A 288,358-nucleotide genomic window follows, 5' to 3' on the forward strand; every position below is an offset into this window, starting at 1 on the left:
CGGCAGGGGTCAAACCTGAGGCCAGGCCACAATGCCTCCCCTTTCCTATCCCTGAACCACTTTAACGGGAAACGGGTTAAGTAAACAAAAAATCTTTATTGTTACAAGGAAACCTAAGGCTAGGCCACAATGCCTCCCCCTTCCTATCCCTGAACCACTTTAACGGGAAACAGGTTAAGTAAACAAAACATCTTTATTGTTACAAGCACAAATATAACAGAAAGGCTGTCCTTTCGGCAGAACAAGGTGTGTAAAAGTCTTTATTAACAAGGTGTGGGAATAATAATAATAACAATAATAATAAAAGTAAGCTAAGAGGTATGGAGGTACGAGGCCACAGACAAAGAGGGAAGAAGGGGCGGAGGTATGGTAAGACTTGCAGCCACTGCTCTATGTTGTGTCTAGGCAAGACAGCCTAGACACAATGAGAGGAAGCCGAAAGGCACGCGCTTAAACTCACACAGGCTGGCGTGAGGTCTGAAACAGGATACGTAATGAATGCTATAAAGAAAAGTACGTAGCTGCTGGAATACTTAACTTTAATCCACAATTGGCGAACATTGGTCTTGTTGATACAGTATTATCATCTCAATATAACTTGGTGATGGCGCCTTGCTAGATCGTAGCAATTGACTTAGCTGAAGGCTATGCTAACTATCGTCTCGGCAAATGAGAGCGAATTTGTCAGTGTGGCGTCGGTAGCAAAGTCGGCTGTACAACTGGGGCGAGTGCTAGTACGTCTCTCTAGACCTGCCATGTGGTGGCGCTCGGTCTGCGATCACTGACAGTGGCGACACGCGGGTCCGACGTATACTACCGGCTACCACCTAGCAAGTGTGGTGTCTGGCGGTGACACCACACTCTACAGGCCATATTAGGCGCGGATGCAGAGTGGGCAGAGGTCAACATGTGGCTGCCGGGAAGAAGCGCCCGAAGGGCGGCAGAAGCCAAGGAGGAGGGGGGGATGACCAGCGTGCATCAAAGGAAGGGGCGCTTGTCCATGTGCCTACCGCACTGTTGGGTAGGATATAGAAGTGTAGTGCGGGGCTTTCCAGAAGTCGGCAGGGGGGCGGGTATCTCGTCTGCTTGTGGCACCATCCAGGTGAGGGGGAATGACGACAAGATAGCGCAAAGCTAATTGGCGAAGAAGATGCGGTAGCACGGTCGGTGTTCGATTTCATTGCGGCCAGTTTGTAAGTATTGCCAGAAGTCAAGGTGTGATTTATCACCATCAGCGTACAGGTAAGTTATCGTCCATCCCTTGACTCACACAGTCGCATGATTTTCGGTGGTGGGGAAGTGAGTATCCTCAGGATGGATGAAAGTCCATGGGTTAATAGAGTCGGGCGGAATGTAGAGATAGCAGGCAACGAACTGTTGACCCAGCTTCCAGAAGTCACTGGTGGTAGCACAAGTCAGGTGGTGGGCATTGTCATCATCGATGAAGCAAATTGAACAAAGCAAAGTGTCCGACAATTCGATTGCGCGAAGATGTTGATTTGTTGAAGAATTTTTCACGTGTGACCTGGTACCATATTGTCTGGATGTTGGAGGAGGAAACGCTGATGGACATGACGCCAAACTGCGCGCTACCACATCGATGGGTATTTGAGTTCGACATTATTGCTGGATATGTAACGAAGTAATGGGGTGTAGAAATCGTTGGTTCTAGGAAGGCACGTGCTCGGTGAGTGCGAGCATAACTGAAGTCGATGATGGAATCAGAAATGTGCATCAGCTGGTGCGTGATATGGCCTACTGCCAGGGATACGGTCGCAGGCATAAGAATGTCCAGCAGGCTGCGCATAAGGGAAGCGCCCCTGTTCCACTGCTTGTGCGTGGTGCACATGCATAAAGACGCCACTCGGAGTCGCACATTGACAAAGCTGAAGCCCCCTGATCACAGGTGGGAGGTATGAGCGTTTAGTAACGGACCCTAAAGGGCGTACCGGCCGGAAGGAAAGTATTCAAATGCCGTCTGCAGGCTGTATCCAATAGTTGATGCCAGTGGGAGTACCTTTGCGATGTGGACCATGCTGGGCGCCACATGTTGATGCAGATGTACGATACATTGCAAAGAATCGTATTGGCGGCGGAGATTTTGATGCACTTCCGTGTGCATAATTTGGAGAGTACGACGAAAAGCGGGGCGCCGCACAGGGGGGGAGAAATTGATACCAATGTGCACAGTTTCACGAAGTGAGACCAGAAAGGTGGGTCGTCTAGCGCCCCGTGAGCGGGTTCAGGATTATGGCATAGGCAGTGTAGAAAGTGGGAAATCCTGCCTTTTGGAGCAGCGGATGGTCACTGGTCTTTCCACACGGCCATTGACCTGAATCAAGGATTCAGCACGGCCGTACAGGCGCCATACGATATTGGTAAGGCGGGTGGAAAACCCATCCAGCTCGTTATGAAGAATAGAAAACAATGTTACACCTTGTTGAATGCTCTTTCAAAATAATCAATAGCAACCACCGCTGCGCGAAGTCTGCACGCCGCTGTCAGTGCATTTAAATCGCGACATTCCCCTGTGGCTGTTAGTATATTAACTGAGCCACCAGGCGTAGTCTTTTCTGGGGATAGAATGCTAGTCAGTATCTTGCGGCAACACGTCACCAGGAGTCGTGCAAAACGTTTGTAGTCAGCGTTGAGCAAAGTTAGGCAACGGCCTTGCCACAGTGGATACACTGGTTCTCGCCGTATCACCGAAGTTAAGCGCTCTCGGGCGTGGCCGGCAGTTGGATGGGTGACCATCCGGGCCGCCATGCGCTGTTGCCATTTTTTGGTGTGCACTCAGCCTCGACCGAATAGTAGCGGCTCTGGTCAAAGAAAACCATCATAACGACCGGGAGAGCAGGGTGCTGACCACACAACCCTCCTCTCCGCATCCGCATCCTCAGCTGAGGATGACACGGCGGTATTTTGTTCCCGATGGGCCACTCGTCACCTGAAGACGGAGTGCAGTGCTTGAGTGTTAATCATAGTTAGGGTGTGGTAATGTGCTATCTCAGAGCCTGGGTCGTTTTGTGGATGGGTATAATTATTACCGTGACAAAGGCTGGTGGTACGGCCTTGCCCATCGTCGACAGTTCATGAAACATTGCCGTCCACTGCGATGCCATTAGCGGTGGAGGGGGGGGGGGGCGATCAAGTTCTATCAGCAATCCGCCGACGCCAGCTGACTTATTCAAAGCACCTTTGTTGAGTGCATCGTGGACTCCGTCACACGTAATGAACTCCGTCAGCTCGTTCGCTTCGTTGCTGACGAGGGCGCGGGTGACGCGTGGTAGTACCTCAGAATGGGTGTTGGCAGGCTCCTCCTGGTACATTGTACGGTAGTGGTCTACAAAGACATTGACGATTTCGGTCTGTCAAGTGACGTGCTGACTGCGACAGGTGTAGATCTCGGTGATGAGTCTTTGTCGTCAGTGTTCCCTATCAGAGGCGACATGATGCGTGGTGGGGTGTTCCTGTTCCGCCGAATCATGACGTCTGGTCCTCACCACCGCCCCTGCAGTCTGCGTGTCAGTGTTACAATTTGTGCTTTAATCCTGTTACGTTCCATCCGGGTTTCAGGGGTGGGTGGCTGGGCGTCCAGGCCACATAGAATGACATAGAAATAGTTGGTAGTGTGCCAGCGCCACACAGCTACTTCCTTGCCATATTGAATTAAGGTACATCCAATGGCAGGTTTGGCACATTACAGTCACCAAATCAGTACTTAGGTAAGCGTTGTTCACAGGTGGCCCATGTCTCAGTAACGCATTGAACACAGTCGGGATCGTGGAGGTTGGAGGTATTTAGCTTCCACGGTGCACGGCTGGGCCAGACCACTTGTTATGGGAAGAGAATATTGCAGATGTAGCACAGTGGTCTGAAAAGGTCTAAGGCCATTTCTATACCTTGGTACGTATAGTTATACAGTAGTGCGATGTCGACATCCTACGCTCTTATCATCTTGCACAGATGTTGAATTTTCACTAGGGAGCCAATGTTGTTAGTGTCGATCGTTGTTATTCGGTATTTTTGGTATCGAGTCGTGCTGTGGAGGGGAGCTCCATCAGTGGGGCAAGCCATGTTGTACGCCACCTGACGGTGTTCTCATTGGCATAACTAGGTGTCCATCTGGAGTTAACTCTTTCGTCAGTGTGTGGTTCAAGCCATTGTCGACGTCATCACTCCACGCCATCGAGGGAGTTGTTGTTGTGGCGTTCATATGTTCCACCCCATCTGCAGGAGTGGAGGACAGCTTGGCGGCAGTCATAATGGTGGAGTCCATTGGCCCAGGTGCATCTGCACGAGCTGGCAGATTAGGTACTGGCACAACAAGAGCCGGCGTCACATTGTCGTCATTCTTGCCAACGTGCAGGTTCTCCGAGGCCAGATGGCCTCTGGAGCCTTAGGGGTGATGAGCTGTCTCAGTCCGAGACCGTACGGCGCCTCGTCGTGCGCCGTTTAGGGGAACGTTCTTTCTGTTTGTATCCCCCTGTGCTGGAAGAGAGGAGGGAGTCACGGCTGTCTGGGAGGAAGGCCGTCGTGGGAACGATAAGCGACAGGACCCCCATTTCATGAGCCAAGAGAGGATTGGAAGCCGTCGCTGTTGGTAGTGGCGCTGGCCTAGCAGCATGTTGTAAGTGTGATGCGTCGACCCCAGCATTATCCGTAGCAGCTAGAAAGCACGCTGGTTCGTGGCCTAACTGACGATGGTCGGCGCGAGGAGAAGAGAGCGCCGATGAGTAGGTGATCACTAAAACCGTCGTCAGGTTCAGAGGCGCCACCGCAGTGGCTGGCATCTGGGTGATGCGTTGCGGAAGACACTGAGACATGATGAGGGCTTCTTTGCCACACCTGGAACAGGTCTCAAGTTGGCCGCCATATATACCGACCGCAGAGAACCCGCTGATTTGCAGATAAAATGGTATGTGGCAATGGAGATCGATGGTGACCTGCCTTACACCGTTAAGAATGGGGTATGTTTGGAATTACGCCCAGAAGTCTTGATTGTAGCCGCGTACAGTGCCATAGGTGTGGAAAAATGGGGTAACGTCTTCCGCCAGGAGCTCAAATGGTAGTGCAAAAACTCATACGGTGCGCATGCCCAAGACTACGCCGTCGACAGTGACTGCGTCGACATTGCCGTCATCGAGGCAAAAGTGTAGTCCATGTCTGGAGTCACGAAGAATTCTTTTGCACACGATGTTACTGACGACTTTGAAATATACTGCATTGCTGAAGATGGACATAGGGACTCCCAAAATGCCGGACGCTGGGATCTTAGCTATGTCAAGTGGGAAACGTTCTACTTTCAAGGGCTTTGATTGGGTGTAGTCATTGCAGAAGGTGAATCACAACGTGGGTTTTTGAAAATGATTGGCCGTGGTTGCATGATATGAAAGCGACCTGTAAGCGACAAACACTGAAAGTAAACATTAGCGAGCGCACACGCTCTGCATGCAGAAACACACTGCATGTCAGCAGTGCACAACTGCGAAAGGCGGACTGTCATTAGTTACATGTGTTAGGCATTACACCACCGAAACAGTGTAGGTAACACAACTGCATGGACTACTGCACTACTCTAGTCCAATGCCCTCCCCATCAAAAACTTCAACTTATTTTCCATTCTTAAATCATTATTGCTGAGGCTCTGCAGTATTGGAATAGCGCCTCAGCTTTGGATGTAATAAGGAATTCCTGCCTGTACCTCAGGCATAGGTGGTCTATAGATGTGATATAATTAAATTTTCGTCGATACATATCAGGGTCATTCACTAGTTAAAGAGGCAAATTGGTCTGGAGAAAAAAAAAAAAAAAAAAAAAACATTTATTTTCACAAAACAATACTTTTTCTACTTTTCAATATAATCCCCTTCAACATTTATCCACTTGTTCCAACAGGCTACAAGCTTTTTTATTCCAGCTGCAAAGAACTCTTTATCTTGATGTTTAAACCAATTTTCCACAAACTTTTTCACATTCTTATTGTCCTGGAGCCTCTTCCCAGGTAATGCCTCCTTCAGTGCACAAACAAATGGAAATCATTAGGAAATCAGGACTGTAAGGGGGATGAGGCAGTACTACCCAGCCCATTTTGTCGATGGTTTCACGGGTTAGTTGAGCAATATGACGACGTGCGTTGTCTTGCTGGCGAATCACACCTCTCCTCTGAGATCCACGGTCTCTCTCTCTCTCTCTCTCTCTCTCATGGCTGGCTTCACCTTGTTTAAAAACGAATCCGAGTAGTATTGGATGTTAATTGTACGCTGCTCTTCGAGATAATCACAAATAATTGGACCTTCAGCATCCCAAAATACTGTCAAAATGACTTTTCCTGCTGATGGTTGGGTTTTTAATTTTTTCTTGACAGGTGAGTTGCTGTACTTCCACGCCATGCTTTATCTTTTTGATTCTGGCTCATAATAGTGAAAACAAGTTTCATCACAAATTAAAATTTTGTTGAGGAAGTGCCCTCATTCTCTTTCATAACGTTCCTTTAGTTCTGTGCACACTTCCAACCTTGTTTCCTTATGTAGCCACTTCAACTCCCTTCGGACCCATGTTGAACATGTTTTGTGGTACTTCATTCTGTTACAGATAATGTTATGAACTGAACCTTATCAGCTATCATTTGCACAGTCACATGGCGGTCGGCACGAATAATGTCATCAATTCGACTTTCAAGTGAGTGAGTTGAAACTGCTACCGGTCGGCCAGAATACTGTTCGTCAGTCACTGAGTCGCGACCATTTTTGAACTGTTCGGCACACTTGTGAAAATTTTCACGATTCATACAATCTTCACCACAAACTTTAGACGCTCTACATATATATATTCACTGGTTTCTCGCCTTCAGCAAGTAAAAAACCAGTAACCGAACATTGTTCGACTAATGTGGACGTTTCAAGCGGACTCGCCATTTTGAAATGTATTTTTGAGGTTATAAACAAAACAATGTTCATACATCAGCTGTTCAGGGCTCGTCCCAGTGATGCCAACTTAAATCCATAGGCGTACCAAACTCGCCCTACTAACAGTTTTTTCCCAAGATCAATTGGCTCTTTAATGTTCAATGACCCTCATATGAGTTTCAACTTTATCTACAATAATGATGGAAGCTGAAGAAATACCAGAGAGCTTCGGCAATAGTGGCAATTTCGAAAGGGACAAATAAACTGAAAGACATGAATTGAAATTTGTATTAAGGAGGGCAAACAACTAGCGTAGTCCACGCAGCCGTGTCACCTACATTGCTTCAGTGGTGTAACGGCTAGCACATCTGCCTCGTAGGCAAGGCGATGTAGCTTCAAGTCCCAGTTGTAGCAAGAATTTTAATTCATTTCTTCAGCTTCCGTAAATATCGTAGATAAAACTGAGGCTCATATTTCTTGAGGAAAATCTGTTGGTATATGGGGTATTAGAGTGACCTTTCCAGCTGCCAGATGTGTGAGGATAGTAGCTCTAATGGCAATATTTTGCATGGATTTAATATGGAAACAGGTAGAACTATAGTTTAGGACGATTCAGATTTCATAGTAGTATTCCAATCATAAGTTAAAAGCCATAAATACAACTCTCCTGTCTTCTGTTAAAATCAACTACGACAAATGAAACTAACAGCAGACTGTTGTGCATATATAGTTCCTTTAAAATTATACACAAAGAGAAAGAATCTATGTTGGAGAAACAATTTGTGTAATGGTTTAAATGTCCTGACATCACACTTAAAATTGACTGTGAGGAAGAAAACTAAACCACACACATCCATAGCACAGCATTCTTTTTTGGCACAGGTTGTTTTAACGCAAAATCTGTATACTTTTGTTTAAAATAAGCACTTTTGAGAGTTTTGTAAACAATATTTGCCTATTAAATCTTACATATATTCGTATATTACATATATTTAAAAAATATATATTCCATGCCATCCATATTTCGTTAGAGTATTGGGTGAAATTTTGAAGTAAATCAGAATGAACTTTTCGAGATTTTTGCTAACAATGCTCACACTTTGTTTACTGCATATGTATTTATATACAATATCCATTTTAAAAAAATATGTAGTCTATTTCCGAGTACCGCATAGAAATTTGGAATAGATTGGTCAAGAATTATTTGAAATTTTTCCTAGCAACAGTTCTTCATTTTATATGTAATACAACCTATAACTGTCAGAAAGTTTATTATGAAAATTTAAAACAAACTGGCAAAGCGCTTTGAGGAGTTCCTATTGCTAATAAAATTTCCCCTTTATATATTACATGAATATTTGTATACCATATATATTAAAAATATGTATTCTTTGTTCGTTCAAAAATTTAGTAGAATAGTGTGCAAAAATTTGATGTAAATCAATCAAGAGGTTTTCGAGATTTTTGCTAACAATGTTTCATCTGAATATATTATGAATATTGCTAGCCAAATCTAGAAAAGTTCTTGGTCGAGTTACTTCAAATTTTTACAGTATATATATAGTGTAAAAATTTGAAGCAGATATATACATATATATGCGAGAATATAAAAAAGACCAGTCTCACTCTCTACAACTCGAAAGATACATACTGTAGCAACAAAAAACCCTGTACAACGCGAAAGTACTATAAAATTTCCTACGAAAGACGTCTGTAATATTCAATTTCTTTATAAGATGGGAGGTGAAAACCGAAAATTACCAAAGATACCTTTTGTGCCCTCCAACCAAACGAACCCTCTAACCTATCTTTCATCACAGTATACTTTCGGTGTGTTATGCTTAAAAGAGATTGCTTTGAATGGACTGATGAGAAAGCATGTTTGATGAAAACATAAAGTTTATATTTACAACATATTAGGTACATGACACGGAAAAGAAAGATGAATTTGAAATCTGTATGTATTGACGTACATGTCTTATGAAATGAGTGAATGATGAGCCCGGGATTGTGCCATCACTTCGGGGTAGGCTCACTATCTGAAAAGAAAGTAAGGCATTTACTGACAATATATGGATACAATATACCGTTAAGTTGTCTAGTGAGCTATCAGTGTACGAAGAAATATCGGTATTGACATGATGTGCACAGTTTTTTACTCGCTTCCCTTTGGCTGTGGTTGGCGCAGGCAATGTTTCTTGGGCATTAGAAGGTCTACGTCAAGAGTCTTGGGCACTGCAAGGTCAAGCAAACGATCAAGGTCTGCCGAAGGTCCAGGCTGAACTGTGTGGGTTGGTACTGTTCTTCAGCAGAAAAAAATTATAGAAAAATAATTAATATTATCATGGAAAAAAACTGATCAGTGAAGATGTATAATGCTACAAAATATGACAGGAATTAATATCTTCTGTGGCCTCAGCTGCTTCAGACAGTGGTACTGCAAGGGGCTGGTCCAGGTCCTTTCCGTCTTCTATATAAAAACTGTCGTCGATGTTGGTGCACGACACCTCACAAACCGGCATTGTTTCTTGCAGAAAAGTCCTACTAGGCTACACCCATACTGGTCTTGGCAATCTATTATGCATTTGCAAGGTATAATGTAGGGAAGCCTCTCAGGAGCCTGGGTTTTATGTGGTAACGGGAGTGAACCCGTATTTTGTAAACTCCCAACCCCCTCCCTCCCCCCCAGGGGCTGTGGATCCTGGTAGTCCAGTATGTGTGGCATAACTCTCCGAAAGTATACTGTGATGAGGGACAGGTTGTAGGGGTCGCTTGGCTTAAGGGGGCGGTAGGTATTCTTCGTAATTTTCGGTTTTCTTCTCCCCTCTTACGAAGAAACTGAATGTTACAGACGGCTATTGCTGCAAATTTATTGTATAAGTACTTTCGCGTGGTATAGGGGATTTGTTGCTGAAGTGTATATTTTTCGAGTTGTTGGGGTTGAGCCTGGTGTTTTTGATATTTTAGCAGAAGGGCGAAAAAATCGCTGGTTTTACACTTCTAGCGCCGATACCATTCATAAGAAAATGAAACCAGACTAGCGCATTTTGTAGAAAATTTTGTCTACTTTAACTTTGAAAAGAGTGGTCATCTTTTAAAAACGCATACTTTTCAGGACTGAGCAAAGAACTGAAACACGTGCGAATTTATTTATTTTTATGGTTTTCGCTGTAAAGGTGATCTCATACAAGGCAGCAAACACGAAATTCGAATACAGCGCACCAAAAAACAAATGGGACCCCTTAGAAAAAATTTCCGCAATTTTGTTGCTGGTAAACAATCAGTTCACTGGGCTATTACTTAGTAGTACAGTGAAGTGACAGAAGTCGTCCGATAGCGATATGGTCATATGCAGATGGCGGTAGTATCGGGTACGCGAGGTGTAAAAGGGCGGTGCATTTGCGGAGATGTCATTTGTACTCAGGTGATTAATGTGAAAAGGTTTCCGAAGAGACAGTGGCCGCACAACGCGAATTAAGAGACTTTGAACGCAGAATGGTTGTTGGAGCTATCTAAACGCATGGGAAATTTCGTTCCGGAAACCTTATTCCGAGATCCACAATGTCAACACTGTGCCGATTATACCAAAGTTCAGGTATTACCTCTCAGCACAGATAACACAATGGCTGACGGCCTTTACTTAATGACCGAGGGTAGCGTAGAGTTGTCAGTGTAACAGACAAGCAATACTGCATCAAATAACAGCAGCAATCAACATGGGATGTACGACGAACGTATCCTTTAGGACAGTGTGGTGAAATTCGACGTTAATGGGTCACTCCAGCAGAAGACCAACGCGAATGCCTTTGCTGACAGCACGACTTCTCCTGCAGCACCTCTCCTGGGCTCGTGACCACATCGGTGGACCATAGACGACTGGAAAATTGGGGCCTGGTCAGAAGAGTCCCGATGTCAGTTGGTAAGAGCTGATGGTGGGATTCGAGTGTGGTGCAGACACCACACGGGACTGGGTATTTGTGTTGTCCTCATCATTTCATCATCTTCAGCTTTCGTGACAGTAGCTAGATTGGGCTGTGTAAAAAATTGGACTGTATAAAAATTGGGACTTTGTATGGACGCTGATGACCGCACAGTTGAGCGCCCTACGAACCAAACATCATTTGGATTAACGACCGTCGGCTGGTAAGCCGGCCAGGCCGAGTGCAGTCCCTGGCCGGTTTCCGACGCTCCTTTGAGAAAAAGCTGGGCCTGTCCTCCCATTCCACCTTAGCGAATAAAACACTCATGGTTTTAATGTCACGCACTGACAACGTTGTTAAGCTTAAGGCCGTGGAAGCCAGTTAGGCCACTCCACGACAGGAAATCAGTGGCAATGAAGAGAGCAGGGAAAAGTGGTGCCGGCCGGAGGGGCCGAGCGGTTCTAGGCGCTTAAGTCTCGAACCGCGTGACCGTTACAGTCGCAGGTTCGATCCTGCCTCGGACATGGATGCGTGTGATGTCCTTAGGTTAGTTAGGTTTAAGTAATTCTAAGTTCTAGGGGACTGATGACCTCAGCTGTTAAGTCCCATAGTGCTCAGAGTCATTTGAACCATTTTGAACCAAAAGTGGTAGCGTTTAGGTTACCAAAACAGTAACGGTAGCAGCCTGTGAAATTGCAGACGGTCCGTGCAGCTTCCCAAGGAAGACGTTTCAGGCCGGCCGATGTGGCCGTGCGGTTCTAGGCACTTCAGTCTGGAACCGCGTGACCGCTACGGTCGCAGGTTCGAATCCTGCCTCGGGCATGGATGTGTGTGATGTCCTTAGGCTAGTTAGGTTTAAGTAGTTCTAAGTTCTAGGGGACTGATGACCACAGATGTTAAGTCCCATAGTGCTCAGAGCCATTTGAACCATTTTTGAACCAAGACGTTTCACTTCAGAGATTTAACCGGTAACTTCATACTCCGCCTAGACGCTGATGTATTATGTCACAGCATAAAATGATCTCAAACAGGCACGCCTCAGCACAGGGAGCAGGCTCGATACTCACTGCTGGGAACAGCGATTTCAGTGGGCTAGCGCAAGTTAGACTGAGGTGGGAAACGGGCGAAACTGCTGGAACACCGGTACCCACTCACGGGAGGCGTCATGGGTGCGTCAAGTGACGTACGACACAGCAGTTATAGGAAGGACAGTGATATTTAGCCTTCAGCTAAACGATGTTGGTACCAAACGTGGAGTTTGTTAATATAAAGGCAGCTAAAGGCTGTTGGTACCAAACGTGGAGCTTGTTAATCTGAAGGCCAGCAACACCCCTTCCTACAGAGAAGGAGGAGGCAAGGATTTGCACATGATAGACCAGAGGCCCCAGGAGGTGTAGAGCTCCATATCAGACTGCCCGATGCCTGTAAAGTGGCGGTGGATTGGTGGGGTCAGCTTTAGATAGGGAGAATAGTGCTGCGCTAGAATCCTTAAAAAACCCAGGCTTTTGTATTGAGAGATTTCTCAGTAAGACCGTTGCAGCGAGAACTCTGTGTCGTTCGTCGATAGCCTCGGGTAAGCTTTGATAAGTCTGGTGTGCTCACTCGGAGAGCTGCCTGCAAGGTTTGTACTTTACAACGGTGCCAGTGATTGCTCCTTGTGTTAGTCCTCACATCAGGAGCTCAGACACTGACTTGTGTTCTGCAGCCAGTCGCAACCTTTGCATTTTCTAATGCTCTGAGACAGCCTGCGGCGGCACGATTTCCTTCGTCCCTTACCTGCACCTACCTGTTGCAGCAGATCGTCGGCATCCAAGCCGAGCAGAAGCCTACCGTACTGGAACTCGCTCGCATCAGACTGCATACAATGAAATGTGGAAATACTGGCAAAACTTCGGCGTATTCTGAACCTTGAGATGTACGCGTTAACTGCCAAGCTCGTGCTAATCTTAACACAATCATGCTCAAACCCTTTCATTCACGTTCGCAAGTTTATGGTAACTTATTTTCCGAAATACGAACATTTATAAAGCACGGATGTTCTTAAATGAAAGTGTTCGACATACTATTAAGTTTACCGGTGTGTAACTTATGCACTCAAGTTTTAGTGTCCGATCTGCTCAATATGCCACGCGGAATTACTGTCTTTTCTCATACACAAATTTACTTAAAAATCCGTTCTTTATAAAAAAAAAGACACAGGAATAAATATACCTTCACTTTAAAACACTTGTGAAACATGCAGCACAACTAAAACCGGCATACTATAACTTACTTCGGAGCTCATACTACACACTACCTTACCTTAGAAAGGCTGGGCTGCGACCCCCTTAGACTGTTGTAAGTGTTCTATATCTTCAAGAGAAGCCCACCTGCTTAGCTGAGTGGTAACATGCTTCCCTCTCATGAAGCGAGCCTGGGTTCGATTCCCGGCCGGGCTGGAGATTTTCTCCGCCCATGGACTGTGTGTTGCGTTGTCCTAATCATCACCGGCGCGCAATGTGTCGCCACCTGCAATAACACTTGCACCTCCTGGCGGAATTTTCCCGGACGGGGCCTCCCAGCCGAGAATCGCATACGACCATTTCATTTCATCTCCAAGGGTAAAGACGTGCGAAGAATACGCCATTCTGATTGGTCTGTTTTCTTCAAGGCAAATAGAACAAAATTATTCTCCCACGTTACTCCGCGCTTTTCGTGACTAGCCAATCAACAAATAACACACTTTCGTACTGTACTTTTTCCCGAAATAAATATTTAGCTTTCTGATATTTTCTTTATACTTTAGGTTATCAACCATTTTCATCTGCACTCGAATTAGCTTTCCTTTTACCATAAACGAACTTAACATATGATACAAAATTCCCCGTCGTCTGCATTCACACTGTCTTAAAACTTCCTCACACTAGAATGAGATTTTCACTCTGCAGCGGAGTGTGCGCTGATATGAAACTTCCTGGCAGATTAAAACTATGTGCCGAACCAAGACTCGAACTCGGGACCTTTGTCTTGCGCGGGTAAGTGCTGTACCAAGAGAGCTACCCAAGCACGACTCACGCCCCATCCTCACAACTTCACTTTTGCCAGTATCTCGTCTGATACCTTCCAAACTTTACAGAAGCTCTCCTGCGAACCTTGAAGAACCAGCACTCCTGAAAGAAAGCATATTGGAGAGACATGGCTTAGCCACAGCCTGAGGGATGTTTCCAGAATGAGATTTTCACTCTGCAGCGGAGTGTGCGATCATATGAAACTTCCTGGCAGGTTAAAACTGTGTGCTGGACCGAGACTCGAACTCGCGACGTTTGCCTTTCGCGGGCAAGTCCTAGTTCTGCGAGGTTTGCAGGAGAGCTTCTGTAAAGTTTGGAAGGTAGGAGACGAGGTACTGGCAGAAGTCAAGCTGTGAGGACGGGGCGCTAGTCGTGCTTGGGTAGCTATGTTGGTTAGAGCACTTTCCCGCGAAAGGCAAAGGTCGCGAGTTCGAGTCTCGGTCCGGCACAGAGTTTTAATCTGCCAGGAAGTTTCTCACACTAGTTCGTACAGCGTTCGTCAGGAGAACAATGGTCTACATTTATACTTTAGATCGCATTCACGCATTATTCACACTACTAAAAGGATATACAGAACTGTACAAACAAAAATAAACAAAAAGGCCTTCAAGAAATAAACAGAAACATTCACAAAAACACTCTCTTGATATGTTTGCTGAATGCCTCTGAGCACTATTGGACTGTGCTGGTCAAAATTCTTAGCTACATTATAGTTCCTTCAGTTTAGTTCTGTCCGCTACTGTCCTCTAGCAGATGGAAATTAGAGCTACGTACTCGGCTGAAACCGCTTCACACCATCTGTCACTGTGCACGCATGAGTCATTCTCCTGATATACAGGTTCTAGACAGCAGCGATATAAGGCGCTACGCCTCAATCCTTCAGTGTAGCAGTTAGTCTGAATGCAATATAGAAATGTATTTCAGACCGTTGTGCCCCTCGAGGTTCACATCGAGTCCCAAAATCCGCGGCTGTCGTAATTGCTCTGCGACAGTATTCGGCACTGACTCGAGCCGTCGACATGCCATCACTGGACTTTCGTCTTTCTGCATTTGCTCCTAACCACTCTGGAAGTACAGACTGACCTGTAACCCCTTTTCTTCCTTTCTCTTCTAAGCTAGCACACGACATTAATAAACGATAACACGCACAACAAACATTACACGATTCACAGACAAATGCTGCAAACGGCTTCTCTCACTTAGATAATCTTGACGACTACGGCATCGAGTAAGGAAACCGGCAACAAGATGAAGTAGTAATAAGAAAATTTTGGCAAATTGTGAACAAGCGATCGGATATACGAGACAGGATAAATGCTACGGAATAGTAGAAGATGGCCGCGTAAAGATGAAGAGTTTACCTCGAGGTGGGGAAAGATGGCAGGCAGCATAAAATCAGCGAACGACTGATGACTGGGAGACGAAGGAAACAGAAAAGAAACAAGGTGTAATCGTAATGGCGCGTTCTCGTCACGTAGCGCCGCTGCATTGGGAGCCTGGGAGGCGCGCCGCAGGACGGGCGGCCGGCGCGGCCTTCCGCTGGCGCCGGCTTTTCCGTCCATCGCAACCACACACACGCACACACACACACGCACACACACACACGTGGAGGCAGGAGGATATAATTCGCACCGCGCGACTCCAAGTCACAGTGCGTGGTCCGGCCGGCGGCATGGCGCGCGCTCTCCGACTCACGCTGGTAAGTCACGGCTCGTGCCGGAACACTGACCACTGTCCTTTGCAGAGCTCAGGCGCACTCGGGTTCTTACGCTAGAGGTAGTCAAATACAGCCGATACCGGTATTTTAGTTTCGAATAGCCAGTACTTTTCGGTATTTGTTTTGTCTCTGCTGTAACGGGAGTTTTTTTTATTTTTTACTAACAACCAGGTAAAAATCGATATATCAGTATGTCGTAGCAGCAGTCCTGAAATTTTCTGGTTTCAGATTTTTTTTTAAACGAGTTATGTTTACTTGCAAAACTTCCATTGCTTTGAAATATTGTGTTATTATATAAAATGCGAAAGTGTGATCAGTGCTGTTTTAATGTTGTTGTTGTGGTCTACAGTCCAGAGACTGGTTTGATGCAGCTCTTCATGCTACTCCCTTCTGTCCAAGCTTCTTAATCTCCAAGTAACTACTGCAACCTACATCCTTCTGAATCTGTTTAGTCTATTCATCTCTTGGTCTCCCTCTACGATTTTTACCCTCCACGCTTCCCTCCAATAATAAATTGGTGATCCCTTGATGCCTCAGAACGAGTCCTACCAACCGACCCCTTCTTCTAGTCAAGTTGTGTCACAAATTCCTCTTCTCCCCAATTCTATTTAGTACCTCCTCATTAGTTACGTGATCTACCCAGCTAATCTTCAGCATTCTTCTTTAGTGCCACATTTCGAAAGCTTCTATTCTCTTCTTCTCTAAACTATTTATCGTCCAAGTTTCACTTCCATACATGGCTACACTCCATACAAATACTTTAAGAAACGACATCCTGACAAATCGATACTCGATGTTAACAAATTTTTCTTCTTCAGAAACGGTTTCCTTGCCATTGCCAGTCTACATTTTATATCCTTTCTACTTCGACCATCATCAGTTATTTTGCTCCCCAAATAGCAAAACTCTTTTACTACTTTCACTGTCTCATTTCCTAATCTAATTCCCTCAGCATCACCCGATTTAATTCGACTACATTCCATTATCCTCGTTTTGTTTTTGTTGATGTTCATCTTGTACCCTCCTTTAAAGACACTGTCCATTCCGTTCAACTGCTCTTACAAGTCCTTTGCTGTCTCTGACAGAATTACAATGTCATCGGTAAACCTCAAAGTTTTTATTTCGTCTCCACGGATTATAATTCCTACTTCAAATTTTTATTTTGTTTCCTTTACTGCTTGCTATTTTAATAACAACGCCGAAAGTTACAAATGAGCAACAAACGGATGACGTAAGAATCGGTACCGCATTGCTGAGATAATAATGTATCTGTTGTCCTTTAGTACCCAAAAGCAGTGATCCTTTCGGTTTCTGGGCGCGGAGTAGCAGGTGTACGCAACGCTTCCCATTTGTAGTGCAGAAGTGTTTATCGCTGGTAGGAGGTTCCGCGCCTTCTGATGGATTATTATCGCCTTCGAATGATATTGTTTCTGACGAAAGGTGTCGAATTAGAAATGAGGACCTTATAGAACGAGAATTTATGGACAGATTGGACAATAAACATTGGTCACTCGAGTAATTCATAACTGAAATTTTAACTATCGTCACGTAATTGTTTCTGGTATACGTCCTATCTTGTCTACGATCTAAATTGCTGATTTGAATTTTTTAAAAGAGCTTTTTTAGTTTTATCACAAGAATTCCATTCAAATTCATGTTAAAAATTAAATAAATATATTTGACTACGAAACGGGATTTTCATTCGAAATAATTAAGGAAAAAGGAGATTGCAAATTCTACACAAAAGCTTATAATTTGTCTGCCATTGCTACGAAATAATAAAACGGAAAGGAATTTAAGTTAACAGTAATTCATTCATTGACGATAATAAAAATTGAAAATACCTGAGCAGCTACCTGTGTCTACATTGTACGCCTTTATGTGTATGTAGCTTCTAGCAAACGGACAACATAACACGAAACATTTCACATAGTACACGTGTAAGGAAATCTCAGAAGTTCTGCCCGGAAGGAATGCTGAAACAACCAGTTTTACGTATACCGGTGTTTTTCATCTCCAGTTCTGCAATCAAAACAATCGCTACCAACCTATTTTCGCTTTTTATTGCTATTATTTTCACTAGAAAATGTAGACATCGAACAAATGTTGGAAAGTTGTAAGACTCCCTCAGAGTTTTACGTTAAACGTTTGAAGGCACATAGGATCGAAATATCCGATAAATTAGGTAAATAAAATAAAATTTAGGTCGCATACTTTTCGCTGCTTTTCTCTAAAAGTCATTTGCAAACCTTATACATCGCTTTTCTTGTCCTCTGATTTTGATGTCTTCGGTCTTTTGCTTAAATTTGGATACGGCTTCTTCACTAAACTCGCTGAACAAGAACGTGGATAGTGCGCAGTCTCGTGTCATTCCCCTTCTGATTTCAATTCACGTGTCTCTCTGTGCATTGGTGTTTGTGCAGAACTAAAATAAGTCTTACGTCCTTCCAGTCCAATCACTGTGCACCCAGGCTGGGACAATGACACAACTAAAAATGCAATACATGAGCAAACTCGACTTAAAGACTAATTCTATACAACTTACGTTGAAGTGGTATAAGCCTCCTTTAAATTTCAAGTGAGTGTTGTTGGCAGTAAATTCCACTACATTTTCCGTGCGCCTTGAGGCGGTTCACAAGCATTTTTCAGTGACATAAACTAAAGCTACCTTTTCTCGACTTGTGTCAGTCTTCTCGCGGTGATTGGTATGTTCCTCATTGTCTTAAAGAGCAGCTTTCAGTTTACCTTGTAAAAGACTATCTCTGTATCCACTAATGCAATGAACGTCTTCCAGTTAACACAGTGTTCTCGTAGAATAGTTCTTACTGCTGCGAGAACTTCTCTAGTTCCCTTTTTAGATCTGAAGTCAAACTGATAGTGAGGAGTAATCGCATATTGTTCAGTATTCTTTTTAATCTTGTTCTTCATTATTCTGAGCAATAGTTTCGATGTAGGCGAGAGCAAAGACAATGTGCTATAGTTCGAACTTTCAGTGATATTTCATTTCTTCGGTAACGTGACTAATCTGTCCTCGTTATTGTTCGAGCATGAATGGCACAATGAGGGACTAATGGTGTGCTCAGAGTAGCTGTTTCGACGACCAGCCAGCCGTCTTCTTCAGTTGCGTAGTTATGTGTCCTAGCTGCACGGATTACAACCAGACTGTGATCTATTGTCTGTCTTGCGCATCTAATTACGTGCAGATTTGCAGTCAGGGTGCGTGGGATAGCCACTAGAGTGCTGCCGATGTCATTCGAAATCGCACCTAGCCCACGTGTAGATCCATTATGTCCAGCACGCAGTTAGGTTGGGTACAGACCCTCAGCTGGCCTACTCCAAATCAACATGCGGCAGCAGCGGGCTTTGAGACAGAACCAGCTGTCATCAGAAAACAAAACACCCTGGTCTCCAATGATCTCCTGCTTGACACCAATGGAGTCGAAAATGGCGGTTGGTGAGGTCAGTTGAAAGCACGCTACAGGGCGTCTGGCTCTGAGCTGTCTACATCTACATCTACATCCATACTTCGCAAGCCACCTGACGGTGTGTGGCTGAGGGTCCCTTTACCGGTTCTCCCTTCTATTCCAGTCTCGTATTGTTCGTGGAAAGAAAGATTGTCGGTATACCTCTGTGTGGGCTCTAATCTCTCTGATTTTATCCTCATGGTCTCTTCGCGAGATATACGTAGGAGTGAGCAATATACTGCTTGACTCTTCGGTGAAGGTATGTTCTCGAAACTTCAACAAAAGCCCGTACCGAGCTACTGAGCGTCTCTCTTGCAGTCTTCCATTGGAGTTTATCTATCACCTCCGTAACGCTTTCGCGATGACTAAATGATCCTGTAACGAAGCGCGCTGCTCTCCGTTGGATCTTCTCTACCTCTTCTATCAACCCTATCTGGTACGGATCCCACACCGGTGAGCAGTATTCAAGCAGTGGGCGAACAAGTGTACTGTAACCTACTTCCTTTGTTTTCGGATTGCATTTCCTTAGGATTCTTCCAATGAATCTCAGTCTGGCATCTGCTTTACCGTCGATTAATTTTATACGGTCATTCCATTTTAAATCACTCCTAATGCCTACTCCCAGATAATTTATGGAATTAACTGCTTCCTTTAAGTAACAGATTTGCAACAGTTCGTTGTGTCACCGTGGTGCCAAGTGCTGCTCAAACTGCTGCCGCAGATGGAGTACAATGCGCTGAGCCATAAGCCGAACTCGATGGTCTTCCCTGTGGGTAGTGCCACGTGACCGTCCGGAGTCCGGTCTTGTTGCGGCCGTACGTTTTCGTGACCGCCACGGCCGGCAGTCATATACAGTGACTACATTCCTACCAAGACTTTCTGCAATATCGTAGAAGGAGCGTCGAGCTCCTAGTAGCCCTATTACACGACCTCTTTCAAACTCGGTGATGATGATGACGATGATGTTTGGTTTGTGGGGCGCTCAACTGCGCTGTCATCGACGCCCGTACAATGTCACATTCTTTACACAGTCCAATTTTACCCACATTCACGAATGACGATGATGATGAAATGATGGGGACAACACAAAGATCCAGTCATCAAGAAGAGAAAATCTGCAACCCGGCCGGGAATCGAACCCGAGACCCCGTGATTCAGAGTCAGCAACGCTAGCCACTAGACCGCGAGCTGCGTACTCAGTCTCGGTGAATGTTGATAATGGTGTCTTTGTCGCCTTAAAGGCATTCTTGACTAACATTCTTGACTCAAATTCGGTGAGGTGTTGATAATGGTGTCTTTGTCGCCTTAAAGGCATTCTTGACTAACATTCTTGACTAACATTCTTGACTCAAACTCGGTGAGGTGTTGATAATGGTGTCTTTGTCGCCTTAAAGGCATTCTTAACTAACATCAACTCACCACGTTCAAAGGTAACTAAGGCTCACGACCGCTACAGCGTGCATTTAAATCAAATCTGACTTGCATCCTCATATTGGTTCTACTAGCGCCACTCTTACGTGACTGGCTCGAAATTTTTACATACTTCATCTTTCGGAAGTAGAAAAGTCCCTATCAACTTCCGTTTATGTCGCACAGTTCCCTCTTGATGTCGTTTTTCTTTCCTGTAAGTGTATTATATTTCATGCTTTGCGATCAAAACATCAAAATAAAAAAAATTGAAAAAAGTGATCAAATGTTTTGTGAAATGAATCTACTAAAAGAAAGAAATAAAACAGATCGGAGAAACAGAATTTTAAAGAGTAGTAGACGATATCTGTGTGGTGGAATTTCAGTCAGTTGTCTCCTTACGTCTCAGTTGCTGTACGCGATATCGAGCATGATTCAAAGGCGCGTTATATATTTTATTTGTTTTAGACAATTCATTTCACGAAACTTGTGAGCTGTTTGTTTTCTTCAACATTTTTTTTTTAAATTTGCTGACTGCATGAATTCTGAGTACACATAATGAATAAAAATTTGTTTAAGAAATTCGAAACATGAAGCAGATAATTCTTTTGACATGATAATTCTTCGCCCATATTAGTGTCAAATTTTAACTGGGCTACTTGCATTTTTATGCGATTAGTTCTTAAACATGAAAACATTTATTTATAAAAAATGACAATAGGTTACTTTTTGATTAAGATTTCAGTTTGATAATGATCACAGAACGCAAATCGTTGAAAATGGTTGTCTCATGCAAGAACTTAACCAGCAACCTCGAGATTACACGGCTACACTCCTGTTCATGGCAAGTTCAACGCGAAAGTAAACACTGCTACGTGTGTGTGTGTGTGTGTGTGTGTGTGTGTGTGTGTGTGTGTGTGTGTGTGTGTGTGCGCGCGCGCTCTTACCTCATTGAAGTCTCGTACCTGCTGAACGTAAATCACGCAATGCCGAGTACCGCCGCGCACGTACGCTTCCTGGGCCTACACCGTGTTTGTGCTTCCACCTCGCAGCTCGTTTATCAAATGGCTCTGAGCACTATGGAACTTAACATCTGAGGTAATCAGTCCCCTAGAACTAGAACTACTTACACCTATGGACATCACACACATCCATGCCTGAGGCAGGATTCGAACCTGCGACCGTAGCAGCAGCGCGAGCTCGTTTATCGCCTTACCGGTAGACGCATATGCGATCGGTGAAAACGATCAACAGCAGTCAGACGGTATAATTCCATTTAGTACAATTTGTAAGAATATCGAGAAATCGGTATTACACAAATTTGCTATATCGGTAGCGAGCGACATTCTCCTAAAAGCTTCCCGAATACATCAATCAGGCCCCGTCAATAAAGTTTTCAGTGCCTGTGCATCACTGAAGAACACGAAACAGTTTCACAGATTTTGACGGTGCATACGGAAGGAAGACCACTTCAGGACAGAAAAAGCGACTGGCTAATGACATTTGAAACAACTAATACAAATGTTGAAAGCTTAAAGCGTTAATTGGCAAAAATAGCGTAGATTTTCTCCGAGTTAGCATCTTTTATTGTGATCTCTTGGGGTTTCTCGCTGTGACTGATTGATGATGTGCTTTTTCCCGCGTTCTTGTTTCCATTTTATGCACAACTGAAACTTGTAGGTGTAGTGTTCCGAAAGAATGGACATTCAGATCGCCAGACGGAACGGGTGTTGCAGTCAAAATCAAGAACGCCTGAGAAAGGGACTGAGAAGCCAAGAATCGCTTATCTACTTTAGTCTGGCCAGTATCCAGAAGTCCTCTTCACGCATGACATCCTGTTAAACAACAATCTGGGTCTCCGGAGGCCGGGTGTATACCGCATTCGACGCGAATGTTACTTCCCATTGGAACAGTCGAGGAGAGACGCAAGCGGCATCGGCCAGCGTCACAGCCGACTGAAATAATCAAGGAAATCGGCTGCTTTCGAGCACTGCTTCGAATATAATCACGAAATGAAATACGATGAAATAACTATAGCCGGAGTAATGCTACGTTTCTGGGACAGCGTAATTAACGAGTCTGTCGAAATCAAGAGCACAAAATCTAATAAGTATGGATGAAAGTTTCAGTTTAAACAAAGCTCAATTTATTAACGTCTTGCCAGCTGGGAAACGCTGACTAGGGGAGTACCTGCCCACGAAAGCTCAAGTAAATGTGCTCAGAATATAAATCGCTCATCCAGAAAACGCTATTATGACGCATTCGCGTGCAAAATTGCTGCAGTTGAATAATCCCCTATTCAATCTCTGACAGAAGATCTTAAGTAATGCGAAGAAAGAAAATTTTGATATAATAGGACAAAAACACACATACTACAATGTCGTGACGTATTGCTACATTTCCCTCTGCTTAAAACAATTAATCCATTTGAACAGCAAACTTTTCCACTTGTGTATATCACCTTGACAACTGTATTCCCGAAATTTCATTATTCTACAGCCGGCCGAAGTGGCCGTGCGGTTAAAGGCGCTGCAGTCTGGAACCGCAAGAGCGCTACAGTCGCAGGTTCGAATCCTGCCTCGGGCATGGATGTTTGTGATGTCCTTAGGTTAGTTAGGTTTAACTAGTTCTAAGTTCTAGGGGACTAATGACCTCAGAAGTTGAGTCCCATAGTGCTCAGAGCCATTTGAACCATTATTCTACATTTATTAATATTTTGGTGTTGCGATTTTTTGAGGTCAGTGTGTATTTACATAATGATCACTATTCTCCAATCATAAAAGTAGATAGATGAAAATAAGCCTGAAAAGTTACAATTAGCACTAGGATTTCCTATTTTCTGACACTTCATTTTCATAGCTAGCAGCGGCTGTTCGTCAAATATTTCAGTTTTTCCCCAAACTATCCTAATTACTCTCAAGCAATTAAGTAGTTTTTTTCATACATAGACATCACGCTGGTCAGTTTGATACTCCATTTGTGCAGTTCCCACTCTTCTTTTGGCCATCGAAAATCAGACACAAATCCATTGTGTATTTTATTTTTATTTAGAAAACGTAATTCAGTATTCATTAACTAACATTTCAGTTTGATAGTAAATGTAGAATGCATATGAAAGTATAGCTGACTCTAGCGAGAATCGAGCAAACAACGGAACTACGAAAGCCTCCGTTTAAAGTTCTGAAACTTTTTGTACGTAACAGCTTTCAGGAAGCAACAAAGTCAGTTATTTTCGAATGTTTTGAAAAAGGCGGCGTACTGCTTTAGGAAACTGATGTCCAGTCACTGACCTTAAAATGCTGTAAGTATGTAGAAAATCGAAGAGGGACCGACAGTTCCTGAGAGGTCTGTCCCACGAGTGCAGGCAGCTACAACAGCACAATGACTACACCGGGCCCATCCCATGTGTACTCACCTGGAGTGCCTCGCGTAATATGGACGACGCAAATATTAAAGGCCGATGGTGTTGAAACAAGCTGTTCAGCAAAGAGTATTTTGCTGCGTGGCTCTTATATACACATCAAAAAAAGTTTTGCATCATCCCGGTTCCCAGAACTCCTGAAGATAGACATTGACTGTGGATAATGTATCACAGACACAGTCACTTTGACTGTTCAGAGATGTCATTTAACCCGACCAAAGATCGACATGAAAGTTTTCTGGGTATGGTACCTCGTCATAATGCATTAAAAATACTGCTGCTGGAGAAAAACCAACGTTTCGGCCACGGCTTCAGCGGGCTTCTTCTTCAAAGATGTAGACAACCATGCAGGAGCAGCGCCTATTAGACGTAGGGGTCCGACAGCCGATCATACATACATACATAAATCCTTGTTCCATAGATCATGAATACGACATTTCGTAATGATGTGGAGCGTGATCGGTTCCAGTCATTCCACCAGGAATGACACGGCTCGTGTTGTCTGTAGTTCAACCGTGCCTAGATGGTCAGTACCGCGGTTCGATGGCGTCCGCATTATTACTTTGTGCCAGGAAGGGCTCTCAAAAGGAAAGTGTCCAGACGTCTCGGAGTGAACCTAAGCGATGTTGTTCGGACATGGAGGAGATACATAGAGACGGGAACTGTCGATGACATGCCCCGCTCGGGCCGCCCAAGGGCTACTACTACGGTGGATGGCCGCTGCCTACGGATTATGGCTCGTAGGAATCCTGACAGCAACGCCACCATGTTGAATAATGCTTTTCATGCAGCCACAGGAAGTCGTGCTACGACTCAAACTGTGCACAACAAGCTGCATGATGCGCAACTTCACTCCCGACCTCCATGACGAGGTCGTCTTTGCAACCACGACACCATGCAGTGCGGTACAGATGGGTCCACCAACATGCCGAATGGACCGCTCAGGCTTGACATCACGTTCTCTTTTCAACCAGACAATCGCCGGAGACGTGTTTGGTGACATCCAGGTCGGGCTGAACGCCTTGGACACACTTTCGAGCGAGTGCAGCAATGTGGACGTTCGCCATTGTTTTGGGGTGACATTATGTGAGGCCGATGTACGTCGCTGGTGGTCATGGTAGGAGCCGTATTGGCTGTACGATACGTGGATGTCATCCTCCGACCGATAGTGCAACCATATTGGCAGCATATTGGCGAGGCATTCGTCTTCATGGATGCCAATTCGCGCCCCCACCGAGCACATGTTGTGAATGATTTCCTTCAGGATAACGACATCGCTCGACTAATGTGGCGAGCATGTTTTGCAGATATGAACGCTATCGAATATGCCTGGGCCGGCCGTAGTGACCGTGTGGTTCTAGGCGCTACAGTCTGGAGCCGAGCGACCGCTACGGTCGCAGGTTAGAATCCTGCCTCGGGCATGGATGTGTGTGATGTCCTTAGGTTAGTTAGGTTTAATTAGTTCTAAGTTCTAGGCGACTGATGACCTCAGAAGTTGTCGCATAGTGCTCAGAGCCATTTGAACCATTTTTGAATATGCCTGGGATCGATTGAAAAGGGCTGTTTATGGACGACGTGACCCACCAACCTCTCTGATGGATCTACGCCTATTCGTGGTTGAGGAATGGGACAATCTGGACCAACAGCGCCTTGATGAACTCGTGGGTAGTATGCCACGACGAATAAAGGCATGCATCAATGGAAGAGGACGTGCTACTGGGTATTAGAGGTACCGGCGTGTACAGCAATCTGGACCACCACCTCTGAAGGCCTCGCTGTATGGTGGTTCAACATGCAATGTGTGGTTTTCATAAGCAATATTAAGATCGGAAATTATGTTTATGCTGATCTCTATTCCAATTTTCTGTACAGGTTCCGGAACGCTCGGAACCGAGGTGATGCAAAACATTTTTTTGATGTGTGTATATATAGGCTTTGGATACCTCTACTTCTTCGTAATGAGACTTGTAGCCAATTCAAATTCACTTGACGAGTGGAGTGAGGCAGTCCACGCCATTAAGTGCTAGATGAATTGAAGCTCATATTTAACGTTCTTCTCATTTTCTGTTGAAATCAAAAACTGATTTTAACAAACGATTGACCTTATGATTTACTATTGTACCGAGGTGACAAAAGTATAAGATACCTCCTAATCATTCGATGGAATTGCCCAGAATTTTCTTCTACCAATCGTGGACAATTGTACCCAGTGATATGACATGCTATTTGGGAACATAAAGTTGATGAATGGCAGAAAATGGTCTCCAGATAGCCGAACCCAATCATTTTCAGTCAATGAACGGTTCAGTTCCACCAGTGGTCCCAGTCAATTCGACGTAAACACAGCCCACACCATTGTGCAGCCACCAACAGCTTGCACAGAGCCTTGTTGACAGTTTGAGTCCATGGCTTCGTGGCTCTGCACCGTACTCGAATCCTACCATCAGCTCTTACCAACTGAAATAGGTGATTGTCTGACCAGCCCACTTTTCACGGCGTCTAGGGTCCATCCGATACGGTCACGAGAGCAGAGGGGGCGCTGCAGGCGACGTCGTGCTGTCCGCACTATCGTAACGGATACGTTCGTGATACGTCCCGCATTTATTTCTGTGTTCACGTCACTCATTGTTGCTTGTCTGTTAGCAACGACAACTCTTCTCAAACGCCGTTGTTCACGGTCGTTAAGTGAGTCCGTCGGGCACTGCATTGTCCTCGGTGAGAGGTAACGCCTGAAATTTGGTATTCTTGGCACACACTTGACACTATGGACCTCCGAATATCGACTCCCCCAACGATTTCCGAAATGGAATGTCCCATGCCTGTAGCTGCAACTACCATTCACCGTTCAAAGTCGGTTAACTCCTATCGTGCGGCCACAATCTCGTCGGAAACCTTTTCCACATGAGTCACCAGAGTACAAAGACAGCTCCGCCAGTGCATTGCCCTTTTACATGTTGCGTACTCGACGCTACCGCCGGCTGTATTTGTGCATATCGATATCCCATTACTTTTGACTCCTCAGTGTGTAATTATGTAGCATTAAAATTAGACAGTTTTTCCGGGAGTCCCAGTAATGAGATGTTCTTGGCATTATGGAGGTGTAATCTTGCGTTGGAAGCGCTGTTAAACAAAACGCGTTATACAGATTTTGTTTCTGGGGTGTAGAAAAATATCCGCTACCAGTCATAATGAAAGGTTATTTATTTTTCACATGACAGGTTTCGAGCTTGCGCCCATCTTCGGGTGTTTATACATCATGTACATGTTTATACTGTTGGAAATCACTGTATAAATACAAAAAAAAAAAGAATTATTTGCTGGTGACTACATAGATACAAGTGGGACAATTGTAAGTGGTAAGGCAGCAATTGACGAAAATATATCTGTACTTACATAAAGATGAAGCACCATTATTATAGTTATGCTGTGGTGATAGTTGCACATTTATTGTCCTTTTCACGTCCATATTTCAGTTTTACCAAGTATAGCTTCATATTACACTATTATGATGTGCACTCGTGAAATACACTATGTTTACATACGAACATGTGGGTTGTGGTCAAAGAACTTAGATGTAGCAGATGTAAAGAGGTTGCTCATACAGAAACTTGTAGGTTATGGCCAAAGAACTTAGTCACAGGAAGTGCAAGGGTGTTGCATATATAGAAATTTAAAAAGCTATTATAGACTGCGACGTTTCTTGATACACATGATTTTTTTATTCACGTTTTTGAACAAAAAAATAAAAAATAAAAAAAATAAAAAAATTCATAAAGTGTATCAAGAAACACAACAGATCTCCATCTCGTCCTCCAGTGAGCCCTCGCTTCACACCACCGAAATCGCAATTGGCAGTGGTTTGTTGTCAATGGAATGCACGCTACAGTGCGTCTGTCTCGGACATTTTGGATTTGTAACAGCTCGCTGTCTAATTATGGTGCCAACTGCTGCTCGTGTGACTGCTGCAGATGCAGGACGATGCGCTGGAACCTGGCGCCAAACTCGATGGTCTTAACTGTCGGTAGCGCCACGTGGTCATCCTTGCGATCGTACATTCTCGTGGCCACCACTGCCACCAATCATGTACATGACTACATTCCTGGTAAGGCTTTCTAGTGTATAGCATAAGGAACCTCTGCTTCTCGTAGCCCTATTACACGACCTCGCTCAAACTCAGCGAGACGTTGATAATGGCATCTTCGTCGCCTTACAGACATTCTTGACTAACATCAGCACACCGCGTTCAAGCTCAAAAGTAACTCACGACCGTTACGGCGTTTATTTAAATCAAATCTGATTTTCATCTCAATATTTTAAAAATGTCCAGGGATCGATGGCCTCAGCAGTTTGGTGCCTTAGGAATTCACACATAGTTGAACATTCAAAATGTCCACCGCTCATTATGGGGATGTGGCCTTTATACGTTGGACGCCTGAATGGAAATGGATTTAGTTTTCACGCAGACCAACAGTCCAAGAGTGATGAGACAGTTCCGGAGAGACAGCGATGTGATCCGCGAAAAGTAGTCACAAGGAGGCAGACCAGGTTAGTATAAAGGCCAATCCATGCCTGCCCCACTAAATATGGATTAATCGAACGCAATTATTTTATACCCAAAGTATTCATCAAAAAATCAAAACACTCGTTCAGTGCGAAGTGAGCCGGCCCCATCTTACATGAACCACTCAGTATCTCATTGATCCTCCACTCCTGCTGGCGACAATTTCTTCTAAAATTGCAACGTAACGTTCCTGGTTATCGATCTTTGGAAGAAAAGGGGGGAGGCCGATTATGCCTCTGCTGCACACCACAATCTATGCAGTCGTTTCATTTCCCTCTAAGGGGTATGCGGAGCCAGCACCAAATCTTCCATTTATATCTACATAAATATTCTGCGCTTTACGCTTAGGTGCCTCTGAGAGGATTCATTGAACTATCTTCACACCATTTCTCTACCGGTTCTTTCTCAAAAAACGTGCGGGAAAAACGAACACTTAAGTCTTTCCGTGCGAACTCTAATTTCTCTCATTTTATTATGATGATCATTTCCCCTTACGTAGCTGGGCGTCAGCAAAACATTTTCGTATTCGGAGGAGAAAGTTAGTGATAGAAATTTTGTGGAAATATCTCGCCGCAACGAAAAACGCAATTCGCCTATTATATTCGTGACTCTCTCCCTCCTGTTTCGCGATAGCTCAAAACGAGCTGCCCTTCATCGAACGTTTTCGATATCCTCCATCAATCTTACCTCATACGGATCCCATAATGAGCAGCAGTACTCCATGAGAGGACGGACATGTGTAGTCAGTCTCTTTAAAATATATGTTAGATGAATTGACAGACTTTATATCTGTGTGATTCATCGTGCAGTAGAAATTTAGCGGATTTATTTTAGTGCTCATGTGGATGACTTCACACTGTTCTTTATTTCGAGTTAGTTGCCACTTTTCACACAATACAGACATCGTGTCTAAATCATTTTGCAATTGGTTTCGAGCCGGCCGAAGTGGCCGTGCGGTTAAAGGCGCTGCAGTCTGGAACCGCAAGACCGCTACGGTCGCAGGTTCGAATCCTGCCTCGGGCGTGGATGTTTGTGATGTCCTTAGGTTAGTTAGGTTTAACTAGTTCTAAGTTCTAGGGGACTAATGACCTCAGCAGTTGAGTCCCATAGTGCTCAGAGCCATTTGAACCAATTGGTTTCGACCTTCCGATGACTTCACCAGACGGTAAATAACAGCATCATCTGCAAACAATATAAGAGGAATGTTCATATTGTCTCCTAAATCGTTGTTTGGATCAGAAACAGCAGAGGGCCCAAAACACTTCCTTGGTGAGCCCGAGGAGTCGCTTTTGTTTTACTCGTTGATCTTCCATCAGTTACTACGAGCTGCAACCTTTCTGATACGAACTCACGTATCCAGTCCCTCAACTGAGACGATACTCAACAGTGTCATTATAAGTCGCTTGTGAGGAACGGTCTCAACATGGAATAAATTTGAGATCTCCTTTTGATAGTACTCATCATTTCGTGTGAATAAAGACCTGTTTGTGTTTTACAAGAACGATATTCGTGAACCCGGCTGACTATGTGTCAGTGGATCGCTCTCTTCCACATAATTCACAATGTTTGAACTCAGTATATGTTCCATCCAATACCTACTGCAAATCGACGTCAGTGATATGGATCGGTAACACAATGGGTTACTTCTTTTCCCTTTCTTGAGTATTGGTGTGACCCGTGAAACTAACCAGTGTGCGGGCACGGGTCTTTCATTGAGCGAACGGTTGTATACGATTGCTAAGTATGGAACTATTATATCATCATAGTCTGAAAGCAAACTAATTGGTATACAGTCTGGACCGGAAGACTTGCGTTTACTAACAATTTAAGCTGTTTCTCTACTCCGAGAACATCGAAATTACTCATGTTGGCAGCTGTTCTAGATTCGAATTCTCGGATACTTACATCACATTCTTTGATGAAACAATTTCGAAAATCCGTGTTTAGTAAGTCCGCTTTAGTGACGCTGACATCGGTAAGATTACTGTTGCTATCATGCAGTGAAAATATGGATTGCGTCCTGCCGCTGGTGTACTTTACATACGGCCACAATCTCTTTCGGTTTTCTGCCAGATTTCGAGACAGAGTTTCGTTGTGGAAACTACTGAAAGATGTCGCTTTAACAATCATTCTGAAAATCTGGTTTACAGCGTCAATTGTTTGTCTCACAACTAGTACGACTGTGACCTAAATGGAAACATGTATAGGCTATTTCTCACTATTGAATGCTTGCTGGGAATCTTCAAACTAGCTTCTGTCGCATTTCTTCGGACGTATTTCCTTTGAATGCCGATGAATAATTTCAGAAAGCGCAGGGAAATTTTCAGGAGTAACTTCAGTTGGAATTTGTTGTGCGTGAGTGCATATAATACGGCTGTGTTTCAGATGTAAATGCTGTGTGGCCTCGTATCCAAGTAGACGTTAAAAAGGATGTTAACATTAAACGGTAAAAAAATATGGGTCTCTGGTTCTACAGCGCGAATTAAGCATTCCGAGAAAGAACATGAGAATGATGTACGGTAAATATTTTTGGAAAAGAACATATTTCCTGCCTAGGATACATTATTCAGACCCAACTACAGTTTGTAATAAGGCAATTTCAAATTCACTGGTAATTTATGAAACACATACCACCAAATTAATTGTTCGTATTGCTTAATACGATCATATTTGATATTGTCCCGGGTTTTTGAATACCCCAAAAAACTTTTTTGTCCAGAAGCAAAATTAAAAAAAAAGTATCAAACAAAGTATGTTTTTGTTATTAGGACGACATTATCCAGCATGATTACCTTTCTTGTACCTGTATTCGTTACGAAGATATGAAGAGATTTATGTCTTTTTTAACCCTAGAACACTAAAAAGGCGGCGAAGGAATGTTACATTTTCGCTAAACCACCTTAAATTTTACTATTCCATATTTTATTCAAAGGAAGCCGTAAGTTATACTTTATGCACTACTTAAATACAGTCGTAAGTCTCTAGTGGCATATTGTATTGGCAGAAGAGCCAACACCGTGTTACAACTGGAGGCCGAAATGTACGCGTTTTAGCTCACGCAGGCTGGCGTGAGGAGGGAAGAACTATACAGACGTGAGGTCTGGAACATGATAAGGAATGAGAATTCAGAAAGCGGACGTAATTAGTTTGATATTTAACTTTAATCCATTAATGATGAACGTCGCTCTTGACGGTACATGATTCACAATATTATCTGTTCTCAAAACATTCGTAGTAACTGAATATGGCGCCTTGCTAGGTCGTAGCAAATGACGTAGCTGAAGGCTATGCTAAACTGTCGTCTCTGCAAATAAGAGCGTATGTAGTCAGTGAACCATCTCTAGCAAAGTCGGCTCTACAACTGGGACGAGTGCTAGGGAGTCTCTCTAGACGTGCCGTGTGGCGGCGCTCGGTCTGCAATCACTGATAGTGGCGACACGCGGGTCCGACGTATACTAACGGACCGGGGACGATTTAAAGGCTACCACCTAGCAAGTGTGGTGTCTGGCGGTGACATCACATATATCATATACAAAATGAGTAAAAAAAACCTATACTGAAAATAATTCAAATTCCAAAGATAACAGCTGCTGACAGGTGTGGAAGCTACCGAACAATCAGTTCAATAAGTCATAGCTGTAAAATACTAACACGAATTCTTTACAGAACAATGGAAAAACTGGCAGAAGGAGACCTCAGGGAAGATCAGTTTGATTCCGAAGAAAGTAGGAGCATGCGAGGCAGTACTGACCCTACGACCTATCTTAGAAGATAGGTTACGGAAAGAAAAAGCTACATTTATAGCATTTGTAGACTCAGAAAAAGCTTTTGACCATATTGACTGGAATACTCTTTGAAATTCTGAAGGTAGTGAGGCTAAATTACAAAGAGCGAAAGACTATCTATAGCTTGTACAGAAACCAGGCGGCAGTTATAAGAATCGAGGAGGACAAAAGGGAAGCAGTGGTTGAGAAGGACGTGAGACAGGGTTGTAGCCTATCTCCGATATTATTCAATCTTTACACGCAGCAAGCAGTAAAAGAAACCAATGAAAAATTTGAAGTAGGAATTAAAGTTCAGGAAGAATAAATAAATACTTTGAAGTTTGCCGATGATACTGTAATTCTGTCAGAGACAGCACAGGACTTGGAAGAACAGTTGCACTGAATGGACAGTGCCTTGAAAGGAAGATATAAGATGAACATAATCAAAACAAAAAAAAAATAATAATAGAATGTATTCGAATTCAGTCAGGTGATGTTGAGGGAATTAGATTAGGAAACAAGACATTTAAATTAGTAGATGAGTGCTGCTATTTGGGGCAGTAAAATAACAGATAATGGTCGAAATGGAGAGGATACAAAGTGCAGAGCGGGAACAGCAAGAAAAGCATTTCTGGAGAAGAGAAATTTGTTAATATATAAAGGATCAGGAAGTCTTTTCTGAAAGTATTTGTATGGAGTACAGCCATGTATGGATGTGAAATATGGACGATAAAGAGTTTGGACAAGAAGAGAATATACGTTTTCGACTTGTGGTGCTACAGAAAGATGCTGAAGATTAGATGGGTAGATCACGTTCTAACGAGGAGATACTGAATAGAACTGGGGAGAAGAAAAATTCACGGCATAACCTGACTAGAAGAAGGGATCGCTTGATGAGACACGTTCTGAGACATCAAGGGATCACCGATTTAGCATTGATGGAAGTGTGAATGGGTAACTAGGAGGAGTTACTGAATATAACTGACGAGAAGAGAAATTTATGGCACAATCTGACTAGAAGAAGGGATCGGTTGATGAGACACATTCTGAGACATCAAGGGATCACAGATTTAGCGTTGACGGAAATGTGGTGGGTAAAAATTGTGGAGGGAGATCAAGAGATGAATACAGTAAGCAGATTCAGAAGGACGTAGGTTGCAGCAGTTGTTCTATGACGAAGAGGCTTGCAGAGAATAGGGCTGAATGGAGAGCTGCCTCATACCAGTCTTTGGACTGAAGACCACAACGACAACAACAGCAACTGACAGTAACAGAATGGGGAGAACTACGACTGGTACGAACTGCAATCTTAAATTTTGGCGGGGTTTAGTAATCTAGGATTAAATAGTGCGCTATACCTTTTTCATTTGGTAATCCACTTCATTCCCAGAACACCTGTTAGAAAACATATCACAGTGTGCCAATCACGTAAACGTGATCTTAAAAACGTAACACCAAACTGGTTTTGACTCTCCTGCACTAGCATCCAGTGCAGGTGAGCGGGGTAACGTAGCTCGTTCACTTGCTGGAGTTGACGGTAGGAGAACTGCACACCAGTCAGTCAGGCAGCATTCTTCACTACAAAAGAAAAGTAATGATGATGCAATTTTTGGCCAAAGACTGCTTTTACTGTACGTCACATACCGTTTAAAAGTATTACTATACTTTAGTACATATCTCCTCCTGTAAATAAGAAAACACTACTGCAGTTACTGTTCTACTAACTTACGTTCTCCACAGATGAGTAAATTTCTATCAAGTCTCCTGTGGTGAACATTGAGCTCACACAAACCTTCAACCGAAGGCGGTTGCCAGAATGACCGGTGTACGTTTCCGTTGGGATTTCATTTGTTTATCGCTAACTCCAGCAAGTGTACGATTTAAGAGGGACATTTCATAAATAGCACACGGTTTGGTATGACTGTGGATTGTTTGATGCAACAACAATGAAAACTAAGTTATATGTAGTTGGGGAGCTTGAGGAAGAAGCACGTGGTTTTGGTTTTTCGCTGTGTACGTTCACGTAAAATTGATGACAGGTAGAAATGGAGTCTGGAGGGTCCCGTGTACTGTGACTGTAGAAGACCTGAGGTCGTACGTCAATGTCGAAACATGACGCGACAAAAACCCACCAGAACGCCACAGTTGGTTGGTTGGTTGTTTTGGGGAAGGAGACCAGACAGCGAGGTCATCGGTCTCATCGGATTAGGGAAGGACAGGGAAGGAATTCGGCCGTGCCCTTTGAAAGGAACCTTCCCGGCATTTGCCTGGAGCGATTTAGGGAAATCACGGAAAACCTAAATCAGGATGGCCGGACGCGGGATTGAACCGTCGTCCTTCCGAATGCGAGTCCAGTGTCTAACCACTGCGCCACCTCGCTCGGTCGAAAGCCACAGTGCGTTAAGTAATGTTTGTGGTGAGTTTGAAGGCGGCAGTAGCTCAGATTCACATTGGGTTAATCGTTTCCGCGGTGGACGTATGAGCATAGACGATAATCCAACACACGGATGGTCATAAACGTCAACAGAGGAAAGTAATGTGAAACTTGCGGCAGATGATTTTGAAGAAGATAGAGTGCAACTTGTAAGGAACCCTATGAAGCCACAGGACTTCCCCAACATAACCATTCCGTATTCCGACACATATTTTGAGGAAGAGAAAAATTTCTGGGAGATGGGTACCAAACTATTTGACTGCTGAAGAGAAGTAGAAATGCCTGGACATTGCAACCTTGCTCAAACACGATTCGACCGTCAAGGTCAAGGATTGTTTGTATGGAACTGGGAACCTAGCCCTCAGCGGATCACAACCCCACAACAACCCACAGCAGTCCACCCACCTCACCGCCGCTCCACACCGAACCCAATGTTATTGTGTCGTTCGGCCCCCAGTGGACAACCCCCCCACCCCTTCCCGGGAACGTCTCACACCAGACGAGGAACCGCAATGTTTTTGCGTGGTAGAGTAATGATGGTGTACGCGTACGTGGAGAAAGTGTTTGCGCAGCAATCGCCGACATAGTGTAACTGAGGCGGAATAAAGGGAACCAGCCCATATTCGCAAAGGCAGATGGAAAACCGCCTTAGAAACCATCCACACCGGACCTCGACAGTAATCCGGATTCGTGCCGGGGACTGGCACGCCTTCCAGCCTGGAAAGCAGGGCGTTAGACCGCGCGGCTAACCGGGCGTGCAAGGTCAAGGATTCTTCTTCGAATTGTCGCTACTGATCAAACTTCGATTAGAAAGTCTGATCTGGAGTTCAAATCACAGTCCAATGAGTGAAGGGCTTCAGATCCCAACGTCCAAAAAAATTTCGGCGCGCTCAGTCAAAGCTCAGGTCAATGACGGGTTTTGCTTATGATCAGTAAGGAATCATCATGACAGATTCCCATGTGGAACAAGTGCCACACCAGTGTAGTATCGTAACTTCATGCAAAACCTGCGCAAAAAAAAAAAAATGCACAAAACCCGGCCTCGGTTGCTCGGGTTTGATCCACTCATTCTCCACGACAATGCTCGCCCGCGTATCGGCGGTGTTGTAGCCCAAAAACTGTGCCAATAGGGATGAAAAGTGTTGCCGCATTCTCACTGGGGACCGGACATAACTCTATCAGACTTCGACTCGTTCACGAAATTGAAAAAACCTATGCGTGTACGTCGTTATCTTTCTGTGGAAGAGTCTTCCATCATCGTTACCCGAACCATATTGAAGGTCTGTAAAAAGATATTAAGTAAATAAACGCGTAAATAAAAAATAGCTTACATTACTTACGAAATGTCCGTGTTACATTACCCTTGGTATTTATAATGCTTGCGAGTACAGAAGTGTTAGAGTCTATGCCGTGTAATGTTTTTTATATCGACATTTTTATATTTTTGAACATGTCTTCAGGGACAGAAGTGGATTACCGAATAAAAAATACAAGATACTATTTAAAATAGATGTAGTGCGGATCATATTTTGATAAGGGACAAGATTACAAGAAAGGAAATCGCGCTGGTTAATGACCGGACACACTGGTAGCCGAAAAACGCTTTCTGGAACATTTTTTACTTTTCTTGTGTTAAAAAAAGTTATTTGTGATCGTCAAGCTAAATGGGGAGCTCTGTTTGTGGGCAATATATGACGTAAAAGTAACAACTGGGAACACCTCAAGTTGCTGTCGTGCGTAACGGACGCCGCAAAGCCTTCTTGAAGGTCTTCTAAGAACGAGACGCATCACGCTTACGTCTCAAGGGAAAAAAATCCTATCAAGGATGAAATGGTAAGCCGGTCACGACCGAACCTATTCACCTTGGCAGTCCTTCCACGCGGGTGTCGTATCACGTCCGGTATTGTGCCACTGTAGTCGCGTGCTACAGCGGCCACGTTCTGAGCAAACCTCTTCAAGCCCACGCAGACGTTTATGTCTTATTACCTCACACAGCATTTACCAAAGCCACGGTTGCCACCGAAACGTGAGGCAACCCGTAATTGTTATTGATGTCTTCAGTCCAAAGACTGGTTTGATACAGGTCTCAATGCTAATCGTATATTTCTTTCTTTCTTTGGGCCTTGTCCCGCGCCAACGTAGGGTCGGACGTGTTATTGCGGATTTGGCAGTGTTAGTTGCAGAGGGTGGCAGGATGTCCTTCCTGCCGTCACCCCGAATCCCATGGGACGGATGTAGTGTACCTCAGCTGTCTACGTCTAGTGTAATCCATGAAATAGTGCGAAGGTGTTCGAATGTCTGTGAGTCGTGTAACTAAGGCGCAACGTGGGGACCAGCCCGGTATTCACTTAGCGGGATGTGGAAAATCGCCCTTAAAACCACATCCAGGCTGGCCAGCATACCGCCCTCTTCGTTAATCCGCCGGGCGGATTCGATCCGGGGCAGGCACGCCTGCCCAAGTTCAGAAACCAACGCATTTGCACTCTCGGCTACACTGGCGGGTCAACGCTAATCGTATATGTGCAAGACTATTCATCTCTCCAAAAGTACTGCAAAACTGAGGTGGCAAAACTTGTGGGATAGCGATATGCACATGTACAGATGTCGACAGTATCGTGTAGAGAAGGTACACAAGGGCAGTGCATTGCAAGAGGTGTCATTTGCACTCAGGTGATTGATGTGAAAAGGTTTCTGACGTTACTATGGCCCCACGACGGGAATTAACAGACTTTTGAATGCGAAATGGTAGTTGGAGCTACACGCATGGGGCATTCCATTTCGGAAATTGTTAGGGAAACCCAACATTCCGAGATCCATAATATGAAGAATGTGCTACGAATGAAAAAGTTCAGGCATTAACTCTCACCACGAACAACGCTTTAAAAATAGGAGTTACACAGGCATGTGCATCAGTGATGAGTGATTTTTGAATTCCAGCCCACCTTGCAATTCACTGCTTATGGAGCTCCCATCCTGCTGCTTTGGTGCTGACAGATCTTGTGAGTGCGACATTGAGTCCTGCACTGACTTTTGCATCTGTTGCCCTCTTATTCTCTGTCACAATCCTCTTCCATGACACGATCACTCGACACACAGTGTCGTCTGCGTTGTAACTTAGCGGGTCACGGTTTTCCGCTTTCCCTGTATGCGATATAAAACTTCGCTATGGTACCTCTTGAAACACCAAACGCTTTGACTACCTTCGTTAAGGAAGTACCCACCTTAGGAGCACCAACAAATTGCCCACATTCGAATCCACATAGCTCTGACATAATGCGTACTCGGCTACACAGAATACTGTTCTGCCTACGAGTGAGACTTGTAATGTACTGAGGACACTGCACAGGGGAGTCTGTGGTCAAATACAAGGGCGCAACCTGCAGGTTTGGCTGGCAACGACATTCACGTTAAAGCGTGCATTTCTCGCGGTGTTTGTCCAACACCTGTAACTTGAAGCAAATTCCATCACGGTTCCTGTAGAGAAGGACACGAGGGATCGTAGCCTAATCGTACCCAGTTCGACCATGCACTTCGTCTCTATCGACTTCTTCATTAACGGGATGTTAAACTACACTATTTTTGCGATAATGATGGAAGCAGAAAAAAGGAATTAAAATTTGTGCCACGGCCGGGACTCGAACCCAGATCTCTCGCAGATAAAGATGAAACTTAAATATCTCAGGTAAAACTTTAATTATAACATCTGTTAGATCTCATATGGTACATGACTTCCCCATTACGTCCAACTCTGGGGGTGCTATTCCCATGCCGGAAAGCCCTGGCAATAGTGACAATGTAGGGAGAAAATAAGCTGAAGATATGAACTGAAATGTTAGGGTAGTTCGTGCAGCACTGTTGACCATAGTGCTGTGGTGGTGTAATGGTTGGCATTTCTGCCTCGTAAGCACGAAACCCGGGCTCGAGTCGCGGCCGTGGCACAAAACTTAATTCCTTTTTTCTACTTCCATCATTATCGCAGATAAAGATGACACTTAAATGTCTCAGGGAAAACTTTAATTATAAGATCTATACTTTCTTCTTCAGTAGCACCAGATTTAAAATGCTTCCAGTTTCTTCTTTTGGGGTTTTGCGATAAATTACGTTCCAGTTCGTTGAAGAAAGCTTTCCACGCTTGTCTCAAGTTACATCTGACATGTTACTCGCATCCGTTGTGTCGTTTGACTCCTAGTTTGAGAGTACTTTCACGTATGCCACTACTGTGTCCTCAGTTTTGACGTTAGGCAAGTCCTTATTTCCTTACCTACTACGCTCCAAAATCCACACCTTCGCTTAGTTTACCCTTAAGTTCAAAAATGGCTCTGAGCACTATGGGACTTAACATCTGAGGTCATCAGTCCTTAGAACTTAGAACTACTTAAATCTAACCAACCCAACGATATCACACACATCCATGCCCGAGACAGGACTCGTACCTGCGACCGTAGCGGTCGCACTGTTTCAGACTGAAGCGCCTAGAACCGCTCAGCCACACCGGCCGGTTATCCTTAAGTCATATTCCGTGCTATGAAAGCCGTCCAAAGTCTTCGTTATTTGCGGCCTGAAGGACTGTATCACAAGCGAACCTCGTTATCATCATTCTTCTTCCTTTTTTGTTTATCTTCCTTGATTTCTCGTTCGATTTTTAAATTGTGGCGATAAACTATATCTGTGCCTTGCTACCCTCTTTCCTGACCTCGTACTTGTTATCACTCCCGCTTGTACTTTAAAAATGTAGGATACTCGTCTGTTTCTGTACTGTCGCCGCGCTGAGTGGCCGCGCTGTTCCAGGAGCCATGTCACGAATCGGGCGGCCAGAGGTTCGAGTCCTCCCTCGGGCAAGGGTGTGTGTTGTCTTTAGCGTAAGTTAGTTTAAGTAGTGCGTAAGTCTAGGGACCGATGACCTCAGCAGTTTGGTTCCTTAGGAATTCACACACATGTGAACACACATCTGTACTGTCGGAGACTTTCTCCAGGACCGCAAAAGATAGGTAGGTGTCCTTTTCTTCTTCTTTTCCTTTTTTACCGACCTGCTTTTCCTTACTAAGTGCAACGTCAGAGTTTCCCGTAAATGCAGATCGGAAATATGGCGGTTTATAGGCTATCACACTTTCTGTCGTCTTCCTTAACTTCTTCACGAGTTGGTTGATGACCTGTCTCATTTCAGATTTTGGGGGAGGGTTTCTGTTGCTGGGTCTGAATTTTGCAGAATTCCTCGGTAAATCTCATCCTGTGTCTTCTAGCTGCTTTAACTCAACGATGAATTCAAACATTTCCTTAGTCAACCTTTTCGGGTAGAGACTGTTGAGGTCAGTCGAAATTTGACGGCGACCGGCAGTGGAGATGCGTGTTGACGGAAGCCGCTGCGGTGGCCTTCTTCCGCAAGCAGCATGTTGCGCGACTCCCAGCGGTGAGAAACCTCGGCTTCTGGCATCCTGACGGCAGTACAGCAGAAACCACACCAATTTCGGTGGCGCAACACAGCACGTGCTATTAAACAGGATCCCGCAGAAGCCCACCCTGGCCTTTGTGACAGAAAGTTGGAGAAAAGGGATGACACTTAAAACAATTTTTTTCTTTTAAGTTAACAGTGAGGTTCAAATGGCTCACATGGCTCTGAACACTATGGGACTTAACATCTGAGGTCATCAGTCCCCTAGAACTGGGAACTACTTAAACCTAACTAACCTAAGGACATCACACACATCCATGCCCGAGGCAGGATTCGAACCTGCGACCGTAATGGTTGCGCGATTCCAGACTGAAGCGTCTAGAAACCGCTCGGCCACACCGGCCGGCTAACAGTGAGGAAAGAAGCGTAAGCACACAAGTATTATTTCCAAACAGCATCAGCTGGTGTAAAAAACAGATCCGTATTCAGTAACACTGTTGCCCTACACCTATTGAAGTTTCACCCTTCTCAACTTCTCCTCGAGTGTTTAAAGAAAGTATTGAAACGTTATTTCATACGGGATGGTCCAAAAATACATTTGCTAACTTTTGGAACTATTTCCTTACGGTAGAACAACAAGAAACGCACATAAACATATGGACGGAAAACTTCGTTTTCATTTATTAATGAAAGGTTACGTTCAACGGCTTTCTAGGGCTCTACATCTACATCTACATGGATACTCTGCAAATCACATTTAAGTGCCTGGCAGAGGGTTCATCGAACCACCTTCACAATTCTCTATTATTCCAGTCTCGTATAGAGCGCAGAAAGAATGAACACCCATATCTTTACGTGAAAGGTCTGATTTCCCTTATTTTATCGTGGTGATCGCTCCTCCCTATGTAGGTCGGTGTCAGCAAAATATTTTCGCATTCGGAGGAGAAAGTTCGTGATTGGAATTTCGTGAGAAGATTCTGTCGCAACGAAAAACGTCTTTTTTAAAATGATTTCCAGCCCAAATCCTGTATCATTTCTTTGACACTCTCATATTTCGCGATAATACAAAACGTGCCGCCTTTCTTTGAACATTTTTGATGTACTCCGCCAGTTCTATCTAGTAAAGATACAACACCGCGCAGCAGTATTCTAAAAGAGGACGGACAAGCATAGTGAGGCAGTCTCCTTAGTAGGTCTGTTACATTTTCTAAATGTCCTGCCAATAAAACGCAGTCTCTGGTTAGCCTTCCCCACAACATTTTCTATGTGTTCCTTCCAATTTAAGGGGAGGTTTACTATCTTTGGCCCGAAAATAGCATGTTCTTTGAGAATTTGTTCCTCGGAATGTGTTGTAGATATCAATTTCAAGTTCGGTCAAAATGTTTACTGATATTTCGTCTACAAACTGGAATTTTTTCGACCGGAAATGTCAATGGGCAAAGGTGGAAGTGCCGTCGGAACGAAACAAAATTTCGATGTAGACCTCCACGCGCGGTATGTCATAGGTCAGCGTAGTATATAAGATTCTTTAGATGTTGTACCTCGCTTAAGTTATTTGGACCATAGGAAACAAAATGGCGGCCATTTGAAAAAAATTTGGTTTTTTCATCGATTTTTCTACTTCGTCGGCCAAGTAAAAATATTTATGGTTGATGGATCGGAATAAAAAAGATACAACTCCTAGACAATTTAGTTAGCTTCGTCGGAAACAAAGAATCATTCCAATCGGTTCAGTAGATTTGAAGTTACCATACCGCGCGATAAAAAAAAAAAAAAAATAAATCATTTCGAGAAAAACGCGTTTGAAGCTTTGACTACATATAACGGCAATATTATACAACTTATGTTCAATCTGCTATTCCAGGTCCATAAACTAGTCCTTCCTGTTCCTCATAGAGGGCGTTCTGCTCGATCTGGGCCATCCAGCGCTGCTCCAGAGCCACTCGTACGGCCGGTGACAAGCGGTTTTCGGCCCCTTGAATCCGGTGGTCGTCCGAATGCTTGGCGAACTGTGTCGAATAGAGTCCCAGGGTGACGTCCATCGTTGTTATGGTCTTCAGAATTTCTTAATACCCTTCGTTGAAGCTGCTCACTGTCAGGAAAGTCGCAATCTCCACAGTCTTCGCCCCAGAATGCAAATGCTTAGGGGCTAACTTCCAAACACATGCGTTCAAACTTTTATTTGAATTTTGTGTTTCCTCCCAAGCACCGGTACAATTACTCGTCCTTCGAAAGAAAAAAACTGGTGCGTAAAAAAGGCCTATTTCAGGCAGGTGCATTTTTTGTTCAACCGCGAATAACAAACATTTCCGTTCCGTATTCGGAAAAACCGTTTCGGGGGTGAATTCTAAAACGTTTATGGATCCAAAAATGCAATTAAAAAAATCGATTTTTTGAACCAAAGGATAGTAAACCTCCCCTTAAGTTGTTCGTAATTGTAACACATAGATATTTAGATGAATTTACGGCTTTTAGTTTAGACTGATTTATCCCTGTAACCGAAGTTTAACGAGTTCCTTTTAGGACTCATGTCGATGACCTCACACTTTTCGTTATTTAGGGTCAACTGCCACTTTTCGCTCCATTCCGATATTTCTTTTAAATCGTTTTGTAGTTTTTTTTGATTTTCTGATGACTTTATTAGTCGATAAACGACAGTGTCATCTGCAAACAACCGAATACGGCTGCTCAGATTTTCTCCCAAATCGTTTATGTACATAGGGAATAGCAAAGGGCCTATAACACTACCTTGGCGAACGCCAGAAATCACATCTGTCTTACTCGATGACTTTCCGTCAATTACTACGAACTGTGACCTCTCTGACAGGAAATCACGAATCCAGTCACATAACTGATATGATATTCCATAAGCGCGAAATTTCACTACGAGCCGCTTGTGTGGTACAGTGCCAAAGGCCTTCTGGAAATCCAGAAATACGGAATCGATCTGAAATCCCTTGCCAGTAACACTCAAAACTTCATGTGAATAAAGAGCTATTTGTGTTTCACAGGAAATCCAGAAATTCGGAATCGATCTGAAATCCCTTGCCAGTAACACTCAAAACTTCATGTGAATAAAGAGCTATTTGTGTTTCACAGGAACGATGTTTTCTAAACCCATGTAGACTGTGTGTCAATAGGCCGTTTATTCGAGGTAATTCATAATGTTCGAACACTATATATGTTCCAAAGTCCTGCTGCATATCGATGTTAACGATATGGGCCTGTAATTTAGTGGATTACTCCTACTGCGTTTCTTGAATGTTGCTGTGAGCTGTGCAACTTTCCAGTCTTTGGGTACGGATCTTTCGTCGAGCGAACGGTTGGTTGTATACAATTGTTAAGTATGGCGCTAATGCATCAGCATACTCCGAAAGGAACCTAATTGCTATACAGTCTAGACCAGAAGACTTGCTTCTCTCATTCAAAGAAGACTCCGACTCATTGTAACCATTCTATCCTAGACGGTGGCGTGTAGCACTCGTTCATAATCCTTTGATCTGGAATTTGTGGCGAAACAAGAGCTGTATCATTGTGGGAGACACAGAAGCGAGCGAGCGTGCCAGCACTTATTCCAGTTCACTAGTACTAGCGCCATATCGTCATAAAGGGCCTGAGAATAGCATACAAAGTATTGAACCATAATCTACTAGTGAAATTGAAAACTGAAATGGCTTTTCCAAAGTTTGTCGTGTTTGAAAATTCCCGGCAGATTAAAACTGTGTGCTGGACCGAGACTCGAATTCGGGACCTTAACCTTTCGCGAGCAAGTGTTCTACCAGCTGAGCTACCCAAGCACGACTCACGATCTCTCCTCGCACGTACCAGTGTAGTATAGTCCGCAGAACATTCCGTTCTTATGACCGTGGGATGGACAATCCTCGTGACACTGCACGACCACTAGCGCTGTCTAGAGCACTTGACGCCGCGTGGTCCGTTACAGCAGCAGCAACCTCGTCAATAACTGCCACCGGAAGAGGACGCCTTCACCTAAGTAGTAGACGCCGAACTCGGGGAAGATCAGTTTGGATTCCGTAGAAATATTGGAACACGTGAGGCAATACTGACCCTACGACTTATCTTAGAAGCTAGATTAAGAAAAGGCAAACCTACGTTTCTAGCATTTGTAGGCTTAGAGAAAGCTTTTGAAATGTTGACTGGAATACTCTCTTTCAAATTCTGAAGGTGGCAGGGGTAAAATACAGGGAGCGAAAGGCTATTTACAATTTTTACAGAAACCAGATGGCGGTTAGAAGAGTCGAGGGGCACGAAACGGAAGCAGTGGTTGGGAAGGGAGTGAGACAGGGTTGTAGCCTCTCCCCGATGTTGTTCAATCTGTATATTGAGCAAGCAGTAAAGGAAACAAAAGAAAAATTCGGAGTAGGTATAAAAATCCATGGAGAAGAAATAAAAACTTTGAGGTTCGCAGATGACATTGTAATTCTGTCAGAGACAGCAAAGGACTTGGAAGAGCAGTTGAACGGAATGGACAGTGTCTTGAAAGGAGGGTACAAGATGAACACCAACAAAAACAAAACGAGGATAATGGAATGTAGTCGAATTAAATCGGGTGATGCTGAGGGAATTAGATTAGGAAATGAGACAGTTAAAGTAGTAAAAGAGTTTTGCTATTTGGGGAGCAAAGTAACTGATGATGGTCGAAGTAGAAAGGGTATAAAATGTAGACTGGCAATGGCAAGGAAACCGTTTCTGAAGAAGAAAAATTTGTTAACATCGAGTATAGATTTGTCAGGATGTCGTTTCTTAAAGTATTTGTATGGAGTGTAGTTATGTATGGAAGTGAAACATGGACGATAAGTAGTTTGGACAAGAAGAGAATAGAAGCTTTCGAAATGTGGTGCTACAGAAGAATTCTGAAGATTAGATGGGTCGATCAGATAATTAATGAGGAGGTACTGAATAGAATTGGGGAGAAGAGGAGTTTGTGTCACAACTTGACTAGAAGAAGGCATCGGTTGGTAGGAGGCATCAAGGGATCACCAATTTAGTATTGGAGGGCAGCGTGGAGGGTAAAAATCGTAGAGGGAGACCAAGAGATGAATACACTAAGAAGATTCAGAAGGATATAGGTTCCAGTACATACTGGGAGATGAAGCAGCTTGCACAGGATAGAATAGCATGGATAGCTGCATCAAACCAGTCTCAGGACGGAAGACTACAACAACTCGTTGGAATCATTTAATGACATCGGGTCTCCTTGTCGATAGCCGCACTGTTCACTCACATTATGGCTTGTCATATGACAACGTGGATGTCATGCCATCACACAAACAGTGTGCAACGCCAAATTTTCCCCTGGTGACCAAAATTTTCCAGCATTAATCGGTTCCACATTATCGCATTAGCGTGTTTACCGAGTTTTACTGCCATACGATAATTACAGCCCACACTGAACCTCACCGAGTAGCTGCACATTCATTACAACCACGGCTGATTCTGTGAGTATTACAATTTCTTTTGACGCCGTGTTGACGTGACAGGAGCAGAATTCACTGGGTGATGTGTGACTGTGTGGAAATATTGTACAATGTGAAGAAATATATCGCAGTGGACGCCAGAAAAAGAAACCGGAACAGGAGTGGATGGCAGATGAGACTGCAGGCTCTAAAATGAATGAAGCAGTTAAACATGTAATACTACGGCGCGTAGTCATCGCATCGACGAACCTTTGCTTCACAGCGGAAAAATGGAGCTTCAAAATTAACTGTCATCAGTCAAATAATGATGGATACAGGACCTGTAAATGAAATGAATATAATCTTAAAAACTGCCAAAATTATGGTAATTATTAGCATTTAACATGCGAGTAATAACATAGATGTCTTAGAGTCATCACAGCCGACAAAAGAAGACGGGTATGAAGGACTCTAACACCTATAACTTTTTTAAAAAAATGGAAAAAATATATAGATAGACGAATGATATTAGGGAAAAGGCACGTTACTAATACTCTCTCAATCAAAACGATGAAGATATGTTATATGGGCCGCATTTTACCACTAGGGCAGAAGTAACGATCTCCCAACTACGTTGAGTACTTTAGACTGCAGTAGAAAAAAAAGAAGAGATTTCAACATCTTCACAACGACGAGTTTATGAGAGACACAGCACATGTTCTGACTGAGGACTACCAGCCGTGTCCTTTTTATAGGAACCGTCAGCATACCTTCCGTGATCTGAGTCACCATACTCTCGTGTCATTGCTGATTAGTGTTTCAATCACGTTGGAATTTAGTGACGAGGACTGCATACTGTAATTGTAGAACTACGTTTGTTATCAAATGTAAATTTGGGCATCGACCGGGAGAGCGTAGTGCTGATCACATGCCCCTCGATACCGCATCCAATGACGCCATTGCCAGAGGATGACACGGCGATCTGCCGGGAACAACTGACCCGTCTGGGGCCAATACCGTTAAATTTTTTCATTTAATCGAGGGTAATGTGAGTGGCGGAATGGGGGATAAAAATTGTAGAGGGAGACCAAACCTGACTGCAGTAAGGAGGTTCAGCTGTAAAAACATTGAGCTGGGAACTCCGAATATCATGTCGGATCTTCTTTTGTCCGGCGTAGTGCAGCAGCTAGGCGTTCCATGGCCCCATAAGTCGTTGGAAGTCCCCTGCAGAAATAATGAGCCATGCTGCGTCTACAGCCGTCCAGAGTTAAGAAAGTGATGACGGTGTACGATTTTGTGCATGAACTGACATCTCAGTTACGTTCCATGAATGTTTGATGGGATTCACATCAGGGTTCTGGGTGGCCGAACCACTCGCTTCAACTGTTCAGAAAGTTCTTCAGACCAAACACGAACAATTGTGGCCCAGTGATATGGAACAATGTCAGTCGTGGTAATTCCCGCGCTGTTTGAGAACATGGAGTCTATGAATGGCTGTGAATGGTCTCCAAGTAGCCGGACATACCAGTTTCCAGTGAATGATCGTTTCGTTTGGACCAGAGGACCCAGTCTATTCCATGTAAATCTAGCGTACGCCGCTACAGAGCCACCAGCAGCTTGCACAGTGCCTCGTTGACAAACTGGGTCGATAGCTTCGTGGGGTCTGCGCCGCGCTCAAACGCTACCATCAGCTCTTAGCAAATAAAATCGGGACTCATCTGCCCAGACTAGTGTTTCGCTGTCGTCTAGAGTCCAGCCGATATGGTCACGTGCTAAGGAGAGGCGCTGCAGGCCATGTCGCGCTGTCAGCTAAGGCACACGCGTCGGTCACCTGCTGCCATAGCCCAGTAACGCCAAATGTCGCCGCTCTATCCTAACAGATACGTTTGTCGTACGTCCCACGTTGCTTTCTTCAGCTGTTTCACGCAGTGTCGTTTGCCTGTTTGCTCTACAACTCTACGCAAACGCCGTTGCTCTCGGTCGTTAAGTGAACGCCGTCGGGCACTGTGTTGTCCGTGGTGAGAATACCTGAACTTTGTCATTCTCAGCACACTCTTGACACTGTGGATCTTGGAATGTTGGGTTTCCCTAACGATTTCCGAAATGGAATGCCCCATACATCTAGCTCCAACTACCATTTCGCCTTCAAAAGTCTGTTAATTCCCGTAGTGAGGCGATAATCGCCGGAAACCTTTTCATATGAGTCACCAGAGAACAAATGATAGCCGGACGGGGTGGCCGTGCGGTTCTAGGCGCTACAGTCTGGAGCCGAGCGACCGCTACGGTCGCAGGTTCGAATCCTGCCTCGGGCATGGATGTGTGTGATGTCCTTAGGTTAGTTAGGTTTAATTAGTTCTAAGTTCTAGGCGACTGATGACCTCATAAGTTAAGTCGCGTAGTGCTCAGAGCCATTTGAACCATTTAGCCAACAAATGATGCCTTCATCAATGCACTGCCCTTGCATACCTTCTGTACGCGATACAAGCGACATCTGTATACGTGCAATCGCTATCCCACAAGTTTTGCCACCTCAGTGTAGTTTGCAGTAGTTTTGAAGAGAGAATAGTCTTGCACATATACGACTAGCGTTGACCCGCCAGGGTAGCCGAGAGTGCTAATGAGTTGGTTTCTGAACTTGGGCAGGCGTGCCGGCCCCGGATCGAATCCACCCAGCGGATTAACGACGAGGACCGGTATGCTGGCCAGCCTGGATGTGGTTTTTAGGAGGTTTTCCTCATCTTGCTAGGTTACTACCGGGCTGGTCCCCACGTTCCGCCTCAGTTACACGACTCACAGACATTTGAACACCTTCGCACTATTTCATGGATTACACCAGACGTAGACAGCTGGGGTACACTACATCCGTCCCAGGGGGTTCGGGGTGACGGCAGGAAGGGCATCCGGCCATCCTCTGCAACTAACACTGCCAAATCTGTAATAACACGGCCGGCCCCGCTTTGGCGCGGCACAAGGCCCAGAGGAAGAAAGAAAGAAATATACGATCAGCATTGAGACCTGTATCAAACCAGTCTTTGGACTGAAGGCATCAGTAACAATTACGGGCTGCCTCACGTTTCGGTGGCAACCGTGGCTTTGCTAAATTCTGTGAGGTGATAAGACAGAGACGTGTGTGTGGGCTTGAAGAGCCATGCTCACAACGTGGCCGCCACTGTAGCACACGACTACAGTGGCACAATACCGGACGCGATGCGACAACCGCGTGGAAGGGTTGCCAAGGTGACCGACTTGCCGTTTCCTTCTTGATAGAACTGTTTTTTCGTCCTTGAGACACAGGCACGATGCGTCTCGTTCTTAGAGGACATTCAAGAAGGCGTTATGACCTCCGTTACGTACGACAGGAACTGGAGGTGTTCCCGGCTGTTACTTTTATGTCATGTGTTGCCCATAAACATGAGTCCCCATTTAGCTCGACGACCACAAATAACTTTTCTCAACACAAGAAAATAAAAAAAAAAAAAAAAAAAAGCATCGAAAAACGTTCTTCAGCTACCAGGGCGTCATTAACCATCGTTTTCCTTTCTTGTAATCGTGTCCGTTTCCAAAATATGATCAGCAATACGTCTCTTTTAAATAGTACCTTATACTTTTTATTCGGTAATCCACTTCCGCCCCGGAAGACATGTTCAAAAACGTAAAAATGTCGATATAAAATACATAACACGGCATAGATTCTTAACACCTCTGTACTCGCACGCAGTATAAATACCCGGGGTAATGCACGAGGGACATTTCATAAGTAATGTAAGCTCTTTTTTTATTTACGCGTTTATTTTAATAACGTCTCTTTTCAGTCCTCCAATATGGCTCGGGTAACGATGCTAGGATGCTCTTCCACAGAAAAGATAACGACGACCACGCGTAGGTTTTTTTCGACTTCGGGAATGAGTCGAAGTCTGGTGGACCTATGTGCGGGCCCCAGTGAGAAGGCGGCAATGCTTTTCGTCCGTATTCGCACAGTTTTTGGGCTACAACACCGCCGATATGCGGGTGAGCACCGTCGTGGACAATCAGTGGCTCAAGCTCGAGCAACTGAGGCCGGGTTTTGTGCATTTTCTGCGCAGGCTTTTGAGTGAAGTTTCGATACTACACTGTTGTGGAACTTGTTCCACGTGGGAATCTGTCATGATGATCACAAACAAAAATTATTTGCCTGAGCTTTGACTGAGCAGGCCGAAATTGTTTTGGGCGTGGAGATCTGAAGCTCTCCACTCATTTCGCGTTCAAAGTCCGTTTATTGCAGTGATGCGGCCATAATCATCTACATCTACGTCTACATGCATGCTCTGCTAATCACATTCCACTGCCTTCATAATACTTATCTACTATTCCAATCTCGTATAGTGCGCGGAAAAAGCGAACAGCTATGTCTTTCCGTGCGAGCTCTGTTTTTTCTTATTTTGTTATGATGGCCGTTTCTCCCTATATAGGTCGGCGTCAGCAAAATATTCTCGCATTCGGAGGAGAAAATTGGTCATTGGAATGATGTGAGAAGATTTTGCCGTAACGAAAAACGCCTTTGTTTTAATCACGTCCACACCTAGTCCTGTATCAACATCACTGACACTCTCTCCCCTCTTTTGCAACAATACAAAACGTATTGCTATTCTTTGAACTTTCTCGCTCTATTTCGTCAGTCCTGTCTGGTAAGGATCCCACAGCGCGCAGCAGTATTCTGAAAGAGGACGGACAAGAGCAGTGTACGCAGTCTCTTTAGTAGATCTGTTACATTTTCTGAGTGTCCTACCAATAAAACGCAATCTTTGATTACTACGTGTCTACGTGTTCCTTCCAGTTTAAGTTCTTCGTAATTGTAATTTCTAGGTATTTAGTTGAATTTATGGACTTTGGATATATATATATATATATATATATATATATATATATATATATATATATATATATATATATGTGTGTGTGTGTGTGTGTGTGTGTGTTCTGGCCGTCCAGTATAAATACTAGCAGCTGGATATGAACTTGCTATCTTTCAGTTCACGGTTCACAACTATCGACAACTGCATGTCTTTCAAGTGATAGCAATGTGTTAGGTATATATTAGAGAATTTATACACATGTCTGATACCTGCAGCCAAAGATGTCATTTTTTGATATTTAATTGTAAAAATTTCCACTAAAAACGACGCGCTTTTGACATATCGCCAGTGCGCTGTACCACTGAAACGGGATACATTCATAGGAGGCAAGTCGTGAAGCATTTAACTGCCGATACATAGTTTGGCATCATTTTGTCGTGACAAATTGTACCAAACACGAGGAGTTTTCGAGAGACCGCGAATGTACTGGTGCTTTCAAACACCTTATATTCATAGAACCTACATTACCGCATAAAAAGCACCAACTAAGTATTCAACTAAATTTCACTTAATCCAAAATGGCGTGTCTTCTGTTCTACCTGTGATACATTTCATTGGCCACATTCCTGTCCATTTGACACATTCTTCCTTTCACCAAATGAAACTATATGGCTTCAGATACCTTTTCCAGGCTCCAAAATTTATAACATATATATGCAGGCTGAAGCGATGAATGAAAAAATTGTACCGAGGCTAGTTTTCAAACCCATGTCCCCTATTCACTAAACAGATGTGCTGACCACTCCACCAGGGTGGCACAGTGGCTTTGCCGAAATGCTTGGACTACCATAGCTCGCCTCCGTCCTCAGTCGTAATTCCCATTCACGCGTCAACCCACTCGGCACTCCCTCTAAACTAGGACAGCACTGCAGAGGCTTCGATACGAATTTTCATCCGTCGCTTGAGTCTACGCATACAGGTTGGTCCGTACATCGTGACCGGGCCACATATCTCACGAAATAAGGGTCAAACGAAAAAACTACAAAAAGAAGAACTTGTCTAGCTTCAATGGGGAAACCAGATGGCGCTATGGCTGGCCCGCTAGATGGCGCTGCCATAGGTCAAACGGATATCAACTGCGTTTTTAAAAAAATAAGAACCCCCATTTTTATTACATATTCGTGTAGTGCGTAAAGAAATATGAATTTCTTGGTTGGACCACTTTTTTCGTTTTGTGATAGATGGCGCTGTAATAGTCACAAACATATGGCTCACAATTTTAGATGAACAGTTGGTAACAGGTATTTTTTTAAAATTAAAATACAGAACGTAGGTACGTTTGAACATATTTCGGTTGTTCCAATGTGATACATGGCCATTTGTGAACTTATCATTTCGGAGAACACATGCTGTTACAGCGTGATTACCTGTAAACACCACATTAATGCAATAAATGCTCAAAATGATATCCGTCAACCTCAGTGCATTTGGAAATACGTGTAACGACATTCCTCTCAACAGCGAGTAGTTCGCCTTCCGTAATGTTCGCACATGCATTGACAATGCGCTGACGCATGTTGTCAGGCGTTGTCGGTGGATCACGAGAGCAAATATCCTTCAACTTTAGCCACAGAAAGAAATCCGGGGACGTCAGATCCGGTGAACGTGCTGCGACCACCAATCCACCGGTCATGAAATATGCTATTCAATACCGCTTCAACCGTACACGAGCTACGTGCCGGACATCCATCGTGTTGAAAGTACATCGCCATTCTGTCAAGCAGTGACACATCTTGTAGTAACATCGGTAGAACATTACGCAGGAAAGCAGCACACATTTGCACCATTTAGATTGCCATCTATAAAATGGGGCCCAATTATCCTTCCTCCCATAATGAAGCACCATACATTAACCCGCCAAGGTCGCTGATGTTCCACTTGTCACAGCCATCGTGGATTTTCCGTTGCCCAATAGTGCATATTATGCCGGATGGTAAATGACGTTTCGTCGGTAAATAGAACGCGTGCAAAAAATCTGTCATCGTCCCGTAATTTCTCTTGTGCCCAGTGGCAGAATTGTACGCGACTTTCAAAGTCGTCGCCATGCAATTCCTGGTGCTTAAAAATATGGTACGGGTCCAATCGATGTTGATGTAGCATACTCAACACCGACGTTTTTCAGATTCCCGATTCTCGCGCAATTTGTCAGTCAGTGATGGACGGATTAGCCGCGACAGCAGCTAAATATCTACTTGTGCATCATCAATTGTTGCAGGTCGTGGTTGACGTTTCACATGTGGCTGAACACTTCCTGTTTGCTTAAATAAGGTAACTATCTGGCGAACGGTCGGGACACTTGGATGATGTCGTCCAGGATACCGAGCAGCATACATAGCACACGTCCGTTGGTAATTTTGATCACAATAGCGATACTTCAACACGATATCGACCTTTTGTGCAGTTGTTAAACGGTCCATTGTAACACGGATAATGTATTGCGGAACAAATACCGTCCGCACTGGCAGAATGTTACGTGATACCACGTACTTGTACGTTTGTGACATTACAGCGCCATCTATCAAAAGCGAAAAAAGTGATCCAACTAAAACCTTCATATTTCTTTAAGTACTACACGAATATGTAATAAAAATTGGGGTTCCTATTTAAAAAAAAACGCATTTGATATCCGCTTGAACTATTGGAGCACCATCTAGCGGGCCAACCATAGCGCCTTCTGGTTCCCAACTTCCCCCCTTCAAGCTAGACAAGTTTTGTTCATTGTAGTTTTTTCGTTTGACGCTTATTTCGTGAGATATTTGGCCCGGTCACGATCAATGGACCATTACAAAAAGGTACGGCCAAACTTTCAGGAAACATTCCTCACACACAAATAAAGAAAAGATGTTATGTGGACATGTGTCCGGAAACGCTTAATTTCCATGTTAGAGCTCATTTTAGTTTCGTCAGTATGTACTGTACTTCATCATTCCAACGTGATCAAATTGTAAATTTTCACAATCAACATGTGTGAGCCGCCGAGAATCCGCACGCAATTGTGCAATCACGTCATCAACACAGATTTTCTGTGAACGTTTGGGCAGGCACTGTTGGTGATGTCTTGATTGGACCTCATGTTCTTCCACCTACGCTCAATGGAGCACGTTATCATGATTTCATACGGGATACTCTACCTGTGCTGCTAGAACATGTGCCTCTACAAGAACGACACAACATGTGGTTCATGCACGATGGAGCTCCTGCACATTTCAGCCGAAGTGTTCGTACGCTTCTCAACAACAGATTCGGTGACCGATGGATCCGATGGATTGGTAGAGGCGGACCAATTCCATGGCCTCCACGCTCTCCTGACCTCAACCCTCTTGACTTTCGTTTATGGGGGCATTTGAAAGCTCTTGTCTACGCAACCCCGGTACCAACTGTTGAGACTCTTCGTGCTCGTATTGTGGACGGCTGTGATACAATACGCCATTCTCCAGGCCTGCATCATCGCATCAGGGATTCCATGCGACCGAGGGTGGATGCATGTATCCTCACTAACGGAGGACATTTTGAACATTTCCTGTAACAAAGTGTTTGAAGTCACGCTGGTACGTTCTGCTGCTGTGTGTTTCCTTTCCATGATTAATGTGATTTGAAGAGAAGTAATAAAATGAGCTCTAACATGCAAAGTAAGCGTTTCCGGACACATGTCCACATAACATATTTTCTTTCTTTGTGTGTGAGGAATGTTTCCTGAAAGTTTGGCCGTACCTTTTTGTAACACCCTGTATATGTTCTGGATGATCAATATATACTGATCAGTCAGAACATTATGACCAGCGACCTCCTGTTGATATAAAGCCATTCAGTATAAATACTAGTACCTGGATGTGAACTTGCTATCTTTCAGTTCACGGTTCACAACTATCGACAACTGTATGGCTTTCACGTGATAGCAATGTGTTAGTTATATATTAGAGAATTGATACAAATGTCTAACACCTGAAGCCAAAGATGTCATTTTTTGAGATTTAACTAACAATTTTCGCTAAAAAAAAAACGCGCTTTTGACAAATCATCAGCGTGCTGTACCACTGAAACGGTATACATTCATAGGAGACAAGTCGTGATCGGAAAAGCCTCAAATACGAGAAGCATTTAACTATCGATGCATAGTTTGCCATCATTTTTTCGTAACAAATTATACCAAAAACGAGGAGTTTTCGAGAGACCGCGAATGTGCTGGTGCTTTAAAACACATTATGTTCATAGAACCTGCATTACCTTATAAAAAGCACCAACTACAGAACTCAACTAAAATTCACTTAATCCAAAATTGCGTGTCCTCTGTTCTACCCGTGACACAGAACCGTTGCCGCATTTCATTCCTGTCCACTTGGCAGATTCTTCCGTTTACGAAATGAAACTACATGGTTTCAGATACCTTATCAAGGCTCCAAAATTTATAACATATATATGCAGGTTGAAGCGATGAATGAAAAATTTGTACCGAGGCTAGTTTTCAAACCCATGTCACCTATTCACTAAACAGATGTGCTGACCACTTCACCAGGGTGGCACAGTGGCTTTGCCGAAATGCTTGGACTACCATAGCTCGCCTCCGTCCTCAGTCGTAATTCCCATTCACGCGTCAACCCACTCGGCACTCCCTCTAAACTAGGACAGCACTGCAGAGGCTTCGATACGAATTTTCATTCGTCGCTTGAGCCTACGTATACAGGTTGGTCCGTACATCGTGACCGGGCCACATATCTCACGAAATAAGGGTCAACCGAAAAAACTACAAAAAGAAGAACTTGTCTAGCTTCAATGGGGAAACCAGATGGCGCTATGGCTGGCCCGCTAGATGGCGCTGCCATAGGTCAAACGGATATCAACTGCGTTTTTAAAAAAATAAGAACCCCCATTTTTATTACATATTCGTGTAGTGCGTAAAGAAATATGAATTTCTTGGTTGGACCACTTTTTTCGTTTTGTGATAGATGGCGCTGTAATAGTCACAAACATATGGCTCACAATTTTAGATGAACAGTTGGTAACAGATAGGTTTTTTAAATTAAAATACAGAACGTAGGTACGTTTGAACATATTTCGGTTGTTCCAATGTGATACATGGACATTTGTGAACTTATCATTTCGGAGAACACATGCTGTTACAGCGTGATTATCTGTAAATACCACATTAATGCAATAAATGCTCAAAATGTTGTCCGCCAGCCTCAATGCATTTGGCAATACGTGTAACGACATTCCTCTCAATAGCGAGTAGCTCGCTTTCCGTAATGTTCGCACATGCATTGACAATGCGCTGACGCATGTAGTCAGGCGTTATCGTTGGATCACGAGAGCAAATATCCTTCAACTTTCCCCACAGAAAGAAATCTGGGGACGTCAGATCCGATGAACATTGCGGGCCATGGTATGGTGCTTAGACGACCAATCCTCCTGTCATGAAATATGCTATTCAATACCGCTTCAACCGCACGCGAGTATTGTGCCGGGCATCCATCATGTTGGAAGTACATCGGCATTCTGTCAACCAGTGACACATATTGTAGTAACATCGGTAGAGCATTACGTAGGAAATTAGCACACATTGCACCATTTAGATTGCCATCTATAAAATGGGGACCAATTATCCTTCCTCCCATAATGCCGCACCATACATTAACCCGCCAAGGTCGCTGATGTTCCACTTGTCACAGCCATCGTGGATTTTCCGTTGGCCAATAGTATATATTGTGCCGGTTTACGTTACCGCTGTAGGTGAATGACGCTTCGTCGTTAAATAAAACGCGTGAAAAAAATCTGTCATCGTCCCGTAATTTCTCTTGTCGCAGAACTGTACACGACGTTCAAAGTCGTCGCCATCCAATTCCTGGTGCATAGAAATATGATACGGGTGCAATCGATGTTGATGTAACATTCTCAACACTCACGTTTTTGAGATTCCCGATTCTCGCGCAATTTGTCTGCTACTGATTTGCGTAGTAGCCGTGACATCAGCTAAAACACCTACTTGGGCATCAGCATTTGTTGCAGGTCGTGGTTGACGTGTCACATGTGGCCGAACACCTCCTGTTTCCTTAAATAACGCAACTATCGGGCGAACGGTCCGGACATTTGGATGATAACGTCCAGGATACGGAGCAGCATACATAGCACACGCCCGTTGGGCATTTTGATCACAATAGCCATACATCAACACTATATCGACCTTTTCCGCAATTGGTAAACGGTCCATTTCAACACGGGTAATGTATCGCGGAGCAAATACCGTCCGCACTAACAGAATGTTACGTGATACCACGTACTAATACGTTTGTGACTATTACAGCGCCATCTATCACAAAGCGAAAATAGTGGTCCAACTAAAACATTCATATTTCTTTACGTACTACACGAATATGTAACAAAAATGGGGGTTCCCATTTAAAAAAACGCAGTTGATTTAATTGTAACACCTCACCCGTCACTTATCTGGTTTTGGTGTATGTTCACCCCAGGTAATTGACTAACAGATCAACAGAGAGTGCAAAACTGCGGCAATGTCGGATAATGCAAAGAAAGTAATAAGGCCCTGTGACTTTTGATTGAACTGCGGTGGCAGTGTTGACATTAATTGGTTCAGAATTGATCCCTTTTAATTAAAAAGGGGTGCACATTGATGTTATATTCAGCTATTGTGGCACCAGATGCAAATGTTGAACATAAAATTAATTAAGAAAGTGATTTGGGATTTCAACTACTTGATTGAAAACAGATGCAGTCGATTAGTACAGATTTTTTTTAACTCACGACCTTCAATCATCACATTACATGACTCTCCTAACAGGCAGTGGTAATAAATTGCGTTTGCGTGGAGTAAAGAGCGATAAATCAAAAGTAATTCCTATCGACTGACCCAGGCGTAATGCGAAGTGTGAGAAGAATTCTACAATACACGGCCCATGAAACCCTCGTGGAAACTTTGCCGACGTGATCCAGCAAATTAATCAGTGGCCGGAGCGGGCGCAATATCACCGAATACAGCGTGGCGGAGCGGCGTCGTTGTGAGGACGTCGGCCGACCTTGTGGTGCTGCAAGGCTTCGATCGTCTATTCACTCCTAGCTATCCTGCTCAGTACATAGCTGAACCAAAACTTCCTATCTCCAAGCTCAATCGTTCCATTTGCTAAGTCCTAAACTGCAGAGATGCTCTCTCTTTCTCAGGCAAGCTGAGTAAAGAACGCCACGTCCGCACTCTAGGCAAGCTGGGAACGGAAGACCTCTACAGGGACTTCCCCCAGTCCACTCTTCGCCTCGGTTTCCCCTCCAGTAAAATCACTTACGCCAATTGCAGCGCAAGTCGCGTTAATTATGCGTCGCTTCCCAGCGCCGACTAATGCCTGCTCTGGGAAGTGAGCAAATTCCCACAAAATTTCCCTTCCTCTCAACTTCTTCTATTAGCTCCTCCCAGGCCACTCATCAAGGTTAGCGTCTGCACAAAACACCAATTTTTCCGGAATTCTGACTCCCAGGAGAGTACTTCAAATTCCTTGGTCCTAACTTCCTATAGGAGGCCGGCGTATTTCATTCTGTCGCTCTTCACCTGATTTACTTCAGACTCTGCGGACCGTGAATTCAGCGTGAAGTTGCTATAATCACGAACTCGCATATTTTGACCTCTGTTGACCGCTCCACCATAACTTTGCGCGGCTTTCTCGCATGTTTCCCTGAAAACGGGGCGACGGACATTTATCAACAGGCATACAAGTTCTCTGTCTGCTTACCAGTACACCAGCATGGGGTCGGGGTTAACCACCCATGCTGTCACTCATCTTAAGGCGGCTGGAGGCCACGCCGCGTTACCGCTTTCTCAGAGCTTGAGCCGCCGTAAGCTGCCTATTGTCGCTCCCCTTCGCCGTTCCTCAGCCGGCCACGGTCAACTCTAAATACTTCCCTGGGGTAAACTAGCGACCAGTAAATCGACTCGTTTCCACAAAGTTTTCATGTCGTGTGAATTACTTTAAAACCATCACCCGACATTAATTATTTCAATACGTCCATACTATACCCTCTACAAGATGCATTGTGCCTTGTCAGTCATTTTGTTCAGCCCTACTGGTCGCTCAACGTGAGTTAGGTAATCTTTAATGACTTCATTTAAGGGGCGCAGTTCTTGCCATCTTACATAATATCCGTTTGAGCTATGTCAGGGCCATCTAGCGTGCCAACCATAGCGCCACCTGGTTTCCCCCTTCAAGCTAGATAAGTTTCGTTCTTTGTAGTTTTTTCGTTTGATGCTTATTTCGTGAGATATTTCGCCCGGTCACTATCAATGGACCACCCTGTGTACACCTTCCTTTCACGCTCGGAATGTGTAATTACCCACTGTGAGGTCGCCAGATGCGGTCAGTTCCTCGTCGGTGAGAGGACGCCTGGCTCACTCTGCTGTCTCGCTCTGCGGCAGACGTGCGGCGCGCTGGCGGCGGCGGTACTGGTGTTGTGGCGCGGCCCGGGGGCGGCCGCCTCCTCGCCGTGGCGGCCCGTCGCAGGCCTGCTGTCCGGCGTGGCGGGGGCGGCGGGCAGCGGCGCGGAGGCGGCGCTGGGCGTCGTGGGCGGCGTCGGCCGCGGCCTCGCCGGCGGAGTCGGTGAGTGGCGGCGGCGCGACCTCTGACCCAGCCGCGCGGCAGCTGCGTCTCAAAATAACACTGTGTGCACAAGTAAAGTAATAAATGTGTCAAACAAGTGCTGCCCACCTACACCTACTAGTAGCTTTGTTCGTTATGAGGATGTGAACAGCAGTACCCATTTTTAAATAGCAACCTATATTCTTCATTCGGTAATCCACTTCCCCTTCCCAAAACCTTTTCAAAAGCGTATTACACTGTACCATTCGAACAAACATGACAGTAAAAGCGTAACGCAGATGTACACTACTGGCCATTAAAATTGCTATACCAAGAAGAAATGCAGATGATAAGCCAGTGTTCATTGGACAAATATATTATACTAGAACTGACATGTGATTACATTTTTCACGCAATTTGGGTGCACAGATCCTGAGAAATCAGTACCCAGAACAACCACCTCTGACCATAATAACGGCCTTGATACTCCTGGGCATTGAGTCAAACAGAGCTTGGATGGCGTGTACAGGTACAGCTGCCCATGCAGCTTCAACCCGATACCACAGTTCAACAAGAGTAGTGACTGGCGTATTGTGTCGAGCCAGTTGCTCGGCTACCATTGACCAGACGTTTTCAATTGGTGAGAGATCTGGAGAATGTGCTGGCCACGGCAGCAGTCGAACCTGCAACATGTGGTCGTGCATTATCCTACTGAAATGCAGGTTTCGCAGGGATCGAATGAAGGGTGGAGCCACGGGTCGTAACACATCTGAAACGTAACGTCCACTGTTCAAAGTGCCGTCAATGCGAACAAGACGTGTAACCAATGGCACCCCATACCATCAAACCGGGTCATACGCCAGTATGGCGATGACGAATACACGCTTCCAATGCGCGTTCACCACGATGTCGCCAAACACGTTTTGCCATTCGTGCACCCAGGTTAGTCGCTGAGTCCACCATTGCGGGCGCTCCTTTTTTGTGATGCGGCGTCAAGGGTTGCCGCAGCCATGGTCTCCGAGCTGATTTTCCATGCTGCTGCAAACGTCATCGAACTGTTCGTGCAGATCGTTGTTGTCTTGCAAACGTCCCCGTCTGTTGACTCAGGGATCGAGACGTGGCTGCACGATCCGTTACAGCCATGCGTATAATGCCTGTCATCTCGACTGCTAGCGATACGAGGCCGTTGGGATCCAGCACGGCGTTCCGTATTACCCTCCAGAACCCACCGATTCCATATTCTGCTAACAGTAACTGAATCTCAACCAACGCGAGCAGCAATGTCGCGATACGATAAACCGCAATCGCGATAGGCTACAATCCGACCAAAGTCGGAAACGTGATGGAACGCATTTCTCCTCCTTACACGAGGCGTCACAACAACGTTTCACCAGGCAACGCTCGTCAACTGCTGTTTGTGTATGAGAAATCGGTTGGAAACTTTCCTCATGTCAAGACGTTGTAGGTGTCGCCACCGGCGCCAACCTTGTGTGAATGCTCTGAAAAGCTAATTATTTGCATATCACAGCATCTTCTTCCTGTCGGTTAAATTTCGCGTCTGTATCACGTTATCTGCGTGGTGTAGCAATTTTAATGGCCAGTAGTGTATACAGCCGGTGGATCTGTGGTGCCGGGGGATGCAGTGCGGTGCCAGTCAAGTAGCTGAAGTTCTAAACTGCTTTATTAGTGATCCCTGCCGTGGTTCAGTGCAGGAAACAGCAACATGGCTGAGGCTCCTAGCTGCTTCCTGTGTTCTGTCCTGTCGCCCTGCAGTGGCATCAGAGCACAGCGTCGGCTAGGCTGCTCGCTCCTCGTGACGCATGTGGTCTCGGCCAGCCGCGGCTGCGCGTGTTGCTGTACGGTTCACGCACCCTGCGCTGTCCTGAGGGCGGAAGGCAGCCAACGTGGCAGCACTGACCCACTGCTCACGTCGAAGGCTGGCAAGCTGCCTCCCGGGGCCAGTAGTGGCTTCTGGTCCCGCGGTTTCAGGGCGGACTGCTCTAACCCAGAACGGTGAACAGTGGTATACAAGCAGCGCTCCACACGGCGCCCGAGCGTCGCAATCCTTTGGCGATAGAGCTGAAGTGACTTTAGTCTAAAATAGGTAGGTATTTATACACTTCCGAGCTGCACTTGCTTCGGCTCTGCTGTGCCTTGTGCCATAAACAATTTGGCGGCCACAGAAGTGAAAAGGCTTCTGCCCTTTTCCACTTAGGTACTGCTGTGTCAACTGTTTCCACACCTCACCAGGCTGGCTCGTAACGTTGCGATGGCTGTTGTCATACTTTGTAAGCCATAACATCTGCACTGGTGCTGTTGCAGACCACTTCTTACCTTGTGCTTTTCTGCCAAATATGGATGTTGCGCTATAGTTAATGTCCTTTTACCATCCTTGAACCTTTTTTTTCCTTCCATCATTGCTTCTTCATTGCACAGATTAAACAAAAGGAATGAAACAAATATATGAAACTTCCTGGCAGATTAAAACCGTGTGCCGGACCGAGACTCGAACTCGGGACCTTTGCCTTACGCGGGCAAGTGCTACCAACTGAGCTACCCAACCACGACTCACGCCCTGTCCTCGCAGCTTTACTTCTGCCAGAAACTTTACAGAAGCTCTCCTGCGAGCCTTGCAGAACTAGCACTCCTGAAAGAAAGGATATTGCGGAGACATGACTTAGCCACAGCCTGGGAGATGTTTTCCCGCGAAAGGCAAAGGTCCCGAGTTCGAGTCTCGGTCCGGCACACAATTTTAATCTGCCAGGAAGTTTCATATCCACGCATACTCCGCTGCAGAGTGAAAATCTCATTCTGGAAACATCCCCGAGGCTGTGGCTAAGTCATGTCTCCGCAATATCCTTTCTTTCAGGAGTGGTTCGCAGGAGAGCTTCTGTAAAGTTTGGAAGGTAGGAGACGAGGTACTGGCAGAAGTAAAGCTGCGAGGACGGGGCGTGAGTCGTGCTTGGTTAGCTCAGTTGGTAGCACTGGCCCGCGTAAGGCAAAGGTCCCGAGCTCGAGTCTCGCTCCGGCACACAGTTTTAATCTGCCAGAAAGTTTCGTATCAGCGCACACTCCGCCGCAAAGTGAAAATCTCATTTAATGAATATATGTCTTATACATTTTATAATCTGAGTACGTTATTGTTCTTCTTCCATTGTTATTATTTTCTCTTGACTCTTGTACATTTTGTACAATTTCCCCTATAGCTTGTACCTATTTTCCTGGTTATTTCCAATATTTTGTACCATGTTACATAATCGAACGCTTGTTATAGGTCGAGAAAGTTTGTGAGTATGTCTCGATTTTACTCAATCCTGCTTCCACTATCGAGCGCAACATCAGAACTGCCTCTCTGATGGCATCTAACGGATCGCCAGTTTTCTTTTCCTTGCTTCTGTACATTATTCTTGTCAGAAACTTGGATGCACTAGCTCTATTAACTCTTGCATTTACCTGTCCTTGATAGTGATGATACGGGACAAAATCGCTGACATACGTGACCTTGACAAGAACGCATTGCTGTCGCTGGCACAACTGTTTCTGAGCACAACGTTTAACGTGGTGTTCTGCACCAGACGATACTACAAACATTGTAGTGAGCAATGGATCGCATAGATTGGACCGTGGATCACTTGAACGTGTCGCCTGTTCAGACGAATGACATTTCTTGTAACACATCAGGTTAATGTTCATGTCCAAACTGCCATTCAGGCGATCAGCCGCTTCATACTAGCGACACAAATGCAGGCCGGCTGAAGCACTAATATGCCGTGGATGAAATCCACCTGAAATTCTAGGGGCTCCGCGATAGTACTCGAAGAAACCATGACTACCGTGGATTAGGTGAACATTACTGCGGACCTTCTTTTCGTCTTCCGCGACGGCGATGGTCCCTTCCGGTAGGGTAACTGACCCTGTCACAAGACGAGGAACATGCTACAGTGGTTCCAGGAGAGTCATAGTGGACTCATGTTGACGTTTTGGCCACAAAATGTGTGTAATCTGAACCCGAAGGATCACAAACTGGAAGATATCAGGTTCCAGTTCTCCATGCGCGAACGACTGGCCCATAAATTCGGGAATTGCGTGACATGTACACAGACATGTGGTGCTACATATTACCAAGTACCCACCCTGTCAGGATCTTGTCGAATTCAAGCCAAGCAGAATCGCTGTTGCATCGCATTCCAGAAGCTGAGGACCTCGCTATTGTGAAGGCAGCCACAAAGCTTTCGCTCATCCATGTATATTGAACAATTTAAGAAGACGCTTTTCGCAATTCACATTCTAACCACACATTTGCAATTTCCGGCTCTTTGCAGTAAATGTGCAGCATGTCAGGAATGCAGAAACAGCTTTCAGCTAAAATGACCAGCTACGACAATTTTTTTGTTTCATAGACACCACACGCAAATGCTTGATAGGACGTCTCTATATCAGTGTAACTAACATATTTTGCCTTTTTCAGGTGAAGTCCAAGGAGTTGGAAGGAAGTTAGTGAAAGGAGGTAAGAAATGAGCCGTCTGCCTAATTTGTCTCTGCTTTTCGTCTTAGCTGTCTAATTCTATGCTACTACATGATCCCATTGAGTAAAGTAAGTACACAGTAGTGTGTAATCAAGAGAACAAGGACGGATAGTACCATTCCAAATTTTTACGAATCAGATACTAAATACTCTCCTTATAAAAATCAAAGTTTCGATTCTCAACGAAAGCAATGATTTGTATCTGCAAGCAGTATTCACTTAGGCCCACTACTTATTTTGCAGCTTCACTTTTAAAATCCTTAAACGTAATTTCAGCTGTTTCACTGATGTCCCGAAACTGCCTTAGCGAATTTCCGCTAGAACTGTAATCATAAGAGTGAGGAAGATTTCTTACAGCAGCATTAAAAGTTATTTACAACTCTGCACTACTGTATTACGGGCACATAAATGATCTCTTTTGTAACTACCCCGAGTAACTTAGAACTGTTGGAGATCTTTGCCAATATCATGATGTCTGCACTGTCTTTTGCTTACCTTAGTCATTATTCGGCGTAGCTAAATTATCTCCTCTCTTCTTATTTTCCTTGACTGTAATTGTGACATTTGTGTGGAGAGAAACTGCATCTACAAAACGCGAGAGACCCTTTAACGGTGTTCATTTACTGTTTTGATACATCCCTGTCAAAAAAGTTTTATCGGCGTAAAATACTAGATAGATATAGTTGGTAAAGCAACTGTTGTTCACGATCACTGCTACATGATGACAACGTTCCTTTTGATAAGTAAGATAGTAAATGCCCCAGCCTGTCTTTCCAAGTAGATAATACGCTGTCGTGGTTCAGAAATTAAATGTTGTTGTTCTGGTTTTCAGTCCAAAGACAGGTTTGATGCAGGTGTCCATGTTACTGTATCCTCTGCAACCCACTTTGTCTGTGTAACTACTGCGGTCTGCATCCACTTGAAGCTGATTGCTATACTGAAGCCTTCGTCTCGCTCTACAATTTTTAGCCTCCACATTTTCATCCATAACTAAACAGACTAATGCCTCAGGAAGTGGTTATGAACTGATCTGTTGTTTTACTCAATTTGTGCCATAAATTCATTTTTCCCGACTTTGATTCAGAACCTCCTCATTATTTATTCGAGCTACCCATCTAATCTTCAGCATTCTTCTGCAGCACAATACTTCAAACATTTTTACACTCTTCTTGCACAGACTGTTGATCGTCTATCCTTCACTCATGTACTTTGCAACATTCCAGATAAATACCTCCAGAAAAGATTTCCTACCATTTGTATTTGTGTTCACTGTTAACAAATTCTTCTTTTTCAGAAATTCTTTTCTTGATACGGTCAGTTTACATTTTATATCCTCTTTGTGTCGGCCACCATCAATTATTTTGCTATCCAAATAATAAATTTCACCTACTACTTTTAATGACTCCTTTCCATTCTCCTGCTCTCAGCTATATCTGCTATGCATCATTATCCTTGTTTTATAGGTACCTCTTGTCTTCATTGTGTATACAAGTGATTTCTTCTTATTGAACGTTTCTTTCCACTTCTCTCTCCTCTCCCCTCTCTTTCTCTCGACACCTGCATCTGTTCAAGACTGTTTTTCTTTTTTTTTCAGAATGTTGAATGTGGGTAAGGGAATGAGTGAAGGATGGGGTTCTAAGTGATCCAATGGTTGGGTTTTTGTTTAGAGGTTGTTTGGAGGGAGTAAGGGAAGAGTAAACGGAAAAGGAATGTGTGCCATTATTTTGATGATCGTCTGTCAGTTTGTTCTGTACTGTTTTTTTCTGTTAATTTGAATGGCGAGTTGGGTTGTTTATTGTCTTCTCTTGGTTTTTTAAAATCGTTTTCTTTTTTGCTTTAATTTTGTGCCCATGATAATTTTCGTATAAGAATATTTATTATTGTTTATTCTGATTATTTTCATATCTTCCTCCCTAGAAATTAGCTTGTCATTGTGTTACGTGGCTTGCTCTACTAATGTTCTGTGTTAGTCCCATAGTTGCAAGCTGTCATACGTTCTTTGTATTGGACATATAATGTCATACCTGTTTGTCACGTGTATCTCTCATCATATTTGTTACATTGTAATTGATATACAAGTGCTTCCTGGTATATATGTTAAGTCTTTTGTTAGTTTTAACCTAATATCAACACCATGTTGATATGAACACCATCTTCTGAACACCATGTTTATGCACTATTTTTTGAAAATTTTGATGATTTTATGTGTGAGCTTGTCTTTTTATGGTACTGTGTCCCATCTTGTCTGTGTTTTGTTGTTGCCAAGTTAATAAATTTCGTGTATTTCGTTCAGCGATGCGAAACAGCATATATTCTGGGGTTACTCATCTTTAAAAAAGTTCTCAGTCCTGAAAAATGTACAATAAAAATAGTATACATTGCTCACCCATAGTCATTTTGTAGACATGTGTTTCAGAAATCAGGCATTTTGGCTACTGATTCACAGTTTCTTTATTCTTTCTCGAATTTTGTTATAAATAACACACTTAGGTTCAAAAAGAAGAATAATGTGCATAACTGCAATACAGAAGATAAAAATGATATCAGTTAGCCCATATTGAGATTGGTCTTAAGACCGGCTTTATCCCAGAAAGGGGTGCACAGTGTCGGTACCAAAATTTTATCGCCTACCCAGTGATATGAAATGTCTTACAGACAGAATAGTTAAATTTGAAAACAAGGTAAAAAAATTCTCCTTGTCAAATCCTTGTATTCCATAGGAAAACTTCTGCTTAAGGAATATTTAAAAAGTAGGAGGGAGGACTTACTGACACCAGAAAAAAATTAAATATATAAATAAATAAATAGTGAGCAACTAGCAATATTTACATACCAATGTAAAATTACTGAATTCATATCATTATGATTACTCATACAAATAATTCATGGAGCATGAAACTAACTAACTGTCCTGCATATTCTGGGCCATTGTTACAGTGTTTAGTGTATTTCTTTCTGTTGGGTTGCATTGTGTTGCTATTTTTACTCTCTTAAATTTATTTCTCATTGTAGTCATTACCACAAAACATTTTACACACTTTGTAAGTATGGTGCAGTGAGCAATGTGTTAGCATGAGATATTGTTCATAGTTAGAGGCTTTAGGGCAAGGGCACCCAACAGGTATATTAGTATATACTTTTCAGTGCTGTAATAAGGAATTTAAACAATCAGGAAACATTTTGCAAAGTTTGTACGTATATTTAAATTATGACAGTCACAGGTTTTAGAATTGTTGATATCAAGTCATATTTTTCAAAGCTGCTCCACCAAGTCGGATTTAGCTCCATGTAGCACAGGTTTGAGGTAGGGGTTTCTATGGAGTACAACTAAAGTGTAAAAATATCTGATCTGGAGAAAGTTGTACCAATCTCCACATGATTTTTCACATTCCACTGGTTACAACAAAGAAGAAACATTAGCTGAATCTCCCATTTCAAATGCTTGTCACTCTCTATCTATTATGCTTTGATACCTCATTAATATTAATGTTTTGCTGGTCTGAATGATGCTTTTTTGTTCTAGGCACTTGCAATTCTATCAAGTGGAGTAGTAAAGATACATGAAGTATGTAAATGTTTCTACAGAGTGCATGAGAATAAGTTTCAGCACATAGCGAGATTTTGATAAATGGTTAGATGCTACAAGGGCATAAAACTTGTGTGGTTACTTTGAGCTGTTAACAAGGTCTTTGCTGACTAAAGGCATTTCCTTCATAAAGTGCATCATTTGCAACTTTATTTGTGTTACTTGATATTATGGTTGTGCAATTTTTACATATGATCAATGTATATCTCCATTACATCATCAATGTCTAACCATAAATAGCAGGTAATAACCATTCTTAATACATTGATAACATTGATGTTAGATGACGACTTTCTGCAGTGGCATAAAAAGCAATATACATAAGTGGGTGGATACTGTTGGCGCTGCAACAGGCTTAGGGCTACTAGCAATATTTATCTGCTTCTGCTGATTCTTGACCACCTAACCAAACACTCGTTTTATAAATGAAAGAATATCAGTTAATTATAAATTTTTACCACATATAAAAAATGAATGAAAATAAGTTAATGACAAATTTTTAATTGAAATAAAAAAAATCTCACACATGAAAAATAAGATTTCAGAATAAAAGAATCTCCCAAATTTCATTTTTTCCACAAAAAAAATTAATATTAAAACATTAATAGTCTATTTTTTCCTTATAAATGAGAACTCAAAAAGAAAGCTTGGATAAGCTCAAAGAAAGTTTGAAAAGAAACATCTCCATGTTTGACCTTCAAAAATATTACACATTATATTACTCTAAAGGGTATTACAAACTAAATAAAGATGTTATGATTATAATAATACTTAAAAATTTCATAAGAAAAGAAATAAAGGCAAGGAAGAATTGGAAACCCTATTATAAAACAGAAAATAATGACATTTTTAAAATGGCATAAAAAGCAATATACATAAGTGGGTGGATACTGTTGGCGCTGCAACAGGCTTAGGGCTACTAGCAATATTTATCTGCTTCTGCTGATTCTTGACCACCTAACCAAACACTCGTTTTATAAATGAAAGAATATCAGTTAATTATAAATTTTTACCACATATAAAAAATGAATGAAAATAAGTTAATGACAAATTTTTAATTGAAATAAAAAAAATCTCACACATGAAAAATAAGATTTCAGAATAAAAGAATCTCCCAAATTTCATTTTTTCCACAAAAAAAATTAATATTAAAACATTAATAGTCTATTTTTTCCTTATAAATGAGAACTCAAAAAGAAAGCTTGGATAAGCTCAAAGAAAGTTTGAAAAGAAACATCTCCATGTTTGACCTTCAAAAATATTACACATTATATTACTCTAAAGGGTATTACAAACTAAATAAAGATGTTATGATTATAATAATACTTAAAAATTTCATAAGAAAAGAAATAAAGGCAAGGAAGAATTGGAAACCCTATTATAAAACAGAAAATAATGACATTTTTAAAAATAATGAGGATAACCATTAAAATAAATATTTCCATTTTCTACCAATGTGTTTGAGAAACAAAAAATTATGAAGATAAAGCATTTAAGAAAATATTTCCATTTTCCTCCAATGTGTTTGGGAAATAAAGAAATAGGAAAACAGTTAAGCAATCTTTAGTTGATTTAGAATTTAAAAAAGAATCACACTATTAATTTTTAAAATAATATATGGTCACTCTATCATAATCATTCCTTAACTGTGAAAAAAACAGAAATTATGAAAAATCTTAAATTATTTAATGGACTGTATATAAACTTATTTTTTTTGTAAGTACAGGATACAGAAAAATAATAAAATTGTTGAATATAAGCATCAAACTCAAAATTACTTAATTCTTACTGAAAAAGATATAATTAAAAATTTAGGAATGGTAGAAAATATATTTTCCCAGAATCTCTAATTTCAAACAGAAGGCTTGGGATACATATTAAATAGAATTATTGGATTACAAATAGCAGTTAATAAATATGTTCCATTAAGGAGGTCATCCGGTTTTGAATTACCAGAAAGAGTGAAAAAAAATGCTTGTGTTTATGTAAAAATGATCAAAAATTCTTATTATAGGCAGTAACTTCTGCATTAAAAGCAGTCGATAGGCATAAATGTAAAAATCCCGATACAGCACGAAATTATAAAGATTTTTCTAAAGAGGTTTAAGAAAAAATACCTAATATTTCGTTTCCTGTTGAAATTAATAATACTCCAAAAATGTACAGAAAAATTAATGTGTGTGTAAATGTTTATTCCTTCAAAGAAAAAAATTCCTCTGATGAAATATGTATATCGGTTAACAGTAACAAAATGTAAAAAGGAAAAACATATTAATTTATTATACTTTGTAAAAGATAAATAATTCACACTACTGTTGGATTAAGGATTTATCTCAAGTTGCTTCTAGTCAAATTAATAAAAAAGAACACAACAAATGCCCCTTATAAAAATCCAGTTGGTTATAGAGGACCAAAGTGTCTTAAAAACTTAGAGAATGTATTAAAAGACAAGTGGAAGAAATTTGGGAAATTTATTTTAAAACTGAAGAAATGAAGGTGTTGTCCCATACCTCAAGGGCGATTCGGCGTAGATCCCACAGAGCGGTTGGTGGTTCACATCGTCCATAAACAGCCTTTTTCAATCTAACTCAGGCATGTACGATATGGTTTACGTCTGGAGAACATGCTGGCGACTCTAGTGGAGCGATGTCGTTATCCTGAAGATGTGCACGAGAAGGCGCGAATTGTTGTCCATGAAGACGAATGCCTCGCCAATATGCTGCCGGTATGGTTGCACTGTTGGTAGGAGGATGTTCAGCCTGACCGGGTTGCCTCCAAACACGTCTCCGACGATTGTCTGGATCAAGGCATATGCGGTCCATTCGGCTTGTTGTTGGACCCATCTGTACCGCGGTGCATGGCGTCGTGGTTGCAAAGATGGACGTCGCCATGGACGTCGGGAATGAAGATGCGCATCATGCAGCCTATTGCGCACAGTTTGAGTCGTAACACGACGTCCTGTGGCTGCACGCAAAGCATTGTTCCACATGGTGGCGTTGCTGTCAGGGTTCCTCCGAGCCATAATCCGTAGGTAGCGATCATCCACTGCAGTAGTAGCCCTTGGGCGTACAGAGCGAGGCATATCATCGACAGTTTCTGTCTCTCTGCATCTCATGTCCGAACAACATCGCTTTGGTTCACCCCGACACTTCCCTTGTTGAGAGCCCTTCCTGGCACAAAGTAACAATTCGTACGCGATCGAACAGCGGTATTGACTGTCTAGGCAACCGTCTAGACAACACGATCCGTGTACCTCCTTTCTGGTGGAATAACTGGAATTGATCGGCTCTCGGACCCCCTCCGTCTAATAGGCGCTGCTCATGCATAGTTGTTTACATCTTTGGTCGGGTTTAGTGACATCTCTGAAGAGTCAAAGAGACTGTGTCTGTGAAACAATACCCACAGTCAACGTCTGTCTTCAGGAGTTCTGAGAACCAGGGTGATACAAAACGTGTTTTGATGCTTGTACAAGCAAATGTGCTTAAGCAGTAAATGGATGTTTCATTATGTTTCCTTTCGAATTGTTACCTAATAATTGTACTGCATCTCGCCTAATTCAGTTGCTCAAACAGAAGTGGATGAGTTAAACATCTGAACTGAAACCGTGGTAGAACGTAAACGATACATTTCCGGATACGGTTTCGTGTTCAAATTACTATGTACAACCTCCCCTCTACAAATCCTAAAAGTTTGTAAGGGGAATATCCGAATACCCTGTATATTAACACCGAAAACCAAAGTGTGTTGAAAATGTCTGTTATTCATAACAGTTATCTTTTGAAGTAACCAACGACAAGAGCACAGTTATTTGAGATCCGTCAGAACTCAAACATCTGAAAAACCTCAATGTGGATATGTGTGTTTCTTTCATTTAATTATTTTAATTTACGTTGATCATACATAATCTTAAGTATCATAAGCAGAAAATGTATTTACGTAATTCGAAGTATAATTTTAATGGAAAAAAACAAGCGTTCGCAACATATGGGCACACGCTACTTCACACCATGAATGCATGAACTGAATTAACAATAAAACGCTGTAGTCCATACTCAGCTGCAACAGTAACCAGTTTTCTTATCTTTATTCATTTAAACTTCTTACTCTCAATCCCCCTCTCCCCTCCACCATCAACAACTCAAAAATGTGTTGCAATAGTGTCGTTGAGAAGCCAGGGTCATCAGTCTTCTGACGGGTTCAATGCGGCCTGTCACTATTTCTTCTCTTATCCCAACCTACTGGATATATACCAATCTCTGTCTTTTCCTATAGGTTTTACCTTACACTGCTTTCTCTAGTGGCATCATGATTATTTCTTGATGTCTTAACAGATGTCATGTCGTACTATGCCTCCTTCTCGTCAGTGTTTCTCTTATGATGCATTCTTAGCCGATTCTGCGAAGATCCTCCTCATTCCATACAAGTCCACGAAAGTTTCAGCATCCTTCGTAGCACCATGTCTCAAACACTTCGATTTTCTTTTGAATACATCGTGGGAGTGAAAGTGATCAATGTGTTAGAGATATTTACTATCGAAAACAGTCTTGATCACAATTTACTTATTACAGTGACCGGTTTCGACCACTACTGTGGTCATCTTCAGACCAATGAGTAAGAACCTCCTTCTGGTGGTGATGTATCACCAGAATAAATAAATTGTGATCAAGACTGTTTTTCATAGTAAATACTTCGATTTTCTTCTGTTCCAATTTTCCCACAGTGCATGATTGACTACCGTACAATGCTGTGCTCCTACAGTACATTCACAGAAACCTCGTCTTCAGGTTACGGATAATCTTTGATAGTAGGGAATTTCTCTTGGCCAGGAATGTCATATTTGTCTGTGCTAGTCTGCTTATACCCTCCTTGCTTCATCCGTCATATGCCTTTTGATTCCATGCAAGCTGAATTCCTTAACTTCGTTTGGTTCGTGATCATCAGTTTTCATGTTATATGTTTTATTGCTAATCTCATTTCTGATATTCCTCAACACGTTCCTTCAGTTTATACTCAGGCTGTATGCCATGCTCATTAGACTGTGCATTCCGCTCAATACGTCCTGTAATTGTTCTTCACTTTCACTGAAGATATCATTCTTCAAAAAATGGTTCAAATGGCTCTGAGCACTATGGGACTCAACTGCTGTGGTCATAAGTCCCCCAGAACTTAGAACTACTTAAACCTAACTAACCTAAGGACATCACACACATCCATGCCCGAGGCAGGATTCGAACCTGCAACCGTAGCGGTCGTGCGGTTCCAGACTGTAGCGCCTTTAACCGCTCGGCCACTCCGGCCGGCTATATCATTCTTCACTTTCACTGAGGATGCCATTAGTATCCTCTAACCTTGAATCTTAATCCTACTCTTGAACAATCCTTTTATTCCCGTCATTGCTTCTTTTATGTATACAGTGAACAGTAGGGGCGAAAGGATGACTCCCTCTCTTACATCATTTATAATTCGAGCACTTAGTTCTTGGTCTTCCAATCTTATTGTTCCCTCTTAGCTCTACATATCGCCAGTCTTTCCCTGAAGCCTACACCCATTTTTCTCAGAATTTCGAAAATTTTGCACCATTTTACGTTGTCGAACACTGTTTCTAGCCGACCGGAGTGGCCGTGCGGTTCTAGGCGCTACAGTGTGGAGCCGAGTGACCGCTACGGTCGCAGGTTCGAATCCTGCCTCGGGCATGGATGTGTGTGATGTCCTTAGGTTAGTTAGGTTTAATTAGTTCTAAGTTCTAGGGGACTGATGACCACAGCAGTTAAGTCCCATAGTGCTCAGAGCCATTTGAACCATTTTTGAACCACTGTTTCTAGGTCGACAGTTCTTATTAACGTGTTTTTATTTTACGTAAGTCTTGCTTCCTTTATCAGTCGCAAACTTAGAAATGCTTGTCTCGTATTCTTAACTTTCCGGAAGCCAAACTTTTCGCCATATAAGAGATCCTCAGTTTCCTTTTCCGTTATTGTGTACGTTATTCTTGTAAACAGCTTGGATACATGAGTCGTTATGCTGATTTTGTTCTCGCACTCAGCCGCCCTCGTTGTTCTCGAGATTGTGTGGATGATCTTTTCCCCTAAGGTCTAATGGTATGTCTCCAGACTCGTATACACTACACACCAGCTTGAATGGTAGCTTGGTTGTCATTGTCCCTAACGACTGCAGAAATTCCGAAGGAGTGCTATGAAACATGTTCAGAAAAAAATTCAGAAGAGGAAAAATTTATTGAGTGTAGTGACAGGTAAATAGAAGGTCGATACTTTGCCTTTACTATCGTTGATACGATGTGTCAAATACACTGCACAAAAGAATTGAAGGGTCGATTTTTTGAAATCCAGTTGTTGTCCCTCTTAACGATGAAAAAGTTTGAAATGCGGGTCAAAGATGCCTTCAAACTTCCTCTGTAAAGGTGCAAAACTGTGGCGGCCTGTGACGTCACGACAACGCTTTTAGAGGAAAGGTGTCGACTACACATGCGAAAGGAAAGAAAAAGGCTAGGGCTCGGAAGTTCCGGAAGTTCATGTGAGGTGTAAGGCTACGTTGGCACCAAATTTTGTAACACTTTTGCCTAACTCCACGGTAGAAGTGCCACACGATCGGATGGTCGTCACCTTCCCCCCCCCCTCCCCCCCCACCCCCGTTAACCACTTCTCACTCAATTCTTTTGATGCCTTTGTGACAGAGGTCAGAACCGCAACACCCAGCATCCAAATCACGCAGTTTTCTTATGGATGGTAGAGGAAGACATTTGAGGCAGGCTACCTCTGAGAATCGACACGAAAAGATCTCAGCTCGTGGCATAATGAATGTCAATGAAACCACCCTTTCCCTTGCAACGTTCATTCACAGGCATTTTGCGGACGAAAATAACAATTTGCAGTGCGATGTCCAACAGAACGGCGTTCCTGACAGCCTTTGACACTGTTGTCACCCTCTGGCTGGTTTATCCCTTGTCTATGGACACCTTCTAGTTTATCCCTTGTCTAAGGACATCGTGGGGCCACAGTGCCATTGAACATTATTTGACCTCTTTGGAATTTAGCACTATTGCAATTTTTGCTCTGGTATACATGATGGAAACAATAGTGACCGTTGAAAACTATTCGACGAATTTTGAACGTGATCCGATGCAGCAAAGAAAATTTATGCTTTTCTAGCCCTGCTGTTTTGCACCCTCCTGTGACGTGATCAGAGGGGGTGGGGCTCTAATATATGCATCTCTCTAGCGCACCCCAGTTGTGACAACACTCCCGTTGCCGCCTCCACACATTTATTGAACACTTTAAAAATGTACCTGTTCAGAGACAACCCTCAAGCCACTGTTATGCACCTGCAGGCAGGCAACCCCTTCGACACTCCTTGGATTTCACAGGTCCACAAGCAGGTGCTAGAGCAGCAGTGCACCGCCACTCAGGTAGAATGTGTCAGAGGTTTTACCTGCCCGCCAGTGCTTAGGAATCGGTCCAGAATTGTCTCTGTACAGGAATATTTTAATGTGGTCGACAGTGGTGTGCAGGTGACACCGAGATTGCTGCCAAACTGAACGGTCTTAGAGAGATACTTTGCGTTTTATTCGAGCAGATGTCAGTCTCTCACCCTGCCGTTATCTTGCCACAGGAGGACGCGAAACAGCAGGGCTGAAAAAGCAGAGACCCCATGTTCTGTGTCGGGTCACTTTCAAATTTTGTCGAACGATGCTAAAGTTGCAGTCGCGTTACACCCCAAAGAGACCACATCACGTTCAGTGCAGCTGTAGTCTCACGATGTCCTCACCGAAGGGCGTAATCGTCTGGCGAGGAGTCCGCAGTGTGAAGTACGTCATTGCGTTGCACAACACAATGCAAAATGTCGATTTACATCGCAAAATGTGAGTGAAAGAGGAGAGGTAGCTTCATTGACGTCCTTTATACCACCTCATGAGGCCTTTTCGTGTCGTTTCTGAGAGTGGTGTGTCTGAAATGTTTTTCTCAGCCACCTGTAAGAAAACGCTGGATTAAGCGCTGGGCGTCGCTGTTTTGACCTCTATCGCAGAGGCGTCAAGAGAAGGAATGAGAAGTGCGTAACGGAGGAATGACGACCTTCCTATCGTGTGACACGTCTAACGTGACCTGGGCCAGAACTATGGAGAAATCTGGTGCCAGTGTGGTCTCATTATCCACCTTGCACCTAGCATGAACTTCTAGCTTTTTTTCTTGTATGTGTCGACACCTTGCTGAACCTGAGGGCGATGTCGTGGCGTACGGCGCTTGTCCGCCATTACAGAGGAAGGTTGCAGGCACCTTTGAGTATTACTTCAAACTTCTGCGTCGTATTGGGGGAAATCAATGATTTTCAACAAAATGACCCTTTAATTCTTTTGCGCAGTGTGTTTCATATGAAAACTTTTGTGGTCTGCCTTACGGCAGGTCTTGTCATAGGGGAAGCCTTGTCAGAGAGGTTCACCGCATGAGCGTCTAGGGAAGTGATTCCAGTGGTGGTTTCCCGAAGCCTTCCACTTCATAGTTTCAGCGTAAGTATTGAAAAATCGATATTTTTCAAATGTCGATGATCGTGAACATCCCTACCTTCCATGCATTTGGACACTTTTAGAAACGTGTGCGACGCATGGAGTAGAAAAAAAAAAACATATGTTGAGTAATAATTGAAAAGGAGAAAAAAGGTATGACTCTAGGGCACTTGAGAATTTGGGCTTCCTGGTAACAGATTCAGAGCCTTCGCTTGCATTAAAACCACGAGCCACACCTGGTGAGCACTTAAAACAAGACTTCCGTGTCGGCAGCTACGTGGGTGGCGGGCGCGGTGTCTGGAGAGACGGCGGGCCGCTTCCTGGAGCTGATCGGCCTCAACAGCACGTGCGCGGGGGAGGCGGAGGCCGGCTGCCGGCGCGTCGTCGACGAGCTGGTCACTGAGTACCTGGACGTCGACGACGTGTCGCTCACTCCACAGGGCATCTACGAGGCGCTCAAGAAGCGCATCGTCGTGCACCCTGGTAAGTCACTCCCGCTCCCCTCACTCTGTCCGTCTCTGAAGGATGACCAACCCCAAGCACGCCACCCCTGTGGGTCCCAGGCATTGCTCACGGCGCGGTCCGACCAAGTGCCTGGCACCCACAGTAGCGGTTCTATTGTGTTGGTCGTTTGTGAAGCGAAAACCATGTTGACTTTATGGGAACGTTGTTTTAAGTTCTGAAACAGGAATAGTTTCGCTTGCAAGAAGCAAGGAAGTGGTTGGTTGGGGGAAGCACGTAAGAATGGTGGCCAGTGGCCAGACACGAGTGCGTAAAAGTTAAGGACAAAAGTATCTAATACATCGTGTGTCACTGTCAAATAGCACTGCTCTAACGAACTTGACCCCTGTGTAGAAAGAACTCCTGTAGTATAGTGTAAAATATAACTGAAAGCCATAGTCAATGAAATGAATAGAAATGACACTTTCATTGGAGCACAATAATTATATCAAATTCACTGCGATTCATGACAGTAGGCTGTACATTACAAACGGTGGGACATGCTTCTTAAGAGTGTTTGTGACCTCGAAGGACGGCAGAGCACACTCGGCATGCTCCCATGCTGGTCACGAGGTTATTGTTTTAGGGTGTGCCATTCCTCCACCAGCGCTGTTTACAACTTCTGGACGGTTGGTGCGTATGGACGTACTGCAAACTGTCGACATTGAAGTTTTCTGAGTTTGGTACAGCGTCATAATGTACAAACCACTGCTGGTATAGAAAAAAACCAACGTTTCGGCCACGATTGCAGCGGCCTTCTTCTGGGTCTGATGGTGCGTTCTAGCTATGCATTGTTCTTTATATTTTGTTGTTAGTGTTCGCTGCGCATGCCATTACGTCATAATTTTAAAAAGGTAGTTAGTTTCATTGGCGACTTAAGGAAGAAGGAGAGGGAACATTATTTTAATAGGTTATTGCCGTGGCGGGAGAACGTGACCTCTGTTGTCCATTGGCTCTTGTGTTATATACCATGATTGGTGGCCACCGTCGAATGAGAAGTTTGCTGCTGTTTACCAACTGGACACACTTTATAGAACGCCTAAAGGGAGAAACAATTTTGTCTACGGACATCATGGTCAGCTTTGACGTGAAATCACAATTTACGAACGTGCCAGTAGATGAAACTATCCACATCCTTCCGCCAGACATATGCGACCTGATTGTGCCTGACTTCAACGTACTTCAAATGGCAAGGAAAATACTACGAGCAGACAGACGGCGTAGCAATGGGGTCTCCCCTATCTCCGCTGGCAGTCGACATATTTATGGAAGCCTTTGAAGCAACGGCCCTCGGTTCAGCTCCTTTACGCCCACGTTGCTGGTTCAGATACGTGGACGACACGTTCGCTATATGACCTCATGGTGAAACGGAGCTACACACCACGAATATTTGAACAATATGCACGGGAAGATACAGTACACGCTGGAAGTAGAAAAGAATGGTGCTATCCCATTTCTAGACGTCGAAGTGTACAGGAGAACGGATGGTACACTGGAGACTACACATACTGACAGGCATCTGCACGCCCAATCCTACCACCACCCAGCGCAGAAGAACTCTGTCATCCGCTCTTTGGCAATCCGTGCGCAGTGCCTAAGTGATGCTCAAAACATCACACCTGAGCTTAAAAGGTTACGCACAACGTTTCTAGCCAATGGCTACAGCCTTAAGTCGATAAACACAGCCTTGTCGACGAACACAAGCAAGAAAGATAAGCAGGAAATAGACAAACTGCAGCCAACAGTACGCTTACCCTATGTGAAAAACGTTACTTACCGAATAGACAAACACCTTCGCCGCGTTTGGGCGCAGCCTGTCTTCTATAGTGGTCGCAGGATCCAGGACGTGCTAGGCTCCACCAAGGACTAGGTGGATGCATTACACACTGCAGGCGTTTACAAAATGGAATGCGAATGTGGAGAGGCATACATCGGCGAGACTGCTAGGCCAATAGCAACGCGCATACGGGAGCACGAGTGTTATATTCGTCTAGGGAGACACAACAAATCCGCAGTGGCAGAACATCACCATGACTGCGGAAAAGAAATAAAATTCAGCGAAGCCAGTGTGTTGGCCAAGCAGCCTATTATGACGAAACGCAAATTCAGAGAGGCCATCGAAATGTTTAAACACCCTAACAACATGAACAGGGAGGATGTACTCAGGCTTTACCCATCTTGGCTGCCAGCAATCAGAGCCCAACAGACCGCACTGTCAACACGAGGCACGAGCACTACCTTCTTCCTTAAGTGACCAATGAAACTAACTACCTTTTTAAAATTATGGCGTAATGGTATGCGCAGCGAACACTAACAACAAAATATAAAGGACAGTGCATAACTAGAACGCACCATCAGACCCAGAAGAAGGCCCCTGCAATCGTGGCCGAAACGTTGGTTTTTTCTATAGCAGCAACAGTTTTTACATTATGACGCGGTACCGAACACAGAAAACTTATATGTCGACTGACTCTGGCCACGGAAGCCTACGCAATTATATTAGCAACCTGTATGGGCAGGAAACACACAGCAACATCCGCAAACTGGAAATATTCAGTTAGAAGAAGCCAGTCCATTCGCGGAATACCTTCTGGTTCCAGCAGCTGCTCAACCTGTGAAACTCCATGTGGTCGAGCACTGTCATCCATAACAATGAAGTCAGGGGCGAATGCATCCTGAAAAAGTCGCGCATGGGAGAGGAATAGGCATCCTCACAATTACGTCGACCAGTGAGTGTACCGTGTTCAAAGATTTGGAGGTCAGTACGCCCGTGCAACATTATGTCTCCCCACACCACAACATCTGGATACCGAAACGATCATGTTCTACTGTGTTCGTGGGTGCCTTACATGTTTCCACCTACCGTCACAGGTGGGCACGTCATGAATAATCAAGGAACTTTATCGAGCATGTTCAGTTACTGTGTTTACTATGCCGTAGCAGTTCTTTCTATGTAGGGTAGGCTGGGTCAAATGTGCGCACTTAACGCTTTTCTACGCCGCGCGGGTAGCCGAGTGGTCTGGGGTGTCCTGTCACGGTCCGCGCGGCTTCCCCCGTCGGAGGTTCGAGTCCTCCCTCGGGCACGGGTGTGTGTGTCGTCCTTAGCGTAAGTCAGTTGTGTGCAAGCCAAGGGACCGATGACCTCAGCAGTTTGGTCCCATAAGACCTTACCACAAATTTCCAATTTCCAACACTTTTCTATTTTTCCTTTTAGCTTTTATGGTTACGTGAAAATGACTGTTGTGTTCAATACACCTAGGATCATATCAAAATTCAAGTACTTCAATGCTGTATCGAAGTTACATTTGACAGAATGTTACAACTGAAGAAAATAGGTCTTTGCCCCAGGCCTGGACAAACTTCCACACAAAAACAAATTAGTATAATCATGACAGAGTAAAGCACAATTAAAGTATTTGTCAGGTACTGCCATTATTAACTTGTATAATGTTTTACAATATCAAAATCATCACCATGATCATAATAACCATAATCACTGTCTCCATCATTGTGATCGTATTAAACATCAAAACATGACACTAACATATCACTAATTTAAATGCAAAACAGTTTAACAGAAGGAAATACATTGTATTATTATTATTATTATTGTTTGGCTATCTCTTGGCACAGTTCTTTACAGTTTTTCCTGTGGAGTCTGCATTCCCGTTTTGTCTTCATTATAGGCTTTATGGGGCGTAAAATTATATTTAGGTTGGAAATTTTCCGAGTAACTGAAAAGAAGTTCCATTTGTGCCTTATTGAGCCCCATTATCTCCTGATACTGATTTTCTCCAGTTGCCTCATACTTAAATTATGACGAGTGACGAATAAGCGAGCCCAGTTATCCCCAGGCAATCGGGTTTCTTTATTAAATAGGTGACTGAGGGCATTACTTTCGGCAGACTGATAAGCTACATGTCGGAACTGTTTAAGCGCAAGGCCGTAGAACATAGACCAGATTGATACAGTCCTTCGCCAATTCCGTTTCCTCTGTCCCAGAAAATACTTTCTTGAAACGCTCAACTGACGCGCCCCCAGACCTGCTTTAAGTCTTTTACATAATATGATTTCACTACATCCAAGACTTTGAGCTGCATTTCTATTAGCTTCTTTGCGCCCTGTGACGTTTTAGATGGCAACGGCATGGAGAACGTTTTTCTCTCTTAGTTTCTCTAAATTGAGGTTGAATTAGTCTTGTTAATACTGAATCAGTCAATGTGAAATAGAGAACTATAAACCAAGCCCCATAAAATCTGCTAAATAAATATACGCGTTCAGTGTTAAAACCAAACAAAGAAAAGACAAACTTTTTGGGACAAAGGTACGCATGCGGACATTTGCCGCAGCTAGTTCTTAGGATGTTTGCACGGTGACGCAGATTTCTGAACTTCCGGTATCAGCTGGCATATGTCACAACTTGTTAAAGTAATAGCCAAGCTTAAAGCGTGAGTTAGGTTCTGCAACTGAATACAAGGTACTGCTAATTCTTTGGGCTGTTGTTGTAGCAGACAGAAACCCTCGATTACATGGTAAATACCAGGATTGTAGGCCCCAGAAAACTAACTCACCTAATATATCGAAAGTTTCAAAGCACAAACCACTAACACAATACACTTGACTCTTCCACCATAAACCCTCTCAACTGAAAATGCAGATCTGACACACTACACTCACAAGTAAGGAAACATCTTTGCCCTGCGTGCACCTTCGTCCCCGCATACCATACGGTGCAAGTTGCATCGAGCTATGCTACTTAGCAGTAACACATCACGTGAGAAGTACTTTCGTCATTACGTTTTGCAGAACATTAGACAGTGCTTCCTATTTAATATTAAAATACTAGTTTTTGAGTGTAGTTCCATAAGTAAGACATTAATCACCTGTATATATTCTGTAAACCGACTTCTTCCATGTACATCGATAAAAAAATCGTTCAAACAGTTTATGGAACATGCAACTAACTACTTTCCCCATTGGAAATCCTATAGACTCGCTCTCAGTTCCTTGATATGTGGCTGAAAAAAAGCGAATTTTGTATCACCACACACTATCCTCTCAGGTAGGGAATGAAAGATGAGAGGAAAATAACACTTTGTACTCTCTGCGTCCTTCGTTGTGGTCGCAACATTGTGTTGTCCCCTCAGTCGATCACATTTTCACATTAATTTGAGGGGATGTCCAGAACTGGATGATGATGTTGGGGGGGGGGGGGGGGCTGCTATTGATTTGTAGCTGTTTCCACGTACGCCGACCACTGAGGAGATCTGTACGGGATCTGCCCGGATAACCGTGCGTATTAAACCGCCCGCTTCGAGGAGAGGGAGATGTGCCGATAGTAGTAAGTTCCTATGGGACCAAACTGCTGAGGTCATCGGTCCCGAGGCTTACACACTACTTAATCTGACTTAAACTGACTTAATCTAAGTACAGCACACATACCCGTGCCCGAAGGAGGACTCGAATCTCCAATGGGAGGAGCCCTGCGAACCATGGCAAATCGCCTTAGACAGCGCGGCGAGTGCTCTGGCCCCCGATGGAATCTGCACGGGAGATTTACTGCAAGTGTCGGTGTATCGGTGTCGCTTTTAGGACGTTTCTCACATTCCACTAGGTGAATTTCGGGTTGATGCCCACGTCGCGCCTGAGATAAGCGCTATACAAACATTTAGAAAACTATCTTACACTCCGACGATCAATTTACTCAAGACGCGTACGCATTGGGTATACTGATCCATGCTGGCATACAGATGACCTTCGATGTTCGGTCTCCCAACACATAATCAGCTGACCTCAGCGGTTGTATGCTGTCAGCTCGGCAGCAGTCCCAAATCTGAGTCGGTGGAGGGGTGGGGAGGGGGTGGGGGGGGGAGAGAAACTGCGGTTTCTCTAAGAAAAAACCTTGTTTCACAAAGCGTCTATCACCCATCGCACTTGTTGTATCGATTATTCATATGATTTTGGCATGCATCCCAGTCGATTTTTGAACACATTCTAAATTGATTTCTGAACGAATCATAAGTTGATTTTTGGATGCCTGCATAGTGTACGCGATGTCTCTGCAAGGGGGAGCTCTGTCGCATCTAGAAATAAAAGACTTTGGGTGAGGGAATGATCAGCGCTGTTATGATTATTAGTGGAATTCGTAGGTTCAGATTACCAGGGCAGAAATAAATGACTAACAGGAATAATATGTAAAAAAGAGTACATGTTATCTTCTTGGTATATCCAAGAAAATGATATTTTGACAGAAAATTTTTGCCAGATCGCTAACTACCAGTTGTAAAGCCTCCGGTTAGCAGCTGCTTTAAGTTCAGGTCTAGAAACAGCGCAAAAAACGCGTCTTACGAACATGTAATGACGCGTAATCGGAAAATAAATACGAGATAAGTGAACCTGCGCAGTTAACTGGAAAATAAGTTTTGACAGTGGCGGGAATAGTTATGGAATTAGTGATTATAAGATATTTTTTTTTTTAAGGGATGAGGAATGCGAAGAAACTGGGACATCACATAAATTATATGGAAGAATATGATGGGTCCGAATTTATATAAAAATTTCGTACTACTACTACTTTTCGACTTCATACTTGAGAAACTGGAGCATATGAATGAAATGTGAAACTATTTCCTAACATAAAACTTTTTGCTTGTAGTAAGCGTAATATTGGTATTTTGTGAATTGCGTTCTGTACATAAATGAGGTACATAAAAATTACCATTTTTCTCAAAACAGTCTAGCTTATTTGGCAAGTGTTACAATTCCTACAAAAGCCTATTTCGCTTTATTTAACAGACAGTGACAAAATAGAGGTTATCAAATCGAGAAACCACAGCAGTCTTGGCTACTATTCGTATCAACAACTTTTTCAGTATTAGATAACGAGATTTTGATTTTTCGTGTAGCAAAATGTTTGACGAACTTTGAGGTAATAGGTTGTTTCTCAAAAAGGAAAGCACGCTGTGTGAAGCTGTAGCGAGGTTAGAGAGGAAAAAAAAATGCTGGTACCTAAGGATTGAAGAAATGTGTACTATCTTGCTTGTCTCTTATATTTACTGGTGTTACGTTTCCTGTATTTAAGTTCATGTCACACAAAAGAGGAAGTTATTGACTAACAGGCAATAAAGAGTGCAAATTTTCTGAAGAGTTGTTATTCTCCCTTTCACAAATAATCCCACACAGAATTAATTGCTACACTCCTGGAAATTGAAATAAGAACACCGTGAATTCATTGTCCCAGGAAGGGGAAACTTTATTGACACATTCCTGGGGTCAGATACATCACATGATCACACTGACAGACCCACAGGGACATAGACACAGGCAACAGAGCATGCACAATGTCGGCACTAGTACAGTGTATATCCACCTTTCGCAGCAATGCAGGCTGCTATTCTCCCATGGAGACGATCGTAGAGATGCTGGATGTAGTCCTGTGGAACGGCTTGCCATGCCATTTCCACCTGGCGCCTCAGTTGGACCAGCGTTCGTGCTGGACGTGCAGACCGCGTGAGACGACGCTTCATCCAGTCCCAAACATGTTCAATGGCGGACAGATCCGGAGATCTTGCTGGCCAGGGTAGTTGACTTACACCTTCTAGAGCACGTTGGGTGGCACGGGATACATGCGGACGTGCATTGTCCTGTTGGAACAGCAAGTTCCCTTGCCGGTCTAGGAATGGTAGAACGATGGGTTCGATGACGGTTTGGATGTACCGTGCACTATTCAGTGTCCCCTCGACGATCACCAGTGGTGTACGGCCAGTGTAGGAGATCGCTCCCCACACCATGATGCCGGGTGTTGGCCCTGTGTGCCTCGGTCGTATGCAGTCTTGATTGTGGCGCTCACCTGCACGGCGCCAAACACGCATACGACCATCATTGGCACCAAGGCAGAAGCGACTCTCATCGCTGAAGACGACACATCTCCATTCGTCCCTCCATTCACGCCTGTCGCGACACCACTGGAGACGGGCTGCACGATGTTGGGGCGTGAGCGGAAGACGGCCTAACGGTGTGCGGGACCGTAGCCCAGCTTCATGGAGACGGTTGCGAATGGTCCTCGCCGATACCCCAGGAGCAACAGTGTCCCTAATTTGCTGGGAAGTGGCGGTGCGGTCCCCTACGGCACTGCGTAGGATCCTACGGTCTTGGCGTGCATCCGTGCGTCGCTGCGGTCCGGTCCCAGGTCGACGGGCACGTGCACCTTCCGCCGACCACTGGCGACAACATCGATGTACTGTGGAGACCTCACGCCCCACGTGTTGAGCAATTCGGCGGTACGTCCACCCGGCCTCCCGCATGCCCACTATACGCCCTCGCTCAAAGTCCGTCAACTGCACATACGGTTCACGTCCACACTGTCGCGGCATGCTACCAGTGTTAAAGACTGCGATGGAGCTCCGTATGCCACGGCAAACTGGCTGACACTGACGGCGGCGGTGCACAAATGCTGCGCAGCTAGCGCCATTCGACGGCCAACACCGCGGTTCCTGGTGTGTCCGCTGTGCCGTGCGTGTGATCATTGCTTGTACAGCCCTCTCGCAGTGTCTGGAGCAAGTATGGTGGGTCTAACACACCGGTGTCAATGTGTTCTTTTTTCCATTTCCAGGAGTGTAGTTTTTTTTCAAGGGGGGCAGCAGGAGAGGCACTGCAGGTCAATTTAATTTCCACTGTCCTGAATATAGGTTTGATGGCTTCCATTACAAAATATACACGTTTGAATTCCGCAGAGCACTGACATGCAATAGAAGAACGTAATGTGGACAGGCGTGACTCTACCCTTTGGTACACTTGAGACAAAATAACACGTCTTACAGTATATATATACAGGGCGATCCATTGATCGTGACAGGGCCAAATATCTCACGAAATAAGCGTCAAACGAAAAAAAAAATACAAAGACGAAACTTGTCTAGCTTGTAGGGGGAAACCTAGATGGCGCTATGGTTGGCCCGCTAGATGGCGCTGCCATAGGTAAAACTGATATCAACTGCTTTTTTAAAAAAATAGGAACCCCCAGTTTTTATTACATATTCGTGTAGTACTTAAGGAAATATGAATGTTTTAGTTGGACCACTTTTTTGCTTTGTGATAGATGGCGCTCTAATAGTCAGAAACATATGGCACACAATTTTAGCCGAACAGTTGGTAACAGGTAAGTTTTTTAAATTAAAATACAGAACGTAGGTACGTTTGAACATTTTATTTCGGTTCTTCCAATGTGATACATGTAGCTTTGTGAACTTATCATTTCTGAGAACGCATGCTGTTACAGCGTGATTACCTGTAAATCCCGCATTAATGCAATAAATGCTCAAAATGTTGTCCGTCAACCTCAAAACGTTTGGCAATACGTGTAACGACATTCCTCTCAACAGCAAGTATTTTCGCCTTTCGCAATGTTCGCACATGCGTTGACAATGTGCTGACGCATGTTGTCAGGCGTTGTCGGTCGATCACGATAGCAAATATACTTCAACTTTCCCCACAGAAAGAAATCCGGAGACGTCAGATCCGGTGAACGTGCGGGCCATGGTATGGTGCTTCGACGACCAATCCACCTGTCATGAAATACGCTATTCAATACCGCTTCAACCGCACGCGAGCTATGTGCCGGACATCCATCATGTTGGAAGTACATCGGCATTCTGTTCAAAATGGCTCTGAGCACTATGGGACTCAACTGCTGAGGTCATTAGTCCCCTAGAACTTAGAACTAGTTAAACCTAACTAACCTAAGGACATCACAAACATCCATGCCCGAGGCAGGATTCGAACCTGCGACCGTAGCGGTCTTGCGGTTCCAGACTGCAGCGCCTTTAACCGCACGGCCACTTCGGCCGGCACTCGGCATTCTGTCACGCAGTGAAACATCTTGTAGTAAAATCGATAGAACATTACGTACGAAATCAGCATATATTGCACCATTTAGACTGCCATCGATAAAATGGGGGCCAATTGTGCTTTCTCCCATAATGCCGCACCATACATTAACCCGCCAAGGTCGCTGATGTTCCACTTGTCGCAGCCATCGTGGATTTTCCGTTGCCCAATACTGCATATTATGCCGGTTTACGTCAACGCTGTTTATGAATGACGCTTCGTCGCTAAATAGAACGCGTGCAAAAAATCCGTCATCGTCCCGTAATTTCTCTTGTGCCCAGAGGCAGATCTGTACACGACTTTCAAAGTCGTCTCGATGCAATTTCTGGAGCATAGAAATATGGTACGTGTGCAATTGATGTTGATGTAGTATTCTCAACACCGACGTTTTTTATATTCCCGATTCTTGCGCAATTTGTGTGCGAATTAGCCGCGACAGCAGCTAAAACACCTACTTGGGCATCATGATTTGTTGCAGGTCGTGGTTGACGTTTCAGATGTTGCTGAACACTTCCTGTTTCCTTAAATAACGTAACTAGCCGGCGAACGTTCGGGACACTTGGGTGATGTCGTCCAGGATACCGAACAGCATACATAGCACACGCCCGTTGGGCATTTTGATCACAATAGCCATACATCAACACGATATCGACCTTTTCCGCAATTGGTAAACGGTCCATTTTAACACGGGTAATGTATCACTAAGCAAATACCGTCCGCACTGGCGGAATGTTACGTGATACCAAGTACTTTGTGACTATCACAGCGCCATCTATCACAAAGCGAAAGAAGTGGTTCAACTAAAACATTGATATTTCTTTACGTACTACACGAATATGTAATAAAAATGGAGGTTACCATTTAAAAAAACGAAGTTGATATCCGTTTGACCTACGGCATCGCCATCTAGCGGGCCAAATGGTTCAAATGGCTGTGAGCACTATGGGACTCAACTGCTGTGGTCATAAGTCCCCTAGAACTTAGAACTACTTAAACCTAACTAACCTAAGGACAGCACACAACACCCAGCCATCACGAGGCAGAGAAAATCCCTGACCCCGCCGGGAATCGAACCCGGGAACCCGGGCGTGGGAAGCGAGAACGCTACCGCACGACCACGAGATGCGGGCCTAGCGAGCCACAATAGTGCCATTTGGTCCCCCTCTTCAAGCTAGACGAGTTTCGTTCTTTGTTATTTTTTCATTTGATGCTTATTTCGTGAGATATTTGGCCCGGTCACTATCAATGGACCACCCTGTATATTCAGAAAGATGTGCGCTACAGAATGAACATATTTGTGAAAAATCTTTTTTAATGTTGGCATCCTATCTCAAACAGTCGAGGGGGTGGACGGGGAAGGAGTGGGGGGGGGGGGGGGGGGAGGTGTCGCCAGTTAGGCTTTTGCCCCTGTTCGGAGATGTCGTAGATCCGGGGCCGCTCAGCAGTGTGTGGCGTGTGGCGTGTGCAGGCACGAAGTGGTGTGGCGCGGGCAACGTGGCCCGCAGCGAGCAGGACTCGGGCGTGCTGGCGGCGACGGACGCGTGCTGCCGCCGCCACGACGGCTGCCCGGAGAACCTCGCCGTCGGCGAGCAGCGCTACGGACTCACCAACACCTGCAGCTTCACCAGGTAGCCGGCGAGCACGTACACTCCAACTTACTTGTCTCTCCTTCATTGCTACTTCGTCCCCCTCTCCTCGTATGGGGGTGGGCTGTCAGCGGATACAGTTTCCCGCTTGAAATGTCTCTGTTGGATTCCTTTCATGTTAATTTTTTAAAACTGTTGTCATCTACTTCTAAATTTACTGTGGTGTTTCTGACTATCTGGGAGGAGACTGAGCAGTGGAACGTGTTACTTTTACACATAATCAAGAACGATCTGTCACACTACTACACTTTAAAACACAGTTTATATCTAATTCATGTCACACAGTCTCATACAGAACCTATATCCGCTTTCTTTTATATGTTGTTGTTGTTGTTGCCTTCAGTCCTGAGACTGGTTTGATGTAGCTCTCCATGCTACTCTAACCTGTGCAAGCTTCTTCATCTCCCAGTACCTACTGCAACCTACATCCTTCTGGATCTGCTTAGTGTATTCATCTCTTGGTCTCCCTCTACGATTTTTACCCACCACGCTGCCCTACAATGCTAAATTTGTGACCCCTTGATGCCTCAGAATATGTCCTACCAACCGGTCCCTTCTTCTACTCAAGTTGTGCCACAAACTTCTCTACTCCCCAATTCTATTCAATATCTTCTCATTAGTTACGTGATCTATCCATCTAATCTTCAGCATTCTTCTGCAGCACCACATTTCAAAAGCTTCTGTTCTCTTCTTGTCCAAACTATTTATCGTCCATGTTTCACTTCCATACATGGCTACACTCCATACAAATACTTTCAGAAATGACTTCCTGACACTTAAATCTATACTCAATGTTAACAAATTTCTCTTCTTCAGAAACGCTTTCCTTGCCATTGCCAGTCTACATTTTATATCCTCTCTACTTCGACCATCATCAGTTATTTTGCTCCCCAAATAGCAAAACTCCTTTACTACTTTAAGTGTCTCATTTCCTAATCTAATTCCCTCAGCGTCACCCGACTTAATTCCGCTACATTCCATTATCCTCGTTTTGCTCTTGTTGATGTTCATCTTATATCCCCCTTTCAAGACACTGTCCATTCCGTTCAACTGCTCTTCCAAGTCCTTTGCTGTCTCTGACAGGATTACAATGTCATCGGCGAACCCTAACATTTTTATTTCTTCTCCATGGATTGTAATACCTACTCCGAAGTTTTCTTTTGTTTACTTTCCTGCTTGCTCGATATACAAATTGAATAACATCGGGGAGAGGCTAGACCCCTGTCTCACTCCCTTGCCAACCACTGCTTCCGTTTCGTGCCCCTCGACTCTTATAACTGCCATCTCGCTTCTGTACAAATTGTATATAGCCTTTTGCTCCCTGTATTTTACCCCTGCCATCTTTAGAATTTGAAAGAGAGTATTCCAGTCAACATTGTCAAAAGCTTTATCTAAGTCTACAAATGCTAGAAACATAGGTTTGCCTTTCCTTAATCTATTTTCTAAGATAAGTTTATTTCTTTTATATACTGTATATCACAAGATGGAAGAGGATGTAGATGAAGATGAAATGGGAGATATGATACTGCGTGAAGAGTTTGACAGAGCACTGAAAGACCTGAGTCGAAACAAGGCCCCCGGAGTAGACAATACTGACGGCCGTGGGAGAGCCAGTCCTGACAAAACTCTACCATCTGGTGAGCAAGATGTATGAAACAGGCGAAATACCCTCAGACTTCAAGAAGAATATAATAATTCCAATCCCAAAGAAAGCAGGTGTTGACAGATGTGAAAATTACCGAACTATCAGCTTAATAAGTCACAGCTGCAAAATACTAACACGAATTCTTTACAGACGAATGGAAAAACTAGTAGAAGCCAACCTCGGGGAAGATCAGTTTGGATTCCGTAGAAACACTGGAACACGTGAGGCAATACTGACCTTACGACTTATCTTAGAAGAAAGATTAAGGAAAGGCAAACCTACGTTTCTAGCATTTGTAGACTTAGAGAAAGCTTTTGACAATGTTGACTGGAATACTCTCTTTCAAATTCTAAAGGTGTCAGGGGTAAAATACAGGGAGCGAAAGGCTATTTACAATTTGTACAGAAACCAGATGGCAGTTATAAGAGTCGAGGGACATGAAAGGGAAGCACTGGTTGGGAAGGGAGTAAGACAGGGTTGTAGCCTCTCCCCGATGTTGTTCAATCTGTATATTGAGCAAGCAGTAAAGGAAACAAAAGAAAAATTCGGAGTAGGTATTAAAATTCATGGAGAAGAAATAAAAACTTTGAGTTTCGCCGATGACATTGTAATTCTGTCAGAGACAGCAAAGGACTTGGAAGAGCAGTTGAATGGAATGGACAGTGTCTTGAAAGGAGGATATAAGATGAACATCAACAAAAGCAAAACAAGGATAATGGAATGTAGTCTAATTAAGTCGGGTGATGCTGAGGGAATTAGATTAGGAAATGAGGCACTTAAAGTAGTAAAGGAGTTTTGCTATTTGGGGAGCAAAATAACTGATGATGGTCGAAGTAGAGAGGATATAAAATGTAGGCTGGCAATGGCAAGGAAAGCGTTTCTGAAGAAGAGAAATTTGTTAACATCCAGTATAGATTTAAGTGTCAGGAAGTCATTTCTGAAAGTATTCGTATGGAGTGTAGCCATGTATGGAAGTGAAACATGGACGATAAATAGTTTGGACAAGAAGAGAATAGAAGCTTTCGAAATGTGGTGCTACAGAAGAATGCTGAAGATTAGATGGGTAGATCACATAACTAATGAGGAAGTATTGAATAGGATTGGGGAAAAGAGAAGTTTGTGGCACAACTTGACCAGAAGAAGGGATCGGTTGGTAGGACATGTTCTGAGGCATCAAGGGATCACCAATTTAGTATTGGAGGGCAGCGTGGAGGGTAAAAATCGTAGAGGGAGACCAAGAGATGAATACACTAAGCAGATTCAGAAGGATGTAGGTTGCAGTAGGTACTGGGAGACGAAAAAGCTTGCACAGGATAGAGTAGCATGGAGAGCTGCATCAAACCAGTCTCAGGACTGAAGACCACAACAACAACAACATCACAAGATACTGTCATCCCGCTTCCCTTCTGTGTGAAAGGATGAATGAGCAAATGTATATCTAGTTGCATGCCTGATGGTAGCAGAGAAGCCTGTCTGCTAGAGAACAGTAGGACCAACGTCGGAACAGGTAGCTACACTTTCTAAAAGCAAAGAGGTTTCTATTCTTAGTATGGTCCTGTCTGTCCCTTGTCATGTTGGTACAGGAAGCTGCCTCTCTGGTCAATTCCGTATGTATCTGTTAAGCACCCTCGGTAGGGACCCAGTTCAGTCTGTCCGCGGCGAGCGTCTGAAGTGGTAAGATCTCTGGTTAAGCTCGTCTCTGCTAAGTCCGTAGGTCAATGGATTTCTTAAGTTCAGCCTAACTCAGAATTTAATCACCTTTATTTCAGGTTTAGCTCTAAAATAGCTAATGGTATCTTAAATTGCAACGCAGTCTCATTCGAGTGTGAAGTTCAGAATATCTGCCGGTAGTTGCTTTGTCACTACTTTGTGAGTAATGTGGAACCACGTGTTGATCAGTAACTAAGATCATCAATCTTAAATGCGAATCTGCGTGAGATTACAACGACTCGTCTTGACAATATTTTTCAATATAGCAACTTTTCTTTATGTTCAAACCACGTGGGGTGTACTTTGTGAGACCAGTACCACGTGATTATACAATTGTTTGACCCATCAGGTTAATAGTAAGACGATAGTAACCAGTTCAAGGTTTTTCTTTTGTAAATTGCGTTTCGATGTAATTTATTTTAATTATCGAAATTATTGTGGAGTTACACTCTTTACGTAAACCAAGTTGACCACGTGAAGCATGTGGTGTAAGCATGAAAGTAGCCCTCAGCTATTCTTTTCAGGAAGATTTCACTGAGAGTTAGTATGAATTTAGTATACCAGTGTGTGGTAATTTCATGATGGACAGGATTCTTTGGGTGAAAATTGAATCGGTTGGTTGTGGTTAATTTCCTCTTGGATATGTTTCAACGTTCTTCGTGTGTTATTTTATGAATGCAGTGTTGTATGCAGTCTCCCAATCTTGGCTCCATATTTGATGTCTTCCGCAAGATTACAAACTCATATTTTCACAGTCCTAAATAAGGCACCAGCTTAGTTATGACTCAAGTTTAATATGCTGAAATTTCAATGATAGATGTTAAAATAAATTTCCAAATACAAACTAATTTATTTCTTTTTATTTAAATTGTCTTTATATATATATATATATATATATATATATATATATATATATATATATATATATCACCGGTTATCGTAAGATGACTACTAAAAGATTATAATTAATGTTAGTCTGGTTGGGAATTTGGTAAGCTAGACTAGATACCTGGTGAAACAATTGCTCAGTAATGCAAGGTTAACTTCCCCAGATAGTTCACAGCTTTTAACCCGCTTTTATTGTCTTGAAAATCAGCACCGCTTTCCGAACAAATTAATGCATCATCATTATACGCTCTTCTGCCAAACGAGAGTAATAAGTTAAAAAAACATAGTATGAAAACTGGACACAGGAGCTGACTGAAATGATTGTTTTGCACAATAAAGAGACAGATCGTCAGCTGCGTAAGTTAAAATATGAAAAGCTCGATTTGTTGACTAATTAAAACACAGACACAAATGAATGGAAAGAGAGTGTTGCACACGAATACATAAAAACAGATAGACATGCAATATACCTCGTGTGGGAGGGAGAAAGAGATGAATTTTATTTAAATTCTATAAATGAAATTGAAGGAGTGCTGTTCAACAAAAAAATGTTCAAATTGTAAGTAGGCTGTTTAGGTTTCTATGTTGGTAACTTCACGTAGCGCTCTGTATGAAAATCACTGGCTGTGCTGTGTGCAGTCTGTGGCTGGTTTGCATTGTTGGAATATTTGCTATGGTAGTGTTGGGCAGTTGGATGTGAACAGCGCTTAGCGTTGCGCAGTTGGAGGTGATCCCCCAGCAGTGGCGGATGTGGGGGGAGAGGTGGTAGAATTTTCAGAGCGGACGATCTGGACGTGTGTCCATCAGAAAGAGTAAATTTGTTATACTGTATATCATGATGACTTTTGAACATTATTAAGGTAAATACATTGTTTGTTCTCTATCAAAATCTTTCATTTGCTAACTATGCCTATTAGTAGTTAGTGCCTTCAGTAGTTAGAATCTTTTATTTAGCTGGCAGTATTGGCGCTCGCTGTATTGCAGTAGTTCGAGTAACGAAGATTTTTGTCAAGTAAGTGATTTATGAAAGGTATAGGTTGTTGTTAGTAAGGGCCATTCTTTTGTAGGGATTATTGAAAGTCACATTGCGTTGCGCTAAAAATATTGTGTGTCAGTTTAGTATAGATCAGAATAAGTAAAGAGAGAAATGTCTGAGTACGTTCAGCTCTGTTCAGCTGTTTGAAAATCCAATAACATAAGAGGTTTACCAGCACAGTAGTTCAATAATTTTTCTAAGGGGAGGTTTCAAAATGTGTGTGAAATCTTATGGGGCTTAGCTGCTAAGGTCATCCAGTCCCTAAGCTTACACCCTACTTAACCTAAATTGTCCTAAGGACAAACACACACGCCCATGCCCGAGGGAGGACTCGAACCTCCACCGGGACCAGCCGGACAGTTCATGACTGCAGCGCCTTAGAGCTGTTCAACATATAAGTGGTTTATTCAGTGAACTGCATTAAACTGCATATGCAATAATTATTGAAATTTTATCAAATTAATTTAACAGTCACTCACAAATTATTCAAATAATGATAAACAAAAATAAAAGAAAAATTTGGGTCGCCTGATACTGTAGAAAGTATATATATAAAAAATAGAATTGAATTGGCACCAAGAGCTCACAACAAGGAATTATATAAGGTGCCTGCCCTGGTATTTGCCTTTTAACATGAGCATTGTATGACTTCATTCTAATTTAACGTATAAATAAATTACACGAGACGGGTTGACCTGGTGTAATAAATGAGGAAGGAATAAAGAAAAACAGCTGAACATATGACTCTCTTAATTGGCAAACGGCGAATACTGTGCCTTGCGTCTTTATGAGCATCTAACACATTGCAAAGAAACTGAAGAAAGTGAAAGAAGAAAGCGCGGCTAGAAAAGCGGGCGTTTTCTGTATTAACATGTTCATAGCGTGGTCGGCGTGGCGGTGGAGTCGGCTGATTGCGTGCGGCTGCATCAGGACTCTGCCAGCGACGTAGCTGATAGCGTCTAACATGCCCTACGCTGAAAACAGTGACCGAAACCTGCTACTCGAAGTTATCAACACTGGACGACGGTATGCGTCCATCTGCAAGTGCAAATCTACGTAAAACTGCATTAAACAAAGCTCAAAACTGTTCCAACAGTACTACCGTCATCGGAAATGTAGTAAATCAAAATGTGATCTTGAGTTAAGCTCTTGATATCGCGCACAGTGAGTGAAGCTCGCCTACTTGGATCTAACAAAATTTGCTCTCTACGCTGTTTGCGACGAATGCAACGTGCATTGTCTCATGACAAGCAGTAAAAGAATCCTTGCGACTTATCGGAAGCAGCCAAGAGTGAACTCCTGCCTCCTCAGAAGCAATATTCGGAATGCCCAATACTAGTGCGCTCCTCGCACCTGGAGAGAGAGAGCCGCTCCTCTCCAGCGTCTTGTCTCCGCCCTTCCGCAAATTACGTAGATCGTACTATTTTTCGAAGCGAACATTACATTCTTGCCAATGAAGAGGTCCCTTTAAAAATTTCCTCCCTCCTTGCCGTCGCATTCTGCGAGGAAAAGAGAGCGATTGTGTGAGACAGAGTATACAAATAAACCAAGACTTCTCCCTTTGAGTATTGCCGCCACGTTCCCAGGTGTTCTGCTCGAGGGAAACGGCCAAAATTCGATCGGCCACTTGAGATGCTTGGACACGCAAGTCGCGCTGTTGCTATTCAACTCGCCGCTCTCTTCGTGTTACCTAGAATCGTGACAAAACTGTTTTTCGTTCTAAGTTTGTAGTTTCCGCTGCCTCGGGCACACGTGCGAATGTCCACGGCTTCCCTTCTCAGTGTGTTGATATATGCAGCGTCTTCGCCTGTCGCTAATCGTCTGGGGGCCTGCCCTCTGTGAAGCGTGCCGACATAGGCGCGCGACCGCCGCTCGCCCGTGGACGCACTACCTGTGTCCACCTGGTCGCCGGGCTTCCCATCTAGGAACGCATCAAAAGAATTCCTTCCACGCACAAAGTGTACCAAGTTTGCAAAGAGAAGAATGATAGCCCTTTACCGATGCTTAATGACACAGTAATTCACCTCCATCACACTTCATATATTGCAATAAACTAATGACTGATTTTAAAAGCAATTATCTCCTTTAATTATAAACATGAAAAGCTTTGACGCTTTTCAGGTAGCATTAGGTGAAACGTAAAAGACCGATGGGCTAAAAAAAAAAAAATGGAAATGCCGTGTGGCCAGGGCCTCCCATCAGGTAGACCGTTCGCCTGGAGCAAGTCTTTCGAGTTGAGGCCACTTCGGCCACTTGCATGTCGATGGTGATGAAATGATGATGAAAGACACACTACACCCAGTCATCACGAGGCAGAGAAAATCCCTGGCCCCGCCGGGAATCGAACCCGGTAACTCGTGCGCGGGAAGCGAGAACGCTATCGCAAGACCACGAGCTGCGGACACCGATGGGCTGACTAATGTTGATGATGTTTGGTTTGTGGGGGGCTCAATTGCGTCGACTTTAGCACCTGTACACAATCCCAATTTTTCGCGATCCAATCGATGTATGATGATGAAATGATGAGGACAACACCAACATCCAGTCCCCAGACAGAGAAACTTCCCAACCAGGCCGGGAATCGAACCTGGGACCCCGTGATCTAGAGGCAGCAACGCCAGCCACTAGACCACGAGCTGCATACGTGGGCTGACTGACTAAAATAGATACATACATCAATGAAGTTGATGAACGAATGTAGACTGCCTTGGACAGGGGTAACTCGGGAATGTAGCATTAAAGGGTAATGCGTAGGAGGGTGTTTGTCGGGATGGATGTCTGGAAGATGGACTGGGGAAGAATGGTGAGGGATGCGACTCCGAACTGAGATGTAGGAAATGAGAGGAGTGGAGGGGAAGCGAGTGTGACAGGGATCTCCTAGATCTGGCAGGACTGATATATGCCAGGATGAATCACGATCTCCGGTCGCAGGTTCGAATCCTGCCTCGGGCATGGATGTGTGTGATGTCCTTAGGTTAGTTAGGTTTAAGTAGTTCTAAGTTCTAGGAGACTGATGACCACAGCAGTTGAGTCCCATAGTGCTCAGAGCCATTTGAACCATTTTTTTTGAATCACGATCGGGTAAGTGAACGCGGTTAAAGTTTCGTTCGGAGAGGACTTGGATGGTGTGGATGTGTAGTGTTGGGGGTGCCGGGTGACTTTGGTGGTATCGCGGCAGAATGATTTGTGAGCAGAGGGGGGGGGGGGGGGGGCTAAAGGGCGGGTAGAGTTTCGAGTTTACAGGTGAGGTGACGTAGGTTATACCGTTGTGTTCGAGATGGAAGAACAGAGTGAGGAATTTTATAAGTTGGTGGAGAATGCTCGAGTAGGAGGGTAAGCGGTTCCGAAAGGCTTGGAGGAGCATGTGACCTTCGAGGATCTGTATGGCGTGAAAAATGGGGGGGAAGGAGTGAAAGTCCAGGCCACATTTTCATAGCAGATGATTGGTCAGATCAGCGATTTATAGATGTAGATGGTTATGGAAAGGGTGCAATCCCCATGTTCGGCCGGTTATTGTTTTAGTAATTTTAGTCTGTTATGGGCTTTCTGCTGACTAGATGGCTCGAGGTATTTTAGCGTGTGAGTTAACTGGATAAGACGGTCGTAAATGGAAAGTTAAAATTTGTGGAGGCGAAAGTTGCGTGTGATGTGGCGTCAGATTTATGGCTGTCTTACCATGTGGTCGCCGTTTTAAGGAACTATACCCTAAGAACATCAGGAACTGTTTGTTGTTAATGTCCCATTACCGGTTTAGAGCGAATGTGTCTCTTTATTGAGAATGGTAACTTTTAGAAAAAGACTGCAATGAGATTACAAAGATTACGAGGGTTGGAACTTTAATAGTGGCAACTATTTATTTACAGCTCGTACAAAATAGATAGGTGTTTCAAAGTTTTTTTTTTCCTTCAAAGTACTCAGCAGCATTGTTTATAACAGCGATGTGGAAGTCGTAGGATACTCTTAGCAGTGCCAGTTGTGTTGATAGTTCGAGCGGCGCGGTCTATTGCCCGACGAATTTGTAGCAGTTCTGAACAGTTCCAAACGTTTTCAGTTGGGGAGACATTCGTGGCCAAGGTTGGCAAGCGTGAAGACAGGCAGTAGGAACTCTCGCAGTGTGCGTTCAGGCATTATCTTGCTGAAATGTAAGCGCAACAAACTGTGCGTAGAATATCGTCTACGTACGGCTGTCCTGTGCGAAATGAAATGACACCCCAGACCGTGACTGCCTATTGTCGGGCCGTACGGCAGGCGACAGAAGCTGGCATCCCATCGCTGTCCGGAAGCGTCTCCAGACACCTCCTTGACACGGGATCTCATTGACTGGAATACAGTTGTCTTCAGCTATGAATGGCGCTTCGAACCGATGCCCGTTGAGCAGAGAAGACGTGGCTGGAGACGCCCCAGAGAGCAGTGGGAAGCCAACCTCACTGTCCTCTGCCATACCGCCCCACAACCAACAGTGACATTCTGAGGTGCCGTTTCTTTTCATACCGGGGATCCTTTGGTTGTTATCCGCGGCGCCCTTACAGCACAGTGGTATGTCAACGATGTTCTAAGCCTCGTTTTCTTGCCTTTCATGGAAAGCCATCCTGTGCTTGCATTTCAGCAAGACAATGCGCGAGCGCACGCGCCGAGAGTTTCTGCTGCCTGTCTTCGTGCTCGCCAAACCCTACTTTAGCCAGCAAGGTTATCGCATCTCTCCCCAACTGAGAACGCTTGGAGGATTATGGGGAGCTCCCTCCAACCATCTCTCGGTTTTTTACGACTTAACGCGCGGTTAGACATAATTTGGCCCGATATCCTACAGGAGAGTATCGGACAACTCTATCAGTCGATGCCAAGTCGAATAACCGCTTACATAAGGACCACATGTGGACCAACGCGTTACTGGCATATTCAATTTGTGAAGCAGTTTCTCTTGAACAAATCATCCGATTTTTCTGAAGTTGTAATAATTTGTCTGTAAATGTACATCACATCTACGTATCCCCGTCCCATACGGGTAATTTATTCGTGGTGCGTCGTTTTTTCTTCCTAGTGTGAGTAACGAGAAATTATAGCGATAATAGAATACTGTACGTGGTTCATTTATCTGTCGTACTTTAAATTTACGAGACTAAAATTATGAAGTATAGATGGTATTCATTGTGCAACTGAAGCAAGGAATACAAGAGGCGTTTGAAAAGTCCGTGCAAAGTCCGAGAGATGGCACCACCGGCGCGTATCGAGGTCATGTTTAGTTAGTAGCATCTTTGGAAAAAACGCACACCAAGTTCCAGCCATATAGGTCTATTTCTTTGCGTTTGGCATTCGTGTGAACCAAGGAAGTCGAATGATTGTGAAAAAATGAACGAAAAAGAATTTCGTGTGGTGATTAAACATTACTTATGAAAGGCAAAACGCTTCGAGAGACCTAAGAGAAGCTTGATAAAAAGTTCGGTGACTCTGCACCTTCAATTAGAATAGTTTATAAGTGGTTTCAAAATTTTCGGAGTGGCCATATGGGTACAAGTGATGCTGAACGTTCTGGACACCCTGTGGAGGTTGCGACTCCAGAAATCATTGATAAAATTCATGATATGGTGAAGGATGACAGAAGAGTTAAGGTGCGTGAGATTGCTAGTGCTGTGGGCATCTCGAATGAATTGGTACATAATATTTTGCATAAACATTTGTATATAAGAAAACTATCCGCAAGATGGATTCCGCGATTGCTCACGCTAGACCAAAAACGGAATAGTGTGAAGTGTTGCAAGGATGATCCGCAGTACTTTAAGCGGATACATTACTATACTCCTGAGACCAAACAACAATCTTAAAAATGGGTTACCAAGGGAGAATCTGCACCAAAAAAGGCGAAGACCATTCCTTCGGCCGGAGAGGTTACGGCGACTGTGTTTTGGGATTCGCATGGGGCAGTCCTCATGGACTATCAGGAAAAGGGTAAAACTATTACACTTGCATATTGGTCAACGTTATTGGACCGTTTGAAAACCGAGCTGCAAGAAAAACGGCGGCGATTGGACCGCAAAAGTGATTTTGCATCACGACAATTCAACAGCACACAATTGTGGTCGCAAAATTAATGAAAATAGGATTCCAACTCGATTCACATCCCCCCTGTTCTCCAGACTTGGCTCCCTAGGACTACTATTTGTTCCCCAATTTGAAGAAATGGCTGGCAGGACAAACATTTTATTCAAACGAGGAGATGATTGCAGCAATTAATAGCTATTTTGAAGACTTGGACAATTCCTATTATTCGGAAGGGATCAACAAATCAGAACAGCGTTGGACGAAGTGTACGAGTCTAAAAGGAGACTGTCGAAAAATAAAAAAAGTTTACCCCAAACACGTAAGTAGTTTTTATTTTTGCACGGACGTTTCAAACGCCTCTCGAAGTTTGGGCAAGACAAATGAAAAAGATTTCCGGTGAGTAAGACGACGCCTGATTATAATTGCTTACAATTAACAAAAAACTTCAGTGAAGCTGCACCGTAGCCTACCGTGACTAAATCGAGAAAATTAACTGATAAGGCTTTTAACGTCTGATAAATTTAACTGCACTGAAGCAGAGAGGAAACGCGAACTGTATTGGTTAATTGACAACTGCATGGCCATAGAGACCGCTCACACTGGACTGCATCATTAGGCGAAGCAGCATCGGCCAACTTCGGCAACTTCCGTTAATCTTCGCGAAGTTTATTCGTCCTGGCTCAGACAAACCACAGCCACGTACAGAGGTTGGAGGGTCCCCGCTGCAGTCGTGCTCGACAAGCCTCTGCACGTGCTCTGTGGTGTCACCGCCAGACACCAAACTTGCTAGGTGGTAGCCTTTAAATCGGCCGCGGTCCGCTAGTATACGTCGGACCCGCGTGTCGCCACTATCGGTAATTGCAGACCGAGCGCCGCCACACGGCAGGTCTAGTCTAGAGAGACTTCCTAACACTCGCCCCAGTTGTACAGCCGACTTTGCTAGCGATGGTTCACTGTCTACATACGTTCTCACTTGCAGAGACGACAGTTTAGCATAGCCTACAGCTGCATCATTTGCTACGACTTAGCAAGGCGCCTTATTCAGTTACTATAATCTGAACAGATAATAGTGTGAATCATGTACCGTTCATCATTAATGGATTAAAGTTAAGTATCAAACTAATTACGTCCGCTTTCTGTATTCTAATTCCTTGTTATGTTCCAGACCTCACGTCAGTATAGTCCTTCCCTCCTCACGCCAGCCTGCGTGAGCTAAAACGCGAGCATTTCGACCTCCACTAGTAACACGGTGTTGGCTCTTCTGCCAACACAACACCTACAAAACAGGAAACAGTGTAAGTACGTGGCGATCGAAACCAAACTAGTACAATTATCACGAAACGTAATCGCAGTTGCGAATATGAACTGCCAGCATCTGTATAACGGAATGACGACAGTGAAAATTTGTGCCCGTCTGGGCCTCGGATTTTTCGCTTATCGCGGCATGCATGCATGTGCAAATTAATATTGCATCCTAGTTCGGAATAACACAGGCACTGCACGTTTATCCGTCGACACCGGACAAGCGACATCAAAGTAAAATGTCTCCGTTGTACGGGAATACACGTACGGTATGTGCGAGTACAGGTTGCGGACACTTGGTTCACGGCGAATGGAAGTATGGCTCTCGGCATCAGTCGCGCTCGGATAGCCAAATGGTGAGGCAACCGTTCGCGATAAGCGGGAAATCCCGGTTCGGCACAAATTTTCATTGTCATTCCATTATACAGCTGATGAGAATCCAGAGAATCCATAATCGGAACTGCAAATACAGGCTGTAGTAGCCTCAGCGCCTGTCCCTTCGGACATGTGTCCTTGTCGAAAGGAACATTACATCGTAATTCGGAATAACACAGGCACTGAAATATCGTAAATATCGTAATGAACTACGATTGGCTGGTGATTGGTCCCTCGCGCTCGGCACGCTGTGACGTCGATCACAACGTTATTTTAATTCGGGTAGAATACTTCTCCCAGTTGTTATCAGCAGATCTTCCTTTGTTGAGGGTTGTATCACTGTTGTTACATCAGCAACTATTGGGTATTTACGGACGGAAGTGACATTCGCATAATGTATGATGTATGACAGTACATGGAGTGAAGTACTGAAGCAGTAACGGAGAAAAATGCGCAATGAGACGATCAGAAATGACACTTTTAGTCAAAGACAATAATTACGCTCAAGTCACCGCGACTTCTCATGGTCCCCAGGACGTTACGAAAGGCGAGGTAGGTTTCTTAACAGGCTGTTTGATCGCCACGGACGGCACCGCATGCTCTGCAACGTGTTATCATACTGGACATAAGGCGAGGTGCAAATTGAGAGGCGTATAGCACGTGTGACGTGACACTAGACTACAGCGCGACACGCACGTGCCGCACGAGACGCGCGGGTGCAGCGCATATGGCGAGGCGTACACCCTACTTCGCACGCGCCGACTGGCGACGCTTTGCGCTGACAGAACCGAAGCGCGGGCAACCTGTTATCTTCCTCAAACGATTTTACAGAAACTACACTCCTGGAAATTGAAATAAGAACACCGTGAATTCATTGTCCAAGGAAGAGGAAATTTTATTGACACATTCCTGGGGTCAGATACATCACATAATCACACTGACAGAACCACAGGCACATAGACACAGGCAACAGAGCATGCACAATGTTGGCACTAGTACAGTGTATATCCATCTTTCGCAGCAATGCAGGCTGCTATTCTCCCATGGAGACGATCGTAGAGATGCTGGATGTAGTCCTGTGGAACGGCTTGCCATGCCATTTCCACCTGGCGCCTCAGTTGGACCAGCGTTCGTGCTGGACGTGCAGACCGCGTGAGACGACGCTTCATCCAGTCCCAAACATGCTCAATGGGGGACAGATCCGGAGATCTTGCTGGCCAGGGTAGTTGACTTACACCTTCTAGAGCACGTTGGGTGGCACGGGATACATGCGGACGTGCATTGTCCTGTTGGAACAGCAAGTTCCCTTGCCGGTCTAGGAATGGTAGAACGATGGGTTCGATGACGGTTTGGATGTACCGTGCACTATTCAGTGTCCCCTCGAAGATCACCAGTGGTGTACGTCCAGTGTAGGAGATCGCTCCCCACACCATGATGCCGGGTGTTGGCCCTGTGTGCCTCGGTCGTATGCAGTCGTGATTGTGGCGCTCACCTGCACGGCGCCAAACACGCATACGACCATCATTGACACCAAGGCAGAAGCGACTCTCATCGCTGAAGACGACACGTCTCCATTCGTCCCTCCATTCACGCCTGTCGCGACACCACTGGAGGCGGGCTGCACGATGTTGGGGCGTGAGCGGAAGACGGCCTAACGGTGTGCGGGACCGTAGCCCAGCTTCATGAAGACGGTTGCGAATGGTCCTCGCCGACACCCCAGGAGCAACAGTGTCCCTAATTTGCTGGGAAGTGGCGGTGCGGTCCCCTACGGCACTGTGTAGGATCCTACGGTCTTGGCGTGCATCCGTGCGTCGCTGCGGTCCGGTCCCAGGTCGACGGGCACGTGCACCTTCCGCCGACCACTGGCGACAACATCGATGTACTGTGGAGACCTCACGTCCCACGTGTTGAGCAATTCGGCGGTACGTCCACCCGGCCTCCCGCATGCCCACTATACGCCCTCGCTCAAAGTCCGTCAACTGCACATACGGTTCACGTCCACGCTGTCGCGGCATGCTACCAGTGTTAAAGACTGCGATGGAGCTCCGTATGCCACGGCAAACTGGCTGACACTGACGGCGGCGGTGCACAAATGCTGCGCAGCTAGCGCCATTCGACGGCCAACACCGCGGTTCCTGGTGTGTCCGCTGTGCCGTGCGTGTGATCATTGCTTGTACAGCCCTCTCGCAGTGTCCGGAGCAAGTATGGTGGGTCTGACACACCGGTGTCAATGTGTTCTTTTTTCCATTTCCAGGAGTGTATTTACTGAAAATATTTTATTTTTGCCTTACTTGTAGCGTTATATGTCAGCTTCGTGGCGAAATGCCCATCATCTCGCTAATGACCGTTCTTATAGTGATGTACACAGTTTAGTAAGATACTACGCAAAACTCAAAAAAGTTTGCAACGAAAATTAGGGGTCGCTATGATTTTGCGTTTGGTGCGTATTACACCATTTGTTGCTGCGTATGAAATTAAGCTAACATGTTGAATTTTCTTTTAGACTTGGGAGGAGGTCTCTTATCTGTCTCCGATCTCGAGAAAATTGATCGTATGTAGCGCGCTCACTTCCGATCTCACGACCTCCAGAATGAAATACTCACAACATCTCTCATATCTCCTAAACCTTTCAAGGCATCGAAACGAAAGTTTGGCGAATGATAGCACACAAGGAGGAGTGTGTTTTGACGATTCTTAAACACACGGAACTTTCTCATCTATGGTGATGTATCAGTATTTATATTTCCCTTTTTATTTATTTCACTCCAGTGACTGTAATTTTTAAGAGTTATCGATACGTAGCGAAACAAGAGCTTTCTAGTATGAAAATAAACATGAAATTTCTTCTTTTATGTTGCTGCAAACCGACACTATGAGGTAATTCGTAAGCTATTGAGCTCTGTGATTGTCAATTACCTGTTTAATGAGGCGATCCGTTTCGGGATTCTGTCGCAATAGCTACTGTGAGATCAGTTTGGCAAATTACACTCTGACAAAGCAAGTACAATTAAACCAGTCACCAAGAGAAATGTGGCCGTTGCTCACAAACGGTGATGCTTCTTCGAATCAGAAAAGGTCAGCAACTCACACAAAAATAGATTGCCAAGTCTGTTGGAATTTTCGTGGAATTCCCGTAACCCATCGTATTTTTAACACTTAGCGACTGGAATGGAAACTTACCAAACGATTTTACTCCTCCTCTTGATCTGAGCAGTATTAAAATAATGACGAGCGTCCTTCAGGCGGAATGATAGGCACATACCACATACTGGTTACTCACTTACGGCTTGCCAAACTTACAATGTGTGATCGCGAATAAAATAGTTGTTATTGAGAAAAATAAACAATTGATATGTCGCACAGCACAATGGTCAGTGTATTGTCAGAAGCGGAGCATAATACGCACGACAGGAATGCACAACCTAGCTATGTGTGCCTTGTGAGTTGGAGATCGAAAAACATTGTCATGAAAGTAGATCTGCCTTTGTCAGCAGTACATTTCAACAAATTAAATATATCTAATCATAAGACTCTTTTAGGATATTCCTACTTTCGTAATAATACCGACCATTTTCTTCATTTCTGTAGCCACGAAGCTGACATATAACGCTACAAGTAAGTCAAAAATAAAATATTTTCAGTGAATAGTTTCTGTAAAATCGTTTGAGGAAGATAACAGGTTGCCCGCGCTTCGGTTCTGTCAGCGCAGAGCGTCGCCAGTCGGCGCGTGCGAAGTATGGTGTACGCCTCGCCATATGCGCTGCACCCGCGCGACTCGTGCGGCACGTGCGTGTCGCGCTGTAGTGTCGTGTTCAATTCACACGTGCTATACGCCTCTCAATTTGCTCATAGCCTTAGGTTGTTAAGGAGTTCTTGTGGTGGGGCTGCGCACCTCCACAGGAGCTGGTGACAACTGCCAGATGATTCCCGAATGACATTTTCACTCTGCAGCGGAGTGTGCGCTGATATGAAACTTCCTGGCATATTAAAGCTGTGTGCCAGACCGAGACTCGAACTGGGGACCTTTGCCTTTCGAGGGCAAGTGCTATACCATCTGAGCTACCGAAGCACGTGGTAGAGCACTTTCCCGAGAAAGGCAAAGGTCCCGAGTTCGAGCCTGGTCTGGCGCACAGTTTTAATCTGCCAGGAAGTTTCAACCGCCAGATGGTTGCCGGCGCCTGTGGACGTGCTGCCCAACGCATCCTGCATGTGCTCTATGGGATGTAAGTCGGAGGAACGAGCAGGCCAGACCATTCGCCGAATATTCTATCGTTCCAAGAGCGCCTCAAGATACGCAGTCCGATTTGGTCGCGGAATGTTATCCATAAAAATGAAGACAGGGTCGAACGCACCCCTGAAAAGATCCACACGGAGAGGGAAAATAGTGTCACGATAACGTTGACCAGTAAATCTATCTCTACATTTACGTGGATACTCTGCAAATCGCATTTAAGTGCCTGCCAGAGAGGTAACCGAACCACCTTCACAATTCTCTATTATTCTAATCTCGTATAGCGCTCGGAAAGAACGAACACCTATATCTTTCGGCACGAGCTCTTTGCCTTATTTTATCATGGTGATCGTTTCTCCCCATATAGATCGGTGTCAACAAAATATTTTTGCATTCGGAAGAGAAAGTTTGTGATTAGAATTTCTTGAGAAGATTCCCTCGCAACGGAAAACGCCTTCTTTCAATGACGTCCACCCCAAATCCTGTATCTTTACAGTGAAACTCTCTCCCCTATTTCGCGATAATACAAAACGTGCTAACCTTCTTTGAACTTTTTAGATGTACTTTGTCATTCCTATCTGATAAGTATTTCTCACTGCGCAGCAGTATTCTAATAGAGGACGGACAAACGTAGTGTAGGCATTCTCCATAGTAGATCTGTTACATTTTCTAAGTGTCCGGCCAATAAAACGCAGTCTCTGGTTAGCCTTCACCACAGTATTTTCTATCTATTCCTTCCAATTTAAGTTGTTCGTAACTGCAGTTCCTAGGTATTTATGGCCTTTAGATGTGGCTAATTTATCGTGTAACTGAAGTTTAACGTCATCTGCAAACAACCGAAGGCGGGTGCTCAGATTGTCTCCCAAACCGTTTATATAGATAAGGAACAGCAAAGGGCCCTAACACTACCTTTGGGGAACGCCAGCATAACTGAGACGATATTCCATAAGCACGCAATTTCACTACAAGCCACTTGTGTGGTACTGTGTCAAAAGCCTTCCGGAAATCCAGAGATACGGAATCAATCTGAAATCCTTTGACGATAACACTCAACGCTTCGTGCGAATAAAGAGCTAGTTGTGTTTCACAAGATCGATGTTTTCTAAATCCGTGTTGACTATGTGTCAATAGACCATTTTCTTCGAGGTAATTCATAATGTTCGAACACGATATATGTTCCAAAATCCTGCTGGATATCGACGTTAATAATATGGGCCTGTAACTTTACGGATTACTCCTACTACCTTACTTGAATATTGGTGTGGCCTGTGCAACATTCCAGTCTTTGTTTACGGATCCTTAACCGCGCGAACGGTTCTATAAGATTGTTAAGTATGGAGCTATTGCACCGGCATACACCGAAAGGAACCTAATTGGTATCCAGTCTGGACCAGAAGGCTTGCTTTTATTGCGTGAATAGGTTGCTTCAGTACTTCGAGGATATTTACTTCTGCGTTAGTCATGTTGGGAGCTGTTCTTAATTCGAATTCTGGAATATTTACTTCGTCTTCTGTTGTGAAAGTATTTCGGAAGGCTGTGTTTAGTAACCCTGCTTTGGCAGCACTGTCTTCGATAGTGTCTCCATTGCTATCGTGCAGAGAAGGCATTGATTGTGTCTTTCCTCTAACATACTTCACATACGACCAGAATATCTTTGGATTTTCTGCCAGGTTTCGTTGTGGAGACTATTACAAGCATCTCGCATTGAAGTCCACGCTAAATTTCGAGCTTCTGTAAAACATCGCCAATCTTGTGGATTTTGCGTCCGTTTAAAATTGGAATGTTTGTTTCGTTGTTTCTGCAACAGTGTTCTGACCCGTTTAGTGTACTGAGCCGTGTGGCTCCATCAGCGATATTCCCGTCACGGGTATGGGTCATCTTTCCAGTGGTCTGCACAGAGCGAGCGGGGGCGCCACCTACCGGGTGGATCGGGAGCGAGGGGTAAGCTCTGGCAAGGAGCGAGTATTTTGCTTTGGGACGCCTAGCAGTAATGTCGTTTGGGTAGTCTGGCGGAGAGTACAGGCGCCGTGCGAGACAGCAGGAAGAGCACATCAAAAGTTGCTGTTTATTCGGGTGACGGTACCGTAGCAAATATCGCCGGCGTGGAAGCAGTCACGTTACTGGGAAGCCGTTGGTGTATTTCGCATCCTGCCTGTCTCCTGGCACCTGATCTGAGGCGGCTGGCTTTGGCGAACAGGCAAGAGGGCGGGGGCGTTGCTTGTGCTGTAAATTGTGGCCAGAATAGACTACTTGGTTCAGTGCTGTTGACTTCATTTTCTTGGCTTGCCGTTGCTACTCGTACTGAGTCTGTCCTCAAATGTGTAAATTTAAACTTGCTTAGTACCAAGGTTGTAGTGAGAGCTGTATGTGATGTGATGATTAACATTTACTAGGGCATGGAGTGCTGATATACACTCCTGGAAATGGAAAAAAGAACACATTGACACCGGTGTGTCAGACCCACCATACTTGCTCCGGACACTGTGAGCGGGCTGTACAAGCAATGATCACACGCACGGCACAGCGGACACACCAGGAACCGCGGTGTTGGCCGTCGAATGGCGCTAGCTGCGCAGCATTTGTGCACCGCCGCCGTCAGTGTCAGCCAGTTTGCCGTGGCATACGGAGCTCCATCGCAGTCTTTAACACTGGTAGCATGCTGCGACAGCGTGGACGTGAACCGTATGTGCAGTTGACGGACTTTGAGCGAGGGCGTATAGTGGGCATGTGGGAGGCCGGGTGGATGTACCGCCGAATTGCTCAACACGTGGGGCGTGAGGTCTCCACAGTACATCGATGTTGTCGCCAGTGGTCGGCGGAAGGTGCACGTGCCCGTCGACCTGGGACCGGACCGCAGCGACGCACGGATGCACGCCAAGACCGTAGGATCCTACGCAGTGCCGTAGGGGACCGCACCGCCACTTCCCAGCAAATTAGGGACACTGTTGCTCCTGGAGTATCGGCGAGGACCATTCGCAACCGTCTCCATGAAGCTGGGCTACGGTCCCGCACACCGTTAGGCCGTCTTCCGCTCACGCCCCAACATCGTGCAGCCCGCCTCCAGTGGTGTCGCGACAGGCGTGAATGGAGGGACGAATGGAGACGTGTCGTCTTCAGCGATGAGAGTCGCTTCTGCCTTGGTGCCAATGATGGTCGTATGCGTGTTTGGCGCCGTGCAGGTGAGCGCCACAATCACGACTGCATACGACCGAGGCACACAGGGCCAATACCCGGCATCATGGTGTGGGGAGCGATCTCCTACACTGGCTGTACACCACTGGTGATCGTCGAGGGGACACTGAATAGTGCACGGTACATCCAAACCGTCATCGAACCCATCGTTCTACCATTCCTAGACCGGCAAGGGAACTTGCTGTTCCAACAGGACAATGCACGTCCGCATGTATCCCGTGCCACCCAACGTGCTCTAGAAGGTGTAAGTCAACTACCCTGGCCAGCAAGATCTCCGGATCTGTCCCCCATTGAGCATGTTTGGGACTGGATGAAGCGTCGTCTCACGCAGTCTGCACGTCCAGCACGAACGCTGGTCCAACTGAGGCGCCAGGTGGAAATGGCATGGCAAGCCATTCCACAGGACTACATCCAGCATCTCTACGATCGTCTCCATGGGAGAATAGCAGCCTGCATTGCTGCGAAAGGTGGATATACACTGTACTAGTGCCGACATTGTGCATGCTCTGTTGCATGTGCCTATGTGCCTGTGGTTCTGTCAGTGTGATCATGTGATGTATCTGACCCCAGGAATGTGTCAATAAAGTTTCCCCTTCCTGGGACAATGAATTCACGGTGTTCTTATTTCAATTTCCAGGAGTGTATTCTGTAGATTGCTACTGTCAGTGTTAACTGCCATTCAAAACAGTTTGGCTTATCCTTGTCTAAGTGTGCCTGGTTATTGTATTTATATCACACAATGGAGTTAAGCTGGCCAATTGCTATAGATATACAAGGGTAAAATTTCCATGGATATGCTTTGCTGCGAATTGTAATAACATTACTGTTACTTTTCTATCTGAAGTGATGGTGTCTGAGAGACATGTGTCTAACTCTAGATGAGTAGTTTAAAAAATTCTTAAGAGTTACTGAGAGGCCAGTTGTTGTTGTGTATTTAAATAGTATGAAACTGATTCTATTAATGAAAGTACAAGATTTCCTTCAATGACAATGTATGGATATGGCAATTAATTCTGAATTAATTACAAATTTAAGTGTGGCTATTTGCTGTAAGTCTTCTTGTGTTTTGTATTGGAGGGGGGGGGGGGGGGGGGGAAGCAGTCTCGATATACTGTTAACCTGTGCACTAGTTACTTGCATTTGATTTCGTTTCATCGGGACTTCTACTGTTTGTCTTGGTAGCGGGTGTGGGGTCCTAAGTTGCGTCCTGCTTGTGATGTTGTGTATTTTCCGCCCCCTCTTCCTGCACGTGCGGGCTGGCCATGTATTTAGTTCGCTCACAGCTTAATGTATAATTGGCCTTACACACGTAAGATAGTAGATTTGTACTGCTTAGCTGATGTTCATTAATAGGTTGGTTAAATCTACAGATGATGTGCTGTAGTGAATTATTGTGTTTCTAGTTACTTAAGGCAGATGTCAGTCTGTTGCAGATACCCTCTAGTTCTGGGATTTTTCGTGCCTGTTCATAACTGTTGCTGCTCCCATTTGTTGAATTCCATGAGGTTGCTTGGTCACATGAAATTTTATATTTTATATCCTACATTGTCATTTAAGTAACGTGGTTGTGTGCCATGGTATCTGATTTGTAGTTGCCTGTACACTGAATTACTTTTGCTAATACCAATCACTACAATAAAGAAAGACTACATTTCCTCATTAAATTTTGGTAAATTGTTCTTCAGGTTGATCGTAGTTTTTGAGTAAATAATTTTTAATTCATTTCACTAAATATGTAATAGGCCATAAGTGCCATGTTTATGAATGTTTAAATTTTGAAGTAACTTGCTCTCACCTAAATGGTAATTTTAAAAATTTCATTGTTATTTGTCTTGTTTAGATGTGGCAAATAAATGTTCAGTGCAACTGTCGATGGTGATTGCCTGATGTGTCACTGGGTCCAGACGTACCACCCCACAGCCTGTTGTGCTGAGCTTGTGCCGTTGTGTAAAAGTTGAATTCCGTGCTGTGTTGACACATCATGTACCAAGGAAAATCAGCTCTGCCATTTGAAACTTCCTGTCAGATTAAAACTGTGTGCCAGAGCGAGACTCCAACTCAGGAGGACCTATGCCTTTTGCGGGCAGGTGCTATCCAAGCACGACTCTCGCCCTGTCCTCACAGATTTACATCTGTCAGTACCTCGTCTCCTACCTTCCAAACTTTACAGAAGCTCTCCTGCGAACCTTGCAGAACTAGCACTCCTGAAAGGAAGGATAGGAGGTTGTGCGGTAGGCTATGACGTCACGGTCGACGAAGCTTTCCAGTCCTGATACATTGGGTACACCTGTACCACCTCGTACAATTGCAACAGTTAGCCACCCATTACCATGCGAAAACGTATCATTCAGATCAATACTGAAGTTCAGTCTACATCCACAGAAGACGGCGGGTCCATCTAGTAGTGAATGTGCGGCGACGGATTTGATAGTATTCTTCTTCTTGTCAGCAGCAGATGTTGTCATTTCAACGTCTTCAATTGTTTTATATATTGTCTGTCTTGCACGACGACGATATCTTCTGTAGGGCATCTGTGGAGACATGGCTTAGCCACAGCCTGGGGAATGTTTCCAGAATCTCAATCTGCCCACGAAAGGCAAAGGTCCCGAGTTCAAGTCTTGGTCTGGCACACAGTTTTAATCTGCCAGGAAGTTTCAAATCGTCTCATTCTAGCTCTGCCATTTGTTAATTTATTTGGTATAAATCTCTCAATTGCTGCCAATATTGTTTCTTTGAGTTCAGGTCACATCTGGTTTACACTTCCATTGTTAATCTGCACGGAGTCCTCTCACCATACGAGTCTGTCACGCAACCAGGAACACTACCAATCATGTTTTGGTGGTCCTGGTGTTGTGGTGTGGGGAAGGAGAATATTGCATGTGTGTACTGCCTCCAAATGGTTGAACATGGTGCCCTGACCGGTCAGCGTCATTGTGACACTGTAGGCTACTCCTTTCCCATGTGCATCTTATCAAAGGTTCATTCGGCCCTGACTTCATTATTGTGGATGACACTGTGTGACCGTATCGAACAGCACAGGTGGAGGAGCTTTTGGAACAAAAGGGTATTCTGCGAAGGAACTGGTGTACCCATTCCTGCTACTTAAATCCAGTCGAACAAGTGGGATGCTATGGGGGGACACATTGCAGCATGACAACACACACAGTGGACCATCCCACTCACAGAGGACCATCCATCAGTTGTCAACTGCGCTGGTGGAGTAATGGAACACATTACCACAGTAAATCCTTACTAACCTCATGACCACCGTGGGAGCACGCTGCACACTGTGCATTGCCGTGTATGAGGACTACAGACACTATGTTCTCAAAAGCATACGGACACGTGGCTGAAAATGACTGTCAGTTCGTGGTGCCCTCCATCGATAATGCTGGAATTCAGTATAGTGTTGGCTCACCCTTAGCCTTGATGACAGCTTCCACTCTCGCAGGCATACGTTCCATCAGGTGCTGGGAGGTTTCTTGGAGAATGGCAGCCCATTCTTAACCGAGGGCTGCACTGAGGAGCGGTATCGATGTTGGTCGGTGAAGCCTGGCATGAAGTCGGCGTCCCAAAACATGCCAAAGGTGTTCTGTAGGATTCAGGTCAGGACTCTGCGCAGGCCAGTCCATTACAGTGACGTTATTGTCGTGTAACCACTCCGCCACAGGCGTGCATTATGAACAGGTGCTCGATCGTGTTGAAAGAAGCAATTGTTCAACAACAGTGGGAAGCAAGAAGGTGCTTAAAACATCAATGTAGGCCTGTGCTGTGATAGTGCTACGCAAAAGAACAAGGGGTGCAAGCCACTATAATGTAAAACACAACCACACCTTAACACCACCACCTCCGAATTTACCTGTAGGCACTACACACGCTGGCAGATGACGTTCACTGGGCATTCGCTATACCCATACCATGTGATCGGGTCGCCACACTATGTATCATGATTCGTCACTCCACACAAAGTTTTTCCACTGTTCAATCGTCTAATGTTTACGCTCCTTAGAGGAAGCGAGGCGTCGTTTGGCATTCACCGGCGTGATGTGTGGCTTACGACCATGAAATCCAAGTTTTCTCACCTCCCGCCTAACTGTCATAGTACTTGAAGTGGATCCTGATGCAGTTTGTAATGGTCTGGATAGATGTCTACCTATTACGCACGATCCTCTTGAACTGTCGGCGGTCGCTGTCAGTCAACAGGCGACGTCGGCCTGTACGCTTCTGTGCTGTACGTGTCCCTTCACATTTCCACTTCACCATCACATCGGAAACAAGGGACCTAGTGATTTTTAGGAGTATGGAAATCTCGCGTACAGACGTATGATACAAGTGATACCCAATCACTTGACGACGTTCGAAGCCCGAGAGTTCCGCGGAACTGCCCGTTCTGCTGTCTTACAATGTCTGATGACTACTGACGTCACTGATATGAAGTACCTGTCAGTAGGTGGCAGTGCAGAGTACCTAATATGAAAAAGTATGTTTTATGGGTGTCTGGATACTTTTGACCACGAAGTGTACCATGTTTAAAAGCATGTCTCGCAACTGTAATGTTCAGTAGACCATCATACTTTGCGGGGAATTCATTGTGATTGTTGTCTCTGAACAGAAGTGCCATTTCTTTCCGTTTCAAAGCGTACTTCTTTCAGTTCCCTTTTGTACTATACTGTACCACTTTGACGTTTCTGTGTATGGTCCACGTTTCAGCAAGCTATGTCACTCGACAGTGGTACAACATGGGAAATCTTTTATCGTTACCTTTTGCAGACCAGTGGTGTGCTCATTGACTGGCGCGACGTCATTCCGATTAACAGTGCCACCTGACGAGTAGCCTACGCCACGTGCGCCTGCCCGTGTGCGATTCGAGTGGCGTCGGTAGTGCCGGCGCCCTGTGGGGCTGTGTTCGATTATGGACCTAGATTATGGGGCCGAGCTGGTTATCGTCCATCTCGTCTCTTTCTACTGGTATCTTACTTGGTATTTCCGCCACTAATTCGGACCCTAAATTGGCTCAAAAATGTGCAATATTTTTTCATTTCATTTATTGCATATTTAGACATGCTGCCTAGTTTTTAGAGACAGATCGTACATTGTACAATTTCTTCATGTGATAACATGAACTGTTCTTTATTCGAAGCAAATATTGTTTTCTCCAGTACAAAGTCGAAGTAATATGAGGGTTGCCCAGAAATGCACCGCATTTTTTCTTCAACAATTCTGTATTGAACGTAATGGGAATTACACACACGAAAGAATGGTGTTATATCTATACGCGCTATTTTTGCACGTAATCTCCATCTTGTTCTACGGCCTTGGCCATGGTGGCGGAGCCAGTGCTTCACTTTGCTGATTGGAAGAAGCAGCGCCAACTCCCGAGTCTTAATGCGTCTGTCTTCGCGAATGACGACATCAGCTCGTTGCAGCATGTCAAGTGTGACAGCCGTAGATGGTCTCTCCGACCGCTGCAAATCGTGGAACTCCACCGAACCGCCGTCTAATGACCTGACCCTCCGTGCCCAGTGACTAACTGTACTTCTGTCGACAGCAGACACCCCATAGATTTTGGACAAGCGGTTGTGAAAATTCACGACAGTTTCTTTCCCTGCAGTGGGAAATTCAATGACGGCACGTTGCTTGTAACGTACTTCACCTACAGACGCCATTTTAAAACTCGTACTTCACCTACAGACGCCATTTTAAAACTCTCACTCAGGAGACTTAATATAGTACATACGTAACGTTCCGCATTCGTGACATTATTTTAGGCTGAGAGGAAAAAAAAACTGCGGTTCGTTACTTTATGGGCAACCCTTGTAATAATGAATTACAACAAAAAATTAAATTGATAACAACGGAGGATATTAAATAATAATGTTGCTGAATTGTTGAATCTGAAGGAACTTTAAAGGTGACAGGAAACGTTAGAAATGAGTTGTAGATTCCCGCCACCAAAAATTCTGACGGTGGTAGGGGATACCTCAGAAAGATTCGAGCCGTGTTACCTCCGGTGGTTCTTGTTGTCACTACGCTATGTGCCCATATCTACTGTACAAGTTTTACACGACTCCAGATAAAATAATCTGTTATGGATTATGTACCAGGTAATTTGATCGATGAAGCTGGCCATCCGGAGTGGCCGAACGGTTCTAGGCGCTTCAGTCTGGTACCGCGCGACCGCTACGGTCGCAGGTTCGAATCCTGTCTCGGGCATGGATGTGTGTGATGTCCTTAGGTTAGTTAGGTCTAAGTAGTTCTAAGTTCTAGGGGACTAATGACCTTAGATGTTAAGTCCCATAGTGCTCAGAGCCATTTCAACCATTTGATGAAGCTGACGTCACGTCCTCTGTTTTGTTGCTTATTTCAGTTTCGGTCTCTTCCTTTGAGTTGTCTGTCATGTTGACTGTTTGTCAAGCGGAAATGGTGAAGCGTAACTGTCACTTAGACAGCTAGTATAACAGGCAACCATATCGCCCCAGTGTCACACACAACTGTTCCATTCACAAAGGTGGCCACAGATGTACCCATACTGAATCCTAAATTCATTAATTAGCGCCTGTCAGTATCTAGAAATACGCAATTAAACCTTCAAACCAATGTGGAAAGAGCACCACTGGTCAGAATGGAATCAAATTGCAACGGCGTATTATCGGAGAAGGGGGAAACGAACGGCAGAACAAAAATAGTTACGAAATGTAACAGTAGGTGGCGCTGTAAGCATCATAATTTAATAGCGGTCGACTACAAATGACAAATGCATCATGCAACAATGACTAATATGTACTTTTGACGTTAAACAAACTGTACTACCCAATGTGCATGGGTTTACAGGTGTGATACTGTTAATTACGTAAGCCCTTCCACATAGAGCAAGGTCATATCAAATCGGATGGAAAAAAATCGGTTTGTAATTGTCCTGAGGCCAAAAACCGCAGAAAAAGCATCAGTCAAAATCAAATCGGATTATTAATTTCCGTGTGACTGGTGCAAGACACGTTCAATATGCTGTCCACCGTTTTGTACAACAAGTTGAAATCGAGAAACAGCATGTTCCACAACTGATCGAAGTGTTTCCGAGGTCACGTTCAGAATATGTTAGCAATGCGTGCCTTCGATGCAGCTAAATCAGAAAACTGAACTCAACATTTATCAGACAGCCCCACAGCCAGAAGTCACACGGATTAAGACCAGGTGATCGGGATGGCCAGCTGTAGGGAAGTGGTGGCTGATAATTCTGGCATTTCCAAAATGGCCTTTCAGCAGCTGCTTGACTGGATTTACAATGTGCGGAGGTGCGCCATCTTGCATAAAAATGACCCCATCCAGACATTCACCGTGTTGGAGATCTGGAATGACGTGGTTGTGCAAAAGACACTCATAGCGCTTACCAGTGACGGTGCAGGTAACAGGACTGGAAGCACCTGTCTCTTCGAAAACATATGGCCCTGTGATAAATGATGCCGTAAACCCGCACCACACAGTGACCTTTTCAGGATGAAGTGGTGCTGGTTGATTTGCGTGTGGATTTTCAGTTGCCTGTATTCGACAATTCTGTGTATTGACATATCCTGTCAGATGGAAGTGCGCTTTGTCTGTCCACAAAATCTTCCACGGCCAATCTTTTTCCACTTTTATGCGAGAAAGAAATTCTAAAGCAACGGTCTCTCTCGCTGACAGGTCAACAGGAAGCAACTCTTGCACATGGGTAATCTTGAATGGACAGCAAAGATGGATGTTTCGTAGGACTTTACGCTCCGTGCTCACGGGTATATCCAATGTTCGGGCAATTCTCCATGCACTACACGTTTGCACACCACCACTCGTTTTCTCCTACATTGCTGTGGCCACTGTTTTCACTGACGTCGAATCAATTCGTTTCCTCCCTCTACCAGGCTGCACACCATAAGAACCAGTCTTTTCGAATTCCGAATCATTTTCTGCAGACTCACGGCAGTCATCGGACCAACACCTTTTTTCAAACCCTTCAGTGTCCGGTACCTCTGCAGAGCGACGTGTGCACAGTCATCATTCTTGTAATACAGCTTTACAAGCACAGCGAGATCTTGCATTAAGACAGTCATGGCGAACGTCGCAGACGCGAAGGGAGGAAAAGCCGTATACCCGGCGTGTTTATATCAACCCAGTGGGTCGTGCGCATGACAGGTGTTTTCTTTTACATATTATGACACATACAGCGGAATCTAATCAATTTTCACACTATTTTTTTCTTCTGCTATACGTGTTCCCCCTTCTCCGATAGTGGTGTTATTTCTACAGCGTTTTGAAAGTTTAACTTTAATTGTAATCACACTGTATATCCCTGATAAGGAATTCGTTCAGCTCTTCTTCTTCCTGCTTTATCTCTCTTTCAGATCCCATTGTGAGTGCGACCGCGAATTCTACCGCTGCCTGAAAGATGCCAACACGCTAGTGTCCCTCAAGGTGGGCGTCATCTACTTCAGCATCCTGCGACCCCAGTGCTACGAGGAGACTTATCCAGTAGCCAGATGCAAGAGCTATTCGCTGTAAGTAGGAACATTACATCTCAATAACACTGAGGATTATTACTTTCTACGTAACGGGGTCTATGGAGCATTCTCGTGTATTTAATGATTTTTTCTGATACTATCTAGAAGTCCTAAGAGATAATCGACAACTGATGGTTCTGCTAAACCAACGCTAATGCGAAGAAAGGACTGAGGTATCCGGGTTCGAGTCCCTGCCCGGCACCCAATTTTAATCTGCCAGGCAGTTTTAATTAAAACATCGGACACCGCATTGCAGTCACAAGTCACTAGGTGGGGTGAGGCTGAGCCACTTTTTCGCAGAATCTTTTCTTCCAGGAGCGCTATTCCGGTAAGTTATATGGGAGAGCTTCTTCTCTTGAAAAGTCAGACACAGGCACGAGCAGAAGCGAATCTACGGGGCTGTGTCGTGAATTCTGCTTGCAGGGCTCGATCAGTAACACCAACGACCCCGAAAACGGCAGGATTCCGCGTTCGAGTCCTGATCTTGCTCAAAGTTATAATCTACCAGAAAGTGACAGTTTTAATCTTCTCGTGATAAATACTGATATTAACGCTACTTTTGAGTACAATAGACGTATTTTAATGTACACTATCTAATGTAAAGTATCCGGTACCCCACTGCAGCGCGGGACTTGCCGCTAGACGTCGCGAGAGGCGGACCCGTAGGTAGGGGGTGCTGAGTCTCGTCAGCAGAGGAGCAGCGACAGCAGAGTGGGTCAGTGAGTCGGGACGCCACTGGAGGTCACGTCAGTGACAGATCCAGCAGGCACTTTTCAACTCTTTCAAAGCTGCGCAAGTCGACTGCAGATGATGTGACGGTGAAGTGGAAACGACAAGCAGTAACCAACCACAGTTCAGACCTCATGAACTGTCCGCTGTTCCGAGCAGAGTTGGAGCAGTGATAAAAGCGATTAGTGGGTACACCCCGTGTTAATGTGCACTAATACTGTAAGTGTCCGGATATTTTTGATCAGACAGTCAACGCGTTTACAGGTGAGAAGGGACAACGGACCATTAATGCTGAAGTAGTTGCTTCACAAATTCCGGAGGCCATGACGAAAAGCGTCCCCCAATCTCTCCTTGATCGAGATGTGTGAGATGCTATGGAGCAAGTTATCAGCCCTTCACCTCCAACCACCAGTCTGTAGGATCTGCGCGCTTAGGTGCAGGCGGCTTGGTGTGGAGTATCACAGAACTATATTCGAGACGTGGACAACTCCATGCTATACATCCCGATGCTTCTATTCACAACCAACGAGGCCCGACACCACTCTATCACATAGGTCTTGTGGCCATGTAGCACAATATACACTGATAAGCGAAGTGTGACCAGTACCTACTGCTACGTTGGATGCTACCTTGTGGCGTTGTGGGCACGTGGCTGGAGTATCAAAAGTATGTAAGCAGAGCATACACGGACGGGCGATCATTCTAGCGAAGATATAGGCAGCACATGCGGAAATCCATTGAGATAAGCCATTTTGACAAAGGGCACATTATTATTATGCAGATCCTATAAAAGTGTATCACAGAAATAGCGAACTTGATCGAATGTTCACTTTCTACTGTCGCGAGCGTCTACAGAAAAACTACGATTAGGCGCTAATCTGCTGGACGTCCACCACTCTTCACAGAACGGGGGTTTCGGAGGTTTGTCTGCTCTGTAAAGTAGGAGCGATGGTCATCTGTGACGTCTCTGCCGAAAGAGCACAGTGCTGGTGCACGCACAAGTGTTCTGTACTTTGTCGGACATGGAGCTCTACAGCAGACCGTCTCTACGTGTTCACATGTTGACCCAATGACAACGGGGCCCTCGGGAGTCGACCGTCTAACAGCGAAAACATATCGGCTCTTCGGGTGAATCACGTTTTTGCTACACTAGGTCGATGGTCGTCTCCACAAACGCTGGTGATTGGTGAGAGGAGGCTCGAAACGTACGGCACACCACGGACGCAGACTGGAGGGAGCAGTATTATGCTGTGGGAGACAGTCTCCTGCGGTTACATGGGACCTGTGATAGTAATCGAAGACACGCTGAAAGCTACGAAACATCTGCAGCCTTTCACGCTTGATGTATTTCCTGACGACGATGCCAGATTTCAGCAGTATAACTCTCTGCGTTTCGTTGCCAGAACCGTGCTGCATTCGTTTCAGGAGCGTTATAGTGAACTCACGTTGATGTCTCGGCTATGAAATTCTCCTGTTATAAATCCTATGGAAAATTTATGGGTCGCTATGGAGCACCATCACCGCATACGCAAATCAACGGCCCAATATTTACGGGAATACATGACCTGCACGTAGACAGCTAGTATCACATATCTTCATAAACCTACCAACAAACTGTCAGATCCCTGATACGCATAATCAGTGACGTATTTCATTCCAAAGACGGACAAACAAGCTATTAAGCAAGTGATCATAATGTTTTGGCTTATTAGTGTATGTTAGTACTTCCAAGTTGACTGCAATCATTTCTTGTGTGTGGTACAAACTACCTGCATGACAATGAATGTAAAATACATTCTCGAGAAAAGAAAAACAACGCACCGCGATGTTATTATCCAAATGGGACGGAAATCGGTGTATGTAATGTACATGCATAGAAAAACAAATGATTACAATTTGAGAAAAATTGCATGATTTATTCAAGAGAAAGAGCTCCACAAATTTAGAAAGTCAATAACCAAGCGGTAAACCTCTGCCCCTTATGCTAGCAGATATTCTTCTTGGCATTGCTTGACAAAATGGTTCAAATGGCTCTGAGCACTATGGGACTTAACATCTGAGGTCATCAGTCCCCTACAACTTAGAACTACTTAAACCTAACTAACCTAAGGACATCGCACACATCCATGCACGAGGCAGGATTCGAACCTGCGACAGTAGCAGCAGCGCTGTTTCTGACTGAAGTGCCTAGAACAGCTCGGCCACAACGGCCGGCCCATTGCTTGAGACAGTTGTTGGATGTCCTCCTGAAGGATATCGTCGCAAATTCTACCCAATTATCCGTTAGATAGTCAAAATCCCTAGAAGGTTGGACGGCCCTACCCATAATGTTTCAGAGGTTCTCACTTGGGGAGAGATCAGGCGATCTTGCTGGCCAAAGTAGGTTTTCGCAGGAACGAAGCCAAACAGTAGAAAATATAGCCGTGTGTAGGCAGGAATTACCTTACTGAAATGTAAATCGGGATGGCTTTCCATGAAGGACAATAAAACCCCTTTGTTCTGCCGCAAACGACAACCAAAGGGTCCAGCTATGAAGAGAAATGGGACAGTACACCATCACTCCTGGTTTCCGGGCTGTATGGTAGGCTACAGTCAGGTTGACGTCACACCGCTTCTGGGACGTCTCCAGATACTTCTTCGCTGGTCGTCGGGGTCACGTGGAAGCGAGACTCATCAATGAAGGCAGTTATACTCGAGTCAATGAGATTCCACGCCGAGGATGTATCTGGTGATGTCCTGGACAGAGGTGAGATTACTAACCTGACAGTCGCCCACCATGTGTCCCAGAAAACATGAGTGATGATCTGAGGTGGATCTCATTATCAGCAGGATCCCAGTGATTGTCATCCACAGCGTAGCAGTACATCGACGATATTCTACACCCCGTTTTGTTTTCCTTCATTATAAGCCACCCTAGGCTGACATTTCAGCAAAATAATGCCCGCAGGCACACGGCGAGAGCTTTTACTGCTTGTTTACGAGTTCGTCAAACCCTAGCTAGCTTGGCCAGTAAGGTCGTCGGATCTTTCTCATTTAAGGATATTTTGGAGGATTATGGGCAGGTCCCTCCAACCTGCTTGGAATTTTGACGATCTAACGCGCTCGTTGGACGGAATTTGGCACGATATCCTTCAGAACATCAGACAACTCTGTGAATCAATGCCAAGTAGAATAACTGTTTTCATAAGGTCCAGAGGTCGACCAACCCGTTATTGACTTGCTCAGATTGTGAAGCTTTTTCTGTTGAATAAACCATCGATTTTTTTCTGATACTTTAATTATTTGTTTGTCTGGAGATGTAAGTCACATCTACCAATTTCCATCCCTCTCGGGTAGTTCGTTCATGGTGTATCGTTCTTTTTTTTCCCCTTAGAGTGTATTTCTGATGTCAGCTTGTAATTGGGAGATCTATACTTCCCACTCTTTTCATTTGTATATCACCAGTCTAAAAACACATAACTAAATCTTTATCAACTACTTGCCAGAAAATTTAGTGGCTGTCAGACGGTTTTAACAAGGGCAGAACGAAGTTTTCATTATTCGCTCACAGTGTGTTTCACATTTTTTTACCAATCCTTTGGAATCGCGTAACAGCTTCAATGACACACAATTAAAAATCTGTTTGCACGCTTTGCAGGCGAGAACATATCACTTCCGTTGTATAGTTTCCCACAGATGACCTTGCCGGAAATACCAGTTTGCAAATGCACTTGCGCCAAATCACAGGGTAATATCTACGCTGGTAAGTCGTATAAGTCGCAGAAATCGCTTTTTAACGATGGTAGAGCGTCGTCGGACATAAATTATGAATTCAAGCTCTGTGAATTTAAACAGTGACAAATCTGAAGTTACCGACTTTACCGAAAAGTAGCATTCACGGAAATCATATCGCCAAGTCACAGTTTATCCTATCCTTACCGATTATACCTCCGGACTCTGCACTCTTGCACACAGGCAGGTTGGTTGCAGGCCCTCAACAGGTCTGAGACAGAACCAGCTGTCATCAGAAAACACAACAGATCTCTACCCAAACCTCCAATGGGCTATCGCTTGACACCACTGAAGTCGCAAATGGCGGTGGTTTGGGAACAGTAAATGCACGCTGCAGGGTGTTTGGCTCGGAGCTGTCCTTGAAGTAACCGATTCGTTGCGTCATTGTGGTGCCACCTGCTGCTCAATTTGCTTCTGCAGATGCAGTACAACGCGCCAGAGCCATACGCCAAAGTCATACGATGGTCTTCCCTCTCAGTAGTGCCACGTGGCCGTTCGGGCCCGGTCTTCATGCCACCATACATTCTCGTGACCACCGCTGCCAGCAGTCAAGTACAGTGGCTACACTGCTGCCAAGTCTTTCTGCAGTATCGCAGGAGGAACATCATGCTTCTCGTAGCCCTCTTACGCGACCTCTTTCAAACTGAGTGAAGTGTTGCTAATGACTCCTTGACTTAACATTAAACCACCACGTACAATTCCAAAGATGACCGTAACTCTTTGACTGTTTCAGAAAACATCGTTCTTGTGCAACGCAGCTAGCTCTTTATTCGCACAAAGTAATGGCCGCTATCGACAGGGGATCTCAAGTTGATTCCGTATTTCTAGATTTCCGGAAAGCTTTTGACACCGTTCCTCACAAGCGACTTCTAATCAAGCTGCGGGCCTATGGGGTATCGTCTCAGTTGTGCGACTGGATTCGTGATTTCCTGTCAGGAAGGTCGCAGTTCGTAGACGGCAAATCATTGAGTAAAACTGAAGTGATATCAGGTGTTCCCCAGGGAAGCGTCCTGGGACCTCTGCTGTTCCTGATCTATATAAATGACCTGGGTGACAATTTGAGCAGTTCTCTTAGGTTGTTCGCAGATGATGCTGTAATTTACCGTCTAGTAAGGTCATCCGAAGACCAGTATCAGTTGCAAAGCGACTTAGAAAATATTGCTGTATGGTGTGGCAGGTGGCAGTTGACGCTAAATAACGATAAGTGTGAGGTGATCCGCATGAGTTCCAAAAGAAATCCATTGGAATTCGATTACTCGATAAATAGTACAATTCTCAAGGCTGTCAATTCAACTAAGTACCTGGGTGTTAAAATTACGAACAAATTCAGTTGGAAAGACTACATAGATAATATTGTGGGGAAGGCGAGCCAAAGGTTGCGTTTCATTGGCAGGACACTTAGAAGATGCAACAAGTCCACTAAAGAGACAGCTTACACTACACTCGTTCGTCCTCTGTTAGAATATTGCTGCGCGGTGTGGGATCCTTACCAGGTGGGATTGACGGAGGACATCGAAAGGGTGCAAAAAAGGGCAGCTCGTTTTGTATTATCACGTAGTAGGGGAGAGTGTGTGGCAGATATGATACGCGAATTGGGATGGAAGTCATTACAACAAAGACGTTTTTCGTCGCGGCGAGATCTATTTACGAAATTTCAGTCACCAACTTTCTCTTCCGAATGTGAAAATATTTTGTTGAGCCCAACCTACATAGGTAGGAATGATCATCAAAACAAAATAAGAGAAATCAGAGCTCGAAGAGAAAGGTTTAGGTGTTCGTTTTTCCCGCGCGCTGTTCGGGAGTGGAATGGTAGAGAGATAGTATGATTGTGGTTCGACGAACCCTCTGCCAAGCACCTAAATGTGAATTGCAGAGTAGTCATGTAGATCTAGATGTAGACTTAAACTGCCCACTACCTCACATGCTCACGTTCCGAGACATAGTGTTTGCTGTCTTACTCTTTTGATTGGTCCCCTCAACAAAACCCATACAACCGAGGTCCCTTTGGTCTATCGGCTGCTGTACCGTCATCCACTACCGTGATAGGTCCTTCAAGATGAATGTCCGATATGGCAGACTTCGGAAACGACAAACATTACTTACGAAAGCGATGTAACACTTTACAACAACAGTTCACATCCATGTGACGTTTACAGAAAACCTCATGTTTGCCGGAGCCGCTACAGTTACATGACTACTGCAGATATCACAGAGGTTTCGAAACATCACCGTGAACGGTTCCCTATACTCTTGTGCCTCGGCTTGTCGGTAACGTGACTTCCGGCTTTACTATGTCGCTGCACAGTACGCACCTGTTTCAGCGAGGACCATGAGTCAGGAAAGTGTTATTTTTCCCTGCAGTCGAGATATGATCGCATCTACATGACATCCACATCTACGTGAGTACTCTGCAGTTCGCACTGAGTGCGCGGCAGAGGGTTCATCGGACCATTTTCACACTGTCTCTTTACTGTTCTACTCTCGAACAGCATGCGAGAAAAACGATCAGTTGTGTCTTACTGTGCTAGCCCCGATTTCTCTTATTTTATTACGCTGATTATTTCTCCCCATGTAAGAGGAGGGAGCCAACGGCCTTGCCGCAGTGGTACCACCGGTTCCCGTCAGATCACCGAAGTTAAGAGCTTTCGGGCTGGGCTAGCACTTGGATGGGTGACCAACCGGCCTGCCGAGCGCTGTTGGCAAGCGGGGTGCACTCAGCCCTTGTGAGGCAAACTGAGGAGCTACTTGATTAAGAAGTAGCGGCTCCGGTGTCGGAAACTGATATACGGCCGGGAGAGCGGTATGCTGACCACATGCCCCTCCATGTCCGCCTCCAGTATGCCTGTGGGCTGAGGATGACACAGCGGCCGGTCGGTGCCGTTGGACTTTCCAAGGTCTATTCGAACGGAGTCAGTTAGTTAGTTATCAAAGAGGAGAGAAAAGATGGATACTGAGACTTCTTGAAAAGATCTCGGCCTAACGAATAACGCATTTATTTTAATTATTGCTACTCCAGCTCGAGTATCATTTTCGTGACACCCTCTCTTATTTCACAACAGCACAAACCGAGCTACCCTTCTTTGAACTTCTTCGATATCCTCCGTCAATCTGATACGATAAGAATACCGTACCGCTTTGCAGTTCTCTAGCAGAGGAGGAATCTCTTTGACAGATTTGTTACATCTACTAAGCGTTCTGCCAGTGGAATGCAGTCTTTTGTTCGCCTTTCCCTGAACATTATCCATGTGACCGTTCCAAATTAAGTTGTTCGTAGTTATAATCCTTAGATATGTTGTTGAAATAGCGCTTAGACTTGTGTGATTTATCATGTAACCGAAATCTGACGGATTTCTTTTCGTACTCATGTGGATGACCTTACACTTTGCAGTGTTTGTGGCCCATTCCCACTTTTCGTACGACGCAGGTAGCTTCTCTAAATCATATTCCAATTGGTTTTGATCATGTGATGGCTTTATTCCTACCCCGAATGAGCCAAGGACCCTGCCGTTGGTGAGGAGGCTTGCGTGCCTCAGCGATAAAGATGGCCGTTCCGTAGGTGCAACCACAACGGAGGGGTATCTGTTGACAGGCCAGACAAACGTGTGGTTCCTGAAGAGGGGCAGCAGCCTTTTCAGTAGTTACAGGGGCAACAGTCTGGATGATTGACTGGTCTGACCTTGCAACACTAACCAAAACGGCCTTGCTGTGCTGGTAGTGCGAACGGCTGAAAGCAAGGCGAAACTACAGCCGTAATTTTTCTCGAGGGCATGCAGCTTTATTGTATGGTACTCTTGGGTAAAATATTCCGGAGGTAAAATAGTCTCCCATTCGGATCTCCGGGCGGGGACTACTCAGGAGGAAGTCGTTATCAGGAGAAAGAGAACTGGCGTTCTACGGATCGGAGCGTGGAATGTCAGATCCCTTAATCGGGCAGGTAGGCTAGAAAATTTAAAAAGGGAAATAGATAGGTTGAAGTTAGATATAGTGGGAATTAGTGAAGTTCGGTGGCAGGAAGAACAAGACTTTTGGTCAGGTGAATACAGGGTTGTAAATACAAAATCAAATAGGGGTAATGCAGGAGTAGGTTTAATAATGAATAAAAAAATAGGAGTGCGTGTAAGCTACTACAAACAGCAAAGTGAACGCATTATTGTGGCCAAGATAGACACGAAGCCCATGCCTACTACAGTAGTACAAGTTTATATGCCAACTAGCTCTGCAGATGATGAAGAAATTGATGAAATGTATGATGAGATAAAAGAAATTATTCAGGTAGTGAAGGGAGACGAAAATTTAATAGTCATGGGTGACTGGAATTTGAGAGTAAGAAAAGGGTGAGAAGGAAACATAGTGGGTGAATATGGATTGGCGGAGAGAAATGAACGAGGAAGCCGTCTTGTTGAATTTTGCACAGAGCATAACTTAAGTATGGTTCAAGAATCATAAAAGAAGGTTGTATACATGGAAGAATCCTGGAGATACTAGAAGGTATCAGATAGATTATATAATGGTAAGACAGAGATTTAGGAACCAGATTTTAAATTGTAAGACATTTCCAGGGGCAGATGTGGATTCTGACCACAATCTATTGGTTATAAACTGTAGATTAAAACTGAAGAAACTGCAAAAAGGTGGGAATTTAAGAAGATGGGACCTGGATAAACTGAAAGAACCAGAGGTTGTACAGAGTTTCAGGGAGAGCATAATGGAACAATTGACAGGAATGGGGGAAAGAAATACAGTAGAAGACGAATAGATAGCTCTGAGGGATGAAGTAGTGAAGGCAGCAGAGGATCAAGTAGGTAAAAAGACGAGGGATAATAGAAATCCTTGGGTAACAGAAGAAATATTGAATTTAATTGATGAAAGGAGAAAATATAAAAACGCAGTAAATGAAGCAGGCAAAAAGGAATACAAACGTCTCAAAAATGAGATCGACAGGAAGTGCAAAATGGTTAAGCAGGGATGGCTAGAGGACAAATGTAGGGATGTAGAGGCTTATCTCACTAGGGGTAAGATAGATACTGCCTACAGGAAATTTAAAGAGACCTTTGGAGAAAAGAGAACCACTTGTATGAATATCAACAGCTCAGATGGAAACCTAGTTCTAATCAAAGAAGGGAAAGCAGAAAGATGGAAGGAGTATATAGAGGGTCTATACAAGGGCGATGTACTTGAGGACAATATAATGGAAATGGAAGAAGAGGTAGATGAAGACGAAATGGGAGATACGATATTGCGTGAAGAGTTTGACAGAGCACTGAAAGACCTGAGTCGAAACAAGGCCCCCGGAGTACACAACATTCCATTAGAACTACTGACGTCCTTGAGAGAGCCAGTCATGACAAAGCTCTACCATCTGGTGAGCAAGATGTATGAGACAGGCGAAATACCCTCAGACTTCAAGAAGAATATAATAATTCCAATCCCAAAGAAAGCAGGTGTTGACAGATGTGAAAATTACCGAACTATCAGTTTAATAAGTCACAGCTGCAAAATACTAACGCGAATTCTTTACAGGCGAATGGAAAAACTGGTAGAAGCCGACCTCGGCGAAAATCAGTTTGGATTCCGCAGAAATGTTGGAACACGTGAGGCAATACTGACCCTACGACTTATCTTAGAAGCTAGATTAAGGAAAGGCAAACCTACATTACTAGCATTTGTAGACTTAGAGTAAGCTTTTGACAATGTTGACTGGAATACTGTCTTTCAAATTCTAAAGGTGGCAGGGGTAAAATACATGGAGCGGAAGGCTATTTACAATTTGTACAGAAACCAGATGGCAGTTATGAGTCGAGGGGCACGAAAGGGAAGCAGAGGTTGGGAAGGGAGTGAGACAGGGTTGTAGCCTCTCCCCGATGTTATTCAATCTGTATATTGAGCAAGCAGTAAAGGAAACAAAAGAAAAATTCGGAGTAGGTATTAAAATCCATGGAGAAGAAATAAAAACTTTGAGGTTCGCCGATGACATTGTAATTCTGTCAGAGACAGCAAAGGACTTGGAAGAACAGTTGAACAGAATGGACAGTGTCTTGAAAGGAGGATATAAGATGAACATCAATGTAGTCGAATTAAGTCGGGTGATGCTGAGGGAATTAGACTAGGAAATGAGACACTTAAAGTAGTAAAGGAGTTTTGCTATTTGGGGAGCAAAATAACTGATGATGGTCGAAATAGAGAGGATATAAAATGTAGACTGGCAATGGCAAGGAAAGCGTTTCTGAAGAAGAGAAATTTGTTAACATCGAGTATAGGTTTATGTGTCAGGAAGTCGTTTCTGACAGTATATGTATGGAGTGTAGCCATGTATGGAAGTGAAACATGGACGATAAATAGTTTAGACAAGAAGAGAATAGAAGCTTTCGAAATGTGGTGCTACAGAAGAATGCTGATGATTAGATGGGTAGATCACATAACTAATGTGGAAGAATTGAATAGAACTGGGGAGAAGAGGAGTTTGTGGCACAACTTGACAAGAAGAAGGGACCGGTTGGTAGGACATGTTCTGAGGCATCAAGGGATCACAAATTTAGCATTGGAGGGCAGCGTGGAGGGTAAAAATCGTAAAGGGAGACCAAGAGATGAATACACTAAGCAGATTCAGAAGGATGTAGGTTGCAGTAAGAACTGGGAGATGAAGAAGCTTGCACAGGATAGAGTAGCATGGAGAGCTGCATCAAACCAGTATCAGGACTGAAGACAACAACAACGATGACTTTATTAGGCGGTAAACAACAGCAGAAATTGATAACACTCTAAGGTGGTTCTCAGATTGTCTCCGAAATCATTTATGTGGATTAGAAATAGGTTAGAAATAGGAAAAGACCTTTAGCTCTTCCTTAGGGAACGACAGATAGCACTTCTGGTTTGCTCGATGACTTTTCGCCAGTTATTACAAACTGTGACCTCTCTGACAGGAAATTACACTTCCAGTACCACGGCTGAGGTGACACTCTGTAGGCTCGCAGTTTGATTATATGCCGTTTGTGAAGAATGGTGTCAAAAGTCTCGTGGAAACCAAAGAAATGGGATCACTTTGAGCCCATGTCGACAGCACTCTTTATTTCATGAGAATAAAAAGTAACTGTGTAGCGCAACAACGGTATCTTCTGAATCCCTGCTATGTGTCAATAGTTCGATTTCTTCCAGGTAACTTGTAATGCGCGAACACAGCATATTTTCTAAAATCTTACAGCAAGTCGACGTCAGCTGTATTGTTCTGTAATTCAATGCATTATTCCTGTTTCCTTTGTTGATGTATTAGTGTGACCTGTGCAAGTTTCCGGTCATTGAGTAGGGATCTTTCGTCGAGCGAGCGTTTGTAAATGATTAGTAAGTATGAGGCTACTCTGTCAACGTACTCTGAAACGAACCTAACTGATATACTGTCTGTACCAGAAGATTTGCCGTTATTGATTTGAGTTGCTTTGCAGCATAGAGGATGTCTTCTTCTAAGTTACTCATGTTGGCAGCTACACTTCATTCGAATTCTGAAACATTCCTTCGTCTTCTTTGGTAAAGGAATTTCGGAAAACCGCACCTAGTGACCCCACTTCAGTGACACTGCATTGGTAACATTGCCACCGGTATCGCGTGGTGAAGATTTTGTTTGTTTCTTGCCACTGGCGTGCTTTATGTAGGACAATATTCTCGACAATATTTCGAGACAAGAGTCTGTCGTACGTCCGACCTTTGTGTCAGCACAGTGAGTGTACTAATGTGTGCAAACTTAGCTTACCACTTACCGCACAAATGGATAAATCATCTGAACTGTCTTCTCAAGTCCAGGGTGTCAAACCGACATTCTAAATAAATATGACCCTGGCCCTGTGAGGCAGTTAATATCAGGTGCAGATCGTAACAAAAATCATTAGAAATCCTCCTGTCACCTACCTAGAATGCATTAATTAATAAAAGTGAAAGTTTGGGGTCTATTCTAGAAAGAAAACACAGCTATTCCCTATTTTATTCTACATGTAATTTATCAACTGTTGCTTTCAGGGGTCAAATGATAAACAACAATCATGTTCAATTACTTTTGACACTCAATAACAAAATATTTAATTCTTGGAAATATTGAAATGACAATTATTAAAATCGGTATCACTACACATGAAAATTTTTTTCACAGGAAAGAATGATTATTAAAAATCTTCGTCAGCTCATTTAAATCTATGTTGTCGTAGCTGGCCAGTGCACTGAGTTGGTGGAGAACAAATTTACTTTTTGAACCAACGAAAAAAAAAAACTTTCATGTACAAAGTGTGAGGGTGGGTTAGTGTCCTAGCTTTTGATATTCAATGGTCAAAGCGTACGCAAGTTGAAGTGAGGAAATCTAGACTCAACATTTATTGTGGCCTAATACGTGATGGTACTTTACCAAGCGGCATCTGCAATTGCGTTGTCTCTGTGCTGGATCTGAAATGCTAATTCCCTACTCTGGCCGTGACTGAATTAAGTAACTACCGCTTTGCTATCTGTCGCCACGATACATGAAGTGTATGCTCCCCACTTTGCAGAAAGCAAAGCACCTATAGCCTTTGCTTATTTCCACATACTTCTGCGGTCCACCGCGAGACAAGAGAGATAGATTTTAGGTCTCAAAATGCTTTTATATAATGGGGATCTTCCCACTGTGTCGCATCTGCGTCGCCAAGTGTGGCTTCAGCCAATCACGGTCTCGCTAGAGGTGAATACATTTTTATTTTCTTGCTGGGTCGCAGCCTATCCCTGTTAATGACGTGCAGCCTCTTACCCTCCGTCACAGCTTTATTTACGTTAAAAGGAATAGTGTCTTGTTCTAGCCTCACCACTTTTTGCGCTGAAGCTCGCCGTTCTCATGCTAAATGGGAGTTTTACGATATCATTAACCACCTGCTTGGTTCGTCTCGAAAATGCATTTCGCTTTAACTTGTTTGATCCATGACATTGTCCATATTGTTAGAGATTGTTTTGTTGGTTTTCAGTACATGAGATTAACTGCAATTACCTTTTGTTGATATAATGTAATTATTATTTTCTGAGGATCTCATACTGTATTGTCCTGTCATTATGGGTCAAGCTCATGTAAGGTCCGTAAAATCCGGATACCTTAAAAATTTCGTTGTGGAAACAATTACAAACAATTCGCATAGCACCGTCGATAGTATGTTTCTCCCAGTACCTTTTAACCAAAGACAAGCAGACTCTGAGTTAAACATTCTGATTAAGCCCTCCCGAACCATCACGGTAAGTCCAGCGATGTGTGACCTTAAGGGCCATTGTACCACAAGTACTGTTACTGGAAGGCTGTGAAAAATGGTGATAACCTGAAAACAGTAACATGATGTCAAAGAGAGCAGCATCTGTATGCGAGTGAGCTAAAACGGGACACAATGATCGCTGCCTACGTAATGGCTATGAAAGAAGATACAGAACAAATTCAGAAGTTCGTAGCCATTATCGCAGTATGTCAGTCTTACATATATGAAAGTGTAAAGGAGTTGATCGGCGAGCTGTAAAGGGAATCTTCGAAAGTAAGGCGACATAGTTCTCGTGCAGTCCTGATTAAGAAATTTCAGGATACAATATTTACGTAACAGTGTTTACCAATCCTCCTGCCTCTACCACGTCTCGCACAGATAAGACGAGAGAAATTAGGACATCTACAAAGGTGTATGAGTAGTTATCCGTTCCTTTGCTCGCTACGCGACTGGATTGCATCAGAAGTCGCTAACACACTGACGGAAAAAAAATCTCAACACCAAGAACGAGATACGCGATATAAACAACAGTTGATAGCGCTGTTTCTACATCTGAAAGACGAAGTCTATTCTAAATTCGCGCCAGTCGCTTAAGAATGGCGCTATACCGCCACTATGAGGATGCAAACCAGGCTTGCTTTAAATCCACGCTGTAACTGTCGTGAGCGCCATTAAAATTGCTACACCAAGAAGAAATGCAGATGATAAACGGATATTCATTCGACAAATGTATTGTACTGGAACTGACATGTGATTACATTTTCACGTAATTTGGGGGCATAGATCCTGAGAAATCAGTACCCTGAACAACCACCTCTAACCGTAATAACGGCCTTGATACGCCTGGCCATTGAGTCAAACAGAGCTTGGATGGCGTGTACAGGTTCAGCTGCCCATGCAGCTTCAACACGATGCCACAGTTCATCAAAAGTAGTGACTGGCGTCTAGTGAGGAGCCAGTTGCTCGGACACCATTGACCAGACGTTTCCAATTGGTGAGAGATCTGGAGAATGTGCTGGCCAGGGCAGCAGTCGAACATTTTCCGTATGCAGAATGGCCCGTACAGGACCTGCAACATGCAGTCGTGCATTATCCTACTGAAATGTAGGGTTTCGCAGGGATCGAATGAAGGGTAGAGCCATGAGTCGTAACAAATCTGAAATGTAACGTCCACTGTTCAAAGTGCCGTCAATGCGAACAAGAGGTGACCGAGACGTGTAACCAATGGCACCCCATACCATCACGCTGGGTAATACGCCAGTATGGCGATGACGAATACATGCTTCCAATGTCCGTTCACCGCGATGTCGCCAAACACGGATGCGACCATCGTTATGCTGTAAACAGAACCTGGATTCATACGAAAAAATGACGTTTTGCCATTCGTGCACCCAGGTTCGTCATTGAGTACACCATCGCAGGCGCTCCTATCTGTGATGCAGGATCAAGGGTAACCACAGCCATCGTCTCCGAGCTGATAGTCCATGCTGCTGCAAACGTCGTCTAACTGTGCAGATGGTTGTTGTCTTGCAAACGTCCCCATCTGTTGACTCAGGGATCGAGACGTGGCTGCACGATCCGTTACAGCCAAGCGGATAAGATACCTGTCATCTCGACTGCTAGTGATACGAGGCCGTTCGGATTCAGCACGGCGTTCTGTATTACCCTCCTGAACCCACCGATTCCATATTATGCTAGCAGCCATTGGATCTTGAACAACGCGAGCAACAATGTTACGATACGATAAACTGCAATCGCGAATACAATTCGACCTTTTCAAAGTCGGAAACATGATGGTACGCATTTCTCCTCTTTACCCGAGCCATCACAAAACGTTTCACCAGGCAACGCCGGTCAACTGCTGTTTGTGTATGAGAAATCGGTTGGAAACTTTCCTCATGTCAGCACGTTGTAGGTGTCGCCACCGGCGCCAACCTTGTGTGAATGCTCTGAAAAGCTAATCATTTGCATATCACAGCATTTTCTTTTTGTCGGTTAAATTTCGTGTCTGTAGCACGTCATCTTCGTGGTGTAGCAATTTTAATGGCCAGTAGTGTAATTACCTTTGAAAATGGACGTGGTGAGTTGATGTTAATTAAGAACAACTTTAACGCGATAATGAATTCGTTACCAACGCTTCACTTACTTTGAAAGAGGTCGTGTAACAGCGCTACGACTATCACGATGTTTGTTTTGCGATATTGCAGAAAGACTTGGCAGGATTGTAGCTACTGTACATGACAACTGGCAGCGGTGGTCACGAGAACGTATGGCAGCATGAAGACCAGGCTTCGGACGACCACGTGGCTCTGCCGAGAGGGAAGACAATCGTACGACTTTGACGCATGGCTCTAGCGCATCGAACTGCATCTGCAGCAACAATTTGATCAGCAGGTAGCGCCACAATGACATAACGATCTGTTGATCTGTTAACGGATCGTTTGCTTCAAGGACAGCTCTGAGCCAGACGCCCTGGATCGTTTGCTTCAAGGACAGCTCTGAGCCAGACGCCCTGTGGCGTGCAATCCGCTGATCCCAAACCACCGGCATTTGTGACCTCAGTGATGTCAAGCGAGAGCTGATTGGTCGTCAGAGTGGAAATCTGTTGTGTTTTCTGATGGCATCTGTTTCTAACTCAGTGCCAGTTATGCCCATGTTTTTGTTAGGAGGAGGTCACTTAAAGGGCTGCAACCTGTCTGCATGCTAAACACATTGGACCTACACCTGGAGTTATGCGCTTGGGCCCGATTTCGTATGACAGCTGGAGCACTCTCGTGCTTATCTCACGCATCCTTTCTGCAAATCTGTACATCAGTTTGGTGATTCGACCTGTTGTGCTGCCATTCGTGAACAGCATTCCACCGGGTGTTTTCTATTAGGGTAACTCTTGGCCACATACCGCTGTCGCAACCCAACATGCTCTGCAGAGTGTTCGATAACCTGATCTGTCTCCAATGGAGCACATATGGGCCATCATTGGACGACAACACCAGCGCCATCCACAAACAGCGTTACCTGTTCCTGTACTGGCTGACCAAGTGCAACAGGCATGAAACTCCATCCCATAAACTCACATCCGACACCTGTACAGTACATCGCATGCACGTTTTGCATCCTTGCATTTAACATTCCGACTATTACACCGGTTACTAATGTTCCAGCATTTCATATTTTCAATGGCTTATCTCGCGCTTACATTAACATATGATCTTGCAATGTTAATCATATAATTATGTTACCTAGACAAATGAATTCCAGAAATCTCATTCCCCTTCATTAATTACTTCTTGGTGTTGCGATGTATTTTCCGTCAGCGTTTTTGCACGAAGTACCCTCCACTTCCCCCTGTACATTAGCTCGAGTAATACACCGATGAAAAAAAAAAAAAAAAAAAAAAAAAACACAACATAATGGAAGAAAGATGTGTATCATACCAAAGTCACGTGACTATTTCAGTTTGATGTTGTCTACACGTGCTGTCTGCTATACTCACTACATACATATTCCCGCTCTATGATCTCTCTAAATAAGATGGACACAAAATTTTGTGCTTACAGCTCGGTCAGAAACAGGAACAACCAATAGCATACCACAGCATTCGTGTCAGGTCACGTGATGGTCCTTGCTTGCCACTTTGGAGACTCCATATTGGATTTCATCGCGTTTTATTGTTTCTGTATTATAAGTTGCGTGTTAAGACAGTATACCATTACAAGGTGACGGCGCATTGAAGATTTATCAGAAATGTCACTCTTGCTATGATTTGTTACAATTAAACATCAGTTAACGACACTTAAGTATTAAAAGGCTTTTATGAGGTCCCGAGACGAACAATAATAATGCCAAGTGTTGCATGTGAACGGTGTAGTTAGAGATATGTATTTGTGATGTGGGAGGCGGTAAATTCGCATTCTGCTACATGCTAAAACTTTTCCTCCATTTTCGTTTTTGTAACAGATTCTGGGTGCCTAGAAGTATGTTCCATAACATTCGATGTTATTTAACGTTCTCTCTCTCTCAGAACGATTTTGTGATTGCAGTCTGATTAAAAAACGTAACATAAAACTCCTGCAAGTGAAACGATGAGCAGTAATATCTGTATTCTAGCTTACTGCCAATACCCTGCTGTTTATTCCGAATTTGTCGCAATTTTCATGAGTGTGGATCAGTCCCCCAGAACTTAGAACTACTTAAACCTAACTAACCTAAGGACATCACACACATCCATGCCCGAGGCAGGATTCGATCCTGCGAACGTAGCGGTCGCGCGGTTCCAGACTGAAGCGCCTAGAACCGCTAGGCCACACCGGCCGGCGAGTGATAATGAACTTTGTGCAAAATAGGGAATGGACATCGAGGGTGCGGGTCTGACTGTGATTTGTACCCTAATTACCGTAACAAGTCTTACGTCTCCTAAATGATGATTTAGCCAATACCCTTGTCGCAGTGGTAACACCGGTTCCCGTCAGAACACCGAAGTTAAGCGCTGTCGGGCTGGGCTAGGACTTGCATGAGTGACCATCCCGTCTGCCGAGCGCTGTTGGCAAGCGGGGTCCAGTTAGCCCTTGTGAGGCAAACTAAGGAGCTACTTTATTGAGAAGTAGAGGCTCTGGTCTCGTAAACAGACATACATGTGGGACAGCGGTGTGCTGACCACATGCCCCTCCATATCCACCTTCAGTGACGACTGTGGGCTGAGGATGACACGGCGGCCGGTCGCTACCGTTGGGCCTTCCGAGGCCTATTCAGATGGAGCTTAGTTTGGTTTAGTTAAATGATGATTTAAGGACAAAAATATGCATTTGCTTGTAGCAGGCAACACTGTTCGCCAAGAGAACTGTTCAATACACTGTCTGCTACAAATTTCAAAAAAGTTTTCGTTGAATTTTTACACAAGTGAATGTTCTAGAAGCGGAAGCCAGCACCACGAGCACTCACGTATTGACTGTATGGACGAACTTTTATTTCCCTCCCATTTTTCAGAAAAATAACTGCAGTGACAAAATGCCCTATTTCATGAATCGTTTGCTGACTAAATGTTCCCACAATGTTTCACATCTAAACATTCTGCTTTCATAATGTCTGCCACGGCACCCACAGAACACCAAAGGTAAAAATGATTACGGCAGACCTCCCACGGCTAATCGGAAATGAAGGAATCCTATTGCGTCGGAAATGCGATTCGTTGTTCTTGTTTCGGGCCGAGCTGTGCCTAAGGTAATTTTGTGAGTAGTAGATTACTGGTCCTGTCTTTAATGTACCTCTGTGCACACAGGCTGGGCGAGACACCGCACTGCAGCGAGTACGAACTGGACAGGAGCGGCGAGCCCCGCTGGCAGTGGCTGGACAACCCGCACTTCTGACGTCAATACCGGCCGGCGCCGTGTTGGAACTGGAGGCCACAGCTCACCTCACCATCTCGCAACACTGCTTCAATCTACAGCTCCGTTTCTTGCAACTCTTACTGTTGAGGTTGCTCCACAATGCCCAATAAACTTTTTTCTTTATAAAGAAAATCCCAGAGGTTCTTGTTAAAAGTATGCACATAATTTGTTGATTTTGTGGGAAAAAATTTGGGCCGATCCTTTTCTTCTGTCCATTAATATGGTTTTAACTTTAACAGCAGCATATGACAATGTAACGGGTGCTTATAATTGAAGTGCAGCTACTCAAAGAGGTCCATTATTGACTATAGTTATCATAGGACAGGGAAATTTGGTAGACATTCAAATGTGTTAGAGTGCAACCAGTTTTGGCCACCAGAGGCAAATCTGACATTGTGAATGAAAGAAATTCGTATAGAAATATTTACATTTGTAATAGATTAGGAATGGAACTTGAGCATAAAGGGTCAAACACGTGATAAAAGCATATGTTGACTTTATTATTAACTGCCAATTGCACAACCAGTTCAATATCAACACTGTAGACATTGAAAAGTTACTGTACAGTGTCACATTTGCACCTGGTGTTCCAACAACTAGAGCAACAATGTGGCAGTGCCCAGCCCACTTCACCCTGTGTCCATTTGGGTGGAATGAAATTATCAACAAAGGAATTATATACTATCAACAAAGGAAGTATAATAATAATATCTGCTTCAGAATTGGGTTTTCCAGTGAATCCAGCGATTTCAATTGTTTGTGGTTCAAAAAAAGGAATTGGAATTTTTTGATTTTTCAGTCTTTCTTGTTCTGGTTCAAGTGAATATTTTTGTTCGTATTTAACAACAGGAACATGAATTTCCATACTTTTAACAACAATTTTACCTTCTTTATCATTATTACTAAGCCATCTAAGAATAAAATATTCTGATCTTTTCTGGGGCTCCAAGTGAAAACTACTATTGAATCTCCTTCCTTTATTACTTCTTTAAAATGCTTAAAAATACACCAAATAATTCTAATGGGTAAAGTACTTCATTTTGTTGGGTTTTCAGTTTTACTATTGTTAAAAATATGTCGTTCCATAATTATTTCATTTGATAGAGAAGAAGTTAATTGAAAAGAGTTGATGAAGAAATAAACAGGTGTTCAAATCCAGACAAAATATTGTTTTCTTTTTTAATTGTAATAACATCAAATAACTTTAACACATAATTATCAGTTAGTTAAATATTTGATTTACCATCATATACTGAAAAATTCTGTTCCATCTGTGTGAATAACATCAAATGTCACATAGAGTTGTGAATAATTAGGCTGAATCCAACCATCACCTATATTAATATTAATATATGTTTTCTTGTTTGGATTCTTTAAATTATTCTTTGTTTTCTCATTAACAGGAAATGAGTACAACTGATAACTCTTGATTTTGTTCTTTATTTATTAAGGAAAAAATTATTAACCTGATTTTAAAATTACTGCTACACAAGCACTAATTAGGTCAATCAAATTATCATTTTCATCACTTGTAGTTATTTCTAAATTCTGAATTGCATCAAAAATTAGAATATTTACAGACTAATTTGGTCCACTAATTATTGGTCCTCCAAATTCAGGATTTGGTTTAAATGAAGAAATAATATTAGTTTATCTATGAAAATGATCAGTAGGTTTAACAATCATTCCATCAGATGGATTAAAATTGATATTAATTAAATCAAATGCAATAATTTTAGGAACATCATTAGCAACTATTTTTTCATTAACTTCGATAATTTGATGATTAAATACAAAAATTTGTCCCATAAATCTTCTTTCTCCATAAATAATTTAATGTCACTTTCAGTAATGCAGATATTAGTTTTTTCGATTGAATAAATGCTTCAAACTATAAACCAAAAGGTATTTCTATCACTTCTCTTTCGGTATACAATTTGTTATTTTTTGATGTAATATTTGGACTTAAGAAAGGTGTATAATATGAAACTAATGAAACATTTCTATAAGTTTCTCTTATTGGTACAGTTCAACTTTTTTCAGACAGATGAATTATCACACAATCAAAATAATCTAGTCATTCTTATTAATGAAATTTTTTCAATTAAATGACAGATTGAGAACAAAAATAAGAATTCAGGAAAGGGAATTAAAAAATAAACTAGGTACAATTTTACCAAATTCTATTCGATGTTCAATAACAGGACCAAGGAGTCGTGGAAAAACAGTGTTAATGTTTGATAATTATATTATAGCCCCGGGATGGTTAAACTGGAATAAAATTTCTGCATTTATTCTAAAAGTTTAGATCAACCACAAATGTTAAGAATTCATAAAAGGATATGAAAAAATTGAAGATAAATTAATGGAAAAATTACTACTTTTATTGAAAGTATTGATGAAATTATTGCATTGGATGAATGTGAATATAATTCAGTTGCAGTTTTTGATGATTTCATTCTTGAAAAGCAAGATACAGTTCAAGAATATCTTACAGGCGGTAAAAGTTTGTTTTTTTATTCAAGTCAAATGTATTCAAAAATACCAGAACAGGTAGTTAGAGAAAATCATAATTTTCTAAATATTTTCAGGCAAGATGATACAAATTGAAATCATATTTATCACGAGTTTGTTGGACTTTATTTAAAATTTGGTGATTTTAAGGAGATGTGTAGTAAATGTTGGAGTAAAGATGAATTTGGTTTTATAACAATAGATATGACAAGAAAAATCAGTAAAAGTAAATACAGAGAAATGAAGCTGCACCACATGACCTATTCCATTCACAGATTCATCAAATTCAGAAGTGGCCTTTTCCACATAATTAATGTGGCTTTTACCCTTCTCAAACTAAGAGTTTCCCTGCACTTCAATAGGAAATCTAATCCTGATATTGCTTCTACTGTCAGATGAGAGACAATCAAAAATACTGCCATCAAAACATGTTCTTGAGACACAAACTTTGTCTGGCTTTTTTCCCTTCTCGTCAGTACCTTTCCCTTGGAAGCTCCTCTGACCTTTTCTCTTTTGTAATGGCAATGTTGACTACTTCTTTTCTCCGCAACAACAACTGAAATCATCTTCACATAATACCAAGGCTTGGCTACCTAAATCCAAAATACATGGAACAATTACATTATTGATGGTTACACTAACCATAGGAAACTTGTAGGAATTTACCTCTTCATTCTCTTCAAATAACACTTCTCTTATCTCTCCATAACCTACATACAACATTTCTGTACTATTTAAAATTCTTTGAAAACGAGAGCCACCTCACTTAGTTATCTCCTGCCGCAGGACTCTTCTACATTGCTCACATTGCATTGAGGGTGAGCTGACTGTACTTTGAATTGCATCGTGATGAACGATTGTCAGACCGCTGCCGATTTTCATGAAACACGCTTCTGTCATGGTTGTGTGGACGCCGCCCCCACGTCCCATGGCCTCTGTTGCCGCACTGCGGATTAAAATTGCGGTAGGGCATCTCTCAGACTTAGTTCATCGTTGCGCGTCCACGTATTATCGCCTCTTCGTGCATTGTTTGAATCAATTACTTGATTCTTGCAATAATTGTTGAAATGACACAAAGTCTTGCAGTTTTCGTCACGCAATGACTACCTTTCTCCGCAGTTTCGTCGTCAACTTGGTCAAACTGATAAACTCTGGGCCAGGGGCGATTCTAGAAGTCAGTCAAAGGAGGGGGGGGGGGGGGTTGGGGAAATGGAAGATCGCTAGCAAATTATCGACAAACTGGTAAAATTTTGTGTTGCTTAAAGTAGTTTTTGGTAACTGTTTTAGAGTTCAGGGTAAAAAACGTGTATTAATAAATAATAATTATGTAATAATAATAATAATTATTATTATTAATAAGTAATAAGAAATAATTAAACTCCCATTTTAAGTTAAATGATATTTATTGGTTTAGATAAAAAAATACATTGCAATCTATATTGCTACATAATTATAAAAAAAGGACTGAATCTGTTGGAGTAATATATTCACCCATTTCTGAAGTCATTTTATCCAGTGTAATATGATACTCCATTGGGAGAGGGGCCCATAGCCCCCATAGCCCTCCCCCCCTTGTCCCCACCCCTGTCTGGAGCTTACTAAGGCTGATCGAAATATTGCTTTTCCTTTATCATTTCCCGAGAAAACTTCACTGGACCCCGTTCTGTACTCTCACTGCAATTTTATTTCATTAAGATATTAAGTTTGATTCAGTCCTGCGCACTTTTCGACCACAATTCGTCCAAGAATGCCCTACAAAAATCTACGTATGTGACGCAATCGCTTATCAAACTTTTGCGTCCTTGCACTCGCTTCTTCGCGTGAATGTCTACACACAGACTTCATTCTCATAACGTTACTCCAAGATCAGGAAAATGTGTTTGTAAATTGCGACCGCCATACTTGGCGATGCTGCTGGTTTTAGGATCTGGATAGTGCGAATAATTGAGGAATGATACGAAATGTCACCTGCACGTTTCCCCATCTTCGTTCGTTTTGCTGGAGCTCCCTCTCCGAGCAATTTCTGTATGTTACTCAATCTTTCCTCGAGAGCTCTGATTTCTTTAGTGTCTGTTCGTCTCCTTTTATTCACATTAACAACATCGCCTTTACCATTTTAGCTGCTCGGGAAAATATGACTGTGGTTTTAATTTAAAAAATGTTCAAAATGTACAACTGTGTGTGAAATCTTATGGGGCTTAACTGCTAAGGTCATCAGTCCCTAAACTTGCACACTACTTAACCTAAATTATCCTAAGGGCAAACACACACACCCATGCCCGAGGGAGGACATGAATCTCCGCCGGGACCAGCCACACAATCCTGTGGTTTTAATTATTTCGGACTAAACTTGCCGATACTTTTGGATTTGGTTTGTTTCTTTCGATTTGTGTCTGCTTAAATCGCAGCAGAGACTGTACTTCCTCACGGTACCTCACTGCTACTGGCTGAGTTCTATCAGATTCAGCGTCAATATGTAATGTAACCTCTTCAATGGCCTTGGCAAGTTCAAGTTTGCTCCCAATTTTACCAGCTTGTTTGAATTATGTTTCCAGTGCAACCTCTTGTTACTTGGCTTGTTGACAAACTCACTCTAGTGTTTCATACTGTTTCGAACGTACACACATCAAAAATGGTTTGCATCACCTCGGTTCCGAGAGCTCCGGAACCAGTACAGAAAACTGGAATAGAGATCAACATCATTTCCGACCATTTTATTGCTCATGAAAAACACAAATGGCATGTTGTACCACAATATAGCGAGACCTTCAGAGGTGGTGGTCCAGATTGCAGTACACACCCATATCTCTTATATCCAGTAGGACGTCCTCTTGCATTGATGCATGCCTGTATTCGTCGTGGCGTACTATCCACAAGTTCATCAAGGCACTGTTTTCCAGATTGTCCCACTTCTCAACGGCGATTCGGCGTAGATCCCTCAGAGTTGTTGGTGGGTCACGCTGCCCTTTTAATCATTCGCAGGCATGTTCGATATGGATCATGCCTGGAGAACATGCTGTCCACTGTAGTCGAGCGATGCCGCTATCCTGAAGGAAGTCATTCACAAAATGTGCACGATGGGGCCGCGAATTGTCATGAAGACGAATGCCTCGCCAATATGCTGCCGATATGGCTACACTATTGGTCGGAGTATACATTTACGCACCGTACAGCCGTTACGGCGCCCTCCATGACCACTAGCGGTGTGCGTCGACCCCACATAATGCCATCCTAAAACAGCAGGGAACCTCCACCTAGCTGAACTCGCTGCACAGTGTGTCTAAGGCATTCAGCCTGACCAGGTTGCCTCTAAACACGTCTCCGATGATTGTCTGGTTGAAGGGATATTAGGGTGGCCTGATCGAGGCATGTCATCGACAGTTCCTGTCTCTCTGTATGTTCTCCACGTGCGAACAACATCGCTTTCGTTCACTCCGAGACGCCTGGACGCTTCCCTTGTTGAGAGCTCTTCCTGGCACAAAGTAACAACGTGGATGTGATGGAACCGCGATATTGACCGTCTAGGGAAAGTTGAACTACAGACAATACGAGCTGTGTACCTCATTCCAGGTAGAATGACTGGAACTGATCGGCTGTCTGATACCCTCCGTCTAATAGGCGCTGCTCATGGATACTTGTTTACATGTTTGGGCGGGTTTTAGTGACATCTCTGAACAGTCAAAGGGACTGTGTCTGTGATACAATATCCACAGTAAACGTTTATGTTCAGGCCGGCCGCGGTGGCCGAGCGGTTGTAGGCCCTTCAGTTTGGAACCGTGCGACTGCTACAGACGCAGGTTCGAATCTTGCCTCGGGCATGGATGTGTGTGACGTCCTTAGGTTAGTTAGGTTTAAGTAGTTCTAAGTTCTAGGCGACTGATGACCTCAGAAGTTAAGTCGCATAGTGCTCAGAGCCATTTTAACCATTTATCTCTGCTAATGTTTGATCTTATTCGTCGAATCGTTTGTTAAGTGTCTTACGTTGATCTCGAATTTCTTTTATTTTCAAACCCCCCTTGTTCACCGAAACGTTCATTAATCTCCTTAAGTTTCTGCTTATTCCCTTCGAATCGTGTATTAAGTTTCTGTTTACTCTCATTGAATCCTTTATTAAATTCCTTCTTACTCTCATCGAATCATTTATTGATTGCTCTTGTCATATCCTGCAAACATTCCGTGAGTGCATTATTTTGCGTAAGCTTTCGGACACCTTTGTTTATTTCCATCTTAAGGCTTGCAAGCGACACACCACGCGCAGAGCATGGCTCGCCGTCTGCACAGAGCAGGCTAGGCACAAATTGAGACGCGCATAGCGCGTGTGGCGTGTCGCAGGACAGAGCACATTTTTGTACCTTAAGAGAACAAAGTGCAACCGCGCAAGTTGGTACGAGAGACGATAGTGAGGCGACGCGCACCTGATGCAGGTAACGCGGCGTTGTGACTGTGACACAGTTTCTCGCGCCGCGCGCCACACTAGCGCTGCTGGAGGGATGAGGTGGCGAGCGGCAAAGCAGTTCGTCAGTGCGCTGCTTACGCCATCGGGCGTATGGGCAGTGGTAGCGTCAGCTGTGTGTTTCGCTTTTCGTCATTAAAGCTGTTGACCTATTTTTATTAGTGTATTATATTTTTCAGTCATTCATACTATATAGTTTTGCTGTGTTTTTAGTTATTGTTTTTGTTTTGTCCTGAACAATACACAGTTCGGTGACTAGTGAGCCATTAGCCATTTGCCGCCTATTAAGCTGTCATACCTGTACGATTTGTTACAATAATTCGAAAAGTGGGATTTCCATAGATGTATCGCCTTTGTGTTCCTGATAAAAATCATCAATGATCTGTAGTGTATAAATTTCACTGTGGTTTGTTGGATATGGATGTAATAAAGAGACATTATACTACAGAATGCAGACATCACATTTTCACTGTACGCTGGAAACAGCCCGCACGAATGACAATGTTTTTATTGGTACATCGACATTGCATCAGCATTAATAAACCAATTATTGAACAGGCTGTGGAAGTAAAGAATGAAGTCAGTAATATTCCGAAAGATTCCAAAGTATGAGTCTCCCTAAAGAATGTGGCGATTTGATATATTTAATTTGCTGAAATGTATTGCCTGAAAGGGCACACCCTTAGTTATTTTCACATTTCTCAGATGAAAAACAGGAAAAACAGAAAAATTTGCTTTAGTAACTTTCCATTCCCGTCATTCACAACTACAAATACGAAGAATTACGGGGATTCCGCCAAAACTGAAACAGAATTGGCGATATATATTTGTGTGAATTGCTAATCTTTTCTTATTTGAAGAAGAATCGTCATTTATGAGAAAGGGCTAGATTTATCTTGTTGACGGGTTTTTATTTTGCTTCTTTTGACAAAGTATTATTTATACAAACTCACTTTGCAGTAGATATTACGATAGAATCCTAAAACAGAGTGTCACATTAAATAAAGAAAGGTTAACAGCTTACACAAAACCTCATTGCGTCGGTTAGCAGTAACATAAGACAAGATATTTCATGTTTATTTTCATTCCGGGAAATTCTCTGTTCTCTATCTGTCAATGAATCTAAAAAAATACAGTATCGAACTGAAAGAAATAAAATAAAAACTATAGCTTTTGCTATTCCGGCCTTCTGTGGCCGAGTGGTTCTAGGCGCTTCAGTTCGGAACCGCGCTGCTGCAACGGTCGCAGGTTCGAATCCTGCCTCGGGCATGGATGTGTGTGATGTCCTTATGTTAGTTAGGTTTGAGTAGTTATAAGTCTAGGGGACTGATGACCTCAGATGTTAAGTCCCATAGTGCTCAGATCCATTTCATTTTTTTCTTTTGCTTTATCGCCGTATATAAAGCTCCGAGTGTTAACCATTTGGCGAAATACTCTTCTCCTTGCGTGCTATCACTTGCCAAAATATGGTTCGATTTCTCGACCAGTTTAGGAGATATGAGGGATGTTATGAATAAATATTCCATTCCCACGAGCGTGTGATCGGAAGCGTACGCGCTACATGACATCCGTTATTTTTCATTCCAAACTTTTCGAACATTTCTCAATCTCTTAGTTAAATGTGAATAAAGCAATAAGAATTATCATTAGCGAGATGACCATGAAGCCGACATATAAAGCTAGATGTAACCTAAAAAGCAATTGTTTTTACCTAATAGTTTGGAAAATTTGGAAATTTGTGGTAAGGTCTTACGGGACGAAACTGCTGCGGTCAGCGATCCCTAAGCTTACACTACTTAATATACCTTAAACTAACTTACACTAAGGACAACACACACACCCATGCTCGAGGGAGGACTCGAACCTCCGACCGGGTGAGCCGCGCGAACCGTGACAAAGCGCCTAATAGTTTGAGAGAGATTACAGGGCGTACATCAATTCTGTCAGTACATCCTCACTTACTATGCTTGCGATCTTCACACGAAAAAATATTGAAAACAGTTTCCCGTGAGTCCAGTATAATAAACGTACTAATAAATACTGAAACATTACCACAAAAGCCGGCCGAAGTGGCCGTGCGGTTAAAGGCGCTGCAGTCTGGAACCGCAAGACCGCTACGGTCGCAGGTTCGAATCCTGCCTCGGGCATGGATGTTTGTGATGTCCTTAGGTTAGTTAGGTTTAAGTAGTTCTAAGTTCTAGGCGACTGATGACCTCAGAAGTTGAGTCCCATAGTGCTCAGAGCCATTTGAACCATTACCACAAAATCTGACAACTATTACAACACTGAGAGCAACCAATACGCAGTGCCATTAATCGTGAATACAAAATGAGTGAGAGAATCCTGAAAAGAGTGATTGATACTGTTATATGTTTCTGTCTGCTTTACTAGAGGATCTGAGTATTCTAGATTTAATCCTGGCAGGGCTGCCACGAACTGCTGACCACACGCCCCTCCTATCCGCATCCTCACTGCGGTTGACACGGCGGTCGGATGGTTCCGATGGGCCACTTGTGGCCTGAAGACAGAGTACTTTGTGCATACTATTGGATGGTTTGTATCTTACATTCTTGTCCTGCAGCAAGAAATAATGGGACCTGGGCGTTCACTAATTCGCACACTCGTGTACTAGGCTACCTCACCAATTTATTATCTGTTATTGGAGGAACAGCACAGTAGATTATACGACAACAGACACATTTTCTCTTGTCTGTCCTACTGGTTATGTTAACTAACCGTCAACTGAACCTCTGCTAGAAGAGAATTAGTCCGGTGCGAGCCACAGTCGCCACAGCAGCCGACAGGTAGGCGATGACAAACCTCGCTGATTGCAGGGAAACACAGAAATCGTGTGCACAAGTAATTATTTTACTACATCTCCGCCAAATTACCCTTCACTGTTATTCACGCCGTCGTGTACAGCTGCCAACCATCGTTACCAGTAGCACCAGTCAATGGCCTGGTGGGTAACCGATTGCAAATAGAAAGGACTGAGGTTCATTTTTCAGACCACTCAGAATTACTGTGTCCAGACTAAGCGCCTGCAACTCTCGCTTCCCGCGAAGCAGACCGGTACAGCGGGTCCCGGACCGAGTAGGGGTCAGCCTGGCCGGTCGTCCCGGAAACACAGACGCTTCCCAGAGACCACCAGGAGGCGTCCACGGCGCCACAAGAGGTCGCTACAGCCGCGGACCTCTTTCCTTCCGCTCGCCACGTGACTACAAATAGAGCCAGCCATATCCATGCGCCAAGCAGTATTTAGGCTGGCGCAGGAGCCTGCAGAGGCGAGGAAGACGCCGAGGCCGGGGCAGCCAGGGAAGACATCGGACGCCAAAAACGCCAACGTTCCCAACTCCAGTAGCTCAACCTCGAGAGGTCATCACGAGACGGGGCGGGACTCATTGCCGACACCCACCGGCCAGCCACTTAGGCCGTTCGCTTTCCTCTTCTCTTACTGTCTCCTCTGACTATCCTTTCGTCTTTCCTTAAATAAAAAGAAAAAAAAAAACACAAAACAATGCATACGCACCCCGTCATGCCATTCCATACCTCCACGTCACAACTCGCCACCAGCGCTAGAACTTCATAATCACGTCGAAGGTCCACCCTCGCCTGTGCAGCGTCAGCGTCAGCTGGAGAGGCAGTTCACGCCGAGTGAGCCCACTGATGTCACCGTAGCCCCCGCGTCGTCGTCCACCGCCGCCAGCGTACCGGAGCCATCCCCTCAGGGCCTCTACTCGTCCTCGGACTCAGGTGACGGCAACGTCGACTCCGCGCAGCTCTTCACGAGACGTCCGGGGCTTGGTTAGGTGAAGTTGCATGGTTACTACAGACACTTTATGTTTGGAAGAATCTCTGATTTAGTTATTGGTAGGCTTGGAGGATCAGTCCTGCCGCACGAATATTGTTTTGTGAATTTTGAAGAAAGACTTAAGTTTAAATAAAAATGCTATAACACACACTCTGAGATTTTCCTATCCACGGACGGCGGATATATTAAGAATTTTTGTTTTATTTATCGCTTCTTTTCCGCTTTGGCAATGATTTGTTAACGTGAAAGATATGAAGTTGCGTAGGGTTAGGAGTCCACAATAAACCACTGGTCGTGACAAAGGAATACAGTACCAAGCCCTTTGGTGTTCTAACCCACCTGTAGATTCATTAAAGCTTTGATGTACTTGGTAACTGTTAACAGTGCATGATAGCGAACCCAACAATCGCAATCATGTCTATAGTGCAGTTTCAGGTTGGGTCATTTATTATACACCGCTAACATTTTCTGTACATCGATTATTGCAGTTCATTCCAGCACTTTTCGATGAATATGGTTTGCACTGGAAGAGGCTATTCATTTGCGAGGAGGAAACGACATACATTCTGAAATATCTCTACTCCGACTCCAGGAAAGAGGAGTGATATTAAATTGGTGCTTACACGTTGGTGTAGGTAACTTCATGGTTTCTAGAAGTATTTCATATTTACTTCATTTGAAATGAACACCAAAAAGCAAAAATAAAACCGTAAAACACACTGGCAATGAAAGATCACTCATGCAGCTCTGTGTACTAGCAGGTGACGATCTCACGTTCCTAACTTAACTGGTTTTGTGCCCTTTCCTAGGAAAGTTATACATTGTATTGTGCTCTAATAAGCTGGGGACCTAGAAAACGACAGAGAGGCTTCGTTCCCGCCTTAGCCCTCAGTGGTTCACAACCCCAAAACAGGCTACAGCAGTCCACTCACCCCACCGCCGCCCCACACCCAACCCAGGGTTATTGTGCGGTTCCGCCCCTAGTGGACCCCACCCCCTTCCACAGGAACGTCTCGCACCAGACGGGTGTAAACACAAATGTTTGTGTGGTAGAGTAATTATGGTGTACGCGTACGTGGAAACAAGTGTTTGCGCAGCACTCGCCGACATAGTGTAACTGAAGCGGAATAAGGGGAACCAGCCCGCATTCGCAGAGGCAGATGGAAAACCGCCTTAAAAACCATCCACAGGCTGGCCGGCACACCGGACCTCGACACTAATCCTCCGGGCGGATTCGTGCCGGGGACTGGCACGCCTTCGCGCCCGGAATGCAGTGCGTTAGACCGCACGGCTAACCGGGCGGGCCTAAAGTTACTCATAATATTATAGCAATCAATTTACATCCTGTCGCTTTGCGACTTGCGACTAAACAGTTACGTCACATCAACCTCAGGTCCCCCTAAATTGAAACAGTAAATTTCTCTTGTCTCCGTTTCAAGATCGTCACCGTCTATCGGCATGACTGCAGGCAAGAGTTCCTCTTCAGATTCAGCATGGAAATTCGACACGATAAAATAATGACCTACGAATAATCTTCCGATGAGCAATATTACAGTAATAAAAAAAGTATGGTACCACTGGTACAGGTTTGCTTCTGTGATCTACATTTTAATTATTTGTACTGAAAGCACCTGAATACTATCTAATGACTCTTAGCAAGCCCAAAGTTGAGAGCGGAATGATATCTCTTTCAATTCTTGAGATATTGGTTGTTATATCCGCAGAACGGGTAGCTCGCGGGGCGTCCGAAACCTTTCCTGCGCTTCGGGAATCGAGTGGTCGTAAAAATCGTCTGTCGAAACGACGTTTTTTTTTAATGACAGCACGCAGAAAGAAAGGAAAATTGGAAATTTGTGATTTGTGGTAAGGTCTTATGGGACCAAACTGCAGAGGTCATCGGTCCCCTAAGCTTACACACTAGTTCATCTAACTTAAACTTATTTACACCGAGGAGGACATACACACCCATGCCCGAGGGAGGACTCGAACCTCCGACGGGGGGAGCCGCGCGGACCGCGACAGGACGCCTGAGACCTCGCGGCTAACCCGCGCGGCACACACAGAAAGGAACTAATTTCTCGTATGATTAACACTCGATACATTTTTGTCAAACGTGTGAGCAGTGCGAAAACAAGACTCCATATAAATTACGCCATGAGGTTTTGTCCGAATTTTCATAGCCAAACAAAGAGAGACAAACAGGAAAACGGGGTACCAAAGTGACCAGCGTGAAGTCTAATTTTGTATGAAAATATTTCATTGCTCGAAAGTAATCAGCTTAATTAAGGAAAACGTAATTACTGAGTTAAGAAAAAATTGAAATATTCACGAAAAGCTGTTGCGAATGTATGTAAATGAAGAGTCAAAAAGTTCATCTGCTCAAGGCCTAGCTATTTTGCGCAAGAAAAAGGATAATGATGTGTTATTTAACTGTCAATAAGGCTTCCTTCGAATCGAGTACCAAAGTTAGGATTTTCGAGAACAGATGACGTTAGGGAGGCAAATGTCAATAATACACTCCTGGAAATGGAAAAAAGAACACATTGACACCGGTGTGTCAACCCACCATACTTGCTCCGGACACTGCGAGAGGGCTGTACAAGCAATGATCACACGCACGGCACAGCGGACACACCAGGAACCGCGGTGTTGGCCGTCGAATGGCGCTAGCTGCGCAGCGTTTGTGCACCGCCGCCGTCAGTGTCAGCCAGTTTGCCGTGGCATACGGAGCTCCATCGCAGTCTTTAACACTGGTAGCATGCCGCGACAGCGTGGACGTGAACCGTATGTGCAGTTGACGGACTTTGAGCGAGGGCGTATAGTGGGCATGCGGGAGGTCGGGTGGACGTACCGCCGAATTGCGCAACACGTGGGGCGTGAGGTCTCCACAGTACATCGAAGTTGTCGCCAGTGGTCGGCGGAAGGTGCACGTGCCCGTCGACCTGGGACCGGACCACAGCGACGCACGGATGCACGCCAAGACCGTAGGATCCTACGCAGTGCCGTAGGGGACCGCACCGCCACTTCCCAGCAAATTAGGGACACTGTTGCTCCTGGGGTATCGGCGAGGACCATTCGCAACCGTCTCCATGAAGCTGGGCTACGGTCCCGCACACCGTTAGGCCGTCTTCCGCTCACGCCCCAATATCGTGCAGCCCGCCTCCAGTGGTGTCGCGACAGGCGTGAATGGAGGGACGAATGGAGACGTGTCGTCTTCAGCGATGAGAGTCGCTTCTGCCTTGGTGCCAATGATGGTCGTATGCGTGTTTGGCGCCGTGCAGGTGAGCGCCACAATCAGGACTGCATACGACCGAGGCACACAGGGCCAACACCCGGCATCATGGTGTGGGGAGCGATCTCCTACACTGGCCGTACACGACTGGTGATCGTCGAGGGGACACTGAATAGTGCACGGTACATCCAAACCGTCATCGAACCCATCGTTCTACCATTCCTAGACCGGCAAGGGAACTTGCTGTTCCAACAGGACAATGCACGTCCGCATGTATCCCGTGCCACCCAACGTGCTCTAGAAGGTGTAAGTCAACTACCCTGGCCAGCAAGATCTCCGGATCTGTCGCCCATTGAGCATGTTTGGGACTGGATGAAGCGTTGTCTCACGCGGTCTGCACGTCCAGCACGAACGCTGGTCCAACTGAGGCGCCAGGTGGAAATGGCATGGCAAGCCGTTCCACAGGACTACATCCAGCATCTCTACGATCGTCTCCATGGGAGAATAGCAGCCTGCATTGCTGCGAAGGGTGGATATACACTGTACTGGTGCCGACATTGTGCATGCTCTGTTGCCTGTGTCTATGTGCCTGTGGTTCTGTCAGTGTGATCATGTGATGTATCTGACCCCAGGAATGTGTCAATAAAGTTTCCCCTTCCTGGGACAATGAATTCACGGTGTTCTTATTTCAATTTCCAGGAGTGTATCATGCTTCCTGAATAAAACTTCAAAATAATGAAAGTAATCGGTGAAACATTTTGTGAAATCATATGTATAAAAGAAATAAGTAGATCAGAGAAACATTCTACGTGACTCTGAATGATGCTCAAAATCATGTACAGAAAATGAGATGTATCAAAGTTTCTCAAATTTTTTGTTTCATACTTCTAGACAAATCATTTCACGAAACGTTTGACTTCTTTTCAAAAATTTTGTACGCTTTACGTTTACAGGCTATTTAGATTGGTCTTAAAGTTGACTCAAGTAGGAATTTAATGTGTGTAATGTACTGGAATAGAGGTGTAAAGACTGAAAGATCAAGTACTTTCGTAAGATTTTAAAAATATACTTGGCAATTCAGTTGAAATATAAGTACCACTATTTCCAACCAGTAACGGTACCATTATACCACCGCTACTTCTTGGATGCCAAGCTCATGCTTTTGTATTTACGGTAGGCAGTCATTCTTCCTCATTTATCGACTGATAAAAGTTCTTGATCATGTAAAAAATATTCGTCTTTAATTTATTGACGAGAGAGTCGAATATTCCTCTGTTCATTCACTTGTATTCGAAGAATTTGTCTGGTGATCTTCGTACTTGATGACATACATTATGAAATTCCCCACGAAGATTCCTCCCTTTGTGAATTTCACGCACAGCAATCCTTTTCACTTTACTTTCGTAAGTAAAGCTACTTTTGTAGCCTTACTCTCCAGCTACAGTATTCTACAGTTTAGGGCCGCCGTTTTATAGAAACAGCTGGTCGGCTCTAAGCAGCCATCTTGTAGTGGGAGATGGTCGCTTGCACGCAGGACAACCGAGCTTTACTCCCGATGCCGCTGCTTTTAGCTGGAGTGTCGCGTATCCAGAAGGGGCTCGCTGTCGATCGCTTCTGACGCTTACGTAGTACTCTCTCTACCTAACATAGAACAGCATGCGTTTGCTCCCTGCAGGGAATTAGCAGCTGGTAGCGAGCGAGTATCTGTCTCTCCACGCCAACGTGTACGTCGACAACAGCTGCACGGCGGCCTGTCGAGCTAATCAAAGCGCTGGTCTGCCCCGCGCGTGTTAGCCCGCTCGGGTGCGTTGAGTGGGGCCAGCTGCTGGAATCCGCTATTGTGGAACTTACTGTTATTAGTCCTATAATGACGTGAAGTTCATGGGCATACTTATAATTTGTTACGCCTGTACTGGCGTACAATAAAATAAAATCATGCTAAAATGATTATCACTTGCATATGGAACCATTTCCAGCATGTAATGAGTACTGTTAAGCAGAAGAGACTGAATGCTATAAACAAGCCGTTATACCCTTTATATCGAGTATTGATCTTAAATTAAATTTTGTTGTAGTACTGTTAATCAGTGAGACTTCATAACAGCAGATTCCAGTGGAAGATGCAATTCTCGTTAGTACTTATACGCCCAGCTAAGAGTTAACATGTTTAGAAACGCAGTTTGTCTGTTGATCTGAGCGAGCGAGCGAGTTCAGGACTACCTTCGTGACGTAGTCGCCGCGGCCTGTCTTTCTCTTGGGCCTCGGCACGAGCGAGTTCAGCTGTCGAATCGGCGCGAGATGTCGAGTTCCATAGCTAGCCATATTGCCACATGGTTGCAGTAGTTTCCAGCTGTTCAAGGCATTTAACGGAACACGGGCGCAAGTGAAACCACGTCTATAAGCGGCCATCCTACAATGCCGGCAATCATAAGAGGAAATGTACACTATACTGAATAGTCCATGGGTAAGAAAAACGAGTTGTAGTTGGGAAAAATGTAACGTGAGACTTTTATGATTACTAAATGTCTGCAAAATATACCTTACAAATTACAGACATGAGAATATTGCATTAGTCGAGTCACTTCTTTACTTTATCATTTTTTTAGCTTTACCTCTTTTGCTCTGACACCCAATTAAACGAAATTTGTTTTCATTAAATATAGAAGTAAATTAATTTTACTGTAAGCTGTCTATAAGAATTTGTCTATAAATGAAATTACTAAATATTCTTTTTCCAGAAACTTTCTCCTCATGGAAAGTACTTTAGATATCGTATTCAGCTGCCGAACAATACTGACTATGGTTCGCCCTCTGTTGCACACTTGAACTGTGTCTTGAAACAAAACTTTAATCTAAGTGAAATGCTCAATTTGATACAATGAAAATAAATCTAATTAAATCCTCTAAGGAACTAATAGTGTACTTAATGAAATCTTTTTAACTGCATCTCAATTCTGATGTACGTTATGAATGTTGCATAGGATGAAATGCAAGGTTCGACTTGAAATAGCCACAAAATAAATTGCTCAGCTTGGCAGAAAATAACTGTTTGATACCACCTACACTAGTCACTGCAAATTAATCTGCTAAATAAGCACAATACCTAAAAATTCCGATATGAATGTAAAGTGATATATGAACTGAAATAAAAATAACTTACATCATGCTGGGCATACTGTCTGTGTCAAATGTACTGACGTTCTCGAAAGCAAATTCAAATCGGCAAATACAGCAGCTAAAGAAAAATAATCTACTCACTACAAAATTTGTTTTTCCTAGCCAGAAACAGTCTGCGGCTTCCTGTAGCGTAAAGTACAATGCACACACGACAAAATATTCAAAACTTCACTAAGAATGATGGAAGAGGATTTTACTTTGTGAAAGTCGTTCTTGATAAATTAAGCTGTGATTATAATTGAAAAGGCTGTAGAACACAATAAGATCCTAACAATTACAAAGTTGTCTCATTATAACCAAATTGCAGACATTTAAACTAATTTCACTACTTTTGACATAATCGAAACAAAGAGACCAAATGAACCGTAATCTTGAATGTTGTTAGTTATCTGGGAGACAAAGATTTCCTTCCATTAATAGTTCTGACAATTCATTCTTGTGTATGCAATGGTTACCTTGAAAAATTCCTCCAAAAATATTCCCGTCCATAGAATCAATAACATATTTTTACAAACAAATTTTCATCCTCACCCTAACGTATTTCAGACAATTTCTCCCAAATTCACAAATATCAAATCTCTTTCTCTGAAAAATCAACTGCTCGCTACTGTGTCTCAAATAAGCTCGTCCCAGCGCTGCGTAACAAACTGGCGAGCAAGAGAGCCTCAGACAAACTTCAACATAGGTCAGGGATCTTATTCACTACTCGTGCAGCGGGCTCATTCATCTTTTCGCAGTATAGTAAATGTGAATTATATACAATGGAAGAAAATATAAGAAAACCTTACAATATTTTTTACGACGTTTCCAGGTAGTTGTGGAAAGATACTCATCTTCCCGTTGGCTGTGTCCAGTGCCAAATTGAAGATTGTAAAGCTCTACTTTTCTATGGTAATACGTAAATGTAAGGAAGGCCGACACATCAAATGTTGCAGTTTCGAGTGCTGATAAACTAGTGATTAGAAGGTAATGTATTTTTATTATCTCTGACCTTTTAATATAGTTAGCAGAGAAGGGTTCATTGGCTCAAGAACTCATAAATATAGGAGTGAAATATGTATAGCTCACCGCCCAACAAGTTCTGCCTTTCCCAGTGATTGTAGCAAGCCACATCAAAGATTTGGTTGACAGGATCAGGAGTGAACTTACAGCTGAAGTGAAAGAGGCAATATCCAAAATCCAATGTGCAATGATGTGTGACTTCTGGGCTGATAGCTGGGGTAAGATTACCTACCTAACTGTTACATCCTCCTGCTTAGTGAGTCGATGGACACATGAAGAATGAAAAATAATATTCTGCTAACTACGAGGTTCCCCGATGTGTCGAAGACTGGCGGAAATACAGTATTATTACATAAGCTTACGAACAGGTGGCAGAACAGCCTATTACTGTCCTACAACCCGAAAAGCTACTTCCGTTATACCGGGTGATCAAAAAGTCAGTATAAATTTGAAAACTGAATAAATAGAGAGGTACAAATTGACACACATGCTTGGAATGACATGGGATTTTATTAGAACCAAAAAAAATACAAAAGTACAAAAAATGGCCGACAGACGGCGCTTCACCTGATCAGAATAGCAATAATTAGCATAACACAGTAAGACAAAGCAAAGACGATGTTCTTTACAGGAAATGCTCAGCATATCCATCATTCCTCAACAATAGCTGTAGTCGAGGAATAATGTTGTGAACAGCACTCTAAAGCATTTCCGGAGCTATGGTGAGGCATTGGCATCGGATGTCTTTCAGCATCCCTAAAGATGTCGGTCGATCACGATACACTTGCGACTTCAGGTAACCCCAAAGCCAATAATCGCACGGACTGAGGTCTGGGGACCTGGGAGGCCAAACATGACGAAAGTGGCGGCTGAGCACACGTTAATCACCAAACGACGCGCGCAAGAGATCTTTCACGCGTATAGCAATATGGGGTGGAGCACCATCCTGCATAAACATCGTACGTTCCAGCGGGTGTGTATCAGCCAGGCTGGGGATGACGCGATTCTGTAACGTATCGGCGTACCTCTCACCCGTCACTGACGTTTTGCTGTCCAGCGCCATCTGTCGGAAATTTTGGGAACTTTTTTTTTTTTTTGTTCTAATAAAACCCCATGTCATTCCAAGCATGTGTGTCAATTTGTACCTCTCTATCTACATTATTCCGTGGTTTATTAAGTTTTCAAATTTATAGTGACTTTTTGATCACCCGCTAGATCAGGGTGCTAATACTGAGAAAGCACTAGACACACGTAAGTATCTCCCATACGTCGTACACTATATCAATACAGTACTGCGACACACTTTCAGTGAAATATTTTTAACGAATGAAATTCCTGACGTACAAGAATCCATCCTAGAAGTTCGTAAATTTGTAGGTTTTATGATGAGGTCTGGCGTAGTCGCTAGATTAGTGAAAACATGAAACCAGGACGTCGAAAGTAGGTGGAACAGTGTGTATATAATGCTGTAGTCATTTCATATGCAAAAAGTCCAAACAGAGATCGTTCTGCGTGAGTCCAACAAATACGAGGCGGTCTTATCACAGTGCGACTATGGAAAGCATTGTGGAGTTTCTGCAGTTTTTTTAGGGAGGCCACAAACGATTTGGAATGCAAAAAGGTGCCAAAGCTACCATTTATAGTGCCATGGATTCTCCAATTGTTAGGTCATTGTCAAACTGGAATCGACGGTGTGAATAATTGGAAACTAAAGGACCATCACTGTTTTTGAAAGAGAAGGTTTTAACTGAGCTTCGTTGTCTTCACTATGAAGCGACGTTCCTACACCCATCTTTCAAGGAACTGCTAGTACAACCTGTAGAGGAAAGAGAAAGAGTCTTCCTCAAGAAAATTCGAAAACTGGCGAACATCTACCGCAAAATCAAGAGATGAAATAGAGAAATACACCAATGTTCGGAAAAAACAGAATACCTTGATCGACTACAGATAGGACATTCATATTTACAGGACATGGACATTAGTATCTATTCCAGAAATGATTAGCATTTCAGTCACCTCAGTTCAACGTGTGTGAGCCGTGGTAAAAATTGCTGTTTTGAAGAGCGCGCCGCAGCGCGTAGTGTGAAACAGTCGCTTCTGGCGGTGGCGCCGCTGTGGCAATCGCAGCTTTGGTGTCTCCCTGTTCACGTGCATTTAAGGGGCGCTATGAGCTCACCAGTGGGTCAGTCTCTCGTCCCCATTTGTTAGGCAGTTAGTGTCTGTCTGTCGTTCGGAGTGCTAGTATGTCTGTCGTTCGGATCAACCTTTAAAGCCGGAAAAATGAGAGTCTTTCCACTCCACCAGTAAGAGTACTCAGCGAGTGGTCGCCCGGTCGGGCCTTAGTTCTTGCATCTGAGTCTGCGCGTTAGGCCGCCAGTCTGCTCGAGTTTGCTCAGGCAATGGTCATTGGCGGTTGGATCGATCGGTTGGTCGGTCGCGCACTGAGACACAAGATGACTTGTCCGTTTTGAGCGTCTTCGCATGTGAGGTCGCCACGTGAGTCCAGTGGGCCGCGGCGTATAGCGAGGGGTAGTGACTTCGCGGTCGACACCAGGGCAACAGGAGTCAACCCACGACGTCAGTCTGGCCGGTGCGAGCTGCGACGCCGTGAGACGGGAGATTGGCGCGCCTTCCTGCGTCCGTTGAAGCGGCTGGCAGCGGACGGTTCGGGAGAGCGATTTGGGAGTGCTGCGCCAGGTCTTCTCGAGAAATCGCAATTTATTAGAAGTATTCAACTTGTTTTCTTGGTGAGGTCATCAGCCGTTTTGCTTTGGGGTCGTCTCACCATTCTTCTCCGTTTGTCCACCCGTGGGAAGGTGGTTGTTTATAAATTGGGTGGTCGTTTTTCCCTTGTAGAGTAGGGGCGGGTTAGAGCAACCTGCGGTTCGGGTTGTTCGGTAATCTCGCTATCAGTCTACCGTACGTTAGTAGCTGCCTCTGTCATGTTTGTCGGATTTGGTGTGTTAACGAAGTTATTGCTTGGAGTGTAACGGCCTAGTACCTGAAATATGTTTTAATCTTTAGAAACTTTGACATTGTTGCCTATGATCTTGAGAGGTGGTATCTGTGTACTTTAGAGCATCTTAACTATTTTTTGGCCAACCTCATAGAATTTTATATAAGATAGCATTTCATGGGATTTTATTTAAATGATCATTTTAGTATATGAAGTTGCCACCCTTTCACCGTAAGACTTTTCTTAGAAGTTAAAAATCAAGTTGCACCTTCGGTGGCGAGGTTAATATTTTAATTGTTAGTGTTTTGTATCATTTCCATCCCTCCTATGGGGTCGCATAGTTTGTGTGCTTGTGTAAATTGTTAAAACTCTTAGTTTAAAGTTATCTGGTGTGTTGCAGATTTGCACCAGTGTAGTCTTTCAGAGGCTGTTGTGAGCGGTCGTAACTACGGCTGTGTCAAAAGGGAGTGGCAAGGTTCTCTGCCAGAAAGCGCATATAGTCAAAACTTGTTTCTCTCTGCCTCTGAATAAACCAGTGTAGTCTTTCAGAGGCTGTTGTGAGCGGTCGTAACTACGGCTGTGTCAAAAGGGAGTGGCAAGGTTCTCTGCCAGAAAGGGCATATAGTCAAAACTTGTTTCTCTCTGCCTCTGAATAAACCAGTGTAGTCTTTCAGAGGCTGTTGTGAGCGGTCGTAACTACGGCCGTGTCAAAAGGGAGCGGCAAGGTTCTCTGCCCGAAAGCTCATATAATCAAAACTTGTTTCTTTCTGCCTCTGAATAAACTGTAACTTTGATATTTAGAGGGTGCTTTCTCATTACAATTTGAAATATGTTTCTTTAAAAAAATGCTTTAGGCAGTATTAAAGTGAATAAAATTCCCATTTGTTAAAAGGAATTTGGTTATGATTTCATCAGTTACTCCCTGGCAACTACTTCCGTGCTTACATAGTGTGATTAAATGTGTTAATGTTTTTGATGAATCCATAGTAAATAAAATAAATTCTTAAGAATTTTCTTTGAAAATAAATTACGGTTCAATGTGTTCTATTGCATAGTAGGCACAGGGTTCGCCATGGGCGCTGATAACTTGTTCCATGCATGACGGCATGCGGTATGGCCATCCATTCTGCATTCACATGATTCCAAAGTTCATCTGTGGTTGTTTGCGTTGGGTTCAGCGCTGCACTTGTCGTTTCTCCATATCCCACACATTTTCAATTGGCGTTAAGTCTGGTGACGTGGCGGGCCAGGGCAAGAGGCTGACATCCTGTGACACCAAGGACGCACATGTCCATGGAGCAACATGTGGTCGTGCATTGTTTTTCTGGAAAATGGCATCTGGGGTGTTATGCAGAAAGGGTACGGCTACGGGTCGCAGCATGCGTTCACGTTGCCCACGCTGGTCACAGCGCCCTGGACACGCACCAACTGTGATTCGCGGTTGTACCCAATAGCACCGCCACACCATAGGGCCTCGAGATGCCGCTGTATGTTTTGTGCGAATGCAGTCACTATGATTCTGCTCCCTGTGTCGGCGGCAAACCAAAATGCGGGCATCGTTTTCAAACAAACAGAACCTGTATTCGTCGGAAAACATATCTGATGCCATTCCTGTCTCCAGTGACATCATTGTATACACCATTGCCGTCTAGCATGTTTCTGCGAATTCCGCAAATGTAGGCGGAGAAGTAGACGACGCGCTCGTAACCCATGCCATAATAGACGGGGACGGACTTGTGTTCTATGCCATTCCGTGAAGGGCTGCCTAAACAATTCGTCTCACACGAGCAGCAATTTACTGGATGGACGCATCACTTTCTCCCATGCCAATAATGCGCCCTTTTCCAAACGCACTAATTTGACGGTACGGTTTGTTCATATTTCTGCCAGGCACATGCATATCTGCTCAATCTACACTGATCCATTACCTACAGTTTATAGCGATATGATATTGATCTTGAACCCGGAGGTTGATATGGTTCAAATTCGTTTCTGCAGGACGTACTAATATACGTGTCCTATGTTTATGAACGTCCTATCTCTAGTCACTCAAAATGTTGTGTTTTTTTTCTGAGCATTAGTGTATTTAAACATGGAGAGGTTTACTGTGTACATGCAAGTAGTGCATGAAGCGAAGGGAACTTTAGCAAGCCAGGGCTGGTAGTGTCCAAGAAAAGAAGCTGTATACAGTCTTATAGGATAAATGACACTTTGATTACTCACAACAACAAGAGATGAAAGTGGAGTTAAATATCAGGAGAAGAAGCGAAACCAGCTAACAAGAACTGTCGTTACGATACGTTGTCTATTTAGTCTAATACAATGCTGAGGAGTAAAAGGGCACGATTATTCAGAACATATTCCATTTTGTAGTGCATATTAAATAAAATAAACTGATACTTAAAGTAATATTTGTAAAAATGTTTGTAAATTTTTGTTGTAGATTGTGTAATTTTCTATTTCAATTAAAATGAGTGAGTATTTTTCAGTAAACATTTTATTTTCTGTTGAAAAGTGAGTGTTATCATTTTGTATGTGTAGGGTATTTCAGTCTGATAAGCAATGGGCTGCTATCATTGATTGTCCATTAACAGGGACGTGGAAGATATAGGCACTAACATCGTGGTAATTAGGCAAAAAGTAAAAAAAAATGCTGATGTGCTGTCTTGCCGGAAGCGTTTTCACTCCAGGTTCCATGCTCCTTAGTTGCAGGAATATAGCGTCGGTCATTTGTTTATAGTATTGGTGACCTTGAAATTGCAGATTAGCCCATTTACCCTCAATGTGAGTACCATTAAGGCCAATTAAAATCATACGAAACGAAGGTAGCCTGAAAACTATTTCCTTTCCTATGCTTGAATATTCACGACGAATAGTAACGTACGCCAGGTTGGAGTCAGTGATGCTGACAACTATTGATGTTACGGACTGCATGGCGTTTAATAAGGTCTTTGGTAAAAATAACAACTGCGGTGTTTCACATGGCTATTCTCTTTACGGACACAATATTTGAAGCAGAAGGGCGCATAGGAACGTTGAGGAAGCTTTTAAAGCCATGATCAAGAGGTACTGAAATGATATGCGTTCTCCTGATGACCCGTAGTATAATGATCTAGAGAGGAACATCTCTGACGTGCCTTAGCTCCTCCATAGGTTCATTCCTCCACTACATAATTTATGTGGTTTTTACAGCCCTAAACGATCGGTAGCTGTAACTCGTCTTGTATCAACACTACGTTGATCTCGCTCTCAAGACATTTACTTCTCAGTCTACCGAGCGAGGTGGCGCAGTGGCTAGCACCCTAGACTCGCATTGGGAGGACGACGGTTCAATCCCGTGCCCGTCCATCCTGATTTAGGTTTTCCGTGATTTTCCTAAATCGCTCCAGGCAAATGCCGGGATGGTTGCATCGAGAGGGCACGGCCGACTTTCTTCCCCGTCCTTCCCTAATCCGATGACACCGATGACCTCGCTGTCCGGCCTCCTCCCCCAAAACAACCCAACCCAACTCCTCGGTCTCGTGGTTAACACAGACAATGCAGGAATCCAACACTTGAGCGCCCATACAATCTGGACCCTGCAGCGACAGAAAATTTGTTTACTACAGCCTTTCAGTTTCACCAAACAGATAAGAAATTACTGCGAAAAGGAAGGAAAGACATCTTGATTTACAACATAGGGTTAATAGCGAAAAAAGCTGAAAGTATTAGCAAGTCGCATGACACTGTTTTATGCGACCTTCTACAGTGATGCACATCAGTAAAACTTACGTCCAAACTTCATATGTAATCGAAACATATCACAGAAATAATCACCATCATCTTCATATCCAGTTTTGGTCTAGGCAACCTTATCTGTTCCAGATTCAAGTAGACTGCAACAGATGTTTCCATCTCTTCTTATGTTGACCAACGTTTATTTTCCCTTGAGATGTTTATTTGTGTATTAATGTGCGTATTAGTTCATCTTACATGACTGTCACAAGTTCTTCCTGTAGTTCTCCATTTTCTGAAGTATACCTGTGAACCAAATTCATGAAATTCTTACGTACTTTCAGAATTTTTTTCTATTTTTGTTGGGGTTTGCAACTACCTACTGGTCCTCGATAGGTGGCTCACTTCTACTATTACAATCCTCTTCCTTTTAATGGTGGTCAGAAAATCCCTGACCTATACATTGGTACTGGCACCGCTATCACATTTTTAAAGTTTTAATACTATCCCTTTCCTAACTTGCAACGGTTGAATGGTTCAAATGGCTCTAAGCACTATGGGACTTAGAACTACTTAAACCGAACTAACCTAAGGACATCACACTCATCCACGCCCGAGGCGGGATTCGAACCTGCGACCACAGCAGCAGCGCGGTTCCGGACTGAAGCGCCTAGAACCGCTCGGCCACCACCAACGGTTGAAACTGAAGAATGTGAGAAAAATCACGTAGTAAGGGAAACTGCAAGGAACCCCAGTGAAAGTGTATGACCTTCACGAGACTTGGCGTAATTCTACAAGGAATGATATATATTGCATCCTCTATTCGAAGAGAATTTCCTTTTTCTCATGCATTGATACCAAGCCAAAGTTGTCCATTCCGTTGACATCAGAAATTTAGAAGGATGAAACGACGAGTATACTTTGTAAGTCAAATTATATAAGCAGTATTTTCACATGTTAACCTTGGTTTGCTGTATCGTCTATGCTGTGGTGCAAAAATATAATAACGGTGAAGTCAGGAACACATGTGCCAAAATTACCTAGTACTTTCACGTCTCTGAATGTGACCACAGTGATCTATCAGGAACTACGGGAATGGCTTATCACATCGCCATGTATTGTAACTCTGGACTTTCTGAGAACGTTCTAGGCAATGGCAGCGGATCAGAGAAGGGAAGGGAAGCCGGGCTACCTCACTATTCTGTAGTAGTAGTAGTTGTTGTTGTTGTAGTAGCAGTCGTAGCATTAGCAGTGTTGTGTACATAGTTCCGCGTAGTCAGCGCGTACACAACTTTCCCACTAGAGAGTGCCCCGCTAAGCGCAACAGCGCAGGCGCAGCGCTCGTCTGAATCCGCACTACGAGATGGCGCTGTCTTAGAGACGGACCAAATTCTGCTTCCGCCGATCCGCGTATTAATATGTAACGAAGCCAATGAGATTGCTGCTAACGTAGAACCTTTTCTCCTCGCGGATCACATTCGCGCAGTGATACCTGAACGCGCAAGGTATTATAACGAGTGTACAGACCTCCGATTAGTCAGTCTGCATTAGTCTACATTAGTCTGCATTAGTCTGTGCCTAATAAGATTATCATATTCCTGTACATAACCATGAAGAGAAATGTATAGACACTTTGTCAAGTATCAGAGATATGTGAGAATAAGATAAACGTACCAAGACCAAAGGAACTTCAGATTGTCAATTGTAAACAGCATCCAGAATCAAGGTACGTAATATCTATGATTTTTATTATTTTAATAAATGTGTCTGAAAATTAATCAAGTTCTGTTTAAAGTTGGTCACCGTCAATCTGCTACTCTAAGCGTGCAAGTGGCATTTCTATCGTCTGACCTAATGGCAGAAGATAAACACGCCACAATAAGACCAGGAGACATATTGCGACACTCGCCTACTTCGTTAGAGCGACAAGTCAAATAATCTGATGGTGTGTGTACCGAAGGTCTTACAGTACGCACACCACAAGCAGTAATTATTTTTACAATCAACATTTATGCAGTTTTGACGCGAGCGCGAAAGACGTAAGCATGTGTTATTTCTTATAAGTCACCAGCACTAGAGAGAGCAAGTAAAAGTGCGAGAGCTTAGCCCTGACCTAAAGCAGACGCAGGTGGGAAGCGCACGCCGAGGAGGCCAGAGAGAAGGCCAGGTCGACCGTAATTGCTCGGTTGCCATGGTCACCGGTACGTCACTGCCGAAAAGAGGAGAGGGGGTAAGGCCATCTTGCCGCGCTGCCCCGCGCCTCCGTGCCACGGCAGTCCAGCTGCTGTGGTTTCCCTTACGTAATTTTCATGTGTATTGAATATGGACGAAATTCAGCAGCCGGCCGGTGTGGCCGAGCCGTTCTAGGCGCTACAGTCTGGAACCGCGAGACCGGTACGGTCGCAGGCTCGAATCCTGTCTCGGGCCTGTATGTGTGTGATGTCCTTAGGTTAGTTAGGTTCTAGGGGACTGATAACCGCAGCAGTTAAGTCCCATAGTGCTCAGAGCAATTTGATTTTTTTGAAATTCAGCCTTGTACAAGCACTTTTGTGTAACTACCTCACTACTTCCTTGCAAGACATTTCGTTGTCAAGGAGGTGTGAAAGTGTACGACATGAAATCGTTCAACGTGACAGAAGTGCAACCCTTCCGCAAATTGCCGCAGATTTCAATTGTGGGCCATCAATAACTGTCAGCGTGCGAACCATTCAACGAAACATCATCGATATGGGCTTTCAGGACCGAAGTCCCATTCGTGTAGCTTTGATGACTGCACACACAAACCTTTACGCCTCCTCTGGGCCCGTCAACACCTACACTGGGCTGTTGATGACTGGAATTATGTTGCCTGGTCGCTCGAGTCTCGTTTGAAATTGTATCGAGCGGATGGACGTGTACGGATATGGAGACAACCTCATGAATCCATACTCCCTGCATGTCAGCAGGGGACTGTTCAAACTGGTGGAGGTTCTGTAATGGTGTGGGGCGTGTGCAGTTGGAGGATATGGGACCCCTGATAAGTCTAGATGCGACTCTGACAGGTGACAAATACACAAGCATCCTATCTGGTCACCTGCATCCATTCATGTCCATTGGGCATTCGGACGGACTTGGGCAATTCCAGCAGGACAATGCGACATCCCAAATGTCCAGAATGCTACATAGTGGCTACAGGAACAGTCTTCTGAGTTTAAACACTTCCGCTGGCCACCAAACTCCCCAGACATGAACATTATTGAGCATATCTGGGATGCCTTGCAAACGTGGTGTCCAGAACAGATCTCCACCCCGTCATACTCTTACGGATTTATGGACAGCCCTGCAGGATTCATGGTGTCAATTCCCTCCAGCACTACTTCAGACATTAGGCGAGTCCATGCCACGTCATGTTGCCGCACTTCTCCTTGCTCGCGGGGGCCCTACACGATCTGAGGAAGATGAAATGAAATGATCGTATGGCATTGTTGGCCGGAGGTCCCATTCAGGTTCGGCCGCCAAGTGCAAGTCTTATTTCTGTCGGCGCCACATTGGGCGACTTGCGGCCGATGGTGAGGATGAAATGATGGCGAGGATAACACAACACACAGTCCACGAGTGGAGAAAATCTCCAACCCGGCCGGGTATCGAACCTGGGCCCGGTGCGTGGGAGGAAAGCACGTTATCACCCAGCTAAGCTGGTGGAGATCAGGTGCATCAGTTTGTTTGGTTCTTCAGTGTATATGGTCTGCTGAGGGGTTCGACAATCTAAAGGACCCGCGCACAAGTTTAGCACGGCATGCTTCTTCTAAAGATTGTCTAACTAGTTTTATTTCATTTAAAGAACTATCCAAACAAGCGTTTAATGTTTCAGACCTACCTAACGAACATCATAAACCAATGAAAATCAGACACAACAATGAAGTGAAAGCCAGCAAAGGTCTCACGAAAATTCTAATTGACTTCACGATTCTTTTGTGTATGCAGGGGCTAGCTTTCGAAGGTCATGAGACAGAAGATTCCGTGAGTTCTGGAAATTTCAGAGAGATTTTTAAATTTGTTCTAAACGAAATTGAAGATCTGAAAGCGCACTGAAAGAAAAGAGCTATGTCTGGGATTTTCAAAACTTGGATACTCCCAACTGATTGAACGTACAAATGAGTCGACTTGTGAATACATGCATTCAGGTTGGAATAGAACCCCATTTTGTGCTAGCATTGTGGACGAAACCACAGGTGTTACTCTATTGTTGTGAGGCTGGTGGACTGCAACGGCAACGTTCAGGAACATCTTCTTGGTTTTAACATGTTAGCCAAGGTAGAACTGCTGCCGTTTCGTTCACTGTGCTGACTGGCGTGTTTCAGAACTGGTGTATGAAGAACAAACTTGTGGCCCAAACCTATGATGGTGCTTCTGTTCTGGCAGGAGAACTAAATGGCCTGCAAGCTAAGGTCTGTGAACTTGCTTCCCAAGCTCTTTTTACTCACTGTTCTGGACATCGTCTAAATTTAATTTTACAGAAGAACTGTTCTTGTGTAATATCAGTAACGATGTTTTTCTCCAAGCTTGAGGACATTCCTGCCTTCTTCCACCGGTCTTCCAAACGGACAGCAATTCTAAACAGTGTTGATGGTAAACGCATTCCTTCCAAGATTGAAGCGATACGGAAATATAGCGACAGAAAATTAATTCTCGAAAACCGTCAGAAGCTAGCTGAGGTTTTAAATGAAGTAAATGACAGGCTTGACTCTAGTGATTTCAAAAACAGTCTCCTAGGCCTTGACTGTGTTTTACTTCTCTCTGTTTTTCGAAGCATATTTTTAAAGATTGAAATGCTTTTAAATATTCTATATAAAAAAGCCAATGATGCATAGTTTTTCAACAACGCTCTTTCAGAAAATTTCACAATACCACTTGAACCTTGTGGCAGATATACTCAGACTCTGCATACGATGATCCCTTCAATTATAAGCTGGCGAGAAAAAGGTTGGAGTGGAAGGTACTATCTTTATTTTTGACAGGAATTGAGATCAACTTACTGACAAGATGCTGGTGTTGGACAGAGAGGAGTTTAATAAGTATATTACCTGAAAGCACCAAGTTGAGGACTGCGTCTACCACTGTTTACATCAGAGTTCGCTACAGACACCTCCCACTCCATTGCTGGACAATTATCCTACAGCCCAGGTAATCGAAATTCAGGAGCGCCAATACACGCTACCACAACTGATGGAAATGCTTCAGTATTCTAATTAAATGTCAAAATTGTCGGAGAAAAGACCAGCGCTCATAATCAATGGATCTAACGCAAAACATGTACTGGGGACTTGGAAAAATCATTGTACCGAAAGATAGCACCAGGAGAGTGGGGTAGCAGTTGCATATATGTTCTCCTTGGTGTGCAGTCAAGATCTAACCACTTGAAGCTCCTATCATGCCTCATTCCCTCCCTCTCTCCACCTTACGTAGAGATATTGGGCTGTTCTATCCTGTCGCCGATGGTCCACGAAGAGATCCATCTGGTGGCAGTGATATACCGTCTCCAGTCTGCGGAATTCACTCACTGATAGAGGCTCCCTGTAAGCTGCCAAACGTATTTCTCAGAAAGACTGGAACAACAAAGAAATTCTGGAGTACTTTCAAGATCACTTTTTCAAATGTCTGCTGTTTGGGCAATGGGCAGCTGCTACCATTTCTGCACGCTGCCTGTGCTGACCGCAGCCCCCCTCCCCCCTCCCCATCCCCCCCCTCCCCCCATCGTATTTGGGAGCAGAGCCTTCAGTCCAATGTGTCCCTGGTGGAGCGTGGGGCTCGGTAGTCCAGCTAATTGGCCAGTGCTAACGATGCTTACACAACAGCTACCAATGCTGGCATGTCACATGATAAAGCAAAAGAAATGATGGCTACCCCGACTGTGAACTGTTTGTTGGACAAGGCAGCGTGCCTCCAGTAACTCGATCCAAAAGTGCACGCCATTGTGAGAGAGAAAACACTTCCCTGTAACAATTGTATTTAATGTCTACCCACATCTCATAAGAGAGCATCTGTTGAAAAAAGAAAACACAATCGCAATGATAATAAATGTTCTATTTCCACAAAAATAGGCGCAGTCCAGTTTCTTTTGCAGGCAAAACTGGTATAGCTTTTACGTTCGACTATAGGATACAACTTATATCTCTCTCTCTCTCACTCTGAGTCCCATTATTCTTTGATGTCCAATGACATGAAGAAAAACTACAGAATTGCCTCAGATTACAAATGACCAAGCTGCTATAGACCTGACAGATGTATTACCTCACATCTTCTATACAGGCCCACCATGCGTAAAATGGAGAAATCTTTCACTACTACCGATCACTGCAGAATGTCCTCGTTATTTCTGAGCTGTCATTGGAGTAAAGAAAAAGTGAGACTTTAAACTCCAAAGAAAAAACATGTGTGTTAAGTGATTTCTTTCAGTTTGAAGGATAAAATTGTATGTTTCCAGAGCTATTCAGGCACTCAAATCAGTGTCTCTAAATAAGCTGTGTGTTACAAATATTTTGGTCACGAGAAATAATATTACAGAACACAGCCTTCCATGCCATTTGTTTACATATCAGGAAAAACACAGTCATTTAATGTGCAACAACAGCAGACTGTAAATTCATGAGAATATTGTTGTTTTGTACACTATGGTAGGTCCAGTTTTACCAATGCATTGTTGTATTGCACTGCTGTCTACAAAACGTAAAAGAAAGAAAACAGTTCATGAGAGCGTGTCTTGTAATGGAACCTCCTAACGTAACCTAGAAGATAACCACATAAGATTCGTCTGATAGATCGGAAACAAATACCGTCTGTCTGCTGCCATCTACCATTTTTGCTTCATAAGTGCCCTCTACCCACCTATGTCTGAAGTTTGTGCCACCCATAACAGAGGAAGTACTCCACATCCAGCCAAATATGTCGCAGTAGTAGCAGCTTCTTGCACTGTAGTTTTGTAAGCAACCTGATCGTCACAAAACAACCTGATGATAAGGAGTCTACTTATGCAGTCTACTTATATGTTGGGAAAAACACTATGACCTATAAATCAAGTGCAGTCTACTTTACAATTAGACGTTATGAAGCATGAAATAAAGCAGGACTTGTGGTAATACACATGTTTAAATATGCAAACATGGCGATAATAATAAACACAGATTCAACGAAAATAGATAAAATCAATTTTATTATTTTTATCAGCAAAATCAGAGTCGTTTGAGAGCATTCCACATGTTCAAATAACAAATTGTAATGGACGAGGGCATAACATTCATTTCAGACAAATGAATTACCGATACAGACCAACATCTACACAGTCATTTAGTACATTTGAGAGTACTCCTCATCATTATTTCGTAACAGCCAGAGCAGGTAAAACATAAAAACAATTTGCATCGAGACTTTAGCCAGTTATATCACTCCTTGTGATAGAACCTCCTATAAGATTTTAGCGCACCTCTCTCTTCCAACACATAAAAAAAAATATTGTCTGCATGCTGACATTGAGCATATTACATATACACATATAGTTCCACTGGAACAGGTGCACACCGATTGATGTTACTTCCAGAGAGGTCTGTGTACTCTTTTGTTGCCTGTTCTGGAGGAAGACCATATTCCGCAGACAACCAATCTCAAGAGAAGGTTCCTGTGTTGTTCTTTCAGAAGTTGTTCAATACTTCGTTTTTCAGCTGTAATATATCCAAGCAGTGTACAACTACAGCTTTATACACTGTCTTATATTTTTTTACCATAACTTTGAGGTCTGTCTCAGGTGCTAAACCGACATTAACACATTTCAGTCCATTGGCTCTCACAGAAAGCTGGACATCGTATGGTGTAAACCTGGCAGCTCCACAATACACAGGGTGGTGGAAATAAAACACTGATGCGATGTTTCTTATTGACAAAAATGTGAAAGACATTGATCACATGGAAACTGGAAGAGTTTGCAGCGTTGTGGGGTGTTTCCAAACAGCTGTCCAAAGGTGATGACCTATACAGTTAACCTCATCTTCCGCTGTGATGGGGTAGCAGATGTCTCAGTGTTCCATTTCGAAGAACATTGTTTCCTTATTTTGCAGTTATCTACATGACCACTGTACCAGTGTTGACCATTGCCGAAAGGTGCTGTTCACAACAATCATTGAGTAGTAGAAATAAAAGGAGGTACTGTTATCTTGTTGGTGAAAAATGGAAATAGGACGAGTCTGCAGCATTGAAGACCACCTCCAAACAACTGTCCACAGGTGAGGACCTCTACATTTAATCCCATACCCCACATTGAGAATTAGCAGACGTCCAGTGTTCAGCCAAGGCTCTCTCCATCTCAAACAGGTGGTGTCAGTCAATCATTATGTGGTTATCAACAGTGTACCAGTGGACAATGGGATGGAAAAGACACCAGGAATATGGGACAATGTACTCTAATAAACAATGCAGTTGATAACGTGATCAGTTTTCGCAATTTTAGCAGTTGTTCTGTAATTTCAGCTCCAACCAATGAAACAGCTGAATGCTTCCAAATTGCTGTATCATTGCTAAACCAACCCTGCACTGCCCTGCAAGTACCATATACTAGACAGCGATACAGACAGACAACTGTGCAGTACATCTATTCAGTTACATACACCAAAGTCTACCAGGCACGTTCTATACAGATATAGTTTATTTATATATTTCTAGCACATCCATCATAGTGTGGAAATTACGATTACGGCTGTTCATCTTTCTCTATCTGAATTGGAGACGAAGAGTATTCTTGCACTCATAGGATAAAGTCGGCGATTGACAGACCCCCCCCCCCCCCCCCCCCACATTGTCGTTGACCAACCCTCCCCTCAATACAGTCGCCAATTTAATCTGCAACTGACCAGAAGTAGGAGTGTACTTAACCCACTACATGGCACATCTCATAAAGCAGTGCTTTTCAACTAAGGCTGTTCCACAGCAGTCTTACCCACAGCACACATCCACGTACACAAAATCTCTCCAGTTGCGTGCATATCAATGTTAGCTCCCCTTATCGGTGTATAGTAGACATTGTTGTGGTGATATAACAGACAGTTAAGATGAAACATGTCGTTAATACATGATGGAGCTCCAGGCAGATGGTGTTTGAAACATTTTGCATAAATCAACAGTGGTATCAATTCTAGAGTATTATTCCAGTTTCTGCAGTCAGTACCAAGAAGATACCGGCACGAGAGAAAGGATTGTTGAGCATAAACAGACACTCTTATGGGTACATGGTTCTGCATCTAAAACGGTATATTGTTGCAGCCATATGGTTTCCTAAGTATTATTCACCCAGAATGCAAAGCTCTTAACACTAATGCAGGACGTTTGCGTCCAACATCTGACATACAATTGCCTTGCAAGATATCTACCCCAATCACTATGGTGACAAACTTTAAGATGGTAAAACTACTTGCTTCTACACCATTCTGGTGTCCTAGGAAGTGACGGAGCTGTTCCTCACTACGAAGATGTCGTTGGTGTATATCCACTTCTTCACCTGTTTACAAACCAACTAGAACGAAGTCAGGTTTGTTGGTTGGTTCATTTTGAGGAGGGGAGGAAACAGAGAGATCATTGTTCCATCCGATTAGGGAAGGAAGCTTTCCATGCCCTTTGAAACGAGCCATCGAGGGATTTGCAAGAAGCGATTTAGAGAAATCACAGAAAACCAAATCCAGGATGGCCAGATACAGGTTCGAACCGTCGCCCTCCCGAAAGCGAATCCAGTGTGCTAACCACTGCACCATCTCCCTCAGACTGAAGTTGGGGAATGCAACGCACTTAATACTCTAATGTAGTACACATATATCCAACATCAGACATACAACTACCCTGTACGTTTTCTACCCCAGTCACTATGATGACAAGATTTGAAATGATAAATCTACTTTCTTCTATATTATTCTGGTGTCCTAGGAAGTGACTGAGCTGTCCCTCACTACGAAGGTATCATAGGTGTATATCCGCCTCTCGAACTGCTTATAAATAAACTAGAATGAAGTCTGGAGACTGCTGTTCTGTCTCTTAGAAAATGGATGGATTTTATACGCCATTTATGTCGGAATCGTACATACCCTCAATCACATTTCCCACGACAATCAAGCTGATTAGTAGTAGAAGCGGGTTTGACATATTGGGCTATCCCTCACTAAGCAATAGAGCGAGGAGAACACGACATAAACGGTAGTTTAAGTTACTACTCACGCCCTGCTGCACGAAATGCACATGAAAAAACAGTACCTTCTTACGAGGGAGTAAACACCACGATCAGTAGCCAAAGGAATTTAACAGTTTTATTGCTGCTTCCAGTAGCATCACCGTGGCCCTGGCAGCATTTCTCTCGCACACAGAAGTTGTAAGTGGGCTGCTTCTGTGTTGGCAGCGCTGTGTAGCGCTTTGCATTGGATCTCTGACTGCGCTTTCTTTGTAAGAGACTCTGTGGCTGGTTGGACTCGTTGTTGGAAGTTAAGTAGTGATGGAAGTACTGTTGGGCAGTTGGAGGTGAACAGCCAGCAGTTGTGGATATTAAATGTGAGAAGTTAGCATTGATGGAGAGTAGAGGTCTGAAGTGTTAGGGTAGGCCAACAATCTGGAAGCATACGACTTGGAAATTGAAAATTATTGATGATTATATATCTGACACATTATTAAGGTAAAAAATACATTATTTGGTTTGCAACAAAATCTTTCCTTTGCTAACCATATGCCTATTAGTAGTTAGTGGCTTTAGTAGCTAGAATCTGTTATTTAGCTGGCAGTGCCGACGCTCGCTGTATTGCAGTAGTTCGCGTAATGAAGATTTATGTGAGGTAAGTTCTTAATGAAATGTATAGGTTATTGAAACTTCCTGGCAGATTAAAACTGTGTGCCGAACCGACACTCGAACTCCGGAGTTCAAGTCTCGGTCCGGCACACAGTTTTAATCTGCCAGGTAGTTTCATATCAGCGCACACTCCGCAGCAGAGTGAAAATCTCATTCTGTATAGGTTATTGTCAGGATTTCTTTTTAGTCAGGGCCATTCTTTTGAATTAGTTATTTGAAGTCAGGTTATCTTTTTTTTGAGCAGTGAGACTGCGTTGCGCTATGATAGTGTGGGTCTCAGTCATTCAGCAATTTAAGTACAGATTCACACATTTAACAACGAAGATTCAAAGTCATGGTCTGATGTAAGGTAGTTTTCCTCAACTGTAGGATAGTATAGCGATTTCCTCCAAACGCCACGTCTCTAGAGCACACGCTTCTCAAATTATTAAGGCTGATACATGTGGCATGTGTCCACTCTCCAGTAGAACGCCATAGGGAATCACTTACGGCTGTTAAACACATTGATTCTTCCGCTTAGTACTTGTATAATAACACTGCTCGTGAGAACTAGCCGTAACTGACTGCATGTGTGCGAACACACACAAAATGAGACATTCAGAAAATAGAGCAAATGCATCGTATCTGTAGAATGTATAGTTGTCACTAGCGTGGTGCATTCGAGTACAGTACCATATGACTGTCTCCCTCCATCCAATGGGCATCTAGCAGACAAAATAACGGAACGGAAATGATGACGTGCCGTCATCGTGGATATTTAAGAGTTAGGAGGTGTGATAGGCGCAGCAGGTTGCGTTTGTTTCCTGTTATTACAGGAGAATCTAGACAATATTGTTACGATATATCGACAATTTAACCCGCATCGAAGCTGTTACGCTCTTTAGCTGTAGCAATTTAAATGTGCTTTCATCACAAAACACAAGAGACCTCCAGCTTGCCCTCGAATGACGTCTCGCTTGACACTATGGAAATCACAAATAGCTGTGGTTTGGGGTCAGTGGAATGCATTCCACAGGGCGTCTGGCTCGGAGCTGTCTTTGAAGTGACCGTTTGTAACGTTCGTTGTGTCACTGTGGGCCAACTGGTGCTCTAATTTCTGCTGCAGATGCAGCACGATGCGCCAGAACCGTCCGCCCAACACGATGGTCTTTCCTCTCGGTAGTGTCACCTGGCCTTTCGGAGCCCGCTCTTCGTACAATCTTATATTCTCGTGGCCACCGCTGACCGGAAATCACCTTCTCGTAGCCCTACTGCACGACCTCTTTCAACTCAATGAGGTGTTGATAATGGAGTCTTTGTCGGCTTAAAGACATTCATCACTCTTGACTACCATTACAGCGCCGCTCTTATACGACCGGCGCGAAATTTGAATAGACGTCTTTCAGGTGTAGAAACACTCAAACCAACTTTCGTATATGATATAAACTACTGATGAGCTGCAAAGACTTGTTTTTAATATTTTGGTTTTTCCATTACCTGGTGAATGTGTAAAATCTACACTTTTTGAAATGTACCAACTCGAGAAGACAAATACCTGCACGATGTTGTATACAACACGAACATTTCAGGCTTGTGTTAACTAATCACACACGCCACATGCTTCCAGGCTTTCAGCAACATGTGTTCGCCAACCTCAGCCACGTGATGTGTATTGCACGTGATCTACACCGTGTCTGCAGAGAAGGTTCTGGTAAAGGCTCCATGTCGTCAAATTTTGTATCAAGAAATGGTAGGGGTCCACCTTCTACATTTTACTGTCTTCAGAAGGATAAGATGAGCAGTTTTACTGTGCGAAACCTTCGCTAAAATGAAAAATTTCATATGTGCCATAGACTCAATGGACACAGCAGCCATCAAACACACACGACAGATAATCAACAACAACAACAACAACAACAACCGGCGGTTGGAACTTCGCGCAGTGTGTGGCCATAATTGTTTGCCCGATGCAATTTAGCGTTCGGAAGAAGAAGCTGTGGAGGAGAAGGAACTGTGGAAGCAGGTGATGAGTGTTAGGGACATCTTTGATGAATTTGCCAAAGACAAATTCTAGTTAAATTTCGAGAACAATCCAGATGTGGAAGCCTTTGTAATAGAGACTGAACTTCCTCTACCGGTGCTGACAAGATATGCTCCATTGGTTTCTGTTGACGTCGGGTAGCGGTTCTCTGAATACAAGGACTTACTGGGCTCAAAAACAATGAAACGAAGTGTGTAATCCAGAGTAACAGAATCCCGTCAATTGGATAAAGGAAGTTAATGTAGGTGGTTTTAACATAAATTAACTAATTGCATCAGCATATTTTTTGTCCCTCTTTGTATCTTTTCTCCCCTTTCCTGACAATAATTTCTATGACGTTACCTCAATTAACTGCCTTACATGATGGTCCACAGTCTTAAATTTGCTACAGTTAGTGTGAAGCTGCAGAAATTAACCTTGAAATTTTACGTAAAGTACTGATATTTGGAGAGGTAACTTTTTATGTGCCAATCTAGCATGTAGTGCCGTTGTGTTTTAAGAAATCGTACGGTGGACTAGCAATTTCTGATGTATTATCTTCGTTCACTTAAGTTTTGATACAAAAACCGCTAAGTGTGGGGCAAAAGTTTCAAAAATAGTTCAAAAGGCTCTGAGCACTATGTGACTTAACATCTGTGGTCATCAGTCCCCTAGAACTTAGAACTACTTAAACCTAACTAACCTAAGGACATCACCCACATCCATGCCCGAGGCAGGATTCGAACCTGCGACCGTAGCAGTCACGCGGCTCCGGACTGAGCGCCTAGAACCGCTAGACCACCGCGGCCGGCGCAAAAGTTTCGCCAGAATGAATAGTCATACGTGCGATGTGTTCGTCAGCAAATCACAATAGAGGTAACTGCCACTTATTAGAAACCGTATAAATTAGTGGCTTTAAAAAATGACGGCTACTGTGATAACTGATGTTGCAAAATATCCGTTCTGCCGACCTCGACACGACTGGAAACATCGTACTTGCCGTACCACGAAGGAGCTGACGCGGGAACTGAAGTGCGGAGAACAGCTCGGAATAGATGCCTGGATGCTGGTAGAACAGACTGTCGACTGAAACATTTCAGCGTTCTGGGTGAACAGTTCTTATAAATTCTGTTATCAGTTAGCCTTCTTTCAGCTTCTGTGTAAGATTTAAATTAAAAGTAACTTCGAAAAATACAGTATGTCTAGGGTTTTGAATTAGAAGGACTTGTAATGGAGGAAACGATTGCAAAATCTTTGCTATTTCCTAAAACTAACATATTACTTGAAGTCCTATTACGTCTACAGGTATTAGGATAATTTCTATGTGCAAGATGATTGTAATTTAAGTTAAACTCTCAAAACACTGTAGAAATAACACCACTGGTCTGAATAACGGAATATTATCGGAGAAGGGGGAAAACGTATGGCAAAAGAAAAAAAAAAATAGTGCCAAAATTGATCAATAGATGGCGCTGTGTGTGTCAGAATATGTAAATGAAAACACCTGTCATGCGCACGACCCACTGAAGTTGGTATAAACACGGCGGGTACACGGCTTTTCCACCTTTCGCCTCTGCGACGTTCGCCATGACTGTCACAATGCAGGACCGCGCTCTGCTTGTAAAGCTGTATTACAAGAATGATGACTGTGCACACGTCGCTGTGCAGAAGTTCCGGACCCTGAAGGGTTTGAAAAAAGGCGTTGGACCAATGACTGCCGTGGGTCTGGAGAAAATGATTCGGAATTCGAAAAGACGGGTTCTTTAGGTGTCCAACCTGGTAGAGGGAGGAAACGAATTGATTCGGCGTCAGTGAAAGCGGTGGCCACAGCAATGCAGGAGGAGACGAGTATGCAAACGTGCAGTGCACGGAGAACTGCCCGAACATTGGACATACCTGAGAGCACAGTGCGTAAAATCCTACGAAACATCATTCTTTGCTTTCCATTCAAAATTACCCAAGTGCACTAGTTGCTTCCTGTTGACCTTCCGGCAAGAGAGATCTTTGCTTCAGAATTTCTTTCCCGCATGGAAGTGGACAATGATTGGCCGTGGAGATTTTGTGGACAGACAAAGCCCACTTCCATTTGAAAAGATATGTCAATACACAGAATTGTCGAATACGGGCAACTGAAAATCCACACCCAAATCAACCAGCACCACTTCATACTGAAAGGGTCACTGTGTGGTTTACGGCATCATTTATCGTAGGGCCATATTTTTTCGAAGAGACAGGTGCTTCCGGTCCTGTTACCTGTTCCATCACTGGCAAGCGCTACTAGTATCTTTTGCGGATCAACGTCATTCCAGCTCCCCAACAGCGTGGATGTGTGAATGGGATTATTTTTATGCAAGATGGCGCAACTCCGCACACTGCAAATCCAGTTAAGCACCTGCTGAAGCGCCATTTCGGAAATGCTAGAATTATCAGTCGCCATTTCCCTACAGCCTGGCTGTCCCGATCACCTGATCTTATAATTTTAATTAATATTGTGTTTATACTGGGGGATTTTTTAATGATCTCATTCATAAGCAGCCATATCACAGTCTTCACAGTCGCTCGAGAAAGTTATAATTAAGCTTTACCTGTTTAATCAGAATCGGACGATGAGTCTGCTTGTCCGCAGTCTCGATGATTCGAAGCGATCTGCAATCCTGTGTAAACAAAAAGTCTTGGTTTCCTTGCGTTGCGTAGTCAGTCGGGACACCTCAGATCAAGCGGAAAGTTTGCTTTGATGGAGTTAGTTATGCGATGAAATAATGGAACTCTCGGATCTCATAATTGCAGGTTCGTTTCCAATTCATCGGAAGTTCCCTTCTGATTAAAAACGAAACGACACCTGCGTGCAAATTTCCAATTAGAGAATACATATATAATGAAATTCCTTACACACTTTTGATGTAAATGCTCAGTATATATTTTATTGAGTGACATACAATATATTTTCAATCTCTTTCTTCCAGTAATCTCGATAGCAAAATTACAACTATTCGATGCGGCTATTCGGCACGAAAAAGATCCTAGAAGTCCTCTCAGTACACACCAGAGAGAATATTACAAAGAGTAATTATGCGCTCATGGAATAGTAATAGTACTGTACTACTTTGCGCATCGATTCTATGAGTATATAGATGGTCAAGTAGGAAACGTAATTGACTCATAGAATTGTGCAGGGATAATGAGTAGAATATAAAGAGATATTACAATCTTAATCCGTGTGACCTCTGGCTGTGGCACTATCTGAAAGATGTTGTGTTAAGTGTTGCGATAGCAAACTTAGCTGCATTGAAGGCATGCATTGCGCAACACATTGTGAGCGTGAGCCCGGAAACACTTCCATCAGTTGTAGAACATGCTGTTTCTCGATTTCAACAGGTTGCAGAAAACGGTGGACAGCATATTGTACATGATTTGCGCCAGTCACACGGACGTTAATAATCCGATTTCATTTTGATAGATGCTTTTTATGCGGTTTTGGACTCAGGACAATTAAGAACCGATATGAGTGATGCTTTTTATGCGGTTTTTGGCCTCAGGACAATTGTAAACCGATTTTTCGAATCCGATCTGATGTGACCTTGCTGTGGTGAATGGACTTATGTGACTAACAGTATGACACCTTTACATCCATGGACACTGAGTAGTACAGTTTGTTTAACGTCAAACGTACACCTTAATCATAGTTGTATAAATCAGACTAAGAACAGCCGACCAGTTGCAAAGGATAAAGTAATCTTTACCTAGGTTTCAATAGATATAAATCTATCTTCTTCAGAAGACGGCAGTATTATAACAACATGAAGTGATATGTCCTTATCGTTTAGGCAACTATGCAGATGTTTGCCTAAACGATAAGGACATATCACTTCATGTTGTTATAATACTGCCGTCTTCTGAAGAAGATAGATTTATATCTATTGAAACCTAGGTAAAGATTACTTTATCCTTTGCAACTGGTCGGCTGTTCTTAGTCTGATTTACGTGGAACCATTGCTGTAGCGCAGCTATGTTTAAAGTACCATAGTTGTATAATTCATTTGTCTTTTGTAGTCGACCACTATTAAATTATGATGCTTACAGTGCCATCTATTGCTACATTTTGTAACTATTTATTCCTCTATTTCTCCGATTATATTCCGCTGCAATTTGACGTCACTCTGACCAGTGGTGTTATTTTTACAGCGGTTTGAAAGCTTAACTTTAATTATAATCACCCTGTAGAATAAAATGTGAGATTAGTTCTGCTAGCCATTATTCGCCTTAAATAACAAGATAACTGCAAAAAAAGGTGCGATTGCAATAAATAACTCCTCCTTAGTAAGAAATGCTGAGTGGACGTCGAAGGCAATGGGAGCCGGAATGATACACTCGGGGTGCAGCGTTCTGGCGCAGGAAGTTTCTGGGGAAAAATCAGCAGGAAACTAAGGTCACGCCTCGCACCTTCGAACGTATGCGTCTGCGGAGAGCGGTAGTCACGTGACGGCAGAGGAGTTGCCTCACCTGTTTTGGACAGTACCTCGCGGGACGTCGCAGCGGTACGACGTGCCAGAGCGGAAAACCGTGTCCCGTCTGAACACCAGGTAGGAGCGCTGAGCCAGCACGACTCGTGCTAGACGTCTTCCTCGGTTCTGAGAGCAGATTTATAAGATGTGAATTATGAAGTGAAGTTTCATAGTAGCGACTACCGGAAGAGGGAGCTTAGCTTGTGATGACGAGTCACGAATTGGCAGATGCAGACAGGTAGCAAGTGCTGTCTGCCCGTCTCCAGATGTGAGTGGCTGTATAGGACGTACCTGCCTCTCGCCTTTGTGTGCGTCGTCCTTCAGTCTCGCCTCCTCACGTCGTGGATCTTCAGCTGTAATACAAATTCTATTCGTGGAAATTAAACAACACGGCGTGTCTGATGTTCCAATCTTTTCAAAACGTGAACAGTTGCAGACGTAGAAGTGAAGACAACTTTTCCGATTCTGAAAGCCCGCCATTTTCTGATTTCAGTGCAGCCTTTTTCGGCGAATAGCTGTGGTGAACAGTCCTAGGGAAATCAGCCGAGCAACGTTTTCTTGTAGCCGCAAAGCGGCGAGCGAGAAATTTGTCGAAACTTAGTTCGGAAACTGTAGTCGCAAAATATATCAGGACAAGATTTCATGAGTGCCACCGTTTCAAACAATAAAAACAAATATATGCGTAGATCTGCGTGGAGTGCTGAAGTGGGAACTTCCTCATGCAGTCGCGTCTGGTCGTCTGACGAACGACAATATACGAGCGTGTGTGTTTGTGTATGTGTGTGTGTGTGTGTGTGTGTGTGTGTGTGTGTGTGTGTGTATGAAATACACAGAGCCACAAAAAAATTCTCAAGCGATTTCGAGTAAAATATTCTGCTAAAAAACCAAGTTCAAATATTACAGTCTCGCATGACTATTTTATAATGAAGCACTTATTTTCTCATTATCGTACGTAGTTATGATCTTCAAATTTTAGGGGGGTAGGACATCAAATTTGGAGTAAGAGAGCCACCACAGACATTTTAATTTCCACTGTCTATACTTTTACAAATAAATTCATAAAACTTTGTCAGCGTGACCAGGAAGAATTGAGGATTCAGGCTCATAGCAATGAAAGTTCAAAAACGCAACAAAATAAATTATGTTATATGTGACATTTCATAATTTTTTTAGTTACTATTGGCTGCGTTTGTTGCTGTAAGCACACATTTCTTCATAAGTAGGAGAGATTCTTCGATGAATTTCGCACAGCATATAAACCATACTTGTGTATGAAACTGTTGTAAAAATTCAGATAATTGAAATTTGAATTTTTTGTTAACATTAAAATGTAACAGCTCATTCATTTTTTCACGAATTAAATAAATTCTGCTTTAGAGCCAGTACACTATAGGCCGCATAGTGCTGTTACATCTAAATTATTTCTGAAGCTGACAGCAGCGTTATGACTGTTTCCAGTATTGACGAATAACGCGATCGATGGTACAAACACAGATAACCCCATGTCCAGTGACACGTTAATATATGTGACAAGTCTCCCATCCTGTAGTGAGCTGTAAGAATGCTTTGCTCACAAAAATACTGGTAAGTGTTGCTGGCAGAAATTGTTGATGTCTATCAATGTTTTGACGTCAGTATGAAGAGTGTCCCATTGCAGAAGAATTTCACACTTTTCAGTAGATAATATGTTTAATCTGAAATCAACGAGTGATTCTCTCTCCCTTTCAGTGATAACAAAAGAGAGAAACGTGTAAGGCATTCTTTTGTTTACGTCTTTTGTGCACTATCAACACATTTCGCGACTAAGTCACGGAAAAAAAATAGGTTCGCTCAGGATTGTCCTGTTGTCTAAAAGTAGCTGCTGCGTGTTATAAAACAAACGAGAGGTAAAAACTGTCTTTACGAAGTAAACACCACACTTTGGACTGCGTGCTGACTGAGAAGAAATCATATTAAGCTCAAGGCTTTGTGACACTAAAAATGACATAAATTGTAGACGTATGACACAAGTTTTCACAGTGACAACATATGACAGCAATAGCGAAACGCCATCAACGAGCAGCACGGCACTGCTGTGACTTTCAAAAAATGGCTCTGAGCACTATGGGACTTAACATCTGAGGTCATCAGTCCCCTAGAACTTAGAACTACTTAAACCTAACTAACCTAAGGACATCACACACATCCAGGATTCGAACCTGCGACCGTAGCGGTCGCGCGGTCCCAGACTGAAGCGCCTAGAACCGCTCGGCTGCAGCGGCCGGCTGCTGCTGACTTTGCCAGAGAAATGTGTGAAATCATGCGGTGGGCCTCTGTGTGCGGCGACAGCTGCACCGCTTGTGACCGCCAGGAAATGTGAACCACCGGCACTTTGTAACCTGACTGCTTCAATCATTTACAAAAAATACCGACTGCCGGTTATGTCTTGCGCTATTAATCACTTACATTTCTTAAAACTCGCTATTTTCTGATTTCAGTGCAGCCTTTTTCGGCGAGTAGCTACGGTGACAGTCCTTGGGAAATCAGCCGAGCAACGTGTTCGTGTAGCCGGAAGGTGGCGAGCGAGAAATTTGCCGAAACTTAGTTCGGAAACCAATATTGTAGTCGCAATATATGAGGACAAGAATTGGTGAGTGCCACCGTTTCAAACAATGAAAAGTTTCGAAGCACATGTCGTTTTATAGTTGGAGATTGTAAGGTAATGAACAGTGGATCTTGTGGCGTCATCTATTCACGATGAGTCGTATTCAGTTTATCAGCGCAGCTAACGAGATTCTAAAGCGATGCAGAATAGTCACTTGCCGTTCAGAGAGAAGTAAAACGTTTGCGAGGCGGAGAAAACAAGCGTATCCTAAAAGTGTTTTTCTTTCCAGGTGAAAAATAAAAGTTTTACTGAGAAACTGACGGAACTAGAATTCCAGAATATTTTCACTCTGCAGAGGAGCGTGTGCTGGTATGAAACTTCCTGGCAGGTTAAAACTGTGTGCCAGACCGAGAGTCGAACTCGTGACCTTTGCCTTTCGGTGGCAAATGCTCTTACCGACTGAGCTATCGAAGCAAGAAACACGACCCGTCCTCACAGCTTCAGTTCTGCTAGTACCTCGTCTCCTACCTACCAAGCATTTGCCCGCGAAAGGCGAAGGTCCCGATTCGAGTCTCGGTCCGACATAAACTTCTGATCTCCCAGGAAATTTCGGAGGTAGCAACGCTTATTTTACATAAAACAATTTTCTCAGACGCGCGGGAGACGAATCAATATTTGTCTCTGCGTTGCGCTCCGCAGCCTGACTGTCGCATCCAGAGTGTCGCCGAGTCGTCGCAGTGAGCCTACAGTAGTCTACGTCACGTCAGGTCAAGTCAGGTGAGATATTTGCAAAAACAGACATAATGTCTTATGGGATAACAGCAATCAGTGATTTTATAATGTTACTTTAAATCCGTCTTGATTGCAATTTTTTTTTTATTATTCATATGACCGGTTTCGGTTCATTCAGAACCATCGTCAGATCTGATATTTAAGTTACAGGAGTAACCCGTCCAATTCAGCAACTTTCACATGTGACGTAGCATGTGCAATCAAGACGTATTTAAAGTAACATTATCAGGTGAGATAGTCTGTCAGGAGAGCGACGCAGGGGTCGCTGAACGGCCGAGGTCGGCCACTGCGCTCCACTCCACAGCAGCAGATCAGCGGAATGGGATGTTTACCGCTAGCTGGCCTTAGCAACAGCCACAGCGTGCCGTGGGGCTGGCCGCCTCTACGTCCGCCTGCACACAGCTCATTCCAGCAGTGTCGGCAGTAAAGGTCGCGTGCGTCGTGTACCGAGTCAAGAGTTTGATTTTACGAAAGTACTGTTTCGGTGAACAACACTTTGTCGCAGATACATAAATACACTAACTAGTCCATTGAAATTGCTACACCAAGAAGAAATGCAGATATAAACGGGTATTCACTGTGCTGGCCAGGGCAGCAGTCGAACATTTTCTGTATCCAGAAAGGCCGGTACAGGACCTGCAACATGAAGTCGTGCATTATCCTGCTGAAATGTAGGGTTTCGCAGGGACCGGATGGAGGGTAGAGCCACGGCTCGTAACACATCTGAAATGTAACGTACACTGTTCAAAGTGCAGTCAATGCGAAAAAGATGTGACCGAGACGTGTAACCAATACCACCAGGCCGGGTGATACGACAGTATGGCGATGACGAATGCACGCTTCCAGTGTGCGTTCACCGCGATGTCGCCAAACACGGATGCGACCATCATGATGCTGTAAACAGAACCTGGATTCATCCGAAAAAATTACGTTTTGCCATTCGAGCACCCAGGTTCGTCCTTGAGTACATTATCGCAGGCGCTCCTGTCTGATGCAGCGTCAGGGGTAACCGCAGCCATAGTTCAAAATGGTTCAAATGGCTCTGAGCACCATGGAACTTAACATCTCAGGTCATCAGTTCCCTAGAACTTAGAACTACTTAAACCTAACTAACGTAAGGACATCACACACATCCACGCCCGAGGCAGGATGCGAACCTGCGACCATAGCAGTCGCGCGGCTCCGGACTGAGCGCCTAGAACCGCGAGACCACTGGCAGCCATAGTCTCCTAGCTGATTGTCCATGCTGCTGCAAACGTCGTCGAACTGTTCGTGCAGATGGTTGTCATCTCACAAACGTCCCCATCTGTTGACTCAGAGATCGAGACGTGGCTACACGATCTGTTACAGCCATGCGGATAAGATACCTGTCATCTCGACTGCTAGTGATACGAGGCCGTTGGGATCCAGAACGACATTCCGTATTACCCTCCTCAACCCACCGATTCCATATTCTGCAAACAGTCATTGGATCTCGACCAACGCGAGCAGCAATTTCGCGGTACGATAAACCGCAATCGCGATAGGCTACAACCCGACCTTTATCAAAGACGGAAACGTGATGGTACGCATTTCTCCTCCTTACACGAGGCATCACAACAACGTTTCATCAGGCAACGCCGGTCAACTGCTGTTTGTGTATGAGAAATCGGTTGGAAACCCTCCTCATGTCAGCACGCTGTAGATGTCGCCACCGGCGCCAACCTCGTGTGAATGCTCTGAAAAGCTAATCATTTGCATATCACAGCATCTTCTTCCTGTCGGTTAAATTTCACGTCTGTAGCACGTCATCTTCGTGGTGTAGCAATTTTAATGGCCAGTAGTGTACATCACTGTTCTACAGTGTCATAGAGCCGGTTACATTATACTTAGTACAAAAATTAGCGAAGAAGACGGTAGCCAAATTCTTACAGCGTTTTTGTAGCACAGTCGATCCTTTTGATTTGCTGCCACTCAAATCGCCTGAAACTTGTTTGCTGTACATTATTAAGAATTATGAAAAGCCAGTTACAAAATGCAATGGAAGTATTTTATCTTTTATTGTTCGTTTATCTACGTAGAGTGAGGGGATGAAGAAACTACATTACTTCGATCCTTTTGTTCTATACAACTTCAGCCGTGTGTGGTTTAGTGAAAGGTACTTTATCTGTTGTGAAGTCTTTGTACAATTGAATCACAAATCAGTAGTTATTATGTTACGCATCACTTTTCGGAAATGTGTGATCAGTTTATCGCATGTGTCAAGATCCATTAACTCATTACCAAGTACTTTGAAACAAGGAAACACAAATAATGAGCTGTTTGAGGCTTTCCCGGCGCTGCATCTGCTTGTTAGGTTCCCGGGACTTACGCCGGATAATATTGTAGAAACCGCACAATATTTCAGCGAGACAACTGCCCGCCATCTTCAGGTGCTACTGTCGCGTCGCTGAGAAACGCGCCAATTTATATGCTGGATTTCTAGAACAGCGCAGGGGCCAGCGGGGCATAACGTCATCGAAGACCAGTCGTAGACAGCGTCGAATACCAGAGTCCTCTGCTGGAGAAACGGGTCGCGGTCTGCGGAAGCGCGCCGCGGCGCGGGAAAATGCGGCCGGGAGCGACGGACCCCGTTCGCGCGCGCGAGGTGTTGGCGCGCGGTTTAAGCATCTACGCTAAGGCTTCCCATCTGCGTTGACTCGGTGCGGTTGCTAATCTGTGGCTGACGATTCCTTAGTGCCGCCAAGGCTGGTTCCCAGGCTTTGCTCAGGTGAAACCCCGTGTCTCTGTTTATTATGTCACTGCTTATACGTATTTCGACCGCCTCTTTGATGATGGAGTCCCAGTATGTGGAAGCATGCGAGAGGATCTTGGTTTCTTCATAATTCATGCCGTGTCCTGTGTCAAGGCAATGTTCAGCAACCGCAGATTTCTCTGGCTGACCCAACCTCGTGTGACGTTCATGATCGTCGCATCTGTCTTTGACCGTACGACACGTCTGGCCAATATAAGACTTCCCACACTGGCACGGGATTTTGTATATTCCTGGTCTCCTCAGGCCGAGGATTACATCTCATTGCTACTGATCTTGATAATCTTGTTAATCTATCTGAATCGCGAAAACCTTGCTAAAATGAAAAACTTCATATGTGCCATAGAATCAATGGACGCAGCAGCCATCAAAGATCCACATCAGCTAGTCAACAACAAATACCGGCTGTTGAAACTTCGCGCAGTGTGTGGCCACGAATGTTCTCCAGATACTATTTAGTGTTCGGAAGAAGAAGCTGTGGAGGAGAAGGAACAGTGGAAGAAGGTGATGATTGTTAGGGACATACTTGATGAATTTGCTAAAGACAAACTCTAGTTAAATTTCGAGAACAATACAGATGTGGAAACTGTTGTGGCGTAACAAGACAGCTACGCCACACTGAAGTAGCCGAAAGGCACGCGTAATCTCACGTAGGCTAGATAGAGGTCTGAAACCGGATACGTAATGAATGGTAGCAAGAAAAGTACGTAGCTGCTTTAATACTTAACTTTTAATCCTTCACGTGAATACAGCATTCCTTGATGATACAAGTGAGACTCTATCTTAAAATGGTTAATGGCGCCTTGCTAGGTCGTAGCCATGGACTTAGATGAAGGCTACTCTAACTATCTGCTCGGCTAATGAGCGATGCTTCGTCTGTGTAGTCGCTAGCAATGTCGTCGTACAACTGGGGCGAGTGCTAGTCCGTATCTCGAGACCTGCCTTGTGGTGGCGCTCGGTCTGCGATCACACAGTGTCGACACGCGGGTCCGACATGTACTAAATGGACCGCGGCCGATTTAAGCTACCACCTAGCAAGTGTGGTGTCTGGCGGTGACACCACAGAAACCTTTGTAATATACAGTGAACTTCGTCTAACGGTGCTGAACCGCCTTGATGTATAACGTACGTTAATGTTACTACCCTGTCAAGAATATTTAAAACTAAAAAGCCAGCAGAAAACATGCATTGTCAAATATGAAAAATCTCTTTCTAGGGGTGCGGTTTTCGGCACTTATTTTCCTCTCACTTCTCTACTGACTTTCACCAACACATTCTGTTTTACTCTGTCTTATCTATGTGTGATAATTAAATACCTTCTCATCAGTCGTTATAGTTATTTTACCTCCAATTTGTGTAATGCATCCACATAATTCGTAGCGTCTGTTTTTAAGAATGCAGCCACTGACTGGTCTGCAACTGGCACATTTTAGATCTTAAAATGGTGAGTAATAACTGTCGCTCACACATCGATATATTTCTTAAGGTGAATGTCTGTAACTGGTACTGACTACATGCGCTCAAATCTGCAGACACAGACTACTACATATCCGGTGCCGCATTCATCTCTACCTGTACGGCAAATATTCTGTCTTGTTATGCGCTATATGACGCCTCTACTCACATCTCAGAGTCGGCCAGAAAAAGGTATACACTCTTTGTCAGACTCTATCGAGGTATCAATGCTATCGTTCGACTTGAGTTACGAGTGTGTTTTACTATGGTCTTTGGCTCAACTGATGTTAGTACTTTCATCTCGGTGTTGAGAAAAGAAGGTGGCTGGAGCGCGCTTGACATTCGAGCAACGTAAATGTATCGTGAAGTTGTTTTTCAAGTTTAATAATGCCATTGAAGTGCAATGTTAGTGGAGGCGGGAGTTTGAAACAGAACCGCCAACACGCCAAACAATTAAACGCATCACTAATAAGTTTCAATTGCATGGAAAGATTTGTGATATTCACAAAAGAAGGTCAGGAAGACAGCGTACAGCTACAAATCCTGCTGCGTCGGCTCTCGTGTTGGAAAAGTTTGTTAATTCTCCACACAAGTCTGCTATGGAATGTGCACGTGAAGTGGGGGTCAGCAGTAAAAGGGTACGAAGAACTCTGAAACCTGCAAAGTGGAAAGTTTACGTTCCACGATTACTGCACGCGATTAATGATGACGATCCTAATCGCCGAATGCAATTTTGCGAATGGTATCAGCAAATGGTAACTGATGATGAACAACTTGTGATGAAGGTAGTGTGGAGTGACGAAGCACAATTTAAACTTAATGGAACCGTGAATCGGGATAACAGTGTGTACTGGGCACTGGGAAATCCGCATGTTTATGTGGATAAAGCGGTCAATCTTCCAGGGGTCCATGTGTGGTGTGGACTATCATCTAGGGGCTTAGTAGGACCCTTCGCGAATGTGTTGTAGCTTGCCACTGAATTATCCCTACTTGTGCTTATTTTAGAGTCAGTCTAGAAATATACAGGGCTATTACAAATGATTGAAGCGATTTCATAAATTCACTGTAGCTCCATTCATTGACATATGGTCACGACACACTACAGAAACGTAGAAAAACTCATAAAGTTTTGTTCGGCTGAAGCCGCACTTCAGGTTTCTGCCGCCAGAGTGCTCGAGAGCGCAGTGAGACAAAATGGCGACAGGAGCCGAGAAAGCGTATGTCGTGCTTGAAATGCACTCACATCAGTCAGTTATAACAGTGCAACGACACTTCAGGACGAAGTTCAACAAAGATCCACCAACTGCTAACTCCATTCGGCGATGGTATGCGCAGTTTAAAGCTTCTGGATGCCTCTGTAAGGGGAAATCAACGGGTCAGCCTGCAGTGAGCGAAGAAACGGTTGAACGCGTGCGGGCAAGTTTCACGCGTAGCCCGCGGAAGTCGACGAATAAAGCAAGCAGGGAGCTAAACGTACCACAGCCGACGGTTTGGAAAATCTTACGGAAAAGGCTAAAGCAGAAGCCTTACCGTTTACAGTTGCTACAAGCCCTGACACCCGATGACAAAGTCAAACGCTTTGAATTTTCGGCGCGGTTGGAACAGCTCATGGAAGAGGATGCGTTCAGTGCGAAACATGTTTTCAGTGATGAAGCAACATTTTTTCTTAATGGTGAAGTGAACAGACACAATGTGCGAATCTGGGTGGTAGAGAATCCTCACGCATTCGTGCAGCAAATTCGCAATTCACCAAAAGTTAACGTGTTTTGTGCAATCTCACGGTTTAAAGTTTACGGCCCCTTTTTCTTCTGCGAAAAAAACGTTACAGGACACGTGTATCTGGACATGCTGAAAAATTGGCTCATGCCACAACTGGAGACCGACAGCGCCGACTTCATCTTTCAACAGGATGGTGCTCCACCGCACTTCCATCGTGATGTTCGGCATTTCTTAAACAGGAGATTGGAAAACCGATGGATCGGTCGTGGTGGAGATCATGATCAGCAATTCATGTCATGGCCTCCACGCTCTCCCGACTTAACCCCATGCGATTTCTTTCTGTGGGGTTATGTGAAAGATTCAGTGTTTAAACCTCCTCTACCAAGAAACGTGCCAGAAGTGCGAGCTCGCATCAACGATGCTTTCGAACTCATTGATGGGGACATGCTGCGTCGAGTGTGGGAGGAACTTGATTATCGGCTTGATGTCTGCCGAAGGGGCACATATCGAACATTTGTGAATGCCTAAAGAAACTTTTTGAGTTTTTGTATGTGTGTGCAAAGCATTGTGAAAATATCTCAAATAATAAAGTTATTGTAGAGCTGTGAAATCGCTTCAATCATTTGTAATAGCCCTGTATATGTCTTCTGATATAACACAAACTCTTGGAGGCTAAAAAATAATTCAAATACTTCGTGAATTACGTAGCAAAGGGATGCAAAGCAAACATGCTTACTACGCATCTGACGTTCTCCCTTCTTGCCGCTTAGAGCGCTAGTGTTGCTCGAGCTGTCAAACGGTAAGAACAGTAAGTGTAATGACTGCTGTATTGACTGTGGTTCAACGCAGGCCGCCGCGCTCCATTCAGGCCACGGGCTGTGATCCACGTTGCAATCTCGTTCTGTGCGCAGACGCCTGCTGTTCCACACAGTTGAAGCACGGATTGCGTCTTGCGATACGCGCGCGCGGCAGGAAGCCGGCAACCCTGGCGTAATACAGATAGTTGCGAGTCGCCGGATAAGGTCAGCAGGGGTCGGTGCTTCCCCACGAAGGATGGCGGCGGCAGAGGGAGGGCGGGGGGGGGGGGGGGGGGGCGGGTGAGGCAGTAACGCTGACGCAACGCAACGGCGGGCAATCACCGGCCCCAGTGCCTCAGCCACCGGTTTGAGGCGTGGAAACGTTCTTATTTTCTTAGTTTTGAAACACGCTGCATCACGATATTAATTTTGTTGTTTTTCATGTTTAGGTTTGATTTTTATACAAGATAGTGATGCACAAGGCGAGATGTAACGAATTATGATTATGCGGATGAGAGCATACTATTACAACAGTACGATGCCGTACATTTCATATCGTCCGCGGAAAGTATTGCAGCGTAAAAAGTAAGTGTGTACGTCACGTAAGGTTTTCAGGTAGGGTGTTTATTTCCTTTACCGTTCACTCGTGATACAATTGTTTATATGTTAGGATACTTTAACATTTCCGAATGACGCATGGATTCCTACTCGCCAGATGACCCTTTGGTGTGAGGTGCTTCTAGCGTGCGGATCACTGTGTGCCACATTCTATTGTACTGCGTTTTATTTCCCGACCAGCTGGCCACTGTGGATTTTCCAACGGATCTGTAATCCATTTTAGGTAACTTTCAAATGAATGTGGTCCAAGTTTTAAAGTTTTGTGACTTTTCCAAATTTTTTACGAGATTTTAGAGAGAGGTTTTTAATTTGTTAACAAGACGACTGGCTCACCCAAGTATTTTGTAAGTGCCCAGCCAGACATATTTCCCTGTGCCTTTCTTTTACGTCTACTGTGCTTTGTTTCCTCTACGTTTTAGTTTTATGTATAGCTATTTTTCCTCTTTCCAATTTGTTTTACCGCATGTGAAATGCGTTCGAAGCGACCACGCAGTCACTCGATGAGTGTGCAAATATTTTTGAGCTTTTCTCCACATTCGTTTGTTTCGTTAAGTGTAACGGCGCTGACGACCTCGAGGTTTAGCACCAGTAAGATCCAAACACACGCATGCAAATACACACTATGCATTTCAAATGGTATGAATTTTTGATCTGGTATAGTCTTAGTAAAAGTAATATTGTTTGTCTACTGCCGAGCTGCATTATTTTCTTATTATGCACTTCCTTAGTGCATTTCTCTCGCTACTAAATTTGTGACATACCCATAAATTTCCATCTGTCATCATAAAACCTTTTGCACATGCGCAAGCAGCACTGGAGGTAAGTTAAAACAGTTGTTAGATTAGACAATGGTTACCGTACCGAAAGACGGTGTTCAACTGAAGGAAAAATTGTCGTGGTCAAATCTTTTATAGTTGCCGACCATTCTCTTTCCCATTTTCCGATTCCAGTGCATGCGATTTCACTGCTGACTTCCATCATCATTTTTTATTTCGCTTTCTGGAGCTGTCTATTTGGGAACTTGTCTGCTAACTCATTCGCAGGAATTCCTAGTTGCACTTTTTTCCATTCCATGTTAAGGTGCCATTTGATCCGACGCATTTCCATAATTTTGTATCTCATTTCTTCTATCAAAATAATTACCATTCCTGGAATTTCTTAACTAATCCAGCGTAAATGGGTTGCCAGTGGGCCTGTTCTGAGTCCCACTGAACTAATGTGTAGATATATGAAACGCGTAGAGGTTGATTAATTGTATTTTTCAGCCCCAAAAGTCCTTTTCTGTTACTTTGCTGGAACTATCTCACTATTGTAGACACGGCTTCCATTTGATGTCAAGGAAAATTTATATTCACCTTGAGGGAAGTCCCTCACTGGAAAACAACGACAGATCTAAAGACATAAGGGCAAACTACAGAAGCCTGTTACTGAGAGATCATCGCAACTTACGATGGTGAAATCGAATTCAAAATCTTTGTCATGACACAATTGAAACCTCCTTCCCAAAAGGAATGAGGTATTCTTAAGACACTTTGAATAGTTAGTTTTAAGGACTGGGGAGTTCTTATGAAGCAATGGTGCTATTTATCAGCGAGAATGTATCAAGATTTCATTAATAGCTTGTGAATCTACATTTTCATGCATTGCGTTGTCAGGGAAAGATCAGTTACGTGCGTCCACTAAGTTGCTGACACACCTTGTGAATGATTTTGTTAACTAAGAACTTCCGAATCCTACCGCTTTGATTTCCCTGAAGAATTTTACGCCTTTGGTTGCTGAGTAAATGAAAGACTGCAGAACAAATCTTACGTTCATTTGTTAAACTGACGTCACATCCAGTACAGTGGGACATAACTTGCGGCAAAACTTTCAATTCAGTGGATTCTGAGTAGTTATCTTGTTGATAAGTTAGTCAATACAATTTATAGTAGATCGTACCGTCATCGTAAGGTACATAAATTTCGTAATAACAGTAATTTCTTACGCAATTTTTTGGATGAATGGCTGTTGAAAATGCCCAATCAGATGGATCCGGTATTTTTTGTTCTCCTAATTCCTAGAGATTTCCAGACATTTGTATTGCGCTGGCTGCAACAAGAAGCGTACGTAGGAACTCCTATCCCGGTTTACTTTAGTTGGCTGACTACCTAAATCACAATGAATCCATTTATGCGGCAGAGAAACGAACATACAAGGGGCGTTCAAAAAGAAACGAGGCGGAGGCATAATTTCAGAAACCGGTACCTGTATGTTAGAAGTATTGACCCTGGCTGTTGAGACACTTGTCCCACTGTGACACAGGACGGTGAATGGCTGTCTCATAAAATTCCTGGGGCTGCAATGTTAACCAGTTCCCCACGTACATCTGGACGTTGTCGTGAGGGGTGAATCGTTTGCCCCTCAGAGATTTTTTAAGGTGACCGAAAATGGCGTAATCACATGGAGAGAGGTCCGGAATGTATGGAGGGTGGCCGAGAACCTCACATTGGAGGCTTTTCATTGTCGTGGAGCAGAACGACCTCACGGGTGAGATTGCCTGGTCGTTTTGATTCTCGGCTACCCTCCCTACAGTCCGGACCTCTCTCCCGGTGATTACACCATTTTCGGTCCCCTTAAAAAGGCTCTGAGGGGCAAACGATTCACCCCTCACGACAACGTCCAGCTGTACGTGCGGAACTGGTTAACATCGCAGCGCTGGGAATTTTATGAGACAGCCATTCACCGCTTGTGTCACAGTGGAACAAGTGTCTCAACAGCCAGGGTCAATACTTCTAACATACAGGTAATGGTTTCTGTAATTATGCCTCTGGCTCGTTTCTTTTTGAACGCCCCTTACACATACTAGAGCACTATTTGCATGTTTGTCTTTACATGTGTGGAGTGTATTCCCACACATTAATGACATCCCTAACTTTCGGTCAAGCTTTACTGAACTATAATTCTTGGATCAGCAGCGTCATAAAAATTTCATGTACCGAAGCGTTTGTTTTGATATCCTTCACATAAACGTTCCCAATTGCTTCCACAGCATTTGTATTAATTCGTGTGGGCTTTTGAGACTTAATACTAATTTTTGAAAGCGTGTTTTCGAAGGCAAGCAGCAACAATCCAAGCTTCATACAATGTCTACAACTTGTTTTAATATTGATGTGTCCCGAACAAACTCCTTGTAAGAGCGCATTCCTGTATAATTTTTCATTTGGCATTTATTTAATGTTGTGTCAACTATTACTGTCTTTTTCCTACTGAGTTTATAATGATGAAGGAAATCTGTCCTGGCTGTTCTACTGTTTTCGATCTGCTTTCTCTGTGAGGTGATTTCGACATTGGCTGTTCAGCTTTTTTCGTAATCGCACAAATTCTGATTTCTTATGCTTCGGTGTTCTTTGTAAAGAAGTTGTTGCAGCATCCGGTACTAATTCGTTGCTTACATGTCCTTTCCTGCCAAAAAATTACCAACTTTATGAAAAAGACAGTGCGGGATATGCTCGTCGATGATACCGATTTGGATTGGAGATAAGTAATTCTGAGCGTCGGTTGCGCTGAAATTATGAAAAAAGCGTAAGTTACTCAAGTATTCGTTTATTTTTAAATTCACGTTCTGACACATGTGACATTTAATTTATTAATTCAGGGTTTTGATTTAGAATTTCATGGAAGTTCTCACAATTGCCCATATTAGTTTAACAATGAGCATTTCACGTAGTTTGGCAAAGTTAAGTGGCGATTTTTCCGATGTTCACTTCAACGAAAATACTCTTGCGGCTGGAACTTTCGTCTGTGGCAAACGGAAGTAGGCACTGGACGCCTGCCAAGCAGATATTTGTTATCAGCCGTTCATTAAGTTTTCAAAACACCGCCGACCATTGTTGCTCAGTACTGCTCTTCGTCTCCTCCCGTCTCTTCACAGCACAGTGGTCACTTAATTTGTGCGGTAGCTTGTTTCGTGAACGAGCAGTCGTGGAGTAATGAACGTAGCCGTCCTAGGCATGCGCACCATAAACGGTTGGTACGTCTGCTCTACCCCAGACCATTCCAGACAGGACTTTGATTTAACTGAATGCAAACATATGTTTCGAATTCGTTGTACTGAGGAATGAATATGTAGACACTGGAAGCAGTTATTGTAGAAGCAAATTTCTGGTAATTTCTTTTACTTGATCCACCCTCCACAAGTTTTATTTTTCCATACGCACAGTGGAATATAATAAATTTCCAAGTGGTTTGTCTATTTGCTCTTGCTCCATAAACAAGTGGGAAACTTACGTAAAGCTAGTTTAAGCTACATTTGGCTCTTTCCATAACTTCCACGACGTCGTTAAATACTGCAGCTTTTCCAAGACCTGTGTATATACAGAAATGTAAGAATAATATTCGTATACATGCACTGTGGTGACAAAAGTCACGAGACATCTCCTAATATCGTCTCGGACAACCTTTCATCCAGCTTAGCGCAAGAATTCGACGTGCCGTGGACTCAACAAATACAATACAGTAGTTGGAAGTCATCTGCTTAAATATTGAGCACCTGCCTCAGTAGCCGCCCATGAATGCGAAAGTGTTGCCGGTGCAGGATCTTGTGCACGAACTGACCTCTCGATTATATCCCATAAACGTTCGATGGGATTCATGTCGGGCGATCTGGGTGGCTAAACCATGCGCTCGAACTGTCCGGGATGTTTTTCAAACCAACAGTGGACGATTTTGTGGCCCAGTGACACGTTTGGGAACATGAAAGTCCTTGAATGCCTGCATACGGTCTCGAAGTAGCCGAACATTACCACTTCCAGCCAATGATCGGTACTGTTTCACCAGATGATACAAACGTAGCTCACGCCGTTATGGAGCCAACAACAGGTTGCACACTATCTTGTCGACAACTTGGGTCCACGGCGTCGTGGAGTGTGCCCCACACTAGAAGCCTGCCATAAGCTCTTACCAACTTAAACCGGGACTCATCTGACCAGTCCACGGTTTTCCGGTCGTCTAGGGTCCAACCGATTTGGTCACGAGGCGAGGAGAGGCGCTGCAGGCGATGTTGTGCTGTTAGCAAAGGCACTTGAATCGGTCGTCTACTAATATAGCCCATTAATGCCAGATTTCCCTGCCCTGTCCTAACGGATACATTCGTCGTACGTCCGTGACTGATTTTTGAGGTTATTTCATGCAGTGTTGCTTGTCTGTTAGCACTGACAACGCTACGCAAACGCCGCTGCTTTCGCTCGTTCAGGAAGGCCTTTAAGGCCGCCTGCACTGCGTTGTTTGTGGTGAGAGGTAATGCCTGAATTTTGATATTTTCGGTACAATCTTGACACTGTGAATCTCGGAATATTGAAACCTCTAAGTATTTCCGAAATGGAATTTCCCGTACGTTGAAATGGTTCAAATGGCTCTGAACACTATGGGACTTAACTTCTGATGTAATCAGTCCCCTACAACTTACAAGGGGAGGCCGCCAATTGTGAAATTCAGATTCGATTCATACTGCGCATAATAAATACTCATGGCCAGAGGCGTAATGTGGCAAAGCACCAAGATGCACTTCTCAGCCGTTGTCGAGAAAATCGACAGTTACAAGAAACCGTTGCGATGAAATACTCTCTACGATTAATAATTCTCTACAGCGTCGTGGCTTGTGGTCGGGTTCGTAATCCGAAGGTCGCCGGATCGAATCTCGCGCCATGCAATTTTTTTATTGGTTTATTGTAATTCAAATTATATACTTACTTACTTATCGCGAATGGACCCAGAAGGATCACGGAAAGCTTTCTGACGTCGTTTCTCCAATACTTCTTTCATTCGTTCTCCATGTTTTCTTTTTCTTTCTTCTGTCCATTTTGTTCCTGGTCTCTTTAGTGCTTCCTTCTCCGACAATACAATCCACTTTTCCACCTTATTTCTAAAAGTTTTTCTATCTTTGACATCTTTAAGTTCAATATTTGCTTTTTGTAAATCTAATTTTACTTGGCTAATCCATGGTGTTGTTGATTTGACTTTTTCTATGTAAGTGAGAATTCTGTTGGTGAGTCGTGTGGGGGGTAGTCTAGTGACATGTCCATAAAATTTTAATCTTCGCCTTCTTATGTCTGCTGCCAGGTTTGATATAGTTTCTGTGGTTCTTCTTGATTGTATCCGGTATCCTTCTTCTGTTAATTTTGGACCTAAAATCTTTCTCATAATTTTGCGTTCTTCTTTTAGTATTTTTTCTAAATCACATTTTGTGTGGAGTGTGAGCGTTTCACTAGCATATAGTGCTGCTGGCTTAATTACTGCGCAGTAGTGTCTGATTTTTGTGTTCGAGGAGATGCATTTTTTATTGTATATTTCATGTGTCATACCATATGCTCTCTTCATTTTCTGTTGTCTGATCTTCTGTGCAACTTTCTCTCTTCCGCTTGGCTCCAAAATTTCACCTAGGTATTTAAAATGTTTTACTCCATTTATTTTTCCATATTTTGTGTTCAAACTGTGTATATGGAATTTCGTACAGAAAAATTCTGTCTTTTGAAACGAAATTTGTAAACCTACTTTATCCGCGCATTCCTTAAGGATCTCTATTTGTTTGGTGGCGATTTCTTCATCATCTGCAAGTATGGCCAAGTCGTCCGCGAATGCTAAACAAGATATCTCCACGTTGTCTTTGGTTCTACCAAGATGGATTGGTTTCCAGTAGGATTGATTTTTTAATTCTTTTTCCCATTCCTTAATGACTTTATCCAGGACTATATTAAACAGAAGTGGAGATAGCCCGTCACCTTGACGTACTCCAGTTTTTATGAGAAAAGGTTCAGAGATTTCTCCCCTGAATTTAACTTTAGATACAGTGTCTGTCAGTGATTCTTTGATAAGCCTTAGTGTTTTGGAGTCAAGTCCAAGTTCCTCTAAAATGTTAAACAAAGATTGCCGGTCAATTGAGCCATAGGCTTTCTTAAAATCTACAAATGTACAAATTATGGGGGCATTTCTAATTGCTTTGTGTTTTAATATTGTCTTTAAATTAAATATTTGTTCTATGCATGAGCGACCGGGGCGGAAGCCTGCTTGATAATCACCAATTTGGCGTTCCAGCTGCTCTTGTGTTCTTTTCAGCAGGCATGTTGAGAGAATTTTGTAGGTGACTTGTAAAAGTGAGATTCCCCTGTAGTTATTGACATTTGTTCTGTCTCCTTTTTTATGTAATGGGTGAATAAGGGCACATTTCCAATCCTCTGGTAATTTTTCTGTTTCCCATATTTTTGTTATTATTTTTGTGAGCTCTTGCAACGTCTTTGGTCCTAGGTTTTTTAATAGCTCTGCAACAATGCCATCTTCGCCAGATGTTCTATTATTTTTTAAGTTTTTAATGTGACATTTGATTTCTTCCTGTGTTGGTGGTAATGAATCCGGTTGAGCGTTGGCACTGATTTCTTTGGGAAACCTTAAACTAGGTTCTGGGCAATTTAGTAGGTTAGAAAAATATTGAGCCAATATTTGACAGTTTTCCTGGTTTGTTAGGGCTAATTTACCATCTGGTTTTCTGAAACATAAATTTTGAAGGATATATCCTCGTATTTTATCTGCGAAAGTTCTGTAGAAGTCTCTTGTATTATAGTTTTGGAAATTTTCTTCTATGGCATCCAGTTGTGCCTTTGTGTACTTCCTTTTTGCTTGCCTAATAGATTTTGAAACCTGTTTTCTAACCTCGTTAAATAAATGTAGACTTTCTTGTGATTTTTTACTGTTATATTCTTGAAATGCCTTTTTTCTCCTTTCCAATGCATTTTCACAGTCTGAATCCCACCAAGGGTGTTTGAATATCTTTTTCAAGGGAATAGTTTCCTTAGCTATTCGCGTGATTTTAGAATGAAATTCTTCCCATGTGTTTGCCTTTTCCTTCTCCCATTCTTCTTTTACTTTAGATTCTTTAATCTTCTTGGTGTCATATTTCTGTATTTCTGTTTTCTTCTGATGACTTCTTCGTGCTGTAAACTTGATTTTAATTCTAGTTAGGTAATGGTCTGAATCAATGTTTGCTCCTCTGCGTACTTGGACGTCGTAAATTTCTTTTTGTACTGGGTATGAAATCGCCACATGATCTATTTGAAACTCGCCAATTTGTTGTATAGGAGATCTCCATGTCTTTTGTTTTCTTGGACATTTTCTTAGAGATGTTGACATTATCTTCAGGTTATTCTGCTTACATAGTTCGACGAGCCTTGTACCATTTTTATTGGTAAATTTATGTGCAGGATATTTGCCTACGGTTTTTTGGTGGATTTTCTCTCTACCAATTTGGGCATTAAAATCGCCGAGTAGAACTTTTGTATCATCTTTTGGAATCTTGGCCATTATATTCTCCAAATTTTCCCAGAACTTTTCTGTTTCTATGGGGTTTTTCTTGTTGTCTCCGTTTGTGGGAGCATGAACATTAACCATTGTGTATGTTTTGTTGGCACATTGTAAGCGCATCGTCATTATCCTATTATTTACGGGAGTAATTTCCTTGACGGAGCTGAGCACGCTCTTGTGTATGATAAACGCCATCCCGAGATGGGGGGCTCCTCTTCCGATTCGTTTATCCGTCTTGCTCTTAAAGATGCGATAGTTGTCATAATCTGATGTTTCTTCATCTGTAAAATGTGTCTCCTGTAAAGCTAGTATTACTATCTTTTGCTTTTCAAGTTCTGTTGTAAGGTTTAGAAGTTTTCCTGGTTGGATTAATGTATTTATGTTAAAGGTTCCAATGTATGTAGGTGTTTTAAGTGGAAGTTTGCCAGAGAGCTCCGACTTTCTCTGATGTAATCGTGTAAGTCCAGGTTCCCCAGAATCCGAATTCCTGGTTGCCATCTGTTGATGAGTGGATTGGTTACCACCTGGGGTAATGTTGTTATTACTTGCACGAGTCATACTTGCTTGTAATCAAGTTGGTCCAGTGTTTCCACTGGGTGTTTAGAACCAGGGATTGTTAGTTCCTGGCGCATTATGACCAGCCGCACATTGTGTGAACAGACGCTGACCAGGATGCCGATGGTTCCCACTTCAGACGCGTCCTGGATTTGGGTGTTGACAGTGCTTATTGTAATGGCGGCACTTACTCGCCAATATATATATATATATATATATATATATATATATATATATATAATAACTATTAATGAATTGCTTATGCATGTTGGTGAAGGCGGATCGCTCTCCAATTGTACCGCCTCCATTTTTCCGTTTATTTAACAGGGTGTACCAAAGCTCTCCCGTTCGCACTGATTTTCGACGATGTTATAAGTTGCGCTAGGGACCGCATCTACCTTCTTTCGAAGTTAGCAAGCAACTACGCTGTTATGCGGCTGCTCGTCCCGGCCCATTCAACATCTGTCCTTCAAGTGCAACGAGCGAGTAACGGAGTTTATATTTCATACCTGCCACAGCAAATTTGTGTTCGTGGGGTCTCTGTTCTAATTCGAACGTTTGACTTACGCTACACGTATTCGTTTCGGAATATCGTTTCTACGTCTTCCGTTAACTATACGTGGTTAACATTATGAAGACAATTAATAACATTTGTGAAATACAACTTTGTTTGCGGAAAACATAATGATGCTCGAAGTCGCCAGTTTTTCCACGAGGAACGACTTTCAACAACTTATTATATGCATAATTGTTGCAACTGATTGCCGAGAATTATTGTGTGTATATACACATTAAAATTACAAAAAACAACTACTAAAAAAAAGGTTGCATGGCGCGAGATTCGATCCGGCGACATTAAAATTACAAAAAACAAATACTAAAAAAAAAAAAAAAACCCGAGCGCTTACCGCTGCGCCCCGACGATGTATATACATTGCTAATCGTAGAGAGTATTTCACCACAACGGTTTCTTTTAACTGTCGATTTTCTCGACAACGGCTGAGAAGTGCATCTTGGTGCTTTGCCACATTACACCTCTGGCCATGAGCTTCTATTATGCGCAGTATGAATCGAATCTGAATTTCACAATTGGCGGCCTCCCCTTGTTAGAAATATTTTAACTAATCAAGGACATCATACACATCCATGCCTGAGGCAGGATTCGAACATGCGTCCGTAGCGGTCGGGCGGTTCCAGACTGTAGCGCCTAGAACCACTCGGCCACTCCGGCCGGCTTCCCGTATGTCTAGCTCAACTAGGATTCTGCTTTGAAAGCCTGTTATCTCCCGCCGTTCGGCGACAATAATGTCGGAAACCGTTTCACGTGAATTGCATGAGTTCAAATTATAGCTCCGTGAACGCATCACCCCTTTATACCTTGTGTACGGGTTACTAGCTCCATCAGTATGTGTGCATATTGCTATCCGATGACTTTAGTCACCCCATCGTGTGTTAGCTGTCCCCGGTTAGCGGATCTGCTGATGTTGGAATAGTTGTGTACAGTTGGTTGCTGCATAGACCACACCGACCATTCTTCTGCCTAAGCCGTCGTTAAGTATGATGCTAACGTTTACTGGCGTTCACACTAAACGCCGCTGAAATTTATGTCGGCGTTATCAGCTTCTTTACCGCCGTGTGACAAAGGAAATAAGTTGTCAGTGAAGAGGACGTACCAGCGGCCGTAAGCGCTCTTTTAACTATGGCTGTCGGATGTCAAACCCCTTTGTGTATCATGTTTGCCGCCCGTGAGCAACGGAATGTATGCCGTAACATATATTGCATCGTGCATCTAATGGTGTTAAACTCGTCTGGAAAAAGGGAATTATTTTTGCAGGTCCTCCGTGAATTTACAACGTTGCTTCTTCACGGTTGGCAGCATTTCGAAGCGACACAAATATACACCTAAGTTAACAATGTCGCGCCTTTGAGCGCACTGATTTGAAAGGAAACAAATTGCCGCTGGCGACACTTTTTGACCTTGAATAATAGTGGTACCTCTATTTCTTTCCCTTTTACTAGCATATGTCGCTCGAAAGCTGTTGCGATACACGCAGATAGAAAGGACTGGTGCACATATACTATGAATTTGGCGGGACGCAGTGGGCATTTTGCGGGACTGTTTCGTTAGGTAATTATTCCACTGCGGGATTAAAACTACGATTTCTGGGACGATCTAGCACGATACGTGACGGTTGGCTACCTTACTTTTGCGAAGAATCTGCTGACGATTTTCTCGTCTAACACTTCGAATCGATGTTTCACAAAACTGGAAAATAAATGGAGAACAGCTTCAGCTTTTAGGCAGCATGTTTATTTGGGAAATTCAACTTGTCGATTATGAGTCTGCTTTTGTTGCGAATTTCTCTGTGCAATAGGAATTGTACACAAAGCAATACTGTCAGGCCTCTTTCTTTTCAACGAATTGCTCCCACTGGTTTGAAAATTCTATTTCGTTTATTCGAGATCCAAAGAAATGGTAACCCACACAGGGATGCACACAAGTTTTCCTGTCAGTAGGTGCAAAATATTTTTCCCGTATATGTGATTTAGATATTTTCACGACATCATCTGCTCACCGTATTATGCAGCTGGTTTCTACACTGCACATTTTATTTAGATGTACAACGCTACAAGCAGTAGCAAGTTAACAGCATAGTTACTGTAAAACCTGTTTCTACATTCCCAGATTTTTCGTTTTCCCGTTATTTTCTGTTAGTCTGGACGAAACTCATATTCTAGCAGTTAATTGTTTTTCTGCGGTTCAAAATTTCATATGAATAACCTTTCCTAGATTTTGTGCTTTTGAACCACTATGACAAGATTAAAGTTCGATTTTCAAATCAATTTATGTCCAAACTAAATTGTGTTTCCGCTCATGGACAAAGTAGAGGCTAATACACAAGACTGTACAGTGTGTTTCAGAATGCAAATCGTTTTCTCAATCTATTCAGTGTGGAAGAGTTTTGAAATCCTTTCTTTCAGAATAAATACTACATAAACATTCCTCTGTACCAGAAATAATTTTTTTATCGTGCACCAGTGTTATATATTAATAGAAAAACGATTTATTTTCATTAGAGGTCATTCCTGAGATCTTTAAAAGCACTTCGTGAAAGCAGAAAGCATCCTTTGTCACAGAAATAAATTTTTGTATATTTTTTCAGTGCTAAATACTGATAGAAGAAAAAATTCATTACTTTTAAAGGTAGTTCCTGAAATTTCTAGATGCTCATAGTGGAATCAGAAAGAAGTACATGTGTTGTGCTAGGTTCAATGAGAACATGTTGAGTGGGGAGAATGAAAATAAAAGAAAATTGTCACCTCTTAGTTTAGTGAAGCAATTTTTAAATTCTATAGTTTACAAATTATTTCACAAGGCCTTCGTTGAAAATAGATAAACACACACACACACACACACACACACACACACACACACACACACAAGCCAGAGTCTGGCTTCAGCAGCCACAGACCGTAGTCATGTGTGTGTGTGTGTGTGTGTGCGTGTGTGTGTGTGTGTGTGTGTGTGTGTGTGTGAGAGAGAGAGAGAGAGAGAGAGAGAGAGAGAGAGAGAGAGAGAGAGAGAGAGAGAGTTGCGTTTGCGTGAGTCTGCGTGTGTGTATGTTTTCTATTTTAGACGAAGGCCTTGTTGGCCGAAAGCTCATACTTTGACAGTCTCTTTGTTGTGCATGTTTGTGACTTAGTATCTCCGCTGTATGGTGAGTAGCAACTGTGCTTTTAATAATAGTGCATCACCTAATTATATCCTGCTCATTAAACATAAGGCACTGTTTAACAACCTAAGGTCAACGAGTATGTTACATGCGAAGGAAACTCACAAATAAGTCGTTGCATTTTAGAAAATTTGCCACTTCAGTTTCACATCGGAAATAGTGGACCTAGGGATGTTCAGGACTGTGGAAATCCCGCGTACAGACGTATAACACAGGTGACACGCAATCACCTGACCACGTTCGAAGTCCTTGAGTTTAGCGGAGAGCCCCATTCTTCTCTCTCACGATGTCTAAAGGGTACTGCGGTTGCTGATATGAAGTACCTGACAATAGATGGCAGCACAATTCACTTAATATGAAAAAGGTATGTTTTTGGGGGTGTCCGTCTACTTTTGATCACACAGTGTATAGTGATTATCAGATTAATTAAATGAAGGCTGTTATACGATTAATCAGTGAGTGCTACCCACTGTTAGATTGCCTAGGTTTGCAACAGTTACAATGACGATGGGTTCGTAATCCTACAGACAAGTACTGTGCAGCGGCCACACATTACAAATGAATACGTCTTTAAGAAACCGTACACGTGGGAACTCGGAGAGTCACATTCTCGAGAAGTTCCTCTCACAATGGATATCGTTCTTAATGGGAGCGCGTACGCATGCAGCAGTTTCGCCACTCGGTCAATGCTACAGCGCCATTTCGTCACAGCGCGTAGTAATGCTCGGAGTCAAGGGCGCCCACTCGGAAGTTTGAAGGTGGGCTACACCTTCGTGTCCTCAGCTCGTGGTCTCCGGTCGCGTTCTCGCTTCCCGAGCACGGGGTCCCGGGTTCGATTCCCAGCGGCGTCAGGGATTTTCACTTGCCTCGGGATGACTGGGTGTTTCTGTTATCCTCATCATTTCATCATCATTCATGAAAGTGGCGAGATTGGGCTGAGCAAAGGTTGGGAATTTATACGGGCGCTGATGACGGCGCAGTTGAGCGCCCCCCAAACCAAACATCATCGTCGTCCTCATCACAGACCTTGGGGTATGCAGTATTTTTAATAATTTGGAACATCTTTCGATGGTCAATACCATGCAGAAATTTTAAGAAACGCGTAACACTGTGCTGGCAGCACGTTCTTGTCCATATACACTACTGGCCATTAAAATTGCTACACCAAGAAGAAATGCAGATGATAAACGCGTATTCATTGGACAAATATATTATACTACAACTGACATGTGATTACATTTTCACGCAATTTGGGTGCATAGATCCTGAGAAATTAGTACCCAGAACAACCACCTCTGTCCGTAATAACGGGATACGCCTGGGCATCGAGTCAAACAGAGCTTGGATGGCGTGTACGGGTACAGCTGCCCATGCAGCTTAACCAGATACCACAGTTCATCAAGAGTAGTGACTGGCGTATTGTGACGAGCCAGTTGCTCGGACACCATTGACCAGACGTATTCAATTGGTGAGAGATCTGGAGAATGTGCTGGCCAGGGCAGCAGACGAACATAGTCTGTACCCAGAAAGGCCCGTACAGGACCTGCAACATGCGGTAATGCATTGTGCTGTTGAAATTTAGGGTTTTGCAGGCATCGAATGAAGGGTTACATGCATACCTGGGCGGTACCACGTACTCCACTAGCTATTTCATAAGAAAGTTGAAGATTAACGTAGTGATCCTCTGGCCGCTAATACAAAAGTACATAGCCTGTTTCGTAATCTGGGATTATTACTAAAAGGAACCGAGTGATCAGTCAACCATCGATTCTTGACATGCTCCTCCAACGGCTTTGCTAGTCTGGCGAAAATGTTTTAGTAGTCTGTCCTGTACTCGTTTCCAGTTTCGTACTGTTAAGGCTGACTGTGTGTGCAAATGTGAGGAAGAGTGCGAGAAAGCGAATGTAATCTTACGTATCACTCCATGCTGTAATTGTAAGGGCGACGATAACCACGTTGTTGGACCCCGTACATAACAGCTACAAGAGCAGCAGCAACTGAAGTATCACAGCTAATAGCATGAGATTTAAGATGTCGGAATAGAAACAAAACACACTCTGGAGCGGAGTCAAAAGACTCCTCGTCCAGTATGAAATAGTAAAAGTGTGTATCACTCAGTCACACCATATCACATCTCAACAAACATGCCAGACAACACCAAAAAAATTTAAAAGAAAAACAGCATGAACTCACCACAACTCAATATACACTACTGGCCATTAAAATTGCTAGACCACAGAGATGACGTGCTACAGACGCGAAATTTAACCGACAGGAAGAAGATGCTGTGATATGCAAACGATTACCTTTTCAGAGCATTCACACAAGGTTGGCGCCGGTGGTGACACCTACAACGTGCTGACATGAGGAAACTTTCCAACCGATTTCTCATACACAAACAGCAGTTGATCGGCGTTGCCTGGTGAAACGTTGTTGTGATGCCTCGTGTAAGGAGGCGAAACTTGTACCATCACGTTTCCGACTTTGGTAAAGGTCGGATTGTAGCCTATCACGATTGCGGTTTATCGTATCGCGACATTGCTGTTCGCGTTGGTCGAGATCCAATGACTGTTAGCAGAATATGGAATCGGTGGGTTGAGGAGGGTAATACGGAACGCCGTACTGGATCCCAACTGCTCGTGTCTCTAGCAGTCAAGATGACAGGCATCTTATCCGCATGGCTGTAACGGATCGTGCAGCCACGTCTCGATCCCTGCGTCAACAGATGGGGACGTTGTAACGGCTCCATGTAAGCCGCTACATGGCTCGACCCCACAACTAAAGACACCTGAGTGCCCTTCCGACACTCAGGGAAGAGCCTGATGATAATTAGTAAGATAGGCTTATTTAAATATAGACGATCATTTTAATATTAGATATGGTAATTGTCTGCAAAGTGTGAATGCGAACGTATGATGAGGTATGCGTGAGATGTCGGCTGTGGGTGTGCTATAGGCATAGTGGAAGTGTAGCCAACCTCGAATCTAGTAGAGCGCGACTGCACTGGACCAGAGAGGCATAAGCTCCACGCGCGTCATTAGCGCTCGTTAGGTTGGCAAAGAACCGTGTGCGGTATCTCTGAGTCCTTGCGGCCACGATGTGTGGACCCGGACGAGGGAGACCGTTCGGGGTTGTTGCTGGGAAGACCTGGGTGAGTAAGCACGCTCTGCTCTATCGCTCCGATAGTTAGCGAAGATTTAGAATTCCATGTTCACTTTGAACTTGGAAGCAGCTTCCCTGCTGAGGAAAGCCACTACGGTATTTCCTAGAATTATCTCGGTTAGGAGAGATAGGGAGATGATTTCTTTTGCCAAGTAATTTCATGGGAATTGTGTTCACTGCACTTGGGAGTGCACGGGCGCTCATTGCCGAGTAATACTCAGAATTGCTCAATTTGCATTTCAGTGTGAGTGTGAAGTATATATGCAAAGTGTATTTTATTTAAATGTGTTTATTGACTACTGATTGTGGAGTGATTGGTAACACGTGGTCCGCAGACCCCGTGCATTTCTTGGTGAGAAGCTTCAGCTCGACGTAATCACATTTCGTGATCGAGCTGGATCTTCTACGTAAATTCACGCGTGTGATTTAATTGTTCCTTCATAATATCCAGTAAAACTCGCGGAGTTAGTTAAACGTGAAGACGGGACTTGCCCGAATTAAAGTTACAGTTGGAACCATGTGCTCTCTCCCAATGTTGTCCCACTTGGTGTATGGGAACCTTCCTCTTTTATCTGTTAGATAAAATGAATAGAGTGAATGTTAGTGTGTGTGTGTGTGTGTGTGTGTGTGTGTGTGTGTGTGGCTAAATGATGATAGAAATGTGCAGGCGGTAGTCATTGTCGATTCACGGCACATGTTAGCCGGATGTTTAACTAAGTTTACTTAGATATGATACTATTTGTTTCACGCCAGCATTCCGTGATAAGTAAGAGGGAATATTTGAGATGGTAATGTTTATTGAATAAATGTGATTGTATTATATAAATATGTTACAGTGACTTCTCCCAGCCACACCATATTCCCTTATCATTTCACAGAATATTTGGTATGCGTATTTCAGTTAATCACCTGTCTATGTCCCACTCATGGGAATATTTCATTTAATAAACTCTGTAAGGTGGTATTAAAACTTCATTATAATAATATTCTAATTCTAAGTTGATCAAAATCACCGACTAAAACCTTAGTTTGAGTATTGATGCTTGTTGCTGCAAATGGCCGCCGGCGTCTTCTATACTACAGGTCCCATTTATAAAATTGAGGATGCCTGTCGAGGGTGGGGAAAGCAAGTATCATGCATAATGGCGACCCTTTTAGCCTAGGATCTCTTTCAGTTTAGGAACCCTTTGTGATGCTGGGAGATTGCTAGGATGTGCTAACAAATTAGATTTCCACAGGATTCACAATTCCTATTTGTGAATAGAACCAGCGTTGAGAATACGGCGTTGAATATACTGCGTTGCTTGTGATTTTATTTGTGTGATTTTGGGGGCAATTTTCTTGTGTGTATTTATCCATGTATTTTGGGGGAATTTCAAACGTGTTAGGCTGCGTGTGACTAAATAAATGTACTAGGCTGCGTGTGAAATTAACTTACGTCAAGCTACGAGAATATGTCGCGATTCGTGCAGCGAAAGTAGGAAGTCTGTTTTCCGCGAGCGAAGCCGTTATTTAGGCACTTAGCCCGAAACGTAAGCCTAGTGTCGAGAATGGAGACACGTGCTCGCTCGAGGAGCGGTGCTAGGGAAAACCGGCCGGGTGAGGAGGAAGTTATCCTCAATCAGGTAGCCGCCGAGAGAGACGAGGCAGGCAACGGGAATTACCAAGATTTCAGCGGCGCTACGGCAATGTTGAACTTGGGAAATGAGCTGGCCAATTCCACACCAAATAGCGGGACTTCGGACCCGAGCGCGAGCGCAGATGAATTAGAGAATGCAACGAGTAGCCAAAATGCGCCGACCAATGCAGACACAAATAGTAACACGTGGATGACCGAACTGGTCAAAATGATGGAAAAGAACGTGAGAACGATCTTAAGCTGAGTAAATTCCAGATTAGAAGAAAATAATAAAAGGCAGGAAGAATATAATAAAAGGCAGGAAGCGAAATTAGAGGGCATGATGTCCGAAATGGAAGGGGTTCGAAAGGACGTCAATGAGAAATTCGAAGTGGTTGGCAGTAAACTAAACGCCCTCGAAAAGGAACAAAAAAAGGTTAGTATCGAAATGAAAACCCGCGGAGAAAAATTAGAAAAGGGGCTCCAAACTTTAAGGGAACGATGCATTACCGAAAAGAAAAAGGTAATAGCGCGAGTAAAAGCGGTAGAGGCAACGCAAGAAAAGGTTCACGAAAACAGTAGGGCAATTGTGGATCTTGAGGAAAAGATAGATACGGTTAAGACATTAAATAGCGAGGAGACAAAGAAAGTAAAGGAGGAGTTAGTAAAACTCGGGGAGAAGGTTGCGGACTTAACAATATCAGAGGGAAGCGAGAGTGCTGCGATTCTGAACTCGAGGGATAACGAGGAGATACAGGCATTGCGGAAATTTCAAGAAGGCCAGTGCGAAGTCAATAGGCGGCAACGGATAGTTACGAATGACATATGTGAACGCATGGCCCACGTGGAAAATCTCCTCACTCGCGGTGACGAGAGGGAGGACCATGTGCGCAAGGGCGCGTGCCAAAGCGAGGGACGCGATTCCGGACACGAGGATGATTACGAGGAGGCTAGCGAACGCAGGAATGTAGGGAGGTGTCGGGAACGACACCTAAAACCGTGCACAGATCCATGCCGGAGGGAAGCGGAAGGCTTCGACTATAAGCACTTTCTCTCCGTACGGAAGTTCGAAGTCTAGAAATTCTGTGAACGGAATCCACCCACGGGCTTTCTTGGAACAGTACCAATTCTGTCTTCCGCCCAGTTGGCCGGATGAGTATAAAATCGAGTTCATGTGCGGGCATCTTGAGGCTGAACCCGCAGTACGGATGAGAGCCATAGCGAGAAATTGTAAAACGGTGAAGGAATTTCAGTGAATTTCTCTCGGCATATTGGTCCGAAGCTGCGCAAGATCCGGTGAAACATCAGATAATGATGCTGTCGAGTCTTAGTCAATCCGGTTTCGCGAATCCTGCAAGACTGTTTGAAAACATGTTGCAGAATAACCAATTCTTGTACAACCCTTACAGTCCGGGCGAATTGATAAGGCTGTGTATAATAGCTTCCACCGCAGCTTCGCCATATCATATTAGCCGGGCTTTGTAAGGACGAGTTAGAGTCGTTTGAATTACTCCTACAAGAATTGGAGTATGATATAGGACAATGTATACCGGAAAGGGTACAGACCGCAGGAGGAGAGGACGTAGGAAGAAATAGGAGAGTGAGTCGCGGCCGCAGTAAAACGCGGAAGCGTACAAGCTCACATGTAGCGGAGCATGCGAATACCAGTTTCCAGCCATACAAGGCGAATTGGAAAAATGGTAACAAGCATGGCTACTACAAAGCCCAGGGACACAATGGCCGGCACGACGGGCACGATAACCGGGATAAAGGTAGGAACAACCACGGGAATCGCGCGAATTCACCACAAAATAGGGGTGAAGGAAGCGAACAGGCCACAGGGAGAAAGAGAAGGGAAAATATCACCGACAACGTAGAAATCAGATCGGCCGATCCACGGAGGAATGCCCCAGAACCAGGAGGAAATCAAACATTATGACCTGTGCCAATCGAGGGAGACAACCTTAGTCGACCCCCGATAACGAACAACCGCGAGATAAGGTACATTGGTCAGGACGACATTAGGGAAACATTACTGGAGGACCAGGCGGGTAACCGGATTTCGGCCGTCAGCCCAGTAATCGCGATCTCGGTGAAAAGAATTTCACTGGACTGCATAGTCGACGCGGGAAGTCCGGTTTGGATCGTTAGTGAGGCCGCATTCCAGAAATGCGAGGAGACGGGAACTTTGCCGACTTTGCCGTTGCGAGGTACAAAGGTGAAGGGAGCGATATACGGGAAAAGTGTAGAAGTCAAGTGGCAGACTAGGATTACGTTCCAATGCCAGGGCGAAGGGTTCGAGGCAAACTTCTTCATTGTGCCCCTAATGAACACAGAAATGATTCTCGGGATGGATTTTATGAGCGCTCACCAGGCAATTGTAGACCTGGGTGGAGGCATCGTGTCTCTGAACAGAGATGGAAACCCCGTAGAATTAAAGTTCAATAATTGGGTCCTACGGGATGGAGCGGAAACTAGCTGCCGACGAATTCTCACTTACCCGGAATTGCGCCCTGAGCCGGAGATCCTCATAAACTGTGTAAATGGCGTGAGTTTACCGTCCTCCACGCATGGAAAGGATGAGGTCTTCGAACGAATAAATGAGGAAAGCATGCGCAATGTAGGAGACATGCCAGAGGATGCCCGTGTACGATTATTAGAAGTTCTGAGGAACCATGAGAAAATATTCTCAGACGCACCGGGTGCGATAAGGAACTTCGAGTACAAATTCCAAATACGAGAACATAAAAGGTTCTTCGTCAGGCCATACCCGATTCCACTAGCGCATAAAGAAAAGGTCAAGAAGGAGATTGCGAAGATGTTAGAACAAGACGTTATAGAACGCGCCGTGAGTACATACAACTCACCACTCCTAGTAGTACCGAAAAGGGACGGATCGGTGAGGTTGGTGCTGGATTCTCGGCAGATAAATACGGTAATAAAGGCAGAAACAGACAGACCGGAAAGCCTGCAGCAATTATTGCAACGGTTTCATGGAGTGAAGGTGTTATCCTCCATAGACATGCGAGCTAGTTACTGGCAAATCGTGTTGCATCAAGAGTGTAGGCAGTATACCGCGTTTTTATGCTCCGGTAACTGCTACCAACGTTTCGGCGGCGGCGTTCATACGAGGCTTGAACAGCATCCTTCCGGAAGACCTGCGTGAAAGAATTACGGTCTACGTCGACGACGTATTAATCTCGGAAAGTTCCTGGGAGGAACATAATGAAGTATTAAATCGATTATTAGACGCCTTCGAAAGGGCAGGAGTAACCGTAAACCTGGAAAAATCGCAGTTCGGGCGCCAGAAGATAAAGTTCCTGGGGCATATAGTTTCGGTGGACGGGATACAAACGGACCCGGACAAAATCAAGGCAATTGCGGAGTTCCCAAGACCCACGACTAAGCGACAACTTAGAGGATTCTTAGGGGTCGCGAATTTCTTTAAGAAATTTGTAAACCTGAGTGTGCTGTCCACGCCACGTCTTTGCGCGCTTACTGGCAAGAACACGATCTGGTACTGGGACGAGCAAGCACAGAATGAGTTCGTGAGGTTAAAGAAAGCATTGGTGAATGCACCGATTCTCGCGCATCCAGATTTGAGTAGGGAATTTTATCTGATGACGGATAGCTCGTTAAACGGCCTCGGCGCGAGAAGGATATGTTGGCATGGAAGCCCGTATCTTTCGCGAGTAGAGTGCTGTAGAGAGCAGAGAGAAATTACTCGGTGACGGAACTCGAGGGACTCGCTGTCGTCTTTGCGTTTAGCAAATTTCGGTACTTCCTGTATGGGAGAAATACTAAAGTGTTCACCGACCATCGAGCATTACAATTTCTGATGTCGGCAAAGTTGGCCCACGGCAGGTTAGCTCGCTGGGCGCTGTATCTACAGGAGTTCGATCTCACAATTAAATACATTCCAGGAGAAAAAAACCTGATAGCAGATGCGTTGTCTCGGGCTCCGATAGGCCTAAAACACGGCATAGACGGTGACCCGGGCGAGAATAATGTCAGTATTCTGTACCTGAAAGACGTCACGTTCGAAAACTTTGTGACGATGTCACTAAAGAATGTCGGGCGCGAACAAGAGAAGGACCCGATACTAAAGGAGGTGAAAGAGAAGTGGAAGGACAGGTCCCAAGCTGCTATTCGGCAGTACTACCGAATAGAGAATGGAATCCCCTTCCGGAAACGGAGCATAGAAGATCCGCGATGGCTGGTGGTAATACCTGAGGAGCTAATAAATAAGCTAGTGTGGTATATACACCTAAGTTAGGGACACTTCGGAGCACGGAAGTGCTTCCAGAAGTTACGAGAGGCCTGTTACTTCAATAGCATGTTAAAGAGGATACAGTGGGTAATTAGAGTGTGTAAACCATGCCAAAGGACGAAACCGCCCACCATATCTTTTGCTGCACCGATGTACCCGATCATTCCAAGCAGGTTGCGATAGGTCGCCGCGGTGGACTTGTTCGGGCCAATAACTCGAACGAAATCTGGCTACGCGTTCATTCTTGTAGCCGTGGAATTGACGTCGAAGTTCGTTTGCTTTATTCCGCTGAGGAAAGCAACGGGGAAAACGGTGGCGGCGGCATTCGCGAACGATTCCGTGCGCGAGGTCGGGCCGGTGAAACGAGTGATACCGGATAACGGACCGCAATTACGATCTAAACATTGGCTGCGGATGTTGAGGCGAAGGAAAATAAAGCCGAATTTTATATCCTTGTTCCACCCGTCGTCTAACCCCGCCGAGAGAATAATGAAGGAATTAGGGCGGCTGTGCAGGTTGTACGTGGGACATACACCTAAAGGCGTTTCAGGAGATCTTAAATGAATTGCCAAATGCCTCCACGATGTTGCCACCAGTGTTAGCGCTAAAGAATAAGGAGCCCCCTAATCGAATCCGGGAAGTCATACTTTGGCCAAAGGAAAGACAATCAAGACATAAGAAGATCGTTGATCTCGCGCTGGAAAATATCAAGAGTGCGGCAGACCGGAGGCAAAAGGCGTACCAAAAGAAAACGAGAAAAATAAAATTCTTCATTGGACAGAAGGTGTGGGTTCGGTCACACAAACTGTCAAACAGAGGTAAGGGAATCTGCAAGAAGTTCCTAAGCCTGTACAATGGTCCGTACAGTGTGTGCTGTATCCCTCATCCGAACGCAATAGAAGTACAAACACTGAGGACGAGAAAATCGAGAGGGCTTCATCACGTATCAAACGTGAAACCCCTCATTGAATAAAAAATGTGGAACAATAGAAATAGGTAAAATAGATTCAGAGTATATTGTATATGTTGTGTGTAAAATGGGTTAGGATAAATTGTATTCCGAGCAATAAAATGTACCATGTGATCAATGAGCGGACAAGTCGCACATGAAGGTAAGGAGAGTAAGGACGAAATTACTCCAGAAGGAGATAAATATGTAAGGAGAAAGAATAATCCGTATCCAGAAGTTGTGTTGCAGGTCCTGTATGGGCCTTTCTGAATACAGAAAATGTTCGAGTGCTGCCCTGGCCAGCACATTCTCCAGCTCTCTCACCAATTGAAAACATCTGGCCAATGGTGGCCGAGCAACTGGCTCGTCACAATACGCCAGTCACTACTCTCGATGAATAGTGGTATCGTGTTGAAGCTTCATGGGCAGCTGTACCTGTACACGCCATCCAAGCTCTGTTTGACTCAATGCCCAGGCGTATCAAGGCCGTTATTACGGCCGGGGGCACCCAAATTGCGTGAAAATGTAATCACATGTCAGCTCTAGTATAACATATTTGTCCAATGAATACTCGTTGATCATCTGCACTTCTTCTTGGTGTAGCAATTTTAATGGCCAGTAGTGTAATATAGCGACTGTAACACAGTGGCCCAATGTACAGCTATAGATAAAACAGGAAAACAAAGGAAATCACGTAAGCAAAGTTATAAATCTGCACTGATCATCGAAATTTGTGACCATAGGTTACATCAGAACCGGCACGAAGCTCATCGTTTTTGCAAATCATACGAGAGAGGAATCAAACATCCTTATCCATACTGTCAAAAGTGACTCAGTTCCAAAGCAAAGATGCGTCTAGCAAAACTGAGAGAACTATTTTAAGTTAAAGACATTACTGGAGACAGCGCCGGACGTAGAGTGATGTAGACAAGTTGTCATCTGCTGAGACAGTCGGCTCCTTTTATTTATCAGTTAATGTCGTGATCAGCTTTTGTGCAAGTGAGCGGCCGCTTCTGCCAGCCCCGTGAGAGAGTGTGTCTGTTGTTGCAGGGCCACAGCTGGGATGCACCGGCCAGCTGCTTGTGTTGTGCTGGCGGCTGCCGCCGCCGCCCTGAGCAGCCTGGGTTCGGGCCTGGCCGCCGGCCAGGGACACCTGTCGTGCGACTGCCGCCTGTGGCACCTGCGGGACACCTCCATAGCCCTCCACTGCTCCAGAGGACAGGTGCGTGTCTCCGCTTGGCGCACCTACACCATTTTCACTCATTCGTATACCAATTTTACTCGTTCTTGTAGAGACAGTCCAATGAAATCGGACGAATCTTAATATCATATTAAGGGATGGCTGTAAAATGATTCGTTTCACGTACTACAAACATCTATAGGGTGCTTCGAAAGATTTTTCCCGAGTTCACTAGATACAAAATGGTTCAAATGGCTCTGAGCACTATGCGACTTCGGAGGTCATCAGTCGCCTAGAACTTAGAACTACTTGAACCTAACTAACCTAAGGACATCACACAAATCCATGCCCGAGGCAGGATTCGAACCTGCGACCGGAGCGGTTGCTCGGCTCCAGACTGTAGCGCCTAGAACCGCACGGCCACTCCGGCGGGCTCACTAGATCCATCACCACAACAACGAAGTTAGGGTACATGTTATCTTCCGTACAGGACTACAAAATATTTATTTGCAAAAGAACCAACCGATTTCACTATTCATAGGGAACATCTTGTACTTGCGTTTTGGATGGAAGTTTTAACCACCTTAAAAAAAAAAAAAAAATGTTCAAATGTGTCTGAAATCTTATGGGACTTAACTGCTAAGCTCATCAGTCCCTAAGCTTACACACTACTTAACCTAAATTATCCCAAGGACAAACACGCACACCCATGCCCGAGGGAGGACTCGAACCTCCGCCGGGATCAGCCGCACAGTCCATGACTGCAGCGCCTGAGACCGCTTGGCTAATCCCGAGCGGCACACCTTCCAAATTAACTGCTGTTCCTATGTGGTATCAGACTTCGCTCGAAGTTATTGGAATTGGAGGCACATAGACTGAGTCCACCAGAACCCCCTCCCCCCAATTTCCCCATTCATTACCCCCAATATATTTACACTCTGTTCCAAAAAGTTACCACTCTGATTATTACCCGAGACAACAAATACCTATAGCTGTGTCGCATAGATCGCCAACGGCCTTGTCACAGTGATATCACCGGTTCCCGTCACATCACCGAAGTTAAGCGCTGTCGGGCTGGGCTAGCAGTGGGATGGGTAACCGTCCGGTCCTCCGAGCACTAATGGCAAGCGCGGTGCACTCAGCCCTTGTGAGGCAAATTGAGGAGCTACTTGATCGAGAAGTAGCGGCTGCGGTCTCGTAAACTGACATACGGCTGGGAGAGCGGTGTGCTGACCACATGCCCCTTCATATCCGCATCCCGTGACTCCTGTCAGCAGAGGATGTCACGGCGGTCGGTCACAACCGTTGGGCCTTCCGAGGCTTGTTCGGACATAGTTTAGTTTAGTATCGCATAAATCAGTCACTAAATATTAGTCAAAATATTTTATGAGTAAGAGATTTCACAATAATATCGTGCCTCGCAAACTCATACCATAATTTCTATTATTATTGCTGTTCCAACCACCTATCAACCATGGCGAGTGATTTCAGGTAAACTGGTTAATAAACTAATCAGTTGGAAAAACTGCGATCCACAGTGTCAAGCTCTCTGTGCAAGTAACACCAACGGTATATCACTACTAATTTCACTCTACTGATAATGGCACTTTGGTCTACGTGCATTTCCAAAATCCCCATTTTGCTCTCTTTAGCTAGCACCTAGTGATATTCAGTAACCAAGATATTCGTGAGAAAGTCATTATACCCATATTGAAATACACTCCTGGAAATGGAAAAAAGAACACATTGACACCGGTGTGTCAGACCCACCATACTTGCTCCGGACACTGCGAGAGGGCTGTACAAGCAATGATCACACGCACGGCACAGCGGACACACCAGGAACCGCGGTGTTGGCCGTCGAATGGCGCTAGCTGCGCAGCATTTGTGCACCGCCGCCGTCAGTGTCAGCCAGTTTGCCGTGGCATGCGGAGCTCCATCGCAGTCTTTTTTTAACACTGGTAGCATGCCGCGACAGCGTGGACGTGAACCGTATGTGCAGTTGACGGACTTTGAGCGAGGGCGTATAGTGGGCATGCGGGAGGCCGGGTGGACGTACCGCCGAATTGCTCAACACGTGGGGCGTGAGGTCTCCACAGTACATCGATGTTGTCGCCAGTGGTCGGCGGAAGGTGCACGTGCCCGTCGACCTGGGACCGGACCGCAGCGACGCACGGATGCACGCCAAGACCGTAGGATCCTACGCAGTGCCGTAGGGGACCACACCGCCACTTCCCAGCAAATTAGGGACACTGTTGCTCCTGGGGTATCGGCGAGGACCATTCGCAACCGTCTCCATGAAGCTGGGCTACGGTCCCGCACACCGTTAGGCCGTCTTCCGCTCACGCCCCAACATCGTGCAGCCCGCCTCCAGTGGTGTCGCAAGAGGCGTGAATGGAGGGACGAATGGAGACGTGTCGTCTTCAGCGATGAGAGTCGCTTCTGCCTTGGTGCCAATGATGGTCGTATGCGTGTTTGGCGCCGTGCAGGTGAGCGCCACAATCAGGACTGCATACGACCGAGGCACACAGGGCCAACACCCGGCATCATGGTGTGGGGAGCGATCTCCTACACTGGCCGTACACCACTGGTGATCGTTGAGGGGACACTGAATAGTGCACGGTACATCCAAACCGTCATCGAACCCATCGTTCTACCATTCCTAGACCGGCAAGGGAACTTGCTGTTCCAACAGGACAATGCACGTCCGCATGTATCCCGTGCCACCCAACGTGCTCTAGAAGGTGTAAGTCAACTACCCTGGCCAGCAAGATCTCCGGATCTGTCCCCCATTGAGCATGTTTGGGACTGGATGAAGCGTCGTCTCACGCGGTCTGCACGTCCAGCACGAACGCTGGTCCAACTGAGGCGCCAGGTGGAAATGGCATGGCAAGCCGTTCCACAGGACTACATCCAGCATCTCTACGATCGTCTCCATGGGAGAATAGCAGCCTGCATTGCTGCGAAAGGTGGATATACACTGTACTAGTGCCGACATTGCGCATGCTCTGTTGCCTGTGTCTATGTGCCTGTGGTTCTGTCAGTGTGATCATGTGATGTATCTGACCCCAGGAATGTGTCAATAAAGTTTCCCCTTCCTGGAACAATGAATTCATGGTGTTCTTATTTCAATTTCCAGGAGTGTATAAATAACTCGAAGATCTGATTTGTTTCCGATATGCGTTCGAATCCAGCACCTGTAGCTAATCTGTAATTTGTAATTTTATTTATCCTGTAGATCACACATTGTATGCAGAGAAGCACATGATGATATAGGAGAAGTCAAATATGGAGATGTGATGGTACGTGGTTAAAATGATTATGACAGCGATCTTATAATGATACAAATGTTCATATAATACATGTGTAATGCCATCAAACAGAAAAGTATATAGGTGGATATCTTGCGAGAAATTCAGAATTGCGTAATATTTCTGAATGAGTTAACATTATTAAGGGAAAGAAACATATAAGCAAATAACATGGAAATTAAAAAGTACCATATACATTTAAATATCCATTTCCAAAGTAAAATACTAAAGGTGACACACTTCTATGTCAAGGTGTTGAGGTTTACATATAAAAGCCAGAACATGGCCAGAACAAATTTTTATGTTTCAAGATATTCATCTATACTATAACAACACTTTTGCAATAAATATTTATCTACAGCAGTTTTAAATTTTGAATTACCTTTTATTGTTTTAATGTTATTAGGTAGCTATTGTACAGTGTGTTTCCTGCTTGCAGTATATCCTGCTTTCTCTTTGTGTTATGCAGATGGATACTCTGGTTAGTTGACACAAGACTGTTGCAATTTTTACTAAAATTTTTCAGACAAATATTATTACTTGTAAGGTATACAGAAATGGTATTGGAAGGATGTGAAGTTTCTTAAATAACGACTTTCATGAGATTCTTGCGGCAGCATTTTCTATGGCTTTTACAATTCCCTTTTCACATATAAAACATCTTTTGCTGGCAAATGCATTTTCCCAAAAGATTATGTCATATCGCAGTAAAGATTCTGCCTGGGCGAAGTATACAGTTTTCAGTGTCTCTTTCAATGTAAAACCAGAAAGAATTTTGATAGTATAACAAATGGTATTCAATTTATTTCTAATATATTTTGCATGTTGGATCTATCTTAGATCTTCTTGGATCCATATTCCAAGAAATTTTGTAGAGCTTACATTTTCAACTCTATGTCTGGTGTTACTGGGCATTTATTTTGCACTGTGTGTAAGTGCATTGTAACTTTTTTTCTATGTTTATTACTAAATTGTTTCCAGAAAACCAGTCTGTAATGTCGGTGGTACAATTCTTAATCTGAGGCAGTAATTCTTCTCTGATCCTTCCATGTAGTATCACATTTGTGTCATCTGCGAAATTTATGTAATTATTGCGTGCACTGGTAGGTACCAAGTCATTTTAAAAGGGTAGGAACAGAACTGGTGCTAGAATGGAGCCTTGTGGCACACTGTACGTAATGCTCTGCTTTTCTGAGCAGTATATCTTGTTCCCTTCGTGGATAGCAAGCTCAACCACTTGCTCTCTATTTTGGAGATATGATTTGATCCATTCATAGGGTGGGCCCCTAATACTTACAGATTCAAGTTTCTTAAGCAAGATGTTGTGATTGATGACATTTAATGCTTTAAAGAGATCTAGACATATGGCTGAGATATGCTCTTTGCTGTCTATAGCATTTAAGGCTTCATTAAGGAATGCAAAAATAGCAGTCTCAGTAGATTTAGATTGTAACTCTAACACAGAACTGATCGTAGTTACTGATTAGCGGTGAAGGCGCGTTAAATATCAAATTGTTTGCCAGTATAAGTTACCTAGCCCAATATGAAATTGCACCCACGAAAGATGTTGAGTACGATTTTATTACCCGTTAAAAAACTGTTAACATGTTCAGCTTTGCCGGCCGGAGTGGCCGAGCGGTTCTAGGCGCTACAGTCTGGAACCGCGCGACGGCTACGGTCGCAGGTTCGAATCCTGCCTCGAGTATGGATGTGTGTGGTATCGTTAGGTTTAAGTAGTTGTAAGTTCTAGGGGACTGATGACCTCAGATGTTAAGTCCCATAATGCTCAGAGCCGTTTGAACCATTTTTTGTTCAGATTTGAAATGATGTGATGTAATGTTTCGTGGCTGACATGCCTTGTGTTGTGTAGGAGAGATGCAATGCATAGTGGTGCAACAGCTGTCGTCGTAGGAAGCTGGGCAGGAGCAGAAACGATTAGCGAACACATAAACACAGTAAAAGTAAGTTTTACTTATAGCTTTCTCGAAGCGTTACGAAGAAACTTTACAAAAGAAGAAACGGCAATAAAGTCCTCCCATTTCAAGAAACAAACTAACGAGCACCGTGCAGTGTCAGTCTCCCACTACTAATGCACGAGCAGGCTGTCAAAGGCTCACTGAGACTTAAGGCTATCTAAGACTTTGAGTGAGACTGGGCCGCGTAACTGCCGCCGGCCATCGTAATCACGGCGGCAGAGGCCGCTCGTAGTACAGAGCCGCTGGAGGCGTAGCTGCGTTCAGCTTGCATCATCAGACCTGCCGGGACCCCACGCGACAACATCGGCGTCTGTGGCAAATGTGCGTTACTACTGCCAACTGTGAGACGCCGGTGAGGATGGTATCGATCTATAATACCACCGATCCGAACTGGGAGCCTGATCGTATTTCCATGTTAAGGACATTTATATGCTAATTTTGGCAAAGTGAAGAGTAGCTGCTGGCAGCACGTTTGTGTGACGTCGCAAGCTTTGAGAGGTGGTGATCGTGGCTTCTACTTGCTAGGGTTTTGTTGTTGAGTCAGTCGCTAATTGATCTTCACTCAAGTAGTCACTCGTTTCATAGGACGATACGTTTTCACTGGTGTGATTCCTGGTACCTTCTTGGAGGTTCTGTGCCATTATGGTCTGACTTGCACCGTGCTGCGCTGTGCGCTCGGTCGATTTCCTTCTGCTTCAAATCGATGTCCGTGTCGATTTCCCTATGTCTGGTGAAGCGTCGTTTTTGTGGTGTCGGTCGTCAGCGTGGAGACGAGAGTGGCTGTCGGTGATACTGTTGTTCAGCATTCCACTTTTCATCACGTTATTCCCTGTTGAAACATGTGCACCCCTCACTGGTGTTGAAATAAACTGGTATTCAACTTCTATTCATGACTAGAAAACAAAAGTTTTGTGTTTGAATCCCGATGAATGAAAAATTTTTCGTCTCGCCATTTACAGTTCAAATATCCCATTACAAATGAAATAACGCCATATCTGACAGTTTTTGTATGTCCGTCCTTTGGCAGGAGGTCTCTGGGACGACGGCCGTTTACTATTGTGACAAAATAAAACACCTAAGGCCGTTCTTATGATTTTATTTTATTTTGTTGGAACCAGTTTCAGCGCTTCAGTGCGTCGTCTTCAGGCTGTTGTTGATGCGGTACTGGTTGATATGGCCCCTACATATATGTCACATCAGTTACCAGCATTACTGGATACGCAGATAATCTTACGTGTCAGCACTCCAACCAGCTGTACTTGACAGTTGATGGTTGGAGTGCTGGCACGTAAGATTATTTGGGTAGGAACCATATCAACCTGTACCGCATCAACAACAGCCTGAAGATGACGCACTGAAGCGCTGAAACTGGTTGCAACAAAATAAAATAAAGTCATAAGAACGGCTGTAGGTGTTTTATTTTGTCACAATGTCTGGCAGTTGGCGAAGCTTATTTAACCATCTGGTTAGGTCCTAGGTTCGAATCTCCATCCAATAGAAAACACACATCACATAATTTCAAGTCCATGTTAACACTTGTTGATGAAACCATATTCAGCATCTTCCGTGATTATCTAACAATGACAATAGGTGATGAAGAAAAATCCCGGTCCTCTTCAAAAAATTTCGACGTCTATGATAACTGGAAATTGAGTCCTGGTAACTTGTCATATATTGGCATTGTAATGACCTGTACGATTTTACACTTAAGGCTGTTAGGGGCCATCAGGGGCACTGCAAGATGGGAAGTCGGAGACACAAATGCAGAGAGCAGGAAAAAGTGGTAGCGTTGATGATACTGGAGCTAAATAGGTACACTAGAGCCCTGCAAACTGCATCCAGAAATGGCTCTGAGCACTGTGGGACTTAACTTCTGAGGTCGTCAGTCCCCTAGAACTTAGAACTACTTAAACCTAACTAACCTAAGGACATCACACACATCCATGCCCGAGGCCGGATTCGAGCTTGCGACCGTAGCGGTCGCGAGATTCCAGACTGAAGCGTCTAGAACCGCTCGGACACTCCGGCCGGCTAAAAACTACAGCCGGTCTGGAGTGCTGTTTAGAGGAAAAGTTTCACTTCAGAGAATTATGTGGTAATTCCATCCATCGCCTAGACGCTCTTGTAAGGCTCACAGTAGACGGTGGCCACGAAAAGGCACGTGTTAGCAGAGACAGCAAACTTGATACTTTCTGCTGAGAACTGCAACGTCAGCGACTTAAACACAGGTTGGGGTGCTACTACAACATTTCCCACTCACAAAACGACTGACGGCGGGGCCAAGTGACGTAAAACATTGTTGATGCGGGCCATAACAGCAGTGTCAGTGGGTTTAGCTTTCAGCTGAAAGCTGTTACTATCAAACTTGGAGTTTGTTGAAGTCCCGAAATACCGCTACTTACCGAGTAGGAGAAGGAGAGGAATCTATATGTGGTTGGTCAGAGGCGGCTTGGTGGTGCAGAGCGTCTCGCCAGATCGGCCGAAGTTTATGAAGTGCCAGCGACTATAGGAGGAGAGTAATAGTGCGGCGTCACGCTTCTATAAAAACCCACGTTTTGGTATTCAGAGGGGAGTTCTCAGTCAGATCGCTGGAGAGCCGTGTCGCTCGTGGCCAACATCTGTCTGTTTTTCTAATGTTTAGAAATTAGCCTTCAGTGTAGTACTTGGTGTGATCGCTAATAAACAGTGTTAATCAGACCCATGAATTCCACGAGTCTCCTGCTGCAAGCATCCCGTCGATTCGCAGAATCTGCATCTCTTGTAGATGCTCTGTGACAGTATTTGGTGCTGATCCCAGTCATCAGCCTGCCTTAACTCGGAATTTGTCTTTCTGCAATTGCTCCTCACCGCTCGGAAGTTACAGACTGACCTCAAACTCTCTGTCTTATCTCTATCCTGTGTTAGGACACGAGAAACTGATCCTGGCCAAAAGTTAGAAATTTCATGTCCCTTATGATAGTCAGCGATACAGCAACGACAATCGGTGCCGTGTTCCAGTCCGGGTTAGGCATGAAAGGCTTGCTTAGATGGCGTTGGCAATAGATACTGGGATGGAATCCACATCCGGAACACATCAGTTCTTTATGACATTTGAATTCTGAGTATCACTTAGCACTAGGCAAACAAAGTCAACAGGTGACCTTCGAACTGCATGTAGATCAACATGCTGTAGCGAGTACAGCGAAATTAGTAGCGATACAGTCTTGATGTTTATGGCTTGCTAGAGCCACAAATGGTGTCGCTTACTCCGCTGACCATTTGCATTAGATTGCACTGCTGGAACATCTGTTACCATGTGGTATTTCGTCACGGCATTTAGATTGCGGGAATCACTGAACTACAACATGGGTACCAAACAGCGGACACAGGGTGGAATTTATTGTTACACATGTTTTTCCAGAAGCATAATAACTGCAAGGACACCGACAGCGTTTGTTACACAAAATTGTAACGACTTTTGCTTCACGGATATTATACAAAATTACCAATATCCTATTACTGCTTAGCCTAGACATGTAAAGAAATGTACCGTGGAAGGAAGTATGTAATACATGATTATCTTTTTTAATTTTTCAGAATGGGACTTCTCAAATTTCTTGTCAAAAAGGTGAGTAAATTTTGAGATCAATCGGAATATGTAAGAGAGATTCAAAAATATGACCATAATGAACCAGACGTATTGCCGATATTTTCGGTGCCCTGCAATGTACGTGAGTAACATCTTTCATTGTTACTCAAATCAGTTGTCAACGCCATGTCAGACAAATAGATTTAGTCATGAAATATCATGTCAATAAACTTACCTAGTATTAATGACATGGCGATAATTATAATTAATTAACCTCCAACAGAAGATTATGTTAACTTTTTGTTCGTATGAAGACAAATATTATTTCATTTTCCTATGTATAACTCTTAATCTTAGTACACATTGTGATTACATAGTTGCACATTTACAGCCTGTGCTACAGTGGTGACATCAGTAAGTTAATACAAAAATAAGTAACACTTTCTGTTTATAGAACCATTATTAGCAAATACCATTTCTGCTGATAGGGGCAGGATAAAACATCGTACTGCAGACTATAATCCCCAGTTTCATTCAAAGAGTGAGGTGTCCTTGTCACAAGAGATGCGTTAGGTTAAAACGGAAAGCAATCAGCCACCCCCCTCCCCCATACTTACGTGTAATACGCGAAAATTAAGATGTTTACATGCTGCATTCCACATACATGGACTGAAATCTGCACATGACTACTGTCGCCATGTCTCTTACCTCCAGTTTTTGTTCTTCTCTTAGGAAAAGTCATGGCAGGGAGAAACTTCCAAAGCTTTAATTTATTGCTGAGGGGAAATGATCATGGCTGTGTATGGAAAATGTGTATCTAATTAGAACTCGTCTCGTTGATAACTATTAGATAAGTATGTCTTTAGTGACGGACAATCACTCATAAGAATCGTGGTCATGCGAACTTGTATTAGTAACTTTGAAACTTGGAACTCTAATCCACCACAGTCTAGGAATCTTTGTGAAGTGTCGCAGAACGCCTGTCCATTGTAATAGGGGCCTTCATTGCTTAATGTTTAGTGATCTGTCTTATAACAGGAAGTTGATCATTTACTTTATGTAAGTTGCATCGAATCCCTCATCCACATCTAGAGTCGTAAAATATTCCTTTTCTTGTTCCCTTCCGTTCCCTTCCGTGAGATATCATGTTGGGCTCGGATCATATTTCTAGTACAATGAAACACTCACTGATCAAAGGTTAGTCGTATTCAGAATCGTTATAATGGTTACTCAAGATATAAAAGTTTCTGAACTATGAGACAATTACACTACTGGCCGTTAAAATTCCTACACGAAGAAGAAATGCAGATGATTAACGGGTATTCATTGGACAAATATATTATACTAGAACTGACATGTGATTACATTTTCACGCAATTTGGGTGCATAGATCCTGAGAAATCAGTACCCAGAACAACCACCTCTGGTCGTAATAACGGCCTTGATACGCCTGGGCATTGAGTCAAACAGAGCTTGGATGTCGTGTACAGGTACCACTGCCCATGCAGCTTCAAAACGATACCACAGTTCATCGAGAATAATGACTGGCGTATTGTACCAGACGTTTTCAATTGGTGAGAGATCTGGAGAATGTGCTGGCCAGGGCAGCAGTCGAACATTTTCTGTATCCAGAAAGGCCCGTACTGAACCTGCAACATGCGGTCGTGCATTATCCTGCTGAAATGTAGGGTTCTGCAGGGATCGAATGAAGGTTAGAGCCATGGGTCGTAACACATCTGAAATGTAACGTCTACAGTTCAAAGTGCCGTCAATGCGAACAAGAGGTGACCGAGACGTGTAACCAATGGCACCCCATACCATCACGCCGGGTGATACGCAGTATGGCGATGACGAATACACGGTTCCAATGTGCGTTCACCGCGATGTCGCCAAACACGGATGCGACCATCATGATGCTGTAAACAGAACCTGGATTCATTCGAAAAAATGACGTTTTGCCATTCGTGCACCCAGATTTCTCGGTGAGTACACCCTTGATGCAGCATCAAGGGTAACCGCAGCCATGGTTTCCGAGCTGAAAGTCCATGCTGCTGCAGACGTCGTTGAACTGTTCGTGCAGATGGTTCTTGTCTTGCAAACGTCCCCATCTGTTGACACAGGGATCGAGACGTGGCTGCACGATCCGTTACAGCTATGCGGATAAGATGTCCGTCATCTCGACTGCTAGTGATACGAGGCCGTTGGGATCGAGATCGGCGTTCCGCATTACCCTCCTGAACCCACCGATTCCATATTCTGCTAACAATCATTGGATCTCAACCAACGCGAGCAGCAATGTCACGAAACGATAAACCGCAATCGCGATAGGCTACAATCCGACCTTTATCAAAGTCGGAAACGTGCTGGTACGCTTTTCTCCACCTTACACGCGGCATCACAACAACGTTTCACCAGGCAACGCCGGTCAACTGCTGTTTGTGTATGAGTAATCGGTTGGAAACTTTCCTCATGTCAGCACATTGTAGGTCTCACCACCGGCTCCAGCCTTGTGTGAATGCTCTGAAAAGCCAATCATTTGCATATCACAGCATCTTTTTCTTGTCGGTTAAATTTCGCGTCTGTAGCACGTCATGCTCGTGGTGTAGCAATTTTAATGGCCAGTAGTGTATATTCACCAATATATGCGCTCTCTGTGCTATTACCAAAAGATCAAAAGATACTCTGCGTTTAGCAGTATTACAAAACACATTGGCTGCATATAAATAGCCCTTAAGCTAAGACTGTAAATTTCACATCACAGTCCTGCCAAGTGTGTCCACACCGCTTGTGGACAGAGGTATAACATAAAATCGAAGAGTTTACATCTTGCTGATAATAATCACTGGTACATCTTGGAAAAAATTAAAAAATGAATTTACAAAAATTTAAATAAAATGTTTCAGCATCAATTCGAATTTGTATAGTATGAATAATTAAATATGAAAGGATAAATTTTTTTATGACTATGTATATGCACAAAGTTATTTGTATCTAACTAGAGATATCAATACCCACTTGAATTGTACACTTCGTATTGTGTTGTTGACTTATTGCATTCCACCAAGAGAAACATTAAACTGAAGGTAAAACAGCAACACATTTTTTTTCAAGGAATACCTAATTTTACAAATAATAAAGGTCAGTTACACTGATCAGTCAGAACATTATGACCACCTTCCTAATAGCCGGTATGTCCGCCTTTGGCGCAGATAACACTAGCGACACATTGTAGCATGGAGAGAGTTGGCACCACATCTATTCACACAAGTCACCTAATTCCTATAAATGCTGTGGAGAAGGACAATGAGCTCTGACGCTATGTTCAGTCACAGTCCAGGTGTGTTCAAGTGGGTTCAGATCTGGCCAGTTGGGGGCCACTGTGTTCCTCGAACCACTCTATCACACTCCTTTCCTTGGACATCGTGCATTATCTTCTTGAGAAATGACAGTGGTGTCTGGAAACAAGATCGTCATGAAGGGGTGCAAGTGGTCTTCAGCCATTGTACAATAGTTCATGGCCATCATGGTACCTAGCAGGAGCTCCGCTAGACTCATACATGCCCACGTCAATATACCCCAGACTATCAATTGCAGGAGTGGGTCCCTGTGTTGTTCTTCCATAAGCAGTTTGATACATTCTTTTTGTGGTGTAAGAAATCCAAGTAGTGTATGACTACAGTTGGTTTTCTAACCAATTGCTTAAGGTTGTCTGTTGAGATCGCTCCTAGAATAACTTCACACGAGTCTTTGCTTCTGCCCTCTGTGATAAACGTGAAATTTTCGCAGTCAGAGGACGCCAGATTAAAGTCTCCACGTATAAATAATGGATAATTTGGAATATTTATTTCCGATGTACTCAAGACATTCTCTGAAACGTTCTGCGACGTTTGTTGCGGATGCTGGTTGTCTATAAAAACATCCTAATACAATGGTCACGCCTTGTCTGATTGCCAGCTTTATCCAGACTATTTCACAGTCTGACCCAGTATCAATCTCAATTGGGTTTAAACAGCTTTTAACTGCAATGAACACACCACCTCCCATTGCATCAGTCCTGTTCGATCCGAGTTCAAAATTTCACTGCTATTTATGTCTGGTTTCAACCAGCTTTTGGTACCTAATACAATATTGGCATTACTACTGTTTATTTCGGTGAGAAACGCTGGGATCTTGCTACAGACACTTCGACAATTTACTAACATGAGATTTAGCATACTTGAATCCTTTGGAATGACCTGTTTAGGCGAACTAACAATTTGTACAGTTGGCACATCCACATCAGTGTCATGAACTGGTAATTATTCAGGCCAACGGTTTGTTTCCTGTGGGGAGGAATCTAATCTAAAAAACCCCCATATGCACGCCACAAGTACAGTGATACACATGTAGCTGCTTCCTGTGTGTAATGCACCCCTGATCTGTCGAGAAGCGTCCTACAACCTTCCACCCGATAGCGTAGGTCGAGGAATCTACAACCATTTAAGTCACAGAGTCGATGTAGCCTCTGGTTTAGATTCTCTACTCGACTCCAAACCATAGGACCCTGGTCCACCCTGGGTATGACGCTGCAAATCGTCAGCCTGGCTTCCACTCCACGAGAGATGGAAGACGCCTTCGCCAATTTAGCCAGCCATCGAAAGGACCCACGGAGTTCCTCGGAACCCTGACGACTGGCATCGTTGGCGCCGACATGTGCAACAGTGTGCAACTGGCTGCACCCCACACACTCGGTAGCCGCCGGAAGAGCCTCTTCCACATCCCAGACAACGCCCCCCCCCCCCCCCCCCCCCCGGCAACCGGCAAGCACGCCAAGTGAACGATGGACTTCTTCCCTAGCTGCTATGTTCCTGAGGGGCTCCATGACCTACCTAACATTGGAGCTCCAATAACTAGCAAATCCCTATTCCCACATGGCTGTCTGGACCTTGCTGAAAGAGCGGCCACTATCCTGGCAGAAGGTGCATTCTGATCCGGCTCAGCGTCCCTCCCCCCCCCCCCCCCCCCCCCCCGAGCATCAATAGCACACTGAATCTATTAGCAATGTGCATGAGCTTTGGCAGGAGCCTGCGTCCCCCATGCAGCCTTTGCCTTGAGGCTCGAGACCTCGACACAGTCTGCCTCCCACACTGAGGTGAGAGTGGGCCGGCTGGCTCAGTCACACCTGTGGCCGGCTGTGACATCCTCCCCTCCCCCCCACCCCCCCTTTCACATCTAGTACAGCAGAGGCTGCCCCAGGCACCCCATCCCCACCGCACCTCAAGGTGGCACTTTGCAGCCTTTTGACTATGGCCAACAAAGCTTCCAGCTGCGTTTGGACTGTGCCCGACTCCTCCTGCATCTCCACACATCAGACACATTCCCTATCCATCTAGCTAATATGTGATTTACTATACGAAACAAGGAAACCTACTGCCACACAAGGTTAACAGCTACACTCTAGCTGGCAGAAAGGACACTTAACAATGAAAAACAATAAAAATGTATGGTAGAAGCTAGCTCTGGTGCTTCCTGCTAGGGGCTATCTAGTCAATACTAAAGAAGAAATAGTGACCTACAGTAAACTGATAGGGGCTATCTAGTGAATATTATTAAAGATTTAACAGTGACCTACGAGATGCTACACCTAACTTGTTTGGTATGAATCAGTTTTCCTGTGGATTGTGATCAGTAGCTTCATCTGAACCTTAGCTCTGATTGTTATTCCTGTTCTTATTTTTTATTTTGTATCGACCAACTAGGATCCCGTAATAGCTTCAATTGCACCTACTTTGTTCTTTCCTATTTTTAAAGTACTCCGGCATTTTCTTCCTGTGTTTTCTTTTCCTTTCTTTCGTCCATGTTCTTATTTCTTCTGTATTGAAAACCTAAATTTAGTATTTCAGTATTAAAAAAGAGCAATGTGGTATTTCCCGTGCTTTGATGTTATTTCCTTATTTCTGCAATCCTTGCAATTGTTGACTTCTTCTTCCAGAAATACAAGAATATTTACTTCGCTAACCTGTTCTCATTCATTTAGTAGAGGTCTCCAAAAAAAGATTAATCTTTAGTTAGCCATTACTTCTGATATGATCTGTATATTTTTATAGATCTCATTTCTTCTAATATTCCAACCATCTGGAATCCATAGTGCACCTATTATTTTTTTAATAATCCATAATTCATGGACGTCTATCATATCCATCTTATAGTTGTTGTGTCTAGACAAGACACCCTAGACACAATGAGAGGAAGCCGAAAGGCACGCGCTAAGCCAAAGCAGGGTGCGTGAGGTCTGAAACAGGATACGTAATGAATGCTATAAAGAAAAGTACGTAGCTTCTGGAATACTTAACTTTAATCCATCCTTTTGGTACATCGCTATTGGCGATATATGTGAGACTCCATAGATACATGCAATGTTACTAATGGCGCCTTGCTAGGTCGTAACCATTGACTTAGCTGAAGGCTATTCTAACTATCTGCTCTGCAAATGAGCGAGGCTTCGTCAGTGTGCATCGCTAGCTACGTCGTCCGTACAACTGAGGCGAGTGCTATTCCGTATCTCGAGACCTTCCTTGTGGTGGCGCTCGGTCTGCGATCCCTGACAGTGGCGACACGCGGGTCCGACATGTACTAATGGACCGCGGCCGATTTAAAGCTACCACCTAGCAAGTGTGGTGTCTGGCGGTGACACCACAATAGTCATTAGGCATTCACATTCACATAAATATCCTTGTCGTATCAATGTGGTATAGTGTTTTAGTTTTGTTTTTCTAGTAATGAATATTCTTACTATTATGACCGATGTTATAATGCCCATTCAGTTCTTCTCCATCACGCATTGTTTGATTTATGAGAGTTCTGTTTTTCATTGTTATTGTTCTTTGTCGTTCATTGCGCGTGTCTTCATGCATCGGTGGTGTCTCATTCTCCTGTATTTTCGATTAAGCACAGTCCGTTTTGATTGTCCGTTGCATTGCCTTGCCTATCCTCCTCCAATAATTCCATCGTATTGATTGCGGATAAATTATTTGTCTACATCGTGATTATGCATGGTCATTCATTTTTGTGTGATGATCATTGGTAGTTTCCCGTTTAATATTTTTAACACATCATTGGATGCCATTTCCTCATCTCAATAAGCGTCTTATGTCTTGTTCAAATATTTCTCAAAGCAACCTCACAGAGTGCCTTGCTAATTGTTGTACATGGTAAAGCTAAGGCTTCCTTATGCTATTTCCCGTGATGTCCTTTTGACGAGTAACTGAAATCCTCCCGAACAGGCCATGAAGGCTTAACGATACCGACCGGCCACCGTGTCATCCTCAGACCACAGGCGTCACCTGATACGTATATGGAGGGGCATGTGGTCAGCACACTGCTCTCTCGGCCGTATGTCAGTTTCCGAGACCGGAGCCGCTATTTCTCAGTCAAGTAGGTCCTCAGTTTGCCTCACAAGGGCTGAGTGTACCCTGCTTGCCAACAGCGCTCGGCAGATCGGATAGTCACCCATCCAAGTAATATCCCAGCCCGACAGCGCTTGACTTCGGTGATCTGTCTGGAACCGGTGTTACCACTGCGGAAAGGTCGTTGGCCCTTTTGACGAGTGCTCTGCCAAAATTACTCTCTCGATGTCATCGTAAACCGGATATTTTTTTCCAGTGCGTCAGTACCACATAATCCTGAGTCTCCGTGCACGTATCCTGCTGTGAACTTAACTATCTGGATGTTATTGTAGCTACTGTCTAAGATACCTGCAAATGAATAAAGCTGGTTGTATTTCACGTTATCCCAGTGAAAATTTGGTAAATGGTGGATATTTGAGTATATTTTCCTCCATGATATACACAGGGAAACATTGTATACCCTCCCAGCATGCGCTACAGGGGCTGCATTGACTTAGCTTTGTCCAGTGGTAGCACACGTATTGCTATTGTTATCTCTGATGATGTGCTTACCTACGCTAGGCGCATTATCTTCGTCAAATTGAGACATGCAGGTGTTCAACAATTTCAAGATTTTTTTTGCTTGTCTTACTTCGAGGTGCATGAATTTCATTTCTTTCCTCAGATCGTCAACACGATCGTCGTTGCCTATGCCTAGGTTTTCTAAACTTTATCCAAGACCTAGGAAATGGACACATCCATCTCTCAGATAATTTTGCATTGCCATCCTGACATTGCTGTGAATTATTTTGCTTTGTCTGTGGCACCAAAAGACAATATGTCCATTTTGAGTAGAAATTTTGTCATCAGTTGTTTTAATTGTTTTCTTACTTTCTCGTTGAGTTCAGTTGGGTATTTATTCTCGTATCGAGGAAACGTATACATCCAGCTTCTCCTAAATGTTTTTCCATGTCATCCGTAACGCCATCCTCTTGGCGAGACCGATTTTCAGCTGTTTATTTAATTTTAGGTTCTTCCATTGCTAAGCGGCTTTGCTAAAATCTGAACTAATCAATCTTTTCTATTTTTTAAACTCTTGTGCTACCTTCCTCCGCTGTAGGATCTATTGTACTGTTTTTTGCGTACTAACATCCATTGTACTGTCTTTTTCACAAATTCGCTTAACTCTGTGTTCAAGTGGGTTTCTTCCTCACACATCCTGGTCTGTTCCATAGGAATTTTGGTAACAACACATATAAATGACAAATTTTCATTTTTTTGACAGTTTAAAGAGCTATGACACTTCAAACCCGCCTCCTTATATAGGAGATTTGAACAAGTGTGAATTGGCCAGATGTATGGCCACGGCAGGTCCATCCACCGTTGTCCGTTGTGTACCCTTCACAAGGAAGAAATAAAAGTGTGCCTCGGATGAATGTAATCTCTGAATAGTTTTTATACCACTTTCTTCCGGTGATCAGGAACTAACTCGCGCAACGGATAACGCTAAAATGATCTTGAAACAGTGAAGGTTACGCATTGTGCGACACTTGGTGAAGGATTGTCCACACCCCTCTTATGCCACGCGCACAACGTCTTCTATTTACGCCACACTGATGATGGCAGTCATGCTGGTTAAGCATGGCGGAAATGGATACTTGGAAGTGGGTGCGAAACAACATGGTTATTGGAACACCGTGAACTTTACTCTTTCTAAGATTCACTCTTGGCGGGAAATGGGTAATTATCTCGTTAATTCATACTAAAACAAGCTGGTCTATTACGAATACTAATTTTTTTCGACTATTACAAATTCTACATTAATTTCTCCTAATACAGTTGGTGTCTTACCAATATAAAGCGGCGTTCAATAAGCAATGCAACACTTTTTTTCTGAAGGCAAGCTGGTTTCATTCAAGGTTTTTCAATGCAGTCTCCGTTCAGTGCGACATCCTTACACCACCTTACTGGGACGGCCTGTATGGCCGCATGGTAGCGCTCTACTGGGCAACGTCGGAGCCACTGTCTTGCTGCATCATCAACCTTCCCATGATCCATGTACTGCTTCCCGCAGAGTGCATCCTTCATTGGACCAGACAGATGGAAGTCGAAAGATACGAGATCCGGGATTGCGGGTGGATGAGGAAGAACAGTGCAATGAAGGTTTTTGAGCTCACTTCGGATGCAGAGACTTGTGTGAGGGGTTGCGTTTTCATGGAGAAGGTGAAGTTCGTTTGCATTTTTGTGGTGATGAACACGTTTCAATATTGCAGCCACCGCACGGCCGGCACGCCAAAGATCGGATAGGTCTGCGCGACCTTGTTGCCATGGTGACAGACTCCTCGCCCAACGGCTCACTGTGCTTCCGTTCACTGCCCGGTGTCCGTGGGCGTTCTGCAAGCGCCTGTGAATATCTGCGATGCTCTGGTGACAACCCTCTGTTAGGAACGCACACCCGTTACAGACGCCATTTTGAAGGTTAAGTAGAGCGCCGTCACCTATCGGAACCTCATGAAACTATAGGGGCTGAGTCGGGAATACTCCACGATGTCCCACGGCAAATTCCGCATTTTTTCAACCGAAAATTTAATTCTCGAAGCACATACAAAAGTTAACAGTCCAGATTCTGCAACCAAGTGCTGGACATAGCGGCGCCAGAGACCACACGCCCCTTCTGGAACTTGTTGTGGAGAGAGCCATCACCGACAATGGCCTCCAAAACCAGCAGATCCCCACTCACCTTTGTCGCTCTTTCCACTTTGCTAGTCAGGAAAGAAATCTCAAGTTGGCAAAACTTTCAGACTGCAGAAGCAGTATCTATGAAAACTAATTCTAACATCTGAGCAGACAACACACTCCGTGGCATTCATCTTTCAAACCCAATAACGGAAGAATCACATAAATATTATCCCTGAGACAGTGAGGGCACATGATAAAGAAGGGATGTGCAATGAAAAAAAGCGTAACACGAGATGTCCATTTGTCCTCCATAGCTCTCTGGTACAACTATTCCGAAGAAACATAACTGCTGCGGGCGCAAATGTAGACATGCGTATCTGTTCCAAGTGAACAAAAGTGAAAGGAAAAATATTGCACCTTTTGACCACTCAATCCCTATGCAGAAAAAATGCACAGGTTCTGTCCTTGCAGTGAGAGGCCAGGGTCTAACATTTTTTCTAGAGAGCTGTGCTGTCTGACATGAGGCTCTAATGTCCTTGTCAGCAGGTACTAAAAGCACAGCAAAATGAAGACTAGTCTACAACGTACGACCTCTCACCCTCGAAAAATATATCTTACCTCAAATATTCAGAGACTGAATTTTGCTAATACTCGTACAGTGTTCATGGGCATTCCTTCTCAGTCCATGATATCATAGTTCTCCACCACCGAGAGTACAAACACAAATAATTTACGATATGATTCTACGATAATCAAGGTACCCAGTACCTTGATTATCTAATTAAGAAAAAGTCATCAGCACAAATAAAGTTTAATCTTGCCTCAAATTTCATAATGAGCAAAACAACATACAGAAAACGAACGTCATGATCTTTCTATTTCTTTTGTGGTTACACATGATTCAAGCCTGACAAAACAACGACATCAATGATTTAGGACACTAACTCTCAAATACATAATTATTAATCCTTATTTTAATTAAGGTCCAAGAGTCCTTAAGTCTACTGCAACGTAAGCGCATTTCGCTCTGCGACAGCTGCAAGCAATTGCACAAATTCGCAATGTCGTGTCAGAGAAGAAGCCCATAACCACAAATTTTGTTAATACAAGGATATTAACATGAGAAAAGAAAACCTCAGTCCACGGGTAACGAGGCACCAATAGCATAGCTGAATCATTAATAGGTCCTCATTGACAAAAGGTCATCCATTGCCTGACACAACTGCTTGATTCTGTTACGTGAATCTAAAATGATGAACAAAAATGATACCACGCCTTTCCTATATTCAACAACTGTTCTAACGTCAACAGTGTAATCGCCCATCGACAGCCAACCCGTAGTTGGTGAAATTAAGTCACCAACAACAACCTTATCGTTAAAAAATCGAACAATCTGCGCATATCGTTAGTGAGAAAACGATATGGCATAAATGACAGATCATTGATTTTGCGTTTTTGAGTCAGATGGTATCCTTGACTCTCAGCGCATCTACTTTTACTGCCAGAACGACGGTTTCTTCAATTATCTAGAAATAAAGTGAACTAAAACAATACCACATATATAACACAGCGAAAAAGTAGTGCAAAAGAATGAAATACTGCGTTAGTGGATTGTTTTGGACGTAGTAAACAATACCACGTAAATTCAAAAGCGTGCGCAACCACAGCAGATTGTTATTGGTTACTAAGTACCTTCCACTGTTCGAAAGTGGTTCCTTGGTTCCATCTTCAGTTCACGTCAATGGACAGCGTTTTACAAGGTGAATCTCTTTGGTGAGGAAGAAATTGTTTCTCAGCTGTACTTAGCATATGAAAGCAAAGAATCCTTCTTGAGAGTGACTGACAGTGGTAAGAAAATTGTTTTGTTATTTACCTCGCATTAAAAGCAATCCTCTAAAAGCCTAAAATTTATTGACTTATTGTTACGCCCCACTTGTGTTATTGTGCGCTTCTTTGTGCTAAAAATATTTTGAAAGCTAATTTGATTGTAGGTTCTCATGTAAATCCAGAACGAACAGCAGGCGACAACAATAGTAACAGTGAAGTTACGTGCACAGAAGCAGAACTAATTTCCTATATGATGTTCCTGGTTACTTAACTTTTTTACATCTGATGGCACATGTAATTTCTATTGTGACTACTAGTGTTATTAAAGCTATTGTAATCGTCGTTCTCGCAAAGACTTGAATTTGAAGCTCAACTGTGGTCTTCTTAAGTTGATATAAAAGTATTTCTAGTCTGGAAACTTCGCTGACTGCATCCAGGAGTGCTTAGAATAATACAGCTGTCAGAGTGGCCACAGGAGACGTCTGTACTTCTTCACATTTATTGCTACACGATGGTGCTGATTTTTTGCCAGACAATTCAGATAAGTTATCAGAAGATGAGGGAAACAAGGATGTTCAAAGTGAAGACCAAAGATTTTGTGTGACAGGAAGACGAAATGTAAAGCCTGCCCTGAAGATTGGAAGAAAAACGTCAACAAATCTCTGACAATGCGCGGACAAGCGTATATCGAAACAAAAGAAGTCGAAGTGGCAAAATTACTCATAATAGTCCAAGAGAGACACGAAAATTAGGTCCGTTGAGTACTTCAAAAATGTGTCAGAAATCTCCTCAAATGATCTGGTACCGAGCGCCGTGGGTTTCGAATCTGCGCCAGATGGCATGGACCTCGATTACCACTAGAGGCCGTCGCGCCGTAAACTGTGGCTGCGCGCGCGCTACTGGCCCGTCTATAATGTGAGGGCGCCACGGTGGAGCACGTGCGGCCAATAGTGACGTATTCTATCATGCATTTAAGCGCCTGCCTCTCGCTCAGCAGGAAGTCTGGTATTCGCGTTAGTCTATCCACATCTCGCCTACAGACAGCGTGTTTACGTTACTTTGTTTCCGTGTACGAGTGGACGTTGTGGATTCGTGAGGTTTCGATTGTAGCCCCGTTGCTATTTGTGTGTTATTGTGCGTTAGGTCTTGCTCGGTCGTCCGTCGTTGTTCGTGTCCGTCCTTCCCCGTTCATTTTGTTTGTTCGGGGGCCGCTCCCGTTTGGTCCCGCCGTGCTTTCGTTCTCGGCAACTCCACGACCGTCCCGGTCGCGGTTACAACATTTTGGCGACGAGGTAAATGGTGGTAGTTGGTGGTAGTTGTTAGCATGGAGGTGAAGTTGGTCTTCTGGAGCAACAGCTGCAGCTCATGCAGAAGCAGCAGCAGGAGCTCCAGTTAGACATCTTATAAAAGTCGCTGCAGTTGATAACCGACAAAGTCGATGCCAGGGACGCATTACCACAACAGCTTACGAGTCCTCGGGTGTCCGATGCTTTCCCACGTCCGCCGTCGTTCAAACCATTTAATGATGCTAAAGAAGACTTGCCGCGCGGGTTAGCCGAGCGGTCTAGGGCGCTGCAGTCATGTACTGTGCAGCTGGTCCCGGCGGAGGTTCGAGTCCATCCTCGAACATGGGTGTGTGTGTTTGTCCTTCGGATGATTTAGGTTAAGTAGTGTGTAAGTTTAGGGACTGATGACCTTAGCAGTTAAGTCCCATAAGATTTCACACACATTTGAACATTTTCTTAAACAAAGAAGACTGGGAAACATACTTACATAGGCTGAAACAACATTTCACAGCTTTTCAAGTCAGAGATGAGTGCTTGCAGCGGTCGTTGTTTTTTTTCCTTGGGCTTCCCCAGACACGTTCTTTCTTCTCCGCAAGTTGGCACCATTGTCAGATCCTGTGGCTCTATCTTTCCAGGAGATATGCCTTTTGCTGATGAACTATTATTCCCAACGCTACCATGTGGTCCTCTCTTGGCTGGAGTTCCATCAGTACTTCAAAAATGTGTCAGAAATCCGCTCAAATGATCTGGTACCGAGTGCCGCTGGTTTCGAATCCGCGCCAGACGGTATGGACCTCGATTGCCGCTAGAGGTCTCTCCAGCCGTCGCGCCGTAAGCTGTGGCTGCGCGCGCGCCACTGGCCCGTCTATAATGTGAGGGCGCCACGGTGGAGCACGAAGTCCCAGCGGCTAATAGCGGCGTACTCTATCACGTATTTAAGCGCCTGCCTCTCGCTCAGCAGGCGGTATGATATTCGTGTTAGTCTATCCACATCTCGCCTACAGACAGCGTGTTTGCATCACTTTGTTTCCGTGTACGAGTAGACGTTGTGGATTCGTGAGATTTCGATTGTGACCCCGTTGCTATTTGTGTGTTGTTCCTGGGTCACGGAATTGCAGGGTCTCAGCTTTCAATGCGATTTTACGTGCACCAATCAACATTGTAAGGCTTCATGTGCGGGTCCCTCATCCAGGATGTGGTGGTTCAGCTGACTCCCGATCCTGAGGTCCGCACTGCTGCGTTGAAACTCGATAACCCCTCCTTGGAAGAGATTCTCCGCATCGCACACTCCTTTGAAACTGCTCAGGCGGCTACTGAGCTTCTTATGGCGCGGCTGCAAGTGGTGGCGATCGGTGCGTCTCGACGGGTTCCGCCCTCGCCACGCCGCCGTGGCCCTGCCGAGAGAGGCCGGCGCCTCGAGACTCCTCTTTGTCCGACGTCTCTATGGCATCGGCGCCTCCGGTCGCCCCTCGTCGCCGGTCGCGCGGCCAGTTTCCATCTTGCCCACAGTGCTTTACCGCACATTTTCGAGCTGATTGTCCCCACCGCCGGAGAACGTGCACGCTGTGTAACAAGGAGGGCCACACCCGACCGGTTTGTCGTAGTCGCTCGACTCGCTCCAGTCCGGCCCCTCCTGGGTCTCAAGATACCGTCCATGCTCTGCAATCGGTAGTCCCGCTCCGCCTTTTCACTGAGGATGTCAGTTTTTACTTCGACACTGGGCCACCGTCTCCCTGATTAATATAGTGATGTATACCCGCCTGGGCTCTCCTGAGTTGTCACCTCCCTCTCGGCATTTGGTAGCCTACGGAGACGGTTCCATTCCCCTTCATGGGCAGTTCGTCGTCCAGGCGACGTACAAACGTGTTCCCCGGCTCCTTACCCTATTTGTCGTCGACCATCCATCGGCTTCGAAAATTTCTGCCTGGATGCGTTTCAGCTGTTTGGTTTTTCAATTTCCGATGAAGTTAAGGTCGTTTCCACAGCTGTTCCTTTTCAGGACTTGGACGATATGTGTTCCACATTTTCGTTGTTGTTTGAAACGGATCTCGTATGTGCTTCCGATTTTCAGGCATACATCACACTTCGTCCGGATGTGCAGCCTTGCTTTTTCCGGGCCTGACCCCTTCCGGTGGCCTTACAGCCAGCAGTCAAGCAGGAACTTTATCGGCTCGAGGCCACTGGCGTTCCGGAGCCTGTGACATACAGTGTCTGGGCGACACCACCGGTGGTCATATGGAAACCCAATGGTTCCCTTCGCCTGTGTGGGGACTTCGGCGCTACTGTCAATGCTCAGTCCCTCGTAGACACTTACCCCATTCCCCGACAGGAAGACCTTCTCACCAAGCTTGCCAGGGGAGAGTACTTTTCTAAGATCGACCTGGCTGAGGAACACCACCAGTTACCCTTGAATGCTGATTCCCAGAACATCTTGGTTGTTAATGCGCCTTTTGGATTGTACAAGTACAAGCGCCTTCCATTTGGTGTCTCTTCGCAGGCCATTTTCCAGTGGCTCCTGGAGCAGCTTACACAGCCCATCCCAATCTGTGTGAATTATCTGGATGACATCTTGGTCACCGGGCGTTTCCACCAGGAACATTTGCAAAACCTCAGCGCCTTATTTCATGCCTCACAGTCTGTTGGCTGGACAAGTGTTGTTTTTCTCAACCGGAAGTGGAATACTTAGGCCACTGGCTTAGCAAAGATGGCATTTGCCCTTCGCGTCATAATGTTGTGGCCATTGAGAGCCTTCCTCATCCCAAGGACTTATCTGAGCTCCAGGTCTTTTTGGGCAAGGTTACTTATTACTTAAAGCTTACCTCAGGCTGTCTCCATTGCTCAACCCCTCAATCACTTGCATCGCAAAGGGGTGCCTTTTGATTGGACTCCTGTCTGTGACCAGGCTTTTCTCCATTTAAAGGCTATGTTGAAGTCCACCCCTTGTCTTACTCCCTTCTCTCTGGACTGGCCGTTGATTGTGGCAGCTGATGCGTCGGCATACGGCTTTAGAGCCGTCCTCTCGCATCAGAATGCCGGTGGCTCCGAACAGCCCATCGCTTATGCATCTAAGACGTTGACCCCAGCAAAACGGAACTACTTCCATATGGAAAAGGAGGCCCTGGTGATCGTGTTCGCCGTCCAAAAATTTCACACCTATCTCTTTGGGGCAAAGTTCACCCTCCTGACGGACCAATCAGTTACGCTTTTCGGACCTCACTCTCACCTTCCAGAGTGGACGGCTCAGAGTCTCCAGCGCTGGGCGTTATTTTTACGAAATTACGCTTACACCATCCGGTACAAGCCTACCGCCCACCACGCTAATGCGGACGCTTTGTCACTTCTCCCAGCAGGCCCTGATCCTGCGTTTGACCAACAGGAGGTCCTCTGCTTTCACAGTGATTCCGCCCACTGGGATGCGCTGTACACACTGCCTTTTATGGCTGCTCAAATTGCTGTGGCTACCCAGCGTGACTCTATCTTGCAGCAGGTTCTCCGCTATGTGGTCCATGGGTGGCCCTCCTATATTACTCGTCGGATACGGACCAATTTCAGCCCTTGTCGCCATCTGTGCCACAAGCTCTCCGTGCTCAATAATGTCCTTCTGTTTGCCATGGAGTTGGATGCCCATCGGGTGGTCATCCATCCAGATTTGCGGTACCAAGTGCTCAGTTTGTTACTCCGTGGGCACTGGGGTACGTCCCACATAAAAGTTTAGGCTTACCGGCACGTGTATTGGCCCAGCATCGATGGCGATACTGACCGCCCGGTCTGCAGGTGCACTGTGTGTGCTCGTCGCCAGGCAAGCCCCCTCAGTCGTTTGCACCCTGGCCTGTGCCTCGCCAGGATCGCATCCATCTTGATTTTGCAGGCCCATCTTTGGGGTCCATGTGGTTACTTATCTTTATGCCTACTCCAAATACACATATGTCGCCTGCATGGCGTCCACCACCACGGAGGCCACACTCTCGGCCCTGGTTCCCAATTCACAGCATCCTCTGCCAACAGTATCAGACATATGCATAGCCCACCTTTCCACCCTTCCTCAAATGGCGCAGCGGAGAGGCTTGTCCGCACATTTAAACAAAAGTTGACAAAGGCGGTCCACACGTCTCCAGCCACATCGGCCCTCACTCTGTTTTTGAGCACCTACCGCACCACGCCAACTGACGGCCGCAGTCCTGCGGAGCTCCTCCATGGGCGACAGCCACGGACCTTGCTCCATTTGCCGATGCCGTCCCACTCCCGCCCCCACTCCCGGCCCTCTCAGTGTTACACCTCTGGCATGGCAGTGTGGGCCTGCGCGTACGGGAGCAAGGCGTGTTGGACGCCCGCCACGTCGTCGCCGCCCATGGGCAACGTTTGACGTCGGTGCAGACGTCGAACTGTTGGAGCACTGCCATCATAACGGGCTTCGCCTGCGTGCTCCTGCAGGACTCCAACTGCTGCCCCCTCCTCCGCCGCTGCCTCCGTTGAGTACAGACGTGGTCCTCGAGTCACCGCCACTGTCCCCAATTGGTGCCTCCCCCCGGGCCTGCCGCCGGCAAGAGAGACACGAAAATTAGGTCTGTTGTGTACTTCAAAAATGTGTCAGAAATCCACTCAAATGATCTGGTACCGTGCGCCTCGGGTTTCGAATCCGCGCCAGACGGCATGGACTTTGGTTACCATTAGAGGTCTCTCCAGCCGTCGTGCCGTAAGTGGTGGCTACGCGCCACTCCTAGTCCGCTTATAATGTGAGGGCGCCATGGTGCAGCACGTGGTCCCCGTGGCCAATAGCGACGTACTCTATCATGTATTTAACCGCCTGAGTCTCGCTCAGCAGGCAGTCTGATAGTCTTTCGACATCTCGCCTACAGAGAGCGTGTTTACTTACATTACTTTGTTTCCGTGTACGAGTGGACGTTGTGGATTCGTGAGGTTTCGCTTGTGACCCCGTTGCTATTTGTGTGTTGTTGTTCGTTAGGTGTTGGTGGGTCGTCCGTCGTTGTTCGTGTCCATCCTTCCCTGTTCGTTTTGGTTGTTCGCGGGCCACTCCCGTCTGGTCCCGCCGCGCTTTCTTTCTCGACAACCCCGCAACCGTTTCGATTGCGGTTATGACAAATGAAGTGTCATTATATTTCTGCTGGTGAAAAGTAGGCACTTTTTAACACTTTCTGGAAAAAGATGTCAAGGGATCAGAGAAAGATTTGCGTAATCAGTCTTATGGACATAATTCCAACCAAACGTCCAGGGAACATCACTTGTGAATCCAGGAGAAAACGCACGCTGGTTTATTATCTGAGAAATGATACGGGAAAATGTCAAGTATGCAAGAAAATGTTTCTTAATAATATTGGCAGTAAAGACTGGACAGTGAGATATTGGCTGGATAACTCCACTCATAGTATGAGCCCTGATTCAGAATTCAACGAACGAAGATGAAAGATGAGAAAAGCTCTGTAAAAGAATTTCTGGATTGTCTTCCCAAAATGCCATCACATTACTGCAGGGAGCTTTCGTCCAAGCTGTCTCTTGAGCCTATTGTTCAATGCAAACAACAGCTGTATGGACTCTACACTGAAAAATGTAGTAAGGAACAGGTTTCACCATTAAGATGAGCCACCATTAACTTGATCTTCGAAGAGAGTGATCCTAGCTTATTTTTTACCAAGGAAGACCAGTGCGAGATGTGTTGCAGTTACAGGCTCGAAAACTTGGGAGAAGATATGCGGAAGCAGCACATACAATTCTTCATCGCATACAGCTCTTTAGCAGGCAAGTTTACACAGGGCTCTAGACAAGATAGATGCACCACATTTACAGGAAAGTGCAGTTTATTACAAAACAAAATTGGCTGTCCATAGCTATAGAATGTATAATTTACAAAGTCACGATGCAGTGTGTTACTGGTTCGATGAAACACAAGGTGAACTTGTTGCATCAAATGCCTTACATATTGTGGACACACTGTCCAAAACGATTAAGGAAAATCCTGTGCATTTTCATTCATTTGCACTCTGACGGCTGCACATATCAGAATAGAAACGTGATATTATCAAACGCTATTTTAAGATTATCAGTTAATTCAGGAGTGCTGATTACGCAACAAATTTGGAGGAAGGTCATACTCAGATGGACTGTGACGCATTTCACAGTTCCATCGAGTGCAAGCTGAAAGGATTTGAAGTTGCACTTCCTGGCGAGTATGCCATGATATCTGAAGAGGCGATATTGTCATTGTTATTGTGACAACATTCCTTACAAGTGATCATCGTCTTCCATTAATGTTTTACAAGTGACAGCTGCAGTTTAGTTCCTTCTTCGGCAGTTTTTTATTGAAGAAATCTACAGACGTTATCAGATCTATGTGAAACGTATGTACATCTGAAGTTGTTCACGTGAAGTCTGAAGTCTTTCCGAAACATTGTTGTTATTGTTTTTCAGCACCAGTAACAACATAAAAGGGGTAAATCATAGAGGAGACTTATATAAGAATATACAGCCTACAGTTGCAGGTTAACTTTATCGTTTACCTGGGTTTCAACGTGAGTAATAGCGTCTTCTTCAGAACATGAAATATTATTTAAATGTGTGCCTAAAACAGGCAATGTTTCAGGCAAACATTTAAATAATATTTTATGTTCTGAAGAAGACGTTATTACTAACGTTGAAACCTAGGTTCTGAAGAAGACGTTATTACTAACGTTGAAACCTAGGTAAACGATAAAATTAACCTGCAACTGTAGGCTGTATATTCTTATATAAACAATATCAGTTTCTGTCGCTGCATAAAAATTTTAAAAATAGAGGAGACTGACAAGCAAATTCCACGTAAATAACGTTCCTTCTCCTGCAAGCGAGGTGCGCAGTGGTTAGCACACTGGACTCGCATTCAGGAGGACGAGGATACAAACGCGTTCCCGGCCATCGTGCTTCAGGCAAATTCCGAGACGGTTCCTTCCCTAATCCGATGGGACAAATGACCTCGCTCTTTGGTCCCCTTCCCAAAACCATCCAACCAACCTCTTCCATAAATACCGAGACAGTTCCGCGTATCTGCCGTAATTAAGCTTTCTAAGATTATTTTTTTTGTTTCACTTTTTGCTACGATCCAGAATATCATTGTAGAGCAACAATGCTTATTTCGTGCCCTTATGAAACGTATCAGGTATTCTACAGTTTTTTTGTCTCTCCTGTAAAATTAGTGTTTTGCTACTTACGCGATATTGTTTTCTCACTCACTATATGCAAGAAGAAGCCTTAAGATTATCATATAGAAATGAACGGTTGTAAAGGAAACACTCTTAATTCACAAGCCATGTAGCCCGTTCATGCTACTACCATGTAGCAAAGAAGAAACAATTAGAAATCGCTCTGTAACACATGTTGGTCGACATCCCCTGCTGAGAACAGCTCTCATCAATCCACACCCTCCTGAGGAAGCATACCGACTTGCTAAACACTTGAAAAACAAAATCACTTTACAGTAAAGGTACAATTCACTGTCTTAATGGGGTGACCTAGGGTCATTCTAGAGCTGGGCATTCTTTCAAAGAAACTTGGGGGTTATGGGCTATCCACGATCACTCTTGAGAGTCCTCTCCCTCTACCTTTCTTTACAAGTAACCTATCCTGGCCTTAGTTCTCTCCTGTCCTTCATTAGATCCTGTGTCGTGATCACAGGCAGTGTACATGACCCCACCTCACTCATACTGATTCAGTGACGTGTCTCATTGTCTCAGTCAACCAACTGTCAATGACTTCTGCATTCATCTCGCGAAAGGACGCCGTGGCCAGCACCTTAAACCACTGTTTTCATTCGTCTGCAACTATCGTCTAATATAACCTCACGTGCAGACTCGTTCTCAACCAACCTTATTGAAGAAATCGTGTCCCCGTGTACGACATGAAGTGCCACATGCAGAAGGCCTGGTACACTAGCTCCTGTTCTTCGCTGCTGCAAAACCAGGTGCTACCTTATAAAAATAATAGTTCTTTAGCGATTGCCCGCATAACGCTTTGACTGCTGGAGGCACACCATCTGCTTGGTGCTCTGAGGCGCTGCGTGCCTGTCTGTCGCATGGAGACGGCGCCGGGACCGGAGCGGGCTGCCCTGCCCAACGCGCCCTCTGCTGAATACTTCTCGACTGATTACGACTCACGCAGAACCAGCGTAAATTTTTGGCGACTTTGAGCTGTAATATTTCGGGCAATAATTTTTGTAAAGAAATCAGATGTGGCCATCTTATACAACTTTATGAGTTCTCTTAAGAATAATAATGAAAATAATTTTACGAACCATATTGAGCCAGAAAACTGTAGGTAAAATCGGCGAAAAAAATTGGGGCCCGAAAACTTTTCGAAGTTTGGCTTCTTACATCTCCTGAACTAATGCCACAACAAAGGTGAAACTTGGCATGTAGTAACCTAACAACACAAGGTAGTCAAATATAAAGTTCCATCTGACTAGCACATTCCAGTACTGAATGAATTAAGCGCAAAATTGAAGATTTTGCTAAACGTCAAAATGCAGTATTTTCGTACTGGTTTTGCTAAAAGATATGTTCTATAAAACATTCGAAGCTGTATAATTGGAACGAAAGTTGGGCGCGAAAATAAGCCCCCGAAAACAATGTAAACTTCGCATTCATATATCTAGTAGAGTGAACGCATGATGAAAATGAAATTTAGACTGCAATAGCACAAAAATATGGAGCAAATGCTTTCATTCCCCTACTATTTTCCAATAATCTACAAATTAGTCGAAAAGATAATGATTTTTGTGAAAAGATGAAAGCAGGGTATATTCGATACTTCGTTTACCGTTTACCGTTTTCTATTAATGCTTCAAAGCCAGTCTCATTCGAACAACCAATTTTAAGCCCCCCACCCTCCCCAGAGCAGTGAGTTTAATTTCCAGTACTGGCTAACAACAGAGGAAGAAAAACCGCACTGAGAACAAAGTTTTAACTTTGGTATGATGTTTCTCGATGATCAAAGGTATTTGAAATCAGTTATCGAAAACAGGTTTTTTACAAGTGGACCGAATGTGATCTATATTTGTACTACTAAGGATAAAAGAATATAACTGTCCATGTTACGTGATAATAATTTAAGTGTATCGGACGTAGATTATTTGGGTTTTGTTATACTTGCGCAATGTACTCGGCGTAATTACATTTGCCACAGTACAGATATTGCGCCATCTCAATAACCACGTCCGTTCATTTGCCAGCAAACTGCTACATATGAAGAAGTCAGGCACTGTTTGAATAATTTTACACGTGTTGCATCTACAGGGTGTTTCAAAAATGACCGGTATATTTGAAACGGCAATAAAAACTAAACGAGCAGCGATAGAAATACACCGTTTGTTGCAATATGCTTGGGACAACATTTTCAGGCAGACAAACTTTCGAAATTACAGTAGTTACAATTTTAAACAACAGATGGCGCTGCGGTCTGGGAAACTCTATAGTACGATATTTTCCACATATCCACCATGCGTAGCAATAATATGGCGTAGTCTCTGAATGAAATTACCCGAAACCTTTGACAACGTGTCTGGCGGAATGGCTTCACATGCAGATGAGATGTACTGCTTCAGCTGTTCAATTGTTTCTGGATTCTGGCGGTACACCTGGTCTTTCAAGTGTCCCCACAGAAAGAAGTCACAGGGGTTCATGTCTGGCGAATAGGGAGGCCAATCCACGCCGCCTCCTGTATGTTTCGGATAGCCCAAAGCAATCACACGATCATCGAAATATTCATTCAGGAAATTAAAGACGTCGGCCGTGCGATGTGGTCGGGCACCATCTTGCATAAACCACGAGGTGTTCGCAGTGTCGTCTAAGGCAGTTTGTACCGCCACAAATTCACGAAGAATGTCCAGATAGCGTGATGCAGTAATCGTTTCGGATCTGAAAAATGGGCCAATGATTCCTTTGGAAGAAATGGCGGCCCAGACCAGTTCTTTTTGAGGAGGCAGGGGCGATGGGACTGCAACATGGGGCTTTTCGGTTCCCCATATGCGCCAGTTCTGTTTATTGACGAAGCCGTCCAGGTAAAAATATGCTTCGTCAGTAAACCAAATGCATATCGCCGTCATCAATCCTGTGCACTATATCGTTAGCGAATGTCTCTCGTGCAGCAACGGTAGCGGCGCTGAGGGGTTGCCGCGTTTGAATTTTGTATGGATAGAGGTGTAAACTCTGGCGCATGAGACGATTCGTGGACGTTGGCGTCATTTGGACCGCAGCTGCAACACGGCGAACGGAAACCCGAGGCCGCTGTTGGATCACCTGGTGCACTAGCTGCGAGTTGCCCTCTGTGGTTGCCGTACGCGGTCGCCCTACCTTTCCAGCATGTTCATCCCTCACGTTCCCAGTCCGTTGAAATTTTTCAAACAGATCCTTTATTGTATCGCTTTTCGGTCCTTTGGTTACATTAAACCTCCGTTGAAAACTTCGTCTTGTTGCAACAACACTGTGTTCTAGGCGGTGGAATTCCAACACCAGAAAAATCCTCTGTTCTAAGGAATAAACCATATTGTCTACAGCACACTTGCACGTTGTGAATAGCACACGCTTACAGCAGAAAGACGACGTACAGAATGGCGCACCCACAGACTGCGTTGTCTTCTATATCTTTCACATCACTTGCAGCGCCATCTGTTGTTGAAAATTGTAACTACTGTAATTTCGAAAGTTTGTCCGCCTGAAAATGTACTGTTGTCCCAAGCATATTGCAACAAACGGTGTATTTCTATCGCTGCTCGTTTAGTTTTTATTGCCGTTTCAAATATACCGGTCATTTTTGAAACACCCTGTATTTCCCGTCCTTCTTTTCGATCCAGGTTTTAGACCGGCACTGGAGAAGTTGAAAATAGATTTTGTTTTAGATTTTTTGCCTTTTTTCTATTTAGTAATTCATTCAGGAGTGTCAATAAATTTTCTCAGATTTAGTTATCAGGGTACAACACATAATGGAACGTTGCAAGTTTTGCATTGTATCCAGTTTTCCGGCATACTTTCTGTTTCGTGCAAATCATGCATCTGAGGATTAGCGTACTTTTATGCGAATGTTCATCAACAATAACAGTCGGAAAATGTCTCCCTGTGAATCATAGACGATTCTCATCATCGTAGCAATCTCCCTCACGAGAGAAAGGTGAAACTCTGCGAGTGCCGTTTTCCGCCCTCTTACCGACCGGTGGAGAACATGAGCATTTAGAATGCACAAATCCAGAATGTGAAAAAAAAATTCTTGTAAGATTTCAGTCTTACGCACTGACCCCACTGATCTTAGTAACATGTCACAACGGTCAACTGCACCCATACTCGAATTGTAATCTGCAATACATTGCGGATTCTTTATTTTTTCGCCAGTATTTCAGTCAGTCTTCTCTGCTTCAACCATTTGTGTTGTGTGACTTGTGGTCAACATACATACTTGTCTGTTATCGCACCACTTGATAGCAAGGATCTTACCAGTGGACTTAAATTCCGTTTCTCCTCGTTTTAATTTCTTTTGCAGTTTTACGGACAGTGCCACTTGCGACTGTTCCATGGTTGTGAAGCCAGAGGAACAGCTCTGGGCCGGAGTACCAGTTGTCGACTTATAGAAGATGACCCTGTTCCAAATACGGTCCCATAAGAGTTGCCACTACGTCGCCACTTTTCTCTAAATCGTGGAGTCCAATTTCTGTTGTTCCACCTGTATATGCAATAATATCCAAAATATACCCACTCTGACAGTCACACAGTACAAATGTCTTTATTCTGAATCTGCTTCGCTTGGTTGGAATAAACTGCTTAAAAGATAATAAAAAAAGTGGTTCAAATGGGTCTGAGCACTACGGGACTTAACATCTGAGGTCATCAGTCCCCTAGAGCTTAGAACTGCTTAAACCTAACTAACCTAAGGACATCACACACATCCATGTCCGAGGTAGGATTCGAATCTGCGACCGTAACGGTCGCGCGGTTCCAGACTGAAACGCCTAGAACCGCTCGGTCACAAAGTCCAGCTAAAAGATAATCGTTCTTTGAATAACAAGAGACTTTCATCTATACAAAGCTTGTGATGTGTCTGAAACGAATTACGGAATATCTTACAAACGTTGTCAACAATCGTTCTAATTTTAAATAAACTGTAACTTCCAGTACTCGCAGAGCTACCACTGAAGTGTAGCGTCCTCACAAGTAGACAAAAACGGTCTTGGGGCATAATTACGCTGAAAATTGGCGTGTTCAAAAGTTCATCTCTGGACCAATAATCAGTAATTTTTGACTTCTTAACTTGCAAACAGCAACAAAACAATAAGTTTCCTAAATCCAAGGTCTTTCCACTTTGACAGTCGAGAATTCACAGATTCTGTAGTATTTTCTCTGGTGTAAACGTAAAAACAAAAAAACAATTTATTTCGTCTGCAATAAATTGCAACAGCTCTTCAGACATGAATATTGTGAACTCGTGTCATCAAAGTAATGGTTTAACGGCTGGAAATCGTTTTATTTCCAGTCAAACCGTGTCGCTGTTACTTTCTGATTCCTCGGGTTCAGAGGAACTTCAGACTAATTCTTGGTCTCCCCTCTGATGTAAAAGGTTGGTTACTACAGCTTAGGAGTTCTGTTGAAGACTCATCACTGCTAGGAACGTCAGAGAATTCACACTCACTGTCGCTCTTAGTGAGCATATCCAGGATCTCTTTATCTGCGCAACCACGACGACGTAACATTTATCAAGGAGGAAACAACAAAACTGACGAAAACACGAGAAGCTAAGTCGAATTCTACAAAGAGGGAACACAGCAACAGACATATACGCAATCTCGAACTGTACAGTCAGACCACCCAACAGCTACTCGAAGAGCAGGGCGGAGAAACAGCTCTGCGTGTTTATGTCTGTCGTGCTCAGTTAGCCGTGAGCCAGCGCGCCGAAGCTCGTCTCTAGCGGTGAATCGGTCGGTGGCACGGGACGCGTCAACACGCCCTAAGCGCTGCAGGGAAAGCCCAGGCGCCGCGCTTAAAGTCGTCGGGCGCTCCAGGGGAACGGCGAGGCGTGACGAGTTAACACGTCCCTAGCAATCAATCTCTCTATGAATATAGTGGAGAGAGCAGGCGCGTGTTCCCGATAGCGTCCGCCCATTTCGTCCTCTCCTTTTTAACCCTTTCGTGGGCAAAATTATTGAGCCGTTTTTTTTAATGAATGAAGAGCAGATAGTAGTAAACAGATAGGTATATTTATCATATAGAATATCACATTTGCTCCAACTGTGAAAGTGAGGTCACACAACAAGGTGGGAAGTATTCTTCCCACTGCCCTTCCTTGGACTTAAATGGCAAAAACAGCTTTTTCAATATATTTCATATTTATTTGATAAATTTACTTCTCTTGTTACAATGATAGTTCATAATTACTTCCCATGACATTTTGTGAAACATGGTTCTATGTAGAGTGGTATTTGACAATATGTACAAACACAGCGAGTGCTCTTTTCCGCAGCTTTGGTACTACAATGACGGCACATCCAGTTGGTTTCTCCTAAAATGGGTTGATGCTTCCTTACAGCCACATGACGAAAATCTTCAGGTACTTTACCCCTTTTTGCCAGAAAGACACGTTTTTGTCCGCGCCTTTTTTTGGGATGAGAAGCCAGCGATCAATTGTCTGGCTAGATGGATCCTGTATGTGAGCTGATCGTGCTGTCCACTTTCTCTTTTACTTATTTTCCACAGGATAAAACTGTTCACTGCAACAACGTCCACCAGGAAATAAAATATTCTGTGCCACCATTTTACACAACGTCTGCCAGTAGCATACCTCTCTCGTAATTGATCAAACTTATCGATACCACACATTATTTTGTTGCATTATGCCACAACTTCAGGACAAGAAATCTCTGTACTAATACCATTTCCGGCCGAAGTGGCCGTGCGGTTCTAGGCACTGCAGTCTGGAACCGCGAGACCGCTACGGTCGCAGGTTCGAATCCTGCCTCGGGCATGGATGTGTGTGATGTCCTTAGGTTAGTTAGGTTTAACTAGTTCTAGGGGACTAATGACCTCAGAAGTTGCGTCCCATAGTGCTCAGAGCCATTTGAACTAGTACCATCGTTGTTTTTCCTTTTCACTGTGGCTGTTTCTCATGGGTCATGAATGGAGGACAGGAAAGTGACTGGACGGTTATCCATCCATTTTACTGTAGAAATGACTCCTTTTGTTTCAACCTGGAATTTGCCTCGTTCCAATTTTACGTTTTCCTTCATAAATTTGGGCAAATGAAAAGTATTTACCTCATACTATAGCTTTGAGGAAAAAATCACAAAATGTCACGCAGACAGCACTGAAAGGCTCCTCTACAGAGCAACACTCAGCTATACAATGCCTCTGCGCGAAGGTACAGCAAAAACGGCGGGAACTTCCGACTGGAAGTACTACCCTATACTGTTCTCTAGGTGGTAGCACCGTACAGAGGTGGGAACTGTGGTATTCTCGCCGCCTGTGGGCGTGCCTGACTTTAGTTCATTCAACGAGTCCGCTCAGTTGGTCGCCCAGTCAGGCTGTCACCTCAAAGACGTCAGTGCCGAAGTGGCCGCCGATGGGTGCGTTGTGAGCAGTGGGTGAGGGGAGGTGGCGGACGCAGTTCCTTCCAGGCTGGAGGCTGCCCTTGAGCCACCCCTGACGCTGAGTGAAAGCCCGTACCGTTAGCCCTGTGTCCGCGTGACAAACACACTGTGTCTCCCCGGCCGCCGCCTCATTCTTCTGTAGTCGCGCAGTTCTTGCAACATTCGTACAAGTACACTAAACTTTAACACTTGAAGTTACATACCTGTAAATATTGTAGCTTTAGTTTGAGCTGTGGAAGTCCTCATATAGAGTGCTTAGGACATTTCATAAATATCGTTGTTCATACGTGGGTACTTGAAGATGTTTGATTTACATCAAAAATGGCTACTCTCATTTGAATCGAGGAATTAAGTCGACACTATTTAATGTAAGCTGCAATGCAGTGAACTTTTGAATAAAAATGAGGAATTCCCATAGCGGCGTCAACACCTCTTAAAAAGGAGAGGACGAGATGGACGGACGCTATCGGGAACACGCGCCTGCTCACTCCACTAGTTTCATAGAGAGAGAGGAATGCTGAGTTAACCCTTTGATTGCTAGGGACGTGTTAACTCGTCATGCCTCGCTGTGCATTATGAACAGGTGCTCGATCGTGTTGAAAGATGCAGTCGCCATCCCCGAATTGCTCTTCAATAGTGGGGAGCAAGAAATTGCTTAAAACATCACTGTAGACCTGTGCTGTGTTAGTGACACGCAAAACAACAAAGGGTGCAAGCCCCATCCATGAAAAATACGACCACACCATTACGCCAACGCCTCCGAATTTGACTGTTGGCGCTACACACGCTGGCAGATGACGTTCTCTGGGCATTCGCCATACCCACACCCTGCCATCGGATCACCACCTTGTGTAACGTGATTCGCCACTCCACACAACGTGTTAAGTCGTCCATTGTTTACGCTCCTTACACCAAGCGAGGCGTCGTTTGGCATTTACCAGCGTGATGTTTGGCTTATGAGCAGCCGCTCGACCATGAAATCCAGGTATTCTCACCTTGTGCCTAACTGTCATAGTACTTGCGTTGGATCCTGATGCAGTTTTCCTGTGTGATGGTCTGGATAGATGTCTCTTATTACACATTACGACTGTCTTCAACTGTCTGCGGTCTCTGTCAATCAACAGACGAGGTCGGCCTGTACGCTTTTTTGCTGTACGTGTCCCTTCACTTTTCCACTACATTACCATATCAGAAACCGGAAGTAGTGGAGCTAGGGATGTTTATGAATATCGAAATCTCGCGTACAGACGTATAACACAACTGACACCGAATCATCTGACAACGTTCAAAGTCCGGAGCGCCCCATTCTGCTCTCTTACGATGTCTAATGACTACTGAGGTCTCTGATATGGAGTACCTGGCAGTAGGTGGCAGCACAATTCACCTAATACGAAAAACGTATCTTTTTGGGGGTGTGCGGATACCTTTGATCACATAGTGTAGGTACTTTGATGCGCCATATGACAGTATTTACAGGTAAGTTGAGTATGTGAAACACGTATTCGCAACTCTTTAGGACTTAGAATACTACCTTACTGACTAAATATGTTATCATCTCGCAAAGAGATTCACCTTATGAATAGAGATAGTTAGCATTGTACAGTTCATTACGCAACGACCAATTCGACAACAGGCTAGTACAACAGTGATGCAGTGACCCTTCACATTTACTCAGTCTGCAAAGACTTCGTGGGTCTAAGTCGACGCCACATACTGTGATATTCAAAATAGATTATAATTTTAGAAAACAGGGGAGCGAAGCAGTGCATCTCTCAGCTACAGCTTTGTCGAACGGGTATGTCCTTAACCACCAAAGTCGAAATGCCAATAATAGCTCCAAAAAAACTCATACTCCATCAATACAAAACTGTTGGTGTTTAAGACCGGCTGAGTCACGAGAATGATCCACATTCGATCCTTTGTGATCATCAGCCACACATTCAACACGAACTCACAGCATCAGTCAGTCATTATATCACTACCTGTAGATATGTCACTTTACATTGCTTTGCTTAGCACATTCTCCACATTACTCGCTGGCTGCTACTATGTCGATTACACCTCTACTTCGCATAGTACAACAACAGTTATAATTCTTCTGAGCACCAATGCCACACAGTACACTTGGCTAATCAGCTCTTACCAGGATGAATCTCACTGACTTGAACAGTTAGTTACAACAGCCAAACAGATCCACATCCTGCAACAGCACAATACATTAGAGCACACTACAAGTATGTCATTCGATAGGACAACACAGCATCATCATTTAACATCTTAAAGGTTCGGCCTCTAGTGTTAGCTTAGATTGGTGTTAACCTGGTCTGTACACAAACTCCCTGTTATTTCGCGTTGGATGGCTCGTCTTCATCTCATTTTCATCTCGAACATTTATCATTACATCCATCAGTCAGATCGTGGTCACCCTTCAGCTAAAGCATTTACAGCGGTCAAAGCACACTCAACTCTTCCTGAAACGCAATTCTCGAAAGCATCCTCTTCTACTTGGGCTCAATACCCCATGCGCTCCAACGGCGCGAGAAAACTCATACTATCGCAGTATTTAGGTGTTACTTAACATTCACAGGCATAACCCACCATCGTGGGCACAATGTCTTTCCATTAGGTATAAAAAAAGCACAAAAACGTCGTGCACTCTTTCGGTGCGACTCACAATCCCCTTACACAAGTCTATACCTCAGATTAAGACGCCAAAAATTCTTGGGCATATCGCACCTACACTATTTGCTTTTCTTTAAGTTCACCTATTCGTCCTGCCGTAACCTCTGATCAAACAAATAATCTCTTAACAAGGGCAATCTCAGGAAGCAAACTCACTGTTTAGAGACTACACTCAGTACTTTCACAGTTTTGTGCGGGTGATGTGGTGCAGCCCACGAGACTATCGTCCACTGATCGTTTCTGCTTCAATAGTATTGGGGTGTGCTACTCGTCAAACTTTGAATGGGTCGCTGTAAACATTTAAGGACTTGTTCGTTATGAATTTACGTTTCTTAGACAGTTGGTGCGACTTGGAGAGTATTTTGTCTCCCACTGCAAGCTCAAGACTTCGTACCTTCACATTGCACCTGCGATGTCGGCTCGCTGCCTCCTTCATAATTAGCTCGATTGCAAATCTGACAATTTCACTGTGTCTCTTCCTCTCTGTCCTAGAGTCGAGTACACGAGTATCAGCTATATTTATTACTTATTTCCATGCTAACTAATGTTTGCGTGAGTGATCCAGATTCTTCCACTTCATCAAGGAGGCTCTCCCTCAGTTTACCGTTAGCTATGTACAAACCCTCCACGACCTCTTTCTTGTACTTCGGTGCCAGCACTTTATCCCCTGGTCATGCACGCGAGCCGCATCCTTCATTTCGGCACTCGTTATTGTACGCTAACTACGCACTACTTGCAGCGAGTTGCCGTTGTTCCTTCTTGGTCTGTTTCTCTCGAAACTTCTCCAGCTGTCACGGTAGGTGCAGCATCCCCACGTCCTATGGCCCTGCACGTGTTGCACATTCTACATATCCCTGTTTCTAACTTCATTGTAGGGTCAATCAGGTTCAAACTTTCTCGCGGGATTAGCCCCACAGGAATCCTGGCCACATCACATCTCTTGTAGCAAGTTTTGAAAGTATACCAAACCCTGCAAATTTCTTCCGGTAACGATAATCTCTCTCGGTAGTTTGTGCGGTAACTTGGTAATGCAGATGTGAAATACCCCTGTATGTCATATGGCGTATCAAAGTACCTACACTATGTGATCAAAGGTATCCGAACACCCCCAAAAACATATATTTTTCATATTAGGTGCATTGTGCTGCCACCTACTGCCAGGTACTCCATATCAGTGACCTCAGTAGTCACTATACATCGTGAGAGAGCAGAATGGGGTGCTCCGGACTTCGAATGTGGTCAGGTGATTCGGTGTCGCTTGTGTCATACATCTGTACCCGAGATTTCGATGCTCCTAAACTCCCTAGCTCCAATATTTCTGGTTTCTGATATGATAGTGTGGTGGAAACGTGAAGGGACACGTACAGCACAAAAGCGTACAGGCCGACCTCGTCTGTTGATTGACAGAGAGGGCAGACAGTTCAAAAAATGTTTCAAATGGCTCTAAGCACTATGGGACTTAACATCTGAGGTCATCAGTCCCCTAGATCTTAGAACTATTTAAACCTAACTAACCTAAGGACATCATACACATCCATGCCCGAGGCAGGATTCGAACCTGCGACCGTACGGTCGCGCGGCTCCAGACTGAAGCGCCTAGAACCGCTCGGCCACTCGCAGACAATTGAAGAGAGTCGTAATGTGTAATAGGAGACATATGTCTAGACCATCACACAGGAAAACTGCATCAGGATCGAACGCAAGTACTATGGCAGTTAGGCTGGAGATGAGAATTTGAGCCGGCCGCGGTGGTCTAGCGGTTCTAGGCGCTCAGTCCGGAGCCGCGCGACTGCTACGGTCGCAGTTTCGAATCCTGCCTCGGGCATGGATGTGTGTGTGTCCCTAGGTTAGTTAGGTTTAAGTAGTTCTAAGTTCTAGGGGACTGATGACCATAGATGTTAAGTCCCATAGTGCTCAGAGCCATTTGAACCATTTTTGAGAATTTGATTTCATGGTCGAGCGGCTGCTCATAAGCCAAACATCACACCAGTAAATGCCAAACGACGCCTCGCTTGGTGTAAGGAGCGTAAACAATGGACGACTTAACACGTTGTGTGGAGTGGCGAATCACGTTACACAAGGTGGTGATCCGATGGCAGGGTGTGGGTATGGCGAATGCCCAGAGAACGTCATCTGCCAACGTGTGTAGCGCCAACAGTCAAATTCGGAGGCGTTGGCGTAATGGTGTGGTCGTATTTTTCATGGATGGGGCTTGCACCCTTTGTTGTTTTGCGTGTCACTAACACAGCACAGGTCTACAGTGATGTTTTAAGCAATTTCTTGCTCCCCACTATTGAAGAGCAATTCGGGGATGGCGATAGCATCTTTCAACACGATCGAGCACCTATTCATAATGCACGGCCGTGGCGGAATGATTACGCGACAATAACATCCTTGTAATAGACTGGCCTGCACAGGGTCCTGACCTAAACCCTATAGAACACCAGTGGGGTGTTTTGGAACGCCGACTTCGTGCCAGGCTTCACCGAGACATTGATACCTCTCCTCAGTGAAGCATTCCCCAAGAAACCTTCCATCACCTGATCCAACGTATGTCTGCGAGAGTGGAAGGTGTCATCAAGGCTAAGGATGGGCCATCACCATACTGAATTCCAGCATTATTGACGGAGGGCGCCACGAACTTTAAGCCATTTGAGACAGGTGTCCGGATACTTTTGATCACATAGTGTGTTTTGCTTGTCCAACTTTCTAAAATATTTTACAGGATCTCTTTCACTGCTCTCACGACAGTTAGGCTTCATGAGGATATCTAATTGACTGTTAGAATAGAACTCATTTAGGAAATCCCTACAGAGATTTTAGTACATAGAACTATCCTTCAGTGGTGTTTGCATCCTAGCTTGTGCCTCATCTCATAATGATTACACACGAACTTTCTCCTAAGGGCGTGTCCCAAGGAAGACGGTAGTGCATTGTCAAATTGTGACAAACACATCACAGGATGATGCTGATTTTTGGGCCTGGATGATGTGAATAATTAAGCACTGACAAAGAGTGTCTACAATACTTCTCGGAATCTGAATCCCAGTGACTATTTGCAAAATTAGTCGTGGGTGTAGTTCCACGTACCTCACAAAATGGCCCCTCCAAATCTTTTATCTCCTCTGCCTCTTTTCATCTCCTCCTCTCCTGCTCTTCGATTTCTTTAGCCCTCCCTAATCTCGTGGCCTCTCGTCTGCATCTGAATTTGCTGTCTGCAGTACATAGAGAGACAGTGTCTGCGGCTGATTTCTCGCTCTTGTTTCCCAAACTATCACTGCGATCGCGTATCTTCCAAATCGCCAAACGCTACTGGTAGTGTACTATCTGAACTCGCTTCACAACGTAGTGTGATTCACTCCTTCAGTGTGGGAAGTGAGTCTGCTTTCTCTGCAGTTTTGGTAATTTCGTCTGTTTGGGCTATTAGAGCCACTTATTGTTCCTTCACTTGTTGACAAACACCCTCTAAGACAACCTGTTGGTCTGTACAGACACTCGCGACTGCTTCTTTAATTTGTTCGTTATTAGGTATACACTGAGGTGACAAAAGTCATGAGACAGCGACACACATAAATGCAATTGGCTGTAGTATCGTGTACACAAGTCATAAAGGGTCAGTGCATAGGCGGAGCTGACATCTGCACTCCTGTGACTCATGTTGAAACGTTTCCGCCGTGATTACGGTCACACAACAGGAACTGAAACTTTGAACGCGGAATGGTAGATGGAGCTGGACGCATCGGACATTCCATTTCGGAAATCGCTAGGAAATTCAATAATTCGAGATCCACAGTGTCAAAGAATGTGCAGAGAATACCGAATTTCAGGCACTGCCTCTCACTGAGGACAACGCAGTGGCGGCGGCCGTCACTTAACGAACGAGAGCAGTGGCGTTTGTGTTGAGTTGTCAGCGGTAACAGACAACCTGCCTTGCGTGAAATAACTGCAAAAATCAATGTGGGACGGACGATGGACATGTCCATTAGGATAGCGCGGTAAAATTTGGTGTTAATAGACTATGTAAGCAGATGACCGACGCGAATGCCTTTGGTAACAGCACGACACGGCCTCCAGTGCCGCCCTTGAGCTCGTGACGCTATAGGTTGGACCCTAGGCGACTGGAAAACAGTGGCCTCGTCAGATGAGCCCCTATTTCAGTGCCGGCCGCGGTGGTCTCGCGATTCTAGGCGCTCAGTCCGGAGCCGCGCGAATGCTACGGTCGCAGGTGCGAATCCTGCCTCGGGCATGGATGCGTGTGATGTCCTTAGGTTAGTTAGGTTTAAGTAGTTCTAAGTTCTAGGGGACTGATGACCACAGATGTTAAGTCCCATAGTGCTCAGAGCCATTTGAACCATTTTTTGAACCCAATTTCAGTGGGTAAGAGCTGATGTTAGGGCTCGAAATGCGCAGGCTCCACCCAAGTTGTCAACAAGGTACTGTGCAAGCTGATGGTGGCTCCATAACGGTGCGGACTGTGTTTACATGTAGTGGACTGGGTCCTCTCGTCCAAATACACCGATCATTGACTGGAAATGAAAATCTTTGGCTAGATGGAAACCATTTGCGGCCAGTAATGGACTTCACGTTTCCAAATAACGACGGAATTTTCATTGTGATTGGTTTGAATAACTTTCTGGACAATTCGATCGAATGAGCGAATGATTTGATCAACCAGATTGTCCGACATGAATCGCATCAAACATTTATGAGATGTAATCAAGACGTCAGTTCGTGCACAAAATGGTGCTCTGGCAACACTTTTGCAATTATGGCTCAGTATTTCTGCAAGTGACTTCCAACGACTTGTTGGTTCGATACCAGTCGAGCTACTGCACTATGCCGGGCAAAAGGGGGTCCGATATTTGGAGGTATCCCATGACGTTTGTCACCTATGGTACCACACCTCGCCAGATCGCTTTCGGCAACCACTGTTTAGTCCCAAATGCCATCCACAGTCTCAGTAATACCAACTTCTACCCATTTTACTTAGTCTCGAATCGATGCAGTTGTCGCTGTATTCTCCGCAAGCACTGCATCATTTCTGGTTCCCATATCATCTAATATCACATTATGCACATCGACCCTCTTTTTAAGAGCATGTATCTGCTCATCTAATTTCTGATGTACCCTACTATCCATACATTCCAATCTATCTTTGTTTTCTTTAAGATTTCGTTCAAGCTTACTATCCACACTATTTTTCTTGCTCTAGGAGCGCGTCAGTGTTTGCGTATGCTGGAACACCAGTTTGTTCTACGTCCTGAATGTCCGCTGGCGGCGCAGCAGAACCCATGTCCGCGGCTAGCTCCTCGCAAAGGCGAGCACCAAACGACTCTGCTTGTGGTCCCGCATTCCTACGTTCACTGTTTTACTCTTCCGGCTCGCCCTCTGCCAAAATCTGGTGGCTTAGGCACGCCACCACATAGCGCTTCAGGTTCGCACTCACCATCTGCTGGCACCACCGTTTCTCCTCCGTCTTCGACCAAATCCATCTCGAGCAGAATCTTAGAACGCGATCTTTTGACTACATGAGTCCCGTAATGCTTATTCACTGACATTACTTATTCATTTCGCGGAACACCATAAAATGAAATTAAGCACTTGTGTAAATGAAAGGAACAAATTACGTGACCTAATTAAACGCAAAATTGTTCTAGTTGCATCTCAGTAAGCTCCCTAATTTCTTGATAAAATCATGCATATAGTCGCCAAATAAGACGAGGGTGTCAGAGTACTTACTTTATTTTCACTTATTCGTTATTGTACTGTGTCTCGCATTAAATATAACACATCAAACCCCTACCCTTAGCGCATCTAAGGTGCACCTTAGACAGAGATGTTGGCAGGTGCGAGGCCAGACGTATGATCGTGGCTTTGTGCACATGAATATAAATATACGAAGAGCACCGCCCACCACTGTCTGCCCTTCACGAGAAACAAAATTGCATCGCGGATGAATGATACCACATTGTTATCGTGACGTGGGACTAACTCGAGCAACGGATGGCGTTAAAACGATCTTAAAACAGCGAAGTTTACGCATAGCGAGCCATTCATTGAGGGGGCCGGCCGTTGTGGCCGAGCGGTTCTAGGCGCTTCAGTCTGGAACCGCACGACCGCTACGGTCGCAGGTTCGAATCCTGCCTCGGGCATGGATGTGTGTGGTGTCCCTAGGTTAGTTAGGTTTAAGTAGTTCTAAGTTCTAGGGGACTGATGACCTCAGACGTTAAGTCCCATAGTGCTCAGAGGCATTTGAACCATTCATTGAATGAGTGCCCACATCGCTCTTTTGCCACGCACACAGCGTGTTCTAGTTATGCTACAGTGATATTGACAGTCATACTAGGTAAGTGTGGCAGGAATGGGTACTTGGAACTGGAAGACCCTCTTAATTATCTGAACACCATAAACTTTATTCTTTCTAAAATTCTCATTTGGTGAAATATGGGTAGTTCTCTCGTTAATTCATGCTAAAACGAACCGGTTTCATACGAATACAAATTTTTCTCTACGCTTACAAATTCCGTATTAATTTATCCTAATACAATTTGTATCTTACCAATACTGATTCTCTACATTTAATTATTTCACAAAACCCACTGTTGGAAGGAAACAGTTACTTTCTTCCTTTATAATAATATTAATCTACTATATGCGCTGTTAATTTGGAAATGGTCTGGAGATAGAAGATGTCCTCCTTACTCTTAAGCACACAGACAATTTCTAGCTCACTAAACCTTGATATAGCCCATGCGGACTGGAATAGCGAAGCAGGAATGAGTACGCTGTTAGATCATGTTAACATTTTAACCCCAGATTATGCACATCTACCAGACCGTTAATCAGTCTAAGACAATTTTTTAGTTCGTGGTCAATCACTACGGTTACAAACACTGCCACACGCACATTCTTAATTTAAGTTTAGCAAAACATTTCCAATCCAAAACAAGATCTACAAACAACCTAGACAAGCCGCACGCTAGATAATTGTCCATAATCTGGACTGAAGTCGAGTCGAGAACTTTATCTCACAGTCTGTGCAGCCAGCGACCACGGGGTCCACTGGAGACAATGGCTTTCGACGTACTCACCCTTCGTGTGTGCTTGTACGTGCAAAATAATTCACACACATGCAATCTCAATAGCACATTTCACACATCTGTAATCACGGATTAATCTAGCACACACAGAAGTTTAATAGAAAAATGCTTGCAAAGTGTGCCCTTTGTTTAAAACGGCCACTGTGTAATCCAGTCGACTGCCCAATTTAATTAATGAAAACGTCTCCCTCAACAAATATTCTGAGAAAGAAAAAAAAATTCTGCAAAAGAAGTGCGTACTTCAAACTAAATATTTCACATGCAATGCTCATGTTGAATACATAATTCACGGACCACATACAAAAATGAACCGTCCATCACCAGCTCCAGCGTCCAAGTGCCGAACATGGCGGCACCAGAGACTAAAATCCGGTTCCAGAAACAGCTGGGAGACAGGGCTGACTAACAACAAGCACAAGGGCGTTCCAAACCTGCAGATTTCCCCCCCCCCCCCCCCCCCTCCATCATCTTTGCGCCTTGTGCTACCCGGGAAAGAAAAAAACATGTTGGGAATGTCTTCAGTCTAAACAAGTAGCACCTGTGAAAACTGCTTCTAATGTCTAAGCAGACGTCACACACCCTGCCATAGAACTTTCAGACCCAGCGCTGGAAGAGGACAAAAATGAATCACATGAATATTACCATTGATACAATGAGGACACCTAAGGAAAAGGAAGCGATGTGCAATGGAAAAAAAAAACGTAGCACAGGGTGTCCATCTCTCCTGTAGCTCACTGGTACAACCACTCAGAAAAAACACGATTACTGTAGGCGCAAAAGCCGGTGTGCATTTCTGTCTCAAACGGATAAAAGTAAAACCATAAAGGTGGTAGCCTTTCAGAGGCGCTGCGAAAGCTCTACAAATCCCACACGGGTGTGTGCATTTGTACCTCTTATTTCCTCCTCGTCATCATTATTATTATACTGTAAGTTGCTTACCATTCTGTTTCCTGCTCGTCCTACTATAAGTAATATATCCTCTGTGAAATGCCCCTCCATCCTACGTCACCCCAGCTAAGGATAGCACTAGGTTTCACGATGCCTGTGCCCACGTGTGCTACACGTTGCTCTTCCAGTAACATTTGTCCTGTACTGCTCCTGCGACTTCCTGTGACTGCTACTGAGTCGTATGACTCTTTTCCTTCTACTTCTGTACTGATCTAGGCTTAACGTTGTTCCTACGAGTCTGCTGCAATTTACTTCGCTCAAAAAGAGGTTGAAGGTCTTACCTTATTGTAGATAACAAGTCAAAGAGATTACTAAACGCCATATGAGATGTGACTTCTCCCTTTACTTTTTACTCATTGCCTTTTTCCATTTCTGGCTGGCTCTTTCCCCCTTCAAGTTATCTAATTCAAAATGCTTCAGTTTAATTCTGCCTGAGGGCCACAAATCTTTCTTGCTCCACGATTCTCGTGTCAGTATTGCATAATCTAAAACTATGTGAGAACATTTCATTGGCAATCCACAATTCTCATACATTTCTTCCATACTATCTAACCTATGTATCCTCATTTATTACACACGATGCTACTTTTCCGTACACTAAAAAACTAACACATACTGTACTAAAACTGCAATAAAGAAAGAACTTTTGAAAACTTATCGAAACAAGACATGAAACTATTGAGAACTAAAATTTAGTTTAGAATGATAACTAAAGTAGCACGATATTTTTAACAACAATGTTTAACAGTGTGTTCGGGAATTATGAAAAGCTCATAACCAAAACGAGACGTATCATTCTGCATTGCTGGTGCTGATGCTAGAATGCTTAGAGTGTGCGACTGACCACCGCGACTGCCAAGTGGCTCTTTTCCTTTAATTTCGTCGAAACACAGATTCTTGTCTTCATTTTAACTTTAACATGTGCTGAAATACATTCTTTGAAAAATATAATTCTCATGGTGCATTTCACCAGCGTCTGTAGTTTTCGCCAAGTGAGTGAAGTCACCTGTTTCACTTGTGTGAGCAGAATTTTAAACGTTTTTATAATAAAGTAGTCAACGGCAAACAAATGCTTCACAAAACAGTCGCCTTATGAAAATATATCTACGTCCAGTTTCGAATTCAGACCGTCACCACAATGTTCTGAACACACAAACATGAGAGAAAACCATTCAAGTCTGCATAGTGAAATTATCCCTAGAGATCAGTTAATGTAACAGAATAAGGGTTTACAGCACTACTATGCTTTCAGTTTTGCGGATGCAGAAGAACTTCATATTCTGCATTAGTAAACAAAAGCATAAGGCCTAAATATATATCTTTAACAAAGTGAGACCACATAAATACAACGAATCTTCGTCATAAAAAACTTACACTGATCAGACAGAACATTATGGCCACCTATTCAAGCGATAGCAGCATCATTGGGGAGGAATGGCTGGTAGTCAGACACATGCGCAACGCATGGAGTATCATTGAGCATGCAATCTGTGTATAGAATGGGGGAGGCACACGTTCTGTGTGTGTTTGAGCAAAGACAGACTATGATGGCCCAGAGGCACGAGCATTTGGGAAACTGCATGACTCGTCAGGTGATCAAAGAGTGCTGTGGTGAGTGTCTCAAGACATGGTGCAGCCAAGGTGAAACCACATCCACACATCGTGGCATTGGGTGCCCATGCCTCATTACATATGTTAGACATCATAGGCTGTGCAGATTGGTGAAAGAGGAGAGGTGAAACTAACATCAGACTTGAATGCTGATCAGAGCACAAGTGTACCTGAATACACAGTGCACTAAACACTTCTAGCAATGGGCCACCACAGCCATCGACCCATGCATGTGCCAATGTTAACACTACGACATCAGCAACTACTACTGAAATGGACACATGACCATTGACACTCGATGCTGGCACAGTGGCAGAATGTTACATGGTCTGATGAATCCCCATACTTCTTCATGAAGCTGATGGGAGGGTGTGAATTCGTCTTCTTCCAGGGGAACATCTGCTTGGCACCTGTATTGTGCGAAGGAGACTAGCTAGCGGCAGCTACATTATCCTCTGGTGAACATTCATGTGGGCATCCATGGGTCAGAGCATTCATGTGAGCATCCACGAGTCTTGTGGAGCTCATGCAAGGCACCATGACCTCTAATGAGTATCCTACACTGGTTGCAGACCACGTACAACCTTTCATGACGATCATGTTTCCCATCAGCATTGGCATTTTTCAGCAAGTTAATGCACCCTGTCACAAGGTCAGGAGTGTGGTGGAGTGGTTCGAGGAGCACAGAAGTTTGTCCAGTTGATGTGCTGGCCCACCAGTTGAACACATCTTGGATGTAATTGAATGTGGCATCAGAGCTCATTGCAACTGTCCTCAGAATTTATGGGAATTAGATGACTTGTACATGCAGATATGGTGCCAACTTCCTTGCACAACCTACCAAGGCCTCACCACTTCCATGTCACTACACATCACTGCTGTTATCTGTGACATACCATCTGTTCGGTAGGTCGTCATAAATTCTAGCTGACCAGTGAATAGGGACAATAAGAATATACAATAATGACTATAATAAATGACTTTCACACAGTATATGATATACACTCCTGGAAATTGAAATAAGAACGCCGTGAATTCATTGTCCCAGGAAGGGGAAACTTTATTGACACATTCCTGGGGTCAGATACATCACATGATCACACTGACAGAACCACAGGCACATAGACACAGGCAACAGAGCATGCACAATGTCGGCACTAGTACAGTGTATATCCACCTTTCGCAGCAATGCAGGCTGCTATTCTCCCATGGAGACGATCGTAGAGATGCTGGATGTAGTCCTGTGGAACGACTTGCCATGACATTTCCACCTGGCGCCTCAGTTGGACCAGCGTTCGTGCTGGACGTGCAGACCGCGTGAGACGACGCTTCATCCAGTCCCAAACATGCTCAATGGGGGACAGATCCGGAGATCTTGCTGGCCAGGGTAGTTGACTTACACCTTCTAGAGCACGTTGGGTGGCACGGGATACATGCGGACGTGCATTGTCCTGTTGGAACAGCAAGTTCCCTTGCCGGTCTAGGAATGGTAGAACGATGGGTTCGATGACGGTTTGGATGTACCGTGCACTATTCAGTGTCCCCTCGACGATCACTAGTGGTGTACGGCCAGTGTAGGAGATCGCTCCCCACACCATGATGCCGGGTGTTGGCCCTGTGTGCCTTGGTCGTATGCAGTCCTGATTGTGGCGCTCACCTGCACGGCGCCAAACACGCATACGACCATCATTGGCACCAAGGCAGAAGCGACTCTCACCGCTGAAGACGACACGTCTCCATTCGTCCCTCCATTCACGCCTGTCGCGACACCACTGGAGGTGGGCTGCACGATGTTGGGGCGTGAGCGGAAGACGGCCTAACGGTGTGCGGGACCGTAGCCCAGCTTCATGGAGACGGTTGCGAATGGTCCTCGCCGATACCCCAGGAGCAACAGTGCCCTAATTTGCTGGGAAGTGGCGGTGCGGTCCCCTACGGCACTGCGTAGGATCCTACGGTCTTGGCGTGCATCCGTGCGTCGCTGCGGTCCGGTCCCAGGTCGACGGGCACGTGCACCTTCCGCCGACCACTGGCGACAACATCGATGTACTGTGGAGACCTCACGCCCCACGTGTTGAGCAATTCGGCGGTACGTCCACCCGGCCTCCCGCATGCCCACTATACACCCTCGCTCAAAGTCCGTCAACTGCACATACGGTTCACGTCCACGCTGTCGCGGCATGCTACCAGTGTTAAAGACTGCGATGGAGCTCCGTATGCCACGGCAAACTGACTGGCACTGACGGCGGCGGTGCACAAATGCTGCGCAGCTAGCGCCATTCGACGGCCAACACCGCGGTTCCTGATGTGTCCGCTGTGCCGTGCGTGTGATCATTGCTTGTACAGCCCTCTCGCAGTGTCCGGAGCAAGTATGGTGGGTCTGACACACCGGTGTCAATGTGTTCTTTTTTCCATTTCCAGGAGTGTATTATCACTAGCACACATGTTGTTACATGGTTAAACACGATTTGTTCTCTTCAGGTTGTCATTCCATTATGAAATGTTCTGTTTAATGTTGCAGACTGATAGACTGTTAGTTTGGCAATCATGATATCTCAAAGCAGTACTTCAAATTTAACCTGGAAGTATGATCTTCTATACCAACATATTCCAGAGTTTATGGGTAATAATGAAATGATCTGTTCATGCTAATTATTTCACAGACAGTTACATAGAATTGGTAAGATGTGGAGCGGTAAACCTAATATTCATGGAATATTTTCAGCCTTTGACTTAATGTCAAATTATGACTTATTCTATAATGAAGCAAAAAGAATTGTAGAAGAGACAGCTATTTGCTAATTAACACCTACAGAAACCACCATTTATTGAACCACACATAGGGGAGGAGAACTCCATTCCCAATAAACGAACAGTTCATCAGATAGTTCACAGTTCTTAACACCAATACTTATGAACCATGTGTGCCTCTATACATTAGAACTATCAGCTGTTAGTGGCTTACACTACAATGATATGTATCCAATCTAGTGTGAAGTGCTATGATGTGGACTTGGTCTGTTGCAGAAAAGGTGCTGGAGATTCCACAGGGCTACCACTATGTGCCTGGCTATGCACTCATCAAGCTGTCCCGTGTCTTCATGCCGTGGGCGGCAGCGAAGAAGGTCTGTGAGGATGAGGGAGCCCAGCTGGCTGTCCCAACAGACCGCCGTGCCTTTGAGGGGCTGAAGCAGATCTTCCAGAAAGTGAAAGGGGTATGGTACGCCAACATTGGAATCACAGATCAAGCCAAAGAGGGCGAATTTGTGGACATATATGGTAATAACACATAAAGTTTTAGTTTGTATATTTGGCTTTTGTACTGTTCCTGTATGATAATAAGGCACAGAGGTCCATATAACGTGGTTTAATCGTTTCCCGTGGTGTACATTAATCATTTCTTGAGTGGCTATAATGTTTTAGTTTGAATGAGTACAGGATACATTTTCTAGTAGTGCAGATCTCTTCAGATTTTTTCAAAATAAAATGTTACATGATATGAACTGTACTGCATGGAATGCACTAAGATACAACACTGGGATGTTGAAAGATCTCATCAGATTGCTGATACCTCAGACCTTGTACTCCTGAGTATTTGTGTATGTTACACCTTTCTGCATTAACAGGAAATCCATTGACTCTTTGTAGAGTCTGTTCTTCATCACACCACTAACATCCAAATTCATGATTATTTGTGTGAGGTGAGATGATGCAGTGGTTAAAATAGTGGATTCCTAATTGCGAGTAGTGCTGTGAAAACTTTTGTATGATGACCCAGATTTAAATTTGTCTCAGTGTTACAGTGAATGTGACACTCATCTACTTCTGACGAAGTGTTGAGATACTGTGAATGTCTCTATGTTTATCCATGGCTGCCATCCACCAGGGCATGGACAGCAGGGTTTTCCAGTTTACAGGTTACTTGAAACGGCAGTCTATAGGCATAGAGGTTCACTCTCAGCCAAGATTGTGAAAACTCTTGGACAATGCGACATCAAAACCATTTTTTGTTGGCGAAGGATGTACTGAAACTCTGCATAACAGTGAAACACTACTGTGAATGTGACTTATAATACCCTGGGAAAATGCAGCACTGTATTGCCGAATGTTATCATGGGAAGTTACATCTGTATGTCTGGGACACATGGAGAAATCAGCAGTGGCAGGGTACTGAGTGAGTTAAGACTATACTTTTGATTTTGAGAACACCAAGGTGGTGTGTCTAAGAAGTGCCTAATGGCAAAGAATGATAAAGGAATCTGCTGAAATAATGATCGATGAGATGGTGAGGATTACGCCAGTGACTGACAGGAGGTGTCTGAATACTGCCATGAGGAATAGCCTCTGCAGCCAGGTTGTACCTAAAGCAGACAGATTCTTGAGAGAATTACACTCCATACCATGCTGTGCTCTACTATGATTCTCTTTCTGGCGCTGTGCTCACGTTATCTGAACTTCTCTTTGGCTTCTGATTCTCAGAATTAGTGACTACACTGCTGCAGAACTTATTGTGATAAAGCTCTCTGGCTAAGGTTCCTGACTTGCTTTCTTCAATGACTACCTGGCATGCACTGGATTTTGTGCACTGTCATTATTATTTGTGTAGCTGTACAATCTTTGGAACAAAGAATGTCTCTTACACCATAACAAGTGTCTCCCATCGATACATCATGGTATATCAACATTACCACCCTGCTGGAAAATCAATAGGTTTTGCAACAAGAAAAGGATTGCTCTGTAATGCACTTACCATTATCTCCTTTTATCACTTTTCTGATTATTAATATACAAGAAATATAGGTAATGGCAAATTATATTCAGTTCTACGAGTTACACAACTGAATTGAGTAAATGAAAATTGTCAATCCAGTGGCATATGGTGGCGCTATTGGCAATTTTCGTTTACTGTTTCTAATTTTTTTCCTTCTGATCCAACTTCTTCCAACTACCATTAAGAATAAATTTAACTAAATATAATGAACAGAACTAAATGAAAAAATTCAGAAAAATTATAAATTTAACCATATGTAAGTTGATTAGAAAATCATTTAGATATTTTCAAAAATCTCCTACACTAAATAAAAATTTAAAATTTTCAGAAAAATGGGATAAAAATTTTGTAAATTTAACATTTTATATTAGAAATGAATTCCTTTCTTAAAAAACCTAATAATTGTAATTTTACAAAAAATTAGTGGTTAGAATTAAATTTTTATACAATATTATTGCTTGTGAATATTTAGGTACTAAATATTGTGAAAAAATTTGTATGGAACTTAATAATAAAATTAAAATTAATAAATGAATATGTTTTTAATTATTTTTGAAAAAAAATAATAAATGAATATATAAAAGAATAGAACATATAAAAATGGATTTCTTGATGAAGAATTTTTATACTAAAATATATAGCTAATAAAAATATAAACTTGGCATTCCTTTTCCAAAAACATAATAAATTTCTTATTGTATATATTAGCTGCCCTAAATCTAATATTCCATTACTCATAACTTACATAAACACCATTTTTAATTTTTAAAACAATTAATTTTTTATTTTACAAATTATTCTCTCAAAATAATATTATTAAATTAGATTTATCTGTTGTTAACAATTTAATAAATCTTTATTATTAATTTTTAGTTTAGTAATTTAAATTAAATAATTTTAATTGTTTAAAAATATAATAATTTCTTTCTTTGTAAATGAGAGAAGAATTATGCAATATCACAGTAGCTCAACTTCATCACTATTGTAAAATAAGTAATTTAGGGAGATTTTAGGAATTTAGAACAGCAATTTTAAATAACTTTATAGTTAAATACTTCATCATCTATAATAAAGGAATAGAAAGAAAAAATTAGAAACAATAATACAGTATACAAAATAGTGATTATTAAATACATGTGATATTTTTAGCTGACACTGAGAATTTAAAAACTATTATTTTTGTTATATTCTGTAATACATTTTTCAATTTATTCCAGTATATGTATTTAGATGTTGGATTCTTACTTAAAATTGAAATCCTTAATTTTTTGATAATTCATACATTTTTTTCGAAATTTATGCATGCAGAACTTTTGTTTGTATCATTCGTAATCAGTAATAATAATTTTGAATGTTCTTTGGTCTTTATTTTTATATATATTTCTGCAATATTCATTTAAACGAGATCTACATATTGTTCAATAACAATCTTTTGTATATTTATGTGAAGTAAAATTATCAATTTATTTCTTAACAGCACAATTTTTAGAAAATTTATATTTTATGGCTTCTGTTTATGTAGAAAAAACTATTAGAAACAAAAAAACGAAAATATGAAATTAATTATATAAAATGACGATAAAAATAAAAAATTCTAATAACAATTTTTGTATTAAATGGATTAATTTCTTAGACCATGTCATCAACCATTAACTTAACTAGAATGATGAACAAGTCTTAATTATCGTTGATGAAAAAACGAATCGTTTTTTATAGCTGAAGTTGTTGCTGAAATTCTAGAATATAAAGATACTGACTATGCTATTAGATGACTTGATAATATATCAAGATAAAAATATATTTGAATATTTAAACCCTGAAGTGCCATTGGGGTTAAATTCAATGACAAATAATGACCTGGCTTATGTCCATTAATTTTTAAATCAGAAAAGGAAGAAACCAAACCATTCAAAAAGTGTGTTACACATGGAGATTAATCTTCAATCTGTAAACATGGAGAATATGAAATTAAAGAAGAATTAATTGCTTGATATAAACATCATATAAAGAGACAGAAAAAAATTAAATTCAAGTAAGTTATTTAAAAGAACTGAATAGAGTTACGGGAAAATATAAACAAAAATTAGGGGAAAGATTTTATTCACCTATAGAAATTTTAAATGGAAGAACTGAGTAAATAAATAGAACACTACCACATACTGTACAAGAAACTGAAGACCATAACTTAAAGCCAAATTTTATGATTTTAAAGTTATATGGTTGTAACTTTAGAAATATTTATTATATTATTAGAACACAAAGAAAAAAAAAATAAATGCAATTATAAATAGATGCCCTAATTGTGAACAAACTTTAAGGTCTTGTTAAAACCCAGTTCAATAAATTTCTATCAAAGAATTAAACAAAATTTGAGAAGTGAATATCACCACAATTATTGTAGTACAACAGATAAACTATTACAGTTAATTCACAAAACAGTTAATCGAATCCTTTAAAATTTCTTAATTCTTTTCTGAATTAACTGCGACAGTAACAGCACTAAAATCTATCAAAATAATATTTCCATCAGTGATACTTACTCGTAAATCCTCAATTCTTACCTCATGAATGAGAAGAAACGTAGGATATTTTGGTTCATAAATTATATGTTTAAAAGAAATAATAGTATTAGTTTCTAAATGAAAATATTTGTCTTTTTCTACAAACATCCTATTACCTAAATCAGATTTTATATTTGTTACTTCAAAAGGTATATCTACACATTTTTGTCAAACTATTAGCAGGCGTTTTCATATTAGATCCAATAATTTGTTTACTGAAGTGCGAAACCTCTTCCGTACTATGCTTTATATTAATATATAATTTATCATTGCTCTCAGTAATAACTTTGTTTAAAAGTTTGTCTTCCTTAATAAATAAAGCTTTGTAGAATTTATGAATTTCTTTTATCTTTTTAAACTATACACCCCAGTAGGAATTATTATTGTTTCTCCATAGCAACTTAATTTGTTATTTTTTGATGTAATATTTGAAGTTTATAAGCTGTATAAAACCAATTAAATGAACATTTTTATAGCCGTGTCTTACAGGAAGAGATGATTTTTTTGTGAATTGATAAATTTCTTTTTAATTGAAATAAGTGTCTCAGTTAGTGTTCATACAAATTACTTAATTAGCTGAAAACTGCCTTGGAACCAAATGTAAGAATGCAAGAAAAGATATAAGAATGGCAAGCTGTTGTATAATTTAATTCAATGTTCTGTAACAGGAACAAGCAGAAATGCAAAAACAACATTAATGATCGATAGTTATATTTGAGCTCCAGGGTGGTTAAAGTATGATAAAAATAATTATTCATTTAGTTACTCTAAAATTTAGATCAACCGAAATTTCCAAAAGTTATAAAAAGGTTCAAAGACATTGAAAATAGAAATGAGGAAAAGTTATACTTTTATTAAAAATAACAATGAAATTAAACAATTAAAAGAACCAGAAGATAATTGTGTTGTTAAATTTGATGATTTTACTCTCGAAAATCAATATGAAGTTAGACAGTATTAGGTGCAGACATAAAGGAACACATTGTTTCTATTTATCTGAAACATTTCCAAAAATCCCAAAACAATTAGTCAGAAAGACTTTAGAAGTGTAAAATATGTTTTACAACGTGATACAAATTGAAATCATTTCTTCCATGAGTTTGTAGGTGGCGTTTCAAAGTTTGTGATTTTAAATGCATAACACAATTTAAATAAAGTATTGGTATAAATCCACATAATTTTATTACAAATTATGCTATGAATGTGATAAATATATCTTGATGGGGAAATATTGTACAAACAGAAAAACTATTATGACATTACTTGCTACTTTTAATGATAAAATTCCTAATGATAAACTATGTTATATAATTTTTATGGAAAAAGGAATTTAACTTATGATGCTCAGCATGGAATACTATCTGAGAATTCTTAAAATATATGTATATTGTTTAGTTATTGCATGGCTAATAACGCCATCATCTTTCAATATTTTTAAGTTCTCCACTATATCTCCTGCCATTATGAATAAAATGATGTTTAGATTCTCCAGTTATTGGGAGAAAAACTTTTGAAAATGTACCGTCAAAGATAAAAGTTGCAACTCCTTCAACTAATGAGTGAGAAACTTATAAAAATAATATATAATCCAAATATAATCTTTTACTATATATTAGTAAATTGTAGAATTCATGATTCTACACTGTATCTGTTTCCTCACAGTAACAATAAACTACTGTATTTCTTGTTTTCATAGATAAGAGAGAGTTTTGCTTCTCAGACATTCTGTTATTAAAGATAGTTTAAGGAAATGTTTTCAAACTTTACATTCAACCTGATTCTCTCTTTGTTGAATATGTCTTTCAACAAAAGTATCTTTGCCAAATTTAAATTTGTCCCACACATTAGTCATAAGTTATTTGTTATAATTTATAAAACCAAAAATTTATTAGATTTTTAAAATGAAGAAGGTTGTGGATTTTTGAATATTATATTTATGGGAATGCTAATATATAAATTATAAATGTATTAGATTAAAAAAAAATCTAAAATAAAACAAATCATCCACTTATTCTGAAAAAAATTTTTCACAAACATGTGAGTTCTTTCCCAGTTAAAAATTTGTATTCAATTTATTTTCAACCATTTTTATATACTGTGAAAATTTTGTAAGTAAATGATTTTTCAAATCATTCTATATTCTGTCAAATTTACAATTTTCCTGATTTTTATTTAGTTTTGCTCATTATATTTGGTTAAATTTTTAAAGGGTTTTGGAAGGGGGATATGTTGTGTCAAAGAAAGAGTGGATGTTGTAGATTAAGACTGCAGACTAGCCCAGTCCCTAAGATGGGGCCAGGGCCAGATCAGCAATCTTTCTCAACTAAATTGTATTCTGTGCTTGTAGATAAAAATCTTTATAATCATACATAGCATTACGACCTTATTACCTTCCAGCCAGTCAGTTTCTCTCCCATGCAGTAGTTCAGTAGTAAAACTTACCAGAAAACTTTGATAGGCAAATTGCTGATCATCTCATGCCATACTTTACTTGTGTTTCCTACTTGAAGTCGTTGATGTACCCTTGATGCACCCTTGGACACATTAACCTCACTCCAACTGTTAACATCCTCACAGGCTTCTTTATAAACAATTGCACTAAAACGAGTAGGTTTCATAAACATACTAAAAGACAGTCCATATATACTTAGTAAAGATGTACAATGGTGTTCAGAATGTGGATTTCTGATATTCATATGGAAATTTTATAATTTGAATGTCCAGGAAGTTCGTCAGTCCCCACAAGAGTGAGTAGCCTGAAGCAAGCAACTTCACTGGAGTGTGTATGCACTCCAGGTATGACGCATGAAGAAGACTGACTGACATGCTACCAATTTGAGCGAGAAGAGCATACAGTGGTTAGCTATGGATCAACATATTGCACGAATGGCATAGAGATCTGTTGATGGTATGTGGAGCGGTATGATCATTAAGTTATGTTGGAGAAAAATGATCTGACTGTGGAGTCAGTAATACCTCAACACACATCAGAAAGGAGCAGTCGAACCAAATCTGCAGTGCCTAAAGACATCAACTACAGAGACAAACATTGAACATATGAATTCAATCATTGTCAGCACACAGCTTATCATTATGACGACGTCGCTAGGAAATGAATTCATGACGTGCTGAAGCTCATCATTTCGTCTGGTGTGCAGTCAAGTGTCACAAAGTGGCATACAGTCTGTAATGAGACAGTTACCTTTATATCTCAAAGAACTGGAATGAAGCTATAACTTATCTTGCAAGAAAAATAAAGGTACTACAGTAGTCAGGTTTGCGTTGTTATGGGCGGACGAGAGTTTCTTGCCTCCTTAATAAAAATATCCTGTCAAGCAGAAGTTTAAAAAAAATGGCTCTGAACACTATGGGACTTAACTGCTGAGGTCATCAGTCCCCTAGAACTTAGAACTACTGAAGCCTAACTAACCTAAGGACATCACACACATCCATGCCCGAGGCAGGATTCGAACCTGAGACCGTAGTGGTCACGCGGTTCCAGACTGAAGCGCCTAGAACCGCTCGGCCACAACGGCCGGCAGAAGTTTAAAGAGAACATAGCTGCCAGTAGTATCGTGCACCCAAAATTTGGGACATGAAAAAATTTTGTCATTAGTTCATTCCTTATATAGCAGTAAACACCTACCTGCAATGAGATACACTCCTCAGAATGAAATCACCTGTTCGACAAGTGAGACTGTTGCTGATGGGATTGATTATTTCGCATGATGAGGCCAGGAATTCCATCTCAGATACAACAGCAGCTCGTCTGGGAAGCATATGTTTGGATACACAGATCATACCTGCCTACAGTTACACACTGGGGTCTACTAAAATTTTCTTATCTCGAGAAGATATTTATCAGTACAGCATTTCAGCACCAATGAGAATAGAGACACCATTGTTTCCTCTTATTACCTTTGTCATGATAGGTAGTTTACCTACAGTCGCTTTTCAACATCTGTGAGGTGATAAAACTTGGTATTCTTGTCACTATTTTTATTTCCTCAGTAAACGGTCTGAAGAAAAGTGTGAAGTAGGATTTTTACTGAACTTCTTTAATGCAGTGAGTGGTTGTTATTAAACTTCCCATTTTTAATACGTTATAACACGGAAACTAATAACCTTACAAGGACGAAACTTGGTAGCATTAATGTCAAGGGCATGGGGAAGAGAAATAATGCAGAATCAATTCAATTGGAAGATTTTTAATGTGCTGCTACGGCACTCCATATCATTACATACTGGTACCATTACTACAATAACAGGGGCTCAATATGACGCCCATCAGTGTCCAGAAGAGTCTTAAAGCGCAGGATTGCATTGTGCACAGCAAACCGAAGCATGTCCGTAGGTATGCTGGGTACTTCTTTTGATTTGATGGGCTTCAGATCAGCACATGTGTGAATGTTCCCCTGGTCAACCCTGTCCTTCAGGTGGCCCCACAACGAGAAGCCACAGGGAGTGAGATCACGTAATCGTGCCAGCCAAGGATTTGGAAATGATCGGCTCATAATTCGATCGTTTCCAAATGTGTTTCGGAGAAGCCTTCACGAACAATCTGCGGTGGAGTCCCATCTTACATCAGAACTGTTGAGTTCTATGCGTCTCTCTCCCGCTGGCAAAGCACATCGCCGTAACACTGGCCAGTCACACAGCATGTCTTCGGTCACTGAGCGCCAAGCTCTTCAAAAAAGAACGGTGGAATGATGAAAGTAGCATTGAAACCACACGATACGGTGATACGTGTACCATACGGAGGTAGTTCGTGCACAGTGACCGGAGGTGAAGATCCCCACACTCGGCAATTCTGTGTGTTCACCTCAAACGTCAGAGAAAAATCTGCTTCTTCTGTCCGTAGGATGGTCCAGGACCAGCCCTCGTCAACTTCAAGTATTGCGAGAAAGCGGAGAGGGAAGTCAACACATCGTTGTGGGTCCGGTTCTGTAAGCTGCTGTACTTTATGGATCTTGTACGGATACCATTTGAGAACGATTCGAAGCACCTTCCGCATACTGGACGAGAGGATGTTCAACTGCCGCTGCACAGCGCGCACACTGCCTGACGGTTGGGAATTGCGCGCAGCGTTGTCTGCCATAGCAACAGCGCTTTCATCAACCACCTGTGGTGCACCGGTCATCGGCTTCGTCCTGGAAGGACGCCCAGTTCTCCCGTCGATTCTAACTTCATCGTCATGCTCCGCACAGCAGGTGGAGAAAGAGGACCCTTCCGTAATCCTTTCAGCAGGCGATATTTTCAAAGTGCAGTGCACCTTTACTCTTGTTCTGATAACAGAGCTTCACAAATAATGCCCTGCTCCTTTAGTCCAACCTCATGTTGAGATTTCAGCAAGTGCACTGCGACTGGTCAGGTGTGTGAGACTATGAACCACGATGACTGATCACGGCACCTGGTGGCCATAGTTGAAACTGGACGGCGGAGTTGTATCGCATCTAAATCATGCACCCCATACTCTGGACATTTACGCTGCCAAGTTTGGTGCTCGTACGGTAGCTAATTTCCGTGTTATAATGTGTTAAATAGGGAAAGTTTAATTATAAACGCCTGTATGTCCGCTTCCCTAATGTCATTTTGCTGCTGAACTTGTGCCACGGTTCATTTTAATGGTTTCAGTGTAATGTCTGCTAATTTTATGGTTACCTAACCTGGTTTCTTATTGAAACTCCTATACTACAACAGGTCGTCCAGTGTCCAAACTGCCGTGGTTGCCTAACGATCCCAACAACGCGTACGGGAACGAGAACTGCGTCGACTTCAACAAAGACGGGTTCACAAACGACGTGGTCTGTGAGAATCGAGCGCCATTCTTCTGCGAGCGCCGGCTCTCGGTAGCCGCGCCGGACGACTACGAGTGGGTGGACGGCGCCGGCCGCTTCTACAGGGTGCACGTGGAGAGAGCGGCCCGTGCCGACGCGGCCAGGACGTGCCGCTTCGAGAACGCGACGCTCGCCGTCACCGACACGTGGCGCCGCGCCGAGGCCGTGCTCGGCCTCCTAGAGCCCAAAAAGGAGATCTACCTGATAGGCTTCACGGATGAAGCTGTCGAAGGCGACTTCGTTACTGAAACAGGTTAGTATGTTGTATACTCCTTTTGCATTTCCACCACTCCTCGAAACATCACACCCAAAGCAGTTATTATTAATATACAGCGTATGGCATTACACATGAACAGCAACTAACAATTGTGGATTTCAAAATTTTACAAAAATATATTAATTTCATAATTTGCAATAAGTCCATAAATTAATATCTAATTTGTCGATCCATTCAAGGCCTGTCTCTGTCACTTCAAAGAAATCTTCCAAGTTCCCATGATAGGATCTTTCGGTACAGCTTGTTACAATGTGATGGATCGTCTGGTGTTCATTTACACTGTGACATTAAGAAGATCTTCCCCATCGGTAGAGGTTTCAAACACAGATGCTGTCGCCTGTGCGGATCTGTTTAATTGTTTTCCAGGCACGTCGCGTTAGTTCCATACCGGCTGGTGTTGTGTCAGGTCTTTGGAGGGTCTGATGTTCCTCATGGGCAATACTGTTTCATATTTCTGTCCAATTTTTGTTCATACTGAAAGTAGCTGCTTGCTTGTAGCAATTCTGCCAATAGGACAGATGGCTGCCTGAATTTTAATCGGTTCATTGGGAGTGCAGGAACATCAGAGTGCATTGGAAGCTCGGGGAATTTATGAAATTTTTGGTACTCCTTGGGGAGGACTTTCTGTCTTCGGAGGTCTGGTGGAGCATTGTTTCTTAGAGGTGGTAACCAGTATAGAGGAGTAGGTTTGATATAGCCTGTTTTTGTCCTCATTGCGGTATTTAGCTCCACGTCAATTTTTCTCACATGTGTGCTATTGAGCCACACTGCGCCACAGTATTCGGCAGCAGACTAGACCAGCCCTAAGGCAGCGCATCGCAGTGTCGTAGCTCCTGCGCCCCATGAAGTACCACTCAGCTTCTGTACGTTGTTACTACGAAATCTATCAAGAGTCACTCCTCGATATTTTGGAGGGTAATGGTGGTGATGGACCTGACCATTAAAGGTGACATTAAACTTCGCATTGGGCGTTCAGTTCTTACGGTGAAAGCAGCTGACTTCAGTCTCTTGATTTGGTATCAGTCTCCACTTTTTGAAGTATTCATCTATTGTGCTTAGATATGCGGATAGGATCTCCTCATCAGCTTCAAGAGTTTTCTGTTGGGTGGCCAAGGCCAGATCGTCTGCGTAGATGAACTTCCTTGACTGCGTTTCAGAGAAATCAGATGTATACAAGTTGAACAGGATTGATGCCAGGCTTATCTACTACAGATCTCCTGGCTTAAACATGAGCCCGAAGCTACTTCGCAAGGGTTCTTCTCAGAACCAACCGACCAGAAACCTCAGCCAAAGTAGGTAAATGTTGCTGGATTGGATTTAACACTACATACAAAGATCATGTACGAGTTATTTCTTGATGCCTACACACCAGAATGCAACACAGAAAACCAATAAGTTGCGTTACTATCGCCTTTGCTGGGACTATACTGTCTGACTTTCACAGATTTTTGCAATATGTTAAAAGTTCTCCATTTATCTCGAGACTTTGTTTTAATGTACACTTATGTATTTGGCTCAGCCATAAATTTAAAACCGTAACTGTTCCTTTATGGGGTATAGAATAATATCTGCTACCAGTCAGAATAGGTGATTTTATTTAACACACGACCAGTTTCTGACATGTGCACGTCTTCATTAACGTGATTCCATCCCAAATACTCAGTACTGGAGCTGAGTGTAGCTGGAGTATCTATATAGTTTACACATTACATTTATCACACTTTTTACAAACATGTTTCGATTTTTTCCTCCTTAGCTGTACATTAGTCACAATGGTACTTAATGGTACTTATAATGTCTTTTAGACAATAGTAGCACTTCAGATGCACCTCCATTCACAGCATTCGTTGTGATAAACACGAATGGCGCACGACGGAATCTTCAGGTGTTGTGACACAGCTCGTGCACTACTCGGAGATCGCCCGTTGCATCCAACACTCTTATACACGGCGAGAGTAACTTCTTCAGTGTTTTGTGGTGCAACTGGACACGAAAAGTTCCCTAATCGACAGTTAAATCGAATTTCCAAATCATGTTGTTTACCGACGATCATTCTTCCCACTCGCTATTCGCGAGTCAAACAGGGTTGGAGGGATCACATAGTGGTACTGAAAGTACCCTCCGCCAGACACCATTTGGTGGCTTGCGGAGTATAGTGTATATGCAGAGGTGTGGAAAGAGGACCTCTTCGCATTCCGTTAATGCTTCGATACGCATGAAGAACAGCATAATTTTGCTGTTGTTTTGATAAATGCACACTGATGTCAAGCCTGCGTCATTGTGTCAGTACCGGCGTCTACCAGCAAGTCGTGACACTAACGCTACTAACAACACAAATCCTGTGCACGCACTCTGAAAATCATTCCTATAAAGTTAGGAACCCATATGATACATAGTTTTCCATCTAAATTGGCTCTGGTGGCAAAAGTTTGATTATAACCACCCAGTACATGTACACCACGGCGCCAGTCAAGTTTATCGTCAGTTCTTAACTGTAGCACTGAGGCTGCACTATTAAGCCCAAGGTAACTGTCGGTGATGTAACAGTGAGTCAAAACTCCCCAGAGCAATAACCACGGCTAAACCAAGACCAGGAAGATCTCATGTAATGATAGACAGAGACTGTCGAGCAATTCGGAGAGCGATTGTGAGAAATCGCGTTAAAACGGCAGAAGGAATGAGTAGTGAGCTCCAGAGTGGTGCTAGCTGTCCGGCTAGACTGAACACTGCGCACAGGCCTTTAAAAGGAATGGGGTAAAATGGTCGAGCAGGTCTTCATAAGCCACATGTGTCTCTAGGCAATGCAGAGCGACGCTTCAAGAGGTGCAGAGACAAATGCCATTGGACAGTGAATGAGTGGAACGAGTGATTTGGAGTGCTGAATCACGCCTTGCCCTGTGGCAATCCAGTGGAACGGTTTGGTTTGGCAACTGTGTGGGGAAAGTTACCTGCGATACTGGGTAGTACCAGCAGTAAAGTACGAAGGAGGTGGTATTACGGTATGTAGGTGGTTTTTGTAGTGAAGGTGTGGTTGCCTTACTGCGCTTAAGGAAGCACTAAATGCGGAAGGATATGAAAACATTTGACAGCCGTGCGCACTGCGCACAGTGGAGGAACGTTGCAGTGCACTCTGTCGTAAAGCGCATTTGTTAAGCAATCGTTTACGGACAAAAACATTCCTAGCATGAACTGGTGTGCCCAGAGTCCACAGCTGAACGCAATGGAACACTTTTGGGAAGTGTTAGAACTTCGACTTCGTTACAGATCCCAGCTGCCAACAATACAGCCTTCTCTGTTTTGGCTCTTGAGTAAGAGTGGGTCGTCTTTCCTCCACAGACATTGAGTCATCTGACTGAAACCCTCCCTAGGAAAGTTCGAGCCATCATAAACACAAAGGATAGACACGGCCCAAATCCACGTCCACCAACAGAAGTTCGGGTACTTTTGATGAGATGGTGTGTGAAATGTCTGAAAATCAGATTGATACGTGAGCTCCTACCAATTTGAGTAGATCAACTGTAATGTAGAATGTGTTTTTCTTCTCATTCTTCTACAAATTCAATAGATTTAATTCATTAATTTTGGGTTGTCTTGTTTGTAAGATGAAATACCTGTTGTATGTTAGGTGCAGTCGAGATCGAATAAATGCTTCTTCTCCTTCTCTCTCTCTCTCCGCAGTACGTGAGGCATTATGCCCGTTATTTTCGTACGAATTTCTGCAATAAATGATTAATTTCGTGATGTTTTCTTTGTGGTGTGAGTCCATGAGATACAATCGAATAAAGTATTTCACAGGCGCTCTTTCTTCTCTCCGAATGGTAGAGAAGGAAGTTTGCTTGCCATCCTACTATGAAATTGTAGATTTAATTAATCGACATCGAATTGCCTCGAAATTCACATGGACAGTTCCACGTCGGAGTCCAGGTTCAAATGGTTCAAATGGCTGTGAGCACTATGGGACTTAACAGCTATGGCCATTAGTCCCCTAGAACTTAGAACTACTTGAACCTAACTAACCTAAGGACATCACATACATCCATGCCAGAGGTAGGATACGAACCTCCGACCGTAGCAGCAGCGCTGTTCCAGACTGAAGCGCCTAGAACCACTCGGTCACAACGGCGGGCCAGAGTACAGGGATGATGCCACTGTATGGAGTACCACAAGTTGGAACTCACTGATGAGCAACCTCTGTTAGTGTTGAACCAGTACCGTTTTTTCTCACTTTTCCCCATCGACGCGTATTATTGCAACGACTCATTTCTCAGATCGACGTAGCCTAACTGAGAGCTCCTTAGGTGCTTCCATAACCTCAACCTTTCCTCGAGCATCTAGAGTCTGTGATTGTACGATATGTTCCGTTGTGCTCAGTACCTGTAAGGCGTGACATTCTACACGAGCATATTTTGTTATTTGAACTCATATTTCCCATTTCTGGTACTCATTAGAAACATATGGGATGCTAAAATACAGTAGAAAAAATACCATAACAATTTCAAATGGTTTATTGATGCTAATTCGCACCACACTTTCACTGTTTCTGTTACAATTGAGATCGGAAGCGTCAGGCTAGGGAACCTATTTGACAAATTGATCTACGACAAAGAATCCGAGTGATGGATTAAAAATATATGTTTTGTTAGTTCCATGTATCATTGCTTTTACTCCCGCAATTTGCATTACAGTTGATCTAATCAAATTGGTAGGAGCTAACGTATCAGGTCCCCTTCTTAGGATAATTATGTTAAAATTATGCAAGCTGCTTCTATAATTTTGTATTTCATTTACTGAGACTTTATTTATTTTGCTGGGCTTGGTGAGGGTGGGAAAAAGAGTGGGAAGTGGGCCGTCCGGTGGTGTTAGCAGAAAACCTTCGATAGAACAGACTGTTTCAAGTGATGAGAAGAGATTTTATTTCTCCAAAAACCAACGCCTAAGGGATACACTGCAATAACTCTCGACAACTACAGGAGGCTGCCGGAGTTAAACGGAGGGACGAACTGGTTGATACGTCTGGTCGTGGACTGAGCTCACAGGCAAGACAGAGTGTTCTGGATACCGACGCATTCTCACCAACCCGTCACGCGCGCCCCAAGTGATTGCCCCCCCCCCCCCCCCCCCCACACACACACACCCAGTCCTCCTAAGTAAATTATCCAACAACACAGCCAACAGTACAGTGGCAACAGTGAGCAATATCGCAGAGCAGTTGCTCCTCATTGTTGTGTCACTCAGGTAGTCTTTGTCCGTGAAAAACGTTTTCGAACATGTATCGTCAGCGTGGACTTTCTGATGAAGAGAATTCCGAAGATGAATCGGAAACTGACTTCACTGTTGAAGAAGATGATTATGTACCTGCACAAGTGAAGATCAAGACATTGTGAACGAGGGGCGATTAGTGGAAGAGGATTCAGATTCTGATATACGTCATTCATCATCTTTTTCACCACACCAGGTACAGTTGGAAGCGTCTACAAAGATGATTGCAAGGGATGGAAGCGTGTAGGGATTCGAAATTATTCATCTTCTGGAAGGCAGTCAGCGTGTATGTTCTGAAGGGGAGAGGAGGCCCCCACTGCTTTTACTTGCCAGTGAGTATAGAGCTCTGTCATCAGTGCCTTCCGTCTTATTTTTGATGACGCAATGCTACGCCTCATGAAGAAATAGACACAATCAAATTCTCGAAAAGTAATAAAAAAGAATGACTGCACAATATCACTTGAGGAACTGGAGAAACTATACCATGTATGTTCGGGGTGTATTGTGCACAAAAGGTATGTCTCTGGATGATCTCTGGTCGTACTCTTGGGGGCCTGCTGTTATCAAGGACATTATGTCAAGGGACAGATTTCAGGAGCTTTTCAAATTTCTCCGTTTTGATGAAAAATCAACCCAGGCTGAACGCCTGGCAGCCAACAAATTCGCTCTTGTATCTGAAATTTAGGGAAAGTTCATTGAAAACAATATTCGCGCTTACCGCCTTGGAGAAAATCTAACCATTGATGAGCAACTGTTACCAAGGAAGGTAAGATGCAGGTTTACTCAATTCATGTCCTGCAAACGAGGCAAATATGGGCTCAAATTCTGGTTGGCTGTTGATGTAACGACAAAGTATATATGTAATGCTTTCCCATACCTCGCCAAAGAGGACATGCACAAATAGAGACAATCACTTGGAGAGTACATCTTCTGCATCTCATGAAGCCATTTGTAAATCAAAGAAGAAATGTGACCACAGACAACTTTCTTAAGTCTCTTCAACTTGCTAGAAAACTCAAAGAAAAGAAAACTTTATCAGTTGGTACAATGAACAAGATCAGCCGTGAAATGCCCGATGAAGTAAGGAAACCGAATGCTGAGTGCACTCCCAATAAGCAAGGAAGGAAAAGAAACCTGAAACTGTGACGTTCTACAATGCAACAAAGTATGGGGTGGACGTGGTTGATCAAATAACCCATAAATATACTATGAAGGTTGCATGTAGGAAATGGCCAGTGCATGTCTTCTACAACATACTGGACACGGAGGCAATAAATGAATCTGTCATCTATAACATAGTAACGAACAAGAAAATGGAAAGGAAGAAGTTCATACTTCTACTGGCAAATGAACCCAAGGGAACGAAAGACAGACTCCTCTGTGGAGTGACAGCTCTAGCATACCATCTGCTGTGCATCAGCATGGACACACACACACATTTTTCAATTCTCCCCCCTTAAAACACAGGTGCATTTCTGTTGCAGTAATATGATCAGTCCTGATCCAGAGCTTCATCCCGACACCCACCACCTGACCATGGTCCCCCATTTCCATTTCTTGGGTCTTGTTTTGACAACAAGCTTACTTGGTTGCCCCATATCCGTCTTGTGAAGGCTGGCTGTTTCCATGAACCCAATGTCCTCTATTTTCTTGCACTCACCTCTTGGGGCAGGTATTGTCAGACTCTTCTCCACTTTTATCAGGCCTTAGTTTTGTCCTGTCTGGGCTATGGTTTTCAAGTTTATGGCTCAGGTTCCCTTCTACAGTGCTCCAATTGGAGCTGGTCTGCCATTGTGGTATCTGTGGGGCCATCAGTGCCTTTCGTACTAGCCTTGTCGATAGTATTCTAGTTGATGCTGGATCCCTCTCCCCACTTTCAGTTTGGGGGTCTCAGGTCCTTATTTCCTATGTTATCTGCTCTTTCCCTGCCTGCCACTCCTATTCTATTCCTTTGCAGCTTCAGGACATGACCCACCTGCTTCCCACTCTTGGGTTGGTTTGCTGGTTGGGCTCTGCGTCGCTTCTCTCTGAGATAATTCCCATCTTCCATCTTTTATCTGTTTCCCACGTCACCCCCTCCCTCCACCAGTTAGCTTCATGGACCCAATTTCAAGTGGATCTCTTCTGGGATCCAAAACGTTCTGTCGTTCCAGTGCTGTTCCATTGTTCGTTCTCCTTGCTCTTATGGGAGTTTCCGGATGCTACTGTGTTTTACACTGAAGCCTCTTTACCTGTCGATCATGTGGGATATGCCTTCACGTCTTCTGTTGGCACCGAACACCATCTCTTGCCTAAACATGGGTGGTGTGTTTATTGAGGAAGTGATGGCCATCTATCAGGATGCTTTATTAGACTGTCCTTTCTCACTCACTTTTTGTTATGTACAGGCTAGATGAGTGGCCTTCAGGCTACCACCGGGTGTTTTTCATGCCCACCCATTCGTCTTAGCCATCTACGACCTTCTCGCTGATCTTGACCGTGTTGCTCACAGTAATAAAAGAGCTGCACCTTTATGAAGATCATTATCTACAATATCCGACACCATTGCATACCTTCTTATCTCAATTATGCAACGGCTTCGACAAAGGAGTACCTTCATCATCAGCAGTCGTGACTATAGTACTCCACGGAGATGCCGCACAGCCAAATAGGAACAGACTGTACTGGATCACATTGAGGGGAACCTGTCAACGAGTACACAAGCACTTGCATGTGCAGTGGATGTAAAACAAGTGATGCACTGGGACACGCGTAACAAATTACTTGTTAGAGTGGTTGCATTACCAAAATATTTTCAGATGGTTTGTCACAGAAGCGGTACATTTCTGGATATGGTTTCCAATCCAAAATATTATCTACTCAGCCCACCACTCTGCAGGTCCTAGAAGTTTGTAAAGGGAATTTAGAGCACCCTGTTACCACAAGTTTAGCTACGTGATCATCCCAATTTATGTTATTCCTAGTTGTAGGCCCTAGTTTTTAGGTGAATGAGTTGTGTATTTATCATGTAGCCAAAATTTAACGAATTCCATTTGTTAGTCCTGTGGATGCCTTCACACTTTTTGTTGTTTATGGTCATTTTTCACTTGTTGTATCGTACAGATATCTTGTATTATCATTTTTCAATTGGTTTTGATCTTCTGATGACTTTACAAGCTTGTGGATGTCGGCATCATCGGCAAACAGTTTAAGAGGGCTACCGATATTGTCTCATAAATCATTTACACAGATGAAGAACAGCAGAGGGCCAATAACACTTCATTAGGAATGCCAGATACCATTTCCATTCTACTCGATGTCTTTCCATCAATTACTGTAATCTGTGACCTTCCTGTCAGGAAATCATGAATCCAGTTGCACAACTGAAACATTACTCCACAGGCACGCAGCACTGGTGTCAAAAGCCTTTTGCCAACCTACGAACATATAATCAATTTAAGACAGCCTGTCGACAGCACTCATTACTTTTGGTAATTAAGGACCTAATTGTGTTTCACAAGAACGATGCTTTCTGAATCTGTGCTATATGTCAATAGATGATTTTCCTCAAGGTAATTCATGTCTGAAAACAGTAAAAGCTCCAGAAACCTTCTGCAAGTCGATATCAGTGATATGGGTATGTTATTCAGCGGATTACTTAAATATTCTTTCTTGAGTAATGGTGTGACCTGTGGCACTTTCCAGCCCTTAGGTGTGGATATTTTGTAGAGCGAGCGGTTGTATGTGATTGCTATTTATGGAGCTATTATAGCAGTCCATTCTGAATGGATAGAGCAGTGCAACTCGGCAACAACTTGTACTCGGTAACAGAAAGCGGTGTTATTTTGCTTGTGAAAACTGAGTCAGTTATAACAGTGCAACGTAATTTTAGACGTCAGTATGGTGGTGAACCACCTACAGCAAAAACTATCCGTCATTGGCTAATGTCTTTCAAGGAAACCAGTAGTGTTTTAAAAGCAAAATGACCAGGTAGACCGAGAACTTCTGAAGATGTTGAACAGATCCGTGTTTCGTGTGCTCGCCGGCAGCTGTGGCCGAACGGTTCTAGGCGCTTCAGTCCAGAACCGCGCTGCTGCTGCGGTCGCAGGTTCGAATCCTGCCTTGGGCATGGATGTGTGTGATGTCCTTAGGTTCCTTAGGTTTAAGTAGTTCTACGTCTAGGGGACTGATGACCTCGTATGTTAAATCCTACAGTGATTAGAGCCATTTGAACCATTTTGTTTCGTGTGTTCGGAGCCATTGGCCAGACGTAGTCTACAATTAGAAGTTCCTTCGCTTTCCAGGAAGGTGGATAGGCAGGACTAGTCCAATACCTTGACCACCACGAAGCCCAGAGTTAACCCCACAGGACTTTTTCTTTTGGGGCCACATAAAAAAATGTTGTGTATAGTGAAAAGATCAGAGACATCGGTCATTTACGTGAAAGAATCGTCGCGGTGGTTGGTGAATGCGTGACGAGAAGTGGAATATCGTCTCGACATTTGCAGGGAAATAAATGGATCCGACGTTGGCGTCTACTAACGTTAAACAAAACTTGAAGGAATTCTCTTTCATGATATGTACTCATTGATATAATGTCTCATTAACTTCCCCATTAAATTTATATTTAAAACTTGAGAGCTGTATTTCAGACATCCTGTACAGTCTGGACCAGAAGATTAGCCATTATTTTATAATTTAAGCTGGGGATATCTACCTCTAAGTCACTCATGTTGGCAGCTGTTTTTTGCTCTAATTCTCAAATATTTCCTTCATCCGTCTTTTTTGAAGGAATTTCTGGAAAAATGTGTTTAGTAACTTTGCTGTTCTACCTTGTCTTCGATAACATTATCATTGCTATTGTGCAGTGAAGATATTGATTGTGTTTTGGTGCTGACGTATTTTAGGCAAAACCAGAATATATTCATCTTTATCAGATTTCGAGTCAGAGTTTCGTTGTGGAAGGTATTAAAAGCGCCTGACACTGAAGTCTGCGCTCAATTTAGAGTTTCAGTGAGGCATCAGAAATGTTGCAAATTTTTCATTTAAATTTGGCATGCTTTTTTCGTTCCTTCTGCAGCAGCGTTCTGGCCAGTTTCGTGTACCATATGGGGTCAGTTCCGTCTTTTACTAATTTACTTGGTATAAGTCTATCAGTTACCATGAATAGCATTCTTAAGGGTTCACATCTTGTGTACGCTTACATAGTTGGGCAGAAGAAGGCCGTCTTTTTGGGACATCTCAAGTGAACGTTTTATGTTCTTCTTTTTTATATTTTTTTTTAAAATGGATATGTTATGCGTTTAGTTTTGGCGGATGTGCATGTTCTTAATCAGTCTCGCTACAACGATCCAGTGATCACAAACTCCTGTATCTGTCATGATGCTACCTATTTGCTTAAGCTTATTTGTTGATAAGATACAATTCGAATGGGCTCCTGAAATAAGTATTTAAAGTAGTTTTCGGTTAAAGCATTTCGTATACTTTCGGACGATGCTTTATGTCTATTATTGGCTTTGAACATATATTTCCGCCAATGTGTAGTGGGTGGATTGAAGTCAGCACCTACGATAAATATGTGAGTGTTTTACCTATTTGAGATGACACTCGCGTTTTCTTTGAACCTTTCAGCAACTGCATCATCTGAATTGCGGTGAGTAAAATATAAGTTACATTTGACAGCAACAAACAGACCACTATCAACTGTATTTAATCTGTCCTCCCTAAACCCCATTAAATCCTATGCAAAAACTTTGGCTGAAACTACTTCTGACTTTAGCCAGCTTGTGGTACCTATAAAGATTTGAGCTACAGTGCATTCTGTTAGCGCTTGAAGGTCTGTTTCCTTCCCAACACAGTCACGACAGTTTACCTTTATAATACAGTTTCTAGCTTTATCCTCGTCCTGTGATTCTTCGTCCTTGAAACTGAAGCCCTTTTTGGTACTTTCTCAATATATTCCTCTCCACACCACCGCTGCTACTGGTTTAGCTGCTTCCTGAGTGTAATGAAGTGACATCCCAACTCCCACCACGCTATATCACAAATCGGGAGATCTAAAGTCTAAACTGTTGCAGAGCCGTCTGTACCTCTGATTCAGACCTTCCACTCTGCTCTGTACCATAGATACTCAATCAGTCCTGTCAATGATGTTTCGGATGTGGAGCTCTGCATTCATCTCACAAGCAAGACTGTCAGTCCTTACCACTTCAGATAGCCACTTGAAAGCAGAGAAAGAATCTCTTCTCATTTAGAGTGGCACACATCATTATCACAGAGACGAACCACTACCTGCAGCTGCTGGCTCCCTGTGCTCCTCGTGGCATCTGGGAGGATCCATTCCACATCTGGGATAACTCCCCTATATTCACACAGTACGCCCTGGACTTCTTCCCACACTTGGCAGCCATTAACTATTATGCGCCTAAAACTGAAGCTCCCACCCACCAGTAATCCCATTCTACGTGAATGCCTTGATCTTTAAACATGAGAGGCTTTCTCTGAAATAGGGTAAGTGACTCCAGCTGGTTCACGATCTTTATGATGCCTGAAACCAGTTTATCAGACATGTAGGAGGTCTTCTTGGTTACAGCAACAAACAGACCACTACCTACCACACCTTGGAATGAACTCCCACTTGACAATAGATGAGAGGTCAGTCTCAGTGTGTGGGCAGTAACTAGGGTGACCACAGTAGTGGACCGATTGAGGAAAACGTAGGACGTGTACGTAATGTCTTGGAAATTTATGTCTACCTCACTGCAGTAATGGCAACTGACAATAGCCTCATGCTATGTGATCAAGTCCAGAAGAGCCTGGAGCTATGAGTGAAAGTTCACCAACTCAGCACACATCATAACATAGTGTTCACAGTTCCTATGAATACTATTGATGAGGAGACACAAACATGCAAGGGCTTTACGATTAAGCTACTAAAGCACTCGGACATGTTTAAATGGGTTACTCACTTCTATTTAGAAGCTCATAAAATAAACACACAAACAATCTACTGGCCTGGTACCGATTGTTCAAATATTGTTATTGTTCTGGTCTTCAGGCCATAGACTGGTTTGATACAGCTTTTCATGCTCCTCTATCCTATGCAATCTTCTTCATCTCCAAGTGTCTACTGCAACCTACATCCTTCTGAATCCGCATAGTGTATTCGTCTCTTGGTCTCCCTCTGCGATTTTTACTCTCCACGCTTCCCTCCAATACCAAATTGATGATCCCTTGATGCCTCAGAACGTGTCCTACCAACTGATCCCTTATTTTAGTCAGGTTGTGCCACAAATTCCTCCTCTGCCCAATTCTGTTCAGTACCTTCTCATTAGTTATGTGATCTAGCCACGTAATCTTCAGCAATTCTTCTGTAGCACCACATTTCGAAATCTTCTATTCTCTTCTTGTCTAAACTATTTATCGTCCATGTTTCAATTTTTTACATGACTACACTCCTTACAAATACTTCCAGAAAAGACTTCCTGATACTTAAATCTATACTCGATGTTAACAAATTTCTTTTCTTCAGAAACGCTTTCCTTGCCATAGCCAGTCTACATTTTATACCGTCTCTACTTCGACCATCATCAGTTATTTTGCTCCCCAAATAGCAAAACTCATTTACTACTTCAAATGTCTCCTTTCCCAATCTAATTCCCTCAGTATAAGCTGAGTTAATTCGACTATATTCCATTATCCTCGTTTTGCTTTTGTTGACGTGTGGAATACTCATGCAGATGTAGATTTGGTGAGGCTATGTTAGACGTCGTTGTAAGATAAATTTCAGACTATGAAATCACTAGTTAGTTATTCCTAGTTGCTGACTAGCTCAGCTGTCAATTTATCGAAATATTGATGAAAATTGTAATCACCGGCGGACATCACGATGGAGGTAGATAAGCTGTTGGGGGCAACGCAGTTGTTTGCAAACCTGGCACGCAAATCAGGTGGCATGGGTGGACCCACTTAAGCACTGTTTCCCTTGCAGGCGACAGTAAGCAGAGCACGCCAATGTTTACATAGAGTTCAGCCACCACAGACCTTGCCTTTAGGTTTGGGTTGAACTATTTTCCATGCATGTCTCTACAATGTTTATGACGCTCTGCTTCCCATAGATTGAGCCACATGGCGAATTCGTTTCGTCTCACAGATTTCTGTTCCCCACTTGTTATTGAGCCACCGTAGGTGTGTGAAATTCTAGCGCCATCACTATAGATTAGAGATGTTGTCACGCCAGCACAGATACTAAAATGGCAACGTAGGGCTTTTACATGTGTGATGACTCAATTATTTTCCATTTTCCCCTTTTTATAGTG

At 43.7% G+C, this 288,358-nt stretch overlaps 2 protein-coding genes and 1 pseudogene across 3 annotated transcripts in view; all 3 read left to right on the forward strand.

Moving 5' to 3' along the window:
• The first annotated feature begins 15,547 nt into the window (after positions 1 to 15,547).
• Positions 15,548 to 136,382, forward strand: LOC124545522. Its single transcript, XM_047124469.1, has 7 exons — positions 15,548 to 15,574; positions 58,755 to 58,935; positions 63,383 to 63,421; positions 75,811 to 76,020; positions 87,392 to 87,551; positions 116,357 to 116,509; positions 135,533 to 136,382. Exons 1-7 carry the CDS (start codon positions 15,548 to 15,550, stop codon positions 135,618 to 135,620), a joined length of 858 nt encoding a protein of 285 aa, XP_046980425.1. The 3' UTR covers positions 135,621 to 136,382.
• On the forward strand, positions 123,597 to 123,714 carry LOC124546372 (annotated as a pseudogene).
• Positions 136,383 to 188,339: 51,957 nt separating the features above from the next.
• Positions 188,340 to 288,358, forward strand: part of LOC124545386 — a 137,396-nt gene continuing 37,377 nt past the window's right edge. Inside the window, exons 1-5 of one of the 2 annotated variants that reach the window (XM_047124296.1) lie at positions 188,340 to 188,570; positions 212,270 to 212,441; positions 221,263 to 221,293; positions 264,384 to 264,635; positions 274,389 to 274,778. In XM_047124296.1, coding sequence (XP_046980252.1) covers positions 188,485 to 188,570; positions 212,270 to 212,441; positions 221,263 to 221,293; positions 264,384 to 264,635; positions 274,389 to 274,778 — 931 coding nt within the window. In that variant the 5' untranslated portion in view covers positions 188,340 to 188,484. Of the gene's footprint in view, positions 188,571 to 192,482; positions 192,613 to 212,269; positions 212,442 to 221,262; positions 221,294 to 264,383; positions 264,636 to 274,388; positions 274,779 to 288,358 lie in introns of those variants that run through there. The other variant, XM_047124297.1, reaches the window with a different exon arrangement.

This window comes from Schistocerca americana, chromosome 8 (assembly GCF_021461395.2).
Source record: "Schistocerca americana isolate TAMUIC-IGC-003095 chromosome 8, iqSchAmer2.1, whole genome shotgun sequence".
Classification (NCBI taxonomy): Eukaryota; Metazoa; Arthropoda; class Insecta; order Orthoptera; family Acrididae; genus Schistocerca; species Schistocerca americana.

Bases quoted from the DNA above. Each gene is read 5' to 3' on its own strand.
- LOC124545522 (XM_047124469.1), top strand. From the start codon at position 15,548: ATGGCGCGCGCTCTCCGACTCACGCTG. The intron at 63,422-75,810 runs GTAAGAAATGAG...CCGTGTCGGCAG, and splicing joins AAGGAAGTTAGTGAAAGGAG to CTACGTGGGTGGCGGGCGCG. The intron at 76,021-87,391 runs GTAAGTCACTCC...TGGCGTGTGCAG, and splicing joins GCGCATCGTCGTGCACCCTG to GCACGAAGTGGTGTGGCGCG.